This window comes from Danio rerio, chromosome 8, assembly GCF_052040795.2.
Source record: "Danio rerio strain M-AB ecotype USA chromosome 8, GRCz13ab, whole genome shotgun sequence".
Lineage (NCBI taxonomy): Eukaryota > Metazoa > Chordata > Actinopteri > Cypriniformes > Danionidae > Danio > Danio rerio.
Genome location: NC_141028.1, coordinates 18,166,252 through 18,454,609, shown reverse-complemented (window position 1 = coordinate 18,454,609; position 288,358 = coordinate 18,166,252). Strand labels below are relative to the sequence as shown.

Sequence of the window (288,358 nt, the reverse complement as noted above, 5' to 3'; positions counted from 1 at the left end):
GGAGGTGAAGAAAAAGAGGAGGAGAAGGAGGAGGCCAAGGATAAGTTGTACACAAGAGGACACTATAAAGGAGGAGGTGGAGATGAAAGTGACGGAGGAGGAGAGGATAAAAGAGGCAGAGGAGGAAGAGAAAACGGACAATGAGGTGAGAAAGGAAGCTGAGAAGGAGGAGGAGGAAGTGAAGAAGAAGAGGAGGAGGAGAAGAAGGCCAAGGAAAATTGGTACACAAGATATAAAGGAGGAGGTGGAGATGAAGGAGGCAGAGGGGGAAAACAAAATGGACTCTGGTGTGACAAAGGAAGCTGAGAAGGAGGAGGAGGAAGTGAAGAAGAAGAAGAGAAGGAGGAGGAGGAAAAAGAAAAGTGACAGTGATGAGATAAAGGAGAGTACGAAAATGGAGGAGCAGATGAAGAAGAAGAAGAGGAGGAGGAGGAGAGTAAAGAAAACTGACACAAAAGACGATATCCAGAGCAGAGCTGAGGAACCTTTGGTGAATGAGAAAAAAAGGGTGCTCTTTTATTATTTACAGATTTGAATTGCTGAAGAAAAAATAAAACTGTTGGAAAAAAACTGTTTATTTCTGTTTGTTATGTTTGTCTGCTCAGTTGTCTGTTGAAAAGTGTTGAGTTTTGTGTCTGGAGTTGTGTTGGTGATTTTATTTTTTCTAAAAACATGATGAACACATGTTGCTAAACTATGAACACATACTTTATGAAACTACCATGTTTTAAATGATAATATATCTCTGAATTCAAATCTACAGTGTGGCAGTAGCATTCTGTCATGTTGAGAAATTATTCGACAACATAGACATGAACATCACAAGCTTTGTATTAAATATTGTTTTTAATGACCCAGTTGTGAAATATTTTAATGCCTTAAAGTAAGAGATTTCATTTATTTTAATTTGAATTAGAGAAGTGCACACTTTTTTTCTCCTTTTTCTTATACGTGGAAACAAAAATGTTGAGCATAGAAACGCAAATAGTCAAATTTAGATGGCACAGTAAACAGGTCTTGTATTTGCTTATTCAGTAATCAATACTCAATGTTACCATAATGCAATTAATTTATTTACAACCTAACCTATTAGTTATTTTTTAATTTTATCTATGATTATTTTTATATTATTATTATTATTGTTGTTATTATTGTTGTTGTTATTATTATTACCCTTATATGGGTTAAGCCCCTCTAAAATGTAAGTAGAATCTCCTCTTATGTTTATTCATTTATTATTCATTCATTAATTTTAACACAATCTACATTGTAAAATGGCTATGGAAATCAAGATGAATTGAATTTAATTGAATTTTCCTTTAGCTCAGTCCCTTATTTATCAGGAGTCTCCACAGCAGAATGAACTGCCAACTGTTCCAGCATGTTTTATGCAGCGAGTGCCCTTCCAGCCACAACCCAGTACTGGACAACACCCATACACTTTCATTAACACACACCTTTACACTACGGACAATTTAGTTTACCCGAATCACCTATAGCGCATGTTTGGACTGTGGGGTTAAACCAAAGCACCCAGAAGAAACCCACAGGAACATAGGCAAACACAGAAATGCCATCTTTCCCAGCCACGACTTGAACCAGCGACCTTCTGTGAGGTGACAGTGATAACCACTGAGCCACCATGCCACCTCATGTATTATTATTATTATTATTATTATTATTATTATTATTATGATTAATATTATTATTATTATTATTATTATTATTATTATTATTATTATTATTATTATTATTATACCCTTATTAGGTTTGAGCCCCTCTAAAATAAAAATCCTAGAATTACTCTTCCTTATGAATATTCATTAATTATAATTAATATTATTGTTGTTAATATTATCACCATTATTATTATTATTAGTATTGCTTGAAAATCTCATGAATAAAAAATATCCGTGAAAAAAAGAGGGATCTCGCATTAGGTCACCACTTCTTCATCTCCTGATCCAGGTATTCCCTTTCCGTGTTTTATTTTATGTCCTCCTATTCCACTAAGAACTCTATTCCAGTGTCTATTTTGTAAGGCGCCATCACCAGTCATTGGCTGTCCCATCATCACCAACAGATCCACCGAACAATGCACCGCCGGGTTTTGTTTTGCTCCAATCCACCAAGAACTCCAGTGCCAGGTTTTGTAGCATCCCTATATTGCCCATTGCCTATCGCAACGCAGGATGAACTAGTGGGAACAGAAACACTATGGCTGCCAGTCTCTCCCTGACTCAGGTAACCTCCCTTTCTACACAAATATAGCACTCTTCAGGCCACTTTCCAGCGGTTCTAATGGGTTTACCAGATCTGTTGAGCTTTAAATGTGCGCTTTAGGGCGAAAAGCGATCACAGCCCGCTGTCTGGTCGCAGCTGTTTAAAGTTGTTTTCAGCCATTTGCTTGTGGAGAGAAAAAGTTTCAGTGTGATCTTTTAGGGACTTGCGTTAGGGCGTAGCTTAGTGTGTCAGTGTTAAACTAGGGTGGATTTACATGTATTTTTTTTCTAGCTTTTTTCGTAGCTGCTGTTCATCTAAAGTGGCAACTTTTGTTTGTTTTCTTTTTAAGGTCATGTTTCTTTAAAATGTCTCGCATATGGACGTGTGGAGGTTCTTGTAAAACTGTCGTTGAAAACTTGAAAGAGGAGCTGCAGTGATGATTACGACTTCATTTTATGGCACAATGACCTTTAAATGATCGTATTAAGGCCATTTTTTGACATACATTGGTTTTGGTTTAGTGGTGTGTAATGTATTAGTATATGGCAGTCTGTTTATAGTGGCATTGTAAAGCAGCAGGAAGTTTTGCTGCACTGCTAGCTCAGTGTTTCTCTATTCATCCTTTTAAAAATAGGAACTAGACATTGTTTGGTGCTAATATAGTCCAAAACGTCTGAATTACATTTATTGTGTGTATTTTTATTTTATAAACTTTATTGTTCTACTCGTAACAACTTTTTTGGGATTCTTTTCGACTGTTTAAACTAGTTAGCCTGCTAGCTAAAGCATTTTTGACACTCGCCCGCTAGCTGGCTAAACTGATGGTCAACCTTCAAAAAAGGTTATAGTTGAGTAATATAAGTCAAAAAGTGCCAAAAAATCTCTAAACATTTAAGTAGGAACATATTTCCTATGTGCTCTTTGCATGTTCTGAGCAAATATTAATGTGACATTTATAGATAATATCTGACTGCATGTGCATTACATGCATGGAGTCATTTATAACAGTTTTTATAGTCCACAGTTAATTATGCATTGATTGAACTGATGGTCTGAAATGCTCCTCACTTTGCATCTTGTCTTTTTTATTGCTTTAAGAATAAGACGTTTCTTTAATGGCAGTGGTGGTTGTAGTGTTGACCACATGCAGCTGATGGTGCTCTTAGTTTAGAAGCAAAGCACACATGCATGAAATATGCATTTCAGCATTAGCTCATCGAGAATACTAGGAGGAGAAGGACATACATCTGTCATGTCTTTAGTGTTTTCTGTGCAGCCAAAGAGCATAGGTTTGGTAAGAACTTATTGCAAGGAAACAGGAGGTAAAAGAGCATTTCCAGCGGTTTGGATGTGACATTTGCAGTAAAAACTCAAAACATAAATTTACAGAGGAAATATATATGTTACCATTATATTGAAACATATGTTTATATTTTCCAGAACAACTGACCAGAGTTAAGAGATCAGAAAAATATCAATCTGTAAATATGTTAATACATTAAATAAGGGAAATAAACATGCGTTGTGGACGTGACCAAAAAAGGATGTCTGAGTTATACAACATACTTTGTAGAAATTCTGTGAGTTAAACGGCACATTCCAAAAGAAATTATGCTAGTCAAAAGTATAAGAGTTGGCTCTCTAGAACAAACATAATTGATTTTATTTTATTTAATATTTTTGCATTTATGCGGAAAAAGTGTGTCGTTATGGATGTGACTGATGTGAAGTTGACTTTGGTAAATCAATTATTATAGTTTAAAAACAATGAGAGAGATTTTTAAGTATTTCTAAAGTGCGGTAAAATACTTGCTTACACAAAACACTTACTGTAGAAATGTTTACCATATTTTGGTTAAAACTTATTTTTTTCATGGCAAGGTGGACATTTGCATGGAATTGTTCAAAAGCAGAATTATGTATTTGAGTCACAAAGCCTTTATCTTAAAAATTAAATGTGACTGATTGTTTTCTGCTCGGCTATATTAAGTTATTGCATGTTTCTCATATTTGAGGCCATAATACTCCAAATGTCTCTCTTATTGCTACATTGTTCTGTTGTTGATTCTTCTAGTCTGTTCAAGTTTGGTATAGATAAAAAACCATTGGGTAATAAAAAGGGTGATAAAAAAGGGAGTGCAACCTTAAACCTGGTGTTGTTATAATGGCAATATCTATAGATAACAAAAATGTTTGATTTCATAATTGTAATTTCATTAATTTCTAAAATTAAATGTGAAAAAAAATCTAAAACAAGTATTGAACGTGTACACACGGCAAATATAAATACTTGGAAGCAGCCATGAAATAGTTTTGTTTTAAGGAATCCCACTATCACAAAACATTTATCGCAATCAGAATGTTGCTTTTACAAAAACATGCATCTGTGATGTTGTGTAAATAAACCTTTAATCATATTATACTTGTAGTTATAATACTTGTTATTACATTTGACTGTTCCTAGAGTGTGTATGGGGTTTGGTTAAACAGCCTTTTCCTCCTTTGGTCCTACATTATGGAATGAAATGCAGAGTGTTATCATGTTTGAAACAATTCCATCTCTAAATGTTTTGAAAAATCTTTTGGAGTCTTATCTGGAAGAATCATGTGAATGTTTTGCCTATATTTTAATTAGTGATATTTTATGGTCGTCTATTTTTGTATATAAAACATTTTGTGCTGCCATTCAGGCACGTGCACACATAGGGCTCAACCTGTGCAGTGCACATGCCCTTTTTAGTCTTGGATAGAAAGTGCCCTTCCAAAATGATCAAAAGTGCCCCCGCGACGCGGCACACCCTCGGTCCCCCCGCCCTTCAGTAGGCGCGCGACAACACCGCTCTTCAGAACGCGCGCAACAACAACCAACCCCACCCCCCCCCCCCCCCCCGGTCTTCAGAACGCGCGCAACAACAACCCCCCCCCCCTCTCAGAACGCGCGCAAAAAAATCTTCAAAAAATTTCTCCTGCACATGCCCTTTGGATGGTCTCTGCACGGCCCTGCTGCCATTTTGGCTAGGACCCTCTGGTAGAAGAGATGCATATCACAATGGGAAATTCCTGGTAAAATATATGATAAATAAAAAAATAAAAATAAAATGCTATCTTCATGCACCTGGAAACCCGTATTTGTAATTACAGAATATATATTATTTTTTATTTCATATTTTAGTTCATTGTTATGGTTACTTTTAAAAAGTAAAGTTCTAAAACAAACAAGTCCCCTGAATTAGTTAATAAATCACAATGTAATATTTGCAGCATTAATTATATCAGTATTCTGCAGCTCTAATAGTTTTTTAAATGCATTTTAGCAGTTAGATTCTCTGTAGATTTGCTTAATGAAGATGGCATGAATAAAATGTCAGTGCAGTTTTTTTAGATTTACTTTTGTTTTATGTTTAATTATACTTTACTAAACCTTTTGTTTTGTAGGGGCATAGTAACTTTAGGAAGAACATGCCAGAATAAAGCTCAGGAAATGAGTTGGAATCAGAATAGCCTGAACGGCCAAAATAGTTTCAGGTTTTTTTTTTTTCTAAAGAAGCAAAACAAAAACTCCTACTCCTTTCTCAGCAGGGCAAGGAAATGTTTGGTGGCACAGAATATTGTGTGCCAGCACCGCATTAGCATGCACCAGTAACCACCTGACGGGAGACAGACAGAGCTGTTGAACTACAACCAAAAAGCAGTTGGAATCTGGCAGAACTTCGCCTAACATAGCCAGAAAATCAAGTTGATGCTCATGCATCACAATGATGTCAGCTATGTAAGAGCGTATGAGCTTTGTAATAGCTTTTGATTGGCAGAGGGATTGGTGTTTACTAAAAACTTTAAATCACAATTATGAAATTTTCTTAATATTATATTTCACTTGATTCGTCCATATGTTATAAATTAGCCTCTTGGCCGTGACTAAACCCAGTGTCGATGATCTGGTTGCGCAAATGTGGGTTCTGCCTGACTATTGTGTATCAAAACTCAACAAAAAGCTCAGTGTTAATGTGACGCTCGCCTCAGCTGAGAATGGCAGGAGACTTAAGAAAGCCACTGTTAATGAGTGGATGCATGTATATTGTACATCTTTAAATAAATAAAAGGTTTCCAAAAACTTAAAGTCATTTCCAAATCATTTGTTTTCACTTTGCTGGAAATGCTCACCTGGTTGCCAGATGGTTTTAACGTTTTCTACAGAGATCTGAATGCATCTTTGTTGCCAAGAAAGTTAGTAGTTTAGAAGAATGCACTGTTTGCTTGATTAAATGCTTTATCATTTTAAGCTGTTTAAATAGATCAATTAATGCTTTTTAATGGTGTTTTATTGTATTCGGTTGCAGCTTTCAAGTGGGAATCCTGTCTATGAGAAGTATTATCGGCAGGTAAGGGTTCTATCAGCTTTTTTTTTGTGTCTCATGTCTCATTTTGGCTTCAGGGCGCTTGGTGAAAGAAGAGAAATAAAACTCTAACCACTCTGTCAGTTTGAGATAAAAGCATTTTGAGGCTTCTGCCTCTGTAAGTGTGCTTCTCTCAGTAAGAGGATGCCGCCATGAATTAGTGATGACTTTTTCCAAACTGAACAGGACAGTCAGTGAAGAAGACTGTAGCATGGGGTTTAAACATTTTGCTTCTGGTTTTCATTCGAATGAATATTTCCAGCTGAGTTTTTGTGCATTAGATTGGACCCATTTTTTTGTGTCTTGTGTTTTAAAAAGAAAATTTATTTAATATCAAACGAAAAACACCCGAAGACTTTAATCTATGGCTTTTAATTTAATTTATGGCTGAAATTGTAGCTTTGCTATTACAGACTACTTTTTAATTCTATTAATATTAATTGATTAAATGGTTAAAATGTATGTATTAAATCATTTTTTGGTTGCTAATCTTTTACTAGCTTGTTACAAACTGAAAAAATTAAATTTGTCATGCTTTCTAGGTCATCTTTTAAAGCATGCAGACCTTTTTTTTTTCCAGTGTAACTGAAGCTCTCTGGGCTTTTTTTGGTCAGGAAAGAAAAAAAGATGCTTACACATGCTCATGAGAACCTCTCCTCTATTCTATAAAACATTAAATGAATGCTAATAATATTTAAGATACAGCATGAGCAATATAAGCTGCAGTTTATTTAATGGCCACCGCTAATAAATAGTGTCAGATAGAGATGCACAGAGCATTTTTTAAATAATATTTAAAATTTTTTATGTGCAATTGGCATACCAATGTTTTATTCAGTTTTTTTCAGTTTGGCTGATATCTGTCCACACATACTGCATTGCAGATGTTTTATACTACAAAATCTGTAACTGAAAAGTTAGGAGAGATCAGAAGCTAAAGGCGGAGAACAGATGCACTAGAAAGATATACCTCACTGACAGGCAGCATGTGGCTGAACCATAGTTAAATGGTCAAACATTCACACATTCTACTGTTTTATACTTTATTTATTTCCTTGAGAAAATTAAATGTATGTTGGTTATAAGAGTTTAAAAAATATTGTATGGATATATTGTAAAGCATTATTTAGCATGTTATTGTGTTATTAATGCACAGCCTTAAAACCAACTTTAACCTTCATTCATTTCATACTGCTGCAATTTCATTATATTTTCAACTTTAAATAAAAAGGGCTAGACGGATCATAGTTATTAGGCAGTTTGAACAGTATTACTATGTCTGTGATGTGTAAAGTATTGGGAGAAAATCCTAAATGCTATTGCGTGTTCTGTAAGTTGCTGGCTGCAGTTTTATTTAATGGCCACTGGTGTCGCTAATAACAATTGGATTCTGATTTCTACAAATAGCTCCTTAAATTTGCAACAATTTTTCACAATATTAGATTTAAACTGTATTTTCTGATCATAGAAAAACATATCCTTTGCTTACTATGCTTTATTCCACAACAGGTAGATCCGTCCAGCAGCGGGCATGTAGGAGCTGGTGATGCAGCCTTGTTTTTAAAGAGATCTGGCCTTGCAGACCTGGTCCTTGGCAAGGTAACTTCAATTAGCATGCTTTCAGTAATAGCAGTGTGGGAAATGCAAATCAGTGAATCGATTAACGCGTGCTGGAGACATCAAGATGACTTAAATAGAACAAAATAGATGGTGTTATTTACTTATTTACTGCTTATGTAATCGATTCTCAATGATTTGTTGTAAATAATAATCTGTTGCAACATTTTAAGAGCACTTTTTACTTGTACTACTCAGTTTCTCGCTTTAAATAGTCTAGTTCCTGTGTATCTAACCAATCTTCTGTCTCTCTACAGTCCAACCTGGTCTAAGGCTCCATTTACACTAATACGTTTGGGTTTTAGATTGAAAACAATCCACATCCACACTGGCGTTTCATCTAGCGTTTCTGAAAAACTCTCCATCCACACTACACCACTGAAAACACACATCACATGACCATTCACACACTCTGGCATGCACTGAAAGCTACTTCAGCGTATTCTAGCGTCTAAGCTCCAGGCAGTCAGTACTTACCGTACTTTATACCTATAATTTGGCTTATATTGACTATTAAAATTATAACTCACACTGAAAATTATATTCTGCCAAAAAGCAGGTTGTTTTTTATTTTACCATGCATTAATCTTTGTGTGCAAATAGTCTGGCATTAAGCACATATTGCCAAGACCACACAGTGAACCTAATGTTTCATAGCCTATTTGACAATGAAAATGAAAGGAGGCAGTTATAGGAGGCTCTGTTTTGTTCTAAATTTCCATCCAGTGAAGATGATGGTCATATAAACATGTACATGATGTCTTAAAATTTTTGGTCTTTGTTTTGTTTAAGTTGTTTATATAAAAACTAAAAAGACAGTACTTTACCTCATGTTTTTATTTTATTGTTAAGATAGTACACTGTAGTACACTGGCAATACATTTGAAGATTTACCCAATTTTACAAGGAAAGCATGCAAGTCTAAACCTTATGTACTTGATATTGAGAAAAGGCCCCAATCAGGTAGTGCGAATGTCAACAGCGTTTTCAGATGTCTCCGTTTCCCCCATCTACACTAACATGGATGAACAGCATTTTAAAATGAAAATGGCCTCTTTAGCACATTGGAAACGCTGTTTTTTTTTTTAGAGCTTGAAAACTTCAGGGTAGTGTGGACAGAAAGCATAAACGTAGCAAAATTTATGCGTTTAAATCTAAAACGTATTAGTGTAAATGGGGCCTAAGATTTCAAATCTAAGGGCTTCTGGCAATACCCAGAGTAACAAAGTCCACTAAAGGAGGTTGAGGGTATTCATATCTGGCTCCTAAACTCAGAAACACTCTCAGTTCAAAACTACATTAAAGACTGATCTTTTTAGTAAAGCATATACACAATGCATCACATAACTGTAGGAAATTTTTTTTATTAACTCCTTAACTTTTCTGATTTTAAATGTAATGCAATGGAGCTGCTTTGAAACTATGATTGTTGTGTAAAGTGCTATACAAATAAACTAGAACTTTCTGCCCTATTACATGTTAGTATAACTGTTAATTGTACACATAGTTCTGATTTCTGATTCATCTGTCTCATCGTTTTCTTTTTTATTGCACAGATATGGGACTTGGCAGATTCCGAACGCAAAGGCTCGCTAAACAAGCAGGTATTTTGAGAAGCGGCACTGTAATGATGATACATTGTTGTGTAAATAGTTTGAGCAGTACATTCTGAACAATATTTGCCTGCCTGTCTCCTCCCAGCAATTTTTTGTTGCCCTCCGTTTGGTGGCGTGTGCTCAGAATGGACTTGAAGTTGCTTATAAGAGCCTGAACACTGCCGTCCCTCCCCCAAAGTTTGTAAGTAAGACTTTAACTTCCTCTTCCTCTTCACCAGACCAGGAAAACGTCATCACAAGTCCCATTAAAGCGAGGGAGACCTGGGAATATAATTACCAATGACTTTAAAGCTGCTGAGTCTGTGATTTTATTTGCTTACTGAGGGGAAAATGGCGCTATGTTTCTATTGACTTGATGACTGTTTTTTCTGTTTCCTGTCTAGCACGACACTAGCAGTCCTCTTCAGTTTGGCTCTGTGCCTGCCGACACCCCATGGGTAGTCAAGGTCAGAAATCCACAACAGATTTTTAATTATTTGTATAAATGTTGTCAGTACAATTATTCATAAATTATAGATCAGCCTTTCCCTTTAGTGCCACAGTCACTTTATTGCTCATTTATGAATGTGTTGTGTCTGTGTCATACAGGCAGAGGAGAAGGTGAAATTCGATGCCATCTTTGACAGCCTCTCTCCAGTGGGTGGCATGCTCACGGGCGATAAGGTCAAACCAGTGCTCCTCAACTCTAAACTCCCAGTGGATGTTCTTGGCAGGGTAAGATGAACGTGGTGGAAAACAGGTTTATATTCAAAGTTCATTGCATAGTGTAAAGATATCACTTTTATATATGTTAAGGTGCATTTGTAGGCCTAGCCACCAGGGTGCGCTCTTGAGCCATTGCTTGAAAGCATAGTATTTTTAAAAGGAAAGTTCAACCAAAACTGAAAATTCTGTCATCATTTACTTAATTTCTATCTTCTGTTAAAACCAAATGAAGATATTTAAAAAAGCATGAAAACCTGTAATCATTGTCCTTCATAGTATTTGTGGAAATACTACTTTTGAAGTCAGTGATTTTAATAGTAGATAAGCCAAATTTAACAGAATTAAAAAAAAAGTCATAATTGTTTGGGACCATATGAGGGGAAATAGTGAGTAAAGTTTCTTTTTTTTGGTGAAATGTTCTTTTAAAAGATATAATAAACATAAATCAGATCTACAGCTAGTTTGTCGTTCCCTCTTGAAAATGTAAAAATAAGTCACAAGTAAACACTTTATTTTGATGGTCCATTTGAGTATTAGTACATGTCAGCTTACCTCAACATTACCCCAACCTAACAGTCTGCTTATAATCTAATGAGAATTAGTTGGCCTGTAGATGCAATGTAACTTAAAATCAACAAACGGACTATCAAAATAAAGTGTGACCAAACAATTTAATAGATTGAAATGTTGTAATTGATTTCTTTTGGATGTATGTTTTAGGTTTGGGAGCTCAGTGACATTGACAGAGATGGCATGCTGGACAAAGATGAGTTTGCTGTGGTGAGTTTTGTCATGTCAGACTATTTAAAATATTCTTTTTATGTGGTGCATGTTTGCATGACAGTTTTCAACAAAAAATGGAAGACGCTTTATGTCTGTGGTTGTTCATTTACACGACAACCCCATGCTGGGAGCTTGAACATTAAAAATACAGCAAATTTCAAAGTCAGGGTTTTTGAAAATGACACCATTATTATCTGTAAATTACAAAACATGTTACAGTAGTGTTTCTTTACAAACTAGCATTGCCAACTACTGACGCGGCATGCATAATGCAGCATTTTTAGTTCGCACACGGAACTGAAGAAAATTGTGAAGGAACAACTTATTTTTTTTCTATTAGTTGGTCCTTTTGTTGTGTTTTTCAATTTCTATTTAGGCTAATTTTGCATATCATTTTAGTTTTATTTTAGTCTTATTTTTCATATTTCTCATTTTTATCAATTGTTTACATTTTTAAAAGTTATTATATGTTTTATTTTAGTATTTTATTTCAGCTATTTTTGGTGCAATTAAGGCATGCCAACTGTTTTGAAAGATGTATTGCATTCACACAATTCCGTGATTTAAATTGATACCAGCTATTGGCAGATCAGGCAAAATGTTAGTTTTAATTCCTGTTTGAATAAAGAATTCAGCTATTCAATGCATTAAATCCTGTTTCCTGTTTAAAAAAATGTCTTTACACAAAGCCCTAAAAGTGCAGTACGCAGATTTGTGGAATTGGTGTGGAAAGCTTTTTCATCAAGATTTTAAAACAAAATTGCTTACTTTGCCTTTAAAACCCAAGAAGCATGTTTGTCCTGTTTTTATAGTTCACATCATGAGTGTGTTTGTGTGTTTTTAGGCCATGTATTTAGTATACAGAGCCCTGGAGTCTGAGATGGTTCCCATGTCTCTCCCAGCCGCTCTGATTCCACCATCAAAACGGAAACCAGCATCTAGTCCTCCTGTGATGCCCCTTCTACCATCACCAGCACAGCATAAAGAGAGAAACTCGGCCCACTCTGGGTCTAAAACACTGCCAGCAAAAGCAACACCATCACAGGTATGCTACTTTGCTTGTACAGTACAATTTATTCAGTTTGTTAATCATCAAAATGATATGAATGATTATGGTGATTGCTGCCATTGTCATTTATAAATGTCCCAGAATAAATCAATGTTTGTTGTTTGTTTGTATGTATGTATGCGTGTGTGTGCAGTGGGTGGTATCTCCAGCAGATAAAGCCAAATACGATGACTTATTCGCCAAGACAGACACTGACATGGATGGTTTGGTATCTGGTGCTGAAGTCCGAGATATATTTCTAAAGACTGGTTTGCCATCAGCAACTTTGGCCCGTATTTGGTGAGATGGCGCTTCTTTTATTCAGATTTCCCTAATTTGTTTTTGTTTCATTTTCCATAAATGGTCTTGTTGATTAGACTTTAAGGTATAAAATCATAATATATTTGATTCACCCAACTATTATAATTCGATTAAAAAATGAAAACTCGCCCTTGCTTTGTTACAGACGTATTAGATTATTTTTCTATATATATATAAATCCAATATGTCTGTACATTTATAAAGTGGGCAAAATAAATATTGAACACGTCATGTTTTTTTCACATAATATTTCTTAAAGAGCTGTTGACATGGAATTAAACCAGATTTTGGTAAAAAAAAAAAAAAAGATCTGAAAATTTGTTGTGTGTAATAACAGTAAAATGACACTAGGAGAAAGTGCTGAACTACTGAAATGTCTTTAATACTTTATATAAAAGGCTTTTTTTGGCCTGTCATGTGGAGAATGAAGTCACATGCATTGCTCAGGTGTGAGGTTTTCACAGACATCAACAGAGTGTAGAAATCATGATGGTTCTGTGTGTCTTATCTTTTAAATCTGTGCTTCATTTTGTATTCTATATTGGATTCAAGGGATGTGATTGATTGGGCCATTCTACATCTTAATTTGCTTTCTTTTAGAACATTTGAGAGTTTCATTGGCTGTGTTTTGAATCATTGATTTGCTGAAATGTGCACCCAGGTTTCATCTTTATCATCCTGATAATGTAGATATTGGACTGAAGTAGCTAATATTAATTCAAATCAGGCTTTTATTTGTCACATAAACTTTCATATAGTGAAATTGAGAAAAAAAAGCCCAGCAATTTGCACATAAACACAAAGACTAGACATAACATTGCCACAGGGGATGGGAACAGGGGTTGTGGATTTAGTCCGATGAGGGCGGGCAGACATCTGGTCCTGCAGCCATGGGGTCGCAGACCCGCCTGGTCGCAGACCCGCCTACCCCCTCCAGTGGGTGAAAGCGTGGGATGAGGGGCTAGATAGTGATTGTCCATCTGTAACTGTGTATGTGTGTAAGCCTGTAGAGTCCAACAGGTGTCCTTGACAGGGAGTACGAATTTCAGAGTGTCTCCTTGTATTGCTATCCGGGAGAAGTTGTTTTTCTCCAACCGAGGCCGTCTGGCAGGAAAAAATAAAACAAGAAAGCTGAAAGAGTAGAAAAATACTTAAACTTTAGGTCAATATCTGCTAATTTCACAGATATTTAATGTCCGTCCCTCGTCTACAGATCTGGCCAAATCTTGTTGAAAAGCCGCTAGCTTCACCCAGATGTTTTCCAATTTGCGATCTAATATTGCAGTCTGATTGTTAGCCCATCTGCCCATCGTTTTAATCAACCCGGCCAGCCTGGTGGGGTTTTGAGCAGCACTGACCGCTTTCATCAATCGTCGATACCCCAGGGCCCTGCATAAGCCCATCAGCAGAAACCCTGTTATCAAAGTTCCGAATAGGTAAATATCTTCAGTATCCTCCAGAGACAGAGCAGCCAGGCACACGACGCGCCATGTCTCCTGCCCGTTCATCACATATGCAGCTGCAAACGTCTCCCGAGCCCAAACTTCTCTTAAAGAAGTTGGTGTCAATCACATTCAGAGACCAGTTGATCAAATACATAGTTACTTATTCGTTTAGATAGCAGGGCACGGAGAGCCTCAGAGATAGAATAAGACGAAGACGAAGAGCTAGCAAGAAGAGATATGGGACGTAGAGGGAAAAAGTGCAAACGCCTTCGCCGAGAGCCAAAGATAGAAAAATGATGAAGGGCAGAGGGTTTCTGAATAACTACTGAGAGATTTCTGCTGCTGTCTGCTGTCACTGCCTTTCTACCCCTCCCTTTCTTCATGTGTTCAATACTTTTTTTTTAATGTCATTTCATTTTATTACACAACTTCATTTGTAAACTAGTTAGATTTGTTTTCTTTGCATATACAGATTTTTGTTTTATTATCAACATAAACCACATGCATTTAACCGATTGGGGCAAGTTAATTAGAATTTTGGTGTACACTATTCTTTCATATCCTTTCATAACTCTCAAACTATATGTAACAGTGTATCTTGTTGTAGTGTTTCTGTGTGTGATCTTAAAGTTTTCTGCATGTTTCTATAGGGAACTGTGTGATATAGGAGATGTCGGAAAGCTGACCCGAGATCAGTTTGCACTGGCTCTATATCTTATCAATCAGAAGCTGTCAAAGGGAATTGAGCCACCTCAGACACTCTCTCCAGAAATGATTCCTCCTCCTGATAGACTGACACGACAGGTACAGTGAATCCCTGTATCTAACGGGAATAAGTAATATATTTTAAAAAAATGTAGGTATTTATGTTATGTTTATTTTAGTTTATGTTCAATTAAATTTAGTAGTTAAGATTATTTTTTTGTTTTAGTTTGGTTGATTCAGCTGTCTAATTAAACCTTATTGTAAATGGTGACTGATTTTTGTTTCAGCTAACGAAAGGTTTTAGAATGTTTTAACAAAAATGATGTTTCTGTGATGAACACTAATAATATTGTCATCTTTTATTATTATCTTTTAATTTAATATCTATGAAAATGGTAGAATTTTCTGTTATTAATCCTTAATTTCATCCTAAATTAATCCTTTAATTTCATCAGCAAGACAGAAAAAATCCCTTACTACATGGGAATAAGTAAAAACTAAAAACATTCAAGCACATATATTAAAAATATTTTCAATTTATGGCAAAGCTGAGAGAAGCTGATAGGGCAATTTCAAAAACCTTCTGAAGAGGCAAAGCTTAAATTTCCACATGGTCCTTCAGATATCATGCTGATATGCTTATTTTGATGCACAAGAAAGATCATTAAGAATCTTGAAAGTAATTCTGCTGCTTAAAACTTCATCAGAACCATAGCTTGAAAGAACACTATTTATTTATATTTTAAAATCAACATAACTAACCTTTCAATGCCACTTTTGAATAATGTAATGTTTGCCTGCTAAATGAAAGTGGTGATCTTTTGTCTAGAATTACAACACTAAACTAAATTCCTCTGTCATCATTGTTTTAACCTTGATCTGATCTAATATAATAGTTTTTAAAGATGGTTAGTACAGTTTTCTTTTAATAAGCTTTCTAATATTTTTTAATGCTCACACTATTCTTTCTTCTGAACAGAACAATGCTGTCACACTGCAGGCTGCAGATTTCTCCGCAATAAAAGAGTTGGACTCACTTACTAATGAAATCATGGACCTGCAGAAGTAAGTTACTGAATGTAAAATGTCTTCTCAACCTATGGGTTTATTTATAGATGAACAAAGTGCATTTTGTGACATTTTTAGCATTTTCGATTCTCTATTTTGTTTTTAGCATTAGGCCATCTGTTTCAGTTTAGTATTGGTTTGGAGTTTCCCAACAATTCCCTCACACAGGTGCACAGGAGCTTCTGAAACTACAGACACAGAAGTGTGGGTCTGACTGTAATCATAGTGTGTGACAGTACATCAGTCTGTCTTCAGGTCATGATAGATGTTCTTGAACTGAGAAATGGCTTCTTTAATGAGTATCTCATTACTTAATGTGCCTCACTCTGTCATAGTTAAGGTCATATCAAGTGAAATTATTGGCCACGGTGTTTGGAAAAATAAAGTCGCTTGTGTTAAATGGATAAAGTGATTTATCAAAGAAAATAAAGACATTAAAGAAGTTATGGTTTGATCACCCTCATTGTTTTGTAGCACACTGAAGGTGAGAAATCATACTATTATAAAAATCTATTTGTGGCACAGTGGCTCAGTGGTTGGGTAGCATTGTCTCCTCACAGCAAGAAGGTCGATGGTTCGAGTTCCAGCTGGGTCAGTTTGCATTTCTCTGTGGAGTTCTTTCCGTGTTGGCATTTGTTTCCCCCACAGCCATGTGCCATAGGTGAATTAGATTAACTATATTGGCTGTAGTATGAGTGTGCGTGTGCGTGTGTGTGTTAATGTGAGCGTATATGGGTGTTTCCCACTACTGGGTTGCTGCTGGAACGGCATCTGCTGTGTAAAACATATGCTGCAATAGTTGGCAGTTCACTCCACTGTGGCCACTCCTAATAAATAAGGGGACTAAGCCAAAGAAAAATAAATAAATAATAATAATAATAATTCGTTTCATTTATATAGCTCTTTTTCTGGGCACTCAAAGCGCTTTACACATAGGGGGGAATCTTCTCATCCACCACCAGTGTGCAGCATCCACCTGGATGATGCGGCGGCAGCCATTTTGCGCCAGACCGCACACCACACACCAGCTGATTGATGAAGAGGCGACAGAGTGATGAAGCCAATTATGATATGGGGAGGGTTAGGAGGCCGAGATGGACAGAGGCCAGTAGGCAGATTTGGCCAGGATGCCGGGGTTAAACCCATACTCTTTTTGGAAGGACGTCCTGGGATTTTTAATGACCACAGAGAGTCAGGACCTCGGTTTAACGTCTCATCCGAAAGAAGATGCTCACAAAGCAGTATAGAGTCCCTGTCACTATACTGGGGTATTAGGACTCACATGGACCGCAGCTTGGACGCCCCCTTCCTGGCCTCACTAACACCACTTAAGGCAGCAACCTAGCTTCCCCATGTGGTGTCCCCCATCCGGGTACTGACTGGGCGCAGCCCTGCTTAGCTTCAGTGGGCTTCCATGTGAGAGTTGCAGAGAGCTAGCTGCCGGCAAAAGGAATATAAAAAATGAATATGAATAAATAAATGAATGAGTAAATGTCTATTTTTATAATGTAGTACTTTTAAAAATGAAATTTCAGTGCTCTCAAATGAAAAACATACAAATCACTTATATGCTATTCATATATTATTTATGTTGTGTGTCGCTCAGTGCTGTGACATGGCGCGCACATGACAGTTGGAAGTATCACAACAGACGCGCACATTCAAACGTTACATTTTAAAGGAAACTGTTCTGATGGGGCTGTGGCGCAGCAGAAATATGAACCATGTTCTGAGTCATAGCTGGGCACCGCAGACTGTGGCGCTGGTGTGCATACCCTGATAGAAGTCTATGTTTAGAATTCTAAAATGCGTGGCGCATCCAGTGTGTGAACCTATTTAAATTAGTATTTATTTATATTGTGCATTTTTTTATATTTTAGCTTAGGTTTTTTATGTTCTTTTTGTCATGTTTATTTTTGTTTTAATTTTTATTAATTTTAATATTTAATTTAATACTTACTATTTATTTTTAACACTTAAGCAAAATTGAATACTTAAATAAAACTCAACGTACTATGCCAAGCAGACATTTCTGTTTTTAATTCAGTTTTTTTTTTTTTTGTAATCATATTTTGTAAATATATTTTGCTTCAGCCAATGGAAACCATTTGTTTTAGATCACAATGACAACTCTTGTTGGTTCAACTAAAGCCAAGCAACTAGATTGTGTTGAAACTAAAGTTGTATTTCACAGATAAATACATTGAATAAATAGATTTATTGTAAAACTCTCACTCAAAAAAATGATTGTTCATAGATAATGCACTGAGTTGCAGTCGATACCTTACATGATCTTGATTATATTGCTCAAGAAAGCTACTTTGCTACATCAAGTTTCCTGTAAGCATTAAAGTCTCCAGAGAAGCGAATGCTGCTGCTTTTGATGGGAGTCGCTAGTCCACAGAGGAGAGGTGGAGCTCTCATTTACACAAACACAGAAGATGCCCCCACCGCTGCTTTTTTCCTTCATCTCTGAAATACAGAGTTTGAGTAAAAGCAGTCACCTGTCAGCACACTCACTCTCAGTGCCAGATGCACCATCAGTTTTAGCACTTCTCACTTCCTCCTTCTGGGAAATAGTGCAAGAGAAAAAGTAGGCGAGAAGTATTGAGTCCGCTTGCAATGGAGAAAGCAGAAGGTGATGAGCAGAAAGGATAGGAGACAGCAAGAGTCTATAAGATGGGCTACTGTTTGCCTCTAAAATGATGCGTGCGGTTCGGGATTGCCTTAAATCTCCACGGCAACGGGCGACCTCAGGTGACAGGTAGGAATAGGCCACACCCTTTTTCCAATAAGAGAGCAGCAATAATAGGCTGTTTGTGTTCTGTTGTTGTTTTTGGTTGATCCGGGTTGCTCAAGAGTTTGTTTCTAGATGGATTTAGTTATGTTGGCAAGACTTTTTGTTCTGTATTATTTATATGCTCTCCTTTATTCTATTTTCTTGTGTTTCTTGTGGGAGGTTGACTCACGGTGTGTGTGTTTGACTCTTGGTCAGATGCATGTGAGTTTCTCTGTTGCTGGGAAGACTGCAGCATGAACTCACCGTGTCAGAATCTGGGAGGAAACGTTGAGTCAGAGCTTAATACAGTTCATCTAAGATGCTCTTATGACTTTTATTAAACATTATTGTACATTTTGTTCTATTCTTTTCTTTTTCTGATCTTTCAGTTGCACTCTTGATAGCTTGCAAACCTTGCAAAGAGAGTTTCCACGTAATGAATATTTTCAGCACCATAATAAACCTATTTTATAAGGCTGCGCGATATTGAAAAATCTGACATTCCGATATTTTTTGCTGCAGTATATTTTGCGATATGAATATGATTTGAACAGCTCTATTTGGAAAGATTATATTCATTTTGATCAACAGGGGTGATCAAGCCTTTTTCTATACAGCGCATCTTCATAAATTTTAATTAATTACCAGCATATAAAAATACGACAAAGCAAAAATAAAAGTTAAGTACAGTGCATCTGGAAAGTATTGATAGCGCTTCACTTTTTCCACATTTTTAATGTTACAGCCTTATTCCATAATGGATTAAATTCATTTATGTCCTCAATCCTATACACAAAACCCCATAGTAACAATGTGAAAAAAGATTTTTTTGAAATTGTTGCAAAATTCGTGAAAAATCACATGTACATCAGTATTCACAGCCTTTGACATGAAGTTCTAAATTAAGCTCAGTTACATTCTGTTTCCACTGATCATTCTTGAGATGTTTTAGCAGCTTAATTTGAGTTCACCTGTGGTAAAGTCAGTTGATTAGACATGATTTAAAAAGGCACATAACTGTCTATATAAGGTCATAGGGTTGACAGTGCGTGTCAAAACACAAACCATGCATGAAGACAAAGGAATTGTTTGTAGATTTCTGAAACAGGATTGTCACAAGGCACAAGGCTGGGGAAGGTTACAGAAGAATTTCTACTAGTTTAAAAGTTCCAATGAGCACAGTGGCCTCCATTATCCGTAAGTGGAAGATGTTTGGAACCACCAGGACTCTTCCTAGAGCTGGCCGGCCATCTAAGTTAAGGGATCGGGGGTAGAAGAGCTGTATCAAAACCCAATGGTCACTCTGTCTGAGCTCAAGAATTCTTCTGAGGAGAGAGGAGAACCTTTCAGAAGGACAACCATCTGTGCAGCAATCCACCAATCAAGCCTGTATGGTAGAGTGGCCAGACGGAAGCCACTCCCCACCTGGAATTTGCCAAAAGGCATCTGAAGGACTCTCTGAGTCTAAAATTGAACACTTTGGAGTGAATGCCAGGCATTACATTTGGAGAAAACCAGGCACTGCTCAATACCAGGCTAATGCCATCCCTAGTGAAGCATGGTGGTGGCAGCATCATACTGTGGGGATGTTTTTCAGCAGCAGGAACTGGAAGACTAGTCAGGATAGAGGGAAAGATGAATGCAGCAATGTACAGAGACATCCTGAATGAAAACCTGCTTCAGAGTGCTCTTGACCTCAGACTGGGGCGACGGTTCATCTTCCAGCAGGACAATGACTCAAAGCACACCGCCAAAGTATCAATGGAGTGGCTACACAACAACTCGATGAATGTCCTTAAGTTGCCCTGACCTAAATCCTATTGAACATCTCTGGAGAGATCTGAAATTGCTGTACTCCGTCGCTTCCCCTCCAACCGGATAGAGCTTGATAGGTACTGCAATAAGGAATAGGCAAAAATTCCCAAAGACAGCTGTGCCAAGCTTGTGGCATCGTATTCAAAAGACTTGAGGCTGTAATTGCTGCCAAAGGTGCATCAACAAAGTATTGAGCAAAGGCTGTGAATACTTATGTACATGTGATCTTTCAGCTTTTTTAGTTTTGATAAATTTGCAACAGTTTAAAAAAATCTTTTTTCATAAAGTCATTATGGGGTATTGTGTGTAGAATCTTGAGGAAATAAATGCATTCAATCCCTTTTGGAATAGGCTGTAACATAAAAAAATGTGTAAAAAACGAAGCGCTATGAATACTTTCCGGATGCACTGTATGCTTGATAAGTTGGCGGTTCATTCCGCTGTGGCGACCCCTAGATTAATAAATGGACTAAGCTGAATAAAAAATGAATGAATGATTGAATATTCTCGTGCTATATTTGTGATATCTCAAAACGACAAATCTGGTATTCACCTTGTGTTATTTATATTAGTCATTGTATTTTTTTATTTAAAATAGTATTTGTTTTATGTGCATTTTAATATTTAAGCTCTTATATTTTCAGTTTTTCTTTTGTTCAATTATATTTTTTTATTTTAATTGTAATAATTAAACACTTAAACAAATTGTCAAAGCAAATCTTTCATCTTTCTACCTTTCTCTTTTTTAATGTAATTTAGATTTTACTGAGATTGTCAAATAAGTTATTATTTTTATTTTTACTTTTTATTAAACAACTTTTCTTCTTTTTGTCTTAAAGAATATGATTTCCCCCCAATTTTTTTTATATTTAAAAGAATGCTATGCATTTTGTTCAAATGGTTTCTCTTTATGTAATTAAAATTGAAATGGCTTTTTGACAATCAAGCAAAACCTCCCTTTCTCTTTCTCCCACTGTCTCTCTCTCCTGACGTTCAGAAAAGCATCTGCTCATGTGCAGCTCTGACACATTCAGTCTTCTATCTCACACGCACACTCACAGCAGCAGCAGACTCAGAAATGGTGCTGGAGGGAGAAGCTGTTCCTCCTGCTCCCGGCGGCTGGCTGTCTGTACCCGCCGTCGCCACTGTGATTAAATACTCATGTCTGTGCTGGTCTTTCAGGGAGAAGAGCGTGGTGGAGCAGGACATCAAAGACAGGGAGGAAACTATTCGACAAAGGACCAGCGAAGTCCAGGTAAGAACCCATTCATATTTTAATGCAAATAAACGTATTTTGATTTAGCTGTTGATGGAATGTGTATTTATATATGTGTGTGTAAATATGCCTACAGAGGTCTTTTTATTTTGTTTATCAATGTTTAACAGCAGCTTGCTTTCTTACATTAATTTGTTTTAAATCATTTTTTAATTATTTAGTTGGCTTATCGCCCGAATAGCTTTAAAAAAAATAAAAATAAAGAGATGGATTGTTTAAATGTAAATGGCTGCGTTTTAATTTGATATTTTCTTTTATTGTTAAATATTTAGCAGCTAGCTGCCTTAATTGTTTATATAATTTTATAATTTTATATTATTTAATTACAGTGTAATCATAATAATATTTGTTTAAATGTGTTTAAATGGATAAATATTTCGTTTTACCAGTAGTTTTCTTTATGATCATTGTTTAAAAGCAGTCGGCCTCTTTTGCCTGTAATTACAGTATTGACCCTTTCATGCAGCATAGATTTTACTGTTCTGCATTTTACTGACTGCTTATTGGCTCAATAAAGAGCCTTAAAAAGGCCAACAGAAGCCTGCTGTTTTGTCCTCTCGCTCATCTGTCTGTCTTCTCTGGCTGTCGTGCATTTTTTTCTCTCCTCGTTGGTCTGTCAGGAGTTGATAGGAGTTCAAGGTCTATGTACTGTATGCACACTGGCTCCTGACTCATAAATTTGTTGTTTTTCATTTCCGTTGAGATCCAAGCTCCCCCTCCCTCTATTTCGCACACACTCTTGCGCTGTGTGATAATTCAATTTCCTGTGTATCTAGCTGAAAATAAGCCGTTTCGTAGGCTGGAAGGTGTTTTTGGCTCCTGAATTAGATTTTGTATTCAAATGCGTTCAGATTAGTTAATAATGTGGTCAGTCAGTAAGGGAATGAAATGTACATGAGTTTATTTATTTTGTTTTGAGACATGCCATTCATTTAAGGAATGACTTAAGTCGGCTTTATTTTATTTTGAGCCATGTAATTGATTAAGACAATGAAATTTTTGTAATTTTTATTCTGTACGTCAGCAGTATTATATTCTGAGACAGATCGTTTGTTAAAAGAATAATGCATTAATCTTAATTTTGTTTTTTTAGACATGTTAATCATTAAGAAAATGAATTTAATTTTATTTTGAGACTTCGTTTAAAGAATGACATGCATCAGCAGCATTTTGTTTTATTTTGAGGCATGTCATTCAATAAGACAATGATTTATTTTATTTTATGACATTTCATATATTAAGACAATGACAGTTTAAATTTATTTTTATTTCATTTCGAGACGTCATATTTGTTAAGAATACCATTTTAATTTTTTTAATACATGTCATTAAGACAATGAATTTTATTTTTATTTTGAGATGTTATTCATGACATGCATCAGCAGTATTTTGTTTTAGTGTGAGACATGTCATTCAAAATAAATAAAGTATTTTATTTTATTTGACTTTATTTTGAAACCTGTCATTTATTAAGGCAATAATATTAAGACAATGACTCTTATTTTGTTATATTTTTATGCTTAGACACATGACATACGTCAGCAATGTTATATTGAGGCATGTCATTCATTACGACAAAAACGCCTTTTATTTTGTTTTGAGAAATGTCATTAACACAATGAATTTTTGGTTTTGAGACGTCATTCATTTAAAGAAGGACATGCATCAGCGGTATTTGTTTTATTTTGAGACATCATTCATTAAGCCAATGATTTATTTTATTTTATTTTGATACTCGGCATTAGTTCAGTTCAATTCATCTTTATTTCTATAACACTTTTACAGTGTAGATTGTATCAAAGCAGCTTAACATAGAAGTTCTAGTGCATTGAAACTGCCTCAGTTTATTTTCAGAGTTGAGATACGTTTAGACAGTAGCGCTTTTATTTTATTTTAAGACATGTAATTCATTAAGACAAGGAAACTTAATTTATTATTATTTCATTTCAAGACATGTCATTCTTTAGGAATAGCATTTTTATTATAAGACATGTCATTAAGAGTGAATTTTATTTTATTTTAAGACGTCATTCATTTAAAGAATGATTAGTTTTGATTTAAGACATCTCATTCATTAAGACTCTTATTTATTTATTTTATTTTGAGACCTGTCATTCATTAATACGTCAGCAGTATTATATTGAGACATGTCATACATTCAACAAAGACGCTTAATTTATTTTAATTTTATTTTGAGAAATGTCATTTGTTAAGGCAGGGGTGTCCAAAGTCAGCCTTGGCGGGCCGGTGTTCTGCTGACTTTATCTCCAACTTGCTTCAACACACCTGCCTGGAAGTTTCTAGTATACCTAATAAGAGCTTGATTAGCTTGTTCAGGTGTGTATGATTAGGGTTGGAGCTAAACTCTCCAGGACCGAGTGTGAACACCCCTGTGTTAAGGCAATTAATTGTATTCTTATTTTGAGATGTTATACATTGAAAGAATGACCTGCATCAGCTGTATTTTTTTTATTTGAGACATGTCAATTATTAAGACAATATTTTATTTTATTTTTCATTTTTATTTTTTTATTATTTATTTATTTTTTGAGACCTGTCATTCATTAGGACAATGACACACATACGCACTAATGTTAAAATGCATTGACAGATGGATACCTAATGAGCCGGAAAAACAATGGCATGTGTGTGTGTAAGCTTACAGGAAGGGAAAACAGTCAGATATATGTGTGTATGGATATTAGATGGCATATTGACAGCACAGCTGGTCTCGCTCTCCAGGGTTCTCCTTTCCTGTCATCAAACAAGGCCACTTATCCTGCTGATTTGCTGTTTTTTTCCACATCTGAAAATGTGCCTGTGACACCTGTGATCTCTTGCATGTGCAAAAAGCCTATTTAAAATGGATCTCGCTCTTAAATTTCCGTAGTCTTTTTGAAGTTCAATTGATGTGCATTTTAAGTTTTAAATGTTGTGTCAAAAGTAGTCCTGATTAATGATCTCACCTATGCAACAGTGCAAAATAAAGAAAATTAAAAATCTATATTTTAAGCTGTTACAGGCAAAGGGCCTCTTACTAATTATAAATGCGATCAATATTTGTTTAGACTCCTAATAGATTAGCCTTGAAACATGCAGGGCTTGTAGGGAGCTTGTAACGTTAAATAATTCAATAAGAGTGTGCCGAGTTTTAGCTGGTGCCGCTGCTGTGTTTAAAGCCGGGATGATGAATAGATTCTATTTCGGGGTCTGTCGGCTTCCAGCGCCGCTTCTGATTGGAGAAGGAGACGCTTGTTCTTTAGACTTGTGAATGTTTCCGTCTTCACCCTGAGCAGTTACTCAGTTCTGCTGCTGAAGACCTGGTATTTTTAGCCACACTCAGTCAGAGTCGCACACTGCTGTAATGGTACCTTCAGGTGAGAAGGAAATTACATCTTTTGGATTTCCATTGTTTTTTCTAGAAAATGCATTACTGAAGCTACTCCGTTCAACAGTTTATTGACCATATGATCTATTAGAAACAGAAAATACACCATTTGTTGATATATTTTGTATGTATAGTTGTTAAATTATGTATATTATTTATATACATTCTGATATAAAAAATAATATAAACAAAAACACATTTTTTTATATCCAATTGCCAGTGTTTTAATAATCAGATTCCTCAAGAAATGTGTAATTTTCCCTTTGAAAATTCAGCTTCATCACTAGAATAAAGTAACAATACTATAATATAATGATATATTGATAACATAATTGATACATAATTGATATTGATAACATACTATAATATAATACTATAAAATAATACTGTATAATACTGTTGTTTGTTTGCAAATTTATGTGTGGACCCTGTTCACCAAACAATGATGATGCGTTTAACTTTGCATTATTTCATCTTTGCATCAGCTTACTGCTTATGCGAGGTGTTTTGAATGCAGCATAAATGAGCGGGATGGTAAATTTGACGTTGTTTTTCCTTTGGCTGCTGTTTCCCTGTCTCAATCAAATTGTTTATTATTTGACCAAAAAGGGATACAAAAAATGTTGTGAAACTCTCCTATTCGCTAGGCTTTAAGTTTGCCCAACTCTGGCAACTTCTGTTTCAGGTATAATCCATAAATGTAAAAAATGTCTATCAGTTTCTATTCAGTTTTTTTCTATTAACTGATATTTAAATAACTACTGTTATAGCCACAACAAAAGCCAAGTATTGAACTTATTAGCTCTTGTAAATTAAAAATTTAAATAGGTTATGTAATGGGTTATGTAAAAAGAGAAGTAAGGTGGTATATTTTCTTGTCTTACCGCCACAAAAAAACTGTTTAAATGTAAAAATTTTATATTAATTTTATTCTATATTTCTTTCTTTCTTTCGTTCTTTCTTTTTTTCAACTTAATAGTAACTGAAAGCTCTTAAAATGCATAAATGTATTAGAATTTTTCAGTTGTATGTAATCATTTGAACAGAGGGAGAGGATGGATGGATAGATAAATGAATAGACGGATAGATGAATAAACAGACGGACATATAGATAGATAGATAGATAGATAGATAGATAGATAGATAGATAGATAGATAGATAGATGGACGGACGGACGGACGGACGGACGGACGGACAGACAGACAGACAGACAGACAGACAGACAGACAGACAGACAGACAGACAGACAGACAGACAGACAGACAGACAGACAGACAGACAGACAGATAGATAGATTTTTTTATGAATTCGTTTTTTTCTTTTTGTTCTTTTATTATTGTTCAAACCATTCCGAATGAACCAGTTGCAAACAACAAAGAAATTGTTTTGTTGCCAAACTATTCAGACGTCGCCTTTGATAAAGTGGGCGATTCTTGGCCAGAATAAGCTGCAGTGTGGTCTTAGACTCCATATCCCTGTTACAGATGGCATCTTCAGGCTTCACAGTCCTCCTACATGTCTACACTTTCCCTACGCATTCCGTCATGTGCTGCCGGGAAATATTCAGCTCTGAGTTCCGCATTTTAGTAGTTTCGGCACAAGGTCGCACCGAGGCTGTGAACACAAATCATAAAACACATAAATGCAGTGTACTGTGGTCTCATTAATGTCACAAACAAAAAATGAGATCAGTCACTGGACAAGGCCATAGCTGATGCTCAATACTCTGAAGCCTACGTGAGGTTGAACATTACACTTTCCATTAAAAAGGAAGTGTACCAGCACTATTTTTTTTTAAATAATTTAATTATTTTGTATTTTTAATTGTATTTTATTTAATTTATTTTATGATTTTATTTTAAATACTTTATTTTTAATTATTTTATTTTTGAGTAATTTTATTTTAATAATTTATTTATTATTTAAAAAAAAATCATTTTAAATGTATTTTATTTTAAATACTTTATCTTTTTATTATTTTATTTGTAATTATTATTTAATTTTTTATTTATTTTTTATTTTTAAATATATTTTATTTTAAATACCTTATTTTTTGCTAATTTTTTTGTTTAATCATTTTAATTTTTAATTAAATTTTTTCTTAAATGTATTTTATTTTAAATACTTTATGTTTTAATTATTTTATTTCATTTTAATTTTTTTGAATTTTTAAATGTATTTTATTTTAAATTCTTAATTATTTTAATTTATTTTTAACTATTTAATTTCATTTTAAAGGTATTTGTTATTTTTAAATGTATTTGATTTAAAATAATTTATTTAATATTTTTGTTGTAAATTTCTTTATGTATTATTTAAATACTTTATTTTTATTAATTTTATTTTTTAATTATTTCATTTCATTTTAAATGTATTTTAATTAATGTTTTATTTTTAAATTTTTTTTTTTTAAATATTTTTTACATCTATTTTATTTAAATTGTTTTATTTTAATTACTTTATTTTTAATTGTTTTATTTTATTTATATATATATATATATATATATATATATATATATATATATATATATATATACATATATATATATATATATATATATATATATATATAATTTTATTTATTTATTTATTTTTTTTTTTAAATGTTGGGTCTGTGTTCTTTCAGTTTGAGCAAGGATTAGAATTAATTTGGTTATTGCGTAAATTTATTTTTCACTTCTGTGTTTAACATCTTGGTAAGTTCTTCCATCTGAATTGGTTTCTCCTGTTAAATGCAATAAAAGATTTTTTGAAGAATGTTTGTTGATGCTACCAATTGCCTTTTTTTCTACTGTAGAAGTCAATCAGTACCAGCATTCCTCAAAATATATTTTTTTGTGAAACTCATGAAGGTTTAAAATTCCACGGGTTTTGTTTAACTATTCCTTTAAGCTGTTGTGCATATAATTCCTTTCTGTCTCTATTCTGTTTTGTTTACTTGGGCTTTTGGTGTGCCTTTTGTAATAGGTTTAAACACTTTACCATCTCAATATCTTTCCTCCTAGTGCGTTTTATCTTCACTTTAGGAGCAGCATTATCTCTCTGCAGTGTTGTCAGTGTGATGAACTCCTGTTTATTATTAGATCAATGAAGATATGTTGATTGTCCTCTAAGAACGAAGCATCTCTTTCCCTCAGGACCTGCAGGAGGAGGTTCAGAAGGGCTCAGATGAGCTGGGCCGCCTGCAGGCCGAGCGGCAGGAAGTGCAGGAGAAGCTAGAGAGGCTGGATGAGCAGAAACGCTCGCTAGAGGAGCAGCTCACGCTTATTCAACAGCAATGCAGCCAGGAGAGCCAACTGGTAAGAGAGAGACAACAATATCAAGCCTGTGTATGAAAGATACTGACCTGAAAATTTAGAAAGCACTTAGCCAAAGACCAGGGTTCATATGGTCATGGGAAACCTGGAAAAGTTGTGGAATTTTGACATGACATGTTTTGGAAAAGTGATGAAAATTAGTTTAATGAATATCTGTATGCTTGAATATTGGTTAGTTGTCTTTACTTTTCTGTCCCTGGCCAAAAACATGTTCTCACTTTATTAGTGTTGTGTATGCATTATTTAAATAAATATTACATTGATATAAAAATAAATGTAAACTAATGCCATTTACCACATATACTTAGACTTTACATGAAACATTAGGTCCTGGTCTTAAGTGTCCTGGAAAAGTCCTGGAATTTTAGTCGTAAAAATGTGTTTCAACCCTAAAAGCCATAAAGGACTTCTTGTAAATTAGTTGTTGCTGTAATATTTTGTGTTAATATTAAACTGTTTATTACATTAAATTGTATATTGTAATTTATGTAATAATTAATTCAAACTAATTTGCTGATTGTTTCACAACAAATTGGACAAAATTATTTAGAGCAAACTTTATATATGGAACCTGTTTACAAGGCGGTGATGCTTTTACCCGTCATCAGCATCTTTATTCCTTCAAAGATTTTAATACGTTAATTTTTATTTATTTATTTTTAATAAAATGCGTTTACATTTATAAAGCTATAATTTGTATTATATAATCCGTGGATCAGATTACCACTTAAACTGGGTGTTTGTAATGCAGCGTCAATGGGCAGGACAGTAAATTTAACATAGTGTTTTTTTCCTGATTGCCATTACCAATCTCACACAATTTTTCTTTTTTATTGTTGGGAAAATTGTTAAAACACCATTGTGGATTTTTATGATTATTATTATTATTATTATTATTATTATTAATATTATTATTATTTAATCAAATAAAAATACAAAAAATTGTGGTACTTTCCCATTTATTGTGCTCTAAGTTTGCCCAGCTGTGACAATTTTCGCTTCTGAGATACCCGGAAATATAAAAAAGGGTTTCTAAATAACTAATAGTTTTAAATAACTACTATTTTAAGTAGTTATTTATATAACTACTATATTAAGGTGTATAAGCAATAATGCCTATCTGAGTAGCTGGTAAGCTGGGGTCACTTGGAGTTCCAAATATACCTTTTAAGAAACAGGGCAATAATGTCCCACCTAGGGCCTCATTGATGGATTTAAAAATCAATGTCCAATAATTATTTAAAGAAGGGCAAGACCAAAGCATATGTGTCAAATCAGCTGGAGAAAACAAACATCTATCACAAGACGCATCTAATCCAGGTTACATTCCTGCCAACCGTGCCTTGCTTAAATGGACCCTGTGTAACACTTTATAAGCCCTAACCTAACAGAGGATGATGATGCATGAACATTTCTGAGTGCCTCCTCCAAAAAAAGTCTCTGATAATTTTAAGTTCGTCTTTCCTTCTAGATTTAATTTTATCCACATTATATTCTTTCAGAGATATGAGTTTAGCGTTTAATGTGGAGATCAATCCTTTATTAATAAAATTAAGAGTAAGATTATAGAGTTATTAAAACTATTAAAACCGGTTTTCATCTACACTGGCAAAAATACGACATAAAGTCATAATAACAAATGTTTTTGTGTTACTTTACTTAATTTAACAAGTTAATCAGGTCTCAACTAAATTTGTTTAGCATACAAAACGTAATTAATGTAATGTCATTAGTCAATCTGACCAATTTAAGTTGAGATGACTAGAAAAGTAAGGGCATTCGCCACATAAAGCATATGCCAGAGTAATTGGTGCTTCATTCTGTAGTGGCAACCCCTAATAAATTAAGGGCTAAGCTGAAGGAGAGTGACTAGAAATGTTCAATTGATTCAGCTAAAGATTTAAGTGTATGTAGGCATTGCAATGCGCACTTTTGCATGCTGTTTTGAATGCGTTTTAGACCTTCTGATCCTAATCTCCCATGCAGTTTTGCATTACATTTTCATATGTAAATTTGTATACTAAAGGAAAAAAAAAAAGAGTACTATTTCACTTTTGTTTCACAATTTTCACTCGAATGGATAAAAATGAGCGCTTGATGTAGTTCACTGAGTATACTGATCTCAGATCTGCTTTCTGCTTTTTCCCACTTGTCTGTGTTTGTGTGCATGTTCAGATCCAGTCGTTGCAGGTGCAGCACTCTGAGCAGGAGCAGAGAATCAGTGACTATGAGGAGGAGTTGACCAGAGCCAGAGAAGAGCTGCTCCATCTGCAGGAGGAGACGCGTCAGCTGGGAGAGAAGGTTCAGTCTGCTCGAGCTCAACTCTGCCCTCTAGAGGATGCCGTCAAAGAATCCCACACTCAGATTGTTCAGGTTTGTCAGCTTTTGATCCGTTTCTTAGTTTTCGGTATTTGTAAACAGTAGCGGTTCTAGTTTAAATGGCACCCTGGGCGAACCTCCAGTTTTTAACTGGAAAACAATTTAGACACAACTGGAGTGATATACCAAGATAACTTAACGGTAAACTCTGTTAAAGGTAACTCTTTTGCATTTTTATTTGTGTTACATTTCTTGACACTGATTTAATTTATATATATAATGAGTTTAATGTGTATTTATTTTGTATATTATTATTATTAAAGATCTATTAAATAATAAAATTATGGATTTTCATAGGAGGAAGAAAGTAGAAAACATTATTATTATTACACCATGGTCTTTGTTTTCAGTTTTCTATAATAATACTAATACTAATAATAATAATAGTGGTATCTGTTGTTATTTTTGTTATTAATATTGTTATTGTTGTTGTTAATAATAATAATAATGATAATAATAATAATAATATAACACGATTATTAGAGAAACCAAAAAAAGAAATTCCAGTCCATGATGAAAATGTTTACTTTTATTATAGTCAGACCATGATGTCAGTCTAAAAATTTCTCTAATAATATTAATAATAATTGTGTTGTTGTTATTGTTATTATAAAAAAACATGCCAGTCCATGATGAAAATGATTATTATTACTATTATCATTAGACCATGATGTTGATCTTCAAATATCTCTAATAATATTAATGATAATTGTATATTATTGTTATTAGTAATTATTAATTATATAACACTATTACTAGAAAATCCCCCAAAAGATATGCCAGTCTATGATAAAAATGATTATTATTATTATCATTGGACCATGATCTCGGCCTTCAAATTTCTCTAATAATATTAAAGGGTATCTTTTATGAAAATCATCCTTTGTAATCTGTTTGGACAGTACTATGTGTAAGTATAGTGAGTTCACAGTCATATTGGGCTGATATAAAGACAATCGGTTTCTTTTATTTTTATTTTTATTTTTTTATTTCCTAATGTTAAAATAGGATCCAAACCCCTCCCATTTTCATTTTGAGTCCCACCGCAACTTGACGAAGGAGTGCGGTTTCCCAGCCCACCGAATTGATTAACAGCTGCTTATTAACATGTCTCAGTAGTAACTCGTATAATTATATCAACAAGACAGGACATGTGCAAAGCAACTGGGATTAAAAGATCATTAGTAGAAAGGGTATAACTTCTACAAACATTTATTTGGTTATAACACCTCTCCAATCCAGTTTTACACACAGTAACCAGTTTTTTACACACACACACTTATTAATCATTCTAACTTGTCTTCCTTATGGTAAAGAGTCGACAAAATCTGATATCTAATGGATAAAAAAAGAACGTGTCGAACCAGGTTCATGATCGATAGCATCAAAACATATTGCCATGCGCTTTATGAGCTGTGCCACTCATGCTGCTGTTAGCTGTGCCCTTAAGTTATGTTGTCTCTGTCAATCAAACGATGATGGGCGGGAATCACTCAGCTAGCTTATTCCAACGAGGTGCGCTTTTGCACTTGGCCTAAATAGACACTCTAAAATCGGCATTCTTTTCCCTCCTGGCAGGGGTACGGGCCCCTGGCCCTGTGCCCATAATGTCCATTGGTTAATCCGGCCCTGAACATGACTCATCTAAGCTCTGTTTGCTAAATCTGTTTGTTTAGTTTTTTGCAAATAGCTTAAAAAGCATCCTCCTATTTCTGCTTTTTAATTATTTGCAACTGGGTTTGGTCTGATTTTTATTCCCATTCCTAAAAGCACACACTACTTGTCTCGCTTTAATGTCTGTTTCACATAATATATTGCTTTTTGTTCCCTCATAGGAACAGGAGCGTTTGTCTGAGCTTAAAATGGAGGAGAGAGAAGTGACTGCACGGCTTACTTGGAAAATCCTGGAGGAGCCAGTACTAGTCAACGGAGCGGCGCCCTCCATTGAGCATCCAGAGCCATTGCAGTGGCCTCAACCTACAGCACAGCCACCAGAGACAACCAAAGAAGACAAAGTGCAGGATGAAGAGGAGCAGTCATCCACAGATGAGCCACAAGAGCTTAAGGTCACAGAGGAGGAGCCTGGGTCTGAGGCCGAGGAGCCGTCCAGCAGCCCAGAGCAACAGGAGAGCAAACCTGAACTCTACAGCTATGATCTTTACAACAGCGCCTTCTCCACCATCAGCTCCACCTCTGTCAACTGGCCTCAGGGGAACACGGTCAGAAACCGCTTCCTGTTATTGCATAATTAGTATGTCACTTGCGCATTACTTAACAAATAGGTTCTCATACATCGGTCTGTTTATGCCTCTCTTGTTATAGGAAAACACAACACAAGAGGCAGAGGTGGATGAGGAGAGGGAAAACACAGAAGAGCGTCCTGCCACCAGCACACCAAAGGTTGAATAATTACACAGGATCAGATATGTTGATTAGAATTGTTTATATTTTTATTGCAATTATTACTAGTATTTTAAATACATATAAATATAAATGTGTGTATATTTATTTATTTATTAGTTGTGCATTCATGTTTCATTATATACATACATGGGCACCAGTATTGGGTTTTATTCCTAATTACATGATTAAAATTTTATTAATTAATTTTCTAATTATTTTGTCTCAAAACTAATTTAATTACTCATTAAGTAGTTTAATTACTTGACTCGATGTTACATAAAATTCCTATAAAATTCCATACATAGGCATTAGAAATTGAACTCGAATTTGAATTTGTTTTATTTAAGTCAAACAATGTCTTTTTGCTTTAGTGTCTTTTTTTTACTATTTATTTTTTGAGCAATTGTCAATGTAACCTTCTTTAGTTAAAAAAGATCTAATTATTATACAAAAAATACAGAACTGTTGTATTTACGTACAGTTATTAAGAAAAGTAATTGTAATGAAATTATCTAAAAATGAAAAGTAATTCAATTCAATTCATCTTTATCTCTATAGCGCTTTTACTATGTAGATTGTGACAAAGCAGCTTCACATAAAAGATTATAGTAAATTAAAACAGTGTCAGTTCAGTTTTCAGTGTAGAAGTGCAGTTTAATTCAGTTCAGTGTTGTCTAATATTCACTGCTTAGTTCAAACACCAAATCCATAATCTCTTACTTTATTTTATTTTAGCAGATATGTACCACCAACTCTGATGGGTGTATTATTTTTAGATGATGTGATGGCCATATTGTCAGGAAATGTGTAGGTGGGAGTTCATAAACTTATGCTAATGGATTTGTGTCTTGTAGGCAGAGACTGTGGAGCCAGAGAAGAGAGAAACTGCTCAGCCAGACACAGAGCCACCCAGCAACCCGCCTACCGGCCCTGGCCTTGACTTCTTCCAGTCTGACCCTTTCACTGACAGTAAGATCTGCACTCCAAGTAGAAACATCAACAAAAACACAATCAGACGGTTCCGTATGGATGCATGATTTAGGGAAAAATATTTTAAAATCTCAAATAAAAAAAAAAATGTATATTTTAACATGCTGTTCTTGTTTGCAAGGCTGCAAACATTTGCTAAAAATGTTTGTATAAAATGTTCAATATGACTAATAATAAATTATGTATTAATAAAGGAAAACTTAACTTTTTTTAGTAAGTGGGCTCATTTTACAAGTCCCCTAGAGTTAAACAGTTGGGTTTTACCCATTTTTTCTATTCAGCCGATCTCCTGGAGCCTCATGTATAAAGACTTGCGTTGAAATCATTCTAAAACATTGCGTATGCACAAAGCTGTAAATGTGCGTACGATATTCTCTTTGTACATCCGAATTAGCGTAAAACTGAGCACATGTACACGAGCGCAAAACCCCTCCCTGCCTCCTCCCCCTAATAAATTTGGTAATGACTACTTTGGCAAAACCAAACAAAAAAGCAATGGCAAAAGCAAGCAAAAAGAGAAAGTTTGAACGGAATGTGAATTGGAGGTGCTGCTTTTGGAGGTAGACTGGAGAAAAACGGTGTAATTTGCAAGTTTGTCCTTCAGAATTAATAACAAAAGAAAAAAATAAAGCGGGAGAGTTTAGCTGATGCGGTTAACGCAGTGGGGTCTGAACACTGCACTGTGAGTGAATTAGAAAAGTAATGTTCTGATGTAAAGGTGTAAAATGTTGTAGTGTCTAAGTGCAAATAGCACACCTCATTGGAATGAGCTAGTTGAGTGATTCCCACCCATCACCGTTTGATTGACGGAGACAACATAACTAAAGAGAGCGGCAAACAGCAGCGTGAGTGGCACAGCTTGTAAAACGCATGGCAACATGTTTTGACACATTCGATCATGAACTTCGTTCGAATGCAGCGTCTGATGAATTCATTCTTTATTTTCCCCCACTTCCTATCAGATTTTCCCTACACTTCATCACAATATTATTTTATTTTGTACAAATTAAAATCTTTAGAAAAATAGATTATCTAGATCAGGGGTGTCCAAACTCAGTCCTAGAGGGCTGGTGTCCTGGATAGTTTAGCTTCAACTTCCTTCAACGCATCTCTCTGTAATAGGGTTGGGCATCTAAGCTATAATGCCGATCCGATACGCATCTCGATACAAAGAATACGATCCGATATATTAGCGATACATTTGTGACATATTGCGATGCAACACGATACGATTCACACCCATATCACGATATGATGCGATATTTCAGCACTAACTAATTAGATCAAGTTTATGAGATGATGTGAAAGAGGATGCTGTGCCATTGAATGAGTTTGATTATTTATAAACCAAGCAAAACCAAGACTTTTTTTTACAAACTGGCTCTTCTCTCAGAGCCAGAGTGTCAGTTTACAGTAGAGGGCCATTTTAGAACATATAGCACATATTATTTAAGTATTTTCAAGATAAACAGAATGTATAAGTGCAATATATATTAAAAAAAATATGTATATATTTGCACTCTTTCAACATAAATAAATTTAGCATTGCACAACAAAAATTGTGATTTAACTTTTCAACTATGAAAACAAGTTTTACAAAGATGTATTTTGCCACTGATTATTCAAAACTTAAGGTTGTGAACTAGCAGTGTTATGCTGCTTTGAAACATCACTGTCACTGTAAACAACAGGCTAATAAAAATATAACAAACCAGCAATCTTCTTGCTGTGAGGTGGTCAAACTACCCACTGTGCCACCGTGACACCCAATTATTTTTATCATTATTATTATTAATATTATTATTATTATTATAATTAAATAAAAATTAACAGGAGGAGGTGTTTAAAACCTTTGTTCTCCGTGACACTAGGCTGAATATCTTTGCAGATGAACAATGCAATAGCATTCGTTATTGGCGTAGAGCGAGCAGAACTGTTGCGCATGGAAAAAAAAACTTGCAATGCTTTTCTCACCACTTTTGGAGCTGGTTGAAGCAGTGCGAAAGCCGGGGATGCAGAAACACTGGAAGATGCTTTCACAACAACACCGTGGCGCCGCTTCAAGTGAGATTTCAGATTAGTCGTACTGCCCGCGTATTTTACAGATGCGCGGCACATTTTGCAAATTGCATCTGTCCTGTCATGTCGTCCATCCTTAAATCCATAATGTTGCTTGCCATACTTTAGATTTAAAACTCAGTGGGGAATGTTTGTTTTGCTTCTCGCGCTTTCTGAGGGCGCTCCACTAGCTTCATCCGCACACCTGATACACTGAGTTGTAGTGTAAGTGTACACATCCGCAAATCCGTTGCTAAGGCTTACTTTATGTAGGTCGATTAAATTATGCGCCAAAAACAGGTTGACAACACTTGTTAATAAATAAAAAATACATTCTATATTAAAAATATAAGCTGTATCTCGGAATAATCGATGCATCTCGCAAAAAACGATGCATCTCGATTTGCTTCCAAAATTTCATTCATCCTCTGCTGCTCAACCGATGCACTCGCATCGTGCACGCGCATGACCGCGTATCGATACATATCGGTTAATCTTCCCATCCCTACTCTGTAAGTTTCTAGTAAACCTTGAAAGAGCTTGATTAGCTGGTTCAGGTGTGTTTAATTGGGGTTGGAACTAAAATATGCAGGACACCGGCCCTCCAGGACAGAGTTTGGACATACCTGGTCTAGATTGTCATAATAAATGTACTTTAAGTTATTTTTTTAATAATAGTAACAGTTAATTGACTTAGTAAATATATTCAAAACTATTTTTTGCAGGTGATCCATTCACTGAAGATCCTTTTGCAAAAGTTGACATTTCAGGTGCATATTTATGTATTTATTCATGTTAGAAGTGTTTGTAAAATATCTATTTGCAGATTTTACAAATGTTGTTTTGCTATCCAGATCCTTTCGGCGGGGATCCTTTTAAAGGCACAGACCCATTTGCAGCAGACAACTTTTTCAAGCAGTCTTCTGGCAGCTTCCCTTCAAGAGATCCTTTCAGCTCCTCTGACCCATTCAACACCACAGGCCCAAAAGAGCCTGATCTATTCACATCCAAGACCACCAATGCTGTCACTCCAGACCCATTTGCTTCTAGTAGTGGTAACCTCCAGGACACTGATCCATTTGGATCCAAAATGGACGCACTGGCAGACTCTGATCCGTTCAGTTCGTCTGGCACAGGACACGACCCGTTTGGAGGATCAGATGTGGTTGCGGTGAGTGCATTAATGCTTTATGCAGTATATAAAATGTGTTCTGTTTTGCACTCATCATAGATTGTGCCTCAACTGATTAGATGTAGGATCTGTAAGATTGTTTTTTTCTCTTTCTTTCAGAGAGATGGACCAGCATCAGCCAATGATCCTTTTGCTCCTGGAGGAACTACAGTTGTCGCCAACTCAGACCCAGATAAAACAGGTATTAGAGCTAGATTTACTGTACTGATTTTGTTCACTTGATAATCCACTATTGATACTTATATCCCAGGATTCGTATTTAAACAAATATAAATTAAAATAAAAATCTGTCATAAAAGCAATTTTATGACATTGAAATGAACATTACAATTTGCAACATGATCCAGTTTTTATATTAGATATATGTAAAAATATTAGCAGATGAATGTGATTGGCTGGACATTTGCTAATTTTAACTTTAAAGAACTGTAGTAATAACTCAACTGGTTGTGTTCTTTAAGCATATATTTAAAGCATTTATTATTTATTCATGTAAAAAAGACTGATGTTTTCGAATGTTTTCAGCTGCCTACGTGTGGTCAGTTCAGTTCATCAGCTATAAAAAACTGTACCTTACTTTGTTTCAGACCCTTTTGCTGCAGTATTTGGCAATGAGACTTTTGGCGGAGGTTTTGCAGACTTCAGCAGCTTAGCAAAGGTAAGGATCTTGAACGTAAAACCAAGTCCAGTATTTCAGCTGAGTTGCCAACCATATGATTTAAATGGACCCGACTGCAGCCACTGAGCTTTTTATTTTGCCTTTCAGTCTAATGGCAATGATCCATTTGACTCCAGTACAAACAAGAATTTATTCAAGGAGGACACCCAGTCAGATGTACCGCCAGCATTACCACCCAAAACAGGAACCCCAACCAGACCTCCACCTCCACCCCCAGGTAAAATGAATTTTATCTATTTATGCACTGACCATTATTTCATGGCCGATTCAGGTTGACCATTTCTTTCTTTTTTTTCTTTTGCAAACAAATTTTCTGATGCAAATTATTACTTTATTTTTTCATTTTTATTATATATTTTTCTCCAAATCCTCATTTTATTCCTTATATATATATATATATATATATATATATATATATATATATATATAGTTTTTTTGTATATATATTTGTTTACTTTCAATTTATTGCTTTGCAAGTAAAATTATACTATTTTACTTTAGCTTTGTGAAATGATTTTACTTAAAAACATAAATGTATAAGGAACAGTAGAAATGCATAATAACAGTGAATTCATTCTGCCTGTTGGTGGAATAGGTATTGCCCATAGTACATTAAAAATAGATGTTTACTATAGCCTTTTTTAGAGGTATTTACAAATGAAAATAATAAACATCCTTATCATTGTTTTCAACATATCAAGCCTCAAATAATCACCTAAATATGAGTTGTGATAGAAACCGTCCAAACACGTCATATTAGTACAGCATTTAATTAAATGTTAAAAACATCACACAGTCATTTAAGTATTGCAGTATCAAGTATTGCAAAGAAAATATTTGTTCAGTTTGTTAATGTTAATGTGCTTGGCTCGTAACATTAAAATCATTGCAGTGCTGATTTTATGCAAGTCATAACAGAGACTGGCTTATTTAAAGCGCAAATCAGCAGGTTGTCGATCAAAAGTTTCTAAAAAAAAAACTAAAAACAAATACAAAAAAAACAATTCCTTCATTTGATTTTTTGCCAGTTGATTGGTGCATGTCTAATCTGAACAAACCAGATTCCAGATTGACTTAATTGCTTAGTTCAGAAAATAATGGACCACAAGGCTCCATAACGTCACCTGTATTTGAGTGCTGTGTTGTCTCTATGTGTATGTGTTAAAGGTAAGCGGTCCAACATCCACCGATCGGAGTCGTCCGAGTCATTTCACCGCCGCGGTCTGTTCAAGGCCCAGGGATCAGCAGAGTTCTCCTCCCTTCCCGCTAAAGACTCGGTACCAGACCCCTTCGCCCCTTCCTCACCCCACCAAGCCCCGTGCGACCCCAACCGATTTGCCAGCTTTGACAAAGTGAGCTCCTCCCCCTCTCCCTCTCCTGACCCCCAGTAGTGACCCTGACATTTCACCTGCGCAATGCAGCAGCCTTGACCTCTCGACCCCTCATAGCCCGTTTGTTTTCCCGGAAGGCTCCTCGTCCAATATTTTGACGACTCTTGCTTTATGTGAAAGCCACAAAACTGTCACTGTTCCTGTTTTTTATTTTATTTTTTGTAAATACATATGAGCTTGTAATGAAATTATTTATCCAATAGCGAAACTGAATCAAGGCTAACGCTTCTACTAAAACAAAACCCCAGTGTTATTTAAACCTACTATTGTTATGACTTCGCAGTATTCCTAACATCACGCATATAAGTTCTCACTGGCTGTGGAAGGAGAGGTGGGGCTGCTTGCTATTGGCTGTTTTCAATTCATCCCCCTGTGCTCTTTTGTCATGTTCTCCACCATTGGTTGAGGCTTGCACGTTTATTGCCCTGTCGTACTTTTATTCACTGATTTGCCTTGCCTTGCACTGCACGAACTAATCACTGTGTCCACTTGTTCTGTTGGGCTGCTACTTCCCACACATTGGTTCTTGGTTCCATCTGCATCCCATCATTCATGCACCACCTTTTTTATTTTTAGAAGACATACAGTATGTTTTGTTTTTATATATGCCAAATTCAATAATCAGCTAAGCTTATAACAGCACTTGTTGGCTCCTTTCTGTATTATTATTATTATTTTTTAAATTAAAACTTATCCATGTGAGCTCTCTTTATACGTTGATGCATCCAATAAATTAAGCCTTATGAAGGCGCAACTCTTTGCTAATGAAGAGACTTCAAGAGAGAGATGACTTCTTTTTGTTTTCATGATTTGTGTTGAAGTGCTTTCCAGCTAACTGTAGTGATTACTCTCTCGATCCATTGTTGTCTACACCTTTACTTCTGTGTGAAATACCTGCATGTTCATGATGGGCCGTATGAGCAATCCAGGCCTAGACACATGAGTGCATCAGACGAATAAAACATCAGACTAAAACATCAGCAATGAAATGAGTAATCATTAAGCATATTTCTTATATTGGTGTTAAATTACTTTTTATTTTACGTCAAGTCTCATGTGTCTGCAGGCTTATGAGCTGATGTTAGCTGTGAAGCTCTATGAATTGCATCATGGCACACATCTTGTATCTCCCATCCTTCTGTGTCAGTAGCTGTAGCACATTAGTAATTTTTCCTTTTATGTTTCTAAATGTAACAGTTCTTGCATGTTGATCTTTGTGGGATTTTTTGTATGTCATCATTATACTTGAGACAGGTTTTTTTGAACGCTCAGTTCTACAGTAGATAATTCTCTTTTAAGTTATATTTTTTCGGTAGTCTACAGAACAAACCACCGGTATACAGTAACTTGCCTAATTACACTAACCTGCCTATTAAAACTAATTAAGCCTTTAAATGTCACTTTAAGCTGTATAGAAGTGTCTTGAAAAATATCTAGTAAAGTATTATTTACTGTCATCATGGCGAAGATAAAATAAATCAGTTATTAGGGTTGTTATTACTTCAATTTCAACTGGATTTTATATACATATACAGTTGAAGTTAGAATTATTAGCCCCCCTGTTTATTTTCCCCCCAATTTCTGTTTAACGGAGGGAAGATTTTTTTCAACACAGTTCTATCATAATAGTTTTAATAATTCATTTCTAATAACTGATTTATTTTATCTTTGCCCTGATGACAGTAAATAATATTTGACTAGATACTCTTCAAGAAATTTCTATACAACTCAAAGTGACATTTAAAAGCTTAACTAGGTTAATTAGGTTTACTAGGCAGCTTAGGGTAATTAGGCAAGTTATTATATGATGATGATTTGTTCTGTAGACTATCGAAACAAAATATATCTTAAAGGCGCTAATAATTTTTACCTTAAAAATGGTTTTCAAAATATTTAAATATGCTTTTATTCTAGCCAAAATAAAACAAATAAGACTTTCTCAAGAAGAAAAAATATTATCAGACATACCGTGAAAATTTCTATCCTCTGTTAAACATCATTTGGGAAATATTTTCAAAAGAAAAAAAAAGTCAAAGGGGGGCTAATAATTCTGACTTTAACTGTATATACATACACACACATGTATGTATGTATGTATATATGGTTATATATTCCCTTTAAAATGCACTTTAAGATGAATACAAGCATAAAATAGCTAGAAAAATACTAAGTTATGCCATCAAAGCAAAGACAAAAGTTAGTTATTAAAAGTTAGTTATTAAATGGTTTTGTATTTAAAAGGTTAGAAAAATCATTCCAGTATAAATTACTTGGTAGAGTTTTTTATTATAATAAAATATAATATTTTTAATAACTAATAATTCAACTGTCTTCAACTGTATATAACAAAAAAAGAAATAAAAAGAAAACCATATTTTGGTTAAAATATAGTTACATATTATTTAAAAATAGATTTAGGTATAGTTTTAATGATAAAACAAAAAAAGTACAAAATTCCTCCTTTGAATTGGGGTTGCACGATATTGGAAAACTGATATTGTGATATTTTGTTTTTCTACAATTAATATTGCGACACGAGTACAGTTTCACAAGATAGTTTGAATAGCTTTATTTGATGGTTTTCTGGAGAGTCAAACATATTCAGGTACAGAAATTGAATAATCACAATGCAAAAAAATGTTTTTCTTACTTTGCTTTGTCTCGTTTCTAGTCCAAATATCTAAAACATTTAGATCAAGTAAAAATATTGTTTTGCTTTCACCTTTAGAAGAAATAAGTCAAAATTAAGAGTTTTTCCTCTTTCATTATCTGCCAATGGGGTAAATTAATCTTATTTTTGCTTTAAAATGTAGATATTTGGACTAGAAACAGGACAAAAATTCTAAGTAAGATTTTTTTATATAATTCATAGAAATACAGTTATCAAATACAATTCTGTAGCTCTTTTTCAAATGTAATTCAGACTCAACATTGCAGATCTTGCAGTGTGTAATTTGCGAATGTGCACTCTGCGATATCGATGCTGAAACAAAATATTGTTCAGCTCTAATTTGAATATATTAACATTTTTTATTTAAGTGAATACATTTGTGTGAGTGAACTGTAAATTTAAACACCAGAATTCTCATTTGTATTGTTAATGAAACCGAACGCTATGCATAATTGTAGCATCTCACTCTCACCAGACTGTATATTTGAATGTGTTACATTATACATGAATGTGTCTAGTATTTGCATGACCCCTCTTCAGTAATAAGTGTTACTTCAGACAGGTGTTAATTTGCCAGGCTGTCTGATGGGGTTATGGTGTGTGTGTATGTGTCTGTGTGTTTGTGTGTGTGGAGCAGTATCCCACCGAGGAGGACATGATAGAGTGGGCCAAGCGGGAGAGCGAGAGAGAAGAGCGGGAGCGCGTGGCCCGTCTCACCCAGCAGGAGCAGGAGGATCTGGAGCTGGCCATCGCCCTGAGTAAATCTGAGCTGTCCTGACCCAAGCGGGACACCACTCTCAAGACCTGAGCCACGTCAACACGGAGGAAAGAGCTGGAACAACCACCAATAGCACAGTCCTTATACTTTCATCTCCAGCTACGTGAATAATCATCCCTCCGAGTTCTCCAGTTTTCCGGATATGGGCTGGATGAAAGTATGAAGGTCAAGTCGAGACGGAGGAAAAAGGTAACAGACTCACTTTAGCCTATGGCTTGAATACGTTGGTGTGACTCCTATGTTTTTAAATAAGACGCCTCAGATCAAAAGACTTCCAGTAATCTATCGCTTTCTATTTAGATCATTTAATTCTCGGTTCAATTGAACAAGTCTATTCCTCATTTATTTGAAGTATATTATATGGTTATTATCAATGCAGTGAATGTATTTAGTTCTGTGACGAAAGGTGTAACAACGAGTGCCGTTCTCAATTTCTTTTGGCTAATATTAAACGCATTTGTCCGAAGTTTACAGGCAGACAAGCTGAGCAGCTTCGTTCACTTTTTTCCCCACAGACACTAGAGGTTTTTATTGCGGGCATGTCTGTCCTCTCTCAGGAACATATCCTACATGCTATAAAAACCTCCCATCTGCCACTTGACCTGTGACTTTCAGTGGTAAATGAGGTGCTTGGAACATTTTAATGGAGCTGAATTTCTACCCTACTAAATGAGAACATTAATGACATCTAGAAACGAACAAAAGTTTGATCTTTTATAATCTTTACACCTTTTCTTTACTCCAACTCAATTATTGAAGAATCAAAATCATGACAAACTTCTAGAGTTGTTTTTTTGACGTCGCAAATTTATAAATATCTGTTATAAATAATGAAATTGTACATATTTATGAATTGTTTGTCAGTAAACTTGTACTACATGTGTATTCATATCCTAAACATCATCTATTTTATATATGAATAAAAACAAACAATGCAGAATACATGAATACAGAAGTATTCATTGAAACAATTATCCCTTTGTCTTGTTTCTGATGTGAAGTGCCGAAGCAATATGGTTAAAGGTGATTTAAAAATGTGATTGTGGCACACAATATTGAACAAATCCAGTTCCAGAAATTGGATTTTAAATTAAATAAAAAATCAAGCCATTTTTAAGCTGGCTTTAATATCTTTTATAGTGCCTAATTGTTCATCCTTGCCTTGGCGAGAGAAAATCAGTGACTCCAAAACAACAATTGAATCTTTTTAAGTAGTTTCATAGCATTACAGTCAGTCTTTTGGTCACTGGAATTTTAAAAATGAAAAATGAGCCGGTTTCTATTGTCGTTTTAAAACTCATTAACGAATATAAAAATACAAGACGTTTTTCAAACGAAATTCAAAAGTGATTTGATTTTTAGTTTCTATATCGAATAACAAAAAATAAAATCACTAGAAAACAAAAACGAATACACGCTTGTTTTTTATATTCTGAAACCAGATAGGCATCATTCACTGATTTTATATATATATATATATATATATATATATATATATATATATATATATATATATATATATATATATATATATATATATATATATATAGATAGATAGATAGATAGATAGATAGATAGATAGATAGATAACACAGTAATCATACTGTGATTGTGATACTGTGAACAACATTTTATTTTCAGAAACCTGTTCAGTAAAGCGGTGCAAATAATGCATATATGATCAAATATGTTGTTCCGTTTAAAATGTAAAAAAATAAATAATAATATATTATTATTATTATTGTATATAAAAAATAGATATTATTATTATTATTATATATACAATAAACTGGCTTTAATGAGAAAAACATGTCTTAACAAAATCCAGTTATCATAAGAAAATATTTTTTATAACAATATTAAGTGGGAAAAAATAATAGCCCCTAGTAGGCTAGCCTGTGTGTGGCAGCATTGCATCACTGAATCATTCGGCCTATCTGGTTTCGGAATATAAAAAACAAGCCTTTATTCATTTTTGTTTTCTGTTAATCAAAATAAAAAATGAAAATCAAATCTTTTTTTAATTTAGCTTTTTTGTTTTTTATCATGTATTTCAATATTAAGTATCGACTTTTAGAACAAAAATCAAATAACAGCTTGTTTTTCGTTTTTCAATATCCGTTTTTAAAATGAAAACCCAATGACCAAAGGATACACTGACCCATTACACTAAATGCTCCAATGCAATGTTTCCAGTGACGATTCAGAAAGAAGAATCATTGGCTTGGGCAGCTGCTGCCCATTTATTCATTTTTTTGCACAACATTCAGTCACTGCCACATTTCAAAAGACACTTAAAACACACTCTGGGGATCAATCGTGCACAGTTGGTCTCGTTTAATATGCACAAATCAGTATAAGCCTTACAGATGGTGACTTTAGACTTGCTACCAATATTTGTAACCTGTTGTGATCATTTCAGTTGTATATAAATATGTAGTTTCACCAGAAGGTGGAGCCACTGAGTTGACACACATTTTACCTGAAACATAAGAACCTGCTCCTTAGGTTCAGTCTCAAGAGTTTAGGTGGATTCTGGAGTCTTTGGTGACTACAATAGATTTGCTTTGTGAAGGTTTTTCTTTCACACAGACTTTAGTCTGTGCTCCCTTTTAAACGCTGTGTTCAATATTTTCAGTATTGTCTTCTGACATTAATCATTTTCTCTTTGTTCAGAAATCTAGCTTGGCTTTGGACACAGAACTATGTGAACATAATGATAGAAGGGAATCGCAAACCTCGTGTCTAGTCTGGCTTTTCTCACACATTTTAATGCAGCTTATGAAAACTCTGAGCACTACTGTTAATAGAGCATTAAACAATAAAAAGATGTTCACACTCCTCATTTCAAACCAATGCTTGGCCTTCTGTTTATGGCTGCTGCTTCTTTATTATCAGCTCTGCTTATTGTTAAAAAGATCTCTTATGCTCTGTCTGTTGTTGATCATGTATGTATGTATGTATGTATGTAAGTATAAGCTTTGTGTGCCTCTAAAAGAAAACCACTTATATGTTGGCCACTGACTGCCTTTTAAGAACAGGCTAATTGTATTTTATTTTTTTAATATCCCTTATTGGAGGCAACTGTTTAAATATGTTAAGTAACATGTAATTAAAACAAAATAAATATTAAACTATTAAAACATGGGGGTGTTGTATCAGTGTATGAACATTATTGAAACAAGATTTGCAAGAATAGTTGAATTTATTTGTTTATTTTGCTATGTACTGTTGGGTGTATTTACCTCACAGTCATGACATGACATTCCTTATTTTTCAAGGGCAGGTACTGGAAAATGTTAACAGTGGTACCTGCATTTATTACATTGCTGAGTTATTTATACCTGATTTAACCCATGTTACAGTGTATATTAATTATTTATTTTTATTATTATTTACAATTGACTATTTCAATATTTACTCTGCTGAAAAAAATAGCTTAAACCAGCCTAAGCTTGTTTTAGCTGGTTGACCAGACTGGTTTTAGAGGGGTTTTAGCCATTTCAAGGCTGGTTTCAGCCATTTCCAGCAGGGTAAATTTTGAAATTGTCGCCTATAAATAAAAGCACATCTCTCCACCACACACACTCTTTCATTCATTCATTTTCTTTTCGGTTTTGTCCCTTTAATAATCTGGGATAGCCACAGCAGAATGAACCACCAACTTATCCAGCATATGTTTTACGCAGCGGATGCCTTTCCAGCTGCAACCCATCACAGGAAACATCCATACACACTCATTCACACTCATACACTACGGACAATTTAGCTTACCCAATTCAACCTATACCGCATGTCTTTAGACTTGTGGAGGGAAACCCACGCAAACACGAGGAGAACATGCAAACTCCACACAGAAATGCCAACTGACCAAGCTGAGGCTCGAACCAGCGACCTTCTTGCTGTGAGGTGAACGTGCTACCACGGGCACCAGGCTGGGAGAAAAGTCAAAACTAGCTATGTCCAGGTTAAGTCAGACTGTTCATGCTGTTTTTTTTTTCTGTATTGGCTGGAAGCCAGCCTGAAAATGGCCAAAACCTCTCTAAAACCTCACTGGTCGACCAGTTAAAATCAGCCACCCTAGGCTGACTTGAGCTGTTTTTTTTTTCAGATTCAGCGTTAATTGACCGATTCAGCCACAACTTTTAGATTTTATGACCGCAACATTTTAATAAAATTTAATTCGTTTTCGTTGCCTGATACCATAGCAACGACTGGCCGTTGTAGAAAACAATATAAAAGTATCCAAAATGTCATTTATTTTAGTAATTTTTAGAATTCATAATGTTTTAATATGTTTGTTGCTACAGTATATATGTGTTTTTGTCGCTTATTTTATTTTTGCTTGACCTGCGTCAAATTTCTACCCGCGAATGCTGAATCCGGAGGACTTTAAGACCAGGCAAGAGTTGAAGCGCGGCATTCCAGCAATTTTTCGCAAAGGATCTCTTTATTTGTGGAAATGGGTTTCTCCACACCTCCCTGTCAGCCTCACATGCTAAAAAAAAGCACAGACACACACGGCCGCTGTTGCTTCTCCAGCAGAAGTTCAGCGATCACCTGTGGGACTGTAGGCGAGGACAGGTAACGAATGTCCAGGTGACTCTCTCTCACACTCTCTACGCTCTTGCTGGATTCACAATCCTCTCTACTCGTCTGGGATGAGTTTCTGGAGACGAAACAAGAAGAATGACGACCAAAAGTAAGTTTGTCATCTTTCATTTTGTAGTCAGGTGGACGGAAATTGTGCGGTAAGTTAGAGACAGGAAGACAATTTGCATAAATGAGAGAACTACGGATGTCAGTTCAATGGTTTCGGGTGCTTGTTTGATGAACGTTGTGTTTCAACAAATCACTGCATTCGTACAACACAAACAGTTTATATTGTACAGGTTTCAAAGTTACTTAAATATAGCCATTTTAGTGACTCTAACATTTATAATTTTCAACAGCATATAATGCTTAGGTTAATGGTGGATTTTTATTCAGCTTTTTAAATATAGACACAGACTTTATCTGAAGAAAGAAACTCTAAAGGCATTGGAACTGATAAAAACAACATTATACATTAGTTCAAAGCCAGTCACCTTATTGTGAACCAATAGATTTGATGAAAAATAAAGAAATAAGACTATATAACAAGTCTTAATATATTGACAGTTTGTTATCACAAAGGAAATGTTAAAAAATAAAAAAAAGTTGCTGTTGGGTATAGTTCTTTTTCATGGTTCTTGCCTTTGTCATTAAGTAATAGTTTGGCATCATTGGAAAAATCTATTAATTATTAACATTTTCTAATTAAGATAAGTAAACAAAGTTTCAGTAGTTTTTTTTTTTTATGGAGTTATGTGAACCGTAACAACATAACAAGTGTCAGGTTAATCAGAAGGCATATGTCAACAATGTAGCATGTGATGTCATAACATGTATGAGATTTGGAGAGAGCTGATTGGATGATACCTGTTCCTTTCAGCTCAACTTCCTTCATATAAAAAACAATGACATCACAGGCGCTGCTTGCTTCTGTCTGTTAATGCTTAACTGTGTTTATTATTTTATAACAGACAAGTAGATGTTCCTGACACACCGTAACTTATGATAAAGTTAATTTCGCTAAAACCAAATCTCTAATTTCTGAAATACAACTATATGTTTTTTTTTCCTGTACACTAACTTTTGGTGTGAAAGTATATGTGTGTATGTGTTTATGTAGTGCACATAGATTTTGTAGATAGGAGGTTGTGTTAACAAAACAGTGAATGAGTCATTCATTGGGTGTCATGTTTAGAAAACTGTTAAAAGCTGATGAAATAGGATCTTGAGATTATAATGGCTCAACAATTAAGGGAAAAAAGCTCAGATTTTGCTCACGGTCTCGTTTGCTTTTAGGAATCAACTCAAAACTGAAGAGTCACTGGACAGCCCCACATCTCCATCCCAGTGAGTGTCCCATCAGCATGCATTTCTACACAAATTTTCTTTGTCTTTTCCACTGACAGCAATTAAAGTGATAGTTCAACTAAAACTAACACAAAAGGAGATATTTTGGAGACTGGTGGAAACTAATATGGAAGTCAGTGGTACCAGTTTAACAACTTTCTTCCAAATATGTGTTTATCAGAAGAAATAAACTGGTGGAGGCTGAGAAAATGATGGTAGAAAAAGTTTTTGGGTGAACTGTCACTTTAAAGCATATATTTGTACTAGGGATGGGAAGATTAACCGATATGTATCGATACGCGGTCATGCGCGTGCACGATGCGAGTGCATCGGTTGAGCAGCAGAGGATGAATGAAATTTTGGAAGCAAATCGAGATGCATCGGTTTTTGCGAGATGCATCGATTTTTCCGAGATACAGCTTATATTTTTAATATAGAATGTATTTTTTATTTATTAACAAGTGTTGTCAACCTGTTTTTGGCGCATAATTTAATCGACCTACATAAAGTAAGCCTTAGCAACGGATTTGCGGATGTGTACACTTACACTACAACTCAGTGTATCAGGTGTGGGGATGAAGCTAGTGGTGCGCCCTCAGAAAGCGCGAGAAGCAAAACAAACATTCCCCACTGAGTTTTAAATCTAAAGTATGGCATGCAACATTATGGATTTAAGGATGGACGACATGACAGGACAGATGCAATTTGCAAAATGTGCCGCGCATCTGTAAAATACGCGGGCAGTACGAGTAATCTGAAATCTCACTTGAAGCGGCGCCACGGTGTTGTTGTGAAAGCATCTTCCAGTGTTCCTGCATCCCCGGCTTTCGCACTGCTTCAACTGTAGCTACCAGTTCCAAAAGTGGTGAGAAAAGCATTGCAAGTTTTTTTTTCCTTGCGCAACAGTTCTGCTCGCTCTACGCCAATAACGAATGTTATTGCATTGTTCATCTGCAAAGATATTCAGCCTAGTGTCACGGAGAACGAAGGTTTTAAACACCTCCTCCTGTTAATTTTTATTTAATTATAATAATAATAATAATATTAATAATAATAATGATAAAAATAATGGGTGTCACGGTGGCACAGTGGGTAGTTTGACCACCTCACAGCAAGAAGATTGCTGGTTTGTTATATTTTTATTAGCCTGTTGTTTACAGTGACAGTGATGTTTCAAAGCAGCATAACACTGCTAGTTCACAACCTTAAGTTTTGAATAATCAGTGGCAAAATATATCTTTGTAAAACTTGTTTTCATAGTTAAAGTTAAATCACAATTCTTGTTGTGCAATGCTAAATTTATTTATGTTGAAAGAGTGCAAATATATACATATTTTTTCAATATATATTGCACTTATACATTCTGTTTATCTTGAAAATACTTAAATAATATGTGCTATAGGTTCTAAAATGGCCCTCTACTGTAAACTGACACTCTGGCTCTGAGAGAAGAGCCAGTTTGTAAAAAAAAGTCTTGGTTTTGCTTGGTTTATAAATAATCAAACTCATTCAATGGCACAGCATCCTCTTTCACATCATCTCATAAACTTGATCTAATTAGTTAGTGCTGAAATATCGCATCGTATCGTGATATGGGTGTGAATCGTATCGTGTTGCATCGCAATATGTCACAAATGTATCGCTAATATATCGGATCGTATTCTTTGTATCGAGATGCGTATCGGATCGGCATTATAGCTTAGATGCCCAACCCTAATTTGTACAAATCTAGTTTTTAGTTTAGCTAGTGGCAGTTAAGTGAACTGCAGCCAGCAACTTTTTGCTCATTCTTGCATTGATCTTGAAAAAGTGAAGAATATTCAATAGTATCTGGATGAAGCCTTTATGATGCAAGCTGATATTGCATCACTCAGCAATGCAATGTCAGACACAATGTACTCAATAGAGTGAGTGACGTCACTGTGACGGGTGGGGTTAGGTGAGCGCATTAAAAAGCATTGGATACAGCTCTGATTGCACAGCACAGCACAGACCCCTCTCAGAATATTGGTATTATTCTGGAGTCAGATATGATTTTCAGATGTCAAAGCAGTACGTAAAGAATTAGATGCTTTGTTTCCTTTAAGGACTTGGTTCATGCTTTTATCACCAGCAGGGTGGATTACCGTAACAGCCTCCTCACTGGCCTTCCCACAAAGACAGTCAGACAGTTGCAGCTCATCCAGAACCCTGCTGCCAGGATTCTGACAAGAACCAGAAAGTCAGAGGACATCACACCTGTCCTTAGGACTTCACACTGGCTGGCTCTCACTTGCATTCAGAATAGATTTTAAAGTATTTCTACTTGTCTATATATCACTAAATGGCCTGGGACCTCAATACATGACAGGTATACAGATGTTACAGATACATAACAGATTACTCAGATGTTTAGTATCATATATACTAGAAATTCCAAGGGTTTAGTTAAAGCAGGGTGAATCATCAGGTGCCATTATCTACTCCTCTGCACCCCCCGCTGCTGGAATCAGCTTTCAGAAAGGATCAGATGTGCTACAACCTTAGGCACATTCAAATCAAGACTGAAAACACATCTGTTTAGCTGTGCCTTTACTAAAGCTGTACCTGTACTATAATATATAAAAGTCAGCCTTTTCAATATTTTGACATGCTTGAGGCGAAGTTCTTTGTCATCCTTAATTAGAGGTAGAAATAAGTTGAAAATATCTTTTATAATGAACATTCAGACACTGTCTACTTCTGACAGCAACGTTTATATGTTTATGTATAAATATATACGTATGTACAGTATATATGTGCTGTATGCTTTGCTTTGTATTAAATTTCATGCCTAAAAATGGCAGTTAAGATCAGCTCTCTGTGGATATGTTGCATCACCTTCAATCCATTGGTATCATGTTGACAGTTTTCGTCATTCATTTTAGTTAGTTTGATTATAAAGCTTATTTGAGATGGTAATTTTTTTTAATTTTAATTTGTTTGCTTTTGAGAATAACTGTTTCTGCGTTATCAAAGCCATGTCAATCTGTTTGTTTTAAAAATCTTTAACTTTATTAGACAACCTTGAAAATCAGAGGTGTGTTCACAATTTTGCGCACACACTTTTTTTGTGTTAACTCACCAAATAAATGACTATCTAACAGAAATCTGACAAGAGAAGTTGATAATAATATCAGGGAGTATAAAAATGTTTCCTCTTTTGTTTATTAGGTCACCTATTATAGAGAAAGATGGTTTGGACTCTGTCATCTCTGATTACGGGTAGGTTTACACCTCCATATTTCTTTTAAAAACTCTACTTTGCATTTTGCTATTGTCATTAAGTGGTAAAAGAAAAAGATCTAGAATCTTGTTTGTTCGTGCATAAGAGAAACACATAGTAATACTCCTATTACCTCAGTGGTGTAACGGGTATTATGACACTATCGTGTTACCTCCCACAATGCATTGCATGTGTATTAAATTAGAAGAGATGTCTAAATCGGTTGATAGCATATGAAAAATAATGTTTATAAAGGCCCTGGCTATAGCTCTTAATAACCTCAATCCTTTATTACACACTGTCACACAGTCAAGCTCTGAAAGTAACATCTCGTTAAGAAGATTTAATGATTGTTCTCATAAAGGGCAGGTTCCTACCGTCTTTCACATATATTATTCAGATGTTCACTCCAGATGGCCTCCACATCAGCTGTACTAAACCCAACTCAGTATAAAGCTCCATCAAGTTAGGTCTTCAGTCAAAAGTAGGCTAATTTTAGTGGATTATTGAGATGTAATCTGAAGGTCGTGGCAGTTAGGATAATCATTACTCTAATCGAGTGCTGGAAGTGCACCAATATAATGGCATAGGTACATGTGATTACTGCATTGAAAAACACATTTGCATTTTCTTAAAGGGACACTTTACTCAAAAATTAAATCATAAATCTAGTTTTTTTTTTGCAAGGACTCTTTAATACACAGCATAAAACGATTAAAACAGGGAGTTATTTGTTTTTCTATTTTTAAAGAATCTCATGACAGTTGATTTTGTTGTGAATTGAATATCAGGGTTTTTCCACCAAATATTGATTTCACAAAGCTTTCAAGTTTAAACATTGGTATTGTCAAAGACTATAGAAAAAAGAGCATAGAATCACCAAGAGGCAACACTCTAGTGCGATTTGAGAAACAGCCACTAGATGGCGCGCCGGCCATTTTGGAATGAAAATTCCAATAGAGCAACAGCATATTATAAGTCTGTAAAATGGTTGCTGGGCGCTGCTGTTGCAATGGAACGTTCTATTTAGTGTCGCCCCTTGGTCATTCTAAGCTCTTTGTATAAAATACACAAGATGTGTCACTCGTATAGTTCTGAATGAGGAAAAGTATAACGGTCACTGTAGCGAATGAAGCCCCGCCTACTAATACAGGAGACCATCATCGATTGCTATAGACTGAGTTTTCTCCAGGTCCTCAGTCCTGATGTGCTTTTTGGACAATTTTTTTAGTGATCAATCTTAGCGAATACTTGCTTTACAGACATAAGAATTATATCCACATAAAGCTGAAAAATGTACCAAGTGCACTTTATAACAAAAGTTTTTTTGGTTTTGTAATCTGTGTGAAATGAACGAGGTACAGTTCGTCCTGTCAAATGCACATCACATGACAGCAGCAACTACTCAAACACCCACAAACTTAAACAAAGAATCACTGTTATTTCTAGGTGAGATTAGCCATCAAGACCAAGATGCAAATTATTTTAGAAAAGTAGCGCGATCAGACGATCATTATCCAGAGGATGATAGTGTAGAACGGCAATATATGGGGTTGGTGTTGTGATCTCGTTCCTTTTGAGTGCGCATGCGCATTAGCTCAGGCAACCTGAAAAATATGCTGATTTTGTTTGATTTGAACGTTTAGAAAACGAAACTTATGAGACAGTTGTTGTTTAATTTTATTGGTGATTCCAAATATGTAACGTAATCATAAGCTTGACAAACAGTTTGGGAAAATTTGATGTTTCCCCATTTAGACAGAATGCCCGAGCATACTGCCGATAAAGTCTAGATAGGATACATTTGTGGATACGTACATTAATATGGCAAAATTTATTAACCGTGTATAACAATCATATATTTACAGTACTGTGATGGGTTTAGGTTTGGGGTGGGGGTAGGCTTTAATAAAATAGAAATTATTGGGTAGTTTAAGGAATAACATAAATAATACTCTGTATGACTACTGTTTTTACATCACTGTGACGGTACGGGTAGATGTTTACAAAATACAATAAAAAGGACATTTAATAATTAATGTAAATAATCCCATTAGCTTCCGAACAAGCATATCTGATCTAGCAACAACCCATATTGCCCGAGAGGGGTTTCAAAGATGCTCACCAAGTAAAAATACTTTTCTTAAAGGGAATTTGGTATTGTTTTGTCTAAATTCATATAAAGATGTCAAAAAAACATTACATCTTTTTATTTTTATTAACAAAAAGTGATCGAAATGCTAGCTTTTATTTTATATTTGGAAGAAATAACAAGTTGATCACAGAATAAAGTAGTTCACAGAATAAAGCTAATTTGCGTTTTGATCAAACACATAACTATAGACCCAGAGAAAGTCTATATATAGTATATAGTTGAAGTTAGAATTATGAGCCCCCGTTTATTTGTTTCACCAATTTTGGTGTAACGGAGAGAAGATTTTTTCAACACATTTCTAAACATAATAGTTTTAATAAATAATTTCTAATAACTGATTTGTTTTATGTTTGACATCATGACAGTAAATAATATTTGACAAAATATTTTTCAAGACGCCTCTATACAGCTTAAAATTACATTTTAAAGGCTTTACTAGGTTAACTAGGCATGTTAGGGTAATTAGGCAAATTATTGTATAACGATGGTTTGTTCTGTAGACTATCAAAGCAAAATATATAGCGTAAAGGGGCTAATAATTCTGACTTCAACTGTATATAATATAGTTTCTATTCATTATTAATTCATAACTGTTTCTGTTATAAAAATGTTTAGCAGCAAAGTTGCCTGTGATGTTGATAAATAGAGTCATTCAGAGTAAATTAGCTTTGCCTTCACATGCAGGAATAAATTAAATTTGAATGTGTTTCATAGGACAAAACTGTTATTTAAATTTGTACTAACAACAATTGCATCTAAAAACATCTAAAAATAGTTTGAATCATTTTGCAAGATCTTCAAAGAGCAAACATTCATTTAACAGTGAAAGTCAAATGCTTTTATGCTGATTTATTTTTTAAGATTTCAGTTTTTCCCCTGCCTGCTGACTTTAGCATCACAGCTCACTGTGGTCCTATCAGCCAATCAGCTTTATCATGTGCTTCCACGATATATACTAAAACAGAAGCATTTCTTATATTAACTGACTCTCCCTTTCTCCCGAACACGCCACAGGCCATGTCACTTCCTTGTGCTGATTTTGCGGTCCGCAGCTGTCCTCAGTGTCTCATGATCTCCACTGATTTACAGGCCTGTCATTGTATCGAGTGTTTTTGACTGCTGTGGAGCTCAGATTGTCACTTGACCACAGAAGCGTGATGTCCACTTCACAAACATTTGTAGGCGGAGCCTTAAAGTTGAAACCACCTCCATTTTACCATTGACCAATCACAGCCCAGGATGCAGTGTATAGGATGAGGGTGATACTGAGAAGAGGAGGAGGCTGTGGTGGTGTGTGCGTGTGTTCCTGTGTATGCGTGTGTGTGTGTAGGCAGGGAGATCAGGAAAAAGAGGCAATGAGAATATTCACTTTCTCTCTGTGTGATAGTCATCCCAATCTTATTAAGCTCTGCGTTCCTTTCCCCTCTGTCCTCTCTGCAGCTTGAGTGAGTGAGTGAAAGAGTGTGTGTGTGTGCGCGTTAATGTGTGTGTGCTGTAGCCAGAGGGAAGCTGCTGTTCTGCTGACAGGAGCCAAAGCGAAGGCCTGTTCTTACACACACTGTGAAGTACTCTGCGTCTCCTTTTCGTGTCTCCTTCTCTCCTCGATCTCACTGTACCAGATGAAAATGTCAAGAGAGGCAGAAACTCTGTCAAACGGGTAAGAGCGTGTGTTTTTAGCAGTGATTGAAGAGTAGTTCTTAACAGGGGAATGCTTTTACAGGCTGCAGAACCGGAAAAACGGGGATGGTTTGAAAAACATTAGACAGGTATAATTGTTTTGGATGCCCTTGCATGTGTTATAGAATTCTATTGTTGGAGCGTATAGCATCAAGTGTATTGTGAGACTGTTTGGTCTCCTAGCACTGCGTGTGTGTGTGTCTTTGAGTCAGCTTGTTTGTTCCAATCATTCCGGTGATGATCATCAGTAGTCAATTAGCTCCCGGGCGGCATCAGCTTTTCAGAATCGCTTAGCATCACAACAATTAGTTTGTCGAGAGCTGCGCAGATGGTACACGGAGAGCGGACGTTCATTTCTATCTCTGCTAAACAAATCTCAGACTACTTCCTTTTGCTAGCCAGACTCATAGCATGCGCTGTTGTTCATTCATGCAAATGATCCTGCTCTGATATCACATACAGTATCAGAGAGTCAGAGAAGACATATATATTATCATTAGGATGGTAACAGATTTAAAAAGCTGGTTGTTAATAAGTGAATTCAAGTTTTACTTTTGGAAATAGAATTGTTTTTCTAATTATGCAATTTAAATACAGCAGTGTAAAGTAACAAATTGCAAGTACTCAAATTACTGTAGCTTTTCTCAGGAATTGTAATTTACTGAGTAGTTTTAATGTCTACTTTTACTTTCCCTTGAGTAAATTTTTAGTGCAATATAGGTACTATTACTCCACTACTTTCCTTCAACCATACTTGTCTGTGGGGATTAGAAAAATCAGTCTTGTGATTCCCGTCCAATCAAATCGCACATAGAAGGTAAATTGCATCATAATGAACTACCTCAGGACATTTTGTTTGAAAATGAAAATCGGGTTGACTTCAGAACCCAATGTCAAGCCTATGTCAATGTCCAACGTCCAACCTAAAATCAACCTAATATCAACGTCTAATGATGTTACAGCTTGACGTTGTGTGAACGTTACCACTGTGACGTCTATCAGATGTTGGATTTTGGTTGCTATACTTGACGAATAAATGTCAGTATTTGATGCCAATATGACGTTGGTTTAAGATGTTGGCTCAACGTTGTATTTTGGTCACTTTCTAAAACAACGTAAAATCAACCAAATATCAACACCATTTGACGTCGTTATTGGACATTCAAATAACATTGTTCTTAGACACTGGCTAGACATTGAATTTTGGTTCCCTTGACATCACAACCTAAATCGAACCTAATATTAACATCTGATGACGTTTTGTGTCTGCTGGACAATAGCTAAATGCACTATAGAATGTTACGTTTAGACTCATCCCCAAATTACATGTAAATGCATTTTTATAGCGTAATGCTCACTACTCTTGAGTACTTTTGAAAAGGCAACTTTTTACTCGTACTGCTCTACTTGCACTCGATTTTTAGGCAAGTAATGGTACTTTTACTTGAGTATGATTTTTCAGTACTCTTTCCACCACTGTTCTGTTTAAATCTAAGAAAATGCCTTTTTCGTGAAATGTATTTTTTTATAGTATTCTGTATAAGTGTGTTTGTATAAGTGCAAGTGATAGTATAAGTGATGTTTTACAGAATAAGATTTTTTTTTTCATAGCTTTTCCTATTATTTTTTTTGTTCTTGTTTCTATTAGTTTGGCTGAAATAAAAAAATAAAATAAACTTTTCGCTGGATTCGCTTGCCTTGTGGTCATCATATGCACACTTTTTGATATATAGAACAAACATAGAACAAAGTAATATCAGTAAATGTATTACATTATATTACATCATTAGAAAAAATAGGAATTTGTTAAAGTTTTAAATTAAAAAAACTGTAGCCTATTGGCATTTATTAGGCAAATAACAAACTGGCCAGCACAATCAACTGTTCTCTGTCAGAATTTTCAGTCAGAATTCATTCTTGAATTCTTGATTTCATCTCTTGAAAAAAAAAAAAAACAGTACATCTGTACCAAATTAGTATTTAAATAAATTTTAAAATAGCCCACCTTTGGTGCTTCACAGCTTTTTCTTGGTCATTTTTTATTTCAAGAATAAGGTCCAAGTTTTAGAATAAAAGTTACTTGTAAAATTTTTTTTTATTTATTTAAAAACAATACCGTAGAACAATATTAAAAGATGACTCCTCTTACATCAGATTGTGTGTTTTCTTGCACACCTGGATGTGGAACCAATTTTGCATTGATCAAATCTGATTAGCCGAAGTCACGAGAACTAACAGAGGATCCGATGGGTTATTTTCACAATTTGGGATGGCACAGCAGTCAAAATAAGACAAACGAGCATGTGAATGGGATAAATTCTGGACCTTTGTCAGGGGTGGGTCTTTCAACCCCTCAGCAATGAGCCTATATATATAATAGCCCCCTTAAGAATGTAACTAAGTATTTAAATTGCACTTTAATCTGGATGTAGTATGTTGTAAAAATAGCTAGTAAAATATAATGTATTGTTGTCATGGCACAGACAAAAGAAAGTAGTTATTAAAACTATGTTTACAAATTTGCATCTCTGTTAAATTAATACTCTGGAAGTTTTTTTAAAAATTTTTTTTAGAAAAGATGTTACATTTTAGGAGTGCTAATAATTATGTCTTCATATGTAATTTGAACTGAAAAACATTCATTTGAGTTGATTATAACATTAACATTATAGTATGTTTTTATATATAATGATTGATTTCAGAGTTCTTTTTAAATTGGCTTCTTAAATGGCATCAAACTAAATCTTAATTTAAAAACAAATAGAGGAAATGTGAATGCACTATTAAATATTTAATATCGAATTCTTATAACAGTGAAATACTTATTATAAGTAATTTTTAAATTACATTACACCCTAAGATAATCAGATTTTTTGTATACCATCCTAAAACTCTTAAAAATCTTATTATTTCATACTGCGGAAGAAATTTTTTGAGCCGGAAACCATGCTCCATGTTTGCAGCAGTCAGACAAAAGCATTGAAGTCATCTGCCAGGCATTAGGAGGTGGAGAAACCCGCCAGCCAAACCCTATCTCTCTTTCTATAGGTCTAATAGCAACTCAAGTCGCGCTGTTATTGGCTGAGCAGACCCATAAAGAGCATCTCTGTGTGGGCCATCATCAGGAATGCAAAGACGTGCTGCTAATTTAGTCACACTCATTGATTCGATTTGTTTCAGTGGAGAAAGGCCAAAGTCATTGTCTTTTTTTACATACTCCCAATTCCCAGCTCATTTGTCCACATACTGAAACGCTTTATGAATAGTTGTTTTCAACAGAATGCTTCAGGGTCAGAGAACTGAAAGAGGTTGTCTGGTTTTATTGGATTAGGAGGCTGTGCTGTAATCTTAACAGGCCGAGGTCAAGACCATTACGAATTTCAACTCAATTTGGAAATTAATTTCAAATGGTGCTGTCATTAGAAGAATGTGTCCCTTATGGGGAGATACAATGAGCTTTGATGGTTTTTATCTCTGACATTTTCCTTCTCGTTGTCTGAAGGAAGAGTGAAGCTGGTTTTCTGCGCTCCTAAATTAGGATTGTGTTTGTCAGTTTATGCTGATATAGACATTTTCTATTAGCATGAGCTGTCCTATGTAGAAAAAAAAAACACAACTGCTTTAATTGATAGTTACAAAGGTGTGTTTGGCAGCATGGTTGGTAGCTTCACAACAAGAAGAAAGTTTGAGTCCCGGCTGGGTCAATTGGCATTTCTGTGTGGAGTTTACATATTCTCCCCATGTTGGTGTGGGTTTCCTCTGGCTGTTCCGGTTTCCCTCACAGTCCAAAGACATGCGCTATAGGTGAATTAAATAAACGAAATTGGCCATAGTGTGTGTGTGAATGTGAGTGTATGGGTGTTTCCCAGTACTGGGTTGTGGCTGGAAAGGCATGCACTGCGTAAAACACGTCAGAATAGTTGGCGGTTAATTCCGCTGTGGCGACCCCTGATTAATAAGGGACTAAGCTAAAGAAAAATGAATGAATGAATGAATGAAAAGTGTGTTTGTGAGCAGTTAGGTCAATAAACTGTAAAATGTATGGTAAAAAAACTGCAGCTGTGATTATCAGAATTGTATGCTTAAGTAGAAACCGTAAAATGATTTGTTTTATTTTTATGGTAAATAACCATATTTCATTCTTTTGTGTTAATACGATCATGTTGCCTTAGTTTATTTTATCCCCGACTGACCAAAAATTTGACAAATTCGTAATTCATCCTCCACAAAGAGTAATGACCCAAGCATACTGGATCCCGGTGAGGAAGTTCCAAACATTTCGGGTCGCAGCGCTAGCAATACTGGAAACACGATCTGCAGGAAATACAAAGATAGCTACCTGAACTATGGTTTTATTTCATTTTCTCTAAACAAAGAGTGCCTGACCCAGCCACAGTGCATTATCTGCATCAAAGTACTTGCTAACGAATGCATGAGGCCATCCAAATAATTAAGACATTTGCAGATGAATCATCCACAATACAAATTTTACATCAGCCTATTATTTGTGCATGAACGTATTTAGATATAGTAATAAACATACCGTTTGATTGAAAGCAACCTTTTTTTTGTCATTCCTACTGCAAACCTACAGGAGCGATAATATCATTAAATGTGGAGAGGGGCCTTACAATATTTTTTCCAGGGGAAAAGGGGGTCTCAGGCAAAAAAAAGTTGGGAACCACTGCTATATAAGTACACTAAGATCAGAATTTAAGCCGAGTAGTATGTCCGAATTCATAGAATTTGAATATCGGTAGACAAGTACCCGGATGACCTACTACTTCCTAAGAGATTCTGAAGTATACATCCCATGCATGCTGCGCTATCTCATGGTTCCCGAGAGAGAATACATGAATGGGAGTGAAGCGACGCAACTGATGCTGGTAGGCCAGGTGATCATGACAAAACGGCGGATTTAATACATGCAAATTCTATTCATACTTCTCACATTCATACAGTATAGAATATAACGGTTAAGTAGTACATTTAAATATAAATGCAGTACCTACTGATTAGTAAGCGGATTCAGACACAGCCATGCAGTCTTTTCACATTTCTGGGTTGTAGCGTAAGTCATCATAGTTAGGTAAACTTGAGCGCAGTTAATAGAAGAGCACATCAAATAATTTTTTTACAATCCTATTTTCTGAAATGATAAAAAAAAAAAAACTCCAAGACTTTCGGTAAAAGAAAAAACAATTGTGAGAGACCGAGAGAGAGAACAATGTCAGATTTACTGTCCTGTTCACACACTCTGCATTTCAAATGCCTCGCACAAACCATATTTAGTTTTTTTGTAATTTAATGCAAAGATGATATAATACATACGTAATACATATAAATATACATGCGTTATTGAAAATCTAAATATTAAAAACTTTCAAGCATTTAAGATTATGACAATTAAATGCGTCTTGTGAAAAAGGTCCATTGTGCCTTTTGCTACATAGACAAAAACTCAAAAGCAGGTGGAAATGAGAAATACTAATACTAATATGTAGAAGTAATATAGACTAATATGCTAAACACCATCATGGTTACACACTTGAAGCTAAAGTATCATAATTATATGTAACATAATGTAGAAAAAAGAAGAGAGAAAAATAAAAAGTGCTATACTAATGTCAACAGAAAAAGTATAAAAGTGTCATGCAGGGAAAAGTCAATTAATGGTTATTCCAGCCTGATCTCACGAGGAAACGAGGTAAGTATTTTCTGTTTTGTCAGTTTAGTGGCTAATTAGTATGAAGTTGTACGGGTTCAGTCGTATGTAAATGTACAATTTTAAAAAGGAGGCATGGCACATAACCCCACCTTCAAACCCGACCGTCATTGGGGGATAAACACATTATACTAATTTTTTTGAATGAGATCGTATGAATAAGCCACTGAATCAAAAACTTACAAATTGCAAATTGTGTTGGTTATTCACTATATGATTAGGAAACTTACTGTGTTGTGTTATGATGTTCAGTGTTTGTGTTAAACACCTGATAATGGCTATACTGCAAATCAACATTACCATGCGGAGAAATAAAGTTACCTTACTTACTTTACATGTTAACCAGGTTACAGTTTATACAGTTGCATTTTTACACTTTTTACTTTTAAAACCATTTAAGTGTTGCCTACTCTCTTGTTGCATTCAGCCACCTCGTTGTCATTCTGTGTATCTGTAAACCTACATTCGCAGTAAATTAGCAAGCAGTTATTGAAACTTGTAAAGCAATATTTTATATACACTAAAAAAAAACAGCAAATGATATCATTTTTTTTGAAAAGCTTAAATTTAAATGCTGTCTGAAATGTATAAGTAAAATATCTATAGACAATAAACTGAATCACTTATATGATAAAAATGTACAATCTTTCAAACATTGTGAATTACTGTATTATTTTAATTTTAGATGAAATGCCTGTAGAATGTAGAATTTAAAAATTCTTTGCTAAAGTTTCAATCGTATTCTTAATTTACTTCTTGTTAGGAGAAATACTTTTACAGTGCTATACTGTAGACAGCATTTAGATGGATATGTAGATATGTGTGCTGCACTCTTTCCTTTTAACAGGAAAATTAAATTAAGAATAAAACAAAGAAGGCTCTCAGGAGCATGTTAATAATACATCCTTTTGATCTTTCTGGCAAAAATTTCCTGAGCTCTTCCCATAAAAATCAGTCGGCAGACTTTAATTTAAACTAGACGTTTTTTTGTTTTTTTTTACATTTTTTTAAATTCAGTTTATTATAATCTAATTAAACAATGGCATTATATCGAACATATAGCTCTTACCAATTTGTACATGGGATACGTTTAATTCTTCATTTCTGTTTTTTTGTGTATTCAATCTACTTTATTCATTCATTCATTTTTCTTTGGCTTAGTCCTCTTATTTATCAGGGGTCGCCACAGCGGAACGTACCCGCCAACTCATCCAGCATATGTTTACATAGTGGATGCCCTTCCAGCTGCAACCTAGTACTGGGGCAGGGTGTCCGCGGGGTCTTAAAAAGTATTAAGTTGATGACTCAATTATGAGTAAATCAAGGCCCTTAAAAGGTATTAAAAGCATTAATCTGGTTTTTACGAGATATTACATTTTGTTCTAGCATTGTCCAAAGTGTTTGACTCCATTCATTCATTCATTTATTCATTCTTTCATTTTCTTTTCGGCTTAGTCCCTTTATTAATCTGGGGTTGCCACAGCGCAATGAAACGCCAACTTATCCAGCATATGTTTTACGCTGCGGATCCCCTTCTAGCTTCAACCCATCACTGGGAAACATCTATACACACTCATTTACACACACAAACACACACACACACACACACACACACACACACTCATACAGCACGGTCAATTTTAGCATACCCAATTCAACTATAGCACATGATCTTGGGCTTGTGGGGGAAACTGGAGCAACCGAATATAGGAAGAACATGCAAACTGACCCAGCTAAGAGCATGAACCAGCGACCTTCTTGCTGTGAGGCGAATGTGCTGCCCACTGTGCCACCATGTCGCCCGTGTTTGACTCCAAAAAAAGCATAAATATATTTATTTTCCTCATAGTATTAACAACGACGTGCTCGATCCTTGCGATTATTTCGGGCTGGGGCACGTCTGGCCAAGCTCCTCCGTCTGGGTGATGTCACGTAATTTGCAACAAACGAGGAAGGGTGATGTGATGCCCTTCACATGTAGCAAAACCATAGAGCGAAACAGACAGCAAAATGGGAAAATGTAAGCTTGCGTACACCTGGTTGGTTAAAGATGCATTTAAACAGTGGCTTAAGCCTGTTGCTAAAAACAACAGCGTAATTTATTCGTTCAAGCTTTGTTTTTTTTGAGCTTATCTGAGCTCTGTTGCATGGTTGTGCTTCATTGATTTGTTTAACTGTTTATTAACAACAGTTTATTAATAACTGCTTATTAAGTTAAGTGTTTGATACTGATTAGAACTTAGTGGCAAAAATTCTGAGAAAGTCTTTAAAAGGTATTGAAGATACCTTTAGGATTCCTGCATAAACCCTGTGGGAAACAACCATACACTCATTCACACACATACACTAAGGCAATTTAGCTTATTCAGTTCACCTCTAGCACATGTCTTGGACTGTGAGGGACACCTGGGCACTCGGAGGAAATCAACACGAGGAGAACATGCAAACTCCACACAGAAATGCCAACTGACCCAGCTGGGGCTTGAACCAGGGATCTTCTTGCTATGAGGCAACTGTGCTAACCACTGAGCCACTGTGCTGCCCCACTCTATTTTATATGATGATTATTTATTTTATTTAAAGAGATAGTTCACCTAAAAATGTAAATGTTCTTATTGTTTACTCACCCTCAAGTGGTTCCAAACCTTTATGAGTTTTTTTGTTCTGTTGAACACAAAAGAAAATATTTTGAAGAAAGCTGAAACTTGCAACCATTTAAATCCATAGTAGGAAAAAATAAATATGGAAGTCAATGGCTTACGGTTTCCAACTTTCTTCAAAATGTCTTCTTTTGTGTTCAATAGAGGAAAAACAAACAAATAGGCTTTGAACAAGTGAAGAGTGATTAAACGAGGACAGAATTTTCAGTTTTGGGTGAAGTATCTCTTTAAAAGTAAAATCAGTTTGCAGATCTGAATTGCATTACTGTCTATTCAAGAGACATGATACTCCAGCTTTGCTACAATATGCATTCTGGCTCCATCAGTGTACTCTATTTTATGAATCACATTCTTAGTATATTTTTGAGTTGATGCTACACACACTCGTTAACCGTTGTTTCAGTGTGTGTGAAGGTGACATCTGCCTCCGTGCTGCTGCTGTATCTAAATCGAGCAGCTCTGGAGGGATATTCTCTGCAGTATAGCGGTGACTTCACACTCACACGAAACAGGCTTTTTGGGGGCAGTGTGCGATTTTCTGCAGATGCGTAGAAAGACCTGCTGCCTGTGGCTTCCCGGATAGCATGACACCTGATCACTACTTCCTTGTGTCATTTCACAAGCTGTTGTGTTGCCTTAGTGCAGTGGTTTTGTCCCAAACTGAATTTTATGCGTATAAAATGATCTGCACCTTTTGATTAGTGTTAATGTTTTGTTCCATTTGTTTATTAGTGATATTTAATATTGTTATTTAAAAAAGAAAAAATGAGATAGTAGAATGAATATCTCAATAAATCAATGTGTATATATTTATTTAACATGTAAATATTTATTTATTCAATTAAATGCATTATCATTAGCAATAAATTGTTGTTGTTATTGTTTTTTCTTTTGCATTGAGAAAATAATAATAATTTAAAGTATAATAAATTAACATTTATTTGTTTATTTATTTATTTGTTTATTTATTCAATCAAATGCATTACCATTAGAAATAAATTGTTTTCATATTTTTTTCTTTTGCATTAAGAAAATAATAATAATTGTAAGTATAGTAAATCAACATTTATTTATTTATTTATGTATTCAGTCAAATGCATAACCATTAGCAATAAGTCATTTTATTATTATTATTATTTTATCTTTTGCATTGAAAAAAATATTAATAATTGTTAATATAATCAACATTTTTTTATTTTTTTATTTAATCAAATGCATTACAATAAGAAATAAATTGTTGTTTTTATAATTCTTTTCTTTTGCATGAGCAAAATATTAACAATTGTTAGTAAAATGAATCAACATTTATTTATGTACTTATTTAATCAAATGCATTACCATTAGCAATAAATTGTTTTCATAATTTTTTTCTTTTGCATGAAGAATATCATAATTAGAAATGTTATAAATCAACATTTATTTATTTATATATTTATTTATTTATTTATTTATTCAATTAAATGCATTACCATAAGCAATAAAACCATATTTCTTATTATTATTTTATCTCTTGCATTAAAAAAATAATAATAATTGTAAGTATAATAAATCAACATTTATTTATTTATTCAATTTAATGCATTACCATTAGAAATAAATAGTGGTGTGTGTGTGTGTGCGTGCGTGCGTGCAAGCGTGTGTGTGTGTGTGTATATTGCATTTAGAAACTACTATTAAAATTTTATTTTTAATAAATATTAATCCATTTGTGTTTTTTGTTTATAGATTTATTTAATTTTAAAATATATGTATTGCTTTTTAGGGCATCATAAAAATAGCAGCAATATCATTACTAGTAAATTCATTAGTAATTATCATTTAGAGAGCAGGGGTGGCTAACCCTGTTCCTGGAGAGCCACCTTCCTGCAGATTTCAGTTGCAACCCATATGAAACACACCTGCCTGTAATTATCACGTGGTGTACAGGTCCTAATTAATTGGTTCAGGTGTGTTTGATATGGGTAGCAACTGAAATCTGTTAGCGATCCCTGTTTTAGAGCAACATTTGTTTACAATTTTCAACCGTTATGTTTTTTAGGTCAGAAAAGCCTGACCTGTCCGCGGATCTTCAAGACTGCATGGCTGCACTGGACCTGTTCCTGCAAAATCAATTTGACGAGGCTCTGAGCAGACTACGAAGCAGGTATGGCTACCTGTGTGTTTGACCTGCTGCACCTTACTGTTGTTTTACGACCTGTGATAATTATAAAGATGGGAGAAGCTCTGACTTTGGATCTTTTTTGTCTATGCAAGTGTAAAATGTACTATTTTATATTGAATTCTACCAATACATGTTTTTTTTGGAAAATAATTTATCTACATTTAGTCATTGGGTGTTTCTCAGACAAATCTCACATAAAACCTATTCAGTTTAGAAATAGTTCAGCTCTCTTGAGATTGACCTCCAGATCTTTTCTTCTCCTCACACCACACCCTGCATTCACACAAATGCCGTGTTGTACAACATCTTGCCTTTTCACCTTTCTCATTAATCTCTTCTGTGAATAGGTGTGTACTTGTGTGTAATTGAAGGTCCATTTAGTAATATTTGCCATCCATCAATCTTATTAGGTTGGATTCAGCGTCCAACTTAATCTAACTGACCACATCATTATACTCATAATATTTTATTTCATATTGTTTTATTTTTCAATTTAGTCATTAGAAATTAGTCGAGACACACCTGTTGAATCGGTTGTTGCTAGAAGGCATATTTTATTTATTATTTTATTCATGTATTTGTATTTTATTAAAGTCTACCCCACCCCAACCTTAAACCCAACCATCACAGTAATGTAAAAACAGTAGTTATACAGAGTATTATTCATATAATTCATTAAATATTATATAATAAAAAAAACATTAAATTGTGTTTTATTAACATCTGCTTCAATCCCAACACTAAATTCAGTCATTACAGTAATGTAAAAGCAGTAAGTATACAAAATGTTATTCATTAAATTACCCATTAAATTGTATTTTATTAACATCTACCCTTACCCCCTTTGTTGTGTTGTGTTTTGTTGTATTGTGTTGTTGTGTTTTGTTTAGTTTATAGTTTAGTTTTGTTTAGTCTTTAGGTTAGTTTAGTTTTGTTTTCTTTTCCTTTCTGTTTTGTTGTGTTGTTGTTGTTTTTAGTTTAGTTTAGCTTTTTGTTTTGCTTTGTTTTTGTTGTTGTTGTTGTGTTGTGTTTTGTTTTTAGTTTAGTTTTCTTTTTCTTTTCTTTTAGTTTCTGTTTTTTTTTGTTGTTGTGTTGTGCTGTTGTTGTGTTTTGTTTAGTTTTTACTTTAGTTTTTGTTTTGTTGTTGTTGTTTTCTTTTGTTGAGTTTTTTGTTTTGTTTGGTTTGTTGTGTTGTTGTGTTTTGTTTAGTTTTTTTGTGTTTTGTTTTGTTTTTATGCTTTGTTTTTAGTTTAGTTTTTTTGTTTTGTTTTTGTTTTCTTCTTTGTTTTGTTTTTTGTTTTTGTTTTTCTTGTGTTTTTTTGTTTTGTTAAAAATGAAAATTATTATTTATATATTTATACATTTACTTATGTTTTTGAGGGTCGGTATATTATTATCGGCTTGCAATAAATGTTTTTATTTATTTGTTTTTAGACTTTTTTTTATTTTATTTTATTTCATTTTTAACTTCAATATTTTACTTAAGTCATGATGATTACCAAGCCACATTTAGCAATATAATGTGTGTGTTTGTTTATTTGTTTATTTAATTTAATTTATCTTTGTTTATGTTTTGTTTATCACTTCAAATTTCAATCATTGAGATCATCATAATTGTAACCTTGTATTATGTTGCCGTTCCTATTAAAACGAATCAACTGCCAAGCAAAATTTACTCGCCAGAGGCCATTTTATAATTCAACAAGTGTACATTTTATTGCAACATCTTCCAGTCTGTATATTGTGTCAGAGATCTCTTTTCATGAGTGCAATTCAAACTTGCATAATACATCAAAATGCTGATCAGTCAGGCATTCATTTAAACCATCAGAGGATCTCACTAAATATTCAGCAGCTTGCTGTTTGAACACGCATATAGTGAAGTCACAGTTTTGTGATTTACTTAAAAGGCTTGTTTTAGTCGCGCCTCATTCCAGCCAGAAGGGCAGGGCTGCTCCAACAGAGCAAATGAAAGATACACAGAGAAAGCTACAAATGGAGGCGGAAATAGCAAGCAAAAAAATGTTCATCTCTGAAGCATGTCCATGTCTGTACAGGCTCAGAACTGAAAAACAACAGATGATCTTCCTGGTTATTTAATTATCTATTTTCTGCAACATTTCATAACTTGATTTGTTGAAATTCTTTAAAACTATAACATGGGCATCTGATGTGACTTTCTCTCTCACACACTATGATATTTATATAGTAGTATATTTTTGTTATTGAATGATATATTGTTTCCTGCATGTTTTCATGTTATGCAGCTATTAAATATTCAGAAAGCTTCACAATAATATTGGTAACGAGGTCTAAAATGTATTATTTGGTTGTAAACTGCTCCAATCCTGTACTGTCACATCAACATTATTCCAATTCCACTTCTGCAAAGTAAAGTGGTAAACCTGTTTATCCAGGCATTTCTTTGGCCAGGAATGTTGAACCAGTAGTGGCACATTCTATTCTATTCTGTGTGCTGAAAGAAGAACTGAAACGTTTTTCATTTGTTGTGATTGAAAAATCAAGAGTTATCAAACTTAATATTTGTTTTTTAAGGGTTGTGAAGTGAAAACCTTGCCATTGTGTTGTTTGCAAATGAATATATACATAAATTTTTGTTTATTTTATGCCCAAAAAATGGCCTAAATAAAAAATATAATTATAAAGAATTATTTTAAGTTAGAAAGAAATGTCATCAGTAGTTTGCAGAATAAAACAATAAACACAAAAAAACAGGGCTTCTCAATGTGACAATTCAATCCTCCATTTTATATTTTCAGAGCACTAATTGTGTATAAGGGGTTAAAAGTGTGGATTTAGTACTTTTAAAAAAGTATTAAACTTGTAATTGTCTAAATTTTTTTAATGTCATTTAAGGATAGTCCGAAATTAAACAGAAGGCGAGGAGTGTATGACAGAGCTGCGTGATACTGGAAAATTTTAACATTGCGAAATTCTGTTTTTCTGCAAAATACACTCACCGGGCACTTTATTAGGTACACTTTACTTGTACCGGTTTGGACAAGGTTGCCTTCAGATCTGCTTTAATCCTTTGTGGCATAGATTCAACAAGGTACAGGAAATATTCCTCAGAGATTTTGGTCCATATTGATATGATTTGTCGGCTGCAGATACATGATCGGAATCTCCCGTTTCACCACATCCCAAAAGTGTTTTAATGGATTGAGTTCTGGTGACTGTGGAGGCCATTTGAACTCATTGTGATGTTCAAGAAACCAATTTGAGATGATTACCGCTTTATGACATGGCGCGTTATCCTGCTGGAAGTAGCCATCAGAAGATGGGTACACTATCGCCCTAAAAGGATGGACATCGTCAGCAACAATACTCGGACAGGCTGTGGCGTTGACACAATGCTCAATTGGTCCTAATAGGCCCAAAGTGTGCCAAGAAAATATAAATACACCACCAGCCTTAACTGTTAATGCAAGACAGGATGGATCCATGCTTTCATGTTGTTGATGCCAAATTCTGACCCTACCATCCGAATGTCGCAGCAGAAATCGAGACTCATCAGACTAGGACTTCTATTGTTCTATTCTATTTTGCTGAGCCTATGTGAACTGTAGCCTCAGTTTCCTGCTCTTAGCTGACAGGAGTTTCACCTGCTGTGGTCTTTTGCTGCTGTAGCCCATCTGCCTCATGGTTCGATGTGTTCTGCATTCAGAGATGCTGTTTTGCATATCTCAGTTGTAACGAGTGGTTACTTAAGTTACTGTTGCCTTTCTATCAGCTTGAAGCAGTTTGGCCATTCTCCTCTGACCTCTAGCATCAACAAGGCATTTTCGGCCACAGAACTGCCTCTCACTCGATATTTTCTCTTTATCGGACCATTCTCTGATAAGCCAAGAAATTGATGTGCATTTAAATCCTGGTAGATCAGCAGTTTCTGAAATACTCAGACCAGCCACTCTGGCACCAACAACATGCCACGTTCAAAGTCACTTAAATCACCTTTCTTCCCCATTCTGATGCTGTTTGGACTGCATCTTGACCATGTCTACATGCCTAAATGCATTGAGTTGCTGCCATGTGATTGGCTGATTAGAAATTTGCGTTAACTAGCAGTTGGACAGTTGAACCTAATAAAGTGGCTGGTCAGTGTATATTGCTATATGAATATAACTAGATGACTTGAAAATAGCTTTATTTGGAAAGAATTCATTCATTTAGATTGATTGGGATGTTCTAAATAATATTTTAATGCATTACATCTGCATAAAATATAATAAACTGCTAGCATATATAAATTCAACAGAGCAATCATACAATTTAAATAAACAGCTTTATGGTTTTCTGGGGAGTCTTAACAGTGTTCAGGTACAGAAAGTAAAAAATCTAATGTGAAATTACATTATTCAATGAATAAATCATCATCAAAAACATTTAATAAAGTCACAAATATTACTATTTGTGTCTGTCAGTTTTAAGAAAAGAAAGGTAAATAAAATTTGTGTTTTCAAAAACAGACCGAGTTATGCATTCATTTTGCTTCAATACATTATTTTTAATGAGACAGTAGGTTTTTTTTATAAAATTGGTGACATTTAATTTACTTGAGCACTTTTTATTAACATATTTTGAAATGCAAAGAGCATTTCTTTTTTTTAATGGTTGATTTATGCATGTGAATGTTTCATAAAATCAAGTGTTGTTATAACAGATTTTTCCGACCTTTGACGTTGATGAAAATTCAGATTTGGACCTTTGAATTGTTACATGTTACAGAAAATAAATTGAGACTTTGAGATCTCTGCTAAAAATCCACAGAAACATATTATCATATGTATTAGTATTAAGTTGCCACACTGTGCTCAGGACGGTTTTGTTACTCAAACACCTTCCTCTATTTCCAGTTCTCATTTCTGTTACCGATAATGCTCTTGAGTGTTTTAGAGGTGGATTTTCTTTTACCGTCACACCGCCCTGTCCATTGTTCTATATATAGATCTAATGCATCTTCTTTGTGCTCTTTGGCAGGAATAAAGACAGCATGTATCACGCGCTCACGTATGCCACTATACTGGAAATGCAGGCCATGATGACCTTCAACCCGGAGGACATATTTGCTGCAGGAAACACAATGAAGGAGGCACAGGCTGTGTGTCAACGGTGGGTTATATTCCGTTTCTAATAATCTTTCTTTTTGCGTATATATGATAACAAAACAAACATTCCCAATCTATTCCTGTCAGATGTAGTGAAACAGTTTAATATCTTTCTTTGGAATAATGATTTGTCAATAGATTTTGCTATATTAAAGTGAGACACTGCCAACAAATATATAGTTTTTTTTTTCATTCCCCAGTCATTTTTTTTTTTAGTTTTTGAGCTTTCTGTATTTTCATAAAGTATTTTTACATCCAAATTAAGCACTAACTTTTTCTTTTATTTCACTTTATTAATTTACACACGCATTTAAATATATTTATTTTCAAGATTTTTATTGCATTTTTTTGTAGATAATACACAAACTTACAAATGTATATGAAAAATAGAAGTCCTATCAGCAACGAGATGACATGAAATATATAGCAACAAAAACAAGAAAACTGTTTAACTCTTAATCAAACTTACATTTTTCTAACCCCTTCTTAGCACCATCCCTCCCATCTCCCACCTCTCCCTATTTTCTGAGGCCCTCAATAGGTACACAAAGATGAATCAGGGCACAGATAAATAAATAAACCAGCTGAAAAATAATAAATAAATTAGTAAAAAAAAAATAATAAAAATAGATTAATTAATTAATTAATAAAATGTGTATATATATATATATATATATATATATATGTATGTATGTATGTATGTATGTATGTATGTATATATATATATATATATGTATGTATGTATGTGTATATATATATGTATGTATGTATGTATGTATATATATATATATATATATATATTTTTTTTTTTTTTTTTTTCAAACTTTCTACTGCCCTGAGCCATAAATCTCTACACTGTAAAAAAATCTGTTATTTTTACGTTTTTCTCCAGCAGCTAGCTAATAGTCCTTAAATAACAGGCATTTACTGTAAAATAACAAACTTTAAATTACAGTAATGTCCTTAAATTTAAATTTCTGGTAATTTTCTGTGATTTAACGTTTGTTATTGCACCCTTGCTGCAACAAGTTTCAAGCAGCATGTAATTTAACTGTCCATATCAGATTCAACATGACAGACACATTTAAATACTAGTCATTTAGAAGTATGAAATGGGCAGTTTTATAAACTAATTTATAATTATTAAACATTAATACCATTTTTAAAAGTACTTCAAAGTCACAGACAGTTGAGGCATTTTTGTTTAAACTGTGTTTGCTAAAATTTTATTTTCAAGATCTCAAGTTAACTATTTACTGAAAATAGTTTAGCATAGCTTAAATGTCACATCATATGGTATTCAAACTTACAATGGTACAATGAATAAAGCCCATAATCAGTACCTGAGGTAATCATAGTAGTTTAGGCTATTGTTCAAAAATGACGTCACAGAAATAGAAGCTGTTTCTAAAACAGAAACTTTGCACATTGCTTTTAAAGTAGGTTAGGAAAAGACGGCTTTTATCACGTTGCAGCACACAATTCAATTCGACAGCACTTTTACAATGTAGAACGTGTCAATGGAGCTCAACATAAAAGTTTTAGTAAATTGAAACTGCGTCAGTCCAGTTTTCAGAGTTGAAGTTCAGTCAAATGTGGTTTAATGTTCACTGCTGAAAGTCTAAACACTAAAGAGCTTATTTTTCGATGTGCAGCTTTACAAGTCCCAAACCAAGTGAGCTAATCCTGACAGCATCACGTCGAGTGTAGTTGGGACGCGGTGTAATATACACAAAACGTTACAGTTTTATTTATATCTACATATTTAGTCCCACTTTATATTAAGTAGACTTCTTAGCTACGAGATACTACTACTGTAGGTGCAATGAACTCACTGTGTTCATATTGCATTGTACAACATGTATGGTGCTATTAAAGTGGGAAATGGTTAAGGTTATGTGTAGATTTAAAGGTGGTTTAAGGTGTAAGGGATTGGTAAACAGTGTAATTACAAATGTAATTTCATGCTTTAATTTTAGATGTAATCACATGGAGATAATATGTAAATATTATGATTATAATAATTATAATAATGAGAAAATATATAAATACAATGCAAAAACTTATATAAAGTGAGAACCTTTATTTGTTTTATGTTCTAATAATAGATTCCCCAAATCCTATCTGTATCGTGGGTGATATTCAGGGCTTTACATTAACATCCGTCAACCTGCCATATGCGGGTAGATTTCAGCTCTGGCGGGTAAGACAGCCGCTCCCACTAGCCACTTTGGCTGGTTGAAAATTATTTTTACATTTTAGTTTTCTTAAAACAGGGCTCGACAATAAGGATGGCCCAGTGTGCATGCAAATGTGATCTTAGAATTAAGAAGCAGCACGACTGACAAAAATAACTGTGTTCGGGCAAGCAAAATCAGGTGAATACCTTATGAGAGGATGATTACTCGCGCACACAGGTGCGATCGGTTCTCAATGAAATAGACCAGACAAAAATCGATGCTTGTGTACCCACAGTCCTGCTGCTTTTAAGAGCTCAAGATTGAGAGGAAAAAAAGATATGTGTGTGTGTGTGTGTATATATTAGGGTTGGGCATCTAAGCTATAATGCCGATCCGATACGCATCTCGATACAAAGAATACGATCCGATATATTAGCGATACATTTGTGACATATTGCGATGCAACACGATACGATTCACACCCATATCACGATATGATGCGATATTTCAGCACTAACTAATTAGATCAAGTTTATGAGATGATGTGAAAGAGGATGCCGTGCCATTGAATGAGTTTGATTATTTATAAACCAAGCAAAACCAAGACTTTTTTTACAAACTGGCTTTTCTCTCAGAGCCAGAGTGTCAGTTTACAGTAGAGGGCCATTTTAGAACATATAGCACATATTATTTAAGTATTTTCAAGATGAACAGAATGTATAAGTGCAATATATATTAAAAAAATATGTATATATTTGCACTCTTTCAACATAAATAAATTTAGCATTGCACAACAAGAATTGTGATTTAACTTTTCAACTATGAAAACAAGTTTTACAAAGATATATTTTGCCACTGATTATTCAAAACTTAAGGTGGTGAACTAGCAGTGTTATGTTGCTTTGAAACATCACTGTCACTGTAAACAACAGGCTAATAAAAATATAACAAACCAGCAATCTTCTTGCTGTGAGGTGGTCAAACTACCCACTGTGCCACCGTGACACCCAATTATTTTTATCATTATTATTATTAATATTATTATTATTATAATTAAATAAAAATTAACAGGAGGAGGTGTTTAAAACCTTCGTTCTCCGTGACACTAGGCTGAATATCTTTGCAGATGAACAATGCAATAGCATTCGTTATTGGCGTAGAGCGAGCAGAACTGTTGCGCACGGAAAAAAAACTTGCAATGCTTTTCTCACCACTTTTGGAGCTGGTTGAAGCAGTGCGAAAGCCGGGGATGCAGACTGGAAGATGCTTTCACAACAACACCGTGGCGCTGCTTCAAGTGAGATTTCAGATTAGTCGTACTGCCCGCGTATTTTACAGATGCGCGGCACATTTTGCAAATTGCATCTGTCCTGTCATGTCGTCCATCCTTAAATCCATAATGTTGCTTGCCATACTTTAGATTTAAAACTCAGTGGGGAATAAAATGTTTGTTTTGCTTCTCGCACTTTCTGAGGGCGCTCCACTAGCTTCATCCGCACACCTGATACACTGAGTTGTAGTGTGTGCACATCCGCAAATCCGTTGCTAAGGCTTACTTTATGTAGGTCGATTAAATTATGCGCCAAAAACAGGTTGACAACACTTTTTAATAAATAAAAAATACATTCTATATTAAAAATATAAGCTGTATCTCGGAAAAATCGATGCATCTCGCAAAAACCGATGTATCTCGATTTGCTTCCAAAATTTCATTCATCCTCTGCTGCTCAACCGATGCACTCGCATCGTGCACGCGCATGACCGCGTATCGATACATATCGGTTAATCTTCCCATCCCTAGTATATATATATATATATATATATATATATATATATATATATATATATATATATATATATATATATATATATATATATACACGGTTGAAGTCAGAATTATTAGCCCCCTGAATTATTAGACCGCTTGTTTATTTTTCTCCAATTTCTTTTTTTTATTTTTTTTCCAACACATTTCTAAACATAATAGTTTTAATAACTCATTTCTTATAATGGTTTTATTTTTTTTTTACCATGATGACAGTAAATAATATTTTACTTTTCTTGTCTTTTTTAAGACACTTCTATACAGCTTAAATGGACATTTAAAGGCTTAACTAGGTTTATTAGGGTAACTAGGCAGGTTAGGGTAATTAGGCAAGTTATTGTATAAAAATGGTTTGTTCTGTAGGTTATCGAGAAAAAATATAGCATAAAGGGGCTAATAATTTTGTCCCTAAAATGGTGTTTTAAAAGTTAAAAACTGCTTTTATTCTAGTCGAAATTAAACAAATAAGACTTTTTCCAGAAGAAAAAATATTATCAGACATACTGTGAAATTTTTTTTGCTCTGTTAAACACCATTTGGAATATATTTAAAAAAGAAGAAAAAAATTTGAAGGGGGCTAATAATTCTGACTTTAACTGTGTGTATATATATATATATGTATATATATGTGTATGTGTGTGTTTGTGTGTGTGTGTGTGTGTGTGTGTGTGTGTGTGTGTGTGTGTGTGTGTGTGTGTGTGTGTGTGTGTGTGTGTGTGTGTGTGTGTGTGTGTGTGTGTGTGTGTGTGTGTGTGTGTGTGTGTGTGTGTGTGTGTGTGTGTGTGTGTGTGTGTATGTATATATATATATGTGTATGTATGTATGTATGTATGTATGTATGTATGTATATATATATATATATATATATATATATATATATATATATATATATATATATATATATATATATATCCTTTTTTTTAAGCAGCAGCCACTGCTTTGGTTCTAATTATTGTCAGACACGTGATAATCCTTTCATTTTCACACATGTTATGTTTTTTTACCTGCTTTCTTTTGCTTACAGTTATTTTGTTAATAGTTTAATTATCATCCTTTACAATAACATTGCTTTAAAATGAGATATAAATAACTATTAATAACTTCTCATTTATGTGTAGTAACTGCTGATCTGGGACCTTTAGTCAGGACATATTACTGTGCTCATTGTAGATACATGACACTAGATCTTTTTAAATGTCAATTAAAAAAAAAAAGTTTTGTTGAATAAAAAGTGCATGTATGCAGCTGTATTTTGCTTGTTTTGACACATTTAAAATGTGTGGCTAAGAAATAGTTATTTCTTTCTTTTTGGTGTGGTCAAAGATACATTTGGTAAATCCTTAATTTTGAGCCCTAAAAAAGTCATGTGAAATAAAAACTAATTGCCATGCGACGCAACCCATTTGCTCATGCACAGTGAGCAAGCTCATACACAACACACACAAACAGTGAAATAAATGAGGAGGCATGTGGCCATAACACAACATCTAAATCAAGTGATCTTAGCATGTCAGTCACATTTATTCATATAAAATATATTTTCCAAACAACAAAATTGTGGCTAGTGAAAATGGCTAGTGGCTAGTAATGTTGGAAAACTACTAGCCACAGTGGCTGGTGATCAAAAAAGTTAATGTCAAGTCCTGGTGATATTTGTTTTACCCTATTCACCTCCTGTGTCTTGAGTTTATTACATACAGTACCATACTATTATATATCTATACAGAGCTTTTATTCCTTTTTAAGACCAAATCACTACTCCTAGTATTCATGAACCATTTTTGCATTCCTCTTGGTTATGTCATTTGTATTAGTGACGTAATGCCAGAATTTAGCCGTGGCTGTCACCACATCCCAGATGGCAGAGGAATTTCAGAGACCCACGACACACTGTGTTGAAGGGGTGTGACAGTCTGGTCTTTTCCCTCACACACACACACACACACACACACACACACACACACACACCCTCTGTGACTCTGCCACGTCATTCAGGCCCTGTGGCTCTGTAACGTCACTGTCAGCTGATCACGCAAAACTCATAGCTGCTCTTCAGCTTTTTATTACAGTGTGCAGGACAGAAAGCCAGTTCAGGGACAATATGTACTGTATATACATCACTGCTTTGATCCTAACTGGTCCAATCAGGTAGATTTGTTGTATTACTAGTATATTAGATTAGATTAAAGTTTATTGTCATTACATATGTACAAGTACAATGCAATGAAATGCAGTTTAGGTCTAACCAGCAGTGCAATAGCAGCAAGTGCAGGATACAGGTATAAGTTATAAAGTGCAGTTACGTATAGATAAACTAGGGTGATATTTATAGATGAATGTACTCTGAACATTATATACAGGTTGTATTAGCTATTAACAGAGATTTACAATACATGAATATATGTACAGGTTGCTATTAATAATCAGAAGTGTGCAGATAGATAAACATAATTACAAGTTTATATGCACAGTGGGTGTGTACATCATTACAAATGCCCATGTGCAGTGGGTATGTACAGTTCAAATAAGTGAATTAGTGCAATTAATATGTGCAAATTTTAAATGTGCAAATGTTAAATAGTGCAGTGATTGTGATGAGTATAAGTTAGAGGAGAGTGGATAAGTTAGAGGAGTATAAGTTAGAGGAGATATACTCCAAACCTTAAAAAAGGGATCAATTATTTTACTCAATTGTGTTTCCAATCAATTCATTCTTTGTTTTTGTTTTCCTGTTTATTTAAATTGCATTAGTTTTCACTTATTTGACACCTTTTTGGTCTGTTGATTTTTATTTTTTCTATGAAGCCCCTCCCTCATGGGTAGGCCCACACGAAATCTGCACGCAGAATTCCACAGATTTTCAGCCCATCAATGATTCTTTTTATTTACTTGTGTAAATGTGTGTAAAAGTAAATATATTCAGTTTTTAAATGCATTTCAGTAATATTATTGACTAATATGAAAATATTTATATAATTTATTTGTAACAAATATATGTTTAACTTATATATAATATATATATATATATATATATATATATATATATATATATATATATATATATATATATATATATATATATATATATATATATATATATATATATATATATATATATATATATATATATATATATATATATAATATATAATATATGACCATCGTAAAGTGTTTCCAAGAAAGAGGAGAGTTTCAAATGGAGAAACAGAATAATTCTTGTTAGTCCCTCAGGGGCAGACAGAAACCAGACAGCCATTGTCTCTTCCTCTGATCTAACTGCTCTATTTATGTGGCCTCAGGGATACAATGAATCAAGCTGGGCTTTTTGCTATTGGGTCGACTGCAAGTTTGTCTGCTGTAGTGTATCCAGCTTTTACACACTGAGACTGTAATAGAGAACTCAAGACCAGCCTCAATCAACTGTGCCAACAGTGTGTGTTACCTAGTAACCACTACTGAGGCATCATTGTGTTCTTTTACGACAAGACTGATAAGGATGTGTGTATTATTACAGATACCGCAAAAAGTCTTCATTCAACAGCAAAAACTTCACAGAAGGTTGGTGCCTGTTATATTCATATTTCTCTAAATGACTGGTTGCTATTTAAAAAGATAATTCACCCAAAAATAAAACGATAATCTCCTTTTTTTTTTCATTCTCAGCTTTTAGTGTTTATTTTTTCTGTTTTAACACAAAAGATGATGTTTTGAAGAATGTTAGAAACAGGTAACCAGTTATCTGTGACTGTAATAAATAAATAAACAATAATAAATAAATGGCTGCTGGTTCCAACTTTCTTCAAAATATCTTCTTCAATGTAAAACATTGTAGGTTTCACATGATTTCTGCATGTTGTCCCAACACGAATGGATTAATTTAACTTGATCGTTTTACAAATTTATATAAATTGAACATAGAATAAATAAGTTGTCTCCCCATAAGTAGTTTAAACAAGCAGCAAAAGTCTTTTTTAAGTGTTTTATCTTCAGCAAGAAAAGTGAGCTTGCATAGATTTGGAATAAGTGGAGGGAGCGCAAAAGATGAGGTTTAATTTTTTGGGTTAACTGTCCCTTTAAAAATTATTCCTTTAATATGATGCCGCTGTTTTTGCAATCACTTCCTCTATCCATGATGACCAGATCATGTTTTTTTGAAAAGGCTGTGTGTCTGTGACGTAGAGACTGTAAAAGCATTATGTGTGTGTACAGAGGAGCTTCATGCTGAAGTGTGCTATGCCGAATGCCTCCTCCAGAGAGCAGCACTCACTTTCCTTCAGGTCTGTCATAGTGGTACATTCACTTTTACTTCTGGATTTGGCCTGTAGTCAATTATGTGAATGAAACATTTTTGTAGACAATAGGATATACTTTTAACTATGTTTTTCTTAAGGATGAAAATATGATCAGCTTCATAAAGGGAGGAATGAAAGTGAGAAACAGCTATCAAATATACAAGTAAGATTTAATTACAAATTACAGCTGTGTTGTTATTGTGAAATATATTTTAAAAATAGCATTTTTTAAAAATAAAATAGGTAAAAATATTAGTATGATGGTATTCCGAATAATAGTGTAAGAGCTATATATTTTATTTACTGATTTCGACATTGTGAAAGATGTTGCTTGACTCATTTTATGGGAATACTTGTTTTATAATTGAAATATTAAACATTTATATCCATGATTCATTATATATTATATTAATTACATAAAAATATTCTGTCCCTGTCTGTCTGTCTATCTCTTTATGTTACATATAATATAATGCAATAATATACAAACTACAGCTTTTCTCAGTGGCTTTGGTGCATTTCTCACAACACTATTTACATTTGCACAACAGTTAATGGATTTTTCTAAACAATTAGTACAAACTGCAAAACCTAGTTGATACCCTGCAAAAGCGTGTCACTTGCTCAAAATGGATAGGTTATTTCTCAAAAGCAAGTATTGGTGTCACTGAAAGTGTCAGTGTCATCAAGATGTAAGTCCTGACACCATTGTTTATGAACAAGAATAAAGTCATAGGTCTTTGTCATGTTTTCATTATGACAGTTTACTCTTTTTTTTTTTTTTTTTCCCAAAGCAAAAAAGTCAGATTTTGGTGACACCTTCCTGAAAATGCAAAAAAAGACAGCACTATATACTATTTGACAACAGTACAGTATATTAAACAACACACTACAGTTAGACATCACTGCATTTAGTGAGGTAGCCAAGTATAACACTGAAAATGTATGTTTCACATGTTTACTACTTTTGCTCCCAGCAATTCTAATTTATTCATAGCATTGTGCAAAAGAACAAATACACCCTTATTTATAACAAACATAAGCTTCCTTTGAGTAGAGCTGTGCACAACTGTAAACAATACTGCAGTGCGTATTGGAACTGAAACTACAACACACACAGATCTGTAAATCATTAATGAAATTCTACAATTTAGAAGACATTTTCAGGAAAAAAAAAAGAGCTTGACAGATTTTGACAACTAGTTCAACATTTTTGTTTGTAATGACTCGAGTAATGATATGAGGACTATTGGTTTTAAATGGAATGACTATACAGCATTCACACGTTTAGTTTATTTGACTGACATGAGATGTCAGCGAATGATAATGTTATAAAACAGCAGAGAGTTGTATGAAAGCAATCGATGCATGTCTAAAAACATTTACAATTTGTTGGAAGAAATGAGTAAAACTGCTACTTTAATGTGCACAAATGGCTAATTGTATTGAGAAATGCATTAACTGTTGTGCAAATGTAAATAGTGTTGTGAGAAATGCACTAAAGCCACTAAAACTAAAACTGTAAATGTTGTATCTATACAGTAATTAAAACTATCATATTTAATGCTACTTATTCAATTAAAAGGAATCAAAAACTATTAATAATAGTAACAGTTTCAAGTTTTTAAAATGATAATATTTACGGCTACTTATTATTTTAAAATTAGATTAATTAGATTAATGATAGTAAGTTTTATGTTTACATGAATTTTTATCATTATATTCATCTGAAGAACTGTTTTGTGTGTGTGTTTATATAGAAGTATATCTTTGTTTATTTATTTTGTGTTTAATTTGTGTTTTAACGCAAGGGAGCTTCATACGATCCTGAAATCCTCAGGTTATGTTCAAGGTGACAATCATGGTCATTTTGAGGGAGGTGTTAAACTCGGCATCGGGGCCTTTAACCTGGTAAGTGTATTTTTGTCATATGTTTTCTTGCGTCTTACAATTTACCCAGAGCATTTATGAATCCTAGCATTAAGTTCACTGAGGACAAGGCTTGTGTTTTCTCAACCCCTCACCTGTGCTTTCCCCAGATGCTGTCGTTGTTGCCAACGCGGACTCTCAGATTGTTGGAATTTGTGGGCTTTTCTGGTAACAAAGTGAGTATTGTGTTGTACTAAGCTTAGTTTGGCTCTGCTCATATTTGGCGTGTACAAATGAAATTGTATCTGAGTTTGGTTATTTTTTCTTTCTATCTGTCTGAGTAATAAAAGTGTTTTATGCTTGTGTGAATGTATAGGGAAGCACACAAGTGTGAATGATTTCTGTGTGTTATATATATATATAACAATAATTCTGTCAGAAATTCAACATCCTCCACATTTTTCATCTGTTTGCGTAGTAGAGTAAATGGTTAGGAGATTTTTATTTTGGGGGAACTATAATGTTTTTTTTTGTACAATGGACATCTGAATTAGAGAACACATTTACTTTCACTTTATATTCATTTTATTTTATTTTAAAACATTTATGAAATGTTAGTTGGCACTTGATCATATTAGTAGACCAGTGTTTTACAAAATAAACAACAGCAATGAATTTAGCATAAGGAAAGATTACTGAACCTTTCTAAGTGAACGTTGCAATGTGGCATGTGGCCATGAGTGGTGAGAATATGTGCTTTGCATTTTACTCATCCAAGTGCACACACACACCATGAACACACACCTGAAGCAGTAGGCATTTATGGAATCAGTGCCTTGCTCAAGTGACTGACCTCAGCTGTGGCTTTAAGGGTCATTCACTCTCACCACAGACAATTTATGGTCACTTTTGATTACAAAACCAACTCTAAACCCTTAGGCTATGGCTGCCCCAGTCAGATACAGTTCCAGTAGTGTTTCCACATGAACCTGGAATAGCACGGTATGATTACTCAGTTCTCTAGAACCACAGTCTGGAAATCTAGGCATGGTTTGACAGTTGTGCTAAACCATGCTGGACTAGATCATTGATTGTGTGTATAACATCACCACTCTACTGAAGAGTGCCATTTATTTATTGATTTTATTGTTTTTTAACAAAGTAGAAAATCATCATATCGCTGTTTATATTACACTTACATTACCAAGGCAACCAATGGCGCATTTGTACATTCCAAATAGTTGCTTTAGCAGCACCACAGAGGAAAATGAAACTGTTTCCATGCTGACTGGACCAGATAGCCATGGAATGGGTAAGCAAACAGAACCACATGGCCTAATAGTGGAAAAGGGGCTAATATGTACTCTTCCAGTTTCTTCCACTGTTACTTTATTTTTTAGGGGAGTTTAGGGAGTTAGAGACATTATAAGGTATTCTAGAAATTACAGATTTAAATGACCAGTTTCTCTTGCTCTGGCTGAATGGTTCATACCTTTGACTTCCTGCTTCAGTCACTTTGGAAAAGCCGACCGTCATGAAAAATCTGATTAAATGGGGTTTGTCAGATCAGATCATTAAGGAATTTAAGAGTCTATTCACTCATTTTGATCAGTGTTTATATATGTAACTCATGAGATATGCTTAAATTCTCTTTCAATTCTCTTCACTTATGTTAGGATTACTTCAAATGTGACATCAAAATGTAGGAAACTGTTGTTTAATTCTGATCTCCTCTGTGTATTTGTTTTAGGAGTTTGGTCTTGAGCAGCTCCAGGAGGGCTGTTCTGAGCACACGTTTAGGTCTTTCCTGTGTAACATGTTGTTGCTTTGCTACCACACCTTCATGAGCTTCATTCTGGGTAAGAGGAGACATTTCATAAATTACATTTTTTAAAAAGTAATTTCTTTCATTTTTATTCTCAAAAAATGTTACACTTTTGTCAGATACTGGAATGCACACATATGTATTAGCATACATTCCTCAACATGTACTTTACATTCTTAGATGTGCACATGCAGGTATATTATATACATAGGAATGGAGAACAAATAAAAGTATACAAAAATGGAAAGAAAACTGCAAAGCAAATTAACTGGGAAAAAAAACTATGTACATGTTGGGGGTTTTTAGTTATATGCAAATTTGAACTAAAAATACAATCTGAGATGTTGCATAATTGGTCCATTTTCCTCCATATGAAGTGTATTATTCCATTTTCTGATTTACAAATCCTGTCATTTGCTCTCTCGCTCTTTTTTTTTTTCTTTTCTTTTTTTTTAATAAATGCTTGTTGTGATTTCAATACATATATACTCATATATATATGCATATATATATATATATATATATATATATATATATATATACACACACACACATGTTCATCATTTTTATGGTAACTTTTTTTTACATTCACCAACAGATTATATTTGAAAAAAACAACTATTGTTAGTAATTCCTGAGGTATCCATCCATAAAAAAAATACTATCAAAGTATATTGTAAATTTAAAGACATTTTATAATGCATTCTGTGTTTCTTTCTTAAAGTCTTTAATAACAGATCAGTCCCAGAAAATATGATTGGGATTTGCATTTTGGTTCCCACATGAATTGTATTTTCAATTCATAAGTGGTAGATCAGATGTAACACTGTTGTTTTGTTTCTCCTTGGGTTTATCTGTTTGTCCTTCAGGCACTGGAGAGGGGGATGTGGAAGATGCAGAAAAACTGCTTCAGCCTTATCTGAAAAAGTATCCGAAGGTACATATCTGACCATTTTTTCCTATATTTTGAGGGATATTTAATTTCAAGTAGTGTGTGATATATTTGTTTGAGAATATAAAGGTTTCAGAAATAAAAGTACACAATAAGTGGAGTAAATGCTGTAAATCTAATCTTAATTTCTGCACAAACACATGCAGGTTTGTAAAAGATTTGCATCATTTCCTGCATGTTTTCAAACTATTTCATAACTGTAACAAGAGGCGATTCAAACATAAATTAATGTAAATTAATTAATTAATTAAACCGCTATCATAATATTATTTAACAATATGTTGCTCTTTTTGGATTCTCGGAAGTGATAGAAATTAAAAATGTAAATCAGGAAACGTGTTGGGACCATTGTTTTTGTTTACATCAATTAAAAATGGTCTATGTTCAACAATGGCTGTATGTGAACATTTTTTTTTTTTAATTTAGTATTAATTATTGAGGCCTAGAAGATTTTAATCACTGTTGTTGACAGGTTAAGAAGACATCCTTTTTTTGTGTGCTGCAAAAATTAACTTATGAATGATTAGGAGAAATCACAACAACCCTTCTGACCAATCAGAGCAGAGTAGGATCTTTTAAAAGAGGGGTTTTGGAGAGTCCTAATTCCTTAAAGAACTATTCCAGACACTAAGATAAGAGCTGATGCATGCATTTATATTATGAAAAGATATATACAGTACATATGCAGTATATATTATACTGTATATATTATTTTATATATTATACTTGTATTTAAACCTACTGTAGAAAATTAGACATCTTTAAAATACAATTAGTACATTAAGAACATTTAAACATTAGCACTTTAAAAAGTGAAAAGCCTTAAACATTATTAAAATCTTCTTGAAACTTCAGCTGAAAATTATGTTATTGTATATAATGAGCAGTTTATTGTTCTAAAATAGTGGAGTATTAATTTAATATTTGTATAAAATTTGATGTGTTCTTGTCAGGGATCCATTTTCCTGTTCTTCGCTGGTCGAATAGAGGAAATTAAAGGAAATCTGGATGCTGTAAGTAATTATATAATGCATAAAGAGTTTGAGTATTCTTGCAATTTTTTTATAAATTGTTTTTTACATTTTATTATTATTGTTGTTATTATTAACAACACATTACTTTATTTCTTATATTTAAGTATACTTTAAGCGTAATTCTTGTGCCAGCATGCATGTGTGTTCATATGCATGTTCTTGTTCTTAAGGCTATCAAGCGTTTTGAGGAGTGTTGTGAAGCTCAGCAGGACTGGAAACAGTTCCATCACATGTGTTACTGGGAGCTGATGTGGTGCTTCACCTACAAAAGGCACTGGAAGATGGCCTACTTCTACGCAGACCTGCTCAGTAAAGAAAACAACTGGTCTAAGGTGAAAGGCTGAAATACACGGTTGACTGGAGGTTGTTTGTGTAAAAAATGGCTGTTCCCGCCATTCAGAATTGAATAATTAGTTTATCTTTGAATTAGAAAACATGAAGTAGAAATTGAATTGAAATATGAATTAAAGAATTAAAAGTGGACGATACACTATTGGAGCCCGAAGTCTATAAGTTTTATGCATTGAAAACACTCTGCACTAAATGTCATGTAGTTTATCAAGAAAATATAGGAATAATTTAAAAAATTTGATTAGAATTTAATTTCAAATAACTCTTTTCTATTTTAATATAATTTAATATTGCTTTTTAATATAAGATAATAAACGCTAGTCTATTCCTGTAATGACAGCCAAATTTTCAACTGCCTTTTTAATAAATTGATCGTTTATAAATCATTTTAGTATTTGATTGTATATATATATATATATCAAATGTGTATATATATATATATATATATATATATATATATATATATATATATATATATATATATATATATATATATATACACACACACACACACACACACACACACACTAACACACACACATTAAATATTACTTAGTACTAGTCAGTATAAGCCAAATCAGGAGCAAATCTAACAAACTTATAAGTAAAATTCAAGAGAAACAAAACAATAATACAATTTTGTTGAAAATATTCACTTTATAATTTGTTTTTGCAATATTTTGCATGAATATAAATGTATTATGTTGTTTATTTCTAAAGATGTTCAGTGACTAAAATATTATTTTAATGAATTTATCTGTTTAATAAATCTGTTTTGTTTAAATGCATCAAAATATATGACCTAAATTCACTAAGAAATTGATACAAATAATAATTTTTAAAATGGGGTCTACTCGTTTAAGCTGAGTACTGTACATATACTTATTTTATAGTCAGTTTTAGTATCTAATAATTATATCAGTATGTATATTTGAATTGAGTTGAAGCTTTTGCTGTAAGTTAAAAAGCTCTGCTGATGTAATGTGAATGGTGGTTGAGGACAATTAATCTCCCACCAGGGTATTTGTGTTTACCGTGCAGTTTGGAACTCATTGCTCTTTTTTTTTTTTTTTTTTTTTCTCTCACACGCACTTTTTCTTCAGGCCACATATGCGTATATGAAAGGTGCTTACCTCAGCATGCTGAGTCGAGAGGAATGCCAGCCGTTCGGGGAGAATGAAGTGGCTTTGTTTAGGTAATGGCAAGGGAATGGTGCGCGTGAGCATGTACATTTTTGTTTGAGTCTTTTTTGGATGTTTTTAAGGATGCAATCGCATGATTAAACACTAGTCTTTAAATCAGATCAAGTCAGATAAAAAAAAATGCTTACCTGCACTGTAATGTATACCAGTAAACCTAAACTGCAATGTCATTCAGTTCAAACAAGCATTGCAAAAACCTAATATATTGGATGCAATTGGAGCCCATCTTCTTGCTAATATAAATAGACGTTAGATATGCATGCATTGAACTTTATTAATATCTAATCTGACCTTTTTTTGCACTTTACAGGCAAGTTCCCAGTCTAAAGCAAAAAATTGCTGGGAAATCGCTGCCCACAGAGAAGTTTGCTATTAGAAAAGCCAGACGCTATAATACTGATAATGTCATTTCTCTTCCTGCACCTCCACTGGTCAGTGTTCACTATTATAAAGATTCTGCAATCTGTGTGTTTTTTTTATATTGTCTTATTTACATAGTTCATACAGGAAGTGTTCTTGCATCCCTGGCCGTTGTGTCTCAATCTGTTTAGAGTAATGTTCAGATGAGTTAAACCTGATGGTGTTCTATGTCTATAAACATACTTCCTGTTCTATTCCATTGTGCTTCTTATTCTATTTTTAAATGCAAGATGTCCTGTGTGAACGCCACTTTAATTAACAAAGAATAAGGAATTACACCATCCTGATTTTTGTAATCCCTTTGCAAAATAAACAATGGGAAACACCTGGAGCAGACACAGTATTCGATTTGCACTCATTGTGTGGGTATGTTTGCACGATAGGAGATGATGTATATCTGGAACGGCTACACTGTGATCGGGAAGCACAAGGACCTGACAGAGGGCATGCTGAAGACATTGGATGAGGCCCAGCAGACGCTTGAGCAAACTCCAAGTAAGTTCCCACCTCACAAAATGCAGCACCACTTACAGTTGAAATCAGAATGATTAAACCCTCTTTAAAATGTTTTTCTTTTTAAAATATTTCCCAAATGATGTTTAACAGAGCAAGGAGATTTTCACATTATGTCTGATATTTTTTCTTCTAGGGAAAGTCTTATTTGTTTTATTTCGGCTGAAATAAAAGCAGTTTTTAATTTGTTAAACATTTTGAGGTCAAAATGATTAGCCTCTTTAAGCTATATTTTGTTTCGATAGTCTACAGAACAAACCATCGTTATACAATAACTTGCCTAATTACTCTATCCTGCCTAGTTAACCTAATTAACATAGTTAAGCCTTTAAGTCCTTTAAGTCAAGCCAGTTAAGCCACTTTAAGCTGTGTAGAAGTGTCTTGAGAAATATCTGGTCAAATATTAATTACGGTCATCTAGGCAAAGATAAAATTAATTAGTTATTAGAAATGAGTTATTAAAACTATTATGTTTAGAAATGTGTTGAAAAAAAGTCTTCTCTCTGTTAAACAGAAATTAGGGAAAGTGACAAAAAGTGTAGCTGGGAATTTATTGTGGAATTGTATAATGTTCTGACTTTTTTTATATTATTTGTGCACAAGGGCTGGGAGTCTAATAATCGATTCATCAAATTCTAGGTATTTAGAATAAAGAGTCAGTTCTATAAAGGGGAATCATCCTTCCCTCATGTACTTATGTCAGTTTAAAAAGCTCATTTATAATTAGACTTTTGCTTGCTAATAATCTGAGGTATATACTCTAGATTGAATTGAATTTTATTTGACAGATTTTAGACAAGCTGTACAAAAATACAAATATCCCATACATTTTGAAATAAAAATTGTCGAGGATAAAAACACATCAAAGCCCTGGGCTTGTTTCCATTGCGGTCTCGCTGTTAAATAAAGCAAAGTATGGCTTCAAAATACAGATGATGCATAAAATAAAAAGTACCTCCACATTTTAAAACAGAAACAAAGTAATTCTCAAATACATTCCTTCTTTCATTCATTTTTCTTTTTGGCTTAGTCCCTCTGTTAATTAGGGGTTGCCACAGCGGAATGAACCGTCAACTTATTCAGCATATATTTTACGCAGTGGATGGCCTTCCAGCTGCAGTCCTATTCACAATCAAGTAACATATCAAATAAAACATCATCATCCACCATGCAAACTAATTATCCTCATCAAGCAACCATCTTTTGATAGCTTTTTTGAACCTCCTCAAGTCTTTTATTTTCTTGATCGATTGATCGATTGATTGATTGCACATGTATATAAAAACATATTTTCCCCACTAGACTTCTAAATTTTAAATAAACAAATATTAAAATCCCAACCCCTAGTACTGTATGAATGCTGTTGCCTCACCATTTAAAAATAGTTCACCAAATAACTAGGAACCACATTATTAAACCTTGTACGTACCATTTCCAGTTTTAAAATACATACTCTATTACTATTAGATGTCACCTATGCTATTGCTGTCAATTGGAAGGAATGCGTCAATAGAGCCACCCTTTTGCTACAGGCTAGCAGTCCTTTGAAATGAATGTGGGACCAAGGTGCAGTGGTGGACTGGCCATCCGAAGCAATGATATATACACATATATATATATATATATATATATATATATATATATATATATATATATATATATATATATATATATATATATATATATATATATATATATACATTCTAATGGAGAAAGAGATTCGTTGATGAATGAATCTCCGTTATGAATGATTCGTGTAAACCATTGAAATCCTTGTGTCTCAATGTGCATGCTATACACCTTTTTATTCTAAATAAAATCTAAATGTTTTAATATACAGTAATTTAGAGTGGAAAGTGTGACATTGAGGTGCAGGCACTGTTATCGGGCACCCTTATGAGTTACATTTCAAAGAAAGAATCATTAGCCAACAATAATACAAGTTTCTGGCACCAGCATCTTGTTGTCCTATTTAACTCACATTTTCGCGCTGATTTTCTTCAACAAAAGCATAAGCTAGCAAATTGGTGCTACTTTGCCTTATAGTCAGTGCAGCAAGTGACTGTATAATCCTCAATAACAATCAAGCATGTTCAGATTAGCAACCGGTCTTGACTAAGTGCGGTTGAATGACTTCAGTCCTGGGAGCACTGCACAAATATGGCGGCATTATTGACGCATGCTCTGGGCCCGTATGTGATATCTAATGTATATCCATGATTCTTATGGATGGTTTACTATAGACTATAAACAGCACACTAGCGCACATGCATTTTAGACACACCATGTTAGCGCTCTGTACATGCATTAAATGACGTTGATCTCTGTAGCTTATGAATTGCTGACAGGGTTTAAGAAGAATGACCTTAAAATGAATCGCAACAGCAGTGAGGAAAAATTCCAGAAGCAGTAATCCGCTTGTTAAGTGTGACGTCACGCGAAGCGGCTTCTGGGTCCAAGCGCTCTGTTCAACTGAATAGGGAGACTCATGAAATGGTAATTATAATCGTTTACAAAGCGATTTAATGCTTTCGAAAATGACGATCGCAGGACATATGTCCATGCCTAATATCCGATGGCCAGAAAGAGATTTTTTTTTATTTATAAATTGTAAAATTTTTGGTATTTGTTATGCAGCAAGCCCAGAGATTGTTGTGTACACTATGACTTTATGTAAAATTAACTTTAATGTGTGATGGGAATAAAACGTGATGATAAACGAATGATTTCTCCACTCAAATGAATGGCGGCTTGGACCCGGAAACAGTATTACATGCGTCACAAACACGTCACCACTTAACAAGCGGATTAGAATTAAATAGCCCTAGTGCAACAGTGCAAACACGAGCAAAAAGTGTTTGCCTGCAGTTCACTTAGTGGCCAGCGCTGTCGCCAATAACACAGGTTTCTTAATTCTACATGTAATAGTTCTTTTAAATAATAGTTTATCCAAATTATACAATTAAAGGGTTAGTAAAATAAAAGGCTAGTATTATTTACTCACCATCATTTCTTTCCAATCCACTGAGACCTTTTTTCATCTTCAAAACACAAGTTAAGATATTTTATTATCTAAAAGCTCCTTGACCCTTTTTATAGACAACAAGGGTTGTGAGACTTTCAAAATCCTAAAAAGGATCCAAATGCTTTGTCAAAACATTCCATGTGACTTCAGTGGCTGATCTGTCATCATATAAAGCTCCAAGAACACACTTGTACACCAAAAAACAAACAAACTGTAAAAACAACTTTGACTTTTGTAGTTCACACAAGTGTCCTTGAGCTTCGTGGGATTACAGTTGAAGCACTGAAGTCGCAAAGAATGTTCTGATAATGTTATTGGTTCCTTTTCTGGACATTCCTGGATTCTTGCTGTCTATGGAGGATGAGAGAGATCTCAAATTTTATCTAAGATATATTGTTTAGTGTTCCAAAGATGAACGAAGGGGATTGGAACAACATGAGGGTGAGTTATTAATAACGTAATTGTTATATTTTTGGGGAACTAACCCTTTAATGAATGATCTGATTATTTTTCTGTCGACCAGGAACTGTTAAAAGCATGATTATTTTCATTTCTAAATGTGTAACATAAATGTGTGTGTGTGTGCTTGCCTGCAGGGACTGAGTTCACCACAGATGACCAGTGTGTGGTTAGTTTGCTGAAGGGCCTCTGTCTCAAACACTTGGGTTACAAGGAGGAAGCAGAACATTACTTCACCCTCGTCCTCTGCAAGTCAGTCTTACGCTTTTGCTTCGCAACAAATCACACTGATATGAAAAGAAGTGTTTGTGGTTTCCTCTGTGTAGATTTAAGTAGACATGGCCTAATTTTTTGGTGCAAACTTCTATTGCAAATGCTGAATTGTAAAATCTAATGTAAAACGACATGTTCTGTGATTCCACGATAGAATAAGAGACATTTAATGTTTTAATCTTCGGCATGTCATGGCTAATAGAGATTTGGATCCATAAAAATGGCCTTGCAAATGTTCTCTTTCTCTCGGTTTGTGTTTATACAGTGAGAGTCTGATTAAATATGACCACTACCTGGTGCCCAATGCATTGCTGGAACATGGGTTACTGTGCTTGGAGGAGGGGAGAATAGATGAAGCCATCAAACTTCTGGAGGCCGCAAAGTAAGTTTGTTCTGACAGGGAATCTTTTATACCTTTTAATTAGCAATGTACACAGTTTGTAGATAGAACCGATTATCAGGAGTCTTGATCAGTTTCCTAAAGGAGGCACAGATACCCTTACAAAGGTGCCGTTTACACTAATGCATTTACACTTAATCATTTATAGGTTACACCAAAGTCCCTTTAAGGCAAGTCATTTTACTCGGCGGCCATCTTTAAAATGCCTTTCGGGCAGTATGCTCAGGCATGCAGTCTGAATGGGGAAACATCAAATTCTATAAAACTGTATGCCAAGCTTACAAATACATTGCACAGTTGGAATCACCAATAATATTATAATTAATAATATAATAACAGAAATGGTTTTATAAGCTTCTTTTATAAATGTTAGAATCAAACAAAATTGGCTTATTTTCTGGTTGCTCAGGTCAATGCACATGCACGCTCGAAAGAAACGAAAACACGACACCAACCTCATTTATGGCCGCTCCACACATGATCATCCTCTGAATAATGCTTTGTTTGATCGCGCTGCTCTACTGAAGTAATTCACAACTTAGTCTTGATGGCGAATCTCCTGCAAAAATGACAGTGATTCTTTGTTTATAAGTTTGTGCGCGTTTGAGTAGTTGCTGTCATGTGATGTGCGTCATCACATGACAGGGTAGACTGTACCTCGCGTTTGTTTCTTACAGATTACAAAAGTTTTTAAGAATAGTTGGTTCATGTAATAGTACAGATTTCAAGCTTTATTTGGATATATTTCTTATGTCTGTAAAGCAGGGCTGAATTTGTGTCGGAACACGCTCGATCCAGATCCGGCACCTCTGAAATCTGATCCGCCTGATTTTACAGATCCTGGAACTTCTATATTCAGTTTGGGTTCGTTAGCTCAGCATATTAAGCCTACAGCCACAAATTTGGGTGGAAATTTTATTCAGATTTTAAATTTGACAATCAGATTAAAGTGGTAGTTAAAGCTAGCTTTTTTTCAATTAAGACAACTAGTAAAAATAAAGCAATATATACCAAAACCACAGTTTGAGACAGTATTTCATGCTTTTATGCCCACTCAATTAGATTACTGTAATGCACACTATGTGGGGAGTGGCAGGTCAGCTATTGCCCTTATACAAATGTTGCAAAATGCTGCAGCACGCCTGTTAACTGTTAACTAAATATGACATTTCCCATGTGTTCACTTTGCATTATTGGTTGTCAGTGAATTTTAAAATAGAGTTTAAGATTCTTTAATCACTTTTTAAATCTCTAAATGGTCTTGCCCCAAATTATGTCTTGTTGAAATCCAGATTTTCTATATTCCTTTTCTAATGTTGTTAATACATTTTCAATTATTGAAAGCCTGCTATTATTATTTTTCTTAATCGCTGTTTCATAAGCAGTAATATGGCCTCTTGTGACTGCCTTCAGGGTATCCCAAAAAATAGAGTCAGAAACTTGGCCATTATCATTATTTATCCAATTTAGCATTAATGTATTTTTCAAAGGCTGGGTTATTAAGTAGACAAGGGTTGAATCGGCAATAATAGTTTTGTCGAGGCAGAACATTGTTAGGCTGAAGTGAAATAGGGCTCTAGTCTGATATCAACATGTTATAATACTGTGTATCAGTTATTCTGCGTATTAGTTCAGAAGAAACCAAAAGCCCCACCTTATATCTCTGAGCTAATACACCCCTATAAGCCCAGGTTTTAGGTAATTTAGCTATATTTTATCTTGTATTTTATATACTAGTATGCTTATTTTGTTGTATATTTCTGTACATCACTTTGGCTCACTTCTGTGTTTTTAAAGTGCTCTATAATTAAAAATTTGACTTAACTTGACTGATGGTTAAAGGTCCAGTGAAATTAAAATACAAGTTTTTAGATGTTAGTTTCAGTCTGTTAGTTTAAAAAAAATCTATAATCTAGTGTGCTTCAAAATTTGCGTTAGGAAAATATAAACCAAATATAAACATCTAAAGCTTTGTTTCTTAAACCTTGCAGTTTGTCTCCTCCACCTAAACGGATCAACAATTTTCTCATGTCACCTCATACTTCAGTTTTTCATCAAATCTTTACCAATCAAATGCTCTCTAGTGTTCGACATGCCCCGCCCCCTTCAAGACACTTCTCATTTACTTTTTATTTGATGCACTCGAGCTCATCCACTCTCATTTGCAGAGCTGTGATAAAATACAAACATTATTGGCTGTTTTTTAAACAGGGGCTATTCTATGTCCCACCCTCTTCATTTTTCAGTTGAGATTACGTCAAGCATCGAATAAAATAAAAAATCACATTCCAAAGCATTTCATGAGACCTTTAACCAATTAAAATTTGATTTTGCGTAAATGTAAATATTAAATTACTTTTGAATATTCCAAAGTGTAGCTTTAAAGTAGCTAGTATTTCTATACAGATAAGTAAAAAAAAGTAACAGGTAAGTGATAAATATTGCTTTTGGCCAATTTTTTTCTTTATATAATTCCAAAAACTATTGTTGTATCCTTAGATTTTATATGTCATGTCATTTGCCCTTATTAGTTCTGAACCATGTTTTTTTTTTCTAGACAAAACTACAAGAACTACTCCATGGAATCCCGAACACACTTCCGGATTCAGGCAGCTCTACATAAGGCCCGAGGCACAGCTGTGAACGGAGACCATTCCTCACCTTCCAGCCCTTAACACTTAGGGTTTCCGCTGGGTCACAGCAACTAAGATCAGGCTTAACATGGGTTGCCAAATGCCCTGAGAGGGACTAAAGGAGTACATGACCCAAACCGAGCTTATAGTGACGTCTCCTTGATTAAATAACGCATACAGAGATTTTTACTGTACATGGACAACAGCTGCATGAATATGTCACGTCAAGTGCCATGCAATTTAGCCAAGACCCAGAAATGACATCATGCTGTTGTGATGTCATGAAAATAACATCATGCTTTTAGAATATTGTACTTGTGTTGTTAATAGTGAGGATGACGATAATGATATGAAACACAATGCTAGGAGTGTAACAGTATGCATATTCATTCATTCATTTCCTTTCCTAAAGCTTAGTCTCTATTTTAGAGATTGCCACAGCGGAATGAACCGCCAACTATTCCGGCATATGTTTTACGCAGCGGATGCCCTTCCAACCGCAACACAGTACTGGGAAACACCCATACACACTCATTCACACACATTTATACACTACAGCCAATTGAGTTTATTCAGTTCACCTATGCCGCATGTCTGTGGATTGTGGGGGCAACTGCAGCAGCTGGAGGAAACCCACGTTGACACGGAGAGAACATGCAAACTCCTCACAAAAATGCTTACTGTTTCAGATGGGACTTGAACCAGCGACTTTCTTGCTGTGAGGCAACAGTGCTAACCACTGATCCACCGTGCTGCCATGCATATTCATAGTGAACAAATTTAGTTATGGGTCTTTTGGTTCAGAATGCATAAGAACTAAACAAATACAGTGTTGTTTTAACCATAGTACATGATAAACTTTTAGTTTTATATTAATCAGTTATGGGTTCATTCTGCTGTGGCGACCCCTGATAAATAAGTGACTAAGCCAAAAGAAAATGAAAGAAGGAATGAATCAGTAATGATTCTTATATACTATAAATGATCTTTTAGTGTCAAGTTGTAAAGTAAAGTTGGCTTTATTGTCATTTCAGCAATATACAGTGGAGTACACAGTGAAACTAAGCAATATTTTTTTTTCTAGACAAAACAGGACCAAGGTGCTACATCAAACAACATAAATTGACAACATAACACAGGACTAAACACTAGGGTTGCACGGTTTACCAGTACTATGGTAGTATCGCAATACTATGGCTCCAAAATACTGGCGGTGCCACTGTAGTTTGTAAACGGTAGTATCATTATTAATGATTTATCTACAACAGATAATGTTGCATGTTTAAAAGTCACTAAATCCTCACACATTTGCAACAAAAAAAAAAAATTTATTTGAATAATCTGTGGAGCCTTTTAAGGTTACAAAACTGTGTAGAATTTGCGCTTTTTATGGTAGCCTATTGCACGTTTTCTAACGCTTCAGTTCGAACGCACATCTGAATCGGTTAATTTCTGTTCCTATCAATATGATTTAGTAGCTGCATCTAGGGATGCAACGATTAGAGGTTTTGATTGTACAATTATAGTTTGAGGAATAATCACGGTTATCACCATTATTATGCGTTCTTTTATTTCAAAATACTTCTAGTTTAGAAATTCACATGAAAACTTCTTATATTTTAAAGTGTTATCAGTTACCATTTTATACAGCACAAAATAACAATTTTATACTGAAAATAAATGACAGAACAAAATAAATGAATAAATAAATAAATAGTTTTGTCTAATGTAAATTTACGCATTATGTTAGTTAAGTATTTCCCTTTTAAATAGAATAAATGTAGTCAAAGACTGCTGAACCTCTTTCTGAAAGGCACTAATTTGCACGCAAACCATGGCCTCCATTGGAATTGACGAACTTGTGCACGTAAAAGATGGCAATGTGTGTGCGTACTGTTTACAAGCCCAAAACTTTAAACTAGTGAACAGTTGGCATAGCTTTAATTTGCTGCAGTTTGGTTCCATGCAGAAATACGGTGCCGAGAAACCTTTTTGATTAATTAACCTTGTCAAATTAAACCGGGGTGAGATTGGATTGTTACCTGATTAGACTGGCTGAAAAAAATATATATATAAAAAAAAAAGCAACAGGAAACATTAAAACAATTTTTGACCACGTCATATAGGCTAATTTTGTTGGAAAAATTTCATTTGGTATAATTTGTATATTTATTTTAATAGATTTTGTTTATTTTGTAGATAACTGACTTACAAAAAAAGAATGAATACATTTTAAGTGAAGTGAGGTGCAAATAATACTTTTTGGCCATAAGGGAGTTATAAATTAAATTCAAGCAGGCCAATTATTTCTTAAAATATAATATTTCTGACAATTTTCTTTATAATTTGAGTTACAGTTGAAGTCAGAATTTTTAGCCCCCCTGAATAATTTTCCCCGTTTAATTTTTAAAAACAGAGATTTTTTCAACACATTTCTAGAAATAATAGTTTTAATAACTCAGCTCTAATAACTGATTTATTTTATCTTTGCCATGATGACTAAAAAATATTTGACTAGATATTTTTCAAGACACTTCTATATAGCTTAAAGTGACATTTAAAGCCTTAACTAGGTTAATTAGGTTAACTAGGCAGGTTAGGGTAATTAGGCAAGTTATTGTATAACGATTGTTTGTTCTGTAGACTATAGAAAAAAATAGCTTAAAGGAGCTAATAATCTTGTCCCTAAAATGGTGTTTAAAAAATAAAAAACCTGCTTTTAATCTAGCCAAAATAAATCAAATAAGACTTTCTTCAGAAGAAAAAATATTATCAGACATACTGTGAAAATTTCCTTGCTCTGTTAAACATTATTTGGGAAATATTTGAAAAAGAAAAAAGAAAATTCAAAAGGGGGCTAATAATTCTGACTTCAACTGTATAAATTACAGTATTTCAATACTACTTGGTATCATGATACTGGTATCGCGACAGCCCTACTACACTACTATAAAACTTTATAAGAATGTAATAAAATAAGATAAACTAAAATAAATAAGAATGAGAGCACAAAGTGCTTTTAGTTTATAATAAATAGTAATTCATTATACATTATTCCACGCACCTTAAATCCAGTAATAACAATCTTTGTGTTATTTTCCATCAATCTTTAAATTAATTTATTTGTTTTAGCATAAAATAAACAGAAAAAAAGCTATTTATGTTTTCAATGTTTTCCCATTGTACCAAACTCGGGTACAAACTTTCAGTTTTGTGTACTGTTACACCCCTACATGATCTAGAATATTGTCGATCAGAATTAGGAAATAAGGCCATCTGTAAATCATTATTGGCTGCTTTCAGAGCTCTTATTGGGAATGCTCTCCATTATTGGTCACCTTGTGACATCAGCAGCCTAGACATGTCTGTGACCGACGGCGAACCACTTTATTTGGATTTACATATGCACAAATATTAGTTTACTTTTAACCTTTGGAGTTTAAATAGGTTATAAAATAAACCTATTCTTCAGAGGTCATTTGATGAATGTGTGTTTTGATATCATGGGTTACTCTTTGATTAGAGTACTGTGGCCTTGTCAAATCTCATGCACAGGATTACTTTGTGTACATTTATCTTTGTGCACATATTCAGTTTTAGAAGTGTCTTTAAAAAAAGAGAAAACAAGCATCTTCATGAAAACAAAAATCAGAATGTAAACTGGAAGATTTGTTTAGTGTTGTCGGGTTTATTAGTTTCTATTTATTCAATATTATGGCGTCTTTCAAAAATGTCCCGTTTTAAGTGGGCAGCTGAATGTGTCTTTTAGAAAGGCAGTCTCCTTAATGTGGACTCAGTCCAGATCCTACTTGAGCTCAAACAAACAAGTCTTTTAGATACATGCAGGACAGGCTGGCATGTCAGCACCAGCCAACGCGAGCAATGCATTGACAACCACTGCAGCCTTACACTAGGAAAAGAAAGAAAAACCAAGCTGCTTGAGCACAGAGGATTGTACTTTGTTCTCTGTGTGAATGTTACTTGATAGAGCTTTTCCCCATAGCATGGAGCTCCAGTAACTAAACGCAGCATAGTCCTCAGATACTGCAAAGGCTTGTGCTTTATAAACTTATCCCCGAATAGTTCAATAGCGTCAATGGGTATTAATCCTTCTGCAGTGTTATCTTTACAGTGCCTGTTTTATGGGATCCAGTCTACCAAAGATGAATTCACCTCATCAGATCAAATGTGCCCAAAAATGTTTTAATGAATGTAGTTTTCATTGTAATGGTTGTTTCCCCCTCATTCTTACTGATTTCAGTTGATTGCAGTGGTTTCAAATTCAATTCCTGGAGGGCCGCTGCTCTGCACAGTTTAGCTCCAACCATTTCCAACTCACACCTGCTTAAAAGTCTCTACATTAGCTGGATCAGCTGTGTTTGATTAGGGTTGTGCAGAGCTGTGGCCTTCCATGAATTGAGTTTGAGACCAATGTTTTCCAGGCTTTGGGCTATAGAGGTCAGCAAATCCTGTGTGTGGTGCATGGCTATTGTGTAAACACATTCCTGTAAATACTAAATTTGCATTTTCTAATTTAAAATTAAAGTATATAATAGCATTCCAAAAGACATCTCCTTTGATTTTCTTTCTTGAGCTTTAGGGGACTTTCTTAAAGAGATTTCCCAGAAATGAGTTCAAGAGTTATAGTCTTCTGTGGAATATGAAAGGAAGTGCTTGGCAGTAATGAATCACTTTGATTACATGGAAATGTGTTTTGTTCTATAAAGATCTGATAAAGGCACAGTGGTTAACATTGTCACCTCACAGCAAGAAGGTCGCTGATTCGAGTCCCGGCTGGGCCAGTTGGCATTTCTGAATGGAGTTTGCATGTTCTCCCCAAGTTCATGTGGGTTTCCTCGGGGTGCTCCGGTTACCCCCACTGACATGCGCCATAGGGGAATTGAATAAGCTAAATTGGCCTTAGTTTATGAGTGTGTGAATTTGATGGTGTTATGGGTGTTACCCAGTACTGGGTTGTGGCTGGAAGGCCATCCGCTGTGTAAAACATATGCCGGAATAGTTGGCGGTTCATTTGGCTGTGGCGACTGCTGATAAATAAGTGACAAAGCCAAAGTAAAATTAACAAATGAATGATCTTTAAATACTATTGATTTTTAGTACTTTGTTGATGATGAATAAAAATTAATTATACATGTTTCCACAAACCTTAAATCCAGTAATAAAATAACATTTTTGTTGTAGTTTTAATTAGAGTAAAAACAAAGTCTCATCTTTCAAATGATTTTACTATTTTTGTCTTTTTTTTTTGCCAAATATGTGAGAACATGCAAACTCAACACAGAAATGCCAACTGACTTTCTTTTTTGAGCTTTAAGGGGGCTTTTTTAAAGAGTTTACCCAGAAATTAGTTAAAGAGTTATAGTCTTGACAGTAATTAGTCGCTTTCAATTTGATAAAGTGTCAACTAAAAATAGTACCATTCAGAGTGAAATAAAATGTTATAAAACATCTATATCCACCAATTATTCTTATTCCTCTGAAGTTAAAACATTGGAATGGTATTGTCTAAATAAAATAAATAAACACATACAGTTAAAGTCAGAATTTAGATTTTTTTTTTCTTTTTTTAAATTTTTCTGAAATTATGTTTAACAGAGCAAGTAGATTTTAACAGTATGTCTGATAATATTTTTTCTTCTGGTAAAAATCTTATTTGTTTTATTTAGACTAGAATAAAAGCAGTTTTTAGTTTTTTAAAAACCATTTTAAGGTCATAATTACTGGCCCTTTTAAGCTATTTTTTTTTTTTTTTGATAGTCTACAGAACAAACCATCGTTATACAATAACTTGCCTAATTAACCTATCCTGCCTAGTTAACCTAATTAACCTAGTTAAGCCTTTAAATGTCACTTTAATCTGAATACTAGTTTCTTGAAAAATATCTAGTAAAACATTATTTACGGTCATCATTATACTGTCATGTTATTAAAGATAAGTTATTAAAACTATCGTGTTTAGAAATGTTGAAAAAAACTCTGTTAAACAGAAATTGGGGGAAAATATACATAAGGGGGCTATTCTGACATGGCATATCTGTAATTATGAACGATTGTCATTGTATGCTCTGAATGACAACATGTTTATTTTACATTTAAGAAATTTCAGTAAAAATCACTGAAACAATCAGTAGCTAGCAGGAAAAAAAACAGAAACTGAGAAATACGAATTCCCATATGGTATTTAAACAAGAAAAGCAATGAAGATATGTAAGACGACCCCTTTTTCTCCGGATTAACTTGGATGGATTTTTACCTCCGAATTGCACTTTAATCATCATGACATCGATTTGGTTATAATGTAGTAGTCACTCAGTTTAGTCATTCCTCCTATCTGTTCTTCAGGGGAAAGGGGAAAGTCGTGCGTTTTATTTTTCAAACTGACAATTTTACAATTGAAGTGAACTATGCCTTTAAATCGGCCTAATGCGGTCAAGTTTAAAGGCTTTAAACCCCTGTTGTTGGTGTTGTAAGTCTGCAATCTGATTGGGTGACGAGTATCCACTAATAGCGCCCTTACTACTGAAGACGCCTACTGATTGGTGGATTCTGTGCGGAGGCGGGACTTAGAATGACTGCCTGAAAGGCAACATTGCCTGAGTCGCCATTGAGAGCGAGCGCATATTTGATATTGTGGAAATTATCTCCTGGAAGGCTAACCAGTGTGTTTACTATTAAGACGAAGAGAAAGGGACAGCATTACATAAAGAGGCTTTAAATCAAAAAGACGTGTTTCACAGGTTTAGACTGTGTGAATTTATACAAACATCGTTTCATATCCGCGTATGACACTTTTTCCAGGCTTCTTTGTGTCGACAATGGTTTGTTTTTCTCCGTCAGGATCTCTCATGGTGATCGGATCGTTGTAAATGAATGATAGAGGGTTTTGTCGTCCTGTTTAAAGGGACAGAAGTCTGGTTGGAGTGATTAAGGGCGGAAGGGATAGGAAGGATTTCAACATTTAGACAACAAGGAGTTTGGAAAGGAGATGGGGAATTGTCTGAAATCTCCCACTTCGGATGATATCTCCTTGCTCCACGAATCCCAGTCAGACAGGGCCAGTTTCGGTGACGCCAACGATCCAGATCAGGAACCGCCACCTCCGTATCAGGTAAGCTTATAAAAACCATTAGAATACACAAAGAAACTTTGCTTTTGACTAATATAACGTGCCTTGTGTCCACCCTCCTGCTTCAATCATAACATGAACACTCGCAATTCATAACATCAAGCAAATAGACGTAAATATATCACCAACAGCAAGCTCCCGCAGGAGCTCCATCTGTTTAATTTCGCCCTAGAGTGTGTGCCATACTAAATCCTCTTTGTTCGACGTAAACTTGGCCTGCAGTTCACGTCAGACCGTCCAGACAGATGGACAGTCTGTTATTTCATCTTTACTGCCGCCTCCGTGGCGTGTTGATTCACCAGCAGCAGCTTTATTGCGATAAAGGTAACCATTCTGGTTGTGACGGTTCTTGTTTGCAGTTGTGACGTCATGTCGATGTTATTCTCCTTGCTCGAGTGTTACACAAACCTTTTAAAATATTCAGTTTTCTTCTCTTCACAGACTGTAAGGGCAAACTATATGTATTTAATTTAAATATTACTAATACTGATGTTGTACACATACACAATGTTACTACCTCACTATATATATTTTTTTGCAAACTTCCGGGAAGAGAGCTTAAAAATGCTTATAATATGACAATGGGCTGCTCTACATTGTCCTTTAGTCAGAAGTGTTGGGAAGCCTTGCACTCGGGGATTTCCCCATTTTACGAACATGTGGAATCAGTTGAGGTCCAAGTCATGAGATCATGATATTTTAAAGTGATGTCATGCTTTACAAAACATAGTTCAAATGGAAGAACTGGGTTGGCCAGGGTCTTTTTGTTGGATGAAACAAACCATGTCGAAGCAGATAAACTTGTGTAGCACCGTAAGTGAACGTTTTATGTCCAGTCACTGTGTTTTGTAAGAAGCAACATGACTCGAGAAGATGTCTGATCTGAAATGTTTGCAACTGTGGTGGCTGTTACATCCTCTTGTTGTGTTGACCTTATCTGTTTTACAAGAACTCTCCAAAAAACTGATTGAGGTAAAATTGGTTTAATATTTAGACATTCAGACTTTCGCATTAATAATATAATTTCTGAAAATTAATCTTTGCAAATCCTAAATAGTGAAATTATATTAGCAGCCAATTACGATTGAAGTACAACATTGTTCAGACTCAAATAAGTAGTGATAATGTTGCTTAAAGAAATCATACTTGCGTGTGATTTCAGACCCAATGTTCAAAGTACCATAGTAAACATTATAAGAATTGTGTCACAAGTTGTAAATGAAATAATGCGCAAATACAAAACCAACTTTTACATTTATAACAAACTGTACTTCCCCTAATAGTGAGCCGTTGACCGAAGCACAGATAATCTTGTATGCATCTTGAAAGCACACACAGTAATTTCCTCACAACTGATGTGACATAATATAATCTTATTAAGCAAAAGGAACATTCTCTTCAGTCTTAGTTTCAGTTTTTCATTTTTTTGATAGATTATCTAGATGCTGATTGGCAAGGGATGGAATCAACTACCCAATCAAAGCTGAAGGTGGGACGTTAAGTGCTGGACTACTTTCATTTATCAGTTGTGCTAACATTGTTGTCCAATTCATACATTCAAAACATGATTCAAAAATACACAAATCCAATTTGTAAGTTTGAAACACGGTTCAGGCGAAGCAGTGGCGCAGAAGGGAGTGCTGTCGCCTCACAGCAAGAAGGTTGCTGGGTCGCTGGTTTGAGCCTCGGCTCCGTTTCTGTGTGGAGTTTGCATGTTCGCCCTGCGTTCGCGTGGGTTTCCTCCGGGTGCTTCGGTTTCCCCCACAGTCCAAAGACATGCGGTACAGGTGAATTGGGTAGTCTAAATTGTCCATAGTGTATGAGTGTGTGTGTGTAAATGTGTGTGTGGATGTTTCCCAGAGATGGGTTGTGGCTGGAAGGGTATGCGATGCGTAAAAACTTGCTGGATAAGTTGGCCATTCATTCTGCTGTGCGACCCCAGATTAATAAAGGGACTAAGCCGACAAGAAAGAAATGAAACACGGTTTAAAAATACACAATATATGAATTCCAAATATGATTTAAAAATACACTAATCCAACTCATACATTTGCAACATGATGTAAAAATACACAAATCCAATTCGTAAGTTAGAAACTTAGTTCAAGAATACACAATTCATACATTCGAAACATGATTCAAAAACACATGTCCAATTTGTAAGTTTGAAACACGGTTCAAAAATACACAATATATGAATTCCAAATACGATTTAAAAACACACAAATCCAATTTGTAAATTCAAAACATTATTTAAAAATACAAAAATCCAATTCGTAAATTCAAAACACAATTAAAAAATACACAAATCCAATTTGTAAATTCAAAAATACACAAATCTATATAGAAAATTTGAAACACGATTAAAAAAATACACAAATCCAATTCATACATTCAAAACACCATTCAGAAATGCAAAAATCCAATTCATAAGTTTGAAACATCATTCAAAAATACACATCCAATTTGTAAATGCGAAACACGATTCAAAAATGCACAAATCCAATTTGTAAATTCAAAACACTACGTCATTAGCAGTGATGTCATGCACATTGCATATTTAGCTTATATTCATGGACAAGTACTTCACAACCAAAGCAACAATTACGAGTATAAAAAAGTGGCATTGCCAACTACATTTTTAGTAATTTTAATTTGTTTATGGCAATGTGGATTGATTTGATCTCACTAGTGTGTCCATTCCTGATTTTTATTTTATTCTTTGTTTTGTTTCCACTGATCAATTGAAACAGGGAATTGGTTATGTTTGAGATGCTGTAGATCAGTTTTAATTGTTATTCTGATATTTGCTTCTGGTGTTATTTTATTTTGTGCTCTGTTATAGTTATTTGCACTCCATATATTGAACAGAAATATTATCTTGGAAGATTTAGCATCCATTTTTGAGCAGATCTAACAGCTTGAAAGCAAATGGGGAAGTGCGTTCATATCTTCTGTTACTGAGCTGTCTTTCAAGAGCAGAGACCTTTCTGCTGAACGCTAGCAAAAACTGAGCTCAGCTTTCTGGTTTGTGAAGTTATTGAGTCTCTTGGGTGTAGGACCAGACAAGGGTGTAAAAAGCGGGCAGCGGAGACAGCACTGTGCTGAATTCGCCCAGCATTTGTTAAAGGCACTGCTGCTCTGTGCAATATTTGGATGGCACGCTTCAGCTTATTGTCGGAATGTTGGACAGACAGGAGGTCTTTTTGAACCACGCTGTAGATGAAAAAATGCACGGCCCCCTTGAGAACCCAAATCATTTCCAATCTCAGCACATTCTTGCGTCGCCTGCCAAGAATGCTTGACGTTTTTTCCTCTGGAGTCTCAGGCAGGGAGCTAGAATGGGTTGCCTGTGCTCCCAACTATGTGCTGAAACTGTTCTGTTTTTGAAGTTATAAAGGGACTTTTAAAACGCAATCGTAAATAGTTGTATGGTGTTTTGAATGCCTCACACTCACTCAAACGTTGAAAAAAGTATGTACTTGCTTCCAAACCTCATTTTAAGAAATGCTGGGTTCCACACAATTCCTTCATGTTGTCTCAGCAAAAATCTATTAACTTAACTTAATCATCACTGGTGGTGGTGTGGAGAGACCCCCCACCACCCCTCATGATTGTGGAGCGCTTTGGGTGTATGGCCATAAACAAGAAATTCGCTATATAAATAAATACACATTACTTTTTTTTTTTTTACAAATTTAAGTGAATTGAACATAAAACAATAAAGCTGTCCCCAACAAAACTCAAGAATTCTGTTGTTTCAACTCATTTTAAAGGGTCACAAAACAGCAAAACACATTTTTTTTTTATTTTGACGCTCGTATACGTGTCCCATGTAGCTAAAAACACTATTAGGGCACATATATTTCATTAAAAATGGAAAATTGGTTGTTTTTGCATTGTTTAGAGCAAATTAGTTCTTCTGGCTTAAATAAGTTGAGCGATGAGATTGTGGAGATTGGCTGTCTGTATCGGCTGGTACAAAGTGACGTCATTGAGTTTTCAGCACATCTGTTTATTAATTCATTGGAGAGACTTGGTTAGAATCAATCAGCGCATTCTATTTTGAACGAGATGCAGCTTTGTTTATATGCATGATATATCTCCAAAGGCTCCTTTTACCTGTTACAGTGTTCAAAGAGGCGCCATGTTGTGTTGCCAACCTTAATTCAAACAAGTATTAGAAGAATTGTTTAGAGACATCAGTGATATGGGTCATCAGTGTTGCATAAATGTGCTGCAATGAAGGTTTTGTTTCCATTTCCCCACGATGAGAGCACAGCTTGTGTGTGGACCCACATGTGTGGATTACAGTGGTCTGCTAACATGCAACAAAAATATGTTTGTAAGGAACATTTATTTCCAATCTGGAAATGGTAAAATCTCAATTTGCCACTCGTCTTCTTTTAAAAAAAGATGTAGTGTCAGGTCTTGATAGTCCTGTCTCTACAGATTTGGTAAGTGTGTTATCAATGTTCTTTGTTTGTTTTTAATTTGTTTAAATTCAGCCCATATAAACTGTTTGAAACCAATCACGTTGCAATGGTTGTAAAAAAAAAAAGTAGTAATTCCAATAAATATTTTTTTCAGTGTAAGGCAAGGTTATTGTAGTTAACAAAAACGACCAAAAAAACGAAAACTAAACTGCAAAATATTTGTTACCTGAAATAAAAATAAAAGTTTTTTTTTAAAAACTAAAATTAACTGAAACTGTATTGTGTACATATAAAACTAACTAAAATTATAGCAAAAAACTCCTGCGTTTTCGTATTTGCGAATGTATTTAATACATAATCTTACTGTAAGACTTTTAGAAGTAAATATAATCCGCGCTGCAGGTGTTTGACCCTTCCGCACCACAGAGTCTCCTGCTGCCACTGACTAGATCGAGCTCATCCTCGCTGTTGCTCCCGTAACAAAAACAGTGAGTGGACATGACAGCAGCACGGTGACACCATTAAATACAGAGACATAAAACTATTACTTTAACACATTTGTGCCCAATAATGGGTTTTATTTCTGTATCGCGATTACGAACAAATTCTTTTTAGCCGGATCTTCTAAGTGTACTGGTTGAACTAGTTCACCAGATTGAACTGAGTTATTTGAAATTATTTGTCTCCAGTAAGCACTTATCTACAAAATACTTACTTTTTAACAAGCCTAATACCCCATCTGACTCTAAATAATCCAATATATACTCTTATTCAGTTATTAGAACAGTAACGTTACATTGAGAAGCGGTAAACCAATAATACTGTGCATGCGTGATTCAGTGAAACAAACACAAACAGTACAGCCTGCTGTGACTGAACTAAATTTGAAAAACGGCAGCGCGAGTGAACCAAGGGCTTAAATAAGAGGATCTGGTGAAAAACGTAAGTTTATTTCGTAACAGAAAATCGTAATGGAATTTAAATAAGTGAATCATGATTCAGTTGGGTTGCAAAGCTTTACTGTAAGACATTTTTCAGATCATGGTGATGTTTTAACTGACTGAAATTACTATGGCTGACTACATAATGTTGAGTCCTAACATAAAGATCTAAACTTCCCATCACTACCGTGAGTCTAACCTCAGAGCAGCCTTGCACACATATTGTACTTAGGGCTGCTGTCTTGTGAGCTGTTAGATTTGAATTTGAGGATGGGTAGATTGTTGTGGTAGATGATGGTGTTCATGTGTCCTCTAAACACAGGTTTCAAAAAATGTATGACTGAGTTTTTATTATACTATATTTATCCTGTTGATTTTGAATCTCACACCTAACAAATATTCTCATTAAGAAAAAAAAACTAAAACTAACACTAAAACTAATAAAAACTAAACTAAAACTAAGTCATTTCAAAATATAGAAACTAATAAAAACTAAATTTACCCCTAAAACTAATTAAAACTAACTGAATTTGAAAACAAAAAGTCAAAACGAAATAGAAACTAAAACTATAAAAAAATCCAGAACTATTATAACCTTTGTGTGAGGCCTTTTATATCTAATCAAGGTATATTCATGTCAATCAAAGTGGTGGACAAAATATACATGAATGAGATTGGAAATGTTTAGAGCTTGACCATTTTTGGTGGCAGATAAAAATGCAACCTCACTAGGCTTTCTTTTAAATAGTCACTAAAGACTACCTAATTTCCACCTACTGACCTCATTCTTAAAATGGAGCTATTTTTGAAGTACACTGGCCAAGTTTTTTAGATGGGGAAAAAAGTGCTTTCTTACCTGTCCTGAAGGCATATTTATACCTCTGCATCAAGTGCACTTGACAGGTTTGGCATAGCCATCGTACAGTCTCTTTACACTGATGTACACCCCTCAAATGTAACTATATGTCACGACTACACAGAGCATAAGTTCTGTGATTGGTCGGCCTGGTAGCGGTGATGAGTGTGGGTGTGGAAGCAGTGTGAGGCAGGTGGCAAGTGTTGAACAAGCGTTGAGTCCTGCAGAGGAGCTCCAGATGGATACATTTGTGTTCATTTTATGATTAAAGTTGCTGAACGTAGGACTGCACGATATTGGAAAAATCTGATATTGCGATTATTTTTTTTTTTTTCATTAAATTTTGCTTTACAAATACAGTTTCACAAGATGTTTTGAATAACTCTATTTGACAGTTTTCTGTCGAATTTTCAAGTTTGTATTCAGATACAGTAATTGAATAATCACTAAACACAAATGATTTTGTCTCGTTTCTAGTTTAAATATCTAAAAAAATCTTAGATCAAGTAAAAATATTGTTTTGTTTCCAACTTCAGAAGAAATAAATCAAAATTAAGAGATTTTCCTTAATACAATCAAAATTATCTGCCAATGAATTAAAATAATCTTGCTTTCACTTTGTAGTGTAGCTGTTTGGACTAGAAACGAAAGAAAAAAAGAATAGAATAGAATAGAATAGAATAGAATAGAATAGAATAGAATAGAATAGAATAGAATAGAATAGAAATAAAAAAATGGAAATAAAATTGATCTTTGTTTCACCTCCAAAACATCATAGTTATTTGTGCCCAAATGTTTTAAACTCTCTTAATACTCAGTCACAGCGTTAAAAACACGTGCAAATGATAAGCTCACTCTATTATGGTTAAACTTAGCAGTGGCTCCTGGTCAACTAATTCAGACTCAACATTGCATATCTTGTGATGTGACTATTGTGGCTGTACACATTGCGATATTGGTACTTGAACTCTATATTGGGCAACCCTAGTTTACCAGTTCCACCTCTTTCTTCTTTGAATAAGTGTGAGCTATTTCTAGCAGTGTAAACTTAAAACACTGGAAATGAAACTCTGTTGCCTACTAGCATTTCAGGAGTGTTAGTATTAATGGCAAGTATTAATGCTTGCTCACAAAGGCACCTGCTATGTGTAAGGTATGCGGGGTGGGTATGGCGATCAGTTGATGAAGAAGTATAAATGTTGCTTTGTAGTCACCATTTGCTTTGTGGTCACCATTCACGTTTAAATATAAATTGCTTTAATTTATTTTTTCCTGCCAGATGAAAAGATCAGAACTATCTCATGCCTATTGAACCTTACTTCAAAGAAATCAGCTAAGTGGTCGAAAAAAGTTAATCAAAATCATCTTAATCCCAGATTTATTTGACATTTCAAAAAAACAATTTTATGTTCCACGAAAAAACAAAGCAGTTTGGGAATTATTTCCGTAAATAAAGACTGCACTTCCATCTGTCTATCATTAAATGTCACATTAACAACGTATGCATATAGATTACTGTTTAGTTTGTGTAATCACAAAGTGCAAAACAAATATTAGCAGAAAGCTGAATGATACTTTTTTAGGTATGCTGGGTCCCAATTCGCATACTTATACTACACCCTAAAAGTATATACTTTTGAGTGTGTAACACAGAAGTATGCAAGCTTTGGGACATACTTCCTTGAAGGGAAGCAGCAGCAGGATAGTCTGCCGTTCCTGAGTCGTTTATGCAGGGAATCTCCTCAGCTCTTTGGGTAATTATGCATTCAGAAGTTAATGTCCAAACATATCTTGATATATAAGTTCACATTATTGTTGCAGATGAAATATAACACGAAAAATGTGGTTTAGTTATGTTCCAGTTGGCTAGATATTGGTTAAAAATCACTCAAACAACTTTACTGAAGCCTCTCTACTTGACGCTTGATCTCGCGTGTCCGCCATGTTTGTAGTTTGTTTTACCCAAGTTTTTAGTTATAATCAAATTCACATCCAATGTGCAATGTATTGTGGGCAATATTAGCGGTTAGAGTATGGACGCTTATACACTTCGAATTTTTTACCGGAAGTAGTAAACCATCAGGGAACCTTTGGCATACTCTTTTTCAACATACTATGGGACATGCTAATTCTATCTTTCAAATACAATTTAGGATGCATAGTATGTGAATTGGGACGCAGCCGTAGTCTAGTGGTTCAGATTTGCACACCAAGTTGGATTGAAATGTTCAACAGAAATGCAAAGGAAGAAAAATTGGACCCTATTTTATGACAAAGGGTATGCACATGACTAAAAACCTACTTTTATTTGATCAAATACAGCGCAAACTGTAATATTGTGAAAATAGTATTACAATTTCAAGTAACTGTTTGTGTAACTGATGTAATTCACCATTTAATTAAATTCAGCAGGTTCAGTGTCATTCATTAATCATTCTGATATGGCAGTTTGCACAATTAATATTCATTTATTTTCCTTTGGCTTAGTGCCTGAATGGGGTCACCACAGTGGAATGAACTGCCAACTATATGTTTTATGCAGCAGATGGCCTTCCAGCTGCAACCCAGTACTTGGAAACACCCATACACTCCCACATTCACACACGCTTGTCAATTTTGTTTACCCAATTCATCTAAACAGCATGTCTTTGGACTATGGATTAAACCGGAGCACTTGTAGGAAAAACACGTGAACAAGGGGAGAACATGCAAACTCCACACAGAAATGCCAACTGACTTAGTCAGGACTTGAACTAGTGACCTTCTTGCTGTGAGGTGACCAATCACTGAGCCACCGTGCCGCCCACTTCCTAAATAATTAATATGCAATTAAAACACTTGCACTGCTTAATACACTTTTTAAAATAAATTTTTTTTTTATCAAAAATACATAATTTATGTGAGTTTTTCTTATAAACTGTTACTTTTTGTCAGTTTTTTTGCATCCTTCAAGACAACAGTCATTTCATTTTCTTTCATCGTTCTGACCACAAAGCTATTGAACAGTGAAGTATGTTTATTTAGATTTCCTGCAAAACCATTTATGTTTTCTGTTTCGGTTGATGTCTTATCAAAGCTCTCATGGTTCCTGGCTTTCTTCAGCCGCTATGTTAAGAAGCATTAACACTATTGTGTAAGGAGCTCAGTAGAGTTAGCCTAGTTTTAAGCCCGCTGTCTCGAGCAGAGACTAAACAGACGACAGCAACAATATAATCTGAATCCCTTCCACTCTGATCTTTGGACTGTAAAGTAAATACAGTTTACACACTAAAGCAGATCAGCGGGAATGTTTGGAGACTAAGTTGTGCATCTGATTGCAAAAGAAAGCCTTGAGGAGACAAAGGAGTGTAATGTAAGGTCTTCCTGGTTGTTTGGAAAGCAGCTGACAGCATTTGCTGACTCACGAGTCCGAGGCTGAACGTGGTGAGATAAGCACGTCTGCTTGAGAGAAACACGGTGCAGGAGCCAGCATTGAAAATAATGGAGGTTCCCTTCAGCCAAATGAAATGTGTTGTGGTTTCCCCACCTCTCTGCTCATCAATCGATTTGTTTCTCTCTCTCTCTCTCTCTCTCTCTCTCTCTCTCTCTCTCTCTCTCTCTCTCTTTCTCTCTCTCTGCTGACTTTAAGCAACAGACTACAACAGAGTGCTTTCTCTGCTCGCTCTCACAGAGGACTTACGTCACCTCATGCAGACAGTTCATCTATACTGGACACACTCAATCCTTGCCCTCACTTTACCCGTCTCACTTTCTCCCACACTAATACACCTACACACGACTTTGGCTCTGGAGTCTTTCAGACAGTACGTCATGAGCATGCAACTTTTTAATAGATATTTAAACATTTTGTTATGTTTATCGGGGTGAAAATGTTTGGAATATTTAGTGTTTTGCAGCAAGCCTAAATGTTAAAAATAAATTCCTAAATTGCAAGTTCATTAAAACCTGACTAGAAATATTTGGGAAATTTAAAAAAAACTTAAGTCATATTATTAAATATTCAAGTTAAAATATTTGTAATTTGTAATTATTTTGTAATAAACTAACTGTAATAAACATTTAAATAAAAGTGGCTTATAAGCTTATTTCCTTTTAGTAAAGTGATGCATATATAGGTGCATTTTAACTTTTTCTACATCAGATATAACCTCAACTTTTAGACATGATCAATTCTTCGTCCATCATTTGCAATGATTTCAAATTGCTTTGATAGTGATTTTACTTACCAATCTTTAAATCTGTTTTATGTATTATTTTCTGTAAAGCTAAACTAACTAAATGGCAAGATGGTAAGACACGTTAGAGAGATTATATGCAACACACACACACACACACACACACACACACATATATATATATATATATATATATATATATATATATATATATATATATATAGAGAGAGAGAGAGAGAGAGAGAGAGAGAGAGAGAGAGAGAGAGAGAGAGAGAGAGAAAAGCATATACAGTAAAGTTGAAGTCAGAATTATTAGCCAACCCCCCCCCCCCCCCCTTTTCTTTTTTCTTTTTTTTTATATTTCCCAAATGATGTTTAACAGAGTAAGGAAATGTTCACAGTATGTCTGATACTATTTTTTCTTCTGGAGAAAGTCCTATTTGCTTTATTTCGGCTACAATAAAAGCAGTTTTACATAAAAAAAAACATTTTAAGGTCAAAGTAATTTAAGGTTAGATTATAACTCTCTTATGATCGCCTCACAGCAAGAAGGTCGCTGGTTTGAGCCTCGGCTGGATCAGTTGGCATTTCTGTGTGGAGTTTGCTTATTCTCCTCGTGTTCGCGTGGGTTTCCTCCGAGTGCTCCGGTTTCCCCCACAGTTCAAAGACATGTGGTATAGGTAAATTGGGTAAGCTAAATTGTCTAGTGTATGTGTGTAACTGAGTGTGTATGGATGTTTCCCAGTGATGGGTTGCAGGTTGAAGGGCATCTGCTGCCTAAAACATATGCTGGATAAGTTGGCAGTTTATTCCGCTATGGCGACCTCACATTAATAAAGAGACTAAGCTGAAATGAAAATGAATGAATGTAATTCTCGTACATAAAACGTGACTTATTTGTGTGAATGAAACAAATAAGTGAAAGGTGTGTGAATGCTTGAGTTGGGGAGAAGGAAAGCTTTCTGTTTTGTTGTTAATGTGCTTGATATGTTCATTTGTTATGAAGGAGATTTGAAGAAAGGTGTTGATTTCTATAAGGGGAAATCCATGCAGTGTACACAGAGCATTCACGGTAGATACATTTCTGGATTGTGTGAAGAAACAGGCCTGCAGCTTTTAAAGTGTTGGACTCTAAACATTTAACCATTTATTTTCCTGAAGCATTACAATTCAGCAAACTGCAAAGGAATTAGTTTTATGAGAACTTTTTGCAATTCATGCAGAATAAGCAACACTATTACTACTATTGCTTTTCTTAAACTCTCTACCTGAATATTGTTGTGCATGTCCATACGTTTCTGGCTATGACAGGTAGTTTACTATAATTAAACGGCCTCCCAAGTCACCTGTGAGTTGTTGTAAAACTAATTCACATCTTGAATGTGCAGCTGACAAATCTTTAGCTAGCTATTGTGCTAATACAGGCTACAATCTCCAAATAATGTTTCCAGCGCCTTGATGAATCTATGGGACAAATAATTAAGGCAGTTCTGAAGGTGCAGCACTAGCAAGGGTTATCATAAAATGGAAGTGGCCCATGGGAATATGAAGCACACACACATACTGTACCTGTGCGTGTAGGAGTGTTCATGTGTGTTAAAGGAGATCAGGTTTTGTGCTGAGCTGGCATAGACTACACCGCTGACTTGGTAGCACTCAAACAGCTGTTTGTTTAACCTTCGTGCGCTCAGATAAGCGTCCACCTCCTCACTGCTAAGACAAAAAAACAAACTCTGTGTTTGTGTGTGTGACAGAAAAAGAAAAGGAGTTGATTGCCTTAGTGCAAAGCAGGTGCAGAAATTGTCTATTCTCATAAGACTGGATGTTAACATGCACTTTGAAAGTTCAGCCTTATATGTATTTAATGAATGTCTTGTAGCTGCTGGGGGGAAATCACAACTTTTTTTTTTGTAATTGTTTAACATAGTTAGATAGTAGGGTGGCATGGTGGCTTAGTGGTTGACAATGTCGCCTCGCTGTACGTTCACACCGAAAGTGACAAGAGCGTCATAGTAGCCGGAAGTCATTGATTTTCAATGGGAACTGGCGGTGAGGAACGGCACGTCATCGCCGGTGTGGGTATCGAGGGGAGTTGAAATAAAGGCTGTTTCTCTAATCCAAGAAAACAGAGAACGGACTCGTGTTTTTGTGGAGACCGGTCTTGCCAAGTTACCTCGGTAGAACGAACTCGAGAGACTGGAAGAACAGAGACTATGTCCTCTGAGAAATGAGATGCTGCATTCCTTCCTGGTTCTTCCTGATGGTCACATGAACTTCACACGTTTTATTGGAAAATTTCTTAAACATTACAGCATTCATACAACGATTTATTGTTTTCCCCTTTTCACAATATATACTGTACATAAAGACCTTACAAATATAAGTTGCACAATACAAATAAAACAAATTTTAATATGAATTGTGAGACACTCTTGATGTGTTTATGCTTTATTGAAGATTTTCATGGTATCTTTCATCGTTTCATTTAGGGAAACTCCTGAAACAAATAAGTCATATCTCTGAACTTGTATATAAAATACTTCCCACCTCCTTCATCAGCCACAATAACTTCTGACTTCTCAAGCAAGTTTTGCGTTCAAATCTGCATCGATGCGTCCTCTATCAAGAACACATCCGGAAACTGTCACACGTCCTCTGTTCTTGCGGTCTTTGAGTTTGGAACTGAACTTTGACAGTTGATGATGACGTTATACGAGAACATGAGGACGCAGGATGGCTGAAGAATGCATATTGAGAAACAGCCCAAGTCAAATTTATGGTAATGAGCTATGATGCGGTTTGGTGGCAGGAAATCGGAATGTAGAAGTCCGCTTGAAAAGAATCCAGAGAACCCAGTTGTGTGAACTTTGGTTCCAACCACAGTTGTTCCCAAGGGTTTGAATATTGTGGCCGCTGGATTTCCTGATGTTTTCTTAAAGGGACTTTTAATTACCTGCGAGTTACTGATGTGTATTAATGTTTATTATTTTAAAGCGGGAATCTCATGCCAACTAAAACGACAGTACAAAACAGTATTGCTGCTTCAGAATATTTCAGACATATGGACATATTGGATAAGTGGAGCAAAGCCACACCACACGCAACAACTTGATCTTCTAAAGTTTAATAAATTTGATAAAAGCCATGCAACATTTTCATGCAATAACTTTTTTTATATGGAATTGTAACTGATTTGCTGATATGCTGCAGCGACCCCTTTAAATACGAGATCAGTGTAGCGAATTTTGTGGCTCTTGCCAGTGGATCTGTGAAGGCAGAGTGTTGTCACCAGGGCATCCAGATTCCAAAGTGAACTATGATGCTCTCGCTGCCTTCGATATGAATGCACAGATAGAGACAGATTGTCGCTGGCTCAAGCATTGACTGGTTCAGTTGGCATTTCTGTGTGGAGTTTGCATGTTCTCCCCATGTTCACAGATGTGTGCTGTTAGGGGTTGTAATAGTAAATTGGGAAAGCTAAATTGTGTTTAGCGTATGGGTGTTTTCCAGTACGGGTTGCAGCTGGAAGGGCATCCCCTGTGTAAAACATGGTAGCTAAGTTGGTGGTTCATTCCTCTGTGGCAACCTCTGAAATAGAGACTAAGCTGGAGGAAAAGGAATAAATGAATAATTAGACAATTTTTTTTAGATTTGTTGTTAAATTTAAGGGTTAAGTAAATTAAAATGTGGCATTTATAAATGCTATATTAAGTCGGAATATAAGAAACTGCATCTAATGTTAATAAGCAGTTGTTAGTTATGCATCTTAGAAAACATCTTCTCTATAATAAGTCGTGTTAGCTCATGTTTAGTTCTGGAAGCAAATGCTGGGTAATAACAGTAGTGCTGGCAATGCTAGCGTAGCTCATCCTGCTAATGCTCACTGAAGTCTCTGTCCGCTGTGAAGGGTGGATGTGCGTCTGGCTGAGTCATGCTAGCCTGTAGCCTTATTTCGGGCTAATGGAGTGATACATACACACAGGAATGTGGAGCACTGATGCGTGTTTGTTGTGAAAGCAAAGAGTCAACCTTTTGACATTTATTTCTGATGATGATGAAGTCAGTAGGTGACACCGTAATCAGGAATAACTTTGTTTTATGATTCTCTTCTGTTATCTTTGGGGATTTAAAGGCTAGTGTAAATGTTCAGGTTTTGTTTAGTCTGGTGATTCCAGGCAGGGAGTGGTGCTTTTAGGAGAAAGAGCAGAAAACGGATCGCTGGACTGTTCTAGTAATGAGGGCCGGATACTGAACCACATGCTTGGTTTAACACCCAAAGCCTACCAGACCAAACAGAATTCCACGCTCACCAGCTCTGCTTTTTTCCCCTCTCTCTTTGCTCCCTTCATCTCATTGTTTCAGGTAGTTTGTTTCTCTAAGCGAATCAAATCTTTCTCTTTTGCACTTGTTTTGGTGCTGGTGTCTGATTCTGTTCGACAAAGTGTCAGTAGCTCTGAGCTTTTGTTGTTTATAATGTATAAAGTCTGAATCAGTTTGTTTGTAACCGCTTGAAGGAAATAGGAGTCTGTCCATCACAGGTTTTGACATTCTAAAGTCATTTGTGTTTGATCGTGAGGATTTTTGTTACTCAACATTAAGTTTTGTTTGGCTGCTTTTACACTGCAAAGTCTAATGTGCTGATTTCATTTAATATCTTTTTGTGCTAAAAGTGTATTAACTTGACGATCAAATTAAAGGTCAAATCAGACCTTAAGGCTGTTTATGCTTCTGCGTTGAGTGATCGGCGTGACCCACGGCACTTGCCTTGCGCGTAGTCGTGCATTTATACTTCTGTGCGCTGTTTGTGTTGCTCTGCAATAACACTTTGTTCCTCTGTGTTGTTTCTTTGCGGGTGTTTTGTTTTTTCTGAACGTCACCATGATGTACAAGTAGCTAAAACTTGCTTATTCTGAGGTGGGAACTGAGGACGTGCAACAACTTTAATCATAAGGTAAACACAAAACATCTGGAGCTCCTTCATGAGACTCGACACTTGTAAACACTTGCTCAATGTGGCTCTTTCAGCACTGCCCACACTCGGCAGCTACCAAGCCAACCAATCACAGAGCTTTCTCTGTGTGTTGTTGTGATGTGTAGTTACTTTTTTGAGTTGCGTGTCAGCCACGGCGAGGGCTATTTGATATAATGATATGTGCGAGAAGGCTGTGCTGGACTATACGCGTGCGCAGAAGTAAACATCAGCCTTGAGTCAATACTTCTATATTCTCATTTATGGTTTATAGCTTTTCTTGTGTTTTTTTAATGCTAAATATTATAGTTAAGAATAAATTTTTAAATTTCAAAGCAAAACTTTAGATTTATTTTGTCTTTACATATTTGGTTGCATGGCTCTCACACCATCTTAATAATATGGAGGTTAGTGTGTGCTTCATTTTGCCGTTTTTATTTTAGCTTTGCGTTTAATTAAAGGATTAAATAATTATAGCATAGAATAATGTTTTGTCTATTTTTTTTCGTTTTGTGACATGTAACCATGTATTAAGCAGGATAAAGTACAACCAGGCAGCTGTTATATTAGAATTAATCAGTCTCATACAACCAATAAGCCTATAATCAATGGTGATGTTTATTCCTCGCAACTGTCAAAACTGGCTTGCTTGGTTTGTGACTTTTGGAGCTGCACATTGATGGATTTGCTCTTTAGTGTTTGGACTAAGCAAGAAAATTAAATCCCTCTCAACTGAGCTAAACTAAACTTCAACCCTGAAAACGGGACTGACACCATTTCAATTTATTAGAACTACAATGTTAAGCTGCTTTGACATAAGTTAAAAAACAATTTTAATAAAAAAAAGAAAAGAAAAAAAGCTATATAGATAAACATGAATTGAATTGAATTGAATTAGCCTGTTGGGCTTTATTCTATGATAGTAACCGCCTGGAAGTACGTTATTCCTTACATATAGTTACACTGTATAAAGCAATTAGCTGACAATTTCTTTTTAGAAAGTGAGTAAACCTGTTACTTTTAAAGTGAATAGTGGACTTGAATTAAGTAAACCCATTGCCTCAATTAAGTAAATGAACTATGTGTATAATTATAGAAATTAAGTTGTCAACTTTAGAGTTCTAAATTACTGCTGGATTACTCTATTGTTTTTAAAGTGATTTGTTGCTTTTAATGCAACTGCTTTACTCACTTTAATTAAAGTAACTGATCGCCTTTTACAGTGTTTATAGTAGGGCTGCATGATATTGGGAAAAGCGTACATTGCTATATTTTTATTTTCAGTTATTTATATTGTGATATTTTACCAAATAGCTTAAATAACTCTATTTTGAAATAATAAATACATTTATTTTGTATGGGTCTATGGGAAGATTTTGCAGAGGAGTCGATCTGCTGGAAATATAACAGACTAATTGCCAGCATAGACAAATTCAGTAAAGCAATGGTGTAAATAAAGGAATCCAACAGTATTAAGGTACAAAAATAAAATTATTAAACAAACAAAGTGTTGTATAGTCTTTATTATATACATTAAGTAAAATGAACTTTTGGTTAATGCTACAAAATGCAATAATTATTTGTGCCCGAATGTTTTAAGCTCATTTAAAATGTTTGCACCGTCACAGGCCTTAAACACACAACTAATAAACTTTCTCATTTTATGGTTAAACTGAAATGACTCCACAATTGGACCTGGTCAGCTACAATCCTGATTCCACATTACAGATCCTGCGATGTAAATATTGTGCATTCACACATTATGATATCGATGCTAAGACAATATATTTTGCAGCCCTAATATATAGTGTCATGATATATTGTAAACGTTTTTTCACACACATTTTTGAACAGTAGTGTACATTTAATTGCTACATCAAAACTTTATATGGTATATTTGAACGGCTCCATCAATGGTATGAATTTGAGGTGGACCAGTTTTCACTCAGTGATAATAATGTCAGCTTTTCTGTACAAAATGACATACTTTTACCTTTAAGATAAACCATTACCAGAAACATTGCCTGTGAGGTCACTGGCTGACTAGGCAGCGACTCAGCCTTTGTTGGCTTTCCATAAAGTGAAACATAAGAGTGTCAGAGTGTGTCAGAGAAGACGACGCCATCACAACGATCATGTTTCGCCTTCTGCTTGCAGCTGAACACACAAACATGCACACACACACCTTTATTTGCTAGATCACCAAATGCTGACCACTAGGTTATGAGTGTGTGTGTGTCTCATAAATGTACTTTCTGTTTGGTTCAATCATTAGTTGCTCGACAAATAAGTGTGTGTTTAAATAGGTGGCGCAACCTGTCTGATGTGTCCGTCATGTGATCACAGGATCCAATATGGCCACTGTGTGTCCTAATTCTGAAGTGAGCATTGAACCTGATCTCAAAGCTCACCTTTAATCTGGTCTGAAATCAGAACTGCGTTACGGCACGTCTTTTTTTCCCAGCAGAACTTTCTACACAATCTATAGGTTTCATTCCCTTGTGTGGAAATGTGTCCTACTTCTGATTAATGTGGGTTAGAGGTTATAATGTAGGGAGGTGATAAATATCTGCTGGTGTGATTGTCTATGAGGCGGTATCTGTGAGTCTGGCGTTTCTCAGCTGAAGTAGTGCAGATTTTTATGTTGTTGTTTTTTGTTCCCAAGACTGCGAGCTCACGGAGTGTGAAACCTCCAGTCCAATAACCATAAACACCACCATTCACAAATCAACACTCATTTACGAGGCTAATTTATTGAAGGGGTTTTTTAAAGGAGACGTGATTCAAACTCCAGGGTACAATCGGCCACGGCTGAAACGATATATTAACATCCACTCTTGGGTGTAGTGGTGATTTAAAGGTATGATGTTGTAATGGCGGTTAGGTTAATACTGTTGTATACCTCTCTTTTCTGTATTTATTGAAAATGTTAACATTTAGATAAAAGTGAGAATATATTGGTTGTGCATGAAGCATGTTCTGTTAGATTGTGTCAGCTTTAATTCTGTGAGAAATTTACTATGGAGATATGAAAAGATTTGAGACTGAGAGAATTACAAAACTGAATTTGTATTAATAGTGTTCGTTTTATGTAAAACTTCATTAATGTATTTGGAGTATACATTTTCCCGTCATGAAAATAGTCATAGAAGCTGTCATGGTTTTAAACGCAAACTGTCAAACATGTAATGTGTAAATTTGAATTATATATTATGCAGTGATGTTTTAGACAGTTTTGCACACTCCTACACAAACATGCACATTAAAAAGAAATGTAAATATGTGTGTGTGTGTTTGTAATAGGGCTGGGCAATTAATTGAAAAGTAATCGACATTGACAAATTTCCCTAATGTGTGGAGTCTCGTGACCCCACTCTGTTTCTTTTGCACTACATTGACGATTGGTTGCTGCGCCAAAGATGCCTTCAGATGGCATATTTTCTATTACATTAAAATTATTATTTACATTAAAGTATTTGTTTATGGAAGATACAAGAAATGCACTGTTTAAATCATTATTTACAGTATATACAAGAGCTATTTTATTTAGAAGAAATGCTGCTTATTATATCCTTTTAATAGGAAAAACACTGAAAATAACTCGTTTCCATAAGTGCACGTTATTTATTTTCACTTTTTCATAAGAAAATTGACTATTCGTTTTAGGCAATGTGTTTTAATTTCAGCTCAATGTTGATTAATTTTAATAAATAATCACAGATGGTATATAGTATGTGTTTCCTTCAATTATTTTAAAATGCAGTAATGCACCCTTTGTTCAGAAATCTCTCGCTGGTAATATGTGAGAATATTTAGTGTACAAAACCTGTCAGTGAACTATGAGGGCAAATAAACACAATAATTAAATAAAATAGTCGTTTAATAATCATAATAGAGTTAAAATTTTCTTCTAATTGAGATTGTGATTTTTGGCCAAATCGCCCAGCTCTTGTTTGTGAAACAATAAAAATTAAAGAAATTGTGTTTACATTTAGCAGTTTCTAAGTTTTTGCAATATTTTGATGAATTTTAAATGTATTTTATTTCTATTTCTAAACTTGAACAGTGACTTAACTGTTATTTTAACAGATATATTTGTTTAATAAATCTGTTTTGTTCAAATGGACTAACATATATTAGCCATGTTCACTGAGAAATGAATAAAAATATTGAATTTCAAAATGGAGTTTTTTTTAATAATGATCTCTCTCTCTCTCTCTCTCTCTCTCTCTCTCTCTCTCTCTCTCTCTAGTTCTAGGATATTGGAAAAATCTGACGTTGCGATATTTTATGTTTTTGCGAAAAAATATTAAAAGGATAAAATAAGCAGCATGTCTTTAAAGTAAAATAACTCTTGCATATCCTGTAAATAATATTTTAAACAGTGCATTTCTTGCGTCTTCTGTAAACAAATATTTTAATGTAAATAACAAGTTTATTATGCAGAAAAATATGCCGTTTCAATGCGTCTCTAGTGCAGCTTTCAATCATCGTCAATGTTGTGCAAAGTAACTGCGGGGTCACGTGACTTCACACAATAGGGAAAGTAATTGTAAAAAATCGACCCAGACAAATTCGATCGAATACAGGTTCTCATTGTCAATTTCAATTAATTGCCCAGCCCTACGTTGTCTCTTGTAACATATCTAAAAAATATTTATATAAATTAGTTTTTTCACTTTTATAAGTAATAAATCAAAATTATGTGAGATTTTTCATTAAAGCTAGCTAAATAATCTGCCATTGTGGTAAGCAAAATAATCCTGTTTTAGGTTTGACACACAGATATTTGGACATGAAACATTACAAAAAAAATCTAAGAAACACATTTTTTGTAAATGTAAATCAACAATAAATCATCTTCATTGTATAAATAATTCAATTCAAATTACTTTTTGTTACACCTCCAAAAATCATAATTTCTTGTGCCCAAATGTTTTAAACTCTCTTGAAATGCTCTATCACAAACCTTAAAAACACATGCAAATGATCAATTTATTCCACCTTCACTTTCTTATGGTTAATCTTAGCAGTGACTTTATAAATCCTATGTTTTGTGGCACCTGGTCAACTGTAAACCAGACTCGACATCGTAAATCCTGCGATGTGATTATTGCAGATACGCACATTGCGGAATCGATGCTGAAACAGTATATTGCAGCCCTACTATATAACAAACAGATCATAGTATATACCCACACATATAAAGACAAATCTATGTTATATCAACAATTTTAATTATGAGGTTTCCCCTTTTGCATATTTCAAATACATGCATCTTTTCTATTTGTTATGGATGCTAAATGTAATGTAAATGATAGTGTGTATACAGTATTTTTTTGTATTTGCAAATCAATTTATACATTTAATTTTTTAATAATTATTATTTGTGTTATATATTTATATGTTGTATCCTTCAACTCCATAAGAAACTGCCTGACAGATATTTATGTTTATTCATCCAACAGGAAGGTGCTAGAATGTTGTGGCTTAATTTACCAATATAAAGCAAAAACAGCCCTTAATATATATATAAAAAACAGCTTATGTACAATTAATCTTCTGCTAGAAGTAACACTATAACATTTATTTGTTCCAATGACAGCCTTTTAATACCCTATTTGTGTTTGTTTTAGTCGAGTGTTTAGCACACAGAGCTTAAACATGCTCTCAGACTCTCAAAACGGCTTTGACTAGTGAATGCTGAGCAGGCACCTGTCTCAATGGGTGCTATTGTGCACCTCTCTCTCTTCAGAAGCACCCTTTGGACTCAATATGCTCCCATTTTTGGGCCTCTTGCATCAGTTTGGTTCTAAAAGGGAGATACTGCCACCTAGTGGAGCTTTAATTGCACCTCAAATATAAAGAAGATGTTTACTCATATCTGTATTTAACATTGCATTGCTGTACACTCAGTTCTGGATCAGCTTGGCCATTTGCACATTACTGAGTGCATCTCAAACCACTGTTAAATCTTCTGATATCATCTCTGTATATTTTCAGGAGCAGATCCATGTGCCGGTGTATCACCCCACTCCTAGCCAGGCCCGACTGGCGACCCAACTTACTGAAGAGGAGCAGGTGCGGATCGCTCAACGGATTGGCCTCATCCAGCATCTTCCCAAAGGTGTCTATGATCCAGGCAGTGACGGCACCGAGAAGAAGATCCGAGAGTGAGTCATGATGTTGTGCATCTCTGCTGCATCTTAGTCATTCACACATGGTATTATTAAAGGGGTTGTTCACCTAAAAATAAAATTTAATCACCCTTAATGATTTTAAACATTTTTGAGTTTCTTTTTTATGTTGAACCCATAAGAAGATATATTAAGAATGCTGAAAACCTGTAACCATCGACTTCCATAGTAGGGAAACATTACTATCAGGGTCTCTTGCAGGTTCTTAAAGTCTTAAAATGTCTTAAATTTCAAAAACTAAATTTTAGGCCTTAAAGTAATAAATTCACTAAAATATTGTCTTATATTAAATCAATTTAAACAGGTCTTCCCAATTGGGCCGACATCCGTCCAAATGACCAACAATCCGTCTCGAGGAAACTCTTTCTTAAATTGAATATTTACGTATTGCTAAGAGATACAATTTACAATAGCTGTTCCACGTTCTCTAAACTAAATTAAAGAAAACTAAAAACAATTACACAATTCCTCATGATAACAACACAGCAACACATCATTTTACATGATACATTATACTCAACCAGTTTAAACCAAAAGCCAACAAATGTATATTTTTGATTATTTATGTCATTGTCTCCATAATAAATCAACTTTACCAATGTTAAACTTGTCATTTAAAAAAAGAAAAAGAGATATTGTATTGAAAAAGTGTTTACAACTAGAGTTTTGACACATTAAAATATGTTGCTAAGAAATAATTAAATTAGATTTTATTTGTGGCATCCGACCGGGCCATTGAAATAATCATTAGTGTTTAGCCCTGTAAGTCTAAAATTTATTTTATAATGGTCTTAAATTTGACTTGATTAAACCTGCTGAAACAGTGTAGTATGGAGGTAAATGCCTCCTTGTATTTCGTTTTCTTCGAAATATCTTCTTTTGTAGAAAAAAAAAACTCTTAAAGGTTTGAAACAAGTAAATGGTGAGTAAACAATGACAGAATTGTCTCTGAAAGCTGCACTTTGGTTGTTTGGATCACAAGTAGACTCATTTTTCCAACAAATTCCTGTTTACACCTGGTGTTTTACAACTGGTGTTAATAATTTGGATTTTCCAGTGTACATTTTGTGATTAGGATTGTTTACACAACAACAATGTAGTCAGAAGTTTCTCCCATGCATTTTTAAAAAAGTTTCATTTTGATTACGTGTGTTTGGCCAGTAGTTGAAGCTCTCCCTTGTTTTTTTTTTGTAAACAGTATCTAATAGTAGGGAAGTGATGACATGTCTGCAATGGCCCAGCGTTGAAGTTTTTATTTGTTTTTGTTTTTTACTTGCCATGTGTGTAAGTTGCATCCCCACTGTTGATTGTGTAATGTGAAGTAAAACCACACTATGAAGATGAAGCATTAAAAAACTCTGCATAATACTCCTCCATCAGGCCCCCCGACTCCCCACTGAAAAAGTCCTGAATTTGGCCTCTATATGAGCTCATTTGTCCTATTTTGACAGTATCCCATCATCAATTGTGAAAACTGACAAATTTAAGACTAATTTAATTTATAATTATTCAAATGGACAAATTCTGACTAAGGAAATGAGCTGGCCAGTTTGTTATTTGTTTAGAGGCTACTGTTTTTCATTTAAAAAAAGTTTTAACAGATTCCTTTTTTTTTTTTTTTTTTTGGTGTTAAATGATAGATGGTGATGAATTTGTATTTTAAAAACAAGTATCTTTTCATATTTCTTTAATCAAAACTTGCAATTTAAAATTCTAATCTCATAACATTATTCATAAAACTGTAATAACTTGCAATTTAAATGCACATTTGTACACTTTGTGAATAAAATAGTACGGTAAGCACTGGTAGAAAATATTATAGAAAATATTTTTGTTGCTTCAAAAAGTGTGATAATGACCACCATCCAACAAGCTAATCCAGAAAAGATTGGTAAAATGTCACTAAAATTCAGTATTTGAACTTCATAATTGAATAGAAAATGAGGCGAATAACTGCAAAAAGGTCCAGAAAAACAGGTCCAGGTTTTTCAGAAAAAGGACCAACCCTTTTATTTGGCAGCCTACAGGCCTGTCCATTGGTGTGTATGTTTGTTTGCACTTGCCTTTAATCAACACATTTCTAACATTAATATTTCTACTTTTTTGTTTTTGTCTGTAATCAACCACTTAGAGTGCCGGTAGTCATTGATTTGCATTTCGTGATTCAACAAGAGCCACAGTCTCAGAAAATATTCTTTAAAATGTTAGGCCTACTTAAACAAATATTTTTGGAAATTCTCATAAATTTTTTGGGAGAACTATTCTTTTGAACTCTTGCAGGCATCACAATTGCCTGAATGACTTTTTTTCATAGTATATTATTAAATTACTATTATTATTTTTTTACATAGATCGTGTCCAGTTTGATCAAAGAATAAAAAACATATTTGGAGCTATTTATACAGTTTCAGCCAAAAATGGGAGTCTTTTAATATGTTTTGCATGTTTATTTACATGACAATGTTGGTTTGTGACTAAAATTACATACATTTGATTACAAATTTCAAAGGGTATGTTTTTGAAAGCGCAGTCATTGTCAGGTCCATGTAAACGATAGAAAACGAAAGTCTGTAAAAATGATGACATTATGCATATGCTTAATATACATATTTAATGGAGTGTATATTAACAGCAAGGGCAAACAAGCATATTTTACAGGGTACATTGTAGTGTTTCCTAATGCCTCATAAGTGAAGTGTGGATTTACTTCACATTACAACTGCAAGCTGAGATGCAAATTTTTACACATCGGGCAAATTGTACATAGACATCAGTGCTGAGCCGCCAATGGCAGGTCACTTCTCTACAGGTATTGTTTTCAAACATGATGACACTGCAAAATACTGGCCTGGTATGTTTATGTATAAATACAGATCATTTTGAAAACGTGAAACTTTTTCAGTACATTTTTCCATGTTAATGTAATCTTAGAGTGCAATGTTAAAGAAGGATACATCAGGAGAACTAGTTTCTGTTCATTTAGTTGTATATTATACTAACATAATTCCTCTGAATGTGTTTTTTTTTATACAATTAAGATAATTATTCATTTTGATTCATGTTTCTGTTCAGCGTCTAGTACTATGCGACCAATCTCACAAATATGGGAATTGAGACTTGAATAAGGAGGCGCTTGTTATAATAGACAGTGAACAGTTTAGTTTTTGTTATATTATTTTTTTATTATTCATTATTTGTCGGACAGAATTAATATATCACATTCAAGCTGTATAAATGATTTGATTCGGACAGGTTTTGTTTATGTAATAGATTCATTATAATAGCGGAAATAATAGCATGTTAATATGTATATTATACATCTTCATATGTTTATAATACATCTTTTTACATTCAATAAATGCGTGTTGTTAAATAAAACAACATTAAATAGTATTTATTTGCTTATTTTCCAATAACTTTTTACATTTATTTTCTCAGATGAAATATTTTGGTAGCTTATAGTAAAACTATTTTGTTTCTGAACCATATTACAGTACTTTAATTTGTGATAATTATAGTTTGCAAATTTAGTTATGCAAACTGTACTGTTTAAAAAATAATAATAACAGTAACTTTCTACAGTTTAGTGAAATATAAAGTTTATCAGTTAAAGGTGCAGAATGCAATATGATTCATTCATTACTGATTCATTACCAAATACTATTTTATTGTACTATTTCATACAGTATAATAAAATTAGTTATAGTAAGTATATGAAGCATATTTTTTCATGTGGGTTTAAAAGAGTAAACCTATTCATTTAAACATTAATCACATTATTGTTTTATTTTTTTCTATTTTATAACAAAATGATCATTTAACTTTAAAGAATATCTAAATGTAAATTTCATTCATGGGCGATAACATAAGGTGCTGTAATTTGGTAGCAAGATTCTGCCATCTATTAAAATCTTTTTTTTTTTTTTTATCTAATGCTCGAGTTGAGAATGCAGGATTTTAGCCCTGATTTTGACTCCTCGACAGGTTTTGAGAAATCACAGACAAAAGCCAGAAATCAAAGGCAAATCTTTCACGCGAGTAACAATCACACAGTGTGAACTATCAAATATGCGACCTGAGAGAATCGCCAATGAGTCGCCGACACCCGTGAGATATTTGGCATGCTAAACATCTGGAGCTGTCAGCAATTCAAATCATGCCGTGTGAAATGAGTTTTGATTGAAAATAACCTCGGCTATCACCAACAGCCAATGAGAGAGCAATATCCACTAGTGTGGGTATCTGCAGGCCAGCGAGAGGTTGGAGAGAAGTTAAAAGGGCTTCTCTTTGGTTTACTTGAACCCAAGAAATGGAGGAAAGGGTCGAAAAAGAAATAAAGTTGAGGGGAAATTGCTAATTCCCTTCAGAGCCAGGTGAGCAAAATAAGTACATTTTCTACCGCACTAAAGGCTTCTTTCTCGTCATGTAGTTAACAATAACAAAAGATAAACTACGTGACCTCACGTTATTTTCACGTCACATCTCACGTGCATTTGGTTGTGAGAGGTAGTTTGCAGACCGAGACAAAGTTGTCAGCAATTCTTCCTATATCAAGGTCATGCAGTGTGAAACCCTCTGTCACCAATCCACCCTACAGTGTAAACACATCACCGACGGATGCTACCCAGATAGTCGTGCATTGTGAAAACATCTGTGTTCATCAACATCTACTTTGAAAATCATACAGTCTGAACTTGGCATACGGCAACATTGAGATCCTGAATTAGTTAATACACAATCTTACAATCAGACAGTCTAATTGATGTTTTCTTTGTGTATATGGATGTGTGAATAAAGTCAAGTGTTTTATCTAATTATTTTTATCTACGTTATTTAAGTACCAAAGCACACAGATCACTGCACAGATATTAAAGTTACAGTTAAAATATAATAATGAAATAATGACTGATATAGGAAGCTAAACTGTTCATGGTCTAATTTAATGAATGGGGATCGTAGCAGTGGCCGGGCGACCAGAAACACTGCTTCCTTAGTCTGGTCTTGATCGCCATTTATGTGAAATAGGCCAACATTCACTGGCAATGCACTTCCTTTTTGGAAGCTTAACTTGTATGTGTTCTTTCTGTGCAGGTGTGTGATCTGCATGATGGACTTTGTGTATGGAGACCCGATCCGGTTCCTCCCCTGCATGCACATCTACCACCTGGACTGCATAGACGACTGGCTTATGAGGTCCTTCACATGTCCCTCCTGTATGGAGCCTGTCGACGCTGCCTTGCTCTCATCCTACGAAACTAACTGACCTGCACTGATCCCGGCCGTGCAAACTCACACACATATACACACACACAAGTCCTGTCTTCACACTAGAGACCAACTAAGCGAGCCGTGAGGATGCTGTGCTTCTGGCTTTATGACATAAAACAGCTCCCGCAAGGTCACGCTGATCACGAAAGCTCTTCTGCACCGTCCTGCTGGACAGGCAAATCTGCAGGAGCCCTTTTTTTTGCACCCTGATGACTATCATGTGATTTCCTTTTGTCTCTCGCTGACGACGCCCAGAAAAAAGCCGGTCCTGCATCATTCCACTGTAGCAACACTTACACTGGAAGGAGACCAACGTACTGGAGGAAGCTGAAAAACAGGCTCCACATTGATTCAATCCCTATTTATTTCTTTTCTTTCCTTCTCAGTGTCTGTTGTTTCCATTTAAGGGCTCGTTTGATTTCTGCCGAAGCTGCAGTGGAGCAAAAACAAAGGGCGTTGCACATGCAAAGACAGACAGAAGAGAAAAAAAGAGATAAAACATGATGTTTTTTGCACTTTTGACTCAAAAACGAAACTAAAAACTAAATTAAGCCCAATTGTACACACACACACACACACACACACACACGTGTTCATACAGCCCCTTGCGCACGCAGGAGGTATTCGGTATGACTTTTATTTAACCACATGTTAGCTTTTTGAGTTTGTTTGCTTGTTTTCAAAGTACTTTATGAACACTTCAGCTGGCCAGTTTGTGTTGAGGAATTAACATTTTTCTGTATTGGTCAAAATGAATATAGTTAATTCATTTATTAATTAATAAATAAATGATGGTTGTATTGATGATTATAATAGTAATATGCATAAATTATATCGAGATATATATGTAGTAATAATTAATGAGAATAATGCGTGGGTTTCCGCTGGGTGCTCCAGTTTCTACCACAAGTTCAAAGATGTGTGGTGTAGGTGAATTGGGTACGCTAAATTCGTGTTTGTATGTGAATGAGTATGTATGGGTGTTCCCAGTGATGGGTTACAGCTGGAAGGGCATCCGCTGCGTGAAACATTTGCTGGATAAGTTGGCAGTTCATTCTGCTGTGGCGACTCCTGATTAATAAAGAGAAATTAATCAATTAATAATAATAATAATAATAATAAGGTTACGTACATGTACAACAAATATGACAACAAAAACAATTATAATACTGATTTATTTAAATAAATAGTTTGTCTTAAAGGGCATCTATGATGAAAATCATCTTAAGTAAGCTGTTTGGACAGAGCTGTGTGTAAGTAATAGAAACACAATACGTTTTTTTTTTTTTTTTTTTAATTTTCTGACGTTAAAATTGGATCCAAATCCCTTCCATTTTGAGTCCCACCACAACGGGATATAAGAGTGCGGTTTCCCCGCCCACCGTAATGATTGACAGCCGCGAATCTAACATGTCTCTGTAGTAACACATGTAATCATATCAGCAAGACAGGACGTTCGCAAAGCATCTGGAATTAAAAGATCTGTTCAGCTCTCTGTGATCATCAAATGTGACCAAGAATGAGTTTTACAAGTTTAAAACCTTTTTAAAACAGTGCATGTTTGCTATGAATTACAGAGATTTTACCATCTTCGTCACTACAACCGCGTGTCAATACAATTATAAAAGAAGACGCTTCAATCCCGGTTTGTGAACGTTAAATCAGCTTTATTTTGTACATCAGCATAAAGGATATCCATACAGCAATGGATATTAAACTGTATCATGTCACATTTGCAGTGTGCAATTCATCGTTGCAGAAAGGCTTGAATTAACTCCACAACAAATACATCAAATAATTATTGGGAAAGTTCTTACTGTAGTATTTCTCACAAACGTTACGTGAGATCTGCTTCCTTTATGTCTGTCACTGTGCTGACGGAGCCAAGGCGAGATTGAGGCACACTTTCACAGGCATGTGGGAACGGTGGGCAGGGAGAACCAGCATTAAAGCCACAGGCCACAAAAACAGCTACACAGTGCTCAGAGCAGAAAATTCCAATATTCTGAAAGGTGTAATACATATTCTGATGGGTGTTTTGAGCTGAAACTTTACAGACACATTCTGGAGAATACAAAAGACTTATCTTAAATCTTGAAAAGGGGGTAAAATGGGTGCCCTTTAAAACACTATCGTAAATGTTATATTCATCATTAATATTACTATTAATTGAATTATCATGAAAGATAGATTTTTCTTCATTTTGTTCTGCATTAAACGTCGAAATAGAGGCTAAACTCACACATCGGTCAGGCTGAATTGTTCTGTTGTTTTTTGTGAATCATGTTTTGTTTTCTCCTTTACGTTATTATGGGAAATATTCTAGTTAAGAATGATAAAATCATCATTACTGTTAGTGTAGTGACACAACCGAGAAATGTATTTTGCAGACAAAAACAAAAAAAACACTGAAAGTTTGAAGGTCAGTCTGGAGTGATTTATAAATGCAATATCGGCTGTATTGACTCATGAAACTACACGTATGAGTGTGTGAGTGTCTAATGAGAATTTCACCTTCCTCGCTCATGCACCCATGTGTTTTGTTAACTTTATTGTGCATAGTGCAATGCTATTGTAGATTATAAATATTTTATTTTATTTTATTTGAATTTCCCAGTACTTTTGAAGACTTTATAGCCTCATAAGGGACTCGTAAGCTTAGCAGACAAAAAAAAAATCCTCCATGGGTTAGATTAACAAATTAATGTTTTCCTCTTATTGCTTTTGTGGAGGGGACAAATGCATTTTTCTCATAGACCTCAAAATCTTGGCTTTAATTTCTACTGAATACTGGACAACATACAGTGGACGATCGCACTCATGATGTTTGTTCGAAATCAAATTACACCCACTCTTCTCAATCTGTCAATGATGTATGTTAAAAAGCACAAGAGAGCATAGAAATCTCTATTTTTCTGATCTCTTAAATTTTATATAAAGACAAATGTAATTGGTAAAGGTTACAGTAATATAAAAGGGATAGTTCACCCAAAAATGACAAATGACTCACCATTTGCTAACACTCAGCTGGTTCCAAATCTTTATAAGCCCTGTTGAGCACAAAAAATATATATATTTTAAAGAATGTAGCCATTGACTTCCATAGTAGGAAACAAAATAGATACCAGTTTTCAGCATTCTTCAAAATATCTTCTTTTGTGTTCAACATAAGAAAGAAGCAAGGTAAGTAAACGATGAAGGAATTTTCACTTTAGAGTGAACTCTGCCTTTAAATGTGTTCCCTTAATTCATCAAAACAGAAGAGAAAGTTCTGGTGGTTTAGTGCTGCTATTGAAGTGAAGATTTTCTTTTTTCCTCGTGTGTGAATTCATGCCTTGTGTGGAGTGACTGTAAGTGTGTAGTTGATGAAGGTGGCGGATATATTCTTCATAGAAAATCCATTGACCTGTTTTTTTTTTTTTTTGCACAATTCTTTTAGTTTTTGTCTTTGATTTTCTTTTTTTTCAGACTCCATACACTACTGTTCTAATTTAGGAGTGAGCAAAATATTAGTCTTTTTAAAAGATGCAGATTTTGTTCACCAAGGCTGCATTATTATTAATTGAAAATACCATATACAATGTGAAAAACTATTTAAAATAACTGTTTTGTCATTGAATATAGCTGAAAATTATTTTACAACACTGAAAACTCAATTAATAATGCCAAAATCAAGATTTAAGTTAATTAAAATAATTAAAATAATATATTAAAACTTATTTCACTGAGAAAACTTATTTTGAATAGTAAAAATATTTCACATCTTCACAGTGTGTGCTGTATTTTAGGTCAATTAAATACAGCATTGGTGAACATTAAAGTCTTACACAAAATATTTAAAACTCTCACCAGTAGTGTAGAGCTCCATTGCCTTAGACCAGACAAGCAGGAGCTTCAGGCTGGACGTTCTGGGCTGACGGGGCTCTGCACCAGCATCAGGAGGATGGACTGATGATGATGATGATGATGGTGAGTGGACATTTGGACATAATAAAATCCCGTTCACAGACATTTTGGCTCCTGAGAGACGCATCATCAATGCAATGCCATACTACAGTACATGAAACTGATTCTCCATGATGTGCTGGAAGCACATGGACATTTTCTGTGACCTGTTTGTGTGTGACACGTGTGTGTAAGGCTGTGAGAGTTTCCCGTTTGTTTATGTATATTATACATAAACGTATGTATATATAAAATTATGCATCTTCTATGTACTACAGGCAAATAATAAATAGAATTTATGCTATGCTATGCTTTTATCATTTGCTTGCACACACTTTACATTGCACACACAAACAATGTGGCATATACATTATTTAAACTTATACTAGTTTAAATGTTGCATTATTTAAATGCGCTATATAAATACACATTACATTACATTACATTACATTACTAAATAAAACTATTTTAGAAACAATAATTCAGGTGTGAATAATCTAATATTACACAAACACAAACTTTTTTCACTATTTTAATAGCTGAACTGAACAACAGAAGTGTTTGTCACTTAATTTAAAGGGACTGTTCATCCAAAAATGTTAATTCTGTCATCATTTGATAACCGCCAACTATAGCAAATGTTTCTCCTACCATCGATGTCAGTAGTTACCAGTTCCCATTAATTCTTTCATTTTCAACTGCTTTTCCGGGGCCGGGTCGCGGGGGCAGCAGTCTTAGGAGAGAACGCCAAACATCCCTCTCCCCAGACACTTCCTCTAGCTCCTCCGGGGGGATCCCAAGGCGTTCCCCGGCCAGCCAAGAGACACAGTCCCTCCAGCGTGTCCAGGGTCTTCCCCGAGGCCACCTGCCGGTGGGACTTGCTTGGAAAACCTCCCTATAGGCGTCCAAGAGGCATCCGAAACAGATGCCCGAGCCACCTCAGCTGACTTCTCTTGATGTGGAGGAGCAGCGGCTTTACTCCGAGCTCCTCCAAGATGTCAGAGCTCCTCACCCTATCTATAAAGGTGCACCCTGCCACCCTGTGAAGGAAACTCTTTTCGGTTGCTTGAATCCGAGATCTTAACCTTTCGGTCATGTCCCAAAGCTCATGAACATAGGCGAGAGTAGGAACATAGATTGACCAGTAGATCGAGAGCTTTGCCTTTTGTTCCATCCTTCCCCCACTCGTGAACAAACCCAAGTTCCCAACATTCTTCAAAATATCTGTTTTATGTTTTCAAAAGAACCAAAAATAAATGTCAAGTGTGAGTAAATGACTGAATTTTTGGGTGAACTATCCCTTTAAGGTCAGGTCACATTTTAATGAGTGAACAACGCAGAAGTGCCAAAAGTTATTACGTATTTGTTAAATGCTACTGGTTATTATTAAAGTTTTTGGAATTCGCTTGTTGTTCGCTGCAAAAGGACGTCAATCACTATTTTAAGCCGAATATCATAAAACCGGTCGGTCAGTCCGTGTTTAAACTGCGGTGTCATCTGTGTGCCACTAGAGGGTGCTGTTCCTACTCCTCTATCAGAACCAGAACACACGAACTGCTGAGTCACTTTAGTAGTAGGCCTTGCCCTGCCATTTCCATAAATATTCATAATCAAAAACTACAACTTCCTTCTAAAAAACTATATAATTGTGGTTAATTAACTTTGGGGTGAAAATTACTGGAAAAAGGTGAGTCGATGCCGTGATATTGCAGTTAAATCCAAGTCACTGACCTTTGTTTTCTTAACGGTCGCCTATGTTGTGTATTTGTATGGTGTATTTCGTTATTAGATTTTTTCATTAATGATACACAAATTACTAAAAATACAAGGCTTTATGAGTAGGCTACCTTAAAATGCCATAGTGGGAAGACCAGGGCTAGTTGTGACCTTTTTTTGCTCCCTTGAATTTATCTTAGTGTAGGTTATTTCCAGTTTTTGCATTGACACAACACGACGAAAACAAAACAAAAACAAAAAAGCTGCTAAACATGTCCATCCAGATGAGTGACAATCCACACAAATGTAGTTTCTTAATCATACTAACTGACGCTACCTTGTGTACCTTGACCAACTTGTTATAAAATATGTTTTATTTAAATATTAGTTTTAAATTTGAATATTAAATACCATGTAAACATTTTGATGTGATAACCCTCTACACTGTTAAAGAGATAGTTTTCCAACTCCCCCCCCCTTTCCTTAACCCCCCCCCCCACCCCCCCAAAAAAAAGATTATCATTTATATTTGCACACCTTATGTGGTTCCAAAACTTTGTTTTTTACTGTTAAACACGAAAAAATATAGTTCTAAGAAAGCTGAAAACCTGTAACTTTTGACTTCTTTGGTAGAAAAAGAAATTGTATGTAAGTCAATGGTTACAAATTTTTCAGCTTTCTTTAAAATATCAAAGAATAAAAATGATCATAAAGGTTTTGAATGATTATAGGATGATTAAATGATAAAAAAATCATTATTTTTAGGTAAACTCTCACTTTAATAGCTTAAAATAAAAAATAATGTTCATTCATTCATTTTCTTTTTGGCTTAGTGCATTTTATTAATCTGGGATTGCCACAGCAGAATGAACCGCCAACTTATCCAGCACATGTTTTACACAGCCATACACACTCATTCACACACATACACTACAGACAATTTTAGCTCACCCAATTCACTTATACGCATGTCTTAAGGCTTGTGGGGGAAACCGGAGCACCTGGAGGAAACCCACGCTAACACAAGGAGAACATGCAAACTCCACACAGAAATGCCAACTGACCCAGCCAAGGCTTAAACCAGCGAATTTCTTGCTGTGAGGCAACATCGCTACCCACTGCGCCACCGTGTCGCCCATAAAAATGATATATATTATATATACTATATACTAAGGAATTTTTGAAAACACATCATAATTATTGATTTTATAACTCATATAAATGTGGCAACCTGACGTAACCTGAAAGTCCCTGTGGTAATACTCTTATTACTATATTTACATACACACATAAGTTATATATGCAAATACATATTTGTTTAATATCTACTTTCAGGCAATATAGTTTGCATATTGGCCCTGGATTCACCTGCTAGTCAGACTAAACTTAGCTAACATTATCTACACTTTCATCCAGCAAGCTTCATGTGTAACCTAATCATCATTGGGAGATATTTTGCATGTTAGTTGGCCATGGCCTTCTTACATGTCAACTGTCAGCAGAGTTGGAAACGGTTGAGCTCGCGTGAGCTGATACTGCAGATCACCTCTGCTGCTTCACATGATCAGAGCTTTTTTATTTGATCTCTTTTTTCAGCCACTCACCTATTTACTGTCACCCCATATATTCATCAAATTTAACATCATTACATTTATAAATTCATCCCCATCTATCCATATAATCGTCCTTCTATCATCCATTAACCATCCATCCATTCCAATATTTATCTTTCTATCTAACCGAACACACCCATCTGTCCATCCATTATAGATATATTTTTTTTATCTATCCATCCATCTATCCATTTATTCATCCTTCGATTTATCCATGCATCGATCACCCACCTATTAATGTAACCATTCTTGTTCACCATCATACATTTATTCATCATTCTTTCCATAACCCATCAATCCACCATTCCATCTATATATATCCATTCATCTGTCATCCATCCATCCATCTATTTATCCATCCATCCATCCATTCATCCATCCATCCATCCATTTATTCATCCTTCATTTCATCCATGCATCGATCACCCACCTATTTATGTATCCATCATCATTCACCATCATACATTTATTTATCATTCTTTCCATCACCCATCTATCCATCTGCCATTACATCCACATATACATGTATCCTTCTATCCATCTTTCTATCTATTTATCTGCCATCCATCCATTTCTTTATCTATCCATGCATCTATCATCCATATATATATTCATATATATATCCATATAAATTCATCTATACATAAAATCTTTTATCTATCTATTCATCATCCATCTATCTGTCCATCTCTCCATTCATATCTATCCATCAATCTATCATTCATATATCTTTTCATCTTTCATCCATCCCTCCATCCATCTATCCATTCATGCATCCATCCATCTTTCGATTCACCTGTCATACATCATTCCATCCATATATATCTATCCATTGATCTGTCATCCATCCATCTTTATATCAATCCATTCATCTGTCATCCATCTATCTTTTCATCCATCCATCCATCCGCGATTCCATTTATATTTACATCTATCTATCTATCTATCTATCTATCTATCTATCTATCTATCTATCTATCTATCTATCTATCTATCTATCTATCTATCTATCTATCTATCTATCTATCTATAATTATTCATCTATATATCATTTATCCATCTGTCATTCACCCATAATTCTTTTATCTATTCATCATCCATTCATCTGTCCATCCATCCATTTATCCATCATCCATATGTCTTTCCATTTTTCATCCATCCATCCATCTATCCATTCATGCATCCATCCGTCTTTCTGTTCACCCATCATTCATTCAGGCATCTATTCATCGATCCACTCTGCTTCCCTCCATCCATTTATCATCATCCATACATCCATCTATCATTCCATCCACATCCATCCATCCATCTGCCATCTATCCATCCTTCTATTCACTCATCTGCAATTCACCCATCCATCCATACATCATCCATCTGCCATTCACCCATCCATCCATACATCATTCATTCACCCATACATCCATCCAACCAACCAACCTATTGTTCCATCCATCAATCCGTCCTTTGATCCATCCATCGATTCATCCATCCATCCGTTATCCCACCACCCATCAACCATCATCTTTCCACCCATCAACCTTTATCTATCCACCCATCTACACATCCATCATTCATCCATCAATCTGTCCAACCATGTATTCATTCATCCATCCATCCATCCATCATCCATATATGCTTCCATCAAGCATTCCTGCCACCCATTATCCATTCATGCATCTGTATATTCATCTCTCCCTTCTACCTTTTCCTCCTATCAATACATCATCCCATCCATCCATTAATCCATTAATTCATTCTTGTCATCCATCTACCCATCCACACATATATCCATCCATGCATCTTTCTATCTCTCTCTCCATTCATCCATCAATCTGCGAACTTTGTCTGCTTGACGCCTGTGAGAATGTGGAAGGAAGCTGCTGCACTTGAACTGAGTTTTTTAGCTGTCAGTCATTGCAACCAAAAATGAACCGCACAGGCAAAATGCACAGCAGGCCCTCCCGAATGTCTGATAAAAGTGTCCTTGTCAACGGGCCAACATCTCACCACCACAGGGCTTTTAGACATATTGTATCACCCCTTCTGTGGGAAAACAGTGTTTTGAAGTGGCACTCCACCTGGCAGCTGCTCACGCGAGCTCTTGTAACACTCATAAATTACAAAGCAGCAAACTTGTTCTATTGCCCACAAAATCAGACACATTGGCTGTAACGCAATGGGTGTTTTATTCAGTCTTCTGCATTAACATTCAAACATAAACCAAGGCAAGTCGGCTGTTTTATTCCTCCTACAATTATTTGCATACACTGAATTTAAAAACTGTTGTGAAAAAGTGACAAACATGACATAAGTAAACATATATATGAGTAATCACACTGAAATAAATGCATTCTGAATCAATAGAATGACAAACAAAGGTTGATATGAGTTTAAAGATGTGGACATTTCTGTTGAGCAATTAAACAGACACTGCACAAAATCAGACACCGGCCCCGGGCAAACAGTTTGTGAAATGCAGATGAAAGGTCTGCCACATGATGGTCCCTTGTGTCTCCGTTCGGGTAAAATTGAACTGAACTTGAAGTAGCATAGCTTCAGTCAAAATTTGAAATCTTGTTTTTCTTATGTGCCCTATCATGGGCTTCAAGAGCAATATCACAATGATCAGCAAAACAGAAATAACCCTAACGTTATTTTTACAACTGTAAGGCCTCTCTTAAAATGTTCTCCAACATATAAAACAACTATCCAGCATCAATCACTATTTCTGATTTAAACAATTACCCACATAAAGAGATACTGTAGTACATATTATACTGTTATTGCATAATAATAATAATAAATAACAATAATAAAGTGTATATATATTATAATATTTATTACAAGTATAGTAAACTGATAAACTAATACATACTGTGGGTTTTACTACTCTAAATGGTGGTGTATTGTAGCATAATATACCTTATAGCTGTAGAGAGCGTGGAGTATTTGGGTTTATATTACAAAATTATTGTTATTAAAATATTTATATATTGTTGTTGCCATTGTATTTAACCACAACTGTATAATTATCACAACATATTAATTTATCGTACTATAATGCCATATTTATATATTATTATTACTACTATAGTTATTACTGTACCACAGCAACTGTAGATTTACCACAACATATAAATTAATTTACCTTACTATAATACACTGTTAGACATTTCAAAGGGTTTTTACAGTAACTTACTGGCAACACTGTTGCCAGTAAGTTACTGTATTTTAGATTTACAGTATACAACTGTAAATCCGTTTACAGCATGTTACCGTAGTGTCTGAAAATGGTTAACTACTGTAAAAACCTAAGTTAACAGTTAGCTACTGTAAACCTTTTAATTTTGTCCTAAATATTTTATAATATAATTTTATTAATATTATTTTAATACTATAGACCTAAAAAAGACACAATTACAAAATATTAACAAAATAAACACTCTTTATTTAAAACATTGGAGATGCTTAAAACAAGCTTAAAAATGTGTAAAAACATTACATTTCAATCATTCAAAATATTTTATTTTAAGAAAAAAAAACATTGAAAATGACAAAGCACATTAACATACATGTACAAAACTAATTTAAGTGTCTGACCTGCATATTGTTGAGAAAAAAAAAAACAATTGTACTAAGTACTACTGACATTAAACCAGACACAATTACAAAATATTCCATTCTTTAAAACATTAATAATGCTTAAAGCATTTAAGGAAAATGTGTGAAAATTACATTAAGCAATAAAATCAACACATTAAAAATAAATAAATCACACAAAGCACTAGAACATACATGTACAATAAAAATGTAAACTTCTGAATTGCATATTGTTGGAAAAATAAATATTTGTAACTATTAGCCGACTCAGAAACAACCCAACTTTAAAATATTACTAATTCTGGTGTCAAATGATCAACAAGGTCTGAATTCACATGTTCAAATGCAATTCATCTTTATTTCTATTGCACTTTTACAATGTAGATCAATGATGTCAAAGCAGCTTAACATAGAAGTTCTTGTAAATTGAAGCTGCTTCAGTCCAGTTTTCAGAATTGAAGCAGTAAATGTTACTGCTGAAAGTCCAAACACTGAAGAGCAAATCCACCGATCCACCAATCGTAGCCAAGTGATCCAGTGGCGACAGTGGCATGGACCAAACTTCACCAACTGACGAAAGTGTAGAATAAAATCCCTTGAGAGATACCAGGCTCAGTTGGGCACGACCAGTTCTCCTCTAGCCAAACTTGTGCAAGGCCGCAGTCTAGGCACCAGAGGCTTGAAAGTTCACCAGTGGGTGGTCAGGCTGGCCCATTGGATCAATGCGGAAACTCATTGATCACGTGTGTCTTTTAGGATACACTCCTCCATGACCACCACAGCATCTGGTCAGGATTTGGCCCAGTCCAGGATTATGAAGAACTCTGGATAAGGACAAACAGACTAACATAAGCATAGAAGAAGCTTGTTTAAAAAAAATAAATCATATACTGGTTAATTATTTTGAAGCATGGCAGCTAGGTTGGGCTAGTTTTCAGCTGGTACTGAGCAACTGGCTCCTGCTCAAAACCTGCTCACTACCATGTTTAAAAGATAACTAACCAGAATGTCCTGTTTATTTTTTTCCCTAACAAGGTTTTACAAAAACATTGTAGCATTTGGGATGGGTTGATTCACTGCAGGACAGATTAGACTATTTGTTTTATGTATTCCTAATAATCTAAAACTGACTGAATACTGATAAAACTATTGAGAGTGTCTCACCTAATCCAAGTTCTCAGTTAGCTGGTGAAAGAAGGATAACACACTGTTGTTCATGGTTGTCATTCTCTTCAGTACTTCTCCTGCCTTCTTCTGGCTCACTCTGGCTGTTGCTGTGCATTTTGTTTCATCTTCTGGAATTATTTATACAAAAAATTTTATTATTTTATTTATTACAAAATATTTAGGCAACATGAAATGGGGAAAAAGACATTTAATACATAGACAAATGCATGTATCCCAATACTAAATATTGTATTTTGAAATGTCTGACCCATGACAGACCTCAATCTGCTCAAAAATATTATAAACAAAGATGAAAAAAAACCTACTAAATGGTTTAATAAAAAAGGGAAAACGATTTTTTTATTTAGCTAGCAACTAAACATGTGACACATTTTGTATTAAAAGTAACGTTAATATATTGAGAAACAAATAGATGTACAGTACTTACTGTTGTATGAGGTCCAGTTTGCACAGGCAGGCTCCCAGTATTCTATATTGAGACCATAAAAAAGCCAAAAATACAGATAAGAATGCCATGCTACAATCCACAACCTCCACACAACTTTTTTTTTATTTGTTTACCTTGGTTGCTTACTGGTCTTGCTTATTTTTAAGCATAAGGCTGTGCTGATCAAGATGTTCCTCTGAAATGCTGTTTGTTTCTTCAGACAAAACCTGCTGCTGTGCCAGTGCCATATCTAAACAGAAAAAAATATAATGGTAACAATTATGTTAAACCAAATGTCAAGAGTTGTGATAAAAAATAATTAGCATACAATAAATAGCAAAAAGGTGGTTATTAGCATAATGCATAGAGGTAAAATTGGTTTTATATTAGCAGATTCAGACTTCCCCCTTAATAATTTAATTTCATAAAAGTATTATTTGCAAACTCTAAATAGCGAAATCATTTTAGCAGCTAATGACTATCAAAGTACAACATGCTCACGGTCAAATAAACAGTGTTAATGTTGATTTCAAGTCATACTGGCATGCTAATTCTGATCGAATATTCAAAGTAACATGGAAAACAGTATAGAGTCTTCTAAATGAACGAATGTGCGAATATAAAACCAACTTTACCTCTATGCATATTGTAACGTTATAGATTTACGTTAACGTTCTTATAGGTTAACTTACGTCGCGATGTTATTTTCTCAAGCTAACGTTATAAGTTACTCTAAACCAGAGAAAAATAAGTTCACAACATCTAATATATATAGTATAAATCAATATAAGTTAAACGTTGCACGTTAAAATGAGTTTGAGTCCAATTCAGTATAAACTTAGCTCAGTTTAGCTAACAGTTAACATTACCATTTTAAGATCGCTTCAGCCAATGTTGCCGAGCAAACAAATGCTAATAGAGGTGCTCAAATCAATGTCGAGTGTTGTCAGCACAGACAGACGCGCTTTTACCTGGATTATTTGTTGGTCTTTCATTCATATTCTTCTGGGGGTAAACACTCTCTGCCGGACCGTTGTCTCGTGCTAAGTGTCCTCCAAAACTGTCTGCATACCTCTGGTTCCCTCCTAAACCAAAACCCGCTGCAACACCGGTTCCTATGTAAATAAATAAAAAGATATGACGAGAACAATGGCTAATAGTCATAAACAGTCTTATTTAAAGTAATAGTAGTGTTAATGTAATAAATTAAATAAAGGTAACATCTTAATAGATGATATATTTCTCAAATGGGCGAAATAACGCCAAGCCAGAGAAAATAATAATAGCCAACTTTATACTTTACTTTGTTCTATTCTCGTCCACAAAACATTCTGTAAAATGAAACACTGCCTCAGCTTACCAGAGTAAAGTTTGTTAAATCCAGTATGTTCTTCAGGCACACTAATAAATTGTCCTCCAGAATTGCTCCAGGGTCCTCAGGCAAAATGTGGTGCAGAGTAGTCGAATCGCCGCAAGGTGGCGTTGAAGCAGTTGTGGAAAATACAGTATAATACACGAATTTTTACAAATACAGTACATCGCTGTATATGTTGTTCGACGTCACACTAAATTCCCATAATGCAACGGTAAATACAGTTATTTACTGTAAAAGGAATTTGCAGTATTACACTGGGTGAAATACAGTAAATAACTGTGTAATTTACAGAAATGTCTAACAGTGTACCATATTTATATATTGTTATTACCATTGTATTTAACAACAACTGTAGAATTACCACAACATATGAGTTAATTTACCTTACTATCATAACATATATATTGTTATTACCATTGTATTTAACCACAACTGTAGAATTACCACAACATATAAATTAATTTACCTTACTATAATACCATTAGGCATGGGGTGGTATAAGATTTTGACGGTATAACCTTGGATAAAAATATCATGGTATTGTGATTACTGCTCTAAAATATGTTATTTTTAAATGTCTGGGTAAAAAACAAATACTTTTTTTAAACACAATATAATTTATTTAAAAAAACATTTAAAATATTTTGGAACAGCAAACATGTCAGGCTAAATAATTCTAATTGAAAATTGACTTCTGCTGTCTTCATTTATGTCAAAAACAGATTTTATTTTTTTACAACTTAAAATGGCATCTTTGAATATCTTTTTCTGCTGGAGATACTGTTGCCCCAAAAATATGTAAATAAAAAAATCTTATATATACCTCAGCAATGGTTTTGCAAAAAATTGACGTTTTCAAACCGCTCTATACCTTGAAAACGGTTATAGTCCCTTGCCTAAATACCATATTTATATATATATTGTTATTACCATTGTATTTAACCACAGCAACTAGAATTACCGCAGCATATACATTAATTTGCTTTATTATAATACCATATTTATATATTGTTATTACCATTGTATTTAACCACAACTGTAGAATTACCACAACATATTAATTAATTTACCTTACTATGATATGGTATAATAATATTTACTTTAAAATTTGTATTTCACCTGGGTATAGACCACTAAAGGAGTTGCTATCATTTAATAGTTAACTATCAGCTTATGGAGAGATTTTTTATGCTTATATAGATATGCTACAGTTTGTAGAAGCAATGTAGACAGGATGTAAATATATGCAGAAAACGTATATTCTCGACATTATGATAGATATTTTTGGCTTTTATTATTTCACATACTCTTTTGTTTTTGCATGCTACATATGAATTATAAAATAGTGTTTTGACAAACCTAGGTGCATTACTTTTCATAAATATTGTTTTTGTTTGTTAGTTTACTACACATAAATGCTGAACTGACCACAGACATGCCCAAACACGTTTGCAGATTCTGCACATTTAGGCGTCGATTTATTTACCTTCATTTGTTGCTGACAGTCGATATAAACCCGTCTTGAGAGCCGAATATTGACCATAAAATTTCAATAATTAGATTAAAAATATAACGCGTGATCAGGCGTCGCGCGTTTCAAAAAAGATTATCCGCAGGCGCGCAACCAGGAAGAAGATATCTGGCATGATGGCATCCTAAAAATCATAAAAACTGTATTCGAGGGGCAAAAACATCCTACAAGTGGTTTTCTTTAGCAGAAAGAGAGGAAGAGCGAGTTTTAAAAAAGAATCGTAAGTGCTTGTTGTCATCGAAAGCGCCTAAATTTGAAAATCCTGGCATTGCGCGCTGGCGTTTCCTCCCACTAAAATAACGGATCTGCTGCTTCTGCTCGACCATGAAAACTCTCAGAGAGAGTCACCATTTTATCATTCTCTATCTCATTTTATATGGTGCCATCTTAAAGATCAGCCCATATGGCGCAGACCCCTTAAATAAAAGCGCATTATTTATACATATATATCCATGATCATAATATAGCACTTACGTACGATTTCGTACTCCTGGTTTTGAAATGAATGACTGCCACACACCACATGTCAAAACATTTGTTTTATATCACAGCGAGAGAAAGCACAGCAATAACGTGCCCACATAAGACGCATATTCATATTTGGATTTCACTTTAGGCTACATGCGTTTCTATTATGTTTGGTTCGATAGCGGTCAGTAACAGTTAGATATGAGGATAGCCGAGAATATGAAAAGGATTTAATAATCGGTTGTAAAATAAATGTAAATCAAGTTCCGGAATATGCAAACTTTGCATTCATATAGTTTGGAGGAAAAAGCCCTGTTTGAAATGGACTCTAAATATAATAAACAGCGTTCCTGCATCTTAATTGTAAGTAACTTATTTTTCAAAGCTATCACTCGATGTCAAATATATGTTTGATTAAAAATATCAGGATTTTTAGAGTAGAGAATTTGAGGCCCGCTTTATATAGGCTACCTGACAAATATGTAAATGTACAAAATATCAGCAAATATTCATGTTTTGTTGCTTGTAGTGTTTTTTAGTGTTAATATAAAATGATTTTATATTAAATAAAAAATTTAAATTAAATTAAATATTGATTAAACAACATAATAACAAATCATTTTAAAATAATAGCTAATAATAATATCAATTACACATTTTGCCAAACTACATCAATTTAGCATACTTAAACATTATTAAGAAAAAAATCGTATAGGCTAATGCTTTTTTGACAATCCCAAGACAGTTTTAAACCCCACTAATATCTTTATAAACTAGGCCTATATAAAATAGATTTTATTTTAAAAATTGTTTTAAAAACTTATCATTTTTTTCTAACTTTTTAAGAAACGCGGATGTACAAGAAATACAAGGTAGCCAAATTGACCCACTTTTTTAAAGGTATGAACTTATTCTCCTCATGTAAATCACCGAACAATGAGAATTAGTTTATATTAATTTAGTTTCTCTTTTCTACCTGTGTAAAAAGCTTATTATTGTTAGCTGTATCCTCTTTGTGTTTACAGAGGGAACGGCAGACTTCTCGTGTTGTTACACAAATACACACTAAAAATATACAACCGCCACCGCTAACGTCAAAGCGTCAAAGTATTTTTCTCATTTAAACATTAGACAACATAAAAACACTTACCCATAATCAAATTCAAATATTTTAATAGTCACATAAAGGTGTTTTAGGCCCACCCGAATTCCAGTGACACGAGGCCAGAGTTAAACACATACTGAAACCGTTTCAACAGTTGTCTTTGGTTATTTGGCAAGGTTTTAATATTTTCAAAAGCGATAAAAAGACAATCCTTCACAGTTAAACAACAGTTAAAAAGGCATTAATTACAAGCAAAAGTGCAAGTTGACTGTGACAAAACTAAACACAGCAAAACTCATGGCAGGGTGCTGATTTTATATAGTGCAATTACTTTGTTTTTGACAATCTCAATTAATCTACATTTAATTTTTTGTGTTTGTTATGAAACAGCACCCATAAGAACAAACATGAGCTCGAAAGTTAGAGAAACGTATGCTATATACAAATCTAAAATGGAGGTGACCTGAAAAATATCCCGTTGACAAAAAAAAAGTTAAGAGCCATAAGTCATCGGAAATGTTAATTATTCTTCACCCACAAAAACAAACAAACAAACAAGCCCCTGAGCCCAATATTTTACACTGCAATAAGAGGTAGTTGGCTGAATATTCTGCAATTGCAATAAAGCGCTAATTCAGCATTGATCCGCTACCTCTGCTACACGCAGGCCCACAGTCACAATCTCTGGCTGGATTGTAAAGACGCAATGCTCTCCAACCACTCCACAGTTCTGTGTTTTTGGTGCATAAACGCCAGGTCACGAGGTGTGTACCCTTTTGCGTTAGCCAGAAAAGGCTGCGTCACGCAATGCGTTACGAGAAACTGCACGACATCCAAGTGTCCTTCGCGCGCCGCCAGATGCAGAGGCAGGTTGCCGTCGTTGTCTAGGAGATTGACATCAGCACCGTTCTGCGCGAGCACGTGCAGGGTGTCCAGATATCCGTCACGCGCTGCATCGTGGATGACGGTCAGTCCTAGTATGGGGTCGCGCACGTTTGGGTCTGCGCCAGCTTGTAAAAGGGTCTCCGCGATGCTCGGGCAGCCAAGTTTCATCACCTGAGATGCAACACAAAGAGAACACGTTTTAGGGTCTTTAAATATTAATCAGCTTACAATTAAAAATTATTCATTTGACTTAGGCCTATATTTTTTATTAAGGTAAGTGCACTGTAAAAAAAATCCTGGTTGCCTTAATTTATAAGCTGAATCAAATTAACCCGAACTTGTATTATGTTAAACTTAAAACTTATAAATTATAAAATTAAGTTAGAACATGATTAACTTAGTCTAATAAGTTAACATGACCTAAAACATGTGCTGTCAGGACTAATTGATCGTATAGTTTTTTTTACAATGTGGTTGCAAACAACTTATATGGTCTGAATTTAAACAAACATTACATTAAACATTGGTATTTTTTTATTAAGCCCATACAATTAGTTTGCAACCACTTACCTTTAAAATATAGTTAGGGTTAGGGTAAATTCAATGAATATTTTTTTTTCAGTGTAGTGCACACTTAATTTTTTGTTGAATGTATACATTTGTGTACATGTGTACGTTGAATGTATTTGTGTTGCCTGTTTTTCCTGTGATTTGTGTAATGTGAACGCTGATGTGGTTGTGTGGTGAAGCCAAAGATAGATTTCCACTTATGGACAAAAAAGAAAGTAATTTTTTTATTTACAAGCTTTACGTGTATTATTAATAAAAAACATTATTTAGAATGAAAATATATACATGCATTAAGGAAAGTGTTTAACAAGTTTTTCAGCATTCTGCTTATACATATCTTTATGACAGTTCTGAGAAAGAATGTGCAGCTCTCAAAAGAGATTTTACTTTTGTTTTCTTGTAAGTTGATGGATGGTAAAAAGGGAAATTGCTTGTTTGAGAGAATAAGTACGACTTGAAGGCTGTGAAATAAAAGTGTGTATGGCAAACTATATCAGAAATCTAGCACAAATCGATCTCTTCAATTTTAACTGATCTCTTAAGATAAAAAAGTATCACTATGAATTGATTTTATGGAAATACTACCAGGAAGTTTACTACATCACATAAGTATTTTAACAAGGCTATGAGGCTCCATTTTAAATGACTTTAAATTTCTGTTTTTAGATAATTTTTATGCATTATTTTTGATTATCTCATATTTAGAAACCAAATGGAAGGTGTGTATTTATTTATAAATATATTTGTCTATCAAAATGACCTACTAAATTTAAAAAAAGCTGATAAAATAATCAAAACCTTACAGGTAGTGACCAGTCACATTACATAAAACTCAAAATTTTCCTTATTCGTTCATATTTTTTATTCTAAGATCGTAATGTTGATAACACAACGTTTGCGAATATTTGATGTGACCTCCACTTATAAATTTGTCACATACGCATAAGCAGAAATTGCTATATGCTACAACATCGAGTATGGGGATTACCCAGTGTTCGGATAAGCTCTCGTTCTGAATCTTATAAATATATATTGTGAGATTTTAACACAAGCACATGAGTAATCTCACAATATTTCAACTTGACCGAAATTTAGCAGCAATACTGTGTCAGGTGTAACATTCGGAGATACAAAATATTATATTTTAAACTAAAATAACATTTTTAAAACTTAAAAACAGGCTTTTGGGACTTATTCGATTTTATTTTGTTCCTCTAGATGGTTATATGTCATATAAAAGGAAATAACAAACATAAGCATCTACAATCATTTCGGGCCTTATAAAACTGGAACTGCATGATCATTAAAATACATGCAAAGTTTTCTGTTACATCTACAATCTGAAATAATTATAAAAAGCTGCCAAACATGTCAGGTTTCGTGTAGCTCGTGAGCTGATCTATACTGTGATAAAACACTTTTCGGTTTCAACAATAAATAGGCTATTGGAGAACAAGTGACGCACATTTGTTGGCATATAAAAATATAAATCATTTGTAACAGGTGCGTAGTTGGTTCTCAGGTAAACCTTTTGATTTTTTCAAAAAGCCACCGGTTTGGTCAGAAGTAAATCAACCAGGCCACTGCTATAGTGACTGGAAGAAGGAAAAGAACAAGCTGTTTTCCTGAAGCTGATGCACTATGAATTATAAACATCGTGTTTTTTTATATGAAGGTTGTAGGTGGAGATGTGCGTCTAACCTGCAGTGCTGTCCTGCCATATTTATTCTTCTCGTTAACGTTCACGTTGCTTTGAAGTGTCTGCTCAACTTCCATCAGATCCCCAATCGCAGCTGCAGTGCTCAGCCTGTCTATAGCAGTGTCCTCGGCCATTATATCCTGACAAAGGAGAGTAGAATATCTCTGATTTTGTTAATAAAAATGTCCGCTGGTGGAGATATGGAAAAAGCACTACAAAGCAGTAGTAAATAGTCCGATCCTCCAGCCCCCCTAAAAAATATCCGTTGGAGATGCGCCAAGGTCCACCCACATTAGGCTAACATCGTCCTACTGAAGCCATCGGAACCAGTGGAGAAAACAGAGATGCGGAGCCATCTCTAATCAAAATAAGAACGATCAAGAACAATTAAACAAAAGAAACATCCTCTTTTCTGCGATCGACGCCCGTGCCCAAAAATGGCATGAATGTACTGTGGTCTTAGTCCAGATACTCGATCTCTCGCATTCAAACAGATTTGCAGTAGTCACATGAAAATGATCGGATCCGAGAGGCAAACTTCCCTTTCATATGTCCTCTGATAATATGCAGGTGCAATGGGCTGAAGAGCTGCGATGCGTTCGTGGTATTCGCAGATGTAGTCATTCCGAGCTTCTTCCACGACCTCTGAAACAGAGAAAGGAGCCTGTTACTTCGCTGAGAAAAAATATATTAAGCATCCAATCAATTTGCAACGACGTGTTGTGAGTTTTTTTGAGAGCTTCCCGCCAATTTTGAACATGAAACGTCAAGAGTCTTCATTGATGTGCACATCAAAGACCGCTGGCACCACGAAAGGCTTCGTACTGATACTAGTCCGGTGTAGCGAACTGGCACGCGTGCAAAACATTACTAACAGTGTTTCGGTATTCGCATTTCAAAACTCTAGGCTTGAATATCTACAAATGTTCCGCCGTAGTGATTCATTAGAGGTGCTTTACACTTCTGTGGAGGTTCAGCCGCTGGTCGAATCATTTGAAATGAAACATTGTATCCAGTACCTGCAGAATGGTTACATCGCTGGCTTCGGTTTATCCTCTTCTGATGGCTCTCGGGAGTTCAATACGCTGTTTATAAGACAGCTGAGTTTGTCAGAGAGTCTGCTGCTGTTTGACATCACTCCTTTTTGAAATAAAGGACCGACACTTCCGCCCATATAGAGGCGGAGCCGCTGGGACTCAACGGTAATGCTGCTGGGACTCGGAGAGGCTGATCCTCCTGACCGAAAGAGAGATGCACTTTCTGCTTTCAGTTTTGAATACGCATTCGCCTTTCCCGTGTAATAAAGCCTTTACGACGTTGGTGTTACCAATATAAGTTTCTTCTTTTGAAGTTGAATTAATTCAAGCTCCTCATGTGAAGAAAACACTGTAACAGCACAATGGGTTAGATAGTCATCCGCGTAGTTTGCCTATATTTACATTATGGCGTGTTTATCCATTCACCACACACTATTAAACTTATTATTAAATACATGATTTTAAAATCAGCTGAAGCTATAGAGTTTTTCTGGTGTTTTAGTTTTCTCTCTCATTTTTGAAACAACCACAGCAGATTATGATTTATCTGTTGCTATTTTTAATGCAAGGCTGTTAAATTCACAGTTTATTTATGTTCAATTACCCCAAAAGCTTTAGTAATTTAAATTGTAGTCGATGTTTCTGGCATAGGATTGTCTAGCTGACCTCCTGAAAGCAGTTTGGCTGGAAACGATGGCCTGATGTACTAAATCCCTTTAAGCCCCTCTAAAAACCAGGCAGGACTGCTTATAACTAAGCTGGTGTATGGACCATTTTGAGAGATGTAAACGAAACAATGGTCCCAATATATTTTAATTTCTATAGCCACATATTGATAGATAATTTTGTGATAGATGTTTTAACATGTAGTCATGATTGAATTGCCTCTTGTTACAGTTATGAAATAGTTTGATAACAAGCAGGAAATGTTCATGGGTCACACTGAAATGGTTATTATGCATTTATTTTTGTTGTATTATTTGTAGACAAGGTTGTTGATATCTTGTTGTTTTTCTTTTGTATGTTTACAATAAAATAACGTTTAGGTAATTTAATTGCATTGAACTTTAGGATGCCTTTGCTTAAGATGCTCTGACACATTTAAAACGGCCCCAAACCAATCTAAACCAGCAATGGTGTGATTGAGAACACCAGCAAGCACACATTTATATCCCTGGCATAGATTACACCAATGGAAACTGTTCGTTCATCAGAATGTACATACAAATTTAGTCTAAACAAGTGATTTATTAAGAGTTTGGTCTTGCTTATCTTCTTGTTTACAAAATAAAAAAAGTTATTGTAGGTGGTTGCACAGTGTAAACAGAACTTGTTACAGCTAAAACAACAATTCGGATGACTATGTAACACGGAAAAACACATATCTTAAAAGCTTTCTATTTTAAAATGGCTTATGCTAGCCAAACCAATCACTTGCAAATATCAGCCCATTCAAACTCAACGGCGGCCCTACGCAGTCCTTTTCCAACGATGTTTGTGTGGCGCCACCTCCGCGACAGTTTGCAGCACTTCTTTACGGCAGCCGTAAGATGAATTTGAACGCGATCTAGAACAGCAAAGTGACGATAACAGAAAACCTGAAAGCCGACAAACACTGACAACACGGCTCCGAAGAGCAGCATTCGCACTTAGTTATTTACCGCACACTGACCTGCCGTGTCCCGAGCTGCTTTTTTGAAATTGATGGTTGATATTGTGGGGCTTTTTACATGATTCGTTAGCCTCTCTCTGCAATGGCCTCCGACAGCAACATGGACAGAGAAATGATCCTGGCCGACTTTCAGGTGGGTTTTCTCACATCAATACCCATGACCTGTGATTTCTCAAGCTCTGGATGTGTAGATGTGAGTCGTTTTTATGTGGTTGCTGAGTGTTAACCGGACAACGGCTTTTGAAGTCACTCCTTTTTGTTGACATGTCTCGAGATGATCAGCTGTCAGTGGCTTTGTTTGAGTTTTTCAGCAAACACGAAGTCTGGGCAGCACATGATTAAGCAAAATAACAGCAAACCGCGGGAAATGTATCATTTTTATTTGGTCAGCTTATTCAGATATGGAAATAATAAAATACTGTCATCTGTAGCCTGATCTGGCGTTGACCATGTAATGGCCAGAGGCTGTCAGATGACTCTGCACGGTTTTCTGTTTGTACACTGCCATTACCTGTCACATTGATGGTTTTCAGTTGGTTTGGGTCAAGACCTGACAGTTTAGTTGTAACTTCCTGACATATTGTGTGTTTAAATTTAAATTGTTATTTTATTATAGAAGCAGATATAGCTCTAGAGTAAAGACAGTTAAGGAGGTGTAGACCCAAGTCTATTGCTGCCTTTGTATACTGTATGCTTTTATGATAAATTCATCCATCCATCCATCCATCCGTCTACCCATCAGTCCATCTACCTATCCATCTATCTGTCCATCTATCTCTGTATGTAATATGGTTATGCCTGCTAATTTAACAAAAAATATTTTATTATCATTTTCTGAGATGTATGTAAGTCCAGTTATTTAAATTAGAATTCTTATATTTTATAGAAGCAGAAATAGCTCTAAAATAAATAAATATTTAAGGAGGAATTGACCAAAATCTACTATATGTATGCTTTTCTCATAAACTTCCATCCATCCATTCTTACTTCCATTAACAAAATATTTTTCATGTTCAGTTACCCCAAAATGTTGTAGTATCTATCTATCTATCTATCTATCTATCTATCTATCTATCTATCTATCTATCTATCTATCTATCTATCTATCCATCCATCCATCCATCCATCCATCCATCCATCCATCCATCCATCCATCCATCCATCCATCCATCCATCCATCCATCCATCCATCCATCCATCCATCCATCCATCCATCCATCCATCGTTATACCTGCAGTATTAATTAAATAATATTTAATCAACATCAATCTCTGAAATGTATCTAAGTCCTGTTATTATATAATTTCATTATCAGTTATTATTAATAAGCCAGTATTCTAAAAATGTTTTTTATTACTCATCATTTTAGGCATGTACCGGAATTGACAACATTGCTGAGGCGATCACACTTCTAGAACTAAACAACTGGGACTTGGTGGTAAGACACTATTTGTTGGTAAAATCTGTAAGACTGACTCCTAGGTAAAAGAATTTCAAGCCATCCAACCTTTTAACATGCTTGTTTTGTTTCCTGCTTATTGTTTGTTTGTGGATTGTGTTGATGAATCGGAGACAAAGCCAGTGTGTTTAGTGCAAACACTATTTAATGGGACCATTGTTCACAGAACATTCTGGCGCAGTGCTGTGGATGTATTAGCAGCATTCCTATATATAAGCTAGCACATTACGGAATTTACTCATCAATGAAACATTACTAGTCATGTTTGTAATTTAATACCTTATTAATATTTTGCCTGTACGCTTAGCAGAAATCAAGAATTTGTTGTTAGATACAGATCTGGCACTTTATTCTGTCGCTAGTTGTATTAATAATAGCATTTTTATGGAATTCAATTTAATATTATGTCATGAATCAAGCAAAATTACAACAGAATTAAACTATCAATAACCGCAGGATAGCAGGATTGACATTTAAATAACAATGTTTATGCTTTATGATAAATATCCAACCCCAAATAAAAATAGCTGTCATTACTTATTATAAAAGTTTACCTAAGATTTTACTACAACTATTAGAGCACTCTCTTTAGACCTATTTATATATTTTGAATTTTCGAACTGATGTCAGAACAAATATTCTTTTATTTACTGTTCTGCAATATTAATAATATTATAAGTCCTATATCAATTCCGTTTTTTTCTGTATTTGTAAAACATAGAAACATATCATTTTAAACCTTCCACAGTGGAAACAGTAGGGTCAAACTGCATCTTATCTCTGCAATTTGAAGCACATTTTGCAACATTCTTTATAGCAGTTGTTTTCAATACTGGTCCTGGGGACCAACTGCTCTGCACATTTTGCATGTCTTTGTTATCTGATACACTGTTCAGTTTATGGAGCTCTCTGCACATGAGCCAATGATCTGAATCAGGTGTGTTAAATAGGGGTGACATACAAAATGTGCAGAGCATTGGGTCACCATGACCAGGGTTGAAAACCACTGCTTTATAGTGTTATTTTAACACAAGGCTGACATTTAAGCGCATAGCTAACACATACCTCATAATTTTTTTGTGGTCAGTGCTGACATTAATATTTAGTTACATTTAATCATGGTTTTCATTAAAAACTTTAGATTTTGAATAATTGCAAATAATCCTATTTTTAAGTGGCATTTGTGGCATCTCTTTCTGTCATTTTGCATCCTTAAACCTTTTAAAATATGTTTTTTGTGTGTGTTTTTTTTTTCTTAAATGGAAAAAGTAGTCAATTTAGGATTTTTAAATTTTATGCAAATAATTTATAGTTTCAAGGCATAATTCACCTAAAATATTCTCTTCATTTAATTGCATTCAACTGCATTTTTTAAAATTATTTTTATTGAACATTTTTGATTTTGAACAAAGCCCAAGATCCATCAAATGAAAAGTAAAATCAAATAAAAATAGTAATACTGCAACAATAGGTACAAAATCAGGATTGAAACATCTGATACAGTCTTTGTCATATTTAACCAATATTTTAGTTTTCTTACTGGCACCATTTATTTTTTCTGTGGTGTATTCCAAATTTATAATAATAATAATAATAATTCCTTACATTTATATAGCACTTTTCTAGACACTCAGGGCGTACTCACACTACTATGTACAGTTGCCTTGAACCATGTTAAAGCATGCTTATCACTTGTCCTCATCCACCACAGTGTGCAGCAAGCACCTGGATGATGCGAAGGCAGCTATATTGCACCAGACCGTACACCAATTGGTGGAGAGGTGACCAAGTGATGAAGCCAATTATGATATGGGGATGTTAGGAGGCCATGATGGACAGAGGCCAGTGTGCACAGAGAGTCAGGACCTCAGTTTAAAGTCTCATCCAAAAACGTCGCTCACTGAGCAGTATAGAGTCCCCATCACTATACTGGGGCGTTAGGACTCACACAGAATGTAGGTTGAGCACCCCCTGTTAGCCTTGCTAACACCACTTCCAGCAGCAACCTAGCTTTCAGTGTTCTCGCATCCAGGTACTGACCAGGCTCAGTCCTGCTTCGCTTCAGTGGGCAACCATCTGAGAATTGCAGAGAGCTAGCTACCAGCAAATAATGTCCAGTATATGGAGCCTCCAGGATAGATCCGCAAGAGCAGATAGATCCAGCCATATTTTCAGATTGTTTCCATATTTTCAGATTGTTTTCATATTTTCAGGATTGTTTTCATGTTTTCAGCATTGATCATTCTTTGGTTGATTGATAAGGAGAATTAAATTTTTAAACTTTATTAGATTTTTTCAATCAAATTTTTTATTTATAACTTTTTTTTTAAATAAATGTATGGTTAATTAATGGATCTCATAATTAAATGGCAAATTTTAAGTCTAGATCTAAACATATTTATTTTATTTTTTAATATAAGATTTCTTATTCATGAACTGCTTCACTCTTGGTGAACAAATAGTGTTTTCTTTGTTGCTCCTAACAGGCAGAGCTTATGTATCTAGGTGTCTGTTTCAATCGATAATGTTGTTTGAACAGACAGTAATGTCTGCTTCAGTCTAGTCTGCAGATACTTACATATTTTTATAGCCTTTCATCTTATCTATTGCAAACAGATCATTTAGACAGATCAAATCGGTCCTGAAAAATCCTTGTTCCAGGAACCCTTCTCTCTCTTTGAAATACAGGGTGTGTTCTTTTTTTAATTGAAGCCATCTCAGTCATAATACAAGGCAAGCATGATGATTTATCGTCTTCTATATCACCTTTCATTCGCTGCCACAGACATGATTTCACCTAAAAAAAAATACGCAGATGTGACATCTGTCACACCACAGACAAAAGCAGGCTGGAGAGCTATGCTTTGATTGGGTGAAATGTAACAGGGGTGTCTTCTGGCAGTTTCCATTGTGCTAATTTGCATGAGCAACCTACACTCGCACTAAAAGTGTGGCCTTCAGTCCATCCCATATGCAACAGAGGTACAAAGAATTCAGTGTCAAGACAGATCTAAAGTGACAGTACTCAAACAAACATCAAGAAACTGCGGTTTTACAGACAGATTTTCCTCCACAAAGTCGCTCTTTATCTTTAAAGTGGGGCTGTTTTACTATATTTAGCAGGGAGCTGGTTGTATGCTGGCAGCAATTCAAAGAAAGCAGGCCCAAGCGTACGCCGTGGTTAAGTGCACCTGTGAATGTGATGACTTGCTGTTACAGTGCAGGGTTGAAAAAATTAAGACGGGACAGCCAGCAAGTGTTTGAACACCCCACATGCTGAAGCCAGGATGTGTGCCGTACTCTTGATCACATAAACACCGCGCTACACCTGAGCAAATCTTACACGAGCAGTCAAAGATCTGCTGCTTGTATATTTCTCTGACCATCAACGGTTAGATCTGTGAAAATATCTGATGTTCTGTCTCTACACAGACAAAATATCATGTCTACGGCCTCTTCAGGCATGGAAAAAATCTGGGAGCATAGCAAGCGTTGCGATGTACGTCCTTGTATACACTCTGTTATTTGGCTCAATCAGAAGCCATTCCATTCAGATCTGTATCCACCGAGTAAGGCTTCTTATCACAGTCTGGCTCCAGAAGCCACTTGCTCACACACGCACAGACACAAACACATCAAGCCATCACTGTGCATTCCAATTCAGTCTGAAGGGGAAAATATGCGGTCCACATTGCTGGATACTTGTTGTTTGGGTTTTCTACCTGAATATCTGATTTTCACCATTCAGAAATAGTCATGCTTTTATTAGCTTTGGCATCCTATAAAGCATTTAACATTTATGTCAGTTTGACATTTGGGCTATGTTATGTTACTAACTGTATTTCAGATGAATGAAATAATAAAGGTCATTTCATATGATTCTTTATTGTTTATTTTGTAGTGCCGTAAAATAAATAGTTTCAAGTAAAATAATTTAATAATTTGGATCACCACAATCTTATTCAACCACAGGGATGAAATTTAGTTTAACTTTGTTTTATTGATGGATATTAGTTAGAAACTTACAGTATGAAATACAAAGAATCACAAGACATCAACTGTTCCAGTTTATCAGCAAAAAACTTTTAGTTCACATTTTCTTCCTTTCTGAGTTAAACAATACAAATATATATAAAAAAATATATTTAAAAAACATGAAACACAATAAAAAATCTATAATATAACATAATAAATATAATATAATATAATATAATATAATATAATATAATATAATATAATACAATAGCAAGATAAATAAAAAAACATTATAGATAAAAGTAACGCATTTTAGGTCATGCAGCAATACAACCTATTATAATTTTATATATAAATAAAAATATGCAAAATGTACAGCAAAAATAATTTCAGGGATGCAAATTGAAATAACAACATAATGACAACATCGCAAAGTTTAATTTTTTTTTGCATTTTATTTTGCACAATTTTATATTGGGCCTGTAATAATCAGTTTTTGAAAAGTGTTTTATATTTAAATATGTATATATTTGATTGATTAAATGTTTATATTTAATTAACTTATTTTTTTATTTAATTAAATTTTTAAGTTCTTGAGCAAACTTTTTTTCAAAAGTGTGAAAAAAAAGTGAGAAGAATTTTCTTTTTTTTTTCTAAAAATGTCCTTTCTATCTGGTTATTGTATAAACTGTTAATTAATTGAATTTAAAGAAAAGATACTTTATCATGACATATTATTGAAATATAAAATGAATTGTGTCATTATGTGAGCTTTTTGACCAATTTGCTATATTATGCTGTTAAATTAATTAAAACACAAAATAAAATAAATAACAAACAAAAAATATATTTAATTTTTTAAAACGATTTATTTTATTTGTTAAACATTTAATAATGTATTATTGCAATGGCTTAGCTAATTTGTTTATTCCTTTTTTTCGGCTTAGTCCCTTTTTTAATCTAAGGTCGCCACAACGGAATGAACCGCCGACTTATCCAACATGTTTAAAGCAGCGGATGCCCTTCCAGATGCAACCCATCACTGGGAAACATCCATACGCTCTTGCATTCACACACATAGACTACGGACAATTTAGCTTACCCAATTCACCTATAGCGCATGTTTTTGGACTTGTTTTGTGACGCCTGGCTAGGCTAAATAAAAAGCTAAAAAGTACATTATTTATTTAAAAGTATAGTTTTAAGGGTGATTTAAAATGTATTTATATACATTTGTGTGTGTGTGTGTGTGTGTATGTGTGAATTTATGTATATAAATTATTATTATTATTATTATTATTTACCTTTTTATTTAGATAGGATAGTGGAGGTTACAGACAAGAAAGCATTGGGAGTAGAGAGAGGGGAAGGATCGGCAAAGGACTTAGAGATGGTAATCAAGCTCGAGTTGCCGTGAGCATATGTTGCCCCATTTAACCATTAGGCCAGGGGTGCCCAAACTCTGTCTTGGAGGGCCAGTGTCCTGCAAAGTTTAGTTCCTACCCCAATCAGACACACCCGGGCAAGCTAATCAAGCTCTTACTAGGCTTTCTAGAAACACTCTTGCAGGTGTGTTGAGGCAAGTTGGAGCTAAAATCTGCAAGATACCGGCCCTCCAGGACCGAGTTTGGACACCCTGGCCTGCACTAGGCTATTGGTGCCAAATGATTTAAATGTATTTATCAAACAAAGATCTTACTGGCACGGAAATCTAAAATGTTAACATTTACTGTAATCTTTCTTAATTTAAGGACTATATTTAGTCTTTTAAAATAGTTTTGGTCACATCGCAGGATTTTTTTTACAGTAAATGGAAATTATACAAACCTTTTCAACTTAAAAGTGTACAACTGACTGTATTCATTTTCATGTAAATTTAGTTGTGGAACCAGTGGGTAATTTCTTATCCAGTTATGGGTAGTTGCTTGTTTTACTTTCTTTTTTAAGTCAACTTAACTGGTATTTCTTGTATTCATAATTACTAACACAAGCCCTTATTGAAAATACATTTGTGTTTTCTCTTTAGGCGGCCATCAATGGAGTGATACCACAAGAAAACGGGATCTTACAAAGGTATGAAGTTCATCAGCATCTTTCCCTCCACAAGATTATTGTAGAGATTTCACTCCATTCAGCTACATGCTCTTTTAAGTAGCCTTTGGAGTAGAGACTAATGCCGGTAAACTCCAAAAACAGCACATTACCTGAATCAAGTCCCATCTGAGACTGATGGCTCGAACGAGGTGGTTACTGTTTTCATGCCCCTGTAAAATTAAACTGGCCTCCTCTCAAAAGGGCATTCGTCTCTAAGCTATAATGAGAGCCAGCTGTGGCTGCCGCTGGTTCCCTGGATGTTAAGGAATCGAGGGGGAAATGTCAAAACAGCGTGTGTCTCGGCTTGTTGAGCCCTTTGGTAGAGCTTTTATCGTGCCTGCTCATCTGATTAGACAAATCAAAAGTCTACTCTGCCATTTTATGTCTGACTGATCAGCAAATAACCTACTGAACAGCAAAACACAAAATCCTGCATATGTTTCTTTCTGTAATTGAGTATAATGGTGTGAGGCTATGCACAATTGCTTCCATGTATAACCTCAGTAGCCAAAACAACTTCTGGTACAGCCCCGTATACAGAAAATGCAAGAAAATAAGCACAAATTTAAGCAAGAGTACTTTTAAAAGAGAAAATGTCCTTACTTTTTACTCACACTCACGCTGGTTTGAAATGTTAATGAATTTCTTTCTTCTGTTGAACATCAAGCTAGATTTTATGAAGAATGTTGAAAAATAAGCGGTCATTGACACCAATAGTTGGAACAAAAAAATACTATGGTAGTGAATAGCCCTTTTAAAAAATATATTTTCCAAGATGTTCTTCCGAATATTTTGTTTTGTGTTCAGTAAAAGAACGAAAGAACTTTTGGAACTAGTTGATGTGAGTAAATGATGACAGGATTTTCATTTTTGTGTGAACAATTTCTTTAAATCTTGAGGACAGGGCTTGACATTAACTTTTTTGATCACTAGCCATTGTGGCAAGTAGTTTTTACAACATTACTAGAAACTCGCCATTTTTACTAGCCACACTTTTGTTGTGGGAAAGATTGATATTTTTATGCATACATTTGACGATACATACACTTTTTATTGAACAAAACGTCATTCATTTATTCATTCATTTTCTTTTCGGCTTAGTCCATTTATTAATAAGGGGTCGCCCCAGCGGAATGAACCGCCAACATATTCAGCATCTGTGTTATGCAGCGGATGCCCTTCCAGCTGCAATCCATCACTGGGAAACATCCTTACACACTCATTCAAACACGCACACTACGGACAGTTTAGCTTACCCAATTTACCTATAGCGCATGTCTTTGGAGATGTGGGGGAAACCGGAGCACATTGGGAGAACTCCACATAGAAGTGCCTACTGGCCCAGCCGGGATTAGAACCAGCAACCTTTTTGCTGTGAGGGGACAGTGCTAACCACTGAGCCATCATGCCACCAAATGTATAGTTAATAAACTTTTAATAAAATAGGGCAGAAATAGTTTGCTATTAGGCAAATATTATATTGGAAGTGCTGATATCTTCACAGAAATAAGTAGAGAGTTGACAGTGTTTTTTCTTTACAATTTTAAATTGTTATTTTTATTAGTACTATTATTAATAATATTATTATTATTATTAAGTCCCACTTTATATACATTTTACTACACAGGAAAACGTGTAATATCTGCCTTCAGTTGCGCATAGCTCATTATTGGGTGGTGTTTTCATTTATTTCCTCTTTCAAAATGGCATGATGGGAGTGTGATCACGACTCCAAACTTTGGATCTTGAAATTTTTTAATCTGCAGTTTAATAAAGTGTCTTTTGCTAACTTATTTTGTTCACAAGCTCCAGGCAGCTGCTAATTACCAGATTTTTTTTTTTACAACTTATGTCCAAAAATATAACTTTTAGGTGCAGGGGACCTATTACATTAATGAATTTTTGGAAAACAAAAAAGAATTCAGCTTTTGAGGTGAAGGATACGGTTAAGGTTAGTGGTGTAGCTTTTATTGTGGGTTAATAGCTGGGTATCAACAGTACCCAACAAGACTTTTGTAATTACATGAAGATATTTTTGAGTGTTATAATGTAAATGTGTAAAATGCACACTGTATCAAATGATTAATTAAAATTATAGTACATATCAAATGAAGACATTTAATGTATGTGGGTCCTAGTATTATTATAATTATTCTTATATTATACCATCGTTTAAAGCTTTTAACTTTAAATGATTATTTAATAATAACTATTATTAAATTATTTATTTCTAAAAATAATGCCCTAAACATTCATTTGTTTGATTCAAATGCTGTAAACAAAAGTAATATTATCAAACGCAGTTAAAGTTTAGCATGACATTTCTCTATTATGTTTAAAATGTATTTCTGTGATGACAAAGCTAAATTACCAACAGCCATTACTCCAGTCTTCAATGTCATATGCTTCTCCAGAAATCATTCTTATATGCTGTCTTGGTGCCAGTGTCAGTGTGCTACTTGATATTTATATGGAAACCAAGATCATTTTTTCAGAACATTTGACTAAAATTTAGTTAAACAGAATTTGACAATGCTATTTACTCTCACTTCAGACCAACTTAATGCAAATAAATACAAAAAGAAAAAAGAAAAACAAATGTGATGACAAACATTTGTCTTATATTTTTCTATTTTAATTCTTTATTTAACAGGGACAACAGACAGTTAAAGAACTACCCCAGAATTAGCATCACAGCTAAACTTCATCTGCAGTCCCTCAATATAAGGCAGGAGGATATGAATACAGATCAGATTACAAAATAAAAATATCAACACGGTATCATAAAATAAATGACTTTAAAAATGTAAATTATACCCTCTCACCCCCTCACTTAATGGTCACACACCTGATGTATTTTTAACCAGCATTTCAAATGCAGCTTGAGTGGTTGGCAGTACTCTTGTCCAATATTAATTGGTAAACTATTCCTGTTATTAAAACTCTCACAGGAAAAACAAAATACTGCTGAACATGTATAAAAATAATGATTAATAAAATAATTATAATTATCATCTGTCTTCTGTATCGTTTAGTAGATAAGGACAATTTTGCTTGCTTCTTTAACTGCTTACAACTGAGGGAGAGAGAAAAAATAAAAGGGAGGAAACAGAAAGTGAGAATTAAATTGTGTTGCGGAAATAATTGCGGTAAAATAGCAGCGCAGAGAAAGCTGTCATCTCATTTCCCTCTGGAAGTCTGCTCCCCAGCAATTACCCCCTTCATGCCATTTCAACAGCAGTCACAGGAAATCAAACAATCAGCTTTACTGCGGGGGTTTTCATAGCGGTTGCTTGATGACCTTGTTAATGGAGGAGAACAACCAACAAAGTTGGGAGCTTTTTATAAGATGTAGCCAACTGTGGGTTCTGCGGTACTGACCACATTTCACTGCATTAATACAGTAGTACTCCAATAACACTGCCTAATGTGCTGTTCAGGACAGTCAGTAGGGTTGTTGCGCACCACTGTTTCATACGTGCAACTTTTTCTCCTCTTTCTCCTTTCGCCCCGCTTTGGATCACAGTGAACGCATTCATGGTGTGTTTAGGCAGAATGTAAAGCTTTTCAGCGTTCCATGGACCAATTAAATTCTGCCAGTTGCATTGTGGGTAAGCAAAGTAGTTGACAGCTTTCATTGTTGTGCACTCTTCACTGCTTGTGAAGGTATATAGAGAGGCCAACCACCTTGGCACGGCGTTGGGCACTAAACCGTTGACACCCACAATTGAAAACGCAACAAACAGTTCTTGTTGTTTGTCTGTCTCGCTTGAAGAGTTTGTAAAGTGTTACACTACGCTTTTAGCCGTATTGAGATTCGCCTTGGCCTGAAAAAGAGAGAAATTGAACAGAAACGCACACACAAGCACAACAGCAAAAGAAAAAAAATCTGACCCAATAACAGGAATTGAAACTTTAGGCAACAAAAGGCGTTTGTGAACTCTCATTGTGTCCGCCGTCCATTTCTCCTTCCTCAACGGTCAGTGCTCATGAATGCCCCGGAGTCTTAAGAACAAATATATTCAGACGGAGCGCGCTCTGTGACGGTTTATTTAGAGGGTGTGTGAATGTAAGGGCTTGGACACGAGGACATGTTTTTCTCAAAGGCACATAATTATGAATGGAGCCTGGCATGGCGACTTCCAGCCTGTGCATTCAGTGGGTGGCTGGCACCATACTGCAGGCTGTAGGATGGCACGGTTCACTCAAGTGCCCCCATTGAGTCGCCCGCCGCCAGCTGGATCTCTGCTCGGCGGGACTGGGAGATCTACGTGCCGCTGGCAAGCCAAGCGTGTGTGTAGACTGCCATCTAGATGCTCACAGAGGAATCACTGAGCTGACTGAGTGCCAGCCTCTGTCTGAGAGCGGGGAGAGAAGGAGACGTTAGTGGTTGAAGATTATATACAGGTCACAAGATTGTTTAAAAATGGGTTGAAGATGCCGCGGGCTCCAGGACTCCACTGTTCTAGTGAGATATGAAGGAATGGCCGTCCCATATCACTGCTAAAGAAAAAAAGCTGCTGGATTTGTTGTTAATCTTGAAGCTGACTCATTTGTTAACCCTGTGAATTTCACAAACAGGAACTTGCGTAGGCTGAGCCCCTCAAATGAGTTCAAAAGAAAGCTTCTTTGTGATGTTTGAGGTTCATCAGATTTGTATTTTAGTCTACATTTTGGCCTTGCCACATCCTCTGTTTTGTTTATGTTTTAGAAGCATTGTATTTATTATCTTTAAAATATATAAATATTTTTAATGCTGGGCAAACGTTAATCTCGATTAATTGCATCCAAAATAAAAGTTTTTTTTGACATAATTTAATTGTGTGAACTAGGGCTGGGTGATTAATTGAAAAGCAATCGAAATCGTCATTGAGATCCTATTATCAATCAATTTTATCCGGTTAATTTTTTCCAATTAGTTTCCCTACCATGTGTGGAGTCACGTGACCCCGCTCTGTTAAGGCTGATTTAGACTTATTATATTATTATTTATATTATTATATTATTTTGATATTATACTTTTGCCAAGTGAACACGTATGGTCTAGCGCAGCCTTCGCATGCCCACACACCTTAAAAAAATGTAACTACACGTCACAATGACACATAACACAAACTTTGTGATTAGTCAGTGTGGTAGCGGTGCTAAGGGTGTGTGGCGGGGAGAGTTGCGTTTTAGGCAATGTGTGTTTTAATTTCAGTTGTTCAGCATTGATGTTCAATAAATAATCATGGTTAGTAGATAGTGTGTCTTTTCTTCAATTATTTTAAAAGCAATTATTCATCCTATGTTTAAAAAATCTTTATAAATATAAATCTATTTAAATATTTACTGTACAAAATAATTGTCAGTGAACTATAAGGGCAAAGAAATAAGAAACTAAAATAATTGTTCATTAATCATAATCGAGTTAAAATGTTCAATCAATCGAGATATTGATTTTTGTCCAAATCGCCCAGCCCTAGTGTGACCTGTGTATATTTATTGTGTATTTGTAAATACACACATGCATGCATATTTGAGAGAGTGCGTATTTATATCTAGATGTATATTACATATGCATATGATACAATTTATGTAGGTGTCACGGTGCACGATCTCCTCACAGCAAGAAGGTCGCTGGTTCGAGCTGGGTCAGTTGGCATTTCTGTGTGGAGTTTGCATGTTCTCCCCATGTTGGAGTGGATTTCCGCCGCGTGCTGCGGCTTCCCCACAGCCCAAAGACATTCGCTATAGGTGTATAATAAATATATATAATACACACATATATTATTATCATTCATTGATTTCCTTTTCGGCTTAGTCCCTTTATTAATCTGGGGTCGCCACAGTGGAATGGACCGGCAACTTATCTAGCATATGTATGAAATTATTATTTGATTATATCAAATAATATGTAAAAAAAAAACTTTATATCAAAACAAACTTTTATAACCTTTGATTTATTTATTTTTTTGCCTAGCACTATTTTAAATGTAAAATTTTGATTATTTTTATATATTTAAAAAAAATTACAAGATACTTTTTGTTTACAATATAATATCTGATTAATACAAACACAAGTAACCACTGGCCATCTTTTGCGTGCATACAAGTTTTTGTTTACAATAATGGTTTTACAGAAAACACTGATACAAAATATATTCAATTCAATTCATCTTTATTTCTATAGCACTTTTACAATATAGATTGTGTCAAAGCAGCTTAACACAGACGTTCCAGTAAATTTAAACGGTATCAGTCCAGTTTTCAGAGTTGATATTGTGAAACTTGTACAATAAGTATTTCTTTGCCAGTTACCTAAAAAGTGTGTATACACTGGTCAAACGTTTTGGTGTCAGTATAATTTTTAAATGTTTTTAAATAAGCTTCTTCTGCTCACTAAAGCTGCATTTATTCAACCAAAAATACAGTACTGAATGTAAAATAAATTGTGAAATGTTATTACACTATGAAATAACTGTTCAGAAGTAGTTTATAATTTAATTTAACAGTTTATTCCAGTGATTTTAAAGATGAGTTTTCAGCTTTATTACTCCAGTCTTCAAACACATTATCCTTTAGAAATCACACTGATATCAATTGTATTTATTAATATTATCATTATTATTCTTATTATTTATGGTTATAGTAATAAAAGCAATAATGCCTGGAGTAATAATTTAATTTGAAACTACATAAAACAAGAAAGCAGTTATTTAAAATTGTAATACATTTTTAACAATATCAATGTTTTTTACATTTAATAAATGCCACCTTGATTAACAGAATAATGTTCTTTTAAAAAACATAACTTTTGACCGGTAGTGTATATCATTTGCCATATCATACATTTATATGACAAATTGACCAAAATATAAATTTGTATTCCATAATATCTCGCTTCCCTAACTTGTAAATCACTGTGACTGGTTTAATTAGTCATTTCTGAAGCTAGTGATTACTCAGCAGAGATTAAAAGCCAAACACATGAATGATTTTATAAACCAAATCAATTGATAATAGCTAATTATTACAAACACAAGTAACCACTAGGCCATCTTTTCAATGCATAAAATGTAACATTTAGATCTATTCCTCATACAATCCGATGTCATATGGCTTTGGAGTACACTGCACTTATTTTCTATTCCACGCTATCGTATGATCTCCTGTGTCTGTGCTTTTTTTCCATCATGCCAAGCTGTTTTATAGTACACATTGAATTATGTGACTATGTTGACATATAGATGTCACAGAGGCTGAAGCAGAAACTGTGTTTCCTTTTTTTTTTTTTGCAGACATTTCTATAATTTATCCAATGTTTGGGTTTTCCTTTTTGTGTCTAACGAGTTTCTGAATGCCCCCAGAGCCTAACGTCTTTAACCTTTTGGTATTGTAATAAGGTGGTATAAAGTCAGGCATTGTGTGCTGTGCCTGGCCCCCCGCTCCTGCTCTTACAGCGATATGTGCTGACCCTGGAGGAGAAGAGAGGAGCCTTTGTCCCGCCAGCGCTCAGAGAAAAGACATTATTTACTGCCACAGGGGAACACGGGGGCATGGGGGAATTCAGCCATCAGCCGCTGAGAGAGAGAGACGGAGAGAGAGTGAGGGCGCAAGTGCCAGAAAAAGCCGTTTGTGTGGCTGATTTTCTCTGGGTTGGACAATCGAGCGTCTGTTGGGCCCTGCCCATATTATTATACCAGTAAAGCTTGTTTACATTGAGTCTGATACTGTTTGGATTTTGGCACTGAAGGCATTGTGGATCATGCATGAGTGGTGTGAGGAAGTGCAAGCTTTTTTTGTTCTCTATTTTGGTTTTCCTCTTCTTTACTTTATCTATTTCCTTTTCTTCCAAGTCCCCTTTTCTGAAATAATTTGACTTTTCTAATTCGTGTGATCAGATAATGCAAAAATAAAATTACAAGATGCACTGTATTCGTAATTGTAATACATTACTTAAAATTGTGTTATATGATCACATTTATATACATTTTAAAGAGTCTCTATTATGCATTAAAAAAGGTCATATTTGGTTTTGGGGGTTTCCAACAACAGGTTGATATACATGCAAGGTCAAAAAACACTTTCATTGTCTTATAATACGCATCTATTTTGACCTGATTATCCCATCGTCTCCCATATGATTCGTTTAGTGATTCATTTGTTCTCAAACTCCTGCATATCTTCACTGATTGGTCCGATAACTTAGTCTATTGCTATTGCAACTGTCTTCAACGTGAGACAGAGAAATGCTCACCACGCCTTATCAACAACTTTGAAGTAGTCAGAGTGCAGAGTGTATGTGTGAGTCTAATGCAGGAGTGCAATAAAGCAATGCAGTTTAACACCAGCATATTGCATTATTCTTAACCATAAGTAAAAACAGGGTCACACTTTGTATTAATCCACAGTGGCAAAAGTTGAATCTTTTTGAAACTTGACTGCCGCATGTGTGTAGAAACAGCTGACGCTGGCCATAGCAATGACGAGCAGCAGTGGATCGCGAGCATCCCGTTTTCAACATGGCTTGAGATACGAGAATATAAAGTGTTAACCAGACACATTATAAGCGGTTACAAGTAACAAAACACAATTAAATACATAATTTGCAAGCTGAAAACAAGGAGGCAACCATTTTAATTGCACTTACACTTGTGAAATACAGGAAAAAACTTGTCCATGAACTGTGTACTGTAAAATTCCTGTCAAGCCTTGACAAAGTCCCGTACATCAATAGTGGCCAATGATTCCCCCGTTGTAGATTGCTGAAGCACCCATCTGAAAAATAACGAGAAAACAGCACAAGGCTGGGGTTATAATGCTGAGGAAAAATAAACTTCCACCACTGACTCCTCACAGCCTCATCTTCGGGTTGGAAAATAACACTAACTTTCCCTCACACTTCAGAGCACAGCATCTTCATGACATGATTCAACCTGGATCTGCTAGTCTTTGTCTTCTTCTTTTTATATATATATATATATATATATATATATATATATATATATATATATATATATATATATATATATATATATATATAGTTTATGTATTATTATTTATGTAATTGCCTCCACAATAAATATACTTTAAACAATGTTAAACTTGCCATTTAAAAAAGAGAAAGTAATATTATGTTAAAAATAGCGTATACAATTAGTTTTTTGACACATTAAAGTATGTCACTAAGAAATAAAAAAAAAAAAAAAATTTTATCATTTTTTTTTGTGGCAAGCAAAACAAAATCCATTGACCCAACCGGGCCATTGGAAATAATCATTAGCGTTTAGCCCTCTATAAGTCTAAAATTTCATACAAAATGGTCTTAGAAAGTCTTAAATGTGACCTGACGAAACCTGCAGAAACCCTGATTATTATTATGTTATATATTAAATATATATAGTTGTAGTTTAAATAAATGATTGCGTATGTGTTGTGTAAATGTTCAGTATTCTTTAATAAATGAAGTTTTAATATTGTAATTTAGTAATAATTTAGTAAAACGTTTTATTACTAAATATTATTTAGTTTATTATATTACTAATAATTAATTTTAATTAGTTAATTAATTCAACAGAGAGATGCTGCTTGTATAGAATGTTCATCACCATCTTAATTAATCCAAACAATTCTTTCTTTCCCATATAGTAGTTTCTCCAGTGAAGCATCTCAAACCGGCCCCTATGGACCTCACAGCCAATCAGAAGCCACAGCGCCTACGCCCTCAGCTCCACCTCCTTCTGCATCAGAATCAGCATCAGCATCATCATCTTCCTCACCTCCGTCCTCCTCCAGCCCGGCCTTCTGCCCAGTCCAGCCCTCACGGCACATCGTTGAGCGGCAGTCCCGAATGCTCAGCTTCCGTGTAGAGTACAGGCAGCGCTCCATAGAGGTGGTGCTGGAGGACGCCAGCACAGTCGGTAAGCACACATACATATACATACTCATACTCATATACATATGTATACACACACTCATACAGGAACACTATTTCTACTACTTCTGCATTTCAAATAATGGCTTGCACTTCCAATTGCGGAACTTCCATTCAGCGACTGAATTAAATCATATAGGGTTAAAATAATTTTAAAGATTAAGGTCACGCTACAAATAATCTATATACACTGTAAAAACTAAGGGAGAGGTACATTTGGTTTTGTGCTTTATTTGTGCTGTGAAAATAGCGTTACACTTTAACATTTTAACTTGACATATTAGTATCACAAAAAATTCATTTGACAGCCTTTTTGAGAACAAACTGTGTTTTGTTCCTCTTTATTATTTTATTATTGGATAGTATTTGTTTTTAATATTGCTAAAAGATGTATTTGGAGTTTTTAAGTCCACCTGCATAAGATTAATATAAAAACGTGAAATGATTATAGTGTCACCTGATGATTTGAATAGACACAATTCATCATTTTAGATTAATTGGGATGATTTTAGGTGAGTGCATCTGTATAAAACTTATAACACATTACAAGCATGAATTAATAACAAATGAAACAAAAAACAGTGCTGCTTTGTTTTGGGGGATTCTAATAGTAATAATTTACAGCAAATAAATAATCAAATATAAAATAACATTGTATAGTCTTCATTATATGAATAATTAAATAAAATTTTATTTTTTTATAGCTACAAAGTTTGGCCAAATGTATCAAACTAGCTTGAAATGCTCACACTGTCACAGGCCCTAAAGGAACACTACGCACTTTTTTGGAAAAAGAGCTATGGGTGCAGTAAGTGATCTGCTAAAATGCTAAACGTTTAGCATAATATCTTTAGAAAGAAAGTCCCTCCCCTGCTGTCGAAAGCCACGTATGTTTATATCATAAAAGCGCACCTTAAAAATGACAGTAGATCATGTCTAGATCATGTCATTCGCCAGTTAGAAAACTTTATAGTACTTTATAGTACTACATTTCCCTACGAGAAACTGTATTGTATCTGGCATGTCTTATGTTGTGTAGCAAGCAAAACTTGTCATAATGTGCAATATTTCATGCATTCAGGGATCGCCGGTCTCACTCTCTCACACGCTGTACTAAAGAGACTCTTGTATGCTTAGTGGTTGGCTGGCGGGGTGCAGGAATTACACTTATTACTAAGCCATACAAGCTATTTCAGAGTGAATATTCAGAGTAGCATGGTAAACAATATAGGGAGCGTATCACAGGTTGTCAATGTTTAAAAATGAACCAATGTCTATAAAATCTACGTTTTCGATGCTTAAAAAAATCCCTTGTGAAATTGAAAATAGTCATATCAGTCTTTGTCAGTATAATTCAGTGGCTGATAAACACTTCCATGCATATAGCGCATTCGTAAACCAACACAATCTGCATCAGCGTTGTGTGTCTAAAATAGTTTTAAAACAGAACGATACCTGTCTAGAAGAAATACTTCAGCCATTGTGTCCTCCTTCCTCCAGTGTGCAAAAGTAACTTTAATATTGATCCAGAATTGTAACGTTTTGATTCAGCATCAAAATCCAGGACTTTGCAGAAAGCACAACCATATTACACAGTAGTTACTAGCCGTATTGACCAAGAAAATAGAAATTCTCTCAGTCTTAATACACCATAGAGAACAGTTTTAAACAGGAAACTTATATTTTGCAGATTGTTTTAAATGAGATGCTAATGTTCTAATCTGATTCAATCATTTATGCTAAGCTAAGCAAAAAATGCTCCCTCCACAACTGGAGATTGGCTGAATGGATTAAAAAATTGTAAAACTCAACTGTTTAATGCTAGGGCATCTGTAAAACAGTTAATATTTGCAGTGACTCCACAAATCGTGCATCCTGAACTGTGGTGCCTGGTCAACTATAATCATGATGCATTGTTACTATTTTGGAACTACTGATTGTTATGTTGATGCTGAAACTATATATTCCATAGCCCTAATTCTAATAAGTTTTTCTTTTAATATTCATTGGATGAACTGTGAGTGGAATAATGCCATCTTCTTGTACCCAGTTTTAAAAAGACTACACTGTTTGTTTATATTTCAACAGAGATGACTCCGTATATCAAGCAAAGCATCATAGGGTGTAGGACAAAGATGGATATAAATGATCAGTGAAGCATCTTTTTGCCATTAATCAGTTTTTTGTCCCTCAAATAAGTCAATCTTGCAAATCCCGCATTTATTGATAGCACTCAATTCTTGGAACACGCATCATATCGAGCATCTAGTAAAAAATTATTGTGCTCTGTTACCCACAATGCTGACACGTTTCTCATATGAGAATGTGCTTTTGTTAAATGGCAATTTATCGACATGCCACCTGCACCTGCCACCTGTTGTTTTCTTTTTTTCTAGGAAATTATCGGGGGATTTTTTTTTTTTTTGGTATTCGATTCTCAGTAGGGCACAAGCCCCTAACCACATACTGATTGTTTCATTCAGATTTCTCTGAATGAAAGTTGAATCTAATGACATGAGTGTAAACAGGAAGTGCTCCTGTAGGGGTGTGTGGCATTTAGGCCAAAAATACAGTAAAAAAGGAAGAAAATCATAGTGTTTTTTTATGTTTGTGTAAATGTCTACTTATTGACAAATGTCTGTTGCAAAATGACAGATTTCTAGCCAAACTAAGGTGATTTTTTAATTGTTAGCCCTTTTGTGTACTTTTTCCAAATATTTTTCACCTGATGTTGAAAGGTGAGTGTTTTTTCAACACTTTTATTGGCCTTTATTTTAACAAAACAAAACAGAACAATGACCACACTTTACAACCAACAAATGTCTCAACATCACAGCACATAATGAAGATCAAAAAGAAGACATAAAAATACAAAGTAATAATAATAGAAGAATACATAAATTAACCAAGGCTAATGGTGATCTAAGGTTTTGCAAAAATGTGCCTGAAATCCTGGGACCTACATATTCAAGGAAAGGTGTCCAGATCTGATAAAAGTATCACTTTTTCCCCTTGACTAGTGGGTAAAATATTCCAATGACATAGGATCAAATATTACCTTATGCCATTCTGATACTGTTGGTGGCTTATCAGATATCCATTTGAGAAAAATACACTTAGGGGCAACAAAGGGAAGAAAGTTAAACAACTTCCTGTTTCTTGCATTCTTCAAATTATTATCAGTAAGACCTAACAAAAAATTAAGAGAATCGAAGTCGCATCTTGTATTAAATATAAGACTTAATCTCCTTCAAATCTGTTCCCAATAGCTTCAACACATTTTTAATTAACTAACTTCTAACAAGTAATTTGTTCAGATTTTGCTATGATGACAGTACATAATCAGGAGCAAACTCAACCAATATGATAGGTAAACAGCTGCTTAAGACCCTGGGAAATTAGAGCCCCCAACCAATGCCAAGAAGTCTATATTAACCATATAGTTATTTTATAAATATTATATCAAATATTGTAATATCTGTCTAACTATAAAGATTTTAACATTATTCTTTTGGTCCTATGAATGGTGAAATGTTTTTTCCACGTTCATGTGCGAGGTGTGAGCAGTTCAAGTTTATTTACAAAAAAATAAAATAAAATAAAAAAAATCTACTGGGAACAAAATCTCTATAGAAAAAGAGAATGTTTTAAGTTTCAATGCTAGGGCCCAAATCTGGAATTGCTTAGGGCCCCCAAATAACTAAGTCTGCCCCAGTGCATAATATTTTGCTATTTATTTTGCATGATATTAGTATTCAGCTTAAAGTGCAATTTAAAGGCTTAACTAGGTTAATTAGGTTAACTATGCAAGTTATATTTTATAGGTTTATTTAGCCAATCGAAAAAATAAATAATTTCTTAAAGGGATAATTCACACAAAAATTAAGATGTAATTCGTTTACTCATCCTCATGTGGTTTTAAACATTTTAAGAGTTTCTTTTTTCTGTTGAACACTAAAGATATTTTGAAGATAGCTGAAAGCCTTTAACCATTGTCTTCCATAGCAGGAAAAACAAATACCATTGAAGTCATCAGTTACAGGTTTTCAGCTTTCTTCAATTATCTTTAGTGTTTGACAGAAAAGAAACTCTTAAAGTTCTGTGACAGAACTTTCATTTTTGTGTGAACTATACCTTTAAAAGAGCTAGAAATATTGACCCTAAAAATATTTTCAAAATATTAAATGCTGCTTTTATTTCAGATAAGCTAATAGAAATGTTACTTTCGCCAGAAAATGAAATGTAATAGTAAATACTGACCAATTCCATGCAAATGTCAACCTTGCCATGGAAAAATGGAAAACAAGAAGGTTTTTGTGTAGGCTTGTATTTGACAGTATGTTAAAATACTCAATAATGTCTCTGTCAATGTTTTTAAACAATTATGTTTGACTTACCAAAGTCACACAAGTGGCAATTTTACATCCATAAACGAGAGATGTCACATCCATAACAGAGCATTTTCCTCATGAATGCAAAAATGTAAAATAAAATAAAATCAACCACTTTTGTTCTATAGAGAGACAACTCTCATTCTTTTGATTAGCATTGTTTCTTTTGGTTTTTGGGCAGTTTAATTTACAGAATTTTGACAAGTTATGTTGTACATTGTTAATCCTCAACGTTTATTGGTAATATCTTTAACACATGTTTATTTTCCTCATTTAAAATATCAAAAAGTCTACAGATTAATATTTTTCTGATCCAAAATCTCTGTGGTTAGTTATTTTGGAAAATATAAACAGATGTTTCAATATAGTGTGAACATATATTCTATGTGAATTTATGTTTTGAGATTTTACTGCATGTCATATCTAGGCATGGGCCGGCATAAGATTCTGACGGTATGATAATCTTGGATAAAAAAAATCAGTTTCACGGTATCGCAGTATTGTGATCACTGGTCTAAAATATATCCTTTTTTAAATGTCTGGGTAAAAAACAACAACTTTTTTCCCCTTTGAAAACAATATATTTTATTTTTTTAAAGGTTAAAATATTTTGGAGCAGTAAATGTCAGGCTAAATAATGAAAGTAAATCATAGACTTCTGCTGTCTTCAATAGTTTCAAAAACACAGATTCTTTCACAATTTAAAACGGCATCTTTGTATATCTTTTTTACTGGAAATACTGTTGTCCTAAAAACAAACAAACAAACAAAATAAAGTACATAAAAAATCTTACTCATATTTTAGGAATGGTATTACAGAAAATGTTGGCAGTTTTAAAACAAATCGTGGTATACCTTAAAAACGGTTACCGTCCCATGCCTAGTCATATCCATAACGCTGGAATTGCTTTACTGTGTTTAATTGATACAAGAGGGCATTTTAATAACGTTTAAAATCCTAGTTATAAATATATGAAATGTGTTGGGGATGTGGGTAATTGTTAAGTTCTACGGAGACTGATATACAGTATTGGTGGCTTCCATCTAAACCTTGCCATTTGTAATATTTTTTTGTGTAATTGCAAGTTAGTTCACTATGTTGCCAAACCAGTAGCCTGTCAAGTTGTGCGTGAGGCGGGTCAATGAGGAAACATATCAAACAATTTGAAAACTGATTTTGAATGTTAATAACAGTTACTAGTACACACATGCTTCCAAGTTTGATTAATGCTACAGTGTGACATACAAACTAAATACATTTAAACTTCCTGTAAATAAACTTTAACCATTATTGAATGTAGACACACACTGACCTCTAGTGGTGACATACTGAACTGCCATTCCCTCTCTTTTTTTTTCCACTGCAGGTGAAATTAAAACCATTTTAGAGACTGAGCTACAGGTGCCTGTCTCTAAAATGCAGTTAAAAGGCTGGAAGAGTGGAGACGTGTCTGACAGTGTAAGCATAACAATACTGATTATAATCTGATGTCATGATTTTTTATTTTGTTTTCATAATGATTTTTTTTTGCCTACGATTAGTTGGCATGCTAAACAGTTTAGGTTGATTTTATGTCACCTTCAGTTTAAGCCTATTGTTATCTATAGAGTAGAATAGAATCAAATAGGATAGAGTAGAATTTCTCTTATTTGGACGTCAAAGTTTGAATTAAAATGTAAGTGGTTTCATGATGTTGTTTCATTAAGGAGGCTAGAATATATAGCTCCACATGAAAATGTATAATGCACTTTTTAATTTCTTTTCTTTTTAATCTTATTTTTAATGTTAAATTGCTGTCTGATCATTTAGATAGATTAACCGTAATCAGGCAATTAATCAATAATTATTACAGGAATATTGATATTAAAATAATTGGTCCAGTTGTTTCTCTGATACTTTTTATTTAACTCTAATTTGTTCTGTTATAGCTGTTTTGTTTTTCGAGAAAGTTATACAGTATTATTAATGTCTTTGATGGTTTTCTGCATCTCCATTTTCTCTCAGACGGTTCTGCGGAGTTTACATTTGCCCAAGAACAACAGCTTGTATGTGTTAACCCCAGATATCGCCCCTTCAGCCAGCACCAGCCAGAGCAGGTATGTCTTTGTGTTGTAATTTGTGCCCTCTATTCTTTAAACGTTCCGTTTCGAAAAGGCTGTTGAAATATTGAGAACATCTATAAGTGAATATTCTAACAGTTCATAAACGTATATCATAATATAAACTATATATCACACATCAGAACTACCATAACAAATGTTTGCAATAATTGACTTTCTTTTTATTGAGATGTAACAAATATATGACAATGTATTACACCAGTCATATTTACGCTTTTTTATTTTATTTTAAAAGAAAACAACAATAACACCAACAAAAAACAATGCAAAACCAAAAAGGGAATAAGAAACGGAAAATAACAGATTATTCTAGATAAAACAGTAGGAAGAAATAGTTGAAAATCCAAATCATCCATAGAAGGCATGCACCAGATCATCAGTTTGTTTAAATAAATCACTCTGTCTCTGTAATCTTTCGTCTTTTCTAGTTTCATTTAATAAATTGCTGAAATCTGACTTTGAAAAAAAATTTTATTTAAATTTTTTTATTCATTATCCCTGTGATTTTATTTTTTTTAAATTGGTTTACATTTTATACATTTAGATTTTGATATTTTCAAATCAGAAAAGCTTATTTATTCATACATTTAGTTTTTTTTATAGCGTTTTCATAGTAAATATTTTCATTTATTTATTTATTAAAAATATTGTCTTATAGAGTGCCAGTGCAACGTAACTTGATCAGCAATTAAAAGGAAACTTTGGTAAAACCTGAAGAGTGTCAGTTATCAGTCCATGTTAATATAATGTGCCATAAAACGCAATTAGCATTAATGGAGAAACCAGATTTTGTAGTTGGGATCTCTACCAGCAGGGGGGTGTTGCCAACCATTGTCAAATCAAACGTCAATCTATTTTTTCAAATCAATTTAAAGGGATAGTTCACCAAAAAATAAACATTTCCTCCTCATTTACTCAAACTCAAGTAGTTCTAAACTTTTCTGAATTCCTTTCGTCTGTTGAACCTAAAAGAAAATATTTTGAGCAGCCATTTTCATCTAGTGAAACAAAAAACTATTATGGAAGTCAATGGCTGTTTTATTTCAGCATTCTTCAGTTTATCACCCTTTGTGTTTAGCAGAAGAAACTTAAATCGGTTTGGAACAAGATGAGAATGAGTAAATGAGAGCAGATTTATTTTTTTTTTAATGAAACTTCAGTCATTTAAAAAAAGCTCCCTCTTTCACCACTAGATGGCATAGCTGACCACATTTTAGACCAACACAAGAACAGCGTATGATTAGATTTTCTTTAAGGCAATTGATAGCTTCCTTCATTTATTTATTTATGCATTTGCTGATTTACCATGCTGTTTAAAAAATTGGAGTCAGTAAGCTTTGTAGGAATGTATACTTTTATTCAGCAAGGATAAAAAAAGCAAAACTGTTTGAATCAGTTTTCACTAAAGTATACTCACTGTTTTGAACATTGATAAAAATAAGGATCAGTATCACTTTATCAATGTACATGAAAAAAAATAGAATGTATAATCTATTAATCTATTGACATATTAATATTATATGTAAGCATTAACATAACAGAATAAAATGGCTGATTACAACAAAGACACTGACTCTGTGGTCAAAGCAGTGTGATAAATGGAAGTAACTTCAATTAGAAATGGCTGTGTATGTGTGTGTAATATTGATGTGCATGTGTTTGTGTGTAATTATGTGTTGATTAGCACTGCTGTAAGCCCCGTCGGGAGGTGGCGGTGATGGTGTCGAGCGGCTGCATATAAACTGGCATCTCTGTCAGCTTGTGTGGACACTGTACTCTAGAGTGCAAAAACATTCAGAGAAAAAGACTTAATGGCCTGTAAACTAACATTGTGATAACAGTACCCTTCAAAACACACATTTCTTCTCCTCCAGTTATTTGCCACCTTGTCAGCTGCATTTCATTTGGTATGGAGGCAATTTTTTCTTAATATCTACACGTAAAAAAAAAATGTTAATTAACAGTTTTCAGATTTTTTTTTCTTCATTTACTTCAAAATGAGTTTTTTTTCAGTTTTACACATTGGATTTGTATTACAGGAGCTTTGATTTTGACCTTTGCTTATGTTTGATGTCAAAACTTTTAACAAAATGAGTTTTTATTTTTAGTAGTTTGAGCTTATTTTTTTGTCATTTTAATTAGGGGACAAAACTGGAAATGAGGTACCAGTACCCATTTTGATATATATATAAAAAAATCACAGCAAAAATTGTTAGCCATCCTGTAAAATCTTAATTATTTTTCAATTTTGGAATGAGCAAGAATTTCACGGTATTTCCTATAATATTTTGTCTTTTGGTGAAAGTATTTTATTTCATATTTATTTCGTTTAGCTTGGTGGTTGGGCCGCACGATATTGGAAAAAACTAACATTGCAATCATTTGTTTTTTTTGTAATGTAATTTCAAAAAATTATCTCTAAGAAAAAGTTTACATTACTATAATTTTTGTTGTGAGTGTTTATTATAAAGTATGATAAACAAATTACAAGCATAAATGATTTTAATAGTCAAAGACACACATGAAGTAGACAGCACTTTATGATTAAAATGTTAAAACGTAAAATAACAATGTGATAAAATGTAAAAAAACACTGTTTATTCTTCATTGCATTATAAAATACAATTAATCTTTGTGAAAGCAAATTTGATAACTTCTTGTACCCAAACTGTACCCAAATTAGCTTGAAATCTTAGAGTCACATGTCATAAAAATAAATCGGTTCGCTGTATAAGGTTAAACTAGCTTATTTTTATTGCTTATAAACTATTTCTTGGTTAATTATAATCACAACTCAAAATTGCTTATTTTGCGATGTGACTATATTCACACATTGCGCTAACAATGGCGAAACGATATATTGTGCAGCCCTAATTGACGGAAATAATTAAAAAAAATAATAATATTAGACTAATATTATTAGCCCCCTTGAAATATGACTTTAGAACAAAACACTTTTCCAATGACTTGACCTTGCCTAGTTTAACTAACTTTTCTTTTACTTGATCTTGGTCAAAATAACTAGCAAATATTATGTCATGTCATCATGGTATAGACAAAAGGAATTATTTGTTCAAAATTAATCATTAAACTCATTGATTCATTTTCTTTTAGGCTTAGTCCCTTTATTAATCAGGGGTCGCCACAGCGGAATGAACTGCCAACTTATACAGCACATGTTTTTACGCAGCGGATTCCCTTTCAGCTGCAACCCATCACTGGGAAACATCCATACACACTCATTTTCACACAAACACACACACGCTACGGACAATTTAGCCTACCCAATTCACCTATACCACATATCTTTGCACTTGTGCGGGAAACCAAAGCACCCGGAGAAAACTCACGCGAACATGGGGAAAACATGCAAACTCCACAGTAAAAACGCCAACTAACTCAGCCGAGGCTCAAACCAGCGACCTTCTTGCTGTGAGGCGAACTTGCTACTCACTTCGCCACCGTGCAACCTTAATTATTAAGCTATTATATTCTTAAAAATTAGCTGGGAAAAAATCCTTTTGTTAAACAGACCTTAGCAAATATTTGAAAATTATTAAGATTTTACTGAGCAACTGTATGTATATTAATTATTTGTTTAACCTTCTAGTTTCTTTCAAGCTACTTAAACTGTCATTAACAGTCACTTTGTTAAACTCTAGAACAACATTCAAAATCAAACCAAAAGACCTCAGGACTAGCTTAAATACTGTGTTAGTGTTCTATGGACATGGGATTCATCAGAAAAAACAGCAAAAGTCAGTAAAAGTATAAAAAAAATATTATAAAGCCTTCATTGACATGGCTATTCTATAAAACTGCCTATGCGTTTTGGCAAACACTTGCCTTCCATCAGGGTAATGATGACGAAGGGTTACCCTGATAAATCTAAGTGTTTGCCGAAATGCGTAGGCACACTTTTAAGAAATAGCCAGGTTACTAAAGGCTATTTATTAATATTTTTTTCCATACTTTTCAAGTGCCTTGGTCTGACTTTTGTTGGAGAATATTATATTCAGCATCAGAAGTGGACAGATCAGAGGTGAAAATCTTATAATGAAGTCATAAAGTGATTAACACATTATTATAATCGGAAAATACTGGTTAATCGAAATATGGAAAGTGTTAATTAACATAGTTTTGGAGTGTAGATGATATGACCTACACCAAAAAAAACACTGGGTTCCACACAATCCATTTATGTTGGGGCAACATAAGGGAATTACGTTAGCTTAGTAGTTTTTACAAATTTAAGTCGATTGAACTTAAATCAATTAAGTTGTCGCAAAAAATGAATTGTGTTGTTTCAGCTCATTTTAATTTAGTAGTTTGAGCAAACACCAAACATAATTTGAGGGGTATACTTCCTTACATTTTCCTTTGGCTTAGTCCCTTTATTTATCAGGGGTCGCCACAGCAGAATGTACTGCCAACTTATCCGGCATATGTTTTAGGTAGCGGATGCTCTTCGAGGTGCAACCCTGTACTGGGAAACACCGAGACACTCTCACATTCACACACATACACTATGGGCAATTTAGTTTATTCAATTCACCTATAGCGCATGTCTTTGGACTGTGGGGAAAACCGAAGCACCCGAGGAAACCCACACAAACACGGGGAGAACATGCAAACTCCACACAGAAACGCCAACTGCCCCAGCCGGGACTCGAATCAGCGACCTTCTTGCTGTGAGTCGACAGTGCATATGCTACCAAAATAAACAATTTAGAACATAAATGGTTATGATGCAAACTTATTTTCTGTTTCAAAGGCGATTTAATATTTTTTTATCTCGCATAATATTTGCTAGCTGTTTTTCATGTTTTCAGGCAATTGATGTGCCGCAGAGACTTTTTTCACTTCACTCTAAATGGCACACTATCTAATATCCAGCACCTAGCAGAGCTCATCATCAGCGGCAGACTCTAATTATTTCCTAGAAACTATTTTCGAGGAGTCAAAATAGGGGAGAAAAAGCAAGGGCCGGTGTTAGTTAGGTGCGACCCCATTGTTGCCCGTGATTGTCCTCTCCTGGTGCAGTGAGAAGGAGGCTTCCAGGAGGGTGAGCAGACAAGCTGTTAACTGCCTTTATAAATAACTGTCACAGAGAGAGAGAGAGAGAGAGAGAGAGAGAGAGAGAGAGAGAGAGAGAGAGAGAGAGAGAGAGAGAGAGAGAGAGAGAGAGAGAGAGAGAGAGAGAGAGAGAGAGAGAGAGAGAGAGAGAGAGAGAGAGAGAGAGAGAGAGAGAGAGAGAGAGAGAGAGAGAGAGAGAGAGAGAGAGAGAGAGAGAGAGAGAGAAGTGTTCCTCTGCAGACTTCACTCCCGCAGTACTGCTGTTTTCTCAGGGACAGTTCACATCCTCAGGCTTCTTTACTTGCACTTATTTCAAACTTGGCTTGGCCAAAACGTCACTGTTTCTGTGTGATTTAGCAAATTAATAGAAAGAAACTGTGTGAAATGGTAACTGGGTCACTTCTATTATGCAGTACTTTTTTTGTATCCATCATGTAAATGGAGTAGAATATTTTATTCTGTTTTTACAGAGTAACTGTGCTAATTAGGTTCTGCTTTTTAGGTTTAATCAACAAAACTTTAGTCTTTTCAGTCACGGTTAGCTGACAAAATTTTGAGTAGAAACTGATGTAATTTAAATGTATTAAACTGAGACATGGTTAACTTAGTAAATTATGCTACAGAAATATAAAAAATAGGGATGTCAAGTAAAACGTATTTTAATTAATGTGTGTACTTAACATGAAAAATGACATATATAGAGGTAAATAAATCTAACATAAAAATATTATATGAGCTTTTAACTCACCTCTCTCATATTTGATAGCTTGATAGTAGTTTTACAAATCTTCCAGATTGGATATAAATATGCATAATGTTGCCTTTAGAATGCAGTTATATGCCTCTAAAAATCCCATTATACTGTTATATACCTAATAAAATTCAAGATACATGCCCTAACATAGCCTATTAGGAATTTTTGTCACATATTAATAGCAAATAAGCAATATCAGTCAATTGCAGTGTCACTCAAGGGCTGTTTTCGTCCCTATATTGAGAGACATTAATGGCATTCCAAAATGAATCGGTACAATGAATCAAATAAATACACATGGCGACATACTGGCAGTTTTAGTTTGTTATGGAGTTGTAGTTTCATAACAATTTCATTTTCCAAAAAATCTATTTATTTTAATTTACTCACCTTTACTCATCTTTCTAAAGACACTTTTTGACTAAGTGTTGTCTGTTTAATGCTTCTCTTATTTAACACAGTCATGGCTATACATTTTCTTTTGGGGTCATTAGCCAAATTTAATGTGCAAATAAATTGCTTAATTATATTAATAAAAGCTACGTTACCATGATTTAATGATTTGATGCATTATTTCAATGGTGTAAATAATCAAGCTATTCTTTTATTAAAGTTTACCAAATATTTGGTCTCGTATAACCTTTTATAGAAACAATCTCTTTTTAATAGTTGCATAACAAAAATGAAACAAAAAAAGTTACATTTGTTTCATAAAATCCTTTGACAAGAATCTAATAAATGTTACATTTTCAGCTTATTAAAGAATCATGGCTTCGAGAGAAGTGGAGCAACTATTTTTAAATCCGCATTTTAGAATAATTTCCTAAGGATTATGTGAGACCTGGGTATTCGCAACTGAAAGTTAAGCTTTTCCATCACTGTAATGATATTCTCTTTAATATGTCATGAAATAAGTTATACGCATAAAGTACTCTCAATAAATGAAGTTTGGTTCAGAGGTGGAAACCCCCTTTCTGTTAAGCACTGGTTGCATTCACTATTGGAAATACTGTACTTAAATACTGTCATCAGCACGGATCAACCCTGCTAAACTGGACATTTTGATGGTGTGGAAAATCTATATATGCGACATCAAAGAAAGACACTTAACCCTCATGTGATACTATGAAAATCAAATTTGATGTATTGTTTACACTTGCTTGGTCTAAACGACAGTTATTCTGTGTTTAGTGATGTGTATATAACAGAATGGGAGATATATATACGGAGTAATTGCTGTTTCTGTCTGACTATATAATAAATATAGGATTTTTTATATAGTCAGACAGAAAAGCACTTTAAACAGCAATTACTCCGTATATATATCTCCCATTCTGTTGCAAATAAATCTGAATTGCAAAAAAAGAAGAAGAAAGAAATGAAGTTATTTATTTGGTCCCACTTTATATTAAGTGTCCTTAACTACTATGTACTTACATCAAAAAATAAATACAATGTACTTAATGTGTTCATAAAGTATTTGAGAACACTTGTGGTGCTCTTGAGTTGGGATAGTGGTTGGGTTAGGGACAGGTTTGGTGGTGTGCGTAGGTTTATGGGTGGGTTAAGGTGTAGGGAATGGTCAGCAGTGTGTTTACAAATGTTATTACAGAAGTTAATTACAGATGTAAATACATACAGGTATTTAATCAAGCATAAGTACATAATAAATACATGTATTTACGCAATAAGTACATTGTAACAAACTATTAATTCCTTTGTAAGTACATATTATTTAAGGCCACTTAATATAAAGTGGGACCAATTATTTAAAATGATCTAAAACAATACGATTCTTGAAGTTTTTTGAAAACAACTTAATTGTTTCATGTTCAGTTCACTACGTAACTTAATTCCTTCATGTTGTCCCAACACAAATTGATTGTCGGGAACCCAGCATTTTACAGTGCATTAATCATGAGGTTTCATTCATTTTAAGCTCCGATATAATTCTACGTGGTTAAAAAAAACCTTACTGCCTAAAATTCTTTAGTTGAATCAAATGAACTTTTCTTGACATCTCAACTCAGCATCAGTCAAACTGACTTAAAATGTTAAAATCAACTTAATACAGTTGAAGTCTATGAATTATTAGCCCCCCTGTTTATTTTTTTCCCCAATTTCTGTTTACCAAAGAGATATTTTTAAGCACATCTCTAAACATAATAGTTTTAATAACTCATTTCTAATAACTGATTTCTTTTATCTTTGCCATGACAACAGTAAATAATATTTTACTAGATATTTTTTTTAAGACACTAGTATTCTAGCTTAAAGTGACATTTAATGGCTTAACCAGTTTAACTAGGTTAACTAGGCAGGTTAGGGTAATTAGGCAAGTTATTGTATCTGCTTGTTAAGTGTGACGTCACGCATAGCGGCTTCCGGGTCCAAGCGCTCTATTCAACTGAATGGGGAGACTCATAAAAATGGTAATAATAAACGTTTACAAAGCGATTTAAGGCTTTCGAAAATCACAATCGCAGTATATATGTCCATGCCTAATATCCGATGGCCAGAAAGTGATTAATGTTTTATAAATTGTTACATTTTTTGTATTTGTTATGCAGCAAGCCCAGAGATTGTTGTGTACACTATGATTTTATGTAAAATTAATTTTAATGTGTGATGGGAATAAAACGTGATCATAAACGAATGATTTCTCCACTCAAATGAATGGCGGCTTGGACCCGGAAACAGTATTACATACGTCACAAACACGTCACCACTTAACAAGCGGATACCGATGGTTTGTTCTGTAGACTATAGAAAAAATATATAGCTTAAAGGGGGTAATAATTTTGACCTTAAAATGTTTTTTTAAAAATAAAAAACTGTTTTTATTTACCCCAGATAAAACAAATAAGACTTTCTCCAGAAAAAAAAAATATTATCAGACAAAGTGTAAAAATTTCCTTGCTCTGGTAAACATAATTTGGGAAATATTTAAAAAAGAAAAAAAATCTAAAGGAGTTTAATAATTCTGATTTCAACTGTAACTAAAAATATTTAGTTCAAACCTGATTAAACTGATTAAAAAGAGTTGAAGTAACATAAAAACATTTGTTATGACTTTTTGTAATATTGTTTTTTGCTCTGTACTTTACAACAGTAAATTGTTCTCTTGGTGTTCTTCCTCGTTCTCTATTATTATTATTATTATTATTATTATTATTATTTCAAATCAAATAAATGCAGCTTTAATGAGCAATAGATATTCAAAAATATGAATAATGTCGGTCGGCTTGTATTTGGTTTAAATCAAAGTGTTGAGTCTCAGCGAACAGTGGGACAGTACTCAACAAATAAAAGCCACTGTAGGCAATTACCGCAAAGCATACCTCCGCACACCATATCCAAACATATTAATCAAAGTCGTCCTCACAGCACACCACAGCCTGCCTCATTTTCCTCCCTCTGTTTTGAATGCAAATACGGCGCAGGCTTTGGAGCTTTCAAGACAGACACTCGGTCCAAGGTAGTTACAGAAATCCAGTGATGAGCCAAGCACATCTCGCCCGCCTCTCCCTCTCCTGGAGGTATCCAAACCCCTAATCTCCAGCATAAATAATAGAACTTGATGAATAATTTAAAGCGAATCATCTATTTCTGTTGCTTCCAGGAGATGTGTGTGTTTAAGGTTATTTTAATTTGAACTTCTGCTATTTCAAATACAAATGAGCAAATGAGGCGCCGCGCATTTGGTATTTATCTCATTTTCGGCATCTGATCTCCTCTGAGACTCAGGGGGGCTCGAGGAATCTGCTGGTTTTGGCAGAAAGGAAAAACTGTTTAAACTACAGCAATTAGTACTTAGACTTGTCAAATCAAAACAGGCGGTGTGGAGAAAAAATAAATAAAAATGAAGTAGGCAGCGGATGCAATATGAAAACTTATAAATAGGGAAGTGTATTGTTTGGTGATGGTACAGGTCATGGTTAGAGTGCGTTTATGAGACGTTAGAGTCAGAGATTGGTACCGCATGTGTGTGCATACGTGCCTGTGAGAGGAACGAGACGGTAGGACTTTAATAAAGTCTCAGTCTTTCAGGGTTTTCAGACGGCAGACTTATCGCTGAATGAAACCAATCTGCTCTTCATTTACACAGTGGTTTATTTTTTGCCGATAGCAGCCAGTGATGTTCTATTTGCGAGGCCTCTGGTGGTGTTGGTGGTGTGGAGAAGCATTTAGGGTGAGTTTAGGAGGGTCAGGTCCAGGTGCTTTTGGGACCACAGAGAGCTCAACCTGCTTAAGCTCCTACAGATGAACCTTATGCTGTAGATCTGCCGCGAGAGGAAATTTCACATAGTTTTAGCTCCTTGGAGAGAAAAGTTCTGCTTTAGTGTTTACTTTTTAGCTCACATGTTTATAACATGGAGCTAATATAAAAATATGCTTTGCATATTCAATAGTATTGGGTTATTATGTAAATTTTATATATTTAGATAGAAAAGTTTTATTTAGTGAGGAAGAAACTATATAAATAAAATGTTATTTTTAAAGTCTGTTTATTTTGTTTAAAGAACCCTTAATAATGTAAAAACAATTAGTATGCATCACAACTTTTTAACATTAATTAAAAAGGTACATTTAAAAATATATATATTTTTGAATAAAACAAGGGAAATGGCTACATATAAGACATATATGACCTACAAAAAACACATCAATGGATGTAAAGAGAGAGAGAGAGAGAGAGAGACAGAAAAAAACTTACAATTGTTCACAAATTAAACAACATTATTAGTCTTTATCTTCTTTATATATATAAATAGACTGGATCCCATATTTTATTAAATTTTGCAGAATTCCCAGAGGTGTTATATCTAATTCTTTTCAAGTGTAAAGTGCAGGTAAGTCCACGGGGCCAGTCAAAAAAGAGGCCTTACATTTTTCTTCCAGAAACAAAGAATAACTTTCTTAGCTGTGATTTATACCATACAGAACAGGCAACCATACATTTTGAGTCTCAAGAAAATCTGACCAACCAAAAATTGCTATCAATGCATCAGAGAGTAAAACATTGTTAACTAGTATATTTTTAACTATACTTGTAATCTAAAATATTGTAAACTAAAATATTTCTAACCAAAAACTCTGAATTTGAACACAGGACCTAAAAAAAAATATGCTAAGGTACACAACATTAATGGTGTCTATGATTTGTAATTGAAAACATCTGCCTCACCTATCTATCTCCAAATGGACAAGTTCTCTGGCATGATTAGTTTGCTCATTGCTTACTTTGTACAGTGTTGTACTTGTGATGCATGGCTTTATAAAAAGAGATGAAACCCGTGTAAAATTATGTATCATTGGGTCAGGGAGTAAAACACAATCGTAAACCTTAGCAAAGAACTGAAATATTTCTAACTAAAAACTCTGAAATTAAGCAAAGGACCAAAAAAGATGTGCTGAGGTACACAACATTAGATGTCTAGGATTTGTTATTGAATATCTATCTACTTATGTACAACTTCTCTGGTGTGGTCAATTGCTCGATTGTTTACTATGTTCGGTGTTGTACTTGTGATGCATGGCTTCCTAAAAAAGAGAAAAAGCAACTTAAAGTCATGGTAAAACTATGTATAATTGGTTCAGGGAGTAAAACACAATCGTAAACCAGGACCAAGAAAGATGTGCCAAGGTACCCTCTGCAGCTTTGCACTTGGCGCATGTGTGGGGGAAACAATTTACTAAGATTTGTTTTAGAATAATGAAGTCTGTGTAATACTTTTTAATGAATAAGGTTGTCTAGAATTTATTGGACATGAATAAACATAAAAGGCATTGATTCTAATCAGTGTCAGAGATTCAAATCCCCAGGTCTTCATCCCAAGCGACTTTCAAATGAAAATGGTAGATTTTAATATGCATTAAAATACAAAAGTCTTTTTAAATTGTGAAAATGACATTTAATTGACTTATTTTTAATGATGGGGCATTTATATACATGTATGTATATATATATATATATATATATATATATATATATATATATATATATATATATATATATATATATATATATATATATATATATATATATATATATATATATAATGAAAGTTCATTATATATATATAATGAAAGTTACAGAAGTGACATATATACATAGGAGGCAATTAAAGTATGTAATGTTTTCAATATTTCAGCATTTCCAAATAATTTTCTGTTGTCATTTAGCAAAACAGATATTGTCGTGTAAAAATGAAATGACACGCTTGTTCTGACCTGTAGTTTTTAAAATATACAAAAGAATATAACCATACAGTATTTATTCTTACTCCCAGGACCGTTTATATTGAAGTTGCAATTTAGCTGCACCATGTTGGTGTTTCGTAACATTTAATTTTTACGAGGTGGGTCGTTAGCTCAACCCTCAACCCCCAACCTGAAGAACCAGGACATGCACCCATACACTGCAGATAATTTAGCTTACCAAATTCACCTATAACGCATGTCTTTGAATGTGTGGGGGAAACCGGAGCTCTCTGAAGAAATGGATGGAAATGCCATCTGATCCAGCCGGAGCTCGAACCAGTGACCTCCTTGCTGTGAGGCGACAGCGCTACTCACTGCGCCACCATGCTGCTCAGAATATAACTAACTAAATTGTATTATCTTTTAAAGGATTTCAAAAACTTCACGGACACCATGGGTAAAACATAGTAATAAACCTTTAAGTAAAGTAGCAAAGTTTAAAGATTTTTAATGACAATTCGTTATTGGATTGCACTTCAAACAATGCTTAATGTGCCTGACAAGATTTTTGAACTTGTTTAAATTAGGGTTCCACTTAATAACAATAACTTAATGTCGTTTCCTTTTTTCACTCCATGATAGTTCTCATTCAATTGGGAATTGTGCAGTTGTAGTGTGCATAGTGTGTAATTTTGCTGTAGTAAATTATGTAAAAAGTACTGAATGAACAGTTTAAAAACCCAAATATATACTGTAAACTATATTTCCAAAGGCTCAGATTAGAAGAGAGATCCTGGGGGTTTAAGTCACCAGTACCCAATCATTCAAATCTTAATGCACATTAGTCAATGCAAATATGTAGTATCCAAATGCACAATGTCTCCAAATCACGTCTTGATGCCCCAATTATAACCCCCCTCTTCCTTTTACACGCAGTATTCATGACTGTGTTTTTCCACTCTCCACAGCATCGCATATGCATCCTCTTCTCTCCTAGGCCACCGTTTCAATCTTCATCGCTAGCTACAACAAACATTACATTTACATATTGATTTCGCAGTTTTAGTCAATGTAAATAAGCTGCCATTACAGTAAATTTGGTCCTCTGTTAACATAAGCTTGTCCAAAGCTCCTCAGATTAAGGCGCTGGTTGCATAATTAATGTGTGCGTTACATATTAATTCCCAGACTCTCCTCTTCCTGACTGCTTTCATTTCGAACCCTGATTAGCCGGCAGGCTCGCCTCTAAGCTGTTGATTCATATTCACACACACAGACGGAGCATTTGCTCAAAGAGCTACTTAACCCCCGTCGTTTGTCATCAGATGAGGACTTCTCTCCTACAGCTCAGCACCACGGCTCCCATGAATCTCAAACCCGCTCTGAGGTCAGTGCGCAAGACGAGTGGCACAAGCCCTCTTGTCCTTTTGTAGGACCTTTACACCACTTAAGCTGTGTGGTTTTGGTCGTCTGAGGCAAATTTCGGAAAATTCGAAAACATTTCTATATCTTATAGTTTTGTATCGCAGATTTGACATGTTCATCGGTGCAGGTGCAATCATTTTTTTTTGATAGTGTCAGAAGATTTGGGAATCTTTTCTGCAGAGGGATTAGTCAATGGCTATTACACCAAAACTAATTAAAGCACTAAAAAGGAAGCAATGTGGAGAGAACTGGCTCTTAAAATACACATTTCAACCTCTCAAACATGGACATAAAAATATGCAGCAGAGGGGGAATTTATAACCTTTAAGTCAAGTGGCCCTTATTTCTGCTTTATACCATGCAGATTGTATCAAAGCTGCTTTACATGGAAGAAAATGAATGATAAAAGTCAGATAACAGAATTTCATCATCGGAGGATGTATTCGATGTATCAAACCAAGTAGAAGAATAATAGTAAAGTGCTGTTGTAGTTCTAGTGGCTTCAAAAATGATTCAGTTTAGTTCCATACAGATGATCCACTCAGAGGCAGCTACACTAACCCCAAAAGGTGACAATGGCAAGGAGAAACAAAGCATGGGGGAAATCATGCTAAGTCAGATCTCCTAAATGGTTCAAATGGAAATGAAGCAAAGCTGCATATGTTTAAATATTTGGTATAAAACTCTAGTCTAAGTTGTCTTCTTGTGTGCCGTTTTTGATTTTGATCTTGATCTCCATTTTGATTGTCCAACACATGCTCAGTGAAAATACATGCTTCACCCTACATTTTTGTGAAGATGCAAAAACTTACTGAAACTTATTTTTTACTGCAGTTCATAAAATGAACCCTACGGGACAGTATGATGCCAACCACTTTTGCTCTTTTTCACACTGATGATATTTACAGAAACGTTTTATCTACCAATAATAGATTATCTTTGTGCAGTTCTTTGCACAACATTGAAGGTGTCAGTGATTTGTAGTCGAATACATTTGCCAGTTCTATCTAACCATATTGACAACTCTTTGGCATGTTCTGTTTGATTGGTTGCTTACTTTGTATGTTGTTGTACTTGTGTTGCATGGCTTCATAAAAAGAAATAAAAGCTATGTGAAATGGTCACAGTGCACTTTTATTTCACATTTGGTTTTGAAAACGCTATTTGTTGAGTTTAGGGGAGGTTTAGGGCAGTGGTTTGCATAGGGGATCCAGAACGTTGCATAAATGTAAAATAAAGCATGAAATGAGAGAAAATGGCTACATAAAAGACATATATGACCTACAAAAAGACACCACAATGATAGAGAGAGAGAGAGGGGGAGAAAGAAATGTTCAAAATTGAACATTAGTAGTCTTTAAGATTGAATCACATATTTTATAACATTTTGCAGAGTTCCAAGAGGTGGTATATCTAATTATTTCCAAATATAAAGTGGAGATAAGTCCAAGAAGCCACTCAGAAAAAAGAGGACTTACATTTTTCTTCCAGAAACAAAGAATTACTTTTTAGCTGTGATTATGCCATACCAAACAGGTAACCATACATTTTAAGTATCCAGAAAATCTCACCAACCAAAAATTTGCTATCATTGGGTCTGGGAGTAAAACACAATTGTAAACCTTAGTAAAAAACTGTATTATTTCTAACCCAAAACTCTATATTTGAACTCAGGACCAAAAAAGGATGTGCTAAGGTACACAACATTAAAGGTGTCTATGATTTGTAATTGAATACCTTTGCCTCACTTATCTATCTGCATATGGACAACTTCTCTGGCGTGGTCGGTTTGCTCGGTCGCTTACTTTGTACAGTGTTGTACTTGTGATGCATGGCTAAAAAGAGGTAAAAGCAATGTAAAATCAAGGTTAATAATTTATGTAAAGGGTTTGTGCCATTTGTATCATTTGTAAATTAAGTACCATTGGGTCAGGGAGTAAAACACAATCGTAAACTTTAGTTGTGAAATGGTCACAGTGCACTTTTATATCATATTTGCTTTTGAAAACGCTATTTGTTGGGTTTAGGGAGGGTTTAGGCCAGTGGTTTGCATAGGGGATCCAACACGATGCATAGGGGAACAAGAACGTTTATCTGAAACATACAACAGCACATACTCAAAGTACCACATATCAGACTCAGAAAAATTTAGGAAGTGCCCTCTAGTGGATTTTTCATCTGAAATTTGGAATATAATGTTCCCACTGTAACCTATTTTATCATAAAAATGTAGACAAAGCCACGCATTTCCAATAAACCTGTGCGGTTATGGCCATACAGTGTGATATTCTAAAAACTAAGATCCTTGAGTGTGACAAAGCGGTATCATGTTTGGATAGCTTGACAGTCACAATTGTAAAGCACAGTTTAAAAAAAATGTACAGTGCGTCTTTAGCCCCAATCGATGGCTCCAGATGGCCTTGTTGCTGGTGTGTGGCCCACGCTGTGGCCCATGGCTTGTTCTCTGGCCTCCCGCTAGCAGTGTACCCACAGGCCTGTCTGAGCCCACAGGCCCTGGGGAAACCGAGACGAGCTCCGACTCGTCCTCTGCTGAACTCTAATGCTTCTTTCTTTTTCTTTTTCCCCCTGTCTGCCCCTCTCCCCATTTAACAGTGCCCAGCAAGGGTTGTCAAATCAGAACTACCTGCTCGTCATTAGCCACCGTGAAGCACAGAGAGATTACAGCCTCAACTTCCCTGCCAGCAAAACCATCCAGGAGGTGAGACAACCGCACACCTGTCTGTCACCTTGTCTGTCTGTCTGCACCCGCTGTCTCTGTGTTTCTGCCCATTTTCTCTAAAACTGCTCTCGGGATTTTTAGCTATGGCATTAATTTAATTATTGCATGCTGAAATAATAGTCCTCATTGTGATGGAGAATGATACTGGTGATTAAAGCCTGTGTTGAGCCAAAGGTAATTATAAGTTCTTCCTTTTCAGAAGGGCTACCTATCTGCTGACTTCATGACTATCTCAAACGTTTGTTTGTTTTTAAAGAAATGCACTTAGAAAGGACCTGTTATGTTTAATTGTCCGTCAGTGGGCTCAGGATTCATTTACATTTTTTGCACGGAGGGCAACATATTCAGCACTGATTTGTTAATGTTTTCAACTAATATGTCTTACACTAATAATACATCAGTGCTAACAATTTGTATTAAAGTTGTATTTGTTAATGTTATAGGGATAGTTCAACTAGGGCTGTGCAATAAATCGTAAAGTAATCAAAACATTCAGAACCTATAAACGATTACTTTCCCTACCCTGTTTGGAGTCACTTGACCCTGTTCTGTTAAGGCTGATTGAAATTTTTGCATTGAACGCACGGGTGTGGTCCAGCGCAGCCTTTTGCGCACTCGCATACTTGCGCACCTCTCAAAAAATGTAACTATACGTCGCATGTTTTCACTACATTGACAATGATTGGAAGCTGCACCAGAGATGCCTTGATATGGCATATTTTCCGTTACAATAAAATTATTATTTACATTAAAATATTTTTTTACAGCAGATTTAAGAAATGCATTGCTTAAAACATTATGTACAGGATTTATTTTATTTAGAAGGGATACTGCTGTTTTTTTCTACATTTAATTTGAAAAACATAAAAATTATTAATTTTGTTTCCAAAAGCGCAAGTTATTTTTTTGTGACTGTTAGTTTTAGGCAGTTTGTATTTTAATTTAATTTGTTCATTGTTGATGTTCAATAAATAATCATAGATAGGAGATAGTGTGTGTGTTTCCTTATTTTAAATTCAAGTAATGCACCCTTCATTCAGAAATCTCTCACTTGTAATATGTGCGCATATATACGGTACAAAAGTTATTAGATGACTATGAGGGCAAATAAAAAAATAAATAAATGAAATAATCACTCATTAATCGTAATAGAGTTAAAATATTGAATTAATCAAGATTTTGATTTTAGGCCAAATTGCCCAGCCCTAAGCTTACCCAAAAATGGAAAGTTTAATTACTCTTCATTTGTGTCTAAACTGTTTGAGTTTCTTTCTTCTGTTGAACAGATACTTTTTTAAGAATGTTAGAAACTGGTAGCTATTGATGTTCATAGGATTTTGTTTTCTACCATGAGTCTCAATGCCTACCTGTTTGCAACATTCTTTAAATACTAGGAATTTTTAAGTAACACATTTCAGAACCCCTAGTTTAGTCATCTTAGTGTTTCATTTAAATTCCTTACTGTAATAATTTCCTGATGTCAAATATTCTTAATATGTCTTGTGTTTTTAGATACATTTAATTTTGAGTTTTTTGGAAAATATCATTTTTGTTACATGAATTTAGATTTTATTTATGTAAATAGTTCATACGTGTACTTTCGTCATAAATCAAAATATTAATGTTAGATATTACAAACTATATTTTCATATAATTTCTATTGATAGCAAACATTTGGAGGGATTATTAAATTTTTTTTTCTTAACTCCTTATTTTTACTTGTTAACTATTGACTATTGTATCATTTAACCTCCTAGAGTTTAGTGGCCACATATGTGGACCGCACATTTTAGCTCTTAAGTGGCTACGTATATAAAATACTTTGAATGCTTTATATTTTGTTACAGACATACAGTGTCATCCTGTTTTGCAGCATATAAAATATCCCAAACACTATTTTTACCTGTCTAAAATGAGAAAAAAAATGTTGTTTATATTCTCTGATGGTCAAAACGTGTTCAAAAAAATTCTGTTAAATTTGCAACACAAAAAAGTCAGGAAAAATTGTTTTATGTAAATTCGGACCACGAGTCGACATATATGGACACATTTTTTTTTCTAAAAGTACATCATATCAAAAGATGATACTTAGTTTTTTATTCTAATTAGGTTCCAATAAGCCCAAATAGCAAAGATAAATAAAACATGCATGTAAATAAACACATTGGGCCTTAAGAGGTTAAGTAAAAAGTCTCACTCTCCCTCATTCTGTAAATGTTAAGTCTTTAAATCATGAGGGAGTAGGATGTTCCCCTTTCTGAAGAGATTGTATTTTTTAGCAGGTGAATTTGTAATGCTGAAAGATTTTTGTCAACTGTGTGTCTTTCATCACATCACAGTATCTGCAGTAAGCAGAGCTCTGTATCGAGCAGCTTAAACCCCCCTGTGGCTCATCAGCTCCTTTCCCTCTCCCATCAGACCTGTGCGATGCCATTCTTTTCACCCTTCTCCTTTTAACTACACTGTGTTGTATTGAAGGTTGGTTTGTGTGCGACACAAAACCCAAACGCTCCATTCTGTACACACACACAACCCCTCCCCAACTCTGTGGCATTCTCTTCGGCCTGCCCCAGTAACCTACACACAGCTTTCTGGAAATGGCTCCATTAATTATTCACAGCAGGTAGTGTGCACCACGTCAAGTGTAACAAGCTCCCCGTGGACTGACAGCGCCACTTGAACCCCTCCCTCAGTGCTGGGGGAGTCGTGTTGGGCCTGTGCAGCGACGTTTTGAAGAATCAGACATCTGTGATGTTCTTTTTTTAAAAACTTGTGTCAAACTTATTTAACTTTTGCTGCTTGTGATGTAAAGTCTGCAATGTTAAAGACCCCTAAAACGTTCGATTTTAGTTTTTTGTGTGTAAACAATGTGTTTACTTAAGCAGCTGTTTTTGATACTACTTGCTTTCTTTATTCGTAACAAAGATATAATTTCTTAAGTTGCAATTTCAAGAAGTATATGTAACCATCAATATCCTTGAAAAACAACACAGGATAAGATATTTAAACTTTTTTTTTGAGAATTATTATTTATTGTAACTTTTTTTTTTTTCTCCCCAGTTTAAATTACAAAAAAAAACTAAAAAAACTGGACACGATAAGCTTATTTTAGAAGCAGCACTGCATAAACTATTAAGAATTTTTTTCTGAGAATGTTTCAAGTTTAGGAAGATTTGTTTTAATTTCTTGGTAAAATTACTTGATTAAAAGTTAGTTTACTTGGGAAACACTGTCAGTTTTTGTCAATTATAAGCTACACCGCATTAGATATTGGTTTAGATACATAGAGCGTTTTCCTGTTTACAGTTCTTATTTTAAAAAAAAGCCAGATTAGTTAAAATAAGAAGTAAAACATTAAGGTTTGTTTTCTAACAAACCTGTAAAGTTTGTAGATGAAATTTGTAAAAGAACTAAAGATTAAATCGAGTTACTCAAAGCAACATCAAAGCATATTTTTAACATGAGAAATGTTTATGACCGTAAATTTGTCTTATTTTAATATTTAGAGTAATTGTTTGAGTCTAATTAACTCAAAGGTTTCAGTTACATGTGAAATTAACATACATTTAGTTTTGAAATTCTTAAATATTCATAGTTAAAGATGAAGCACGATAAAAGTGTCATGAAAAGTAGTGGATGGATTATTAATCAGTGAAAATTTTCCTTTTCATTGAGCTGTTAAGAAACTTTTTGGTCAAACATCTCTTTTTAGAGTTTTAAAACAGTAAAATAGCTTTTTCTCATCTCAGCTTTGTCCACACAATCCTAGAACCCCTTTCCCGGCGAAACTGCCGCCTTGATGGCGCTGGTCACCATTACAGTAATCAGACTACTTGACAGGTTTGTAATGGTGCTAATTGAAGAGATTAAAGTGAGATGGGTGAGCGCTCTCTTTCCCTCAGCAGATGGTTTTGATGAGCACCTACTGTGAACCTTAAGTGTTTCTGCCGGGATTACAACAACTGGAGAGTAGAGCCCGCGGGGAAGAGAAAAGAAGGAGCAGGAAGCGAAGCTGTTGGCTTGGTAGGGGAGCGAGTGACTGGACAAAGCTGAATCAAACGGGCCGCTGCGGCCCCGACTGGCCTGATCCTTAGGCATTCTGTTTTCTTTCTTCCTAAGACCATGATTGAGGGGGAGAGGGAGAAGATTTGTTTTCCGAGAAGAAACAAATTGCAAAACTGTTTTTTTTTTTTGTAAGAGAACACCTTATTGGTTGCACGTCACTTTCTAAATGGCCCTTCTCTGAGAGTTAGTTTAGTTAGCTGGAGAGTTCATTAGTTACTTTGGCTCCACAGGAGGATTTTTTTCTTGTCTCTTATACCTAACGTGTCTAGTGCTCGCTTTTGTGTGCGAGATGCCAGAAAATAAACACATGAAGGGGAAAGAAAAGCTCTGTGGGGATCCACTACGTTTCCACACAAACGTCTCGTTGAGAAAGTTACTAACAAGTGAGAGAAGTTTTTGTTTTACAGTTGTGGCTCTAAAACCGAAGGCCTGTGTGAAAATGCAACAAAACAGCAACAGAGAGCTCTCACAATCTCTTTTTTTTTACCCCATTCACCCCCTCACAGGCACATATGGAGAGGACTCCTCTCCAGCCTTTCTTTTTCTGCTCATCTTTTGTCTTTGCTGAAGACCAGCCGATGCGTTTCTGCATGTGCATATCAATAGAAGCAGCAAAAGAGGGAGAGAGAAGAGAGTCCCTCAGTGCTGTCCCGTTGTTTGTCTTTGCCAAAGGCTCTCGCTCTGCCTCCAGGCTCCCAGGGAACGTACCCTTCCACTATTCGGCCCCGGGCCCTGCTCTCCTCTTCTGATTGGCATTCCCAAACCCGAGTTCGGGGCTGCGCTTAAGCCTCAGAGCAAATGTTTGTCAGGAAAGTGGTGGGGAGAATAGGGCCGTCCGATAGGGCTCTGCCGTCCGTGACCAGACGACTCGTCCCAGGGATTTTTGCCGGCCCCACAGCGTTTCTCTCCGCAGCTGGAGAGATGAACGTGGAGGAAGAAAAGAAGGATGGAGAGTAAAAGAGTGTGAATGAAAGGCATCTGGTGCTGAAGAGCTTGTGACTGTTTAACGGCAACCTTTTCTTCTCTTTGATTTCTCTCCAGCCAGGGATTACCAGTACTTGGCATTTAGAAAGATTGGATCATTAATGTGTGTGTGTGTGTGTGTGTGTGTGTGTGTGTGTGTGTGTGTGTGTGTGTGTGTGTGTGTGTGTGTGTGTGTGTGTGTGTGTGTGTGTGTGTGTGTGTGTGTGTGTGTGTGTGTGTGTGTGTGTGCGCGTGCGCGTGTGTGTGTGTGTGTGTTTGTCTGGGGGAGCTCACAAGTTTATTGACGTCTAAGTCATTAAATTTTGTATGATTTTTTTGTACTTTAGTCACTTTTGTAACAATTTGATTGTCAATTTTTTATATTTTGAGTACTTAAAGTTTTTAATAACATTATTGAATTTAATATTATTAAATATTATTTGCCAAATTGATGTAAGATTGTTTGTGTTGTATATTTTAATAGTAAATTAATATGAAAATTTAACTTGGTATTCGCATAGAAAGCATATTAAAATCTTAAATGTTTAAAATTTAACCTTTTTGAGAATAAAATGTCAAATTATGGGTGAAACAATGTTCATAAATCTTTGTTTAGCTTTGTTAATATATATTTGAAAAATGAAAGAATGTACTAGTACTTATATAAAATATTATAAGCAAATGATTACTATTATATTTTAAATTAAATTAAACGCTTCTTGTTGACGAATAGGTAAAATGTGGTGATTTAAGGATTGTGGAAAAGCATATTAATATTTTGAGATCCCTAAATGGCCTTTTAATATGTCATCAAATGTGATTTATAATAAGTAAAAAATATGATGTGACTTGGTACATTGACATTTTGGTGAAAATGATGATAAAATATATAATATGTTTGTCTGGGAGAGTGCACAAGTTTATTGACATCTAATTAATTGAGATTGGTACAATTTTTTTTTTTTGTAGCACTTTTGTACTTCAGTCACTTTTGTAACATTTTGATTGTCAATTTTTTTATATTTTGAATACTTAAAGGTCTTAATAACATTATTAAATTAAAATAATTTTCTACCTAAAATATTATAAACAAATTATTACTATTATATTTTAAATTCAATTAAATACTTGTTGACGAATATGACGAAAAATGTGGTGGTTTAAGGGTAGTGGAAAAGCATATTAATATTTTGAGGTCCTTATATTGCCTTTAATGTGTCATCAAATGTGAGCTATATTAAGTAAAAAATATGCAATTTTTGGTACATTGCCTTTTTATTGGAAATCATAATAAAAAATTATGATATTGATTTTTCAAAAAGTTAAACCAAGTAAATGCATTCTATTTCCAAAAGCACTCTTCGTCTTTGACCTGTGTATGTAGTCTAGGTTTCGTCAGTAAGGGGGCAGCAGTAACCAAACCTCTTTCAGTTTTTATCTCAAATGCTGTTCTTTATCTCTATATATTTTGTGCAGTCCGTCTATTAAGCAGGATGTTATTTTGACACCGTGGAACTGTTTGTTCTGTGGGTAATGTAAAATATTTATCTAAAATGACAACCACACTGGAGAGTATATGAAAGAAAACCTTTTTAAATGAAAAGCGCTGTTACATGCAGTCCTTAAGAATATAATCCTGGCAGCTGAAATGTCTTTATCCTTGAGATCTTCCCGCATTTTCTGATATAATGTCAACATTTTCTTCTTTTTTCCTCCCCCTCTTTTTCTCCACAATGGATGTGTGTTCCCTGATGCTAAAAACTCTATTGTGACATTTAAAATGAAATGTCAGCGGAACTGGATTTAATAGGACTGAGTCTTTTTCTTCGCTGTTTAATCAAACCTCATTGTTCCTTACGGGCAGCGGTTTGGGCAAGACAGAACAAATGTCAGCTGTTTCCGAACATCTTCAAACTCTCTTTACTTTCGCTCGGAAACCAGCGATAAATAAACTTGTTATTCGGTGGATTTGTTTGTTTGTCTGTTTTTGTGTACTTTTCCCCCTCATTTAGTAAGGTAATGTTGGCTTTAATTTGCAGACCCCTGACTGCTTAGAGGAGGAATTCGTAGCTCATGAATAGGTAATGACACTTGTGTTCCTGAATATTGCAGCCGTATGGGGCTTTCACCTCTTAAGTCAATTATTATTCACAGGAGTTACAGAACAAAACCCTCACCCAACCAAACCAACCATCTCTAATAAATAAAAAAAAAAAAACACTCACACCACTTTAATGTATTGTGACAACATTTGCCATTTTCTCTAAGAGTGTTCAAATCTCCACCTTGCAATAAAGCTAAATCTGTTTTGAAGTCGGATAACATTGAATAGCTTCTCTTTGGGTGTTTGTCAAGATGGGATGAAGTCTGGCTGAAGTACAGAGCGGTATAGGTGTATTGACAGTAGGGCAGTGCTCATAAAAAAGAGCCAATGAAGTAAAGTGGTGAAATATCAGATTCTCGCAGTGGGCTGATTTGTTATAGCAGCTAAATGCTTCTGCTTGGCCCTCGGCGATGGCGTTACTTTCTACTTTCTCTTGGGCTGCGGTGCCATTTGACCCTAAACGGTTCATTACAGCCAAGAGCCGGTGTTTACGGCAGCCTGTCGGTCAGGCCTGGGCGGCCAAATCCCTGTAGCCCTCTGGTCAAACACAGATATTACACTCTGTAATAACATTGGCCAACCCAGCTGACCCTTGCTCGCTTCAATAAGAAAAACGCACAGCCCAGTGTGTGGGCTTGTGGATGTTTAATGTGTGTGTGTGTGTGCGCGTGTGTGCGATGGTGGCGCCTCCGACTTCAACTGACCGAAGTGTTGTTGTCAATATCTGAGATTGTTTCCCTTTATTGAGTTTGTGACTATCCATAATGGTGGGGAAACTGACTTCAGTCATGGTTCTGTACATAACTGTTATTGGAACATTAAAAAAAACCTTTCTGTCTGTCTGGAGAGCTTTAATATCATTCTCATAAAAAAATCCTCTAGAATTCAGTGGTACTTCAGGACACGTATTGTACATTTGGGCATCATAAGTAAAATATGATGCTAGACATATACCAACATTTTATTAATAATTAATCCATCAATATATTAAAATAATGGGGAACGGGTTAGCGCTGTCGCCTCACAGCAAGAAGCTTGCTGGTTCGAGTCCAGGCTGGGTCAGTTGACATTTCTGTGTGGAGTTTGCATGTTCTCCCATGGGTTTGCCCCACAGTCCAAAGGCATGTGGTATAGGTGAATTGGGTTAGCTAAATCGTGTGTGAACCTTTGATTTGGAATAGGAAGAATTATGAGGATGTTTTAGAGATAGTCAATTAAAATTTAATGTCACCCTTTTGTTTGTTTGTTAAAAGCTAACTGAATGTTTCAATTAAGTGATGTAAATTAATCAGATGTTGTTTAAATCTACATTCTGTCACCCGACAATGCAAAGACTTTGGTCAGCAAATCAAGTTGAAGGCAGATTCTGCTTGACTAGTGAATTCAGCATTGTATTCCACTGTGTTATAAATGTGATTGGTTATGTTTCTATTGCAATAAGTTATCATTTAAAAGATATGCTGCACTATTTAATACCATTTAAAGTAATTTTTTGTAGGGAGGCTCCAATCGATGTGCCAGAAATCGGTATCGGCCGATAATCACATTTTATGACTCGATCGGTACTCTCTAATCTGCCTGATCTTATGAACCGATCGCAATTGTTTGTTTACGAGTTTACAAACAGAGGACTTATAAGAACTGAAATCTTGACTGGAAATATGAGTTATATTATTAACAAATATTTAATAATATAACTTATTGTAATAAACAGTAGTTTATGGACCTATTTCCTTTTAGCACAGAAGTAATGGATTTATACGTGTGCATTTTAACTTATGCATTAAATATGCACTCCAAACTTCCTTGAGACCTATTGAATTCTTCTTCCATCATTTGCAATGTTTCCAAATTGCTTTGTTAGTCATTTTTCTTACCAATTTTTTGTATCTGTTTTCTCAATTACTTTCTGTAAAGCTGCTTTTGACACACAGTGTACTCTGTATCGGCTGCAAAAATCAGAGCATCCCTAATGTTTTCTATTTATTTTTAAATAGTATGAAACAAATTAACCATGGCAACTTTAATGTAATATTCTTACGTACATTTACCTTCGGCCCAATGCTCTCAGTGTTATTTGTTTTTTGACCCTTCATATGAAAAAGTTTGGGCACCCCTGGTATAGAATCTATAGAAGTTGTAATCAAACTTCAAACTAATCTTAAAAAAAAAATCAATCATTAGAAGTTATTTTTATTGCTATTTTATGAATGTATTGTGTTTTATCCAAGCTGTGTGTTGTCTTGTCAGACACATATCCTGACATATGTTCAGAACAGGTATTATCGTAGTCATAAATTTCCACATTATGATTGTGTCCTCTAAAGAGTTCTTAACCCTATCTCTTTCAACCCTGCTTTATGTCTTTTGTTTTGACAAGCATCTCGCGTCCATCGTTTCTGCCTCCGTGGGCACGAGTCCTCAGTCTGGCAGAGGATACATGTCCACTCAGTGCGCTGGCGGTGGGATTTGGCCATGCGCTAGGAGGGCTTTCCAATACAATGGCTAGTTTTCTCTGCCTCTGTATCTAGCGCCGCGGGGTAGTGCATTCTCTGAGGATAATGCACTAGAATCTGCGGCCCGTCCAGCCTTTGGCGACACTCACTTTGATCACCCTCGTCCTCCGCACATCAGCCTGGCGTTGGGCTTTAAACCAACAGCATCCTCGGAGCAGGGGCCAGCATCAACTGTTTAAATGCACGCAATGTTATTAAGTGCAGTTACACAGGATGAATGGCAGAAGGGAAATACTGTCCATTTTTCAAGCGAAGGCTTGTTGGCATTGGGCATTAGGACAGGCATCTGTGGAATTTCGAGAACACAGAGCTCTTTTCCGCTACTTTTCCACCATTTTTCCGTTCCAGTCACTTAGTGATAATAGCAGTTACAAAGTGTTTTTTGCAAGTTTTGTTTGCTAGTATTTTTAGAAATGTGTACATGGAATAACACTGCAATTATGTACTTGTTATCTGATGTTTTGCTCTGTTTGTATCCCAGGTGAAAAGGAACATTTCAGACCTGACAAACATCCCTGTGCGGCATCAGCAGTGGGACGGCTGGCCTGCTTCTGCCACAGATGACTCGGTAAGATCATTTTTTCCTATGATGATAGTGCACCTTTCCATTTCTCAAATTGAATTAAAAAGGGCTAACGTTGAATAACTAAGTAGATAAGATGCTAAGAATTAAGATTAAGTTAAGAATAATTTGCAAACAATATATGAGATTTGCTTGATCTTGCTTTAGAGCTGGGCGATATGGCAAAAAAAAAAGACTTTTTTTCATATCAGTCGATGTCAATAATTATCACAATAAAAGTCAAATTGTTATATGTATCAATTTTAAAGGATTTTCAGCATGCCAATCCCTTTGTGCAGCTCATTTAACACATTTTGTGTAATGTTTCAGCTGTCTGACGATATAAATAAAAAAATAAACATTATATTCAAGATTAACTGTTCAAGTTTTCAACAGCAAAGACATTACCCTACAAGTTATTGTATATTATTTGATCATGATCAAAAAATATATAAAACAGGTTTGGAACAAATAAAAGGTTAATGGTGGCAGAATTTTCAGTTTTGGATGATGTATTGATTGTCACTAACCCTTTTATCGATAGACCTTTTTGATGACTGATTAGGCATGGACATATAAAGGATATTTGGGCATTTAAAGTTATGCTTTAAAGGATGTTGATGCTTGTAGATGTTCCACTTTTACCAACACTTGTTTGGATCTGTAATTTCTTAGCATCTTTATAAGGGTGGCATTATTTTAAATGATGAAACAGGTTTGTGGTGTTGCCTTTTTTTGATGGCACGAGTCATCTGCGCAGTTTGCAGTTCGTTGCTCTGTTTTGTGTTGAATTTCAAAAAACTACGTAGCTCCAGACTACTAAAGTTAAGTATGTCTTGTCAACAATGTCTGTGACTGAACTTCTTACTCCTCCAAGTGCATCTAACACTGTATGGCTGTAATATTGTACTATGTGCGGAATCCGGAAGTGCAGTCTGCAAAATGCCTTCGCAGCAGTACGCATAGTGCATAAACATTATCGGACACTTAACGAACTGTCATCATTTTATTGAAAAATATATTTTGTGATAATTATCATTATCGAATTATTGCCCAGCCCTATATTGCATCCCATTGACCTTGCCACACTAAATTCTCATTCGGCCAAGAATCCTGCACTGCAAATCTATTTCTACTATTAACTTCAACTTCAAGTAGGATCTACTCGGCTAAAATTTTTGCTCAATTATATTTTTTTAACAGTATAAAATGACAAATTACTTGCCAAAAACGGTCCCTTTGTGAAAATGCAATTTGTTTAAAGGGCATTGGGAAATTAAATAGAAACATAACTTTAACTTTTTTGTTGTAGTGCTTGAAGCTTCACCTAATGTGAAAGTAAGATGTTAGCGCTAATTAAGACGTCACAGAGCAACTCCTCTCTCTTGTCCTCTCTGTGTGGACATTACAGCTCATGTAGTGGGGGGTCAGTGACCTTTCCCGCCCTGTTCCATGCTCCCAGCCTTTCAGTACGACTCGTTCACAGTGATCAGAGACGGCCCTAACACTGAACCTTGAGGAACCCCACCTCCGAGCTTAGCTAGTCATTCACACAATAACCATGGGAACTATTTCTTTACTTTTCACTGGTCATTGTGCATCTGAGCAGTTTCCCTTGTGTTTCAACCACGATAAAACAGGACTGTGCTTGTTATTGTGTCCTGATTTGCTTTCAGGTGCCTAATTGAGGGTAAGTATGGTTGCAAAGGGAGTGGCCTTTAACCGATGAGCAAACCTGTTTTATGAGCACTGTTTGTTTCAGGTGTTGAGAGTTTCTATTTTACCTACCATTCTTGGTCATCCATTCATTTGTCATCTTTTAAAAGAGTAAAATGTATATAGCCACTATTATTTATTCTTTCCTCAAGCAATTAAGGTGGTTTTACTCACCATTGTTTAAAAAAACCAAATATAACATAAACCCCTGTGACTACTATATCAGAACAGAACAAAAGGCTATGGCCCCATTGTCAGAAGCTTTATAAGCAGTGTTTCACATAGCTTTTAACAATGACAGCATTGTTTATTTTCAGCGTGCACTTGTAAGGCTCATGTATCATTGCGTTTAACTCGTATTGTTAAAAGGGCGGTTGAAGAGATCGTTTCGTCCTTTAGCGAAAAGCACAACAGACGCAAGGTCACTGAATTACACCCTCTCACCACAGACTGCCCACTTGAGTCAGGCCACTTCAGGGCTGAAGTGCACTCACCGAAGACCTCAACCCACAATCTTGTTCTCTGATGAAGAGGGCACTGCTCATGAATACATTTTAAGGCACAATAAAGCAGTGATTGGTTATGTGTGGTCGTTGTGCACTTGGTCGCTTTCCACCTCAACTCATCTTGGCTTATAGGGAGGGACGTATTATTAAAGCAGTGGTCTTAATAATGCCCCCCCGTTCCTTATTGAAATGGCTGGCTGTTCTTTAGGTGCAAAGCTCTTGCATGGCTTTTTTTTTTTTTTTTTTTGGTGCGTATCTCATTAACCTTCCTTCATCTCCTGGGATTTGTACCAATAAACATGACAGCCTAGGCTTAGAAATACATTTACCAGCAGTCTGAGTCAATGCCTGCTCCGCCGTGCTTTCATTATCCTTCGCTTGCTCATATACAGAGCTCCTTTCCACCTCATAAGGAAGAAAAATGAAGAACTGATCAGTAGTCAGTTTACATTTCAGAGACTGAGCTTTTAAGCATATTGGTTTTGAAGGAGGTTTGTTTTTTTCATGTACTGTCGAAATAGATTGAACTTAATATATTAATAATTTCGAGAGGGAAGGCAGTCTTCGGTGCTGCACATATTTTTGTATTACTGTCAGGGAGGCAAATGAAGAGAATGTGATTTGATTTTGATCCATTTATGCAGTGAAACTGTTTAACCAGTTAACATTTAAACAGTGCTGCCGTTTTTAACTGGATTTGTGATTAGCAAATTTGTCTCTGAGGAGAATGGGATTACTATGTAAAAAAAAAAAAAAAAAATCAGCATGCCTTTGAATCTGTGGGTGGATCTTAGCGGTTGTCTTGACGTCCCTCTGCAGTGTCTGTAAATTCAAGCGAGGCTGTTTACCATAGTCATGTTTAGCCCTTGTTTGTTTGAGTGGGTGTAGTCGGGATGCGTGTGGTGTGTTTGAGGGGCTGACACTGGCTTCTTCATATGGCAGGCCACTGGAGGACTGCTGTTTGCAGGCTGTGTTTGGCATTAACCACCCAAACTTCGGTGTGTTTTTCTTCCCGAACTTGGGCTGCACTATTTTATTTTTTTCTTAAATCCAGCTGAAATGTTCACTAGATATCTGAAGGCGTTTGCAAAGTAAATAATACCAGTTTATGGCATATCAATGAAGTAAAAACAATTAATTGGCACCGCATTGCTCCCTCGCCGCTATCATCAAAACGGCTCCAGCTCTAAATTGTAGCACATGCTCTTGTTTATTTCATTTGTTCACTTAATTTAGGGCCCTTAATTGGTCCATTTCCCACCTTTTGAGTTCCCTCTCACACACATCCCGAGCCAAAACTCTTTCGAGCTCTTTTCATATTTCACTGCCAACCTCATGCAGCACCTATGGGAATGATTGACAACTCTTGGAACGTCCTTATTAGAGTCTTTTCCCCCTTAATTGCTGACATTTATCCAGTGTTTCTTGGTGTTTGCTAATGTATTACTGCTGCTGCTCTCTGAGGGTCTCTGTGGCCCTCGGCTGTTATGGGCTTTCAGCGTCACGGACCTGCGGAGGCAGCTTATTGGGCCCCCTGGTTGCCATAGCAACGGAGCTCATCTCTAAGCCCATACAGAGCCCCTTGTGAGATTGCTGTCTGCAGGTGAAGTTTTTCTGAGTTGGAGAGGTGTATATACACTCTTAGATTGACAGTCTTCTTCCTTCAGAAGCGCTAGCTTGCCGTCTATCTACTCTTCCTGTGCCTTACCAGGGCCGTCTGGCACATAGCATTATTTACATGTTTAGATCAACACCCTGCTGTGACCGTACTGGCAGTGCTGTTTGGTCGTGCAAGAGAAATCGGATATTTGATTTAGCAAATAATTTCCTTTTCAAATAATGTCTTTAAATTAGGGATGCTCATAATAACCGATTAACCAATAACTGAATGGGTGCGTTTTGAACCGATTGATGGTATCAGTTAAATGATTAAAAAATATTATTATGTATATTTTTAAAGTTTGGCTGCATCAGGTCGATCACAGCGAACATGCTTTTTGCATTGAGAGGGGCATCTTTCGAATGGTTTACTAACAGCCATGTTTGTTTTGCGGCGCCCTGCACGCCTCACGTTTTTGCCGTTGTATGGTGTGTGCTCGCAGTTGAAATAAAGTAAACTATAAGCAGAAAAAGCGTACGTCAGTTCTTCAAATGAAAGCAGGAAGAAAAAAAGGACATGATTGGACAAACAGCAAATGCCAGTTTTTAAAAAGGATTCAGTCAGTGTTTTCATTTTGTAATCTAAACTTGTCAGTAAGATGAAAAATATCTAGGGCAGAACTGTTTATTTTATTCTTTTTATTTTGTTTATTCTGTTTTTCTATGCTGTTCTGAATGCTGTTGTTCACATGATAAAATAAATCAGTATTTTAAAATGCAATATTTAATGTGTCAGAGACAAAAAAGACACGTAAATTATTTATTTTGTTAAATAATAATTTAATATTAATCTGACCAGTTAACCGTTAATATTCGGTTAACGAGTGGTGGTTGTCGGTTGGCAGAATTAACCGAAATGAGCATCCCTACTTCTCTTTCATTATAGGTAACGGATTAAAAAATTCATATTACTATAAAAGTAGTATTACAATAATAATATTAATTATTATATATTATAATATATATTTAAAAAAAAATGTATATAAAATATGACGGCATGGTGGCATAATGGGTGTCCCGCTGTCGCCCTATAGCAAGAAGGTCGCTGGTTCAAGCCCAGGCTGGGTCAGTTGGCATTTCTACTTGGAGTTTGCATGTTCTTCCCATGTTTCCTTGGGCTTCCTCTGGGTGCGCCGGTTTCCCCTACAAGTCCATAGACATTCGCTATAGATGAATTGGGTAAGCTACATTGTCTTTAGTTTATGTGTGTATGTCCTGGTTCTCCTGGTTGAGAGTTGAGTGTTGGGCTAACAACCCACCTTGTTAAAACTAGATGTTACGAAACACTACAGCTACATATCAAATTCGATATAAACTACCCTAGGAGTAAATTAAATCTAAAATATATATTAAAATATTAATATTAATTTATTTGATATTTTTACTTTGTTATTATTTTTATTTTAATTTTTTTCTAAATACACTATATTTGCCAAAATTTGTGACAGATGCCTTAACATGGCCTTTAATGAGATCCCTATGTTAATACATGGGGTTTAATATGGAGTTGGCCCATCCTTTGCTGCCATATCAGCTTCAACTCTTCTGTTAAGGCTTTCTACAAGGTTTATGAGTGTGTTTTTTTTATTTTTTTATTTACCATTCTTTTAAAAACGCAATTGTGAGGTCAGGTACTGATGTCAGACAAAAAGGCACGGCTTGGAACTTGCATTCTTTCTCTCTGGTTGAGGTTAGGACTCTGTGCAGGCCAGTTAATTTTTTCACACCAAGCTCGCTCATTCATTTCTTTATAGACTTTACTTTGCACACTGGTGCATAGTCCTGTTGGAACAGGAAGTGGCCATCCCTAAACTGTTCCCACAAAGTTGGCAGCATGAAATTTGTCAAAATGTCCTAGTATGCTGAAGCATTAAGTGTTAATTTAATTGAAACTAAGGGGTCAAGTTAAATCCTAGAAAACCAAACTCACACCATAATCCCCCCTCTACCAAAATTTACACTTGGCACAATGCAGTCAGGCAAGTACTGTTTTCCTGGCGATCGCCAAATCCAGACTCATCCATTGGATTGCCAGACAGAGAAGCGTGATTCGCCACTTCAGAGAGCATATCTTTGTTATGGATTTTCACCGCTGCATCTTATTCTTTGGATGGCATTTGGGTGATGCAAGGCTTGGATGCAGCTGCTTGGCCAAGGAAACCATTCCATGAAGTTCTCTGTGCACTTTTCCTGAGCTAATCTGAATGCCACACAAAGTTTGGAGGTCTGTAGCTATTGACACTTCTACTTCATGACTGAGTTGCTGTTGCTCTCAGTTGCTTTCACTTTGTTAAAATAGCACTAACAGTTGACTGTAGAATATGTAGAAGGGATGAGATTTCATCCAATCTGCTTATTGCAACCTATCAGCGAACCACACTTAAATTGACTGAGGTCCTGAGAGTGACCCATACATTCACAGATGTTTGTAAAAGCAGTCTGCATGCATAGGTGTTTTATTTTATGCTTCGATTTTATTTATTTACATTATTTTTAATCCAGGTGACTGGAACAACTCAATTCAATGATCTGGAGTGTCCCAAAACTTTTGGCCATATAGTGTAATAGATTTCTTTTATTGGATTTGTTAAATCATTGATTTAGATTTCTTGACTTTTTTCATTAGTTAATATTTTAATCATTATTTGTTTTTTTTTAATTGGTCTGTCCTTTACTGTCTTACTTACCTGCTATTTATTCATTCATTCACTCATTTTTATTTTTGGATTAGTCTATGGTCGCCTTAGCGGAATGAACCGCCAACTTATCTAGCTAATGTTTTACGCAGCGGATGATGCAACCCATCACTGGGAAAGATCCATACACACTCATTCACAAACATACTTTGGACAATTATAGCTTACCCAATTCACCTATCCCACATGTCTTTGGACTTGTGGGGGAAACTGGAGCATTCAGAGGAAACCCATGCAAACATGGGGTGAACATGCAAACTCCACACAGAAATGCCAACTGACCCAGCCGAACCTTCTTGCTGTGAGGTGACAGCTCTACCCACTGTACCACCACACGGCCCTACTATTTATTCATTTATTTATTTATTTATTTATTTATTTATTTATTTATTTATTCATACATTTTTTTTTTAGAAATAATAAGTTAAATAATTTTTAAATAAAAAATAAAAAATAAATATGTGTTACTTAATTTAGACCATTATTATCTAAACCTACTTAAGTTAGGTACGTTTTTTAATTAAAATTAAAACCTCGCACAAGTCTCCTATAGTTTAAAATGATTATTATTTTCATTAGAATCTGTACTTTTTCTACCATTTAACATCCAGCAAATCGTAGCAGTTACAGATTACACCTTACACAGGTGAAAACAAAACATTGCCTTGCCTATTCACACTTTTTTTTTCTCTCAAAGGGCTTAGCCCTGAAAGGTTCACTGGGCAATTTAAACACTGTATTTGACCCTAGATCTTAATCAAGACTGACACCTCTCCAAACCCCAACCTGAAAGGGTCCAACAGGTGTTTAGGGTGGGGCTTCTTATTTTTCTTTTCTTTCCTGGACTCGGCTCTCTCTGGCTTTTTTCGCGCTCTGTAGCTCTCTTGTCCTCATCTATGAAAGAAGGCAGGCACAAGGTGCAGCTTGGGGCTCTCGGACGACTAGAGCAGCTGTCAGCAGTAATTATCTCCTTCACAGCCCCAGAGATGGAGAACGACAACAAATAGCTGAAAACAACCAGGAGGAAAAGGAAAAAAGTTTGTCAGAGAAGTATGTTTAAGTGATTGTACTCATGGAATGGAATTCTTGCTAAATTGGAATGGAGCAAGACAAATGCAATGCCTCTTTTGCATGGTGCTCGCTTCTAGGGGCTTTAATGCAAGTGTTAATGAAAGGGGTCCAAAAGAGGAGGATTCTGTTCTTTGTTTGGAAGTGGAGAGGGAGGTGTGGGACAGTGAGGGGTGACCTCTCGCCTGTAGCCTGAGGCTCTGAACACACATGTTAGCACCCAGACTCCCTCATACTGTTGGCATCAGAATGTGGACATTTTGCCTTACCTGTGTCTTTAGTTGCTCTGCGTCTGCCATTCTATAAACAATAATGGGGAAATATTAGGGAAAACAGGATTAAATTTGTTTTAATGTAGGGATTGGTTATATAATGTAGCATTCAAAAAACATTTACATTGCAAAAAAAGTAATGTTTTTGTAATAAATTGAGATATTTTCCCATATTTAAATGACACCTGAAATGATATTTTATATACAGTACATAGAAAACCTTGTTTTAATGTTTCAAATAATTTTGTAAAAAAACAAAAAACAAATAATGTTGTGAATTAATGTATGAAACAACCTCTTGGCCTGGTTTTACAGACAGGACATAGACTAAGTAAGGATTAGGAAATATTTGAGTAATTTTTATAAATGCACTTTAAAAAAAAAATTCTTAGTTTCTATTTAAGACAAAACAAAGGCTCTGCTTTCTTTGCTTTTTTTCACATCACTTTGAAATAGCTCATACTTATATTTTACTCTAGAACTAAAGCTTAAGCCTCGTCTTAGAGACTGGGCTATAGAGAAATCAGGTATTATTTAATATTGCAAAAATTCATTCATTCATTCATTTTCCCCCCCCGACTTTTATCAACCAGGGGTCGCCATAGCAGAATGAACCGCCATCTTATCCAGCATATGTTTTACGCAGCGGATGCCCTTCCAGCTGCAACCCATCACTGGGAAACATCCATACACACTCATTAACACACATAGACTACGGACAATTTAGCTTACCCAATTCACCTATACTGCATGTCTTTGGACTTGTGGTGGAATTCAGAGCACCCGGAGGAATCTCACACGGACACGGGGAAAACATGCAAACTCCACACAGATATGCCAACTGACCCAGCCGAGGCTCGAACCAGTGCACCTTCTTGCATCTGAGTCGATTGTGCCACCCACACTACCACCGTGATGCCCACATAATACAATTGTATACATTTTTATTACAGTAAAATGTTTTTGCTAACGAATAGGTAGGCCCTAGCAATTTACATACACAAGCATAGTGCTAGTAAATATTAAAACTATGTTATAAAAGATCAAGTTTCAGTCTACAAGACAAGTTTCTACTTCGCAGTTTCTACACATTGGTATATTGTGGTATCCACATCGCTATATTCAGATGTGGATATATGAAATGTTGTCTTAACGGCTGTTTTCTCACTGCTTTAAATTTATTTTAATATTTTTAAATATACTATTATATTTATTTAAATTGTGTGGAAAAAGTCTCCAGGATGTTTGTTAAATGTATATCATTGCTCAGGTGTTTTGTAACCTTAAAACACCTTTTCTATTAGTATCTCAAAGCCTTAACTGTCCACATTCGCATGCTAACATCTATGCCATATTAGGTAACTTAGAAAACCTGATGCACAACAGTGAAGATTTGCATAAAGTTAATTTGCATATTCAAGAATAGGTCAGAGAGGGTAAAATAAGTTGTTACATTTTTAAATTATGATTTTGTTGTGGCAAAAATTATATATACATATCCATATAGAGGACAGTAGAGAATGTAAACGTTGAACTAAAGAGAGGAGAGGGAAACAGGATTGGCAAAGGACCTTGAGTCTGTGCTTCATCTCAATGCACTAACTGTATTGCTAATTGTCTATAGTGGCACAATTTACCCCACTCTTATGATGTCTTTATTATTTGTCTATACATTTTCTCTGGCAGCACTGATCCCATTGTGAAAACAGTGTCCGATGTCTGGACAGTGCTCTTGATGGTGTCAACAGCACTGTACATGGTCTGTGTGTGCAGGCAGTCTGACTTTAATTAGTTCTTGTAGAAAAGACTGTCTGCGATCCTTCTCTCTGTGTGGGCCATCGCAAAGAAAGAGAGAGTGTGTTTGTGTGTTTTGGGGGAGCTAGCGGCTTGTTGAAGTACTTGACACTCTGAAATCCTCTCCGTGTTGCATTATGGGATATTACAGTGCTTAAACTAAAGCTTCTTTACGCTTAATCTGTTATGTCTCTTAATCAATACCAAGACACGACATAGGTTTTGGTATGTCTCGATTTTGTTTACATTATCCTTTTCCCTTTGTAGAAGATTGAGGAAAATACAGTACATTTTCAATTTTGAGCAGACAAAATAAATTTACATAATTATTTTATTTGTTTATTTATTTTTGCTTTATTAGGTTCATCTTGGGTCAGACAATAAAATATACATAAAATTGATACACACACACATATATATATTACACACATGCACTGATACAATTCACCAAACAAGAAATTATCACAAAAACATAAATGTACACCAAATAAGTATATAAATTAAAGGTAAAATATCACATATATACTCAAAAATATACACACATAAGTTAACATAAAAATAAGAATAATAAAAACACAAACAAAAAATAAATAAATAAATATATGAAAGAAAGAAAGAAAGAAAGAAAGAGAAAGAAAGAAAGAAAGAAAGAAAGAAAGAAAGAAAGAAAGAAAGAAAGAAAGAAAGAAAGGCAATTAAGATATAGGTGTCTTCCGACTTCCTGAAGTTCTGGCTTTTGTTTTGCAAATTAAATCTTTTTCCTTCTAATAGCATGCAAGACATTAGAAACCTATTACTGATAAGAAGTCGTCTAGCCAGTAATGGTTGCAAAGGCTACACTATCAGCCTGTAATGAATTTAATTCAACATATTTTGGCATGAGTTTTAATAACTAATTTTTACTAACTGATTTATTTGATTTTTGCTATGATAACAATAAATAATATTTTGCTAGATTTTTTAAGACACTTCTATAGAGCTTAAAGTGACAATTAAAGGCTTAAATAGGTTAATTACGTTAACTAGGCAGGATGGGGTAATTAGGCAAGTCATTGTATAAATATGGTTTGTTCTGTAGACTTTCAAAAAAATATATAGCTTAAAATGGCTAATAATTTTGACCTTAAAATTTTTTTTTTTTTTTTTTTTTTTTAATCTAGCCTAAATAACACAAATAAGACTTTCTCCAGAAGAAAAAGTATGATCAGACATACTGTGAAAATTTTCTTGCTCTGTTAAATATTATTTGGGAAATTTTTAAAAAAGAAAAAATTAAAACAGGGTTTAATAATTCTGATTTTAACTGTAAGTTCTTATGGTTAAGCCACATCAGCTTTTATTCATTAATTCTTTATTTGTTATTCATTTAACGTCAATCAAGCAGCACTATTAAAACAGTTTAATATGTAAAGTAGACCAGTTTAAAAAATAATAATAACTTACAAGAATTATCACTATTATTGTAATAATAAACTTTTTGTAATCCATTTGATCCATGTTTGGCCAGCCAAATTGTTCCAGTTGTTTGAGTTTAAAGCTAAAACTTTAGAAAAATATTTCACTTTCATCAAGTAATGCATGCATGCAAACTGTCAGAATTTGGTGTAACGCGCTCTACAGTAACAATTTACTGTATTCTAATTACATTTATGGGTAACGCAGTAAAGTTACACATTACATTTTAAATTTGTTTAATTTAATTAAAGTCAGTGCAATTGTGTTACGAATACAGATTTTAGAAAAGAGTATTTGCTTTTTTTAATTGCGTTTTTGTTGCAACGTCCGTTAATGAGCATCCTTTTTAAATTGCAGGAGAATGCGAGCTGAAATAGCTGCTGAGGAGAGTGCTTGCTTCTTCAAGTGGATGATACATTACTTTGATTTCATTGAGCATAGAAGCAAAAGTATTACTTTGACGTGCTCACGTTTTCCAGATTTCTCATATTCAACATTTAAGCAATTACAGTTTGTTTCCACAACCACAGACAGGCTATGTGTTTTTCTTACTATGAATGTCAGTGATTACAGGTTTCCAGTTTTCTTCAAAATGTTTTTTCAAAAAGTCAAACAGGTTTGGAACAAGTGAAGATAAAGTAAATGATGAGAGAATTTTAGGTTTTGGACAATTGTCTTTTAATTTTTTGAATATGTCCATCTGCTGTGTTAAACCCATTGTAACATTTTTCAGTGAATATTAAATTACGGAAAGAGCTGCAGTTTATTTTGTATTTAGTTTTTTATATAATTTATAATTTGTTATGTGAATATTTTTTTACATGAAGTGATTAGTAATGTAATCAAATTACAATTTTCCAGTAAAAATCAGCAAAAATCAGTAATCTATTACTTTTTTAAAGTAACTTACCCAACACTGCATACAGCATAGTAAGTAATTTACCTGACAACACTCTCTATTGGATTTATTATTTTTTATTGGATGTCGTTTCTTTTGAATCCCACCTAGTATAATTTGTTTGTAATTTTTAACTAATTTAGTAGGGGATTAAATAATACTCAGATTGTTTAAAAAATCTCTACAAACCACCAAAATGTTCTATAAAGCTGCAGAGCCCCATTAAATCAAGTATTTATCTTTTGCCTATTTTTATTTGTATTTAATTTGCCCTGATGTGTCTGTACACTGTAAAAGTCAACTTCATCAAATGAAATGAGTGTAGTTAACTCAAAATGTACTGAAAGTTAATTCTACTAATTTGAAAAAAGTTTTGAACTCGGTGTTGAAGGTAATGAATTAAATAAAAACCTCTTTACTTCAACTTAAATGGAGTAAGTTCACAGTAATTGTATAGATTGTTTTTTTTTTTAACTCCAATGGTTTGCAGCAATCAGTTTCCTCAAACGGTTTGAGTTGCCTTAACTTATTGTTTTACAGTATTCAGTTGGTCTGAGTTCTCTTTATTTATCCGTTTTACTGTGCTCCAATTGCTTCATTTACTTAAATGGATTAAGTTCACAGTAATCATTAATATTAGTTTTTGAACATAAATGGTTTGTTGCAATTGGTTTCCCTTAAACGGTTTGAGTTACCTTAACTTATTGGGTTTTACAGTGTATAGTTAAGCTGATTATTGAGTTATGTTTCCAATAGCTGTATTGTTTGTTTAAAATATAGATAGGCTATGGTCATTTAGGCATCAGAAAGGAACATGTTAAAAAACAGCCGGTGATTTATGATGTGTAATTGGTAATGTCAGGTAAGAGTGGGTAGAATGTCGCTCAGGGGAGTTGTGAATGTGTGTGTGTGTGTGTGTGTGTGTGTGTGTGTGTGTGTGTGTGTGTGTGTGTGTGTGTGTGTATGTGTGTATGGGGCTGGTCTGTAATGAGTCCCTGTAGTCTGGAGTGCTGCTGACATTTCCACTCTTGCCTGAGAGTTAATGAGGTACTCAGGCCTTCACTGCTAGCTCACCGCATGCTGCACGTGATGCTCTTTACAGTGCCAAGCACACACAACCTCCATTACCAACCGCAGAAAGCTTGCCTAGATGAATATTGCTCTTCTGTGCAAACTTCACTGGAAAAAGCTGTCTTAGAGGAATTGTTCACCTGATAATGGTCATCTCTGACACATCTTACAAATCTGAATTGATAATGTTATGAAAGTCTTTTCAGTTGTTAAAATGAAATGGAAAGACTTTGTTTCTTGCATTAAATATTTGGAATAAAGCACATTTTCAATATATTTTTTTATTTTCTTTTTCCAAATAATTCAGATTAGCTGCAGTACAAGCTACCGAGGAACTTTTTTTGTGTATATAAACTATTATTATTATTTTTTTTTTATAGAAGTGTTTTTCTACATGCTTTTTGGAAATAGATTGCATTTCATTTGGAAAAAAAAGTGTCAAGAAGTACTAGGGCAGGTTTGTTTCTTACTTGGGTATAACAAGACAGAATGTTTAGATGCCACCTTCTATGTTTTTTTCTGTTTAATTTTATTCATGGTTTACTTGTGGCACTATGGGTTGGAGGTTTGGGGCATGTATTCACCTTATTCTTTACCGATGAGCGGGCGCTGCCATTTGAATCTTTTTGGCTCGAGACTTCCGGTCTCATACACTTCCATTCATTTTTAAACGTTAAAAACTGTTCGTTACGCTGCTTGATGTTGCAAACTGACATTTTCTTATTGGTCTGTATAGTTATGCAAACATTTGTTTGTAGAGCAAGTAGTTTGACCGTTTCTGCCGTTTATTATCCCAAGTCATTTCTCCCATAGGTGACTAAATTGGAAGTTCTAAAACAATCAAGAAAACAGGCTCACTTCTGCATTTTAGAATATGGTCTGTAGGGGAGTATATTTGATCATGATAGATCAAGAACAAAACATGCGCTTAAATCACAAATACGCTTTATGAACGTACACTGTATAGACATCACCTATATACTACATAACTGCAGGTTAACTGCAGTATGTTTATATATAGAAACTTTAACTGTTAAAAGTTATTAGTTACTAGTTAATTTAAGTTATTAGAAACTGAAAGTGTAACTGAGGCAAGCTAGCAGAGTGCTATGCAGGCAAACCTCACTCCTCTGATTTAACTTGTAAAAACCCTATAAACATAATGTTCAATATTGACTTTTTTGCAACTTACACAGTGTCCTAACAACACACGGCGCCATAAGATTCAAGCGTCCAACAATTTTGGCTGTCTGCACCAAAGGTGACATGACAGAAACATTTAAGTGCCAGCCACTGCACTCCTAACAAAATGGTTAAGGCTTTTAATCTAATACATATTATTCTTCTTTAACATTATAAACAGGCTAACGTTACCAGGTGACTGAAGTTGTTGGAGTCACAGTTCTGACTTTCATTTTCAAACCGTCTGCTAGTTATTTTATTTTAAGGATCTGAGGTGAACTCTGTTGCTGCTTTCAGTAGTGTGGCAATAAATCTCATGAAAAATTGAATTTGAACTCACATTGGTTTCATTTAACACTGAAAAAAGCACATAATCTGTACCTGAGGTGATCATTGCCATACTAGTATATGCTGTTGTTTTGCCGCAGTCGCAGAAATAGAAAGCATTTCTAAAATAGAAATTTTGCATGTCAACGTTGCAGATGGTTAGGACAAAAACTCCTTTTAACATGGAAATGATGGCTTTTATTGGTTAGTATTAGGTGTTGTTACAACACAATGTCAGAGCACACAAATTAAAGAGTAAACGTGGTCTGTTTAGTCGCGTGTATGTGTGAGGGAGAGTTGTGGGTGAAGATAATACTCTTGCTCTTGACGGCAAGACACTGTTTTTGTTAGTAAATCTATCATAGTCATACTAGTCATGCATTTGACTTCTTTTTTGCGTTTTTTTACTGTGTTGAGTGCATATATTGAAGCCATTTTAGAATGTATGCACACCTATGCATTTCTGTGACGTTTTATTTTTATTTCAGTATCCCAAAATTTGCATAAAAATACTTGGCTCTTAGTATAGCTAATATAAATTGAGATTTTGCCCGTTAGAAATTGGATCATGGGGTTATTGTTGTTTGTACTTCTGTGATTGACAGATTGCCCCAACTTGGAGCCAGTGTACACATAACAGAGAAAAGATGTTGTTTCTAAAGGGATGGGAAGTTATTTTGATTAAAAATGATGAGGGAAATTAAAAAGGATTCCCTAAGGCCAGCTTGATTCAGTCATGCCAGGGTCATCTGGAATTGAAACACTGTGTTAACAAGAAGGATATTCGTTGTCCAGGTTGGCCGGTGATAAGCCAGTCTGGCAAACAGACTTCAACCGCTGTTATCTTGCTGTTAACTCGACAACACAAAATATATTTATTGGTTTTTGTTTGAACTTCAAGACTAAACATAGCGAATAATTTAAATATAAGTGTTGCATGCAGAACTGAAGCAAACAATTTATTTGTGTTGAATTTAAACAAACAAATACAATGTAATAATGTTCAACTTAATTTATTTGTTTAAATTCAGCTATAAATAATTTACTACTTAACTACTTAATACTTAAAAAGTAGTAATAATTACTACTTAACTACTTAACATAAAAAAATTGAGTAAATCCAAGGAATCATCTTTGAATAATTTTTTTCAGTGTAAGCTTATTCTGAAACATTGAAACCTCAATAATCAAACGACAAATAAAAAGGTGGATAATAAACAAATACATTAATTCTATAAACTATAATACAAATAAAAAGAATAATAACATAACATTCAATACCCATTATTGGACATGACATTTCACAGCTTTTGATAGTTAATTAAGTTAATACATTATTCTGCTTGAATATAAGAAATCTGAACATTATAAAACACTGTAAAATTCATTTGACAGCTTAAAAATATTGAGTGTTCGAATTTTTTTAAAATGCAGAAAGGGAGTTCATATTTTATGAACTTCCCTGTTAAAATTTCCCTATAATAATATAAATCAGATTTTCCAGAGCAAGTTTACCGGTCACAAGTCCACTAACCTACCGGATAATCTTAAGTCTTTTTCCACCTTAAAGCAATAACTAGCAAAAATGTATTTTAGTTTGCACTTACTCGTGTTTGGATTTACTGGTTGCATATGGAACAAGCATAATTAGGGAAGCAGAGGTATTTTGTCTGTAGTTAATGTACCAAGCATTAGAAGGATCTATTTCCAAAATCTTTGAATCTCATTGCACTCCCATAGTCTATGCTACAAGTTTGCTGCTAATGTTTGAAATTTATGTTAGCTAGCTTTTCATAAAATAATAATGATCCTAATTATGACCCAAAAAGCACAATGTGAGTCCTCTGATCCATTTCACCCCTAGTAAACTAAACATTTTAATAAATGCTGAATTTGTGGTCACAGAAATGGCAGGTTTTGTTATAATGTATGACAAAAGATTAGTAATACTGAGCGGTAAAATGTCTAATAATAAACTGTTTAATGATTTGCAGATGACTCTGGCCATCAGTGGAATCAGTTACCCCTGTCATCATCTGACCGTGTGCAGAAGATCTTCTCCTGCGCTCACAGTGGATCAGACAGATGAGGTAAAGCACCACAATGCACAAACGGGTGCATTTTTAAACATTTTTTAACCACTGCAAACTTATTTTTTTTAATTATTTAAAATAAAACCAACTCTGTTTCTCTCATATTTCTTAACTTCATCATTTTAATTTCAGCTGTTTTTGTTTTTAGATTTTTTAACATATTGAAAGCCAGCATGTGGTGTCAGTTTTGGCAATTCTAATTTTTTGTGGGATTTTTAATTAGACTGCTCTCTGCCCAGCCAAAATGGATAAGCGATTGCCATTTTTATACTTTAATGAGAAATTCGATGTTGGAATAGAATTGCAGTCCGTGTCTGAATTGATGAAATAACGGGCACAGTGATCGCTGTCGAGTTGCCAGCCGTCACTCTGCAGCCAGACTTGCCCCTGTGTTTCAAATCTGATGGCAACCTTTCAACACATTTGCAACTATTGCATCCTATGCACCATTCCTATTAGGTTCAGTCCCTGTTGAAGAATTCAAATAGGAATAATTTTATGAATTAGGATACTCAATAAACTATTAGAAACACTTATTAACATACCAAAAATAAATAAATAAATAAATAAAAACCCTGGCCTCTTTGGACCAAGTATCATTTGATGGCATATTAAACAAAGGGTTGCAGTCCAGCCTTGAATGCTAATGTCCCAATGAACTAGATTTTACCATTTTGTTTTTAATAATGTAAAACAAATTACAATTTGATATGATCTCTTGGTGCAGGTCAAAATATGTTGTTTTATTTTTACATAAGTTTGTTACATTGAAGCTAAAGCCTGGTTTGTTTTTCTGCGTCAAGTGACCCACGGTGCATGCCTTGCGTGTTGTCGTGCATTTATACTTCTTCGCACTGTTTGTGTTGCTCTGCAATAACACTTTTAAAACACTAGCTGGCAGTGAGGTTTTTATGTTCTTCTGTATCAAAAAGCTTATTGTACTAGTAGCTCAAAGTTGCTCATTTTGAGGCGGGAAATGGCAGACCTGCAACAACTTTAATCATAAGGTAAACACAAAACAAAACTTTCCATCTGGACCTCCTTCAGGGGACTAGACACTTGTAATCGCTTGCTCCAACGGGTTTGAGAGGTGCACGGGAGCATATGTGCGTGGTTGACGCAGAAGTATAAATCAGCCTCAAGCAGCCCTGCGCCAAGTCAGCACATGTATGGTAGACCACATGAGAAAGCTAGGTTGCTCCTGGAAGTGGTGTTCGTGAGGCCAGCATAAATCACTCAACCTGCGGTCTGTGTGGGTCTTAATGACCCAGTATAGTGATGGGGACTCTATACTGCTCAGTGAGTACCGTCTTTCGGATGAGATGCTAAACCAAGGTCCTGACTCTCTGTGGTCGTTAAAGATCCTAGGATGTCCTTGAAAAAGAGTAGGCGATTAACCCCTGTATCCTGGCCATAATTTGCCATAATTTGCCCATAACTAGCCCCTGTCCATCATGGCCTCCTAACCATCCACATATCATAATTGGCTTCATCACTCTGTCTCCACCAATCAGCTAGTGTGTGCGGTCTGGCGCAATATGCTTCATTGCTTCATCCAGGTGGATGCTACACACTTGTGGTGGATGAGGAGATTTACCCCAATGTGTAAAGTGCTTTGAGTTTCCAAAAAGCGCTATATAATTGTAAAGAATTATTATTTTTATTGAATATTATTTCACTCTTATTTTTTTCTACATATTTACTCGCATTTATTATGCTCTAGGAAAATAGAATCACTTTTGTAAGTTTACTTTGATGCAGACACTAAAATGCCTTTGCCCCAAACAAAAGTTATATAAGGGTAAGAACTTAAGGTTTAATTAACTTTGGATATGCTTTACCACCTACTTTTTATAAATGGTTGACGGAAATGGTTGCTGCTCTTAAGCTTGAAAGAATTAATTTAGCTAGGGCAGATGATTCTAAAAAGTTAGAAAAAATCCGGGGCCTTTTCCTTGCTTTTCTTTTTAAGAGTTAAAAATTGGGCGCTTATGATTCATGGACAATTTCATTCTTTCTGTTTCGTTTCGAGTATGATCAAGTAAAACTTAATGGTAAAGTATAAATTATTTACTCTATATGGTGCAGATTTGGATGGTCTGGTGTCACTTTTTTTTAAGTCACTTATTTAATTATTATAATTATTTTTTCTTTATCATTTGTATAAAAGCGTATTATAGATTGTATTTATGTTTTTTTGTTCTGCTTTGTGTGCATAAAAAAGGTTATAAATAGAATATAATTTAAAAAAAGAAAGAATGAAAGCAGGAATAAAAAGGAAAGAATCCAAAAAAAACAACAACTTTTGATATGCTTACGAGGCAGTAATATCACAAAGTTTTGCAGCAATGTCACAAACTAGCCTATATTGAACTCTGTTATTTCATATTCTCTAATATTTAATATATATTTTTACATTTTACTTAATAACCTTTTTTTTATTTAATTTTATTTTAAGTATTTTTTTTCAAATAGCTAATGGCAGATTAAAAAGATAATTTTTTTGTTTTATTTGGTTGTATATTTAGGTAGTTGAAAGCTGCCTTTATTATTAGATTTTTTGTTGTTCAAATGGTCCTCTTTAAGAAAACTGTGTGTTCCAGTGCACAGATGTCCACATGGTCAGTGACAGCGAGGGCGATGATTTCGAAGATGCACCTGAATTTGGCGTAGACGAATCAGAGATCTTTGGCATGGGGAGCTCGAGTTGTCGAAAGTCTCCAATGAGTAAGTTATAATACTGCATCATTTCATCTGGCGCCGGCATTAACTGTGGATCTGTTTTCATAAATTCTTCTATTTTTTTTTTAGTGCCAGAGAACAGTGAAAATGAGGGTGATGCCTTACTGCACTTTACTGCTGAATTTTCTAGAAGGTGAGATCCCAGTACAAAACAACATTTGTAATCCAATTTCACTAAAGAAAACCAAACATTTCTTTGTAGTTCAGAGGAGATGGCTTGTGTGCACATTTTTCCGTTCAGCTTTAATGTTTGAAAGTAGCTTTTCTGATACGTGTTATTTACTCAGTATCTGCACACTTAGATTTGCTTTATGCGTGAATGTGTGTTTTGTAGATATGGCGATTGCCATCCTGTGTTCTACATCGGCTCCTTGGAAGCAGCATCTCAAGAGGCCTTTTACGGCAAAGCCAGAGATGTGAGTATAATGTGGCTATCAGTAAATGTATTCATCTTTTTAAACATATGACTGCTGCGTTAACTTTTAAATTGTGGTTTTGGGAAAAAAAATCTGTCTGTCTGTCGATCGATCGATCGATCGATGGTTCTATTGTTCCATCCATTGTTCTATCGCTCTGTCTATTGTTCTTTCTATCTGTCCATCTGCAGTAGGTATGTTTGGTATTGTGCTTTATTTTTATCCTGCACGATAATAACTCTATGCTTGGTGTTTTAAGGTGACATTAACACCAGTGTCATGTCTGTAATCAAAGCTCTTTTGAAATTGGTTTATTTCGTATTCCATATTTCAAACCAATATAAATTTTGTCTCTACAATTGTAATACGTTTTTGTAATTACATTTATATCTCTATAAATGCACTGTTGACCATCCCTTACACTTTAACACACTCTTAAACTTACAAATACCACCCAAATTTTCCCCAGCCTTACCCATGTCCCATCTCAATAGCACTAGAAGTGTTCCATACATAATACAATGTGAACAAATGAAGTACATTATATTTATAGTTTGATGTAAGTAGTTAAGGACACATACTGTAATATAAAATGGAACCCAGTTTACTTTTGTTTACAGTTTAATGGAGGTGTAATAATTAATTCCTGTAATAATTCAAGCATAGGAAACAAGTGGATAAGTTATATTTTTATTTTATTTTATACATTTTCAATCTGAGGTGGTCTTGGATAGGAAAAACTAAAGAAGTTGAAATCAAATTGACCCGAACACGATTCCAGAAACCTCTCTCGTCTGCATGTAAGCACATACGCGAGCAGGTCACGTATCCAACATTTCTTCCAACAGTCATACACCCAGGTACATAAACAGCGCTAAACGTTTGATTGGCAGAACTGGCCCCCCCATCTCGATAAATCCCCATCAAATTTCCGTTTCCCATTTGAACAGCTGAAGCTTTATTTAGAACAGCTTTGCGCTGGTTTTCCCGCTGTGTCCTCATAAGGAGGCTTGTATCAACTGACAGCTTGTGTGGATTACAGTCTTATTAGACTGGGAGGATGCAGCAAGATGTTCAGGGGGTTTTTGAGCATGAGGAGCGGGCTGGAATGGCTTCTTGCCTGCAGCCCAGCTGATCTCCTCTTCTCCTCAGCACAGGCACAATATGGCCGCCACCTCCCTCGAGGAGACAGTTCAGTGTGTCAGTTAAAACAAACTAGCAAAGGAAGAAGAAGAAGAGATGACCTGCTGTGTTCTTCTCATGCAGACAGTCAGTGTTTTCTTCACAGGTCACACATTTTCACTCGTTTCTCCATGTGCGCTGCTTTAGTATGTCATTCGCAGTCAGTTGAAATGTTTTCCTTTTGGAGCTCAGCCAAAGGAATCGTCTTGAGGAAAGATTTAATGGGGCATATTTAAAGGCATGCGTCATTAAAAAGTACTTACTACCTCCCAAATTAATGGGAGATGAATAGATATTTTTAAATTTGGGGAACATTTCAGCTGGGAACATTGTTCCGGGCCCTGCAAAGTCTCAAATGACTTGTGAAAATATTTTTAGTTAAAGTTATAATAAGTACTAATTTGTGCTGTGGATAAAGATACGATGATGTCATTTCTGATTACTGACGTCACTCCAGACTGTAAGTTCTACCTGAAGTGATGCAAGAGGTCAGTTGTACAATGTTGAAAGAAAGAAAGAAAGAGAGAGAGGGAGAGAGAGAGAGAGAGAGAGAAGGGGAAACTTGGAGGAGAATGAAGAAATATTTGATTCTTTGTTTCTGCATACAAACCATTCATTAATTAGACTTTAAAGGTAACACTTTAGTATAGGGAGCAATTCTCACTATTAAGTAACAGCTTATTACTTGAGTATTATATATTAAATTCAATTCATGTTTATTTGTATAGCACTTTTTACAATGTAGATTGTGTCAAAGCAGCGTAATATAGTTCAAGTAAAGTCCAGATTTCAGAGTTCAGTTTAGTTTAGTTCAGTGTAGTTTAAATTTTACTGCTGAGAGTTCAAACACTGTAGAGCAAATTCACCGAAGCGCTGCTCCACAAGTCCCAATCCAAGCAAGCCAGTGGTGAGGCAAAAAAAAAAACTTCATCAATTGACGAAGTGAAGGGGAAAAAAACCTTGAGAGAAACCAGGCTCTGTTGGGCACGACCATTATTCTTCTGGTCAAACTTCCTGTGTGGAGCTTCAGTCTAGGTGCCTAGAGGGAGGAGAAGCTGGATTATTAAGATACTGATTGTTTATTAGTACTTATAAAGTACATATTCTGCAGGATTTAAATCCACATCCCTAATTCTTCCCAATATCTAAGCCTAACTACAACCTTAATAACTATTTATAAGCAGCAAATTGGGATTTTATTGAGGCAAAATTCATAGTTAATGGTTAGTTAATTGTGAGAATAGTACCTTAAGTTTGACCAAATTTAATTAGACACTTTGTGATATTATTGGGAATTTTAATGCATTTCTACTAATGAACATTACTTTCGCGTCAAATAATTGTTCAGTAACATGTTTAAGTACTAATTCTTACAGTTGATTGTTACCAATATGAATATATTGGCTGTTTGTTTATAAAGTACATATTCTGCATCTCTACTAAATCTTACCAAATACTTAAACCTAACTAATAACTACACTAGGAAAAAGTTTTCATTCATCCAATTAAAAAAAAATAAATAAATAAAAAATAATATGGTAATGGTTCACGTCTAAATTCTATTACTTGAGCCAATGAAAAATAAACAATTTGCCTTTAACAATATTTTCAATGTCTATGAAAACAATTTTTATAGAAGCTGGTACAAAGCATATTTGTCTTGTTGAAGAAAGTCAGTAAATTTTAATAGTCTTTTTGCTCTAAACAAAAGGATATAGTTTAAATAAATAAAAAATTCCCATAAAACTTTCATTCATCCAATTAAAAAAAGATACAACATCTACTTACACGATGCTCCAACGGGAATAGAAACAGAAACGATTCTTCCAATGCTTCAGATCATGCAGTCAGATGAATCACTTGATTGGCTATTTACAAATAACATCGTAAGAAACGAGTAGGCAGTATTATTACTTGGTCTCGCCTTACTTGTCTGTGAACTTATTGTAATCGCCTCACTTGTGTGTGAACTTATTTTAAACTTGTTACATTTTCTGACATTGCACACTCCTAGCCTCACAACTACAGCAGGGAAGGTCAAAACACTTTCAACTCAGCGTAACATTAAAGCATTTGTGTTCATTATCAACTTAAAATGTAAGTACAGTATACCAACCTTCAAACTGGTAACTGGGGCGTTGTGTGCGATCCATGAAATGTTGACTTGAAAAGCTGGTGGTTGGTCGAGCTTGTGTTTAATACGCATGCATATGTGCATATTTCTTAGTCGAGTTCTTAATCAAAAATATTATTATTTACCTATGTTTTGAACTTAAAATATATTACTTTAAAGAATAAAACAAAAATATTGAATTTACAATAGTAGCAGTTAAAGTAAGCTATGTTGTTAAACTAAACTGTGGTCACACAATTTATAAATGCTGCATTCTTGTGCCATTTATGCCAAATTCATGTGAACGTTCCTCTTTTTTTAATATTTCAAATATTTACTAGTATAGTAAATATATGTGGCCCATGATTTAAAGGATCAGCCTGTTATAATTTAAAATCAATCAGTGCTGTACAAAAAATGTCTTTGTTTTTCATAGATATACTACTTTCAACAGCCCATGTATGCTTTAGTCATGCTAAGACAAGTTACCTGTTCCTTCAATTGCTTGTCATTTGAAAAAAACAAAAGCAAGATGCATCTGTGCTATGCACATATTCTGAATGCTTTCCATTATTTGCATTTTGTAAGTTGCCTTGGATTTCAATTATGTAAGTCACTTTTGCACTTTGAGCTATTTATATTTCTAAAAATATAGTAGCTCGACAGCAGTCTGACAGACCACCATTTAAAATGAGATAATCCATTTACAACACTGCTTGAGCCAGTGTGTTCGCCACCTTTCAGTCAACTGATCTTAATAAATATGTATGTTGTTTAGCTGTGGCTTTGATGGTTCCATGTGCGCGTGTTCATGTGTTGGGTGGATTTTTCTGAGGACACTTGTGACCCTCTCTCATAGGCCTGAGAGGCTAATCACTAAGTAAAACACTACATTTGATGAAGTGTTTCTTGAGTGGGAGATGCACCCAATCCGTCCTTAATGAAAATACCAGGGGCCCTGGAGTTCATCCGGAGGATCAGTGGAAGACTCTTGAGTCAGGCCACCCATCAGCACCCAGGCCTCATCACAAATCCCCTTAACATCCAGCTAATCGCACTAACCCTTCTCTGCCACCCGTACAAAGATGCCCATCAAAATTCATAGCACCTTCATGGCTTTTTCATGCATGAGCTTCATGGTGAAGCCTTGTGGCGAAAGCAACTTTTCAGCATGTCAGTAAAAAAAACACGGAGAAATGAGTTTTCAACAATCCAATGATTTTAGGTTATTGACGCTACTTTAGTTACAGGGGAAAAGAGAAAAATTGGCTTTCTTTAAACATTGATTGAATTAATTTATTGAGGTGTCAATAGAGTTTAGTAGACTTCTATGTGTTTTTCATACAGAAATGTAAACTGCCATTATTTATTCTCTTTCACGTTGTTATCAACCCCACATTACATTTTGTTTAATGAAACAAAAGATGATTTTATTATTATTTTTTTTTATGAAATACACTTGGTACTCTTTTCTTGGCTTTCTAATAAGACTCACACACTTGTTACTTGTTCAAACAACTTAAAATTAACTTGCTGAAAAAATACAATTCTTTAATTTTTGACAATTTTTGGTTTTGTGTTCAATTTACTTAAATTTGAAAAATAAAATAAGCTTACTTGATCAGTGTGTGTTGGAACAATTTAAAGAATTGTGTTGCTGTAACTACATGTGTTGCGTTTCCCAAACAACGACGTAACTCGCGGCTGAACTATCATAGTACGATGCATCGTTTGGGAAAAGAAGGATGTAATGACCAGTGTTTCAAAAAGCCTGTAGTTTCTCTGTCGCAGATCTTTCGTTTGGACCACTTTAGTTATAACGTAAAACGCCCATAATGATACTCTAAAAGGGGTAGTAACAACTTCTTTAGAGAAGAACCCTATAATTTATTTGTGCAAATTATTTTGTTTTACATAAACACACATTTAAAATAAAATCCAATTTTAGTTTTGGTAAAAACATGCACTTGCTTTTTGTATTAATTTTAATATATATAAACAGCACATATAGGGCCTATGTTCCCTTTACAAATATTGTTGAGAACATTACATATTCTAATCTAAAACATAAAATCACTTACAAAACCTAACACGCATTCTAATATCTTATATAAATCATATAAGTAAATAAATAATGAGGCTGTTTGTTAAGAAATTAAATATAATATTTATTATTTTTTAGGAAATTAAGAAAATCTTTGTTTAATAATAATAATGATGATCATGGTGATTATTATTATTATTACTATTATTATTATTATTATTATTATTATATAGCCGTAACTGCTAATAACATGTCTGAAGTCCGTGTTAGCCAGCAATAACAATCATTAAAGTAGTTATAAATGTTTATCTGCAATAATTAATTAAATTTTTTTTCCCAATTAAGTTATTGAGATTTATTGGCCTAATTCACAGGGTAATTCAAATGAGAATGATGAAAATAAATATATTTTGCTTTTGGGTTCTAGTTTTTTAAATTAAGTTGAAGTAAGACAATCTAAAGTGGAATTAAAATTATAGAGACAGTTTACCCAATAATAAAAATTTACTCACTATTTGCTCCTTCTAACCTCTCAAACCAGTAACCATCAACTTCCATTGCAGGAAAAACAAATACTATGAACGCTGATAGTTACAATGTTCTTCAACATATCTTTTAGGAATTCAAGCAGGTCTGGAAAAAGTGAAGGCGAGTATATGAAGACAGATTTAATTTTTGGGTGAACTATCCCTTCAAATTAAGATACTTAATTAATAATGATTTTTTTTTGGAATGCATAAGAAGTTATCCACCAGTTTTTATTTTATACTCTCAATACTTTAAACTGATAATCAATGTAGATAGTCACATTTGTTCATGTGGAATCTGGTCATCTTGTCCGCCAACTAGGGGCCAAAATATTATAATGAATAGTAGTATTTAATATGCATTTATGACTTCTTGTTAAAGGAAAGAACAGCCCTTCAGCATTTTCTGTTTTGGTTTACATGGAAGAAAGTAAGTCTTTTAGGTTTAGAATAGCTTGAGGACGAGTAAATGATGAAAGAATTATTATTTTCAGGTGAACTGGCACCTTAATAGTTGTATTGCACATACAAAGCTAAACTGTAATTACGCAACAAGATTATTATAATCATTACTTGATTATTGTTCAGTTTTTGTGGGACAATCTCTCATAGTATTGTAAGTGCCATCTGTTAAAGCAGTTCGCTGCAGGTCAAGAGAGAGAGGTAATATGAACTGCTCATTTCCCATTGTTTGCTTTCCTACAGGCCAAAGAGGATGATCACTTTCTCCATCTCTCACCCCCTCCAGCACATACACATCGTCTGTAATTAAAAACATCCTTTCACAATGCTTTTAAAAGAGACGTCTGGTCATCGGTGTGACTATTGTTACTCTCACGGTCAGGCAGGTGAAGCTCAAAATATTTTTTATTCAGTTAGAAGGGACAAACTAAAAATCATTTGAATCTACTCATCAAGTATATTGGAGTCTTTTGAAGAAAATTAAGATTGGTTAATGTTTCTGATTAGGCTTTTGTTATTAACCAAAACTGTAATATATAAATATTTTGATATTAAATATTTGAATATATATATATATACATGTCAATATATCCCCTGTGATTCAAAGCTACATTTTTAAATACTTATATGCTGATATGTTGCTCTTGTGATCTGTGGTCTTAATGGTCTTATTACTGTCAATGTTTAAAATATTTTTTTTCTATATTAAAAAAATGATCATTGTTGCCATATTACTATATGCAATATCTGTATTGAAAATATACAAAAAATAATAAAAAATAAATAAATAAACAAAAACAAATTTTGCATCAATATTTGCATCAATATATTCAAGTTACGACAGCATCTAACAAAATAAAGTTCAGACAACAAACTTAATTGTTAGCCAATTACCTTTTCCTTTTCAAAAATCAGAGGTATTTTTACATAGCATAAACTCGGTTCTTAAGTCGAGTACTTAAAAATTAAGTTGATTCAACTAGTTTTTTAAATTAAAATTTAAAACAAATTCAGTGCTATGTACTTACTTGGAAGTTTTCAAGTTAAGAATCTCCAATAAATTAAGTAGCTAAAATTGTTTAATTCCTTGTTTGTTTTTAAATAGTTTGTTTTCATTTAGTTGCTTGTAAGAAATGTATTTAACAACAATTGTGTTTTCCTGTAATTGTTTATTTGTTTTAAAAAACAGATTTTAATTTTTTTTTACAAACAAAACATTTACTGTCCAATTAAAAACAGTATCAAAAATAACAAAAAAACTTTAATGTGTGGACTTAAAATTACAAAACAACTCCATTAGTGTGGAAAAATTAGTTATCTACCCAATTTCTTTGGGTTGCTACAAGTTAAATGTTGTTTTAAACTAATTGACAGATATATTTACCTTTAAATTAGTCACATTTTTAGTTGACACAATTATCACTATTTTCCTGTTTTTAAAACAATATAATTATTCTGGCAACTTAAAAGTTTTAATCTAATCAGAAATTTAGATTTTTTTAAGTTAAAACAATGAATTATACTGTGCATTGGTTTTAAGTCTTGAGTGCAGGGGGCTAAACTAAATTTAATATTGATTTATTTATTGGTTTGTTTGTTTGTTTGTCTATTTATTTATTCAATCTTGTTTATCAAAATTTGACCAGTCAAATAAAACCTTACTGTCTTTATACTGCCTCCCCAATAGTTATATTTGTAGAAATATTTGAATCTGAATTAGATTTAGTTACCTGTTTATTTTACCATGATCTTTACTTGAACAAATAATTAAAAAACGAATCAGAATAGCATTTCTCTGGGGAATGTTTTTATGTTTATCTCAATAAATACTGTTAAAGACCATTTCAGTGTGGTCATGTCATTGGCCCATAAACATTTCCTGCTTGCTATTAAGCTACGAGGCAATTCAATCATAATTCAATGTTAAAACAGCTATCATAACATTATTTATTAATATATGTTTTTAAAAATTTGAATCTAATGTGTAATTGATGATTAAATGTTGTTTTTGAAATGATACAATTGAATATATCACAGTTTTCACAGAAATATGAAGCTTCACAATGCAGTTTTACATTGATAATGTCCAGAAATTCCTGCACATTTGAGGATTTCTGATGGATCATATGACACTGTGGACTAGAGAAATAATTGCTGAAAATTCAACTTTGAGTCACAAGAATAAATGACACTTCAAAATATGTCCACATAGAAGTCAGATGCAATAATTATTTGTTTTATTGTGTTTTTGATCAAATACAATCAGCAGTGTGCAGAAGACACTTTAAAACTTTCTAGACTTTCATCTAATGAAAAATATCTGTTTAACCCTTTAAGGTGCACTCAAAATTTTGGGCCCACATCTTGCATTGAATAATAAACTGACACAACTCTGATAAATAGTAAGCAATTAAAATAATAGTAATAGCCTATAGATAAATGTTCAACCAGGTGTTTACGATGCTTTATGTTCAATCAACTTAATCTATTTGTGTGTATCCGACAAAGCAGGTCATCAGAATATTTCTATGCACTGATTTCTGATTAGATGCTTGAAGATCTGAATAACAGCCTAGAATTGGCTTAATATCTGAATAAATAATGACTTTCAATATTACGATTCATTTAAAGTAGTACAAAGACATGCATTGTAGCATTTTAAAATCCTGTAATCCCTTTTTTTTTGTTCCCAAAACGTCATGCTTGGTGTGAATAGGCTTTAATTTATCAGATAAACCTGCTTTGTGGTCTCACTGCTGCAACACTGACTCACATGTCCAAAGTCAAGCTTGGGAATTCCTCACTTTCAGACAACTGTGTGAACGCCATCACCGTCCCACTCACATGACAGATCAACTTTCTCTCCTCCCATGTCCTTCTCGCGCCCTGTCCCGAGCAGGTGGGGGGAATGACTGGAGATGACAGAAAGAGCTTTTGGGTCAGTTTCTTCCCCATAACAGACCCAGTAATTTGGACCAAGCACTGATTTCTGCAGGCTAAGAAAAGCTCCACAAAAAGAGGGAAAGAAAAGAGGAGAAAACAATGGGATGAAAGTAGAGAGGGAGGTACTGTGGGTAATGGAGGGGGCGTGAAATAAGGGAACTGACCAAAGACTGTTATTAGCCAAAGTAGCTTCTCCCCACCTCTTCAATGAAATCTTAGAGGCCTCAAAAGGTCAAAACGTTTTTCGCAGCTCAGTTCAGTCAGTGCTCAAGCAGCCATGTTAGATTTAAGGAGGCTCGCTTTCATTTTAAGATTTTTGACGGGTAAAATCTCTGCTTCTCTCTGGGTCCCATTTGCTTGTCTACCCAGCGTGAGTGTTTAATCTTTTCAGGGCCTTGAATTGGGCTGGTGAAAGAGGCCAGAGCTCTCTCCCGCCAGGGGCCTTGCGGCTCATTCGAGAGCTTTAATCACTGTGCAAACACAGCAGCGCTCCTCCATACACACCTCCACAGAGCCCAACTTTCTCTCGTCCGTTGACGCCCTCCTTCACTTCTCTTGCCGCTTTGCTTTCTGTTTTTCCCCCGTCGGTTTGTCGAGAAATCCTTCCTGCAGGATTCTTCGAGCTGTTGGGGGTTAGAGCTGTAGGAAATGTTCAGAGTTGTTCTGTGATTCGCAGGGTTTTATTCCCCTGCCTTGTCAGGCAAAACCTTTCATGTTTGTGGCGTGTCCGTTTTTTTTTTTTTTTTTAATTAGTTGTTGGGTTATGCGAGCGACCGCTGTTCATCTGATGGCATAAATATCTATGGATTTGGACGTGCATCGACATCGCCGACGTTGGAAGGAGGGCACTGGCATTTGATGCAAAGCAAATAAAGTGATTTGTTGGGTTTTTGTTTTTCAGAGAAAGTTTGATTTAGTCTGCATCAGTTTGATTTGGTGTGAGTGTTTGCTTTTGCTCGGGGTTTACAGGGAGGGCAGCCGCTGTCTTTTTCTTACCCGTGGACCCAGGAGAAGCATTAGTGGCCTTAAAGCTCCCAGAAAGCCTGATGGTGAATTATGAAATAAAGGTGGATCAGTGAGCTGGGATTAGATGGGTTCTGGCTTCATAGATGGTGAAATGGCCATTGAGGCTTTAGTTTTAATGTCCCTCCCCTGGGAGGGAGATTTTTTTTTTTAATGGCTAAATATCTTTTGACAGCAACTACATTTTTTCATAACAAAAAACCATATACTTTAGTTTTACTGAATAATGTGTTATATTATATTATATTATACTTATTATGTTATATTATATTATATTATATTATATTATATTATATTATATTATATTATATTATATTATATTATATTATATTATATTAAATTATTTTATAAGGGCAGCTCAGTGGTTATCACTGTCACCTCACAGCAAGAAGATTGCTGGTTTGAGTCCTGGCTAAGGATTCCAGAAGACTTTTTTTTAAAGACATTTTTAACAATGTCACCAACAAGAATTGTAGACATCTTTTCATGCATTAACACTAAAAATCTTATTTAATTTATTTATGTATTAACTTGTTTGTTGTTTTTAATTGTATATTTATTGTTGAAATGTTCTTGCCATGAAAATAGCCTTGGCTGCTGACATGGCATTAAATAAAAAAATCATTACATTACATTGAGTCCCAACTGGGTCAGGTGGAATTCCTGTGTGGAGTTTGCATGTTCTCTCTGTGTTCGCGTGGGTTTCCTCCAGGTCCTCCAGTTTCACCCATAGTCCAAAGACATGCGCTGTAAGTGAGCTGGATGAACTAAATTGGTCGCAGTGTATAAGTGGTGTGTGAATGTGAGAGTGTATGGGTGTTTCCTAGTACTGGGTTGTGGCTGGAAGGGCATCTGCTGGGTAAAACATATGCTGAATAAGTTGGGCGGTTCATTCTGCTGTGGCAACCCATGACAAATCAGGGACTAAGCTGAATGAAGATGAATGAATATTATATTATATTATATTATATTATATTATATTATATTATATTATATTATATTATATTATATTATCGGATTTTAAGCATAGTAGGAAAGCCTTTTAAAAAATTATATGATCTTTCTAATTGCAAGAACCCTAAAAGGCTGGTTAAGATTATTGTTTTTTTATCCTAGTCGTGTTAAATTATGAATTTTGTGTCAAGAATGTGTAGCATCCGGTTATGCAAGAAAAATGTCAGATCTATGTCTGGCAATGAAGTCAAGATTTAATTTAATTTAATTTTATTTTATTTGTGACTAATGTGTTGCTGCATTTAAATGTTTTGGAGGAATTGTTAGAGAACATTAATGCTATTTCAATGCCACATTTGTTTTAAACATTAATTTGAAGTCATTTTTATGTTATGTTGAAATCTAAATTGATATATTTGGTCACAAATCCTTAAGGGTAATGCATGCAGTAACAGTTGCTTTTCTAATATTCTTCAAAAGCACTAAAACATCATTGTTGACATAGTTAAGGGGCCACAATAATTATGATGAATCTTAAAATGAACAATAATATTATTCAATTTCTTACCCATGCCTAACTGTTTGTATATGTGTTCTTTTAGAGGAAACTGCTGGCCATCTACCTCCACAACGACGAGAGTGTCCTCAGTAATGTGTTCTGCTCTCAGATGATGTGTGCGGACTCCATAGTGTCATATCTCAGCCAGAACTTCATCACATGGGCCTGGGATGTTACTAAAGAAGCAAATAAAGCCAGGTAACACCATTTTTTGCCATCTCCCTTTCATCTCTCTCGTCGCATGCGCTCACAATGGCAGTCAAACCAACCAGAACGATGGGGATCGGAAGCATTTTCACACTCAAAATGGATGATCTCTTAATGAGAGGCATTTCTCCCTTCCCCCCCGCTCCTCTCCTGACTCTCTCCTCATAGAGGGCTTTAACAAAAGATGTCGTGTTTGCTCACTGAGGCCCCGGTAGGGCAATCTGCACTAATCTGCCCAGCTAAAGGGTCAGTTAGACACGCAGCCATCATAGAGGGCACTCTTCAGAATGTCTTCATTTCAGGATGGCAGTAATGGTACGCAGTAACAATGTTTTTTTGGGTTGCGTCTTTGGTCAAATGCAGCTCAAGGCCCTCAGGAGCAAGAGAAATGCACATCCATATTAGCTATAAACATAACAATTTCGTGTTTTAATTAACTTTTTAATTCTGTGGGATTATGTATATACAGTAACAAAAGTATTTACAGTACAGTATTTAGCACAAACGAATGATAATTGTTTGATTTCAGTTTAATCCAAAGGGGAAATAAATTTAACCAAGCAGAACACACATCACATAAAAAATGGCATAAAAATACTAATTAAGATCAGTTTAAAAAAGCATGATTTTATTCAGTGCTCAGTTACAAGCTACATGCTTGAATATCTTACAGCTTCAGGTACAAACACCTTGCTGAAGGGCTCTTTTAAACATTTTGTTGGAATTACTTTAAGCAGCTTTAAAGAGCGCAAACATGTGTTTGAAAATTACTGCTTTCATTTATTCATTCATTCATTTTCTTGAACGCACAAAACAAGGGGTAAGAGGAAGGGCTAAGGGGTAGAATTGGGATTCAGTCTTAATTTCAAGCCCTGATTAGATTTTATTAAATTTGTTATTTTTGAGTTGATAAGTAAAGAGAGACAGGTGTTTTATGAAGGGAGAGACTTTTTTATTTCACTCAAAAAACTATTGTTTTGTTAAAAATCGGTCCATCCTGCCATTGATTGCAGTTCTCAACAGTAGTGGAAAGAGTACTGAAAAATCATACTTAAGAAAAAGTATCATTACTTGCTCAAAAATGAAGTGCAAGTAGAGTAAAAGTATCTGCTGTAAATATTACTTAAAGTAGGAGTAAAAAGTAGCCCTTTTAAAAGTACTCAAGAGTAGTATTACACTGTGAAAAGTTGATGCGTTTATATGCAGTTTTTGCGTGTGTGTGTGTAAACATTACATTCTGCAGTGCATTTAGTGATTGTTTAAGGCCATTTGATGATTTCAGTCCTCATACAGTCGACATGTTATCATGAAATGCAGTCTAAACAGTCTCTGGGTCATTGTGCGTGACATCTTCTTGGACACTTTCCAAACATGTCTTGAAATTGTTCATTATGATGCAAAATTATTATTATTTGATTGGACTGGAAACACAGAACTGATTTTTCTAATTTAGTCAATCACCATAGACAAGAAATAAAAATGAAGTCGTGACGGCAGGTTGAAGAAAAATAGTGAAGTATAAGTAAAAATACACATTTTCAAAATTACTTATAGTACAATTGTAATTGTAAAAACCTACTCAATTACAGTAATTTGAGGATTTGTATTTGTTACTTTACACCACTGGTTCTCAAAATGTGTTCAGTTCAGAATGGAAGTTACAGGGGAAGAAGTGGCAATGGTTTTGTATTTAGTCTTTGGTCAAATGCAACTTTTGGCTCTCAGAACCAAGAGAAGCATCCACTCAAAGCGGAGTCTGCAAAACCAGCCGGTCCTGCCCTTTGTCCCCAAATATATCCCAGTTTGCTTCAGGTGGAACCGAAGCAAGCTAAATGAAAAAGGAAAAGAACGGAGAGCGAGGAGCTGGTCAGGCAGCAGATGGATTCTTGATTGGTCCCAGCAGGCTTTGCTTCTGAGCAGGCCTCTACTTTTCCTTCCAGTAGGCTTCACCTTAAAGGCCTCCCTCTGGAGCGGACAGGGATAGAAAGACCAGCGAGTGACCTCCTTCTGCAGGGGCTCCTTCAGTCCGGACCTGCCTCTATACCCCTCTCCCTCCCCTTCTGCTTTTTGCCCCAGCTGAGCCTTTCTACCACAGATTAAAGGCGGGCAACATCTGGGGCTATTCATAAATGCGAACAGAGACACACACACACACACACACACACACACAAAATTCCACATCCTTCTACCCTCACATACTCATACACACACACATACACACCTCATTCTCACGCTCCTGGGCCAGGCCTGACTGATTGTAGATGGTGGACTGGTGGATGTTTTTCAAAGCTAACTCTGTGAATAAAGCCTGTGAATCGCTAATCGCTGACACCGATCACATAGACTCTCAGCATAATTGTGCATTAATCCTGAGCCCAAATGTAATTAGAGGGAATGTTATTAGCACCCACAGGTGCTACAAGTGCTCTTTGTTGGTGGTATAAAAAAGAAAAAGTTGTAGGTCACAATTTGATGTTCATTCTGCCCATTGATTTTTACAATTAGCTTATTTATTAGCTGTTCTGAATGAACAAAAGCAAGCTGACTTATAATGTAATACTTATTTCTTTTAGTTTTAGATAAATAGGTCAGAATAGAATAGATAAATTAGTTTGTTCATTCTGCAAATGTTATTATAACGTTCAGTCCTGTGTAGCGTGTAAGCACATTCAGTAACTGAATCAAACCCACGGACGCAACACGAGTGACCAAAATACAGGGAAGACATTGATGCATTGTGTACAGTACTAGCTTATTGTGGCTTTTTTTCGGTTACTGTAGGTATAAACAACAATTCATAACACAGCCAGTTAACTTCAATTTAATCCATTGATGGGACCTAGCAGAGTGTAACATTATTTACAAAGAGAATTTAAATATTCATCTGTACCTCACATTGTACTATTGAATAGCCTCAGGACACTTGGAGTTAAAATAATAATATATTATAATAATAACAATCCTGTCTGCTTGATGCCAATCCTGCCAAAATGTGACACGATCTGGGGTGCATTTCCCAAAATCTTTCATTTCAATGAACATTGGGAAACTGCATGTATATACTTGTGTTGTTGGAGCTATACCTCCTTAAACTTTTATGTTAATTCGTTTTGAATGCAGCTGTGGCTAGTGTAGAAATATAGTTTTTCTGATTTACAATCGAAAATCTGTTACATTTTCCAAAAATATGGAAAATAAAACATACATGTTAAAAGTTTAAATATTAAAAAGTGGACCTACCTGCTATGTATACAGCATTTCTGAGTTTTGAATATAACATCAGAAACTGTAAAAGTAGTTCACATAAAAAACATTACACTTCTGTAGAATGACAGAATTTAAATAAATAAATATATTAAATACTGTTAGTGATTTTTGGACAAAGAATAGTTACAATAGTAGAATCAAATATGGAATATTATCAATGATATTTGTGAAAGGAAGGAATGATTTTGATTATAGTGTTTTAAGCATGCAAGGATCAAGGCAAGCAAACAAGCTAATAGTTTATTGCCAATTCATTATACAGTGAGGGAAATAAGTATCCAGCACATCACCATTTCTCTCAGAAAACATATTTCTAAAGGTGCCATTGGTCTGAAATTTTCGCTAGATGTTGATAACAACCAAATGAAGTCATAAATGAAAAGAAAACAAATCTAATTAGTTTACAAAGGAAGTTATGTGTAATAAAATGTAATCACACAGGGAATAAGTATTGAACACATGAAGAAAGAAAGGTGTAAAAAGGTAGTGAGAGCCCAGACAGCAGTTGTAATCTCTCAGAAGTTATTCTGCAACCCTCTGTTCTTCTTCAGTGTAAATGAATTTTATTTGCTACAATCCAACATCTACATTACCAGCATGATGAAGATGAATCAAGGGTGGACATTTTATCAAGACAATGATCTAAAACTCAGCCAAGGAAACTCTCAAATGGTTTCAGAGAAAGAAAGTCAAGCTGTTGAATGGTCCAGCCAATCACCTGACTCAAATCCAATAGAAAATACAAAATAAAGATCAGATTTGATTGGTAAAACCCACAAAACTATCAACATTTTTACACTCTGTTGAAGTATGTGGGAAAACTCACAACTGAGCAATGCATATGACTTCATTCTCCATATGAGAGTCGTCTTTAAGATATGATCTCCAAAAAGTGTTTTGGAAACACTTGTCCCTACATTGTTTATTTTCTGAATGATGCATCGTGCTGTGGTAGTTTAACAAGAAGTTCTGTCAATGTTTGGGAAACACACCCTTGAGTATTGTATCAGTGCACCCTGTACAAAAATCTAGTTATCACTTGATGCAAATCACCAGAAGTATTTAGAAACAATAGAAAAAACGTCAATGCAGTGCAATTGTGTCATTGAAAATCAGTACATAACTTTATTGTCATGTTCACTGTGATGGAGAAACAGTTTTTTCAGCGAGACATTGAAAGAGAAAGAGCAGCGCACGCCCTGTGGCCTCAGCAGATGGTCTGATGCTCCACCACACCTCTGACGGTTCAGGCAGTGGGGAAATATTATGCTTCACACACTCATAAGTGTGTGACTTGTGTGATGGATGAGACGAAAGCATGTCACTCCAATTACAAAGCCGTCCTTGACAAGACGCTTGAAACACCTGGTGTTACTAGCAAGAAAATCAAAAATAACTCCCCCGAGGTCCTTTGAAAACTCTTAACATTCTTCAAGATTTCTTTACGCATCACTGATGTGACAATGAACTGCCAACTGCAATGCCTGATGGGACCGCTAGAAACACAAGTGTTATTAATATGATGTTTAAACTTTTTTTTGGCAGTGAAGCAGCTGTGGAATATAGTCATCTGTAATACTGCACTGCAAGTTACAATGAAGAAATCCTTCCTGTTGTTAACCTTGTAGCACTTTTTTAGTAGATTAATGATGTTAATTAATACATTTTAGGGGAGATCAGAAGTAGCTGCCATTCCCACACAAGAGAGTCCTCATATATATTATATTTACTGCTATTAAGAAAATTGGGGTTTGTAAGATTTGATTTGCTTATTTAAGTTAGATTTGTTTTAAACCCAAGTTAACCACAGCCATTACTTAAGTCTTCAATGTTACATGATCCTTTAAAGGTTATTTTAATATGCTTATTTGGTGGTCAAAAACATTTCTAATGACTGTTGTAAACAGTTGTTCTGTTTAACAGTATTGTAGAAACTTAAGTAAAAAAGTGTTTACTTTTTTTTAGAGAGTTTAGAATAATCTATAACTTGCCACTCTAACTCATTATCGATGCCAGCAAAATACTTCTCATACTATGTGTACTGTATGTTGCCTTCTATCGTTATTATATGTAAAATGTAGAGAACATTAAACTGTTGGTTTCTACTTTGGCATTTGGCAAGGCTATATTCCTAAAATTACAAAATCACAATTGTGTGTAGGGCTGCATGACTTTGGAAAAATCGAACATTGCGATATTTTATTTATTGTACGATATATAATGCGAAATAAGTACAGTTTCACTGAATGAGTTGAATAGCTATTTGAAAAGAGTAAATTGTTTTAGATTGATTTAGATTGATATATAAGAAACAGTTTACTAGTGTAGATAAATTCAGTAAGGAAAAAGATTTCAATCAAATAAACAGCATTTGATTGTTTTTTTTTTGATGAGTCAAACTGTATTCAGGTGTACAGTAATTGAATTATCAAATGTAAAATAATACTGCATAATTTTTGTTTTATTAACTATTCAATCATTATGCATTTGTCAAAGTTGCAAACAGAACAATTTCTTAGGCCTGAATCCTTTTAAAACCCTCACACAGTCACAAGTCTTAAAAACAATTGCGCAATGAAACTGTCCATCTACTCAATCATCACATGGCAGCAACGCAATGCATTTTGGCATGTAGACATGGTCAAGACAATTAGTTGCAGTTCAAACCGAGCATCAGAATGGGGAAAAAAAAGGTGATTTAAGTGACTTTGAACGTGGCATGTTTGTTGGTGCCAGACGGTCTGGTCTGAGTATTTCAGAAAATGCTGATCTACTGGGATTTTCATGCACAACCATCTTTAGAGTTTACAGAGAATGGTCTGAAAAAGAGAAAATATCTAGTGAGCGGCAGTTCTTTGGGCGCAAATGCCCTGTTGATGTCAGAGGAGAATGGCCAGACTGGTTCCAACTGATAGGAAGGCAACAGTAACTCAAATAACCATCGTTACAGCCGAGGTATGGCGACCAGGATAACACGCCATGTCATAAAGCATGAGTCTTCTCAGACTGGTTTCTCAAACATCTCAAATGGCCTCCACAGTCACCAGCCTCCATCCAATAGTGCACCTTTGGGATGTGGTGGAATGGGAGATTCACACTTTGGATGTGCACACCATGGAGAGCAGCAACTGTGTGATGCCATCATGAGGAATATTTCCTGTACGTTGTTGAATCTATGTCATGAAAGATTAAGGCAGTTCTGAAGGTAAAAGGGGTCAAACCTGGTACTAGTTAGGTGTACCTAATGAAGTGGTCGGTAAGTGTATTGTGCAGCCATAATTGTGTGTAGAATATCCATAACTTATCTAACTGTAGAAATTGTCAAGATAAACCCAATTGATCAACAGTACATTGTTTTACTGTATGCAGTCAGTGTTTTCAGAATGACCAGTACATACATTTCCCATACTACATACAGTTTCTTAATTAATATGAATGCCAGTTTAAACATATATCAAATCTATAAAGTGCTCACTCATCTCTGATAATAGGGTGAAATTTGATTTGGAAAAAAAATCTTCAATTTTTCTTTTCCTCCCTCCCACGTTGGCCATGGCCCCTTCACTTGAGTGTGTTCCATCCATCCTCTATTTTACTTTCCGGATTATTAAAGCCCATGTTATTAAAAGAAGAGAGAAGCTAATCTATATTTGCATTCGCTCTATAGCAATTCATTAATATTATGACATTTACTGCGAGCTCTCTGAATCTGGCTGCTACCCTTTTCCTTCAGCGAAACGTTAATTTAAAGTTCTGTCTTTGTAATGGAATAAGAAATCCTCTCTGCCCTATCAAATTCGGCGCGGCAAGAGCAGAATACTAATTCAGACCAGGGGAGTTGTTTGGAGAAGGACCATCCTCGGAGCGGAGAGCAGAATTGCTTTTAAAGTCTGTTAATATGATGAGCTGTGTACTCTTATTAAGCTCAGTGATTGTTCAGGGGAGTTTCACTGCCTGTCTGTCCACTGTCCACTCAAATAACTCAGTCTCTCTCTTTCTCTCTCTCTCTCTCTCTCTCTCTCTCTCTCTCTCTCTCTCTCTCTCTCTCTCTCTCTCTACATCTATCCATTCATTCATCCATCTATCCATTCATTCATCCATTCATCCACCCATCCATCCATCAATCTCTTTTTTTCTATCTGAAGTGAAGTGATGTGTTAGAGAAGCTTTAGTGTGGAAATTAGGCATTGGATGATAACCGGTTTGAAGGTTTACCACAGTTTGGAAAAGTCAAGATTTTAAAACCTCCAAAATTTTCTATTATACTATTCCTACTGTATATGTAAGTTTTTTTATGTGTGTTTTTAGGACTATTTTTTTAAATACTTTATTGTTTTTTAAACATTCAAACACAAAGACTTTACAAATTTGGTCCAACAAACATTCAACCAACAATAGACAAAAAAGCATAAGATATACAAACAATACATACAAATGTGAAATAATAATAGATAAATACAATAATAAGAAGAATAAAATACAAAAAAATAATAATAAGAAGAATAAAATAAATGCAAAAAATAAAAACAAAATACCTTTAGTTTTAATCAAAATTTTGTCTAATCCTCTTCAATTTAAATATTTCCTGCAGAGTTTATGTCTTTAAAATAATTCATAAAAGGTTGCCATATTTGATAGAATTTGCCTGTTTTCTTTTTTAGGGAGAATCTTGATTTTATTTTATTTTTTCTAGTTCCAAATGTTAACTACATCCCTTATTAGATTTATATATGTTGGAGCCGCTTTCTGTTTCCAGTTAAATAATATTAACCTTCATGCTAGTAGAATGACAAATGGATTTACATTGTGTACTGTACTGAACTGTTTTAGCTCCAAATCAGTAATACCCAGAAGTGCAATAAGGTGATCTAGATCTATCAGCTTTTGACATGTTCTTGAGAATGTTAAAAAAATATTTTCCCAGTAAGATGATCATTTTGGGCTGCTCCAAAACAAATGAGTCAGTGATGCCAGTTTTTTTCACTACTTTTATGATTTTATTTAGTTTTTTTAGGGCAACACTATCCATCAGGCTAATCACTATTCAAGAAACATCTAAACAACATGCACAAACATCCAAGCATGCAATAGACATGAACAGTGCAGTGGCTTACTTTATTTTATATCCAATGAAACAAAAAAATACTCAAAGATACCTTTTAAATAAAGAAAGCTGTGTTTTTGAAACTTATGTGAATAGCAGAAGTCAATGATTTTTTTTATAAAAAATTATTTTAATTATTTAGCCCGACATGTTTACTGTTCCAAAATATTTTAAATGTTTTCTTAAAATCAAATATATTGTGTTCAATGGAGGAAAAAATATTGTTTTTAAAAGAAGAATATGACATTTTAAAAGAACAAATTTTAGAGCAGCAGTAACAATTATATAGTGGGCCATGCTTAGTGAAGCTTAGTGCTTAGCATGCTGAGTTTTGTCCATTTATTTGCTTCTGTGAATTGTTTTTTGTTAAATTGTTTCGTAAAGTGATATGTTTTGAGAAATAGTACATATTAAAAAGTCTTTCTCTGTCTTTCTCTTTTTAGACTACTCACGATGTGTACAAGGCACTTTGGCAGCGTTGTTGCACAGACCATTCGGACATACAAGACTGACCAGTTCCCATTACTTTTAATAGTCATGGGCAAACGGACATCAAATGAAGTTTTAAATGTCATTCAAGGTAAATTCAATATGTTAATGAACTACAGGTAAAATATAGTTAATCGAGTTAAATTTGAACAGCTTTATAGATTTCATTTAGGCTCTTAGCCGTGTAATCTATGAAAGAACAAATTGATCAAAGTTTATAACTTAAAACTGTTTATAACTAAATTGTTGTTGTATTTTGTGATTCACAAGTGTATTCTGTTTATTTACTGTTGTGAAGTGCATTATAGGACCTTGATCTCTGCTCTGTTGACTTTTGATGTTGAAAATTTAACTCTACAGTTTAACAAAGTGACTTTTAGTTTTAATTTTTAGTTGTTTAAAGTAATATAATGAATAAGGAATTATATATAGAAAAATAAGTCTGTGAAATAACAGAACATGTACAGTCAGCTAATTACAAGGCTTTTGTACTATAGTAAACAACGTTAACCCAGACAATATATACCTTTAAACTATTAAAAATGTAAAAAAAAAAAATAAATAAAAAAAAGTCACATTTCCAAACTTTTCATGGTTAAAAGTTTTTGGTAGAAAGTTTACAGTCCCATAATGCAATTAAAACTGGGAAAATAACAATTAAAAACACAAACAAAATGCAGAAAACTGCTCATTTGCATATATATTTACAGTTTAGGTTCAGTAGTTCCATGTCTATGGTGAAAAATAGGTTCCTTTCATTGCCTTTAAAGTGACAATACTGAATATAAACATTGGAGGCTGAGAAAAATCCTTATTTTAGAAGAAATTTTTTGACAACACTTATTTGCATCCATTTGCATCTGAGCTCCTTGAATGTATTTTTAGCATTACTTGGTGTTATTAATTCATAGTCTGACACTGTATATCTCGTATTATGATTTAGATGTGAATGATGCTGTGAAAATAGTGCAACATGTAATAAGTGAACTAAAATCTGATTTTTGTATATTTTTTGATTGTATGATTAAGGCAACACAACAGTGGACGAGCTTATGATGAGACTTATGGGAGCCATGGAGATATTCACTGCACAGCAACAAGAAGACATCAAAGATGAGGTAAGAGAACTCCAAATAGACATACAGGCTAAATTCAAACAAAGCCAGAGCTTTCCCTATCCAATCTTTTTATCTTTAAAAAAAATATCTGCATTTAATTAAAACCACTGAAGCCAACTAAAAATGATGTATTTTTCATGTCACACCAATATGTAGCACTGCAATTCTCCCACAAAGATACACAAAAAGCTTTTGTAGCAGACATGAAACATTGTGTCCAAAACAATCTGTTATGAACACATTATGTAGTCCACGATTATTATTTTCGAGACGTGGGCTGGTGACATCATAATATAACAAAATATACACATTGGCTCTTCACATGAAACTCCAAGGGTGTCGTTTTCAGATTTATCCACTCTGAAATCCAGCTTGAAAAAAGTAGTAGTTTTACTCTCCCAAATGTACGATACAAAATATTCCATACAAAGTTTTTGCATATACAGTTAAACACATATTCACTGGGACCAGGCCTGTGCACAACATATTATAATAAAATGATTGAATCTCATGGCTTCTTTTTATATATATATAAAAAAAATCTTCAGAATCCCATTATCAAATCTTTTGTAGGCAGCGTTTTAAGGTCTCGTTGACACTATTTCTTAAACTATTCATTAATACTATCTCCTAGTTTACATTCATTAATTTAGCAGATGCTTTCATTCAAAGTGAGTTAAAAAATGAAAATTGCAATTTACGTGTGTTGTAACAAGTCTATGTTAGTTGTAAGAAGGTGTCTGGTCCATATAGAGAGAAAGAGGTTTTTCTTACAGGTGATTTGTCAAACCAAACTTGTTAACTTACATGAAGCACTCAGAAATGCACATTTTTTTCCTCAGAATTTTGAAGTGTTTATAAGAATTTGTCTAGTGCATACGCACTACCTGGCAAAATTCTTGTTGTTGATCCCAGTTGTAAGTGCAAAAAATAACAACTTGACTTCTATTTGATCATTTGGAAAATTGGCAGAAGGTAGATTTTTCCGATGAATCATAGGTTGAACTGCATCACAATCATCACAAATACTGCAAAAACCTTATTGGAGCCTGCATGGACTAAAGATTCTCACAAAAATCGGTCAAGTTTGTTAAAGGAAAAATTATGGTTTGGGGTTACATTTATTATGGGGGCATGCGACAGATCTGCAGAGTGAATGGCAACATCAACAGCCTGAGGTATCAAGACATTTGTGCTGCCCATTACATTACAAACTACAGGAGACGGCAAATTCTTTGGCAAGACAGCACTCCTTCTCATACTTCAGCCTCCACATCAAAGTTTCTGCAGGCAAAGAAGGTCAAGGTGCTCCAGGATTGGCCAGCCCAGTCACCAGACATGAACATTATTGAACATGTCTGGGGTAAGATGGAGGAGAAGCCATTAAAAATGAGTCCAAAGAATCTTGATTAACTCTGGGAGTCCTGCAAGAACGCTTTCTTTGCCATTCCAGATGACTTTATTTATAACTTAGTCATTGCAGAGATGTAAGAATGCAGTTGTCCATGCTCATGGAAGTCATACACAATATTCATTCTTTTTCCACGTTAGCATGACTTTATATTCTATACGGTACATTACTTCTGTTAAGTAACAAAACCTTTGTATAAGCACAGGGGGACTTTACTGTCCTAATTAAAAACCAAGGTATGATCTTATTTTATTTTGGTAAAATAAGTGTAATCTAGAGGCCTTTGCCTTTCATATTACCCACTTCTGATACCAAATGATCAACTAGAAGTCAAGTTATTATTTGTTGTTCCTAAAACTTGGATAGGCGACAATACTTTTGTCACGTAGTTTAGAGAGGTAAAGGTTGTTTTCTTACAGGCAGTTTGTCAAGCCCATTAACCTGCGTGAAGCACACTCAGAAATATAAAATGTTTTCTCAGAAATATGGAGTGTTTAAAGATATATATTTTTAAAAAGTCTCTGGTGTGAATAAATAGTGCTATTGTTAATCAATGTAGTCAATCTTGTGATCTTATTTGACAAATACTACTACTAATGAAAATCTGATAATATCACATATCTTGTAATGCACTATGGCAGTCACTGATGAGCACAGAGAGGTGGCTTTTTATTAGGCTGATTCAAAGTCATATATAGAGTCACAAAAAGGGGCATGTTGGGACAAATGACCACTCATTGTCTGACTCATACGAATCGCCCCTCACACAGGGTTAAGAATAGACACTCCGCCCGTGTCTGTGTTTGTCTGGGATTCAGACAAACCGTGGAAGCGAAAGCACAATTCGGCTGTGTAACGTAAGCTTGCGGTGGCCTGCTCTTATGAAGTCGACACAAAGCTGGCAGGATGTGAATTCAACGTGTCATGTCTGCATGTGACTTGCGATTGTTTAAATCAATGCTAGTCTGCAAACAAAGAGATAAAACAAAAATATGTTCTCTTTTTTTAAAAGGGATAGCTCACCAAAAAATAAAAATGTACTCACTATTTACTCAAACTCAAGTGGTTTTAAACGTTTATGAGTTTATTTCTTCTGTTGAACACAAAGGAAGATGTTTGAAGAAAGCTAAAAACCTGTAACCATTGACTTCCATAGTAGGAAAAACAAATATTATGGCAGTCAATGCTTACAGGTTTCCAGGATTCTTCAAAATGTCTTCCTTTGTGTTTAAAAGAAGAATGTAACTCAGACAGGTTTGGAAAAAGTGAACAAATAATGACATAATTTTTATTTTTAGATTAACTTTCCCTCTAAATGAATTGGCAAGACATTGAGGAGGTTATTTTTAATATTGGAGCGACTTCCAAGGCAACATTACCTTTCTGCCTAATTAAAAACACTGTTAATGTTTTTTTTTGACATGCCACATTCTCATGACAGGTCTGTCCACGCTTGCTATGAGTTCTGCTAATTAGTTGTCTGTCCTCACCTGTGTGTGTTAATGTTTTTTGTCTGTGGTGGGAAATATTCAGACAGCAAACACAGGTTACTGTCCCCCTGAGGCGCATTCACTCAATGATTTGATAAGTTGTGACATTTCTTGCCTCGTCCCAGCATTCTCTGTTCTGTTCGCACCCCTGCGTGACATGCTTTAAATGATTATCAGTCACAAAAAGCAACAGAAAATATTTATGCTATGTCATAACTGCGATTAATTCTTGCCATTGTCTCAGTGTGAGAACGGCTACCGGCTAAACTCAATGTGTTTAGCTCCTAGCTCGAGTGGGTTGTTTTTCTGGCTCGGGAATAATTTCCGTTAAAAACGTTATTTTCGATTTTGTATCTGTTCCATTAGATCCATTAGGCGGTGCAATTTCTGCTTCCTTCGTTCAGAGCGCTTGAATAATTTTGACACATTGATGGATTTCTGCTGGAAGCTGCTTGACGGTTTGCTCCTCATGGCAATTAATGGCTGTAATCTGTTTGGCTGTGAAGGAAATGCGATGTGAATGGACACAAATAGGCAGCCGATGTTATGCCAGAGGAAATGCAGAGGAGATATTTTGCACTTTCTGTAGTTCACACATTTGGCTTTTAGCTGTGAGGGGAGGCGACAGGGTTTTTCATTCATTTGTTGTTCACTGAAAAATTGTTCTTTAGTTTTACACATTTCATTTTACTCTCAAAGTTTTTATGATTAATTAGATTTTACATTAAATTAGATTTCAAACTACTCAACTGCTTTTTGGTCTAGCTTTGGTCTAGCAAGAGTCCTTTACTGTAGGTGCATTTGACAACATGTTTTGTGAGTCACAGTTAATTTACAAACTGATTTATTGGACTTTTTATTTTAATGTGTTTGAGTAAAACAGGTTTTATATGTAAACTATCATTGATAACGTTTACATAGACACCAATAATTCAATTTTAATACAATTAAGACAGTACTCTGATTAAGAGTCGACCATGTAAACAGCGAGTTTTGAGTAATTTAATCAGATTAAGTTCATAATCGAACTAAACAGAAATGGAATTAAGACATGTGGAGTATGCCGATTTTAGTCACATTATTAAAGTGCGGTACAGACACGCAAACACCTTAAACAAACTGTTATCGTTGTGTTGGACTTTTCGCCGCATTTTGCGACAGGATATTCCATACACGGCTGTTCGACACTATTCTTTGCACCTAACGAGTCAGTGAAGAACCCCAGACACACACGGTGAAATGTGGAAGTTTTTTTTCTTCCATTCGGCATGTGGTTCCATTACATCACTCATCCAGCAGTTCATTGTCACATCCAATATCTCATTTGTCATGGGGGGCATGCATGAAATGTTCCTGAATGAAAGTGAAATGACCAAACTGCAGATAAAGTCGACAAATTAAAAATGAAACACCCAAAATTACATGAAACTCCGGAGGAAATGTGGATAGCGTGGTGAGGCAAAGACGTTAATTAAATTATGTGCTATGACATGTAAAACAGGATCACAAAAGAAACATTCAAATAGCAACTCATGTAAACACTTTTATCTTATTATTAAAAATGTCATTGACAGTTTTTTTTTTTTTAAAGATTTTGTTTTAATAAAGTCCAGGTCTTTTAATTTTTAATTGCACAATTTTTGTTTTTTTTCCCATGATGACAATACATAATATCTTACTATTTATTTAGCAAGATACTAGTATTCAACTTAAATTGCAATTTAAAGCCTTAATTATGTTAATTATGTTAATTAGGCAAGTCATTGGACAAAAAAGTTTGTTTTGTAGCTTATTTAAAAGAAAATTCTGGGTGGCGCGGTTGCTGGGTTAGCACTGTCACCTCATGGCTAGAAAGTTGCCCTGGCTGAGCCAGTTGACATTTCTGTGTGGAGTTTGCATGTTCTCCCTGTGTTGTTGTGAGTTTCCTCCAGGTGCTCCAGTTTCCCCCACATAGTACAAAGACATGCGCTATAGGTGAATTAGATGAACTAATTTGGCCATAGTGTATGAGTGGTGTGTGAATGCGAGAGTGTATGGGTGTTTCCCAGTACTGAGTTGCAGCTGAAAGGGCATCCGCTGCTTAAAACATATGCCAGAATAGTTGGTGGTTCATTCCATTGTGGCGACCCCTGATAAATAAGGCACTAAACCGAAGGAGAATGAATGAATGAATAAATGCAATTTTTTAATTTGAAAAGAAATAGGGGCGACGCAGTGGCGCAGTAGGTAGTGCTTCCGCCTCACAGCAAGAAGATTGCTTGGTCGCTGGTTCAAACCTCGGCTCAGTTGGCGTTTCTGTTTGGAGTTTGCATGTTCTCCCTGCGTTCGCATGGGTTTCCTCCAGGTGATCTGTTTCCCCCACAGTCAAAAGACATGCGGTACAGCTGAATTGGGTATAGGCTAAATTGTCTGTAGTGTATGAGTGTGTGTGTGTGTGTGTGAATGTGTGTGTATGTGTGTGGATGTTTCCCAGAGATGGGTTGTGGCTGGCAGGGCATCCGTTGCGTAAAAACGTGCTGGATAAGTTGGCGGTTCATTCCCCTTTGGCGACCCTGGAATAATAAGGGAACTAAGCCTACAAGAAAATGAATGAATGAATGAATGAATGAAATAAATAAAACTTTTTTTTTTATTAAAAAATCCAATTGTACATATCCGACCTTTATAAAATAAAAGTCTGTTTATTCTTTTCTATTAATCATTCATTCATTTTCATTCACTTGTTTAACACACCTGATCTAAATAACCAGCTTGTTAAAAGAGAGCAAGAAGAAGGAAGATGTTCAGATCAACATGTTCCCTAATGGTGTTCATTATTCTCTACCTCTTGCACATGGGAAATTGACTGAAGTCAAAGTTTACTTCACTTTAAAAAAAATTTATATTTGCACAACACTATTTGTAGTGTCATAAGATGAAACTTTTTCTTTATTTTTTTAAACATAGCAGAAAAGCAAAACTCTATGAGAGTAATCAACCAAACAAATCTCATACATCAGTCAGACTTTAAAGAAAGAAATGAAAAAATACAAAAAATAAAAACTATGCACATTCAGCACAATTCTTTAGGAGTCTTCTCCACAAAATGAAGAAAAGGTTGCCAAGTAATAAAGAATCTCTTGTATGACTCTTTTATAAAACATCTATGTTTTTATTTTCTTTCTTTTTTTAAATAAAGTTTTTATTGATTTCCTCTTAATATAACATACAGTATTATTGTATTACCATACAAAAATATCAATTCTCCACAGTTTAGAAAATTAAGAAATTTGGAAAAAAAAAGGAAAACAGAACCAAATGCATAAAGATAATACTATATAGCATGGCAGGGTGGACACGATCATAGTTTAAGTGAAAGAACTTCCTCATGATCGCCATTCATTTTGGCTAACATTTTTTTCATATGACACATTCTCAATCATGAATTCCATCCATAATTTAAATGTAGGGCTTTGAATGTATAACTACATTAGATTTTTTTCCAGTTCCATTGATCCAAATTGGCCATTAGCAAACATCCTTAGTGTTTAGCCCCCTATAAGTATAAAATCGTATTCATAAGGGTCTTAAAAGGGTCTTAAAAAGTCTTAAAATTGAGTTGATGAAACCAGCAAAATATACTTTAAAGGGCACCTATGGTAAAAAATCTACTTTTCAAGTTGTTTGGACAGACATATGTGTGGGTATAGTGTATAGACCATCATATTAGGGTAATATAAACTCACTCAGTTTTTTTTTTTTTTTTTTTTTTTTTTTTCAATTTAACAACATAAAAATGGTGGACCAACTGGAGTGGTTTATAGATCGACCACAACTTGACGTAGGAGTGTGGTCCCCCCGCCCACCAATACTGATTGACAGGCACGCGTCACCATATCCTCAGTTTGTTGTTTCACGTCCGCCATTTTCAGCGTGTGAGTCAAAGCGATATCACTAAAGGAACACCCTTGCTCTATTTTTAGATGCTCATGCTCATTAGGCTCAACACAAGATCAACATTCATCACATGATCGCTCTAATCAGAATTATTGTTTGTAACTTAGTTTGTAGGTAGGTGTACTTTTGTGTACTTTTTATTGCGTCTACCTTTAACTTCAGCCGTTTGTATTTCTTGCGGTCACAGAAGCTCCCTGTGATCTTAACTAGGTGCTGCTCGAAAGTGCGAGCGAGTTGCCTCATGCGAGAGTCTCTCCACTGGAAATAAAATAACGAACTTGCCTGTAGGTCGCACACCAGAAGCGCTGCTCGGTGACGCGCAGCATCACGCCATGAATTTTTAAATTCTAAACATAGGTTTCTATCAGCGTACACACACCGGTGCTTCAAGTCAGCAGCTGTCCGCGGCACCCAGTCACGATTCAGGACACTTCATAATTCTGCCGCACCACAGAGCGCCATCTGAATAGTTTCATTTTAAATGACATGCGAATGTGCTTGTCTGACGTGCCGTGTCGCGGCTCTAAGAGGGTCATTTGGTGCCTCAGTCAAAGTTAAATCAGTGTGTGTGGTTATTAGTCCCGGTGTACAAGCTCAGAACTGTAAACTAGCACACAGTTGGCTGTAAAACTATACAAAGACAAAAATGATTTTGTACTCTCTGCTTGGTCTGTGTCCGAGTCGTACATGTATGGCTGAATGCTGGTCCTCTCACTTATGTTGTTTCTCTCTGTCTGCCTGTCTGTTGCCAAACACAGAGCAGGGGAGCTCTTGGCTCTGCCCTCTTGTTACGTTGGGGGGGAATTTAAAACTAATTTTCATGTGAAGCAACACACCCCTAAAACAGTAAGCTGTGTACACGCCCCCAAAATAACACTTTTTAAAACATTATAATAAAAAAAAAATCTGAATTGTGATTTGAACTGAACCTAAACTGGCACACTCAGAAGAACCATAATATTAATATTACATCTTAATAAAGGGGTAAACTAGTGCCCTTTAATTGAGTTCGTTAAACAAAGTGTTACTCATTCTTCTGCTAGTGACCATGGTGCATTTCAAATCATGCTTGCTGTTCTGGAAATCTCTTGTTAACCTTTTGTTTGTTTACAAATGAGTGAGCCACCTTGGAAATGACCGGGAGTGTTTGAAAGCATTTGTTGTTGTGCCACCACTAACAGCCTGCCATTTGAGGTAGTTTAGGTTTGCCCTTTAAAGTCCTTAGCTGAAATGTCCCTGTGTGTGTGAGTGTCATCACTACCCTGTATAGTCAGGTGACTCATAGTGACCTGTATGTGTGTGTCTGTCTGCCTGGACAGACGTACACCTTATACATACACTGTCTGAATCAGTAGACAAACCCAGACAGCACACACTCATCCACCAAGATCACACCAGCATTCCTGTGTGTGTAAGTGACATGACCTGGAGTTGTGCAGTCAGGGGTAAAATGGTTATCCGCTTGCTCCGTCAGCTTCTTTACAGGTCTCAGCACTGACTCACTGTATGTGGAGTGGAACTGAAAGAAACAAACATGAGAGCGTTTTCACACTCTTTACTTACACCGTTTCATTAGTAGACTTTTTTTTTTTGACCAAATAGATATATCCAATTGTAGTTATATAATTAAATTGGTCTACTTAATCAATCATTATTGTTCAATGTAAAAATAACTATATAAGTAACTATATAAGTCACTACACCCACAACTCAAACTTTTTTCTTTTTCTTTTTTTTTGTTCAATTATTATTATTGTTTTTTTCTGTCTTGGTTTTGTTTTGGAGTTAATTTTGATTTGAGTTTGGCTTTGTGTTGTTACTTTAGTTTAGTTTTTTTTATAAAGGACCGAGCACTGGTTGTAAGAAGGCCCTATTGGAATTGCTTAGTTTATTTTTCTTCTTCTCTAGAATGAATCGCATTTTTGAAGGTCTAAACAGACTTGAAAACTCACAAAACTGTGCACACACATAAGAAGTAGGGATGGCTGAAGTAAAACTGACGTTTCGACACAGTGTCGAGATCCTGAAGCAACAGAGTTTCAAAGCACTACAGGAAGCATGATCCGAAACACCCAGGTCACATGACTTAGATCATTCAAAACACACAGGTCAAGTAACTAAAGTGTTTCGAAACACCTGGTTACATGACTAAAGTGATTCAAAGCATCCATAATTCAGAAGCATTTCGAGATCTGGCGATTCTGCATTTCACTGAAAGGGTCAGAATATAACTCTGTCTCATATATCCTTGTGGACCCTGCGTGTGCACATTGTTACTGTGCTGCAAATGGCTTTTGGATTTGAATCTCGACTTGTACAAATACTCTGAAATGATGTTTTTATGTATTTTAATAATGTTACTGTTTTATGGTGTAGTCTAGATAGGATACAGCTGCGGAAACGTCATCAATATAGCATCATTTTTGTAACACTGTATAACAATAATTAATATTTTGACAGTACTCTTATGGTTGGGTTTCGGGTTGGGGTAGATTTTAATAAAATACAATAAATAAGAAGATTAATGAATAATATAAATAGTTATCGTTAAATTCCAGCTGCAACCGTATCTGGTCCAGCGACAACTTTGTTCTATGACCAAAACAAGGCATATTTATTCACAAAGTGTTCATTCGGATGTCAGATCAGTGTTAAAACAAAACACGGGACAAGAACAGAGCATATAATGTTCTATAAAACAGAACATAGATGTTCAAACCTAACAGCTGCATCAGCCTGGTTCAAGCCCATTATCTCTGTATGCTAGTCAGGAACTCTTACTGCTCCACTAAATCTCTTGAAACTTCAACTCTACAACGTGGGGTTTAATACCTTAATTTGTTTAACTGTTATTTTGCTGAAACTGTTCCACAGCAATACAAGAAAAAATACCACTTGGTGGGTAGAGTGAGTTTTTGAAACGTTTTGAAGCTTCGACACATTTGCCCAACACTAATCACGCTTTGCCCACCACTAATCAGAAATGGTAAAAATTTACGCTTGTTATAGGTTTCGGAAGTGGGTGTGGCAAAATGGCTCGACAGCGCCACCTATGCACTTTTGAAAAAGTGGCCCCCAAGCACACATACGGAAATTGGCACACACATTAAACATGCCCGTACCAACAAAAAAGTTGCAGCAAAATCTGAAGTCTGATTGTTTTAACTTAGATGTGCATTGTCTGTTCTACCTCAAAATCCACATGTTTGGTAACAGTCCTGACCTGAACTTGTTTACATGCAAATATCCAGTTACGGTCATAGCACCACCTGCTGGCAACAGGAAATATCATGTATTACATTATTACAAACACTTCCCAGAAATATTATCTAATCAAAACCAAATGCTATTAGCGAATCCAAAGGCCTTTGTTATGTTAAATTACGAAGATCTAGAGTTTTCTTTGAAGAGCATGTCTGTGGCGGACTAACAAAATTTAGCCTTTCGCAATAGGGAGGAAGTACTTCTCATCCACACAATGTTCGATCTGCCTGAAAATTCTCTCTTGAAGCCATCTCTATGCTAATATTGAATCACTGTCATAGCGCCACCTGCTGACAGAAGGAATTTTGGCATAAATCAGTTATTTTCTCAGTTGTTTTTTTTTTTTATATATACCAGACCGGGCCACGGTGAGCTTGGGTGTGAGGTCCCTTTCATCGCTGCTTGCAGCTTTAATTTTACTTGGTTTTCTTTTTTGGTTTGTTGACTTTTGTATGATTTAGTTTGGCTCTCTGTTTAGCTTTGTTTTTAGTTTTTATTTTATTTTTGTGTTTTATTGTTGTTATTGTTATTGTTGTTGTTTTGTTTTATTTAGTTGTTTTATAATTTGAAGATTTGTTTTTTATTTAAATTTAAAAAATAAATGCCAGATTTCTTGAGCAGAAAATTCTTTTATAATAAGGCAGAGTAACACATACTGTAAAAAATGTAATGACCTAAAGTCTTGACAACAAAATTTTTTATGTTGCTGTAACATTTTAGTAAGTTAATCGGGTTCTTTAAGTTATACACAGTTGAACTTAATATCGTAGTTTGATTGATGTAAGTTGAGATCACTAGAAAAGGTCATTGGTTCAACAAAATACACTTAAAGGCTGATTTATACTTCTGTGTCAAACACCGGCGTATGCTACGGCGCTGACGCATAGCCCTTCGCCGTGGCCATCGCCGTCACTGACGTGCACCTCTCAAAAAATGTAACTACACGTCGCAACGACGCGTAGCGTAAGCTCTTTGATTTGTCGGCTTAGTTGCACTGATGAGTCTGGGCGGGACCGAGAGCCGCGCGAATGGCGCGACGCCGCGCGAGCGATTGTTTACAAGTGTGGAGTACCGTGAAGGAGCTCCGGATGGAAAGTTTTGTTTTGTGTTTACCTCATAGTTAAAGTTGTTGCACGTCCACCGGTTCCTGCCTCAAAATGAGCGAGTTTGAGCCACTTGTACATCCCGGAAGTGTTCAGGAAAAGCAAAAAAGTAGCGAAGAAACTCGACACAGAGAAACATTTACACCTCACTGCCAACTAGCGTTTCGAAAGTGTTAATGCAGACCAACAGAGACAGCGCGCAGAAGTATAAATGCACAACCACGCGCGTTGCCTGCGCCGTGGGTTACGCCGGTCACCTGACGCAGAAGTATAAATCAGGCTTAAGGCAGCAAGATTTTTTTTACAGTGCATGAGAAGCTAGGAGAGATAGGTAAGTCATGGGAACTTTTAAATTTAATTTATGACATATCTTGTAATCACAACACACTTATCCTAGAAAAATCCGCAAAGCACGGCCTCTCATGACTAACTGCTCCATTATAACAGTGGCTTTTGAAAGTCCTTTTAAAATGTTTTTCCTTTTTTTTCAAGCAACAGAATAGGCAGTTGTTCAAAAGCACAATGTGTTCGGAGAAGTCAGTGTATATTTGTTCTTACAAACAGCGCTGTGATAAAAGATCCAGTGGTTTGTAATCCTGTTCACCTGAATTGTTTCAATGTTCTGACCAACAGACACACACACACACACACACACACACACACACACATCATCCCACAAACTCTTCCTATACCACAACATGGTTTCCACAATCACTCTTTTTTTTTTTTTACTTCTCGTCTGAATACAATTTAAGGATGTATCTCTGCTTTGATCAGCCTCTGTGCTCCATCTCTCCTTTCTTTCCTCTATCCTTGCTTTTCTTCTCCTCTGCTCTATGTAGTCACAACTCTTTCACATTTCCACACAAAGTCCAGTCAGGAGAAAAGACCCTTAGTCTTTAAAGGGGCCACAGACAATCGCACGAGCCTGACTGCACAAAAGCAACAGTAGTTATTCACAGTCGTCAGTCTCAGCAGGTAGACCTGCAGCTGGGTCTTAACAAACAGGATACACACACACACACACACACACACGCGCACACACACACACACACATACACACTCACAAGAATAAAAGAGCCAGTCTATTGTATGTAGAGGAACTCCACACATTCAATTCTATAAGATACTCTTTCAGTCGTCCCTAGTTAGTGTGTCTGACAAAACAATAGGATTCAGTATGTGGCCATTACTGCTGACAATAACAAGGAACCATCACATACGTCAAACATCTAGTGGGGTTGTTTGTCTGGATGGACATGGTTTTGTTTGTTATCTGGTATTTAGATGTTAATAATACAAATATTTCCCAAATGATTTTTACCAGAGCAAAAACATTTTCACAGTATGTCTGATAATATTTTTTTTTCTTCTGGAGAAAGTCTTATTTGTTTTATTTTGGCTAGAATAAAAGCAGTTTTTAATTTTTTTTAACATTTTAAGGTCAAAATTATTAGCCTCTTTAAGCTACTTTTTTTTCTTGGGATTTATTTACTTTACTACACTAAAAAGTGATTAGTTACTTAAAGCGAGTAAACCAATTGCCTTAAAAGCAACAATTTACCTTTACAAAAACTATGTAAGTAAACCCATTGTAACTTTGTAACTTAAGTTGGCTTCATTTTTATAATTATGCTAATTGTGCTCACTCTTTTAAAATCAACTAATCCCTTTTTACAGTGTCAGACTGTCTTTGCACGTCTGTTTTCAAATAATTACTGTAATTATTACAATATTACATATTTGGTGCTTCATTAGGTCTATAAAATCTATAATTATAGCCTGTATGGAATTTAGAAGATACACTGGCGTCTCTAAGAGCAGATTTATTTTACTGTATATCATTTTGTTAGATACAGAAAAGCTGGAAAAAAACTAATATAATAAAGGTGTATTTTAGTAAAGTCATTAGTTTTATATATATTTTTTTAAATTAGTACAATTTGCATAATTATAAAAAAGAAGTCCTCTTTTAAATTACATTGGGTTTACTTACAGTTGCAATCAGAATCATTAACCCCCCCTGAATTATTCGCCCCCTGTTTATTTTTTCCTCAATTACTGTTTAACGCAGAGAAGATTTTTTCAACACATTTCTAATTATGATAGTTTTAATAACTCATTTCTAATAGCTGATTTATTTTATCTTTGTCATGATGACAGTAAATAATATTTGACTAGATATTTTTCAGGACACTTCTATACAGCATAAAGTGACATTTAAAGGCTTAATGAGGTCAATTAGGTTAACTAGGCAGGTTAGAGTAATTTGTCAAGTTATTGTATAACGATTGTTTGTTCTGCAGACTATTGAAAAAAATAGCTTAAAGGTGCTAATAATTATGACCTTAAATGTTTATAAAATAAATAAAATTGAATTTAATTAAATTGTTAAAAAATAAAAACTGCTTTTATTCTAGCAGAAATAAAATAAATAAGACTTTCTCCAGAAGAAAAAAATATTATCAGCCATACTGTGCATCATTTTGGAAACATTTAAAAAAGAAAAAAACTCAAAGGGTGTTTAATAATTTTGATTGCAACTGTACATTATTTTGTAAAGTCTACTTGTTGCTTTTAAGACTTTAAGTTACTAATCACTTTTTGGAGTGTATTCATTTAATTTGATTATTATTAGCTTTGTCTTGAATGTATCTACATACATTCATGTTCATTTGATTTTGTTTTAGATATTTAATCTTCAATATATTGTCTCAGATTTTGGATATAATCATGTAAAAAATATGAATATTGTTATTCTTTTTTTCACCAGAAATTAAAAATGTTTAAGACCCAAAACAAGCTGAAGATTAGTTTTTTTAACCATGTCTTCTTTTTTTAAGGATGAACGTGAAGCCAGAGAAATGGTCAAGAGAGAACAGGATGAAGCTTATCGTGTGTCTCTAGAAGCTGATCGTAAAAAGGTTTGTAAATGTTGAATTTAATATTATTAATAATGATAATAATTATTTATTAATTTTCCTTTGGCTTAGTCCCTTTATTCATCAGGGGTTGCCACAGCGGAATGTACCGCCAACTTATCCAGCATATGTTTTACACAGCAGATGCCCTTCCAGCTGCAACCCAGTACTGGGAAACATCCATACACACTCATTCACACACATACACTACGGCCTGTTTAGTTTATTCAATTCACCTATACCCGCATCTCTTTGGACTGTGGGGGAAACCAGAGCACCCAGAAGAAACTCACTCAAACACGGGGAGTACATGCAAATGACCCAGCCGGGATTTGAACCACTGAGCCACCGTGCCGCACTAATAATAATTATATATATAATTATTTCACATTTTTGTTATTTAGGCTTCAAGCATGACATCTTGGATAACCTGTTTTTGCTTATCCAAATTAATTGATTCAGTTAGTCATTTTTATTTAGGATGCATAATTAAATGTGTATGAAGTATGCATAATTGTTGTATACATTTGTTTGGTGAGATGATGTTGCCAGTTAATTTGATTGATAAATTATTTTCGATGTTACCATTTATACAGAGAGAAGCGCAAGAGCGAGAAGAGGCGGAGCAAGTACGTCAGGAGCGAATCAGGAAGGAGCAGGAGGAGGAACGAGAGGTAAAGTTTTCACCGGTTTAGTGACTGTTTCAATAACATGGTTTATACGAGAAGCTCAAAAGTTGGTGCCAAGAAAATCTAAAAATGACCCTAAAGAATTCACCTTTAAAAGCGGCATGATACAGGATGTGTAATCATGATCCTTCTTTGCAAAATTCACAGAAATCTACTAGTTTCCTTGTTATTTTCTAGGTAGCGCCCATTGAAGATTTGTTTGTTGGCAGTATTTCACTGATTATACGTTCATTGTGTTCTATCTATTACCTAATGTCCTAGTTAAATTGTTCAAAAGACCTTTTATTGCTTTCCAAAACTGCTTAAATATTTATATCAAAGTTTTTTCTCATCCACTGAAGCAGAAAGAACTAACACAAGAATGACCTTACATTTAAACCTGCTGATTTTTCTCATATACATTTAATGCATTACTGGTTATTCTCAACGTACTGTAAAGCATTCTAATGAGATTTCATGCCTCATAAGCTGACAAATAGCAGTGACAGTCATGAAGCTTCATGCCCTGTCGTAAGCGTTCTCATCAAACACACAGTTGACATTGTTACACAAATCACACACATATTTGCGATCCGCCCGTGTACCCCTGCAGTGTTTGCGCTATTGCCTCGTGTGTGAGCTGTACAAAACGACAGGTGCACGTCAAAAAGCATTGACACACTCACAAAGACTCCATCAAAAAGTGTCACGGAAAGCCAAATCTCACCTGTAGATGTAGGCGTGAGCAAATATACCCGTTCCCTATCAGCTGATCAGCAGAATACAATACCACTGTATTAACATTCAAATAGATTACAGGTGGTGTGCTCTGCTTTTTTTCATCATGAAGTGTACTTGTTCGTTTAGTGTGCTTAGAAGTTTTTATTTAGATATTTGCTCACCAAAAACACACACACACACACACACACACACATACCACCGTTTGTTTATTCAGCAGAAAATACTAACCGGACCAGCTCAGCTGAAACTGCTATACGAGATAATTTGTCACTTTTAGGCTATACAAAAGCATGTAATTAGTTCAATCTCCTATTGCCATGCTACCATTCATGTCAAGACGTGGTGTGTAGGCTACAGTAAAGACCTACATGCATATGATACCTTACAATAGCTCGCTTTAGCTTGCTGCAGACAAAGCTTTTAATATGAGACATATTGTGGAGAGGTAAACACAAAGACGACCTGGAGCGAAATAATTGTGTCAGATCTGTTTTCAGTCCTGTGTGTGTATGTGTGTGTGTGTGTGTGTGTGTGTGTGTGTGTGTGTGTGTGTGGGAGAGAGCTGTTAACTCAGCAGCAGCCTAGTGTTTTAATGAGAGCAGGGTTTAAAGTTGTTCACCTGCTGTCTGTAATGAACCCAAAGGGAGAACACGCTTGGTACACACACACACACACACACACACACACACACACACACACACACACACACACACACACACAAACGTTTATACTGATAAAATCACCCGCACTAAACTCCTGTTATTTATGCAGTCTCTCCTCCCATGCTGGTCTGTAAAACGTCACGCTTTTGCTCGTGAATCTCCAAGCTGTGAAAAGGGTGACATCTCGCCGATTCCTGCGCCTTAGAGGTCACCTGTGAAGCTTCACGACATCTCGACCATGTTTGGATCCACACACAATCATAATTAACCTCCTGCTCTTAAAGGAAAAGATTAGATTCAGAGTTTGCACACTTTTTTTTTTCTGCAGCTGCTCCTGTTTTTCCATGAATCTTTATGGATGTACTATTTCTTCTTATGCGACCTTGTGTGTGTGTGTGTGTGTGTGTGTGTGTGTGTGTGTGTAAACAAGGTGGTAAGATCTTGTCCACCTGGAGTCTATCCAAGCACGCGTGCACTGTCACACACACCCAAACCACAGCACCTTGGTGGCTCTGTGGTGACAATGGGCCCACTGGAGGGAAACAATCAGCAGAAGTGTATAGAGCAGTAGAGAAGGGAAATGCTCTGTGATTTGGACTCTTTTGTGACCCAGACAGCGTATGAAAGGCCGAGGGGGAGTGGTGATGTCATTATTCTCGACCGTCAGGTGCTACACACATGCACACACTCTCTGTTTGTTTAGCGCAGTGAAAAGGATGCTCCTTAGTGCCCTTTGTGCACCGGGACCAGGAAACACACATACACGTATGTGCACACACACACACATTCACCCTACGCAGGGCTGGGGAGAGACGCCGTTCGGCCCCCAGAGGGCTTTTTACACGCGGCCCCTACCTAAGGGAGCGGGGCCGGCACGCGCTCGCACAAGCCACCTGCTGCTAATGAGCTACTGTTGTACACTTTGATGAAATATAATTGCATTATGGTGTGTAAATAAAGCCTGCGTGTTTTGTCACAGCATATGCTGCCCAGTGTCACAACAGGAACAACAAGCTGGAGTTGAAAAGCCCAGAGGAGCGTCAGGTCGTGCTCCTTGTCACTGGAGACGCCGCTATTCCCTCACCTCTCACTTTCGCTCTTGGTCGCTTTAAACGTGTATGCGACTTCTCGCTGCTTCCCCTCCCCGTCCCTCGCTTTTCACTTGCTTATTTATTTTTTTAACAGTGTGATATTTCTATGACGTGCAAAATGGAAAGATTTGTGTGTTGCTTGTTTGTGGCACGATCAAGCTGGGATGGAGAACTAAATTTAGGAGCTTTAATGCACAACTTGCATGTGTGTTTTTTTTTATCCATGCTGATTATTTTTTATATTTGCTAAAATGATCATGTTGTCATTTTGAAATTATGAATCACCAAATCTAAAGTACAACTGTTATAAAGTGTGATTAGATCACCTTGGTGCATCATTTTGTCTAATGTTGCATTTTGTCATCCCCTGTGTAGGCTATCCGTCTCTCATTGGAGCAGGCCCTTCCACCAGAGCCCAAAGAGGAGGGTGGAGAGCCAATCAGCAAACTGCGCATCCGGACGCCAAGCGGTGAGTTTTTGGAAAGACGGTTCCTGGGCACCTGTAAACTCCAAGTCTTATTCGACTTCGTCGCCTCCAAGGGCTACCCATCCGACGAGTTTAAACTGCTCACCACCTTCCCACGCAGAAATGTAAGTTTATACATGCACTCAAAGTTTTACTGTGTATACTGAAAGCTCTTAAATATACCTTATCCCTGAAAATACAACTCACAGTCATTTCTTAATAAATACATGATTATGATTGATTAATAATAATGTATAAATTAATTAGTTAATTACATTACATAGTAATGATAAATTTATTTATTTATAAATATTAAAATCTAAAATATTTTTTCTTAAATATAAAGTAATTTATAAATATAAAAAAACAATATAATCTTATATTTGTTTATCGTATTTACATATTTCTTCATTACTATTTCATATACCTTATATATGCTTACTACATTCATTCATTCATTTTCTTTTCGGCTTTGTCCCTTTATTAATCCGGGGGCCGCTACAGCGGAATGAACCGCCACAACAACTCAGAGTCATTTCTTGATAAATAGTCGGTCATGATTGATAAATAATAATGTATATATTAATTAGTTAACATTAAGTGATAATTATATATGTGTTTATTTATAAATATTGAAATATGATATAATTATATTATCTATTTATCTTTATATATTTTTATTACTCTTTTTATATACTTAAACATATATTCAGGGTGTACTCACACTATGTACAGTTGCCTTGAACCTTCTGTCTCCCCTGATGGCCCACACTCACATTGCATTCAAGCCTGAGCAACATCATCGATGATGCACTGTTCAGTTTAAGAAGCGCTCTCACTCAGCACAGTGGGGATTTCTTTAGTTACATCCTTTCAGTCGTTTGTGATGCAGTGACACGCGGTCAAATATTTTGCAAAACAGATCAGCCATTTTTGATGCTCATAAACAATCATAAAGTCCTGGTGCTGAAGGATTTCCGCGCTGACCCCAAGTGAACCGTGCTCTGGCACACCTCTTCCAACCGGGCCAGAGCCGGCCAACTAAATCACACCGGAGCTTGATTCAGAGCACTTACACTTCTTAAACGATCTGGGAAATGGGCCTGGGCACGGTTTGGATAGCATAGTGTGAGTGCACCCTAAATACATAAAAGTATAAATACACACACACACACACACACAAACTTTTACTCTCTTAAAATACAACTCATTTAAGTAGTTTCTTAATGAATACAAATATGAATATTAATGTATACATTTGATATTTAATTGCATTTGATAATAATGATATATTTATTTATTTATTTATAAATATTAAAATATAATAAAATTATATTTATTCATCTTATTTACATATATTCTTCATTATTCTTTTACAATATATACCTTCATATACTCACTGCTTGACAGTAAAAATTCACACACATGCACACAGTTTTACTGTATATTGAAAACTCTCAAAAAACAACTCATTTAAGTAGTTTCTTAATAAATGCAAATATTAATAATAATGCATACATTAATTAATTAATTACATTAATAATGATACATGTATTTATTTATAAATATTAAAATATAATATCATTTACATAAAATATAATATCATTTATAAATATTAATATATTATATAATGATACATAATCATATATATGTTTTTCAGTACTCTTATATACTTACATATACTTAATACATAAAAGTATAAATTCACACACACACACACACACACACACACACACACACACACACACACACACACACACACACACACACACACATATGTAAAACTCAAATAAAGCTTATCTCTTTAAAAATGCATCTCAAAGTAGTTTTTTAATAAATACAAATAAAAATATAATTACACAAATTCATTAACAACTATATGCCTAATTGTACTTTTTGCAAACTACATTAAATAATAATTATTGATTTATTTTTAAATATTATTAAAGTACAATATAATCATTTAATCTTTTTATGTTATTTATGTATTTTTCATTAGTCTTTTATTTTATACACATATGTAATAAAAAAAACAGACTGCTGTCACATTTAGTTAAGTGAAGACTGAAGGTTAGCTTGTACACATCATAATATCAGTATCGGTTATGGCCATAACCCCTCTTTTAACAGCAATTATAAATACACAAGGGCTCACGCACACACACACATACACACACACACACACCCTGACACACCCGCCTCCTTGCTGTTCAATATATTTTCGGTGGGCATCTTTCCCCATGCTGGAACATGACTGATATTAATCTAGAGCCCCACTGATGGTGAATATCTTTTAATTCCTGTCCATCTGCGGTGCACTAATAACTGTGTGTGCATGTGTGTGCAAAGAGTGTGTGTGAGTGTTACAGCTCAGCAGGAAAAATAGAGTGTATAATTGGCTAGTTAATCCCAGCGTGTGGCAGAAGTTTGTTGCTCATCTTGGTGTGTGTGTGTGTGTGTGTACGTACTGTACGAGTCCACAGATAGTCACACACCTGCACATTAATTAAAAGCCATGCCTGGTTAATTAGTATTTCCTTTTCTCTTGTGCATTTCATATTTATTTATATATATTTTATTTTACATCTTTCCGCAAGTGCATGCATAATTTACAGAATATTAATTGCGGTCTTCACAAACAGAAAGGTGCACTGGCTACTTCGGATACAGTCAGCAGTTTTCTGTGTGTGTGTGCAGTAAAGTGCTGTGTTTGTGCACTGCAGCAGGTAGATAACAAGCGCTGCTCTTAACGACCTCACTAATTAACAGCATGGAAACAGAAATGGGCTTTCCATTAATCAAGAGATGTGTGCAGGCCTGCCCAGACAGCATGTCATCCAAACCCTTTGGGGACGAGCGCTAAGGCCCCCGACAAACACACACTTAACACACACACACTGAAAATGCATTACTGCCCACATAAACACTCGTGGTCCGCCTTAAACACTGTATTTGAGTAGCCTCGCACCCAACAAACACCATTTCACACATCGCAATGCATTTATTCACAGTCTCTGTTTGTAAAGAGAATCGAGTTGCGTGTTTTTCATCGGCGGCGCCGGGTGAAATGTGTATCCAGCAAAAGCAGGAAAGCGAAAGCAGGAAAAACAGGCTGTGTTTGTGACTGTGACTACAGTGCTTGAGTTTAATCCTCTCTCTTTCTCTCTCTCTCTCTGCCTCTTCTAATTAAAATCATCTCTGCCACAGACTCGCTCTATCCCTCCCACAGGATTAGGCCATGAGCACTATTGCATTTGTAATTCTGCACAAATGTTTAAACTTCATCTCTCTCCTCTCCCCCCCTCCTCCTCTCCTCGCCGCATCCAAAACCAAGATAATTGCCAGCAATAAGAGAGTGATTAAACAGAGGAGTTTAGAAAGAGAGAGATGGAAAAGTGTCTGAAGGCTTTTGTTTCATTTGCGGCCTGCGAGGCTTGTGTTTGTCAGTTTGTTTGTTCTTTTCTTCCCTTTGATGGACGGATCCAATGCACCTGCACTCTTCTGAACGAGAGCGTGAGGAAGGATTAGAAAGCAGCCTCAGGATTCCCTTTCTATTCATAACACTCATTAATGTCGTGGCACAGTCACATTGCCACTCACATAGAGGACCAGTCATCTGACGAGCTGCTTTTTTTTTTTTTTCATCTGATTCGCTATTCGTGAGGATATCTCTTGGACGTGTCAAATAAATGCATGTGCGAGTTGTGTGTTAAACAGTGTTTTTCAGCTGGTCGGTTGAGAGACTTAGAAATTATGAAACAAAAGCATCCACATAGTTACATATCAAGGTTATAATAGTTCTTGACTTTTGTTTTCAAATTCAGTTAGTTTTAATTAGTTTTAAGAGCTAGATTTGCTAGTTTCTATTAGTTTTTATATTTTGAAATAGCTAAGTTTTAGTGTTCATTTTATTCTTTTTCTAAAAAAGGATATTTGTTAGGTGCAAGATTTAAAATCATCAGAATAAATATTGTGTAATATGTGGCGGATTTAGGCATGGGCAATATGGGTGACCGCCCAGGGCTGGAGGTGGCATAGGGAGATGGTGCAAACAAAGTGCCCCAGTAAAAGCTTTGAGATAAGATTTACTTTATGCAAGTGTATTAATTTAAAATGGTAATAAATAAAGATGTTAGAGGCCAAACTAAAGTTTATATCATATGATGATGATGTTACTTTGACTAAGCATGGCTATGAAGCAGAAAGGAGGAATAATGAGTCAGGGAGGTAACTAAGCCTTCATATCATTAATTATCGGCCATGAGTCGGGTCTAAGACAACAGATAATTCTATGAAACATATATTTTTTGTATTCTATAGAACTGTCATAAATAATATTCATGCAAAAAACTTAGAATATTACTCCAGTTGTGTCTTTACATTGTTTTTCAATTAGATTTAGGACTGATTTCTGTTAATTATTTAGAATAATAGTTGTAAATAATAATAATAATAATTCTAAACAAATTGTTATGTTTATTGAAAATGAAAAATATATATTTAAATGTATTTATAATAATAATTTTAAATGTACATATTTAAAATATATATTTAAATATTTAAAATATATGTATAAAGTCAACCACAAAGTGTCTTTATTTTTTGGGGGATGGAGAGGGGGTATGTTTGGGGTGGTTTAGCCCAGGTGCCATTTAAACTAGAACCGCCGCTGTGTATAATGAAAACTCAACCAAAGACATTTCTTGAAACATGTATTCAGAGGACACACGAACACTACCATCTACCCATCCTCTAATTCAAATACAACAGCCCACAAGATAGCTGCCTTAAGTACAATATGTGAGCAAGGCCACTTCTGAGGTTAGATACACAGTAATGATGGAAAGTTCGGATCTTTAACGCTAACTGGATGTTTTGTGACAATCCTCCCATGTTAAGACTCAACATACCAAAAATATGTTGTAAGCAATTATAATTTAAGTCATTACCATGATCTGAAAACTTTCTTACAATTATGGTTTGTAACCCAACTTAAGCGTGATTCACTTATTTAAATTCCATTACGGCTTTCTGAATTAGTTCAACCAGTTCACTTGTAAGATCCGGTTAAAAAGAATCGTTTGTGTTTGCAATCACTTATACAGAAATAAAACCCATTATTGGGCACCATTTGTTAAATGTATAATTTTAAGTCTCTGTTTAATGCTGTCACTGTGCTGCTGTCATGTCCAGCCGTTGTTTTTGTTGCGGAAGCAACAGGAGGACCAGCTTGATCCGGCCAATGGCATCAGGATCACAGACTTTGAGATGGCATACAACCGGGTCAAACACCGGGCAGCGCAAAGTAAACAGATTTACTTGTAAAAGATTTAAAGTATCTATTAAATACATTTACAAAAACGAAAACGAAGGATGCTTTTGCTATAATTTCAGTTATATATTCAGTTAGTTTTGTATGTACATGATACAGTTCAGTTAGTTCTAGTTTGGACTTGAAACAAGACAAAACAAAATAATTATTACATACATAGTGCATTGTGATTCACTCTTCAGAAAACCATCAAATAGACCTATTTAAACTATCTTGTGAAACTGTATTCAAATATTACATTATTTATTGCAGAAATATAATATATTGCAATTTCAGATTTTTCTAATTTCTAACACCTAACACTGGTATTCAGCTTAAAGTGCGATTTAAAGGCTTAAGTATGTTATTTAGGCAAGTTAGGATAATTAGACAAATCATTGTATAACGATGGTTTGTTCTGTAGACTATCGAAAAAAAATATTGCTTAAGGGAGCTAATAATATTGACCTTTTAAAATGGCTTGTAATGGTTGGACAGACAACGAATTAAAAGACAAAAACATAAAATCCTGGGTACAAACCAGTTTACTGGAAATCAGAAGATGCCTCTTCCCTTCAAGAATGAGCAGTAGAGCTTGCTAGAGTAGCCGCATTTGAAAAATATGTCTTAGAAGCAAATGGACAAGCTAAACCTATACTATAAAAATGGTCCAAGTACTTACCTGTTTGCAAATGGAACAGCAATAAATGTGTAAGATATATGCTATATTTTATTTGTAATTTTCTCTTCATTATATAAAGATGGAGGTTTTAACTGTATTTAATGATAGCCAAGCCGGGACCTTAAAGTCGTAGTTAGGGATCAGTTTGGCTTGGGCTTGTTAATAACGATTATTTACAGACTTTGTATTCTGTATTCCATTCTAAATATGCCTGAGAACCAATAAAACTGTTGATCTCTAAAAAAAGATTTTTTTCAATTAAAAACTGCTTTTATTCTTGCCAAAACAAAACAAATAATACTTTCTCAAGAAAAGAAATATATTATCGGAAATGCTGTGAAACATTCCTTGCTCAATTAAACATAATTTGGGAAATATTTAAAAAAGGAAGAGTAATATCACTGGAGGGCTAATAATATCAACCTCTAAAGTGGCTTTTAATGGTTGGACAGACAGCAAAATAAAAACATAAAATCCTGGGTCCAAACCAGTTTACTGTTTGGCAGACAAATGATTCTTAAGAGCTGGAATCAAAAGATGCCCCTTCCCTTCAAGAATGGGCAGTAGAGCTTTTTAAAGTTGCAGAATTTGAAAAAAAAAAAAGTCTTAAAAGCAAATGGACATGCTAAACCTATACTTTAAAAATGGTCCAAGTACTTAACCTGTTTGGAAATAGAACAGTAATAAATGTGTAAGATATATACTGTATTTTATTTTAATATTCTCTTCATTATATAAAGATGGATTTAATAAATGCACAACTGTATTATTGATAGCCAAGCTGGGACCTTAAAATCGTAGTTAGGGATTAGTTTGGGTTGGGTTTGGTAATAGAGTAAAATTTTGAATTTTTGCAGAGTTGTATTTTGTATTCCATTCTAAAATTTGCCTGGGAATCAATAAAACTCTCTAAAATGTTTTTAAAAAAATTTAAACTGCTTTTATTCTCGCCGAAATAAACTAATAAAACTTTCTCTAGAAAACCCCCCCAAAAACAAATATTATCTGGAGTACTGTGGAAAAATTCCTTGCTCTGTGAAACATCATTTAGGAAATATTTAAAAAAAGAAGAAAAACCACAGAAGGGCTAATTTGACTTTATTTGTAAATTGTTTTTCAATGGTATGTTTACAGACATGCAAGATTTTAGTACTTTTTAGCTCAAAATCTCATTACTTAATCAAAACCAGTTAAAAACTTCTGCTTGATAACACGACTCTGGTTTTTTAACACTCGGAGAGCCATTTGAATGTAGTTTCACATCTCTTACGTCAGTGTCTGGCCTGTTTGTGCATTGAAGTTGGCTTCTTGCCTTTAGACCCCCCTCAGCGTCTCGTGGTCCTGCTAAAGACAAGCATGAAGCCAGAACTGACTTCTCCCCAGAGGTGTAGCCCTCCATTCTCCACCCCCCCCCCCCCCCCCTGTCTCCACCCTCGGCCCTTAGCAGAGTCTTACTCCAACACCGCGAACGCTGTCCTGCAGGCAGATAATGATCTCCCACCGCTTCCCTAATTGGCCAAATAAACACTCTACAACACAGACCTGGCTATTGGCTTTTAATTAATGGTGGAGGACTCTAAATGGCTTCATTAGAGCTGCGTTGTTTCAGCTGTATATTTTTTTTCTTTCTTTTTTCCCTTCTGTTTGGAAAACCAGATCTTGCGTGTCCGCTCTTTATTTTCCTTCTCTCTTCCCTTCCTTTTATTAGCGCTAATGAACCGCAATATTTATTTGACTGGAGATGTTCGGTTTAAATAAGTATCAGCGAGGACTGACACTCAACTTATAACTAATGTTTTGACTGCGTGATTCCTGCAGCTAGATCTTTCCTTTTTTTTTTTTTTTTGAAACCTGTGTGTTTTTAATTTATAATAATGCCTTTGGTTGGTTTGCTTTTCCTCTGCCTGGTAACATACACCTGCTTTTACCATGAGACTCTGTATTGTCATTTTAATGAGTTGTTTTACTGTGTTATTGATCAGGTTAATCCTTAAGTATACTAATAATGAAATTAATTAAACTAAACTGGCAGCTGCAAGTGACATCAGTAAATCATGCTCTGAGACACTCTTTTATTTTGTTTTCCGGTGAACTGTGCATTGATTCCCCTCAGGACTTTTCAAATAGTCTGGCTCTAGAAATGTACACAGCACGGGCAGTGATGCAAATTACTTTTCTTTGTGTTCTTTTTCCTTTTAATCAAAAAGCACTGCTCAAATTTCACATGTTAACACGATATTTACACTAACAGTACTGGTGAATTTTGCCTTCTGCTGCACTTTTCATTATTACTATTATTTATTTTATATAATAGACCCTATTCAGATGGCATGGTTTTTGTGTTTTTTTATAGATTTATTTTTTATCATTGATTATTATTTTTGTTTGTTTATCCTTCAGCCTCATAGTTTTTGTACACTACTGTTTAAAAAGATGAATATTTCCTTGTATTTTTATATATTATATGAATGTATTATTCTAAGACTGAAGTTAGCTTCTGAAAATGCAGCCTTTTATGGCATTAGACAAATTTTTCAAAAGAAAAAAAAATAGCATTTGGGAAAGAAATATAAATATCAAGAACAAATCTTATTAAATGTATAATGTATAATAATGTTATTTGATGCTTTTAAATTAATAATGAAATGAAAGGTAAAAATGAAAGGCATAAAGTGACATTAACAGTCTAAGTAAAAAATATATATATTAGTTTTTGTTTAAACCGTAGCTTTAATAGAATTAAATATTAGTCGCAAACACAAGAAAACCTTTAATGCTTGGATCTCAGCATCTGCTTTATTGCTAAAATGACTTTAATTTTCTCTAAAACTGAATTCAAGATTGAATTACATTTAAATCAGATTTGTTGCTGAAGATTTTTATAGGGATGCTCTGATTTTTACAGCCGATATTGAGTACCAATTCTGATGCTTCAAGCTTTATAATGCATAAAGCACATTTTTCCTCACAGTGTGATACTTTAGTGGAGATCTCTCCTTACCTAAGAGAATAAATTAAGGATGTTGCATATAATTCCTTAAACACTTCTCTTATAACCATTTAGGTGTGAACATGTCATGATCAGAAGCAGCTTTACAGAACATAATAGATATCACATACAAAAAAAAATGGTAAGTAAAATAACTAACAATGCAATTTGGAAACAATATGTCGGAATCTAACACAAACACCTGCGATTGGTTCATGAGAACGGCCAGATCACAAGTACCGATCGAGTCATTAAATGTAATTATCAACCGATACCGATCTCCAGCCGATTGATCAGAGCATCCCTAGTTTTTTTTAGCATGTTCAAAATCTTAAAACAAAAGATTTGTGAGTTTTTCTATAATAATGTATTGGTTTTTTTTTTTCTCCAAAGATTCATGTGGAAAAATTTAGCTTTGTCGTCATGTGAATCAATAACCTTTGAAAATCTTTTATAAAGAGAAAATAGCCATTCAGTTATATTTATTTCACAGTATTTTTAATTAAAAACGTTTAAAACATATTTTTTTTATAAAAAATCATACTGAAAACTGTAGATTATACCTCATATGTAAGAATTAAATGCGAGTAAGAAGGAAATAATAGTGTTAAAGAAGAGAATTGGTTAGAAACATGTAATTCCCAGTGGCAAACTACAGGCTCACACCAATGGAGACTATTTGCCTGGAAGAACATTATTTGTAACTTCTGCACAAAAGTTATTTTCAATAAACATAAATACGAGGTTAAGTTAAACACAAATCAAATGTGTTGTTAAAGGTTTTTTTATCATGTTCAAATATCTTAAAGCAAAAGATTTGTGCTGTAAAATCTAATAAATTGAACAAAGATTCATGTGGCAAAATTCAGCTTTGCCATCATGTGAATCAATAACCTTTGAAAATCCCATAGTCAAACTACAGGGTCATACCAATGGAGACTATTTGCCTGAAAGAAGATTATTTGTTTTCTCCCGCACAAAAGTGAGAACAGGGTGTTGGAGACATTGCAGTTCGGAATTGGGTAATCATCATCATATATTCTGGGCATGTCCAATTGTACACCTGTTTTGGAAGGATATACACAAGACATTGGAGGCCTTATTGAAGATTGAGATCCAGTTTTAATTTTCATGCTTAACTTTATTCAGAATTTTTAATTAGCATGAGGCTAGAGACATGTATTTATTGAGAATATTGCCCAAATAGGCAATTGCACAAAAATGGCATCTGCTAACCCCTCCCAATTTATTAGATTGGAAATAGGGCTGCACGATTCTGGCTAAAATCCGAATCAAGTTTTTTTTTTCTTTCTTTTTTTCTTTTCTTTTCTTAAAATCAAGATCACGATTTTCTCATGATTCCGTATGTGTAAAATAAAGGTTAATTAGAGTTACCTATTATTATTGTTATTTCTCAAACATATGGTAAAACAGCAATAATAAGATTAGGCCCATGTGTAGGTCTACTCATGGTTAAAATGCTACATTTAAACAGATTTTAAATATGTCCTGTTTGATCATTCACAGTAAAGTGATGGCATTAGAATGCAACTATTCTTAATGCTAAAGTTGAAATATTATGTTTAAGACATATGCTTGCAATCTGTCATTGACAAAATTATTAGAGAATTTTTTTTCACTGGTAAAATTAGAATTTTGTCATTATCAGATTCAACTTGCATTAGATTCAACATTATATAGGCAAAAGTAGTTATACAGACCCATTAAAAAATGTTCATGCACAACACTTGTTCGCTATAAAAGAAAAAACATATCAAGTGCTTGTCGTAATCATAACTCTAAAATGTGATATGATCATGTAAATGATGTGCGCGCTTTTAGTTTCACTTTCACTGCTGAGTGCGCTCATGTCATGGGCTGTCACTCTGAGAAAAAAAAAACATACATACAAATCATACTTCCTGTGCGGATCCCAAAGGATCATTCTGTGCAACAATCCAAACGTTATTTACAACTTTATTAGATGTTATTCACAGCCTATGCAGGTTCTGTTCACTAAAGCCATCATTGGCGGGCACGCACATGTGTTCTCTCGATAGTAAACAGTGCGTCAGCTCACGTATAATTCCGCGGCCGCAAATACATAATTACATTAAGTCAGAATTGACGTTATTGGGTGAATTATAACTTATAAATACAATATGTGACACTTTAAACACCATTTGCTTCTCTCCTGACCTTGAAAATATAGTTGGCTGAATCATAGAAAAGCTGAATTAAGATTGTGTTGGGTTGAATCGAGATTGTGATCTTTTTTCGATTAATCGTGCAGCACTAATTGGAAAGCAATTGTTGTATATAAAATATATTAAAGTATTATATGTTACCATGCAAGACTACCCTTACAATGTGCTTTACTCTGCTCTTTTTATTTAATATTTAAATTTTATTGTATTTATTATACTTAAATGGTATTGTAAACTTTCAGATATTATAAATTACAGTATTATTTTTTTAAATAAAACATGTAATAAATAAAAAATCATCCTGACCTAAAACTTTTGAACAGTATGCACATTTACCTTTTTTTATTTGGACACTTTTACTTGCTCATGAGCTACAGTATTTTGCATTGATTTTGTTTAATGGATGCCATAAGGCTCATAAGTGAAGTAGCACTCTTGTTCAGAGTAGAGTTGTCTCTCGTGCCCCTTTTCCTCTGGTCATCTGGGTGGCTGTCCTGTGTTTGTTTGGTGACTGTGTGGGGCCGTTGAAGATGAGTGTGTTAAAGGTTTAACAGGATTACCTGCCATCAACATCATCAAGGCCCAAAGAAAACAGGCGGCCGGACCTCTCTTCCATCGCACGGCCACTTCTCTCTTTAATAAACCTCTTCAGGATTACGGTGATATGAGTCTCCACACCCTTCAAATGATCTCTTTTCTTCCTCTGTTTATTTTGGCCGCCTGAGAACATATTGTTCATCACGTTTGAATTCATTTGGTCTTAACGTCCCCCCGATTGGAAAGAAAGCAGCTCTGGTTGTCAGTCACAAGGCTTTTTAATCGTTCTTTAATTTCATGACTCTCTGTGAATTTGTTTGTCGGAAAGCTCCAGTGTCGCACGTAGAGGTCTAATTTAATTCAGAAGGACCAAAACAGACGGTTTCTGGAGAAACTAACAAGTGCTGAGAAAAGAGGGAGGGAGTGAGAGGAAGAAAAAGAGCGAAAGACAAGGAGAGTGGAGGAAAACAACAGCTTTGTTTGTTGACAGATGCTTCTCCTCTTATGGTCTGTTAATTGGATAACAATGTAAACAATCAGCCATGGCATCTGTCTCCTGCCATTGGAGTGCCACCTTGTTTCTCTCATTCCCCTTTAAAAGAGAACAGTCATCAACACAAACACGCGCTCACATCTGCGCCTCCCCACAACCTCATTTGCTTCTACCTGATGCTGTGGTGTTATAGCAGGTTTTCGGGTTCATTTCCATTTAAGATTTCTCTTAAGTACTCGTTTGAATGGAAGGGGAAGACATCCTGGTGGGAGCGACATGTTTTCCAATGTTCACCCCCTCCTGTGCCCTCAGGTCAGATTGAAAAACAAAAGGCATAAGTCACACGCTAAAATGAGGTTTGGGGCAACACGGCTAATGTGCTGAAGTGGGTGTGATGTCTGTAACACCCCCCTTTGAGACCCCAAACCTGCCTGATAATATGTTTTCACTTGGAACTTACAGGCTGTTGGCACGGTTCTTCACGTCAGGTGTGACCCATTGTGACTTTTACCTTAAAATATTTAGGGGTTTAAGTGAAAATTAGATTTTTAATACTTTAGAATTATTCGTTTTGTGCTATTAATCTAAATTCTTTATTAATGCCTAGAATTTGTTGACAGCATATATAGTTGATAGCAAAATTATAAGCCTTCCTGTAAAATTTCGAATGCTTAAAAGAGCAAGTATTTCCTACTATATATTTTTTTACTCTGGAGAATGTATTATTTCTTTTAGCTTGGCTGGAATAAAAAACTAAATTAAATGAAAACTACTTGGGTCAATATTATTAGCCTTCTTAAGTATAATTTTTTTGGTTGACCACAGAACAAACCTATGTTGTCCAATGACTTGCCTAATTAACTTAATGTCTAGTTAACCTAATTAACCTAGTTAAGCCTTTAAATTGCACTTTAAGCTGAACACTTGCATCTTGCAAACTAACTAGTACAATGTTATCAACTGTCATCCTGGCAGAGACAAATTAACAAAATTATTAGTCTTTTGTTTTTAAACTATTACGTTTAAAAATGTTGAAAGTATTCTTTCTGTTAAACAGCACATGGATAATTTTTTATTTTTTTTTAAATGCCAGTAATTTTGTCATCAACTGTATGTGCATCGACATATATCAGAAGATATTAATGCAAATGCTTTATATCCTGGAGAATAACCCATCTATGTGTCCACTTAAATATTGAGAAGCACCACCATGTGAACGATTATTAATCCTAAAACAAATGTTTATTAAGCAACGAATTAATGTCTAGTAATGTGTTATTCACATATGAACAGAATTGCCATGGAATCAGAGTTTCATCTTTGAATTTAAATGTGCCATAGCATGCATTAATTTAATATGTTAAATTGTTTACTGATATTGACACTATCGTGTATGTCACAAGTATGTGTGAATATGTAGCATAGATACGTTCAAAAAAGATATATATTTATGCAAATGTATAACTAACGGGATTACCCCTAGAAGGAAAATCTCTGTTTGGTCTTATTTGGAATGGTCATGAATATTAAAGAGCTCCGTTCTGATGCAGTGAGCTATCTTTATACCATCAGAGCAACTTAGTTTACTCCTGAGATATATTTTGGATGAAATATCAGCTGAATTAGTGTAATGCTTGAGAAAAAGGACCAAGAGGGATGTAAAAAAGAAAAAAAAGCTTTTTAAAGTTTTAGTGTATGTGAAAACACAGTCAGGAATTAATGTCAATCTCTGCAAAAAACGGATTTAGGCCCAATCCCAATTCCCTTTCCATTTCTCTTTCCTGTAGGGCTAAGAGGAAGGGCTAGATAACCCTTGAAACAGAGATTTTCATGGACCACACTTGAAACCAAGGGGTACGGAAATTTCCCTGAGTAAAGACATGCACAAATTAGTATTTTTTTTCTGTCATAATTACGATTTTTTTTTTACAACTAACAAGTACGTTTTAATACATTCATAAAGGCGTTTGTGTTTTACCATCATGCTTTAAAAAAATAAAATAAAACTACAATAAAAATCACCAAATTTCGCTATCTGTAATCAATAATGATAACTCCTGTATAGTAGTCCCACAACATTCTGTCACTCGATGACACTCAAATACCCTATCAGAAAACTCTAGTGGCTGGAAATTACCTTTTTACAGTGAGTGGTATAATTTTGATGTTGTTTTTGTGTGTTTACATGCATAAATATGGCCACGGTGTAAATGCACAGTACAGTTACGATCTTATTGCCACATTATATTTTTATGATAACACGATATCGTTGTCTTCAGTGATTTTCTAAAGATAAATACCAAAAAAAGAAAACGCAACTGGAATAACCACAGCAGTCAGCATCGTTGGTTTCATATAAAGCAAGAGATTGTGATGATGTGTGCAGGTGTTGTTGTGCTGTCCCATTTCTAAGAGATAAAACTTGAAGCCTTTCACACTCTGTTTCAAGAGCCAAGAGGAAGGGGTACAAAAATAGAATTGGAATTTTATCCTTAGTTTATTGGGCGCTTTTCAGTCAAGAAAAATTACAGTAAGAGCTGAGTGATATGACAAAATTCATAAATTTACATTAAGTCTTATACTCAGTCATGTGTTTGTTGCTTCATTACAAACATATGCAGCAAATTTCTCATTATACACATTAAACTAACAAAATATACTTTAAACTGACCTTATGCCTCACTGTGTATTGTTCCGATTTACCTGTTTTTTATCTTTACACTCTTGGAATTCATGTGAGAATGATGAAACAATGGTGTGTGAGGCTCACATCATGTCATTTTCATTTACTGAACTCTTTATTGTTTAGGTATGCCCAGTTATATGTAGAGTTTCATTATATGGCACCTTTAAGAATTGGCATTGATTTGTTAAAATGAAATATATTGAACTAGGTTTAAATTAATATTTGCACACATGTAGTGGTTAAAATTACACTGTATTTGGTCTCTTACCATGCAAACCACACTGACCTTCATCAGAAATTTACAATAAGAATAAGAATAAAACCTTTGTAAAAAAAAATAATAATAAAAAATATATATATATATGCACTAAACCAAATGCACAGTTTATATTTTCCATGCGTGCTACATAATCTGTTTTCTGTCTCGTCATATTCAGCAAAGCTTTTCAAATATATGACACTATAAAGTCCACTATAGTGCTTTTCTATGACCCTGTGACCTTCCAGTCCAGCTGCTTTTAGCTCTGTGTTTTAATTACCAGCACGCAGATCCAAAGGGGTCTTCAGTGCAAAGAAAAGGCCTTAATCAGAGCGCCGTCAACAGGCTGCAGTTAAGCCCCTGTCCTGGGCGCTGTGGCCCATGCAGTGTTCGGACACCCAGGTGTGAACAGAGGCCTCGTGTAACAGGAGAACACTTCACTATTAGCTCACTACAATGCAGACATCATCTCCTGTTCTCTCCCAGCACTGGATCATAAGCACTCATCCCTCTGCATCGTCTGGGAAAATCCCCCAACTGAGATGCAGAGGATGGTTACAATCGTCACAAATGGTGTTAAAAGCGCAGTTAGAGATTGCAGTGTTTTTTGGATAATGAAATGAAGGTTATTTCTGAGTTCTCAGCCCATCGCTATTGTGTTTGGTTTTGGTCAGTCCATTTGCGATATAAAAAAAACAGCTACTAATTCTCAAAAGGAAACTGGACACGTACCTCACACGGGGACGTTATCACATTACGATGTTAACCAATGAGATCAGACCCCACACGTCGCTTAGTTGTGGAGGAACAGACTGTTTTAGCCCCCACACACCACAAGTGGTTGTTGTAATGGGCTTCCATTAAAATTAGCACTTTTTAACCATTTAAAAATGTCTTCAATTCACTTTTTAGATTCTGTCTTTCAACTGTTAAACTGAATAGTGATTAATTATATCCATTCTTAAAGTTTATCACATTTTTAATTGTATTAGATTGATATATTTGCTTGGTCATTAAATAATTCTTAATTTGGCAGATCTTTTTTCCCACCTTGTCCAAAAAATATGAAGCACACAATTTTTTTAAATGGATAGTAATAAAGGTTTTAAGTAATAACAAAGTCCCTTTAAGGTAAGTCATTTTACTCGGCGGCCCACTCGACGCCTCTCGGACAGTATGCTCAGGCATTATGTCTCCATGGGGAAACATCAAATTCTTTAAAACTGTTTGCCAAGCTTACAATTACATTTCATATTTGGAATCACCAATAAAACTAACAACAACTGTCTCATCAGTTTAGTTTCTAAACGTCTGAATAAAACAAAATCAGCATATTTTCAGGAAGCCCAAGCTACCCAACCTCATTTATGGCCGTTCTACACATTATCTTCCGATTGCGCTGCTTTTCTGAAGTAATTCACAACTTGGTCTTGATGATGAAACTCCTTCAGAAATGACAGCAACTCTTTGATTTTAAGTTTGTGGGCGTTTAAGTAATTGCTGGCATTTGTGATGTGTGTTTGACAGGACAGACTGTACCTCGTGTTTTTTTTTTTCATACACATTACAAAATCACTTAGTACATTTAAAAGTACAAATTTCAAGCTTTATTTATATATATATTTCTTATGTCTGTGAAGCAAGTGTTCGCTGAGATTTCAGTGTGTTTGTTGACCACAAAAAAACACACATCTGGTCCGAGCTTTCTCCCCGGAAAAAATCAGTCTATAGTGATCGATGATTGGCTACCGTTCTAGTAGATGGGGCTTCATTCACCACATTGGCTGTTACACTTTTCCCCATATAAAACTATACGAGTGACACATCTTGTGTATTCTATAGTTTTTAGTAATGATTAGTAATGGTGGCCATGATGAATGAGCAACACATTAAAATTGTGTCTGACACAAAACTCCATCTTTTACATAATTTTTCAATAAAGATTTGAAAAAAAATAAGAGTAGTAAACATCTATTCTAAATGTATTACTTTACAATATTTCTGTTTTACATTTATAGTATGATCTAATCAATGCTGCCTTAGTGAGAATATGAGACTTTCTAAATTAGTAAACACAGTAAAACAGATTTATTTTAAGGTGCAATTTTTACTATTAACTATGACTTGCCTCATTGAACTCCTAAATTGCTGCTTGTTAACAGTTATTAAGGTAGTAGTTAGGTTTAGATATTAGCTATAGAGTTAAGGATGTAGAATAAGATCCTGCAGAATATGTATTTTATAAGTAGGGAAGAACAGGGACGAAAGTAACAAAGCCATTTTCTCGAAGCCCTGACAACATTTGCTTTACAGGCTATCCACTTGTTAAGTTTTGTCGCATCGGTGACGTATGAAATACTGTTTCCAATTCCAAGCTGCTACTCATTTGAATTGAGAAAATATTCTTTTTGATCACTTTTTACTCTTATCACACTTAAAGAGAATTTTCTATAAAATCATGTTGTACACCAAACTTTTAACATTTTGTAAAAAATTCATCACTTTCTGGCCATCTAATAATAGGCATGTTATTTATTGCAATAACACATCCTTTTTTCAGTTTTTCAGTTAAAAATGAAATCAGGTTTAAATGGCAATGAGTTAAATTAAATGGCAAATGAGTTCCTCTGGGGACACTAATAGCCATACCTAATAGCATAATAATAGTTTCAAATAAGCTTTTTTCAGCCCTCTCTCTAGTTTTCTTAAAAGTTTTTTAAGCAGTGCAACAGCTTTTAAAAATTAATAGAAATTGGTAATGTTTCTTAAGTAAATCAGCCTATTAATATCATTTCTGAAACATCCTGTGAAATTTCAGTTTTGATTTTGCAATTAAATCAGCATTGCTTGGGCTAGGGCTGTGTGATTTGGGGCAAATATCTGATTGCAAATAATTTATAATTTTTTGACAGATATTTCAATTTGATTTGCGTTTTGTAGTTAAGTTTTAGCTCAATAATCTGTATCGTAGCTTCTTACTGCTAAAATGCAGTGAATGTTAGTTAAAATTAGATTTTAAAAGATTTTAAGCTCATTTTTTTCAAGAGCAAACAGTAAACACAAATAAAATTACCTTACCTTTCTTTAAACAAGTTAAACTCAAATTAGGGTGATAGTGTAGCTTATTATACAAACATAATAATAATAATTTAAAAAATACAGAACACTCAGCAAACTAACATGGCTAAAACAACTTTAAATTGTCCTTTGCTGTTGCTTGCTGCTAGATCGAGTGACACCGGCAATACTTTCAGTTGACTTTTCAGCAAGACTCTCATATGTGCTTTTTTAGGTGCTGGTTGTTGCATTTCTTTGTGCTTTGTCAACAATTATTACAAATTACGGTAACATTTTAGAATAATGGTCCATTAGTTAATGTTAGTTAATGAATTTACAAACATGATCAAACAATTTGTAATACATTTATTATTCGTTCATTCATTTTCTTTTCGGCTTAGTCCCTTTATTATTCTTGGGTCGCCACAGCGAAAGGAACCACCAACTTATATAGCATATGTTTAATCCGGCGGATGCCCTTTCAGCTGCAACCCATCCCTGGGAAACAATCATACACACTCATTCACACACGGACAATTTAACTTACCCAATTCTCCTGTACCACATGTCTTTGGACTTGTGGGGGAAAGCCGAGCACCTGGAGGAATCCCACATGAACACAGGGAGAAAACATTTATTATATCTTCGTTAACATTAGCTAACTTTATTTCAGTTGGATAACATTTTTTTATGTTATTTCATGTTAACTCACAGTGCATTAACTAATGTAAATGAGCAAAACTTAAGATTTTAATAATGCATTAGTTAATGTTGAACTATGATTAATAAATGCTTAACAAGATTATTCATACTTAGTGAATGTTAGTAAATGCATTAACTAATGGATCATTATTCTAAAGTGTTACCCAAATGACTTGTTTTTGTTTGGTGACTTTGAAACCAAAATATTCCCACACAACTGATGTCCTGTTTTTCTTTGACTTTAATGAATCTATATCATATTGCAGCTAATTAGCTAATTGCAACATTTCAAATTGCATTTCGATTTTAATTAATTGCACAGCCCTAGCTTAAGCATTGGAAAAACATTTCAGATTTCTCTTCTTTTTTCTTTGTGTCTACCCAGATAACACAGCTAGACCCGGCGTGGAATCTGGTGGAGGCTAAACTCTTCCCTCAGGAGACCCTGTTTCTGGAGGCCAAAGAGTAAGGATCGATCCGAAATCTCTTGGAGTGAACAGGAAGAATAAGCAAAGGACTTTAGCATGATGTCCACATTGACCAGACACACACACACACACACATACACACACACACAAACACACAAGCCTTTACACACTTTCACACACGGTGTGTTGTATATGAATGCTGAGTGTACATTTTATGCACACGGAGGCCTTCACAAGCACACGGATAAACGTTCACCCTCTTCACATAACTGCAGTGTAATGTTCTTTCTCCACCCAAAACGTAAAGTAACCGAAAAAACAAAAAGAAAAAAAACTTAAGCAAGCAAAAGTGTGGAAGTCTAAAAAAGCCAGCCGCACAAAGACTTCTCACTACGGCTGCTTTTTAGACATGTTTTGTGTTGAAATGAGACAAAAAAAAAGTATGAATGAAAAAAAAAACAAATAAATGAAATCAAACAAAGAGACATTTCCTGGAGAACGCTGGACCATTTTCCTTTTCCCCATGGTTTTCAGAGGCCCTGGACAGCCCATAATCCCCGGCTTCTTTCTCATACCCAAATTGATGATCCTTGGTTTTAATATCAATTGCTTATGTTTATTTTTCTCCTTTTTTCTCTCCCCTTTTTAAGTTTGATGCTGTATTAGATTTAGGTTGATATACATTATATAAAGAATATATGAACATGCATGTGTCTTGCCACTCTAAATTTATTTTTTGCATTCATGTGAGGGAGACTGTATCATCGTGACATCGTCAAAGCCTCTTCACATCGAAGCCCTGCGTTTTAATACATGACTGCCAAGGTAAATTGAAAGGATTCTGTGTATTAAACCTCAAATGTCGTTCCAAATCAGTATAACTTTTTTTTTTGCAAACAGAATATATGAAATTATTGACAATCTGAAAACCACATACAGGAGGAAACATCAATGAGGTAGTCTGTATGATGCATAATATTATCATATTTTGAAGATAGGTTATCTTTCAGTGAGAAACAGACGTTAGTTTCATGCTGAGAAAGATTTGTGTTTGATTTATAGATCAATGGGTCCAGTTATTGCTCATATTTCCAATGAATTTTACATAAGTTTGTCTATTAAAGGTGACTTACTCATTGTTTGAAAAAAAACATTTTTCATTCTACAGAAGAAAGTCATACAGGTTCTGGAATGATGTGTGGGTGAGAAAATGGCAACATTTTCATTTTTTGCTTGAACTGTTCTTTTAACAACCATCCATTTTGACTCTCTAATGTTTTTCAATTACTGCCAGCAGGTTTGTTACCAATTATTTGAAAAATGTTAATTCAATGAGGAAATTACACCCTGGGAAAACTGCTGAAATCTACACTGCTCATGTGAACCACATCTGGTGAACACTGTAATTCAGCAATTGAGCTTGTGGCTTTTTTTGTCGTTGTGCATGAGAATGTTGCCGGTGGCGTTCACATGATTGGTCATGTATCGAGAAAGGACTCAATGAAAGAATATTCAATAATCACTTTGAACCGCTGTCTGAATTCTACACCACATGTGCTGAGACACTGGATTATTTTACTTTTGACATTGATTTACACTGGATGGAGAGTTTGGGGAAACTGGGGTTTTTAAAGCATCCCTGCTGAGATTTACTGGTCACTTTTAGAGGTTAAAAGTAAAAAAAAAAAAAAAAAGTCAAATGAAATTTAATTCAGCCTTTTATTCCAAACACATAAGATTTTTCTTTATATTCAGGATATAAATGAAGATATTTTGGTAACACTTCTGTGAAAGCTGTGTATATTGCCTTCATTAAGTGTTAGGTAGCCCAAATAAATGTTTTATTAATTTTTACTCATCTTCATGTTGATCCAAACCCCTGAGACCCTCTTTTATCTTATCATATTTTAGAGGAAACCTAAGAGCTCCCTCATCCTCCATTGACTGCGATGGTCTAGACCAGTGGTCCCCAAACTTTTTATCACCAAGGAACGGTCAACGCTTGACAATTTTACCAAGGCCTGGGGGCGAGAGGTGGTGTTGGGTAAACGTAGATTGCTAGGCGACCACCGTTTTCTCAGAGGATGACAAGCTGAGAAAACATTGGTGCAACTCTGATACAAGTTTTAATTTATGGAGATTTTTTAAATACTGTATTGTTTGGGTGTTCTGTGTTTGTCTGAGATAATTAGTCTACCAAAATGTGTATATTCCATAAAAAGTATGAAGCTGATTAGTCAGTTCTTGTCACGTGACTCATGTTGCGCTTGCGGCATTGAAAAGTTGGGTGTGCCGCATGCGCACGTCACTCCCAATATGGGAGCCTCCGTTGGAAATAACTAACTTGCACATGGAAAAAATGCGCTATGTGAACATTTGCGATCTACTTTTTTTTTCTTGAACAGACTAGCTGGACTCACTTGACTAATACAGATTCATTCCTTGGCAGTTTATAGGTCCTTCACTGGTCCTTTTCCCCTTTACAAAGAATCTTTACAAAGATGTCTGTTTCTTACTTATTTTGCTGCTTGTGGGATAAATGTTGGCACTCAAGTGACTGAGATATAACAGAATATGGTCATTTTTCAAAATAAAAGATTTTTCAAAATTAAAAATTGTTCAGACAAAGATAATAAATAAAACTGATATAATTAATGATTTCTTGTGTAGCCTGGTACCAGTCCGCAGCCTGGGGGTTAAGGACCACTGGTCTAGACTCATTCAAACTCCAAAAAATACCAAGAAACATCCTAATACAGTCCATACTTGTATACCTTAGAAGATCAATTGGAATATTATGAGGAGTTTCTCTCCTCAGTGTCAGTATAGGGTGCAGATTCACATGATGGCTGTGTTTTTTTATGCACGTTGTGCTCAGTCACGCTGCTGATGTATTACCTTATTATGGGCCTGTGCTTCATTTCAAAAAGAGGAAATTGCACGCAGGCATTTGGGGTATACATCAGTGCACAGAGGACTCTCATGGACATGCGCCCTATACTGTCAATGAGGAGAAGAACTGTTGAATGAAGTTATTTTATATTTATGTGTGCACAAAATTATTCTCTTAGTCTTCAGATTATAACATTTTGAAAAAACAAGGCCTGTTTTGACACTGTTTTGGTACCTTGTAGGACTTGTACCTTGTAGTCTGGAGTCAGGACTATTGCTGTCTATGGAGGTTCAAGGGTCTCTCAGGTATAATCTAAAATGTCATCATTTGGAGGTCTCTGATGTTTAAAACAGCATGTGGGTGAGTAATTAATAATAGAATTGCTTTTTTTGGGGAACTAAACCCTTTAATGCAATATGCATGAATAAAGCCTTATAAATACCCTTATAATATGTGATTATATAATCATTTACAAGATTAAACAATTATTCTTAATGCATTATAATGCACAACAGTTATTAATATAGTTGTTGTAGCTTTTAGGTTAAGGTATGGGATAAGAATAAAGGATGTAATATATGACCAAGTTGGCCAAGACATTGGTAAGTACTAATAAACTTTCAATATGCAAACACATAAACATTTAGCTATATAATGAGTATGTCACAATGCTAAATGTTGCACATTGTGACATATTCTGTATACTTACAGGATGGTATTTTAGTATGGTGTGACATTATAGTATTATGGTTAAATCTTTTCAGTTTTTGCCTCTCTCTAATCAGTACAAATACACTGTAAGAAGTAAAATGATACAGTTTAGATCTTAAGGAAACAATGCCAAGATATTAAACTTGAGTAACTAGATGATATGAAACTATGAATAAAATAGTGTTCAGTATGATTGTCGTCGCTAAAGGGATAGTTCTCCCAAAATTGTGTCATACCCTTTTCTTGTTCCACATCTGTTCTACTACTTCTGTTAAACACAGAACAAGATATTTAAGTCAGAGACCTGTAGCCATTGACTTTCATAGTATTTGTATGCAAGTCAATAGTTACAGGTTTTCAGCTTTCTTCAAAATATCTTATTTAGTGTGTAACAGATAATTTGGAACCACCTGAGAGTGAGTAAATAGTAAATAAACATTTTTGTGTAAACTATTCCTTTAAAATTGATGAGATAACACAACACAATATAGTGTTGTTTGAGGCATCATGCATGCGTTGTAACATTAAAAATAATCTATTATAATGACAGGATTCTTAGAATGTATTACCTGACTTTTTAATCAAATTTTAATTATTTATTTTGTACCTGAAAACTTGCTGTCACACTAAAAATGTCAAATGAGACCAAAAATAATTCCAGGTGAATCGAGTGGTTTAATCAAAGACTTCTGAAGACATGAAGTATAAAATGAACAAATAAACATTAATCTGCAAACACATTTTTTATTAAGCATTCCTGCCGATGTGTGAGAACCAGTGAGGTTCAATCTTACAAAACACCAATGAATATTGTTCATTTGTATCAAACAAGTGTAGTTCATCTGCTGATTGATGTTTATGTATGAAAAAAAGACAAAATTAAATAGGTTCATGAAACAAAAAAATGATTATTATGTCTCTTCGGAAGACTTGGGTCGAACTTCTTGATTCATAAAGATTTCTGTTTTGTTAAGCAAGTTCTGAGTGAACAAATTTTCATATAGAAGCTTCTTGAGTTTTATAAAAAAATTCTGAAAAGGCCCATTAACTGATTGTTTTATTCTGTTGTCCGTGGTCCACTTATGATGTTTGTGTGGATTTTTCTATCAAAATCAATATGTAACAAGCTTTTTTCTACCATAGTTTTCAGGCTGTCTCAGAGAATGCCAGTATTTTCTGCTAGATCATATGATTGGATTACTGTTCTGCATAGTAAACTAGTATTCGACTTCCCCTTATCTTCACATGAGGCACTGAATACCTCTGTGGCTCGTCTGACCATCCCTTGCGTGAATCGGTGGGTGGATCTACAGAATCATACATACATACAATCAGACATACAGAGTTTAATGTACCTATGATGTCATAGATGGGTACATTTCAGAATCTGGCATTTATTTGGGGCCTGGTGTCATTAAGAGCTGTTATTTTAGTAACAAGGATGTTTTCAGTTCTAAAACATACAGTTATATTAGTATGATGATCTCTAACATATCAAAAACTCGAGTTAATGTTGAGATCTCAGTTCATGACTCCTTTAAATTTCTTATGGGTTTGAAACCACATGATGACATCTAACCCTTTAAAACTGTTCATATTGATGAGGGTATGTGGAAACAAATGAAGTGATCATTTTAAAAGCATCTTTTGAATGCGGTTGATGTGAAGTTGAGTTCCTGCATAGTGACTTTTTTTTAAACTAGATCGAGGGATTCTCACCTGCAGGCTGTTTCATTGGTGTTGCCCTGCCGTTCGCACGCAAAGAATCTAAATGTTTAATGTGTGCATCCAGTCGTACTTCCACTGCAGATGATGAGCCCTGAATCATTCTCACACACACGCAAACACACACTGTTTGCTGAGAGTGAACTTAAACTAACTCAAACACTGTCTTGTTCTGGTCATTGAGTTCAGTATTCATTTTAGACAATGGAGAGAAAGCAGCTTTATTCAGAGTGACAACAACCAGTGAAATTACAGCTCTCTTCTGCCTCGCTCGGGTAACATAATTCTCTGAAATCAGCTCCTGTGTTTTTGTCAGCCTCCAAAATGAACATTCACAACTTCTATTTGCCCTCTTGCTCATTTAAGGCGAGACACTGAACAAAAAATGTAGTGTTTTGTCTGCATTCTCCAGTCAGTTTTAAGGTTTTGGACTAAATGTTTTTGCTGTGGAAAGTGAACTAACAAGCGCACTTTTATCCATTTTTTAAAGCTCATTTTAGATTTAAATTACAGTGCATATTTCTTTAAATGCAAATTGTGATTAACTTTTAATTATGAAATTAGTTTTTTTTGCGCTGCACTAACCATAAATCTCCATTACAGTATACTGGTTTATTCTGTTTTGTTTTATCTATATCCATATTTTGAAGGTTTTTACAGAAGAATATCTTCATGCACAGTTGGATTAAGATCTGGTGACTGTGGATGTCATTTGAGTACAGTGAACTTATTGTCATGTTCACGAAACCAGTCTTTCATGGTTAATGACATGGCACATTGTCCTTGTCTTCTGCATTCCTCGGTTGTAGCGATTGATTATTTGAGTTACAGTTGCCTTTCTGTTTGTTGAAACCAGTCTGGCCAATGTTCACTTGACCTCTTGCATCAACAAGGCATTTGCACCCACAGAACTGCCGCTCACTGGATATTTTCTCTTTTTTGGACCATTCTCTGTTAAGCCTAGAGATGGTTGTGCGTGAAAATCCCAGTAGATCAGCAGTTTCTGAAATACTCAGACCAGCCTGTCTGGCACCAACAACCATGTCATGTTTGAAGTCACTTAAATTACCTTTCCTCCCCATTCTGATGCTCGATTTAAACTGCAGCTGATCATCTTGACCATGTCTACATGTCTAAATGCATTGAGTTGCTGCCATAACATTGGCTGATTAGAAATTTGCATTAACAAGCAGTTGGCCACATGTACCTAATAAAGTGGCCGGTGAGTGTAGATTATTTTGCTTTTTAACAATAATTTCTGAAATATGGAAAACCCCTTCAGTGAAAAACTTTGAGTTTTTGTCAAAAGAACATTTTAGGAATATGTAAAAAAAAAAAACTTTGTGATTGTAATCAGTGAATTATAGTGAATAACTAGTTTTTACTTTAATTTTACCATTTTCACCTGCATTGTCTTGCTTTAATGTTGTGAAATATGAGTAAATCCTATGTAAACTGGGCTTGAATGTGTTTCAGGTCGTAATCACATTAAGCTTGTCCTCGTCTCCCGTACTCATGCTTTCAAGAAAGAGCGAGCACTGAAAGGTAAGCTTTTCTCATTTTCTTGAGTTTTCATCATGCTCGATCAGGTGTGACCGACTGGTAAATCCAGCCTGAGGGAGTAATGTTGGTTATGCAGGCTCTGTGTGCGTGTGATATTACTGTTTCAATGACTGAATGATTGGTTAATGCACGCAGACATGGGCTTTGTGCTGACACACACAGAGCGATGATGTGCAGGTCGGAAATGCGGTCATTTAAATGGTGAACTGCTATTTCTTTTTCAGCTTGATCCGGCTTGCCTATACTCGATTATCAGCGTTCTTTTGACAGGTGTGTTTATAGCTATATGAGAAGAGCCCAGTTT

The 288,358-nt window shown here is 34.9% G+C and overlaps 6 protein-coding genes and 3 long non-coding RNA genes across 22 annotated transcripts in view; 5 read left to right on the top strand and 4 right to left on the bottom strand.

The window, feature by feature from the left end:
• Positions 1 to 575, top strand: part of LOC141375600 (uncharacterized) — a 2,707-nt gene extending 2,132 nt beyond the window's left edge. For all 4 annotated transcript variants that reach the window (XM_087264445.1, XM_087264443.1, XM_087264444.1 and 1 more), the window contains one exon: positions 1 to 575. This exon is cut by the window's left edge. In XM_087264445.1, the coding sequence (XP_087120571.1) occupies positions 1 to 535 (535 nt within the window). In that variant the 3' untranslated portion in view covers positions 536 to 575.
• Positions 576 to 2,199: 1,624 nt separating this feature from the next.
• Positions 2,200 to 44,016, top strand: eps15 (epidermal growth factor receptor pathway substrate 15). Of its 5 annotated transcripts, none has more exons than XM_087264433.1 (25): positions 2,200 to 2,244; positions 6,561 to 6,602; positions 8,127 to 8,216; positions 9,791 to 9,838; positions 9,936 to 10,031; positions 10,234 to 10,296; positions 10,439 to 10,564; positions 11,276 to 11,335; positions 12,183 to 12,383; positions 12,541 to 12,686; positions 14,803 to 14,956; positions 15,837 to 15,922; positions 21,702 to 21,774; positions 28,322 to 28,483; positions 30,677 to 30,874; positions 32,716 to 33,099; positions 33,203 to 33,280; positions 34,138 to 34,252; positions 37,057 to 37,101; positions 37,186 to 37,502; positions 37,623 to 37,704; positions 38,111 to 38,181; positions 38,290 to 38,419; positions 39,370 to 39,479; positions 42,902 to 44,016. In XM_087264433.1, exons 1-25 carry the CDS (start codon positions 2,218 to 2,220, stop codon positions 43,040 to 43,042), a joined length of 3,045 nt encoding a protein of 1,014 aa, XP_087120559.1. In that variant the 5' UTR covers positions 2,200 to 2,217; the 3' UTR covers positions 43,043 to 44,016. The 5 variants fall into 5 exon arrangements, with proteins under 5 accessions (XP_087120559.1, XP_087120558.1, XP_087120560.1 ...); XM_087264432.1 differs by having other exon boundaries at positions 39,370 to 39,554; XM_087264434.1 differs by lacking the exon at positions 39,370 to 39,479.
• A 3,526-nt stretch (positions 44,017 to 47,542) lies between these two features.
• Positions 47,543 to 99,552, top strand: ttc39a (tetratricopeptide repeat domain 39A). 6 transcript variants are annotated; one of them, XR_015497748.1, is made up of 21 exons: positions 47,543 to 47,744; positions 48,932 to 48,982; positions 52,175 to 52,225; positions 66,482 to 66,586; positions 71,606 to 71,737; positions 79,253 to 79,296; positions 79,948 to 80,015; positions 80,129 to 80,193; positions 81,842 to 81,941; positions 82,070 to 82,135; positions 83,650 to 83,758; positions 84,594 to 84,661; positions 85,630 to 85,689; positions 85,881 to 86,042; positions 87,165 to 87,256; positions 87,574 to 87,694; positions 88,067 to 88,178; positions 91,818 to 91,932; positions 92,219 to 92,335; positions 94,911 to 98,515; positions 99,384 to 99,552. XR_015497748.1 is itself a non-coding variant. In XM_087264439.1 (20 exons), exons 1-20 carry the CDS (start codon positions 47,704 to 47,706, stop codon positions 95,026 to 95,028), a joined length of 1,797 nt encoding a protein of 598 aa, XP_087120565.1. In that variant the 5' UTR covers positions 47,543 to 47,703; the 3' UTR covers positions 95,029 to 99,552. The 6 variants fall into 6 exon arrangements, 5 of the variants coding, with proteins under 5 accessions (XP_087120565.1, XP_087120563.1, XP_087120567.1 ...); XM_087264439.1 differs by having other exon boundaries at positions 94,911 to 99,552; XM_087264437.1 differs by having other exon boundaries at positions 52,175 to 56,038; positions 94,911 to 99,552.
• On the bottom strand, positions 47,885 to 53,215 carry LOC147842615 (uncharacterized). Its single transcript, XR_015497757.1, has 2 exons — positions 50,707 to 53,215; positions 47,885 to 49,245 (listed from the first exon to the last, which is right to left on the bottom strand). It is a non-coding gene; the product is annotated as an uncharacterized LOC147842615 (long non-coding RNA).
• Positions 99,553 to 101,564: 2,012 nt separating the features above from the next.
• On the top strand, positions 101,565 to 129,782 carry rnf11b (ring finger protein 11b). Its single transcript, NM_001128408.1, is given in 3 exon segments — positions 101,565 to 102,115; positions 123,514 to 123,683; positions 128,799 to 129,782. Coding segments are annotated over 3 exon segments (465 nt in total). The 5' UTR covers positions 101,565 to 101,992; the 3' UTR covers positions 128,971 to 129,782.
• On the bottom strand, positions 101,629 to 109,008 carry LOC147835548 (uncharacterized). Its single transcript, XR_015497756.1, has 2 exons — positions 104,206 to 109,008; positions 101,629 to 104,165 (listed from the first exon to the last, which is right to left on the bottom strand). It is a non-coding gene; the product is annotated as an uncharacterized LOC147835548 (long non-coding RNA).
• Positions 129,783 to 139,676: 9,894 nt separating the features above from the next.
• LOC147842614 (uncharacterized) lies at positions 139,677 to 144,696 on the bottom strand. The gene is made up of 7 exons (XR_015497747.1): positions 144,326 to 144,696; positions 142,825 to 142,899; positions 142,436 to 142,579; positions 141,599 to 141,714; positions 141,465 to 141,506; positions 141,014 to 141,144; positions 139,677 to 140,673 (listed from the first exon to the last, which is right to left on the bottom strand). It is a non-coding gene; the product is annotated as an uncharacterized LOC147842614 (long non-coding RNA).
• A 1,298-nt stretch (positions 144,697 to 145,994) lies between these two features.
• On the bottom strand, positions 145,995 to 150,243 carry cdkn2c (cyclin-dependent kinase inhibitor 2C (p18, inhibits CDK4)). Its single transcript, NM_001199994.1, is given in 3 exon segments — positions 145,995 to 146,999; positions 149,100 to 149,742; positions 150,117 to 150,243. Coding segments are annotated over 2 exon segments (513 nt in total). The 5' UTR covers positions 149,232 to 149,742; positions 150,117 to 150,243; the 3' UTR covers positions 145,995 to 146,618.
• A 1,380-nt stretch (positions 150,244 to 151,623) lies between these two features.
• On the top strand, positions 151,624 to 281,871 carry faf1 (Fas (TNFRSF6) associated factor 1). Of its 2 annotated transcripts, none has more exon segments than NM_212973.3 (19): positions 151,624 to 151,939; positions 153,176 to 153,244; positions 159,267 to 159,313; positions 168,965 to 169,236; positions 175,009 to 175,100; positions 175,647 to 175,738; positions 191,835 to 191,940; positions 202,091 to 202,177; positions 218,810 to 218,905; positions 221,512 to 221,635; positions 221,720 to 221,783; positions 221,985 to 222,066; positions 233,917 to 234,071; positions 242,895 to 243,031; positions 243,970 to 244,058; positions 258,106 to 258,186; positions 258,780 to 258,857; positions 261,721 to 261,936; positions 281,120 to 281,871. In NM_212973.3, coding segments are annotated over 19 exon segments (2,022 nt in total). In that variant the 5' UTR covers positions 151,624 to 151,888; the 3' UTR covers positions 281,204 to 281,871.
• The last annotated feature ends 6,487 nt before the right edge of the window (positions 281,872 to 288,358 follow it).

Bases quoted from the DNA above. Each gene is read 5' to 3' on its own strand.
- faf1 (XM_087263029.1), top strand. From the start codon at position 151,889: ATGGCCTCCGACAGCAACATGGACAGAGAAATGATCCTGGCCGACTTT. The intron at 221,784-221,984 runs GTGAGATCCCAG...TGTGTTTTGTAG, and splicing joins ACTGCTGAATTTTCTAGAAG to ATATGGCGATTGCCATCCTG. The intron at 261,937-281,119 runs GTAAGTTTATAC...GTGTCTACCCAG, and splicing joins CCACCTTCCCACGCAGAAAT to ATAACACAGCTAGACCCGGC.
- eps15 (XM_087264432.1), top strand. From the start codon at position 2,218: ATGGCTGCCAGTCTCTCCCTGACTCAG. The intron at 11,336-12,182 runs GTGAGTTTTGTC...GTGTGTTTTTAG, and splicing joins ACAAAGATGAGTTTGCTGTG to GCCATGTATTTAGTATACAG. The intron at 14,957-15,836 runs GTACAGTGAATC...TCTTCTGAACAG, and splicing joins CTGATAGACTGACACGACAG to AACAATGCTGTCACACTGCA.
- ttc39a (XM_087264437.1), top strand. From the start codon at position 55,863: ATGTGTGTGTGCTGTAGCCAGAGGGAAGCTGCTGTTCTGCTGACAGGA. The intron at 56,039-66,481 runs GTAAGAGCGTGT...TATGTTTTTTAG, and splicing joins GCAGAAACTCTGTCAAACGG to GTCAGAAAAGCCTGACCTGT. The intron at 71,738-79,252 runs GTGGGTTATATT...GTATTATTACAG, and splicing joins GCACAGGCTGTGTGTCAACG to ATACCGCAAAAAGTCTTCAT.